At 39.3% G+C, this 288,358-nt stretch overlaps 15 protein-coding genes across 19 annotated transcripts; 6 read left to right on the forward strand and 9 right to left on the reverse strand.

The window, feature by feature from the left end:
• Window positions 1–769: 769 nt before the first annotated feature.
• Window positions 770–9,332, forward strand: LOC114363747 (clavesin-1). Its single transcript, XM_028319564.1, has 4 exons — window positions 770–872; window positions 5,339–5,530; window positions 7,561–7,813; window positions 7,978–9,332. The coding sequence occupies exons 1-4, from the start codon at window positions 781–783 to the stop codon at window positions 8,335–8,337; spliced, it is 897 nt and encodes a 298-aa protein (XP_028175365.1). The 5' UTR covers window positions 770–780; the 3' UTR covers window positions 8,338–9,332.
• A 1,374-nt stretch (window positions 9,333–10,706) lies between these two features.
• On the forward strand, window positions 10,707–48,952 carry Rbp (RIMS binding protein). Its single transcript, XM_028319554.1, has 30 exons — window positions 10,707–11,088; window positions 25,547–25,756; window positions 27,483–27,699; window positions 28,302–28,504; window positions 30,423–30,632; window positions 30,699–30,806; window positions 31,049–31,156; window positions 31,209–31,322; window positions 31,487–31,624; window positions 32,129–32,209; window positions 32,444–32,551; window positions 32,978–33,194; window positions 33,292–34,200; window positions 34,283–34,403; window positions 34,496–34,673; window positions 34,847–34,991; window positions 35,543–35,733; window positions 35,956–36,159; window positions 36,245–36,442; window positions 37,032–37,226; window positions 37,395–37,655; window positions 38,641–38,700; window positions 39,773–39,862; window positions 40,644–40,859; window positions 40,939–41,160; window positions 41,665–41,895; window positions 42,267–42,444; window positions 42,973–43,086; window positions 44,491–44,564; window positions 46,130–48,952. The coding sequence occupies exons 1-30, from the start codon at window positions 11,086–11,088 to the stop codon at window positions 46,484–46,486; spliced, it is 5,661 nt and encodes a 1,886-aa protein (XP_028175355.1). The 5' UTR covers window positions 10,707–11,085; the 3' UTR covers window positions 46,487–48,952.
• A 31-nt stretch (window positions 48,953–48,983) lies between these two features.
• On the reverse strand, window positions 48,984–54,807 carry LOC114363739 (phospholipase A2-like). Its single transcript, XM_028319555.1, has 4 exons — window positions 53,700–54,807; window positions 53,189–53,348; window positions 51,938–52,090; window positions 48,984–49,323 (listed from the first exon to the last, which is right to left on the reverse strand). Exons 1-4 carry the CDS (start codon window positions 53,887–53,889, stop codon window positions 49,239–49,241), a joined length of 588 nt encoding a protein of 195 aa, XP_028175356.1. The 5' UTR covers window positions 53,890–54,807; the 3' UTR covers window positions 48,984–49,238.
• Window positions 54,808–56,821: 2,014 nt separating this feature from the next.
• RhoGAP5A (Rho GTPase activating protein at 5A) lies at window positions 56,822–61,767 on the forward strand. The gene is made up of 8 exons (XM_028319556.1): window positions 56,822–57,097; window positions 57,177–57,378; window positions 58,734–58,970; window positions 59,053–59,288; window positions 59,400–59,651; window positions 59,728–59,859; window positions 59,949–60,054; window positions 60,731–61,767. The coding sequence occupies exons 1-8, from the start codon at window positions 57,064–57,066 to the stop codon at window positions 60,897–60,899; spliced, it is 1,368 nt and encodes a 455-aa protein (XP_028175357.1). The 5' UTR covers window positions 56,822–57,063; the 3' UTR covers window positions 60,900–61,767.
• A 154-nt stretch (window positions 61,768–61,921) lies between these two features.
• Window positions 61,922–63,718, reverse strand: Ogg1 (8-oxoguanine DNA glycosylase). The gene is made up of 6 exons (XM_028319557.1): window positions 63,513–63,718; window positions 63,102–63,422; window positions 62,899–63,010; window positions 62,483–62,653; window positions 62,124–62,318; window positions 61,922–62,043 (listed from the first exon to the last, which is right to left on the reverse strand). The coding sequence occupies exons 1-6, from the start codon at window positions 63,632–63,634 to the stop codon at window positions 61,957–61,959; spliced, it is 1,008 nt and encodes a 335-aa protein (XP_028175358.1). The 5' UTR covers window positions 63,635–63,718; the 3' UTR covers window positions 61,922–61,956.
• Window positions 63,719–66,432: 2,714 nt separating this feature from the next.
• On the reverse strand, window positions 66,433–92,306 carry LOC114363743 (spermosin). Its single transcript, XM_028319559.1, has 9 exons — window positions 91,960–92,306; window positions 82,001–82,163; window positions 80,787–81,098; window positions 80,065–80,425; window positions 78,882–79,069; window positions 75,005–75,166; window positions 74,345–74,460; window positions 68,751–68,895; window positions 66,433–66,771 (listed from the first exon to the last, which is right to left on the reverse strand). Exons 1-9 carry the CDS (start codon window positions 92,149–92,151, stop codon window positions 66,554–66,556), a joined length of 1,857 nt encoding a protein of 618 aa, XP_028175360.1. The 5' UTR covers window positions 92,152–92,306; the 3' UTR covers window positions 66,433–66,553.
• A 6,433-nt stretch (window positions 92,307–98,739) lies between these two features.
• Ptip (PAX transcription activation domain interacting protein) lies at window positions 98,740–121,680 on the forward strand. The gene is made up of 18 exons (XM_028319546.1): window positions 98,740–98,944; window positions 99,031–101,667; window positions 102,250–102,411; window positions 102,948–103,064; window positions 104,868–104,946; window positions 106,792–106,961; window positions 107,900–108,020; window positions 109,376–109,499; window positions 110,755–110,832; window positions 111,514–111,628; window positions 112,348–112,494; window positions 113,117–113,329; window positions 114,985–115,137; window positions 116,151–116,229; window positions 116,563–116,729; window positions 116,902–116,984; window positions 119,923–120,105; window positions 120,721–121,680. Exons 1-18 carry the CDS (start codon window positions 98,849–98,851, stop codon window positions 121,100–121,102), a joined length of 5,106 nt encoding a protein of 1,701 aa, XP_028175347.1. The 5' UTR covers window positions 98,740–98,848; the 3' UTR covers window positions 121,103–121,680.
• Window positions 121,681–121,857: 177 nt separating this feature from the next.
• Window positions 121,858–125,701, reverse strand: LOC114363726 (AP-2 complex subunit beta-like). Its single transcript, XM_028319533.1, has 4 exons — window positions 125,351–125,701; window positions 125,135–125,148; window positions 124,167–124,293; window positions 121,858–123,137 (listed from the first exon to the last, which is right to left on the reverse strand). The coding sequence occupies exons 1-4, from the start codon at window positions 125,699–125,701 to the stop codon at window positions 122,736–122,738; spliced, it is 894 nt and encodes a 297-aa protein (XP_028175334.1). The 3' UTR covers window positions 121,858–122,735.
• Window positions 125,702–127,024: 1,323 nt separating this feature from the next.
• LOC114363748 (regucalcin) lies at window positions 127,025–135,036 on the forward strand. The gene is made up of 7 exons (XM_028319565.1): window positions 127,025–127,167; window positions 127,834–127,990; window positions 129,087–129,293; window positions 130,344–130,556; window positions 131,355–131,476; window positions 132,694–132,818; window positions 134,780–135,036. Exons 2-7 carry the CDS (start codon window positions 127,834–127,836, stop codon window positions 134,865–134,867), a joined length of 912 nt encoding a protein of 303 aa, XP_028175366.1. The 5' UTR covers window positions 127,025–127,167; the 3' UTR covers window positions 134,868–135,036.
• Window positions 135,037–137,636: 2,600 nt separating this feature from the next.
• LOC114363737 (regucalcin) lies at window positions 137,637–145,326 on the reverse strand. 3 transcript variants are annotated; one of them, XM_028319552.1, is made up of 6 exons: window positions 145,225–145,326; window positions 141,570–141,726; window positions 140,836–141,039; window positions 139,977–140,192; window positions 139,370–139,482; window positions 137,637–137,879 (listed from the first exon to the last, which is right to left on the reverse strand). In XM_028319552.1, exons 2-6 carry the CDS (start codon window positions 141,724–141,726, stop codon window positions 137,655–137,657), a joined length of 915 nt encoding a protein of 304 aa, XP_028175353.1. In that variant the 5' UTR covers window positions 145,225–145,326; the 3' UTR covers window positions 137,637–137,654. The 3 variants fall into 3 exon arrangements, with proteins under 3 accessions (XP_028175353.1, XP_028175354.1, XP_028175352.1); XM_028319553.1 differs by having other exon boundaries at window positions 145,126–145,310; XM_028319551.1 differs by lacking the exon at window positions 145,225–145,326 and adding an exon at window positions 143,512–144,029.
• A 55-nt stretch (window positions 145,327–145,381) lies between these two features.
• On the reverse strand, window positions 145,382–151,930 carry LOC114363736 (uncharacterized). Of its 2 annotated transcripts, XR_003656798.1 has the most exons (6): window positions 151,754–151,930; window positions 151,406–151,686; window positions 150,907–151,092; window positions 148,285–150,707; window positions 148,050–148,163; window positions 145,382–145,465 (listed from the first exon to the last, which is right to left on the reverse strand). XR_003656798.1 is itself a non-coding variant. In XM_028319549.1 (4 exons), the coding sequence occupies exons 1-4, from the start codon at window positions 151,815–151,817 to the stop codon at window positions 150,682–150,684; spliced, it is 561 nt and encodes a 186-aa protein (XP_028175350.1). In that variant the 5' UTR covers window positions 151,818–151,930; the 3' UTR covers window positions 150,574–150,681. The 2 variants fall into 2 exon arrangements, 1 of the variants encoding a protein (XP_028175350.1); XM_028319549.1 differs by lacking the exons at window positions 145,382–145,465; window positions 148,050–148,163 and having other exon boundaries at window positions 150,574–150,707; window positions 150,903–151,092.
• A 2,521-nt stretch (window positions 151,931–154,451) lies between these two features.
• On the reverse strand, window positions 154,452–158,624 carry BckdhA (Branched chain keto acid dehydrogenase E1 subunit alpha). The gene is made up of 8 exons (XM_028319562.1): window positions 158,447–158,624; window positions 157,035–157,300; window positions 156,205–156,461; window positions 155,791–155,956; window positions 155,507–155,710; window positions 155,113–155,231; window positions 154,854–155,001; window positions 154,452–154,622 (listed from the first exon to the last, which is right to left on the reverse strand). Exons 1-8 carry the CDS (start codon window positions 158,504–158,506, stop codon window positions 154,544–154,546), a joined length of 1,299 nt encoding a protein of 432 aa, XP_028175363.1. The 5' UTR covers window positions 158,507–158,624; the 3' UTR covers window positions 154,452–154,543.
• Window positions 158,625–159,502: 878 nt separating this feature from the next.
• LOC114363727 (cyclin-K) lies at window positions 159,503–167,414 on the forward strand. Its single transcript, XM_028319534.1, has 5 exons — window positions 159,503–160,950; window positions 162,251–162,437; window positions 163,404–163,580; window positions 164,564–164,660; window positions 167,212–167,414. The coding sequence occupies exons 1-5, from the start codon at window positions 160,436–160,438 to the stop codon at window positions 167,412–167,414; spliced, it is 1,179 nt and encodes a 392-aa protein (XP_028175335.1). The 5' UTR covers window positions 159,503–160,435.
• A 3,218-nt stretch (window positions 167,415–170,632) lies between these two features.
• Pez (protein tyrosine phosphatase non-receptor pez) lies at window positions 170,633–200,431 on the reverse strand. The gene is made up of 16 exons (XM_028319535.1): window positions 199,521–200,431; window positions 196,576–196,742; window positions 195,739–195,943; window positions 190,034–190,191; window positions 188,099–188,334; window positions 185,298–185,520; window positions 182,789–183,560; window positions 180,405–180,626; window positions 178,946–179,149; window positions 176,623–176,692; window positions 175,586–175,620; window positions 175,130–175,189; window positions 174,588–174,741; window positions 173,866–174,044; window positions 172,231–172,393; window positions 170,633–170,930 (listed from the first exon to the last, which is right to left on the reverse strand). The coding sequence occupies exons 1-15, from the start codon at window positions 200,151–200,153 to the stop codon at window positions 172,265–172,267; spliced, it is 3,447 nt and encodes a 1,148-aa protein (XP_028175336.1). The 5' UTR covers window positions 200,154–200,431; the 3' UTR covers window positions 170,633–170,930; window positions 172,231–172,264.
• Window positions 200,432–201,550: 1,119 nt separating this feature from the next.
• Coprox (oxygen-dependent coproporphyrinogen-III oxidase) lies at window positions 201,551–209,063 on the reverse strand. Of its 2 annotated transcripts, XM_028319560.1 has the most exons (9): window positions 208,888–209,063; window positions 208,221–208,449; window positions 207,719–207,784; window positions 205,806–205,963; window positions 204,861–204,991; window positions 203,529–203,655; window positions 203,021–203,184; window positions 202,085–202,254; window positions 201,551–201,820 (listed from the first exon to the last, which is right to left on the reverse strand). In XM_028319560.1, exons 1-9 carry the CDS (start codon window positions 208,968–208,970, stop codon window positions 201,698–201,700), a joined length of 1,251 nt encoding a protein of 416 aa, XP_028175361.1. In that variant the 5' UTR covers window positions 208,971–209,063; the 3' UTR covers window positions 201,551–201,697. The 2 variants fall into 2 exon arrangements, with proteins under 2 accessions (XP_028175361.1, XP_028175362.1); XM_028319561.1 differs by lacking the exon at window positions 207,719–207,784.
• Between the last annotated feature and the right edge of the window lie 79,295 nt (window positions 209,064–288,358).

A 288,358-nucleotide genomic window follows, 5' to 3' on the forward strand; every position in this document is an offset into this window, starting at 1 on the left:
ATCTCGTCTCAAGAAGACACCAAGATTACTATGGTATTAATTTTTCCCGCACAATCGACCGTAACGATGTTCATAATAGATAATATCAATTTCACAAGCTGTAGGCTTCTAGCACGTAAATGATTAGAGATTAGAGATATAATTTACATAATGTATAAGTAAAATGATTATACGACATTATACTTACTGTACATAAGCACTTGTTGGAAGATGTCTTCCGCATGCATTATTATGTAGAGCCAATAAGTGTATGTTTGAAATAGGTAGGTATCTACTTATTACTATATGGTGTAGTCACTTGTATGACTTTTTCACTCATAATTTCACCAAATTATCATAATGTCCCTTCTAGGTTTTCTTCTTAAAAAGCTATGTTACTTCGCGTAAACCAACGTTTGGCCAGTGCTGAGTAGAAGCGACGCAACAAATTTGTCATTATCTGCCAATAGAAGCCTGCAGCGACCTAGACTGCTCGCTTTTTAGGGTGATCTGGGTTGGCTGAAGTAGGAGAACTAACCACAAATTATGCACAAAGTACCGACTAATAAAGGTAGAGGGAAGGCGCTGGATGCAGGCCGCTGGCCGCTGCCAATCGGTCATTGTGGAAGTCATTGGGAGAGGCCTATGTTCAGTAGTAGTGATCGTCCTATGGCTGAAACGATAATAATGATAATGCACAATGTGTCCATCAAGAGGCTCAGTGCAATATAATTGTTTACCAAACATGTATTCAGGTGATAATTCTCTGTTTTCTCCCTTGCAGCTGGCCGGGCGCGGAGGATGTCGGCGACCAAGTACACGCACCCGTTCATGCGCGGGCTCAAGCCGCTGCCCGACGGGCACGAGGATGAGATCCAGCAGATTAGAGAATGGTAATTGTAATTATATTGTAAGATTTAAACTTTCGCGTTCCATTTCAATTAAAATAGTAAGACACGGGTCTTAACGGGTTTATTAATGAGTGGTCACAAGCTGACTCGGCAGTCAGCATCGCAGCCGTAACGTCAAGCCATGAGTACATAATGTGTCTTACTATTTTAATTGTAATTATATTGTTCACTAGCAGCCGTCCGCGACTTCGTACGCGTGGATCCCGTTTTACCCCCTTAGGGGTGGAGTTTCAGTTGGTTTGAGCTGTGCGTTGATAGATCACTATGTCAGATTCAGTAAGGGCTATCGAATTTGCGTTCACCAGTTGGCACCATTGTAGACTAAGGTCCTGTCATTCGCTTGAGACTTCACCTAGTTGTCGCTGAAGTGGTAGGAGGACTATTGCATTTGCACTCACTAATCTAATATTCTAGTCATTCCTGCTGCAGCGGCCTAGGGGCGGCAGATTTCAGAGGGCGTTTACTTGATTTCAAAACATAAAAGTCAAATGAGATCCAATAACAAAGCACACGGGCGGCAAATCTGTAAATCCGCCACTGCTGTTATGTATTAAAACGATAGCCATCATTGTCTGAATATACGATGGGATAAATATTTGGTGAACTTCAGAGAATAGTCATTTTTAGGATTCCGCAGTCCTGACAAGGAACCCCTTTAGTTTATTTTTATTTCAATTTTCCCTACCAGGTGGCTTATTCACTGATTGGTTCCCCATACGCGTATATTTTAGGCCACACCTGCAACTTTGTCCTCGGATCTACATACATAAAGCGTGGTGAGCTTAGCTCTTCTGTTCATTCTGTAGTTCTCTTGAAGCCAATAAATGCATTTTCATCAGTCCATTTAATTCAAACTTTAATTTAGTTATTAACTGTTATCAAAACATAAACATCACAGATAAACAAGTGAAAGTACACAAACACATCGGAGTACCCTTCGACATTGAGTGCATTTACGGCTCTCATACAATGCTATTATGGACCGACGCTTTTCCTAGAAATCACTATGGGACTAGGTAGCCTTCCGCCTCACGGGTTATGTAATTGACTAGAGTGACCCCACGCGCGGGGTGAACATTGTTATCTGTTCCTCATAATCTCTACGTTTGCCCTTTAGCTTTTCTTATGTTTCTATGCCAAATATACCTAATACTTATGCTCAATTTTATGCCTTATGCATAATATGTGGATTAAGTATTTATTACCTTTTTGACATTCACGCAAAAGACGCAAGGGTAATCGTTTATAATAATAATACATAATTGACTTTAACCAAAAGACGCTCACAAAAAATGGACATAAAGTCTGAATGACCAACTTGGAGTAATAAAGGCTCCTTAATCGTAAATACGTAGTTATAAATTCATTCTTCAAGATGTTTAACTTTCAAATTCATTTCAGTATATTATTTAGATGCTAATTGCTGTGACGTAACCTGTGTTTTATTAATAGACAATTTTGTACTTACAAAACAAGCTCTTAAATTATAGTTTTCATTGATATAACCCTATTAGATTTAGCCTGTGCGGTGTTAAACGCTTGGTCACGTCACACAGTGTTCGGTGAAAGTGAACACATAGTTCGGAATTCCATTGACGGACGCTCCCAGGTCAGTGTAGTAAATAAATAAATGATTGTAAGCTAGAATAATGTAATATGTAACGTTATCGTTTGTGCAATGTGCGATTATATTGTGAATTTTTTACATAGGATAATGTACTTAAATCTACATAATTTGTATTTTAGATGACATATACGAGTATACCTTCCCATAAAAGGATTATTAGTAACAGTGAAAGTACAGATTTTATGACGGCGAAGAGTAAAGACGGCGTATGTGACTGCACCAGACAGTCTGCTAACAGAGAAGGATGGCGGGAGATAGTGCGGAGAGTTGTTTCCACCTCTACAACCATGTGAACAACGCCTCAACGTGACCACGACCGCACTGCCAAGAGCGAAACGAATAAGATGAAGAAAGATTTTTTAATTTCACCCGTCAAAAGCAGCCAATGTTTTTATGACGTTCTTTTCTGATCACGTATTTTCAAAACGAAAGATTCCAGCACACTCTACCTCAACGGGGAAGATCTTAACCTACATCTCTTCTGATTGAAGTGATGATCATTAATATGCCAAAGTTGAAAGCGAGCTTCACACAGAATCCTCTACCTTAGATGAATTGGCTACTTTTACCTTCCAACTGCCAAACACTTATGTATTTTAATCAATCTGTTCTTCCCGTACGAAAGACGTGCTTAGGAAAAGGAAAAATCGGTCGCTTGTGCGCTTATTGTGTCTCATATTAAATGTTGTTACTAGAGTTATCAAGTAGGTATTTAGTTGTTCACAATATGACACTTGTTTATTAGCAGAAATGCGGCAATTGCCCAAAGGGCACAATGGCACGCAATATGCACTGCGCTTGCGTTACTCGCATTTCGTACGGGTGCGTCCGCGCGTGAAACGGGTAACTGTGCCGATTCATAATTTCTATCGTGACACCATTTTTTCGTGGTTGCGTTTGCTTTCGTCCTTCTGATGCGAAAAATTTAACGATACTTTCCTTCTGTGCAAACTCTAAAAGTAAATGATAAAATTGTAGCAAATTGTTTCTAAATCACATAAAACTTGAAATTCAAGCATAGGTAACCAATAAAAATTACACAAATGAATTTAATATACTTGAAAAACTGTTTCTCTCTTATCCAATCGAACATTCATGCCTTTATTACGATATTTTAAATATAAAAACGCTCACAAAGGAAAGAGTTCTTTAAGCAAAGTACCCCGACGGTAGATAAAACATGCTGAGCCGAAACTAGGACAATACTCTCATTTAGCTCAGCGGTTCTCATGCCCCGCTAAGTTTGCCAAAAACCATAATAGCGTATTTTCATTAAGGGCTGCTTGAATTCGAGCCAGAAGTTAAAATATAACTGAAACCTGTGTTGGTTGGCAAAAAACAAGTGCCCACCACTTTGTATTAATTAGGCTTGAAACTCGTGTTGTCCTTTTTTAAACTTAAGCAGATTTTCTTATGGATTAGATCGAAATAGGATTGTAGGCATGGTACATTGTTCGTTCGTTTCAGCCAAATGACGTCCAATATTGGATAAAGGCCTCCCCCAAGGTTTATTTATTTATTTATTTATTTTGGCTTTTCAACAATAAGTACACTATTAAAATTTAAAATACATAACCAAAATTACATGTATAAGTGCCCCATCACTTAAAGAAAAGCACTGCATCTGCTAAATAATGTGTAGCTACGCAAAAAATAAAAAATGCAAATGTTACCTACACTACAGTGCAATTTTATATAGGTTTTCCAAATGGGGGAGGCATGGTGCTTATTACCTACAAATAATATTAAGCAATGAAGCGAGTGTGGCTTACTCGTGCGTGGAAGCTCTGTGAGTTACTAATTATGTGTGAAGAGGTAGACAGTTGATTATCAGTAATTAATCTGCCTACTATCGACAGAGATAACGATCATTCCACGTTAAACTTACGAAGTTCATCTTTAATTTTGAGGACTACTTAAGCAAAAAAAGACGAGCAATTACTCGTATTTAGTGAAGATATACCTATGTCATCATTAGATACATTTTGATTTTGATTAGGATGAGCGATTATTTCTGAAGAATGATCGAAATAAAAAGGGCAAATCCGCGAACTGAAGCTAGTGCTAATAACTCGTTCGTCTGGTCAGGCAGGTACTACGCATTCACACCGGATGGTATTCGTAACAATTGACGAACTGAGGCAATAGGCCTTTTGACAATTTCCTACGTTTTATGGACCATAGGTTACGAAAGGGCAATCGCTAAAATCGTGTCGGTGACGAAAGAAAACTAATTGCACCACGCAAACTACGCGGTTTGCTAACGATTTATAACTCGTGGGAATTCGGTTTTAGTATTCACAGACACTTTTCTTAGAAATTACTCACGTTATTCAATAAACATTTTGAATTGGTGACGGTTTAATTAATCCGTTGACGGCTTTTTTGTCTCTATCTAGCAAATGATTTACGAAATCTTATTCCATGAGAGCTCTATTATGTACTTAGATAAATACTTTTCGTATGCACCTACTGAGTTACATGCACTTGGTACATAACTGAAGACAGTTTCAGATGAAATAAAAAATATATGTAGAGTTTAGTACTTATATGGTACTATAATTATATCTAACTCCTGACGTCTTATTTTAAATACGAAGCGATTTTATTATGTTACAAATATTTTAATTAGTTAATGTCGAGGAAATGCAGCCAGCATCCTCGCCTCTTTGGCTCACACACACACCGTTATTTTTGAGTAGTAAATAAGTTTATATTTGTATATTGTTTAGAGTTAAGTTTGTGTTAGTTTTAAAAAAAATCTGTTTATTGTAAATAAAGCTTTGCTAACTAATTAATATCTCGATTCTCTCGATTCCAGGATGAAGAGCCAGGCGCATCTGCCATACATCTCCGACGAGTACGTGATGTTGTTCTTGCACTCCAACTACTACAAAGTGAAAGAGACGAAGGACACGATCGAGTGCTACTTCACACTGCGCGCAAACACCCCAGATCTGTTCAGCAATCGGGATCCACTGTCGCCGAAGAACAAAGCCATACTGGATATCACGTGAGTTTCCATAATTCATCATTCTTCTTCTTTAATCGTGCTTTACTTTTCAAGCAATCACCACCAGGAACGAAGGCAAGGCTCCACGTAGAGCTATGTCCCGGAGCAATGTCGTGATTAAATGTAAAGCATAAAATGCTTTGGTTGACCATATTTAAAGGAAAAAATGCTTATAGGAGACAACTTGAAAAAAATAATAAGCAATCAAGTTATCCGTCTGTGTGCCTTAATTTTTTTTTTTGGAAATAGTTTCAGTACGATATAAATATTATCACAAGGAGATTAACAACTTAGTATGTGTTTCTCAAAATTATTAAATTATGAGGAACACATAATAAAATAAAATCTCTGTTTGTGTTATTGTGTTTAATTATGTAACAATAAGTTATATCCTCCGTTTCTGACATTGAACTTAATTGCATATCTTAGTTAATAACTAATCATTATTATTCACAAAGAGAATTATGGAATTTATGGGTGGAAGCAATTAAATATTAAGCAGTTATTATAAGTAATCAAATAAGGTGTATTAACATAATACAAACTATGTTTAATCTATTGGTAAATAGTTTTATTCAAACAGTTATAATCAAAATTAAATACAGTACTTTTATTAAAAAGACTACAAGCTTACTTACCTTTTAGTAGCATGTTGTTTAAGATTCGTGATTGTTCTACAAAGTTGACGAAAATAACAATGAAATTGTGACCTCCGTTTTCGTGTCATCATGACGCGAATGCTCCTCAAATAATGGACTTGCATTGCTTAATAAAAACATGACGATGCTGCATACATTGACTTTAACCCTAATTGTGCGCAGACAATCATTATTCGTAAAGCAAAGAGGCAAGGGCAAAAAGAATTACTCGTGATATTATGAAGTCTGTAATGAAACCTAAAACTGTTGTAGTCAATACTTGGATTGAATTTAATTTCAATTAAATCATAGGAATGAACGGTAGCAGGAAGGCACTGGATGCAGGCCGCTACCAATTGTGCGATGTGGAAGTCATTGGGGAAGGCCTGTGTTCAGCAGTGGACGCCCTGTGGCTGAAATGATGATGATGATGATGATAATGATGAAATCATAGAACAGATCTTGAGTTTGAATCAAACTTTGACCTTCATTATGTCGGAGTAAAGATTAAAATAACAATAATGACTAAATAACCCTCCTTCTGGCGCAGTCGGGTAATGAAAATGCTGATGAAGAATGAAAACTCTACCTCCAACGTTTAAGATATTTTAGAAATACCTATAAGATTTAATTATAGAATCACTACATAACGTATGAAAAATTTAAACTAAAAAAAGGTTTAAGTTACTACACGTTTTAGAACTAGTGTACTGAAAAATAGGTCGGTGCTTCCATACTGCAACTGAATGCAAATCACAAGGCCGCATTCCGCCGAAGTAGGCGCTAAATGGCTAGGTAGCACTTGTCTATTAATTTGCCTAGGCAGTAATTTTCTTGATGACACTCTATTATGCACTCTATACATTCATTAAGGGGCCTGTTGGTATGAAACTGTAGTATCATGCCAATATTTCATTTAAAGCATAAGATAACGTTTTATTTTCAGCGGTGTATTTATGCGAATGTTTGTCTTTCGATAAAAAGGGTTAAAATAACATTCTTACCTTATATTGCGTAGGGTAAAAAATTATACAACTCTACCTAAATACTATGCTTGTATGCTATGCATATTTACTCTATCAAGAAAGACTTAGGCAGGGTTGCTCCATCTTACTTTCACTTTAACAAACGTAAAAAATCTGTCAACTCCATACAAAAAGCACCAGTTATCGTTAAAGTTAGCGTTAAAGTTAGGTGGTGCAACTCAGCCTTATCTCATAGACACCGTCATCAAGTACATTTCAATCCGAAGGAGTTCTGACTCCTCTGTTCTGACTTATCTCTTTCTCTAATAAAGGAGAAAGATTAGCTACACTTCCCTTGCATTTTAATTAAATAAATACACCTGCGGATTATTACCACACGTCTAAAGACAATTAACTGTATTTCCAGGAACATGATCGCCCTCCCGAACAAAACCACCGAAGGTTACCACGTGCTGCTCTACCGGCTGTCCGAATTCGACTACAGCAAGCTGAACTTCGCGGACGCCGTCCGGGTGTTCTGCATGTTCAACGACGTCAAGCTGTCCGAGGACTGCCTGTCCGACGGGTACATCGTCATCTTCGACATGAAAGGCTGCAGCCTTGGCCATCTGACCAGGGTCACGCTGCCAGCGTTGAGAGCTTTCATGCATTATATTCAGGTTAGCAGAATAAAGGATTTTCTTTTTATCTTTTCATCGTCAAGCGTCTTTTTATGCTGAATGGTCTTACTGATCTTATATTGATTAAATTTTTATCGCAGTTCGTTTTAAACATTGCCTACGTTATACAATTATTGTAACAAGTATCTTATTTCTATTTTCAGAACGCCCATCCTTGCCGTCTTAAGAAAATCCATGTCGTTCACACGGTCTCCTTCATCAACCAAGTAATGTGCCTCGTCAAGCCGCTCATCCACTCAAATCTCCTCAATTTGCTCAACTTTTCTTCCGAAGGCCCGGCTTCTGTCGTGGATAAGGAACTCCTGCCCGAAGACTACGGCGGCCCCCTCCCACCAGTCAAGCAGTTCCACGAGGAGCAGAGAAAGAACATGGAAGAAAACTACAGGGATTGGTTGATAGAGACTGAGATATTCAAAGCAGATGAAAAGAAAAGGATAAAGAAACCAAGCAGAGGAATGTTTGCCAGTTTTACCAGCAGCTTCAAAAGCCTGGACATCGACTGATGCAATCATGTCCAATAATGCACCAGGGACCTGATTACTAGCAACGTTTGTATAAAGAATTTTGTATTTAGTCGTACTTTTAGATGTACTACTTATTTTTATTTGCTTTTTGTTTTTAGAGCAATATCTTTATTATGAAGAACCAAATATCTATGCTATTCTGTTTTCTCTGGGTAAGGTTTCATCGGATAAAACTTAGTAAAAATGCTCATAGAGTTTTGTTATTAAATTAAGCTTAGTCACGTTTTAATGTAAGATTAGTTATTGTAAGATTTGTCTTTGTCAAAGTATCTGTGATGATAAAGAGGTATATTTTCATAAAAAATGTTAAAGCACACCTTTTTCTTGGAAAAATTAGAATTAAAAATCTATTGTTTTAGAATATTACAATCAAAGATATTATTTTCTTCCTTTCTAAAGAATAGTAATAACTTGTTATTTTTTGTTAGTTATGCGAATAGAGGCATGATATTTTAATGTTTTAATGTAATTTTATATTTATCTTGTATATGATAGTTTTAGTTATATATTTCCAGAGTTTAAGCTTATTTCGTACACTATTGTGAGGTCTTCAATCTGGTTATTGAAGGAGTGGTGGTTTTTATACTTATTTAATGCTTTATTTAGTAAATTGTGTATTTCCAGTTAGCAGATACGGTAGTCAGGGTTTTTTCGCTAATGACAGGGATGTATGTAACATATCCATTTATTTGTTAAATTCATTCCTTATTTGTTAAATTCATTCCAAACTCGTTCATCAGGCTTTTCGGTCTTGGCTTGGTTATTATGTAGGTATACTGCCTGTAAAAGGCATGAGTTTAGTAAAGTTTTCACGTTGACATAATGTTTTTAATGTCGAGGGGAAACTTCATTGATTTTCAATTCTCAAGTGGCTGGTATAGCTTTATTTTCACTATTGTAACAAAAATGAGTGTGTTCCAAAATTTTGAAAGTGATTAAACAGTTACCAGATTTTATCGGTAGCCAAAACTGACTGAACTAGTTCTAAACTGTTTGAAACTACGCTTGTAAGATAATCTTTAAAAATCTACTTTTCTATCGCTTTTTGTAAAAACTATCAATAGTTTTTCTAAACACATTGCCTTCCACTTTAAATGAAATTTTAGAAAAATAATATTTACACACCTACATGTTTTTAGTCTAATTATACTTATCGATTGTTAGTAATATAATATTTTTATATGATTTTGTAATATGAACAAACCAAAACTTTATTTTTGTATATAGAATCATGTATTGTAAATAAAGTTCATTAATTATATACCACTAAATTGAGAGTGTTTAATTTAACCACAGGTAGATACTGCCACAATTAATGTTGGTCCCAAAAACAAATAGGTACCTACTCTCACAGAATCAAATAGCCATAAGTTATTTCGTCATAATTATCGCAAAACTTATGAAGTGGCTTATCATTGATTAGAATTAATTAAACCCGTTTATTCACCCGTCATTTGTTTTGACTCCCTCAAAAAGGATGGTCATCTATTCACATCCACAATGACGTTTCAATTGAAACAAAGTGAAATCAAATGTTTGAATGCAATCAGCAGTTCGATATGGAGCATGTTCTGTAAAAGTAAAAGTGACAGTTTATCGGATGCAGAAACAATTCCCAGTAATTGGATCGTTACGGACGGAAATAGTAAAACAGTCAGGAATGTTTATGTGCAGACGGTGGACACACAACCGAGCGATAGACTGAAGGACCGTAACAGCAAGGAAGGTAATGAGGCTTCTGCTGAAAGTGAAGAAGAGATTAAAATAAATGTTTTTATTGAAAATACTGATAGGCAGTTGCATACAGCAAGAGATAATAACGCAGTAGTAGAAGATAAAACAATTGAAAATCAAAAAGAATCAATTAATTATGCTCAAAATAATGTAGAGACAGCTGAAAACGTTCTGCTGCCTGAAACAAAACAAATTGACACGCGTTCCATGAAGGAGGATGAAATTGACGTGAGTAAACGCTTAATATGCATATAAATGTTCGCCTGCAATTAAATCGCAATGATCCGGCCATGGAAAGTGAACATTTAAAATCAGAGCTCTAATTACATTGCTTTCCCAAACCAAATCAGAACATTATCGCTTGCAAAAAGCCTGGGTCCTGGTGTATTGACACTGATTGAGCATGTCGGGGCTAGTAAGTGGGTGTGGGTCGGTCCAGTGAGTGATAGTTAAATAATTAAGGCGTAGACGGGTGTCGGTGGCGACTGTGGCCTCCGGTGGCGGTCCCATTGAGAGCGGCGGAGGCGCGGCGCGGCGGCGCGAGCCGTGACGTCACGGGCCGCCTGGCGCACGCGCCCGACTATCGAGCGGCATGTGCCCATCGCAGCCGGCCACCGCTCCGCCCGACCGATTCACACTTTTTTATTTTCCCTCCGAACGTAGCGACCGCTGTGACATCCCGATTTTCACACAAAAGTCCACTCGGACCGCGGTGCCGTGACGTGAACGCGAGAAAAGGCGGCGGCCGCAACGCCGCCCACCGCCGTGTAGCCCGAAACCAAAATGGCAGGACGAAGGCTCCGCTCCCGTGCGCGAGCCCGCCTGTGACCGAGCGCTTCAGTCCGCGGGCGGTATGTGTCCGTTATATAAATGTTACGCAAGTTGAGGACCGAGTGCCCACGAGAAGGTGCATCAATTGTAACACGAACTAGCGGACAGGCTCGGTGGTGCAGTGTGCTGGAGCCCATGTAACGTGCGCGAGGACCCGGGGCTATGGTGAGTCGCGCTCGATACCTGAATGACCTTACTTCGCGTATCCCGTGCTAGAGAACGTACTATTGTCTCGGAGGGATAAGCGTCGAAGAAAGGTTAAATAAGTTAGAGCTAGTTTCACCTTTATCGATCGGTTCGCTGTACGAGCCTGTGGAAATTGTTTATTCTACCTTTCAAAATAAAGGGAATGGGAGGATTGGGGGTGCAGCCGAGCCTGTGCGGGGTCGGTGTCGGGATTAGGGTCTAGTTTCGCGAGGCAGGCCAGTTGGAACGGGTTCGCGCCTGACAACATTAGCCGACTGCTCCTTGGCATGTGGGAGCAGCTTTATTGATCAATCTTATTGTTTAAGGAGTTCTGTGCCAATATAGTACCTTACATTCTGAATAAGTTTTCTTTAAGATACATTGCAAACTTGATATCATTAAATACTTATTGTACTGTAGATACTTACGCCCATATTCACAAACATTACTATGAGGTCTCACAGTGCGCGTGGACGCACAGGGTGATACACGAATCGATCAAAGAACTCTATCCAACGCTGTGCGTTCGATTTGCTGTTTCACTTAAGCAAGCATCGTTTGCGTTAGAGTACATAAATCCCTTATACCTAATGTATTTTTTTCATAGCAGTCATTTATTATTTCCATTAATATCATCGAATTACAAAGTACGTGTATCGTTAGTCTAGTCGTAGTAATCAACAGCCAGTTTTTAAATATTTGATTGCCCTCACAGGTCACTCGAGCCTTAGTAACTGAACCCATGTATTTGATAGTTCACGAATTCGAGGCCGTGTAACCATTGTACTTGGTGTACCGTGATATTGATTAGCCCTATTCCACCATCGATACGTACAAGCAGTAATTGTGGTGCTTTTAGATTATTTATCAAATCAATACCGTCTACAACGAGCTAAAAATACCTACACATGTTTTGTGATTGGTTGAGCTACACTTTTCTAATTTATGGTGCGGTCCGTTACTTACCGGTCCATTTTTCTACACGCGAGGACAATGTAAAGAAAACTTGTCAAGTATGGGTCGCCTTGCACACTGAGGGTTCCATATCACTCCCTCTCCCTGTATCCGTTCTGTCATTCTCCTTTTAAGTCATCATTCATCACACAAGTCGTAGTTCCACAACCTAAGAGAGATAAGTTATTTGTAACTGTCCACATTGCATGCCGTGGCAGCCTTTAATTAAGACAGCACTTAGTTTTAAGCACTTTTAGTTATAGTAATTTCATGTATGCGTGTTTGTCTTGTTGGTTGTCCTAATAAATAAAATAAAATAAAATAAAATAAATAAGTTCGCCCATCATACATATTCTTAGGTAATTTCGTGTTGGAAAATGACATTTTACTTATTCTTTGTGCCACAAAAACTTTTTGGAGAACCTCAATTTCATAGATTTTGTTTTCGGTACGGCGAATCAAGTCGATTTGATTAACAATATCTTTTAGCTCTGTACAATTACACATTGAATGTTTAGTTTGGCTGTGTCATACCCAAAATACAAATTTTATATTTTCTAAATTAAATCGTCGATCGAATTACGATAAACTTTCGCTAAATCATCCAAATTATTATTCAAATCATTCGGATGATAAATTATAACATAGTTAAGAAGTGAAAGAAGTATAATGTGGCAATAACCAACACTCTTTGTGCCCTCTACAAGCCGTGCTGGCACGCGATAGAGTCGTAAAAATTAATCTGCAGGTAAGTCAACTCTTGCACTAGCATTTTTGTGTTTTGTTTCACACATTACTGCAATATGTAAAAGACTTAAATATTTTCAGCCTTTAGTTTGAGCTATAGCTATAGCTTTGACTCAATTTTATTCAAGTAAATAAAAAGGAAAAAAATTCATACCAAGGTAGGTATTTAAAAATAATAGTATGTGCAGTCGGACTAAACATTTTTGCTTTGATATGTCATCTATTACACAGCTGTATAAGATGCTAAGTGGTCAGGTTGATGTGAAATCGTCTGAAGAATAGCCCATGAAAATAGAATTGACACGAAATTGAAATCTTTGACTAAAACATAGATTGAACTATCTTCACGTATTCTTATAACGATCAAAGGTACGGACTACGGCACGTCAACGTAACCACTGTGGGTTCTTGTGCAGTTGTAATAGGGGCGATTTTGCAACAAAAATGGGTAACCTGATGTGCTGTCGTGTGTACATCGGGTACTAGGATAAGGCTTAAAGTCAATTTTAGTAGCCTTATTGGTTCGCAAGATTGCCAAAGCCCATAGGCACCGACTGTAAAAATTGTTCGAGATTCAATTTCATAATCGCTAGCTATGAACTTAATTTGAGTACAAAACAGTTGAAACACCTCCAACTCGAGTTTGTCTATAGATACAGGTTAAAATTTAATATAGTAGGTAAGTACATCTTATTATGCCCATACATCATGTTTTTCTAAGGACAGAATTTTATTAGAGTTTTGATATCTGCGCCAGCGTACCATATGCCACGAAAAGGCCACTTTCAAAAGTCTCTATGAAACCAATATGAACGAAATACAGAAAAGATTGTAAATAGCCAACAGTAGATATGATTGCTGAAAGTTTTATTGCTATTGGATCTCGTTCTGAACAAATAGGTATATTGAGAGAATAGATAGACAATGTTCACAAACTGTTTTTATTTATGTAGATGTTTTTGTCATAATTTATGGATTTGTGGGGCGGTGGCACTTGACACTAGCAAAAATTACTCAGACAGTGTCCATAGAATCCATACACAAAAATGTCTTTGAAAGGTCCTTTAATTTTTCTACGAGTATCCACAAATAGAATAGACTAGTAAAAATTAATTAATCTTAGATTCTTGCTTTCAAGCATTTGGAAAAAACTACGAAACTGTGATGCCAAAAATTTGGCTTCAATAAGAGAAAAGATTAAAACGGATTGACCAATTTTGCTCAATGTAAAGGATTCTGATTTGTTTTTAAATTATTTAATTCCAAATCTGTAAGTAAGTAGGAAGTATGTAAAAGGAATGAACCAAAAAATATGGGATGTAAATGTACGGAATAAAACACGCGAAAGTTTCTCGGACTTGACCGTTGGAATTCAGAAAACAATAATTCTGAAGTTGCTCGGTTTGTCAAGGGTAGTGAAAAATGATGCATTTCTTAACCCCTAGAGGGTGTGGCGGGCCAGGCTGCCGCTGACGGCTGTCTTGGCCCTTTTTTAGCTGGCCCTTCGTTCTGTAGGCTGGAAAAAACGCTCAACTTTAATGGAACTTTTTGCATATTTAACGTCAGATCAAGAGACGTTTTCCTCATTAGATTCAAAAGTGCTGTATTAAATTTGTTCAATCTTACTTGTTAAGTGGTAAATTCTGTATATCATTATTTAAATCTATCTCAATTCTTCTAGTCGTGTGCGCTGAAATCAGTTATCGACATGATTCCCCTTTAGGTACAACTATTGTACCTTCGAACTAGAAAACACATGGCTGCAAAATGTATTAATACTCATGCTGAGCTATATTTGTTATAAATTGAAAGGATAACATTTTGTTACTAAACTATACGCCTTTTCCTGAAAGCGTTTACAGCAGGTTACACAACTTTCAGATTTGACGTAATTACAAAACATATCTACAAAAACCTTGAAACCGGATTTCCCAGGATGTTTGTTTACATTTGCGTATCAAAACCAATGAAGTATGGTGCGTGTTCGGCGGGACGTGTGAAATCGCGTTATTTACGAGGGAGTGCCCGTCCGCTGCAGGAGATATGCTATCAATACTGATAGATTAGATACCCATTTTGTCTTCCCCGCCCTGCACCCTGGTGGCAAACGTCTATTACTTTACATAATGTCAGCCCTACTCAGCGGAGGACGTTAGTTTTTCCGCATTCTAGAGGCTCTACCGTGCCCAAAAATGCATGTATTTATTTTCCATTGTTCAAATGAATCGACTTTAGCACTTTTCTTTAGCCTATAGAGTTGTCACCCCAGTCATCAGGGATTCGATACTCCTAAATTCAGTTGGAATCCATTTAAAGTGGTAGGTAGTTTGAGTTCAAACACTGCAAACTGGAATTAACTAGATGGTCGGCTTAAATATTATGAGTTCTAGCTTTATGAGTCCGAGCTTTGTAAAGCACGTCAAAATTCATCGACTCTACCAATCGAATATTAGGCAAAGCTTAGCTAGCTAGAGTTTGTTTGTGTACACAACTTCTGACGAAAAAATCTCTAGGCACACAAGTTTATTCCAGCCTGTATTTTCTTTTTCTCTTTTTATTTTCTCCATTTGGAAAAAGAGCGTTGCAACCTGCATACAACCATCGTTTTATACCAGTTAACTCCTTTATCAGAAATTCCGGCCCGTATGTCTACCTCCCAACACATCCACAATTCATTACTGCACAATGGCCTGCTCTGGCCGATATTACGCGAGTACGTCCACTAACTCTTTGTGCTTGTTTTAGTTAAAAAAGGATAGTCTGTTATGCGGGTTTTGGTTAAGCCGTGCTCGGGAAAAGAAATAAGTGCTTACAAGTACCTGATAAAGTTTGGTCTTACTGGAGTTTGCTGCTGTGCTGTGGGTACTAAATAAAATATTTTTGTGTGTGCACTAGGTGTACAATATTTATACTGTACACTGTACAGTACATAAAGTGTGTTTTTATTTTAATGGTTGGTTTATATTGTTTTGGTGTTAGCATTATAGATACTCATCTTCATTATCCAAAGATATTTTGTTCTTCAGATGGTATGTTCACCATCATCACAGTCATAGGACATCCAGTGCTGAACATAGGCCGCCCCCAATTTCCATAATGACCGGTTGGTAACGGCCTGCATCCAGCGCTTTCCTGCATATCATGTTAAGGCCACCTATAAGCTTGTCAGAGTCCTATGAGGACTAGTATGAATAATCTGATAAGAAATCATTATCTTTGTGGAATACGGGAGTAAATTAACAAAACATTCGAAAGAAAAATGTTCAAATAACGAACGCCGGTTACGAAGCAAGTGCAAACAGTCCGCTGACAAAGCCTTTCAGAACCGAGGGGAGCTAAAGACAAAATGAGAATGCGTAATAGGAGCGGTGCTCGAGCCTACCGCGTCGCGCCAAACAAATACAAGTGGCCATTGTGCGAGGGATTCAGCACTTTGCACGGTACGTATAAAGTGCCTTTTTCTACACGGGACGAGTGCTTTGTTGTAAAATTCTACAGGTACTAAAATATTAGCGATCCTAGTGTTCCCTGTGAAGCGAAACCTGTAATGTTTTGTTAGTTTCAGCTGTATACGCTTTTATGCAAAACGTGGCAAAATTTAAGTTGGGTAGACATTGTAAGGAAAGTAAAAATGTGTAAAATAATTTGTCATACAAATAGTCGTGGGTGTTTCATTCAGCCGCATAATGATGACCCTAGTAATGAGGGACTCTACTATCTAAAGGAAGCTGTTATAATACTTGTAGTGATGTTAAAACTGCATGAAAACATGGTCATGCTTAACGTGTTCTTGAACGAAAAGATACTTAGCTATGTAGGCTAGTAGGTTTTCTGACGTGTTACAGGATTTTTCCTACAATCTGGCATTTCAGTGAATTTCACACAAAAATCTTGCGGTGGTTGGTTTCATCCGCTCGGGTTACCAGCTGGAAGTTGGCCGAGTGAGCGACTAATTGGACCTTTCTATTTTATGCTGTTATTCTTATTACTATGCTATGTTGAACTTTCATGAAACAAATAAGGCGAAAAAGTGCACTGTATTATTGCAGTGCTGATTATTCAAAGTTTAAAGGGGCACATTTGGAGTAATTCAATCAACTGAATGGGTGTACCGTGTACCTATGTGTAGACTGAGTACTTATTTTTTCTTGTAGTTATCGTTAGGTTTACACTTTGTTAATTAACATTTTACTTATGTCACGTTAGCTATGTGGAACATGTGCAACCTGCTCAAATAAAACTTCTTTATATTTTAAAACTAGTATTTTCGTATTCGTTGTGCACCAGTCAGCTAATAATAGAGCTACCTACAAACTCTACATAAAAGAGGGCAAACTGGCTATTGTGTACCCGTTAAATACGGGAAGGAAAACGTTAAAGTGCCCTGTTTTACTTTACAACAGGCTTTGCACAAAAATGTTCTAAACTGGCAGCTAAGCCTGGTTGTGGTTTTACTAAGCTTTTTTGTGCAGTTTTATTTTGCTGAAGCTCCCCGTAATGCGGTTTTGGTAACAGTTAGCTACGTTTTGGATTTGTTTTATTGAATGAAGTGCATCGGTTAATGGAAAGGAAAAAAGGTATGTTTAGGTGTGGACGAACCACGGAATAAATTGACGGAAGGGATTAGAAATTGATATTACGATTAGAAATCGATAGTGAGGGGAAAACATAAAAGGTACAGTCAGCGTCAAATAGTTAGTTACACTCAAAGTGGTCATAAAATGATAGCACAACCTTATTCCAATCGTAACAGTGATGTGTTGCGAACTTATTGGTTACTTGTCAGTCTTGTCACGAACTTTTTGGAGAATGTAACAAAAAAGAAAACCACGTTAAAATTAGATATTAGTATATGTTGTAAGTGATGTTTAAGACAACATATAATTAATCGATATACCTACGTCAAATACCCTCAATATACCTGAAATTTTTAGTTTCAGGTAAAATATGTCACAAAAAGTTTATTGTGAGAATCTTAACGTGAGAATATCTGTCTTAAAAATCAAAAAGCAACCAATATAAAACTTAAAGCGCCATCTTGAAAACCACTATAACGAGACTTCCCCAATCAAGGTTGGAAGTTGCCCCAGCTTAGGCCCCATAAATTGGGTATCAACATAAATTCCCGCTGGAAAATTGAAAAGTTTTATCGTCATCGTAATATATCTGTTTAACGACTTGCCACTGCCACTTAACATTTGGGGGATAATATGTTTTCAGGTTGATACTGTGATAACGACGATATATTTTATACAGGGTGTAAGCCTTCTTGGATCGATCGATAATTTGAAAGTTTCGTATTTTGGTTGTACGATAGTAATTATATTTTCAGTGTTTTCTTTCAACTTCGAAGCCACGCAAATATATTTTGAGATTAGTTCATACTTAGGTACTTAATTATTGTATAACCCTTTTCTTCATAAAGCTATCTAGCTTATAAATGTTTAATTTTTAGCTCCTTACCCTATTTTACACGTTATTTTATAGCATTAGAAAGAGAGGTCTCTCCAAAGTCACTTTTTTCCATTTGATACTTTTTGCTCAGCTTTTTATTTTTCCTTCTTAATTTTGCTGAAACAAAAGCAGGCCGATCTTTCATTTCGTCACCGAAATGACGTGTTTCGTAAACAGACACTTTATACTGAGCGAACTTAAACAAACCTTAGTTGATGCAGGGGAAAAATCGCGGCGTAATCACCGCCATTAGCGATATTCGTCACGTATTGATGGATCACCCGCGATCTCACGACTAGCCCGGTATACTATGTCTGGCCAATGGGAACAGGCAGTTTTCATAAAAAAGCCGAGTTACATTGACAGTGTGCTATCTGAGTGTCGAATTATTTGAGTAAAGTTGCTAAGTTTATTGAGAAAGCTATTATCTCTGAATTCTCTGATTGAGCCGATTTTTATCACACTATATGTACAAAAATGATAGATTTTATTGGCTGTGCTGTTAGGCTGCTCAACCACGAAGGTATTTGCAACGATATAAGAGTCTTTATATGGGACTTGAATTACCATGTAGCATGCTCTACCAGTGAAAATAATTGTGTAAAATTATTTTTTGGCATAAGAGTTTTATTAGATATCAATAAAATTCGACTTATTCTTTGTAGGTAATGTAATGTTATTTATATAAGGTAGAGAATATTTAGAGAATAGTTTAGTTTAGAATATTGATGTGTTTTAGAAATAACTGTTTATTCGAAATCGGTTATTCGAAATAGATCAACAATGGGATACGTACGATAAATGTGACCTAGGTACAAAATTTTGTCATGATAGAAGCTCACCTTATTTACGATGTCGTAATTCCGCAACCTGCCTCCAAACCGCAAATCTCGCAGTTTTAGATTTATCTCTTTACATGCGAGCGTCATTATATCCCTTACCTCTGCTATCTGAGGGCCTAGCCTCTTGATACGTATATTTTGCACCCTCGTCATCTCCGATATGATGTCTAGACGCGATTCAGTCGTCATAAATCTAGTAAATGGAATCGGTTTAGTCTGGTAACGATTAATGAACATTGAACAGCTTTGAAGGCTATTCTGCTAAACTGTTTGTATGTATGTTTCGATCTATTCGTCTCTTTTTCACATTGACATGGTATTGAATGAGCGAGATGATTTGTAGTGTAGCGTCATATAGTTATCGAAACTAATAATTTTCAGGTAAATGTTCTACCATCACGACTAACTCATAACAGAGCACCTTATTACTCTCATTGTATAATATTTTTAACTACTTAGGCATGATAGATATACCGTGTCAGAAACAATAAATGAACTAAAATAATTCAACGAGCTCGCTCGCTGGTTATGCGCTAAAAGTAGCCACTCTGAAGAGTAATAAAACTGTGCCGGATTTTCACTACCTCATGCTAAACCATTTTGACTTACGGAGGGTTCACGGAACCTTCGCGATCATTACACAATACGAGCCCCCAAATAAGAGGGCATAAAAAGCGGATGGATGCCGAGCTGTAAGCAATGTAAACTAAGCTCTAGTCTGCTGATGTAACGAATACGAATACGATTATTCGTATTCGGTGAAATAATAATTACGAATATGAATACCTACTTTTTTAAATTTTGTCACACACGTGTGTGCCTCCCTACACTATAGCCACAACGAGACGAGGGGAAAACCCCGGACAGTATGTAACAAAGTAGTAAGTAAGATCTCTTCCGGAATTGGACAGTCAATAGCAGGTTGATTGTAGGTACAAGTATTATTTTGTTTTGTGAACAAAAAATATGCCAGTTGTAAATTTTTATTACTAAAACATTAACCATAATAAAAATAGTTAATTTTATGAGTCTTTATGACTACATAGAGATATTCGTATTCGCCGAATAGTAGATTTAATATTCCTATTCATAAAAGTAGCATTCGTTGCACTACTCTCATTACTCTAACGGAAGAGCTTTTGGCTGCGCGCACACAGCGAAGATAGTCTTACTCTGTACCGATAGCTACCGAAGCAACATGAGCCGTAATTCAATACGACAGGGACGAAATTATAGACCTTGACAGAATAATAACCAGCACTGCATGTTCTCTTGGCACGTAACGTGCTCGTGCTCGTACATTTTTCGTGGAACCGATCCCCTATTAAGAGTTACCGCGATGTCGTGTTGGTTAAAGTTAAGTTAAAGTTTGTCGCATTCGCAAAATGCAGCGGAACTAGTTCATATTTCAGTTCATTAAGAACTCTGACTGCGTTCCAACTGAATTAGATATTGCAGCCATTTAGTTGAAATATTAACACAGCTTTGGCGCCGTGAATAACTTAAGAATATTAAATTATATTAACTGACATAAAGTGCAGTTTGACCTTTTTCCTAAAAACTGAAGAACATTTTCTCTTCGCTGACCGAATCTGCTCTGTTCAGAGAAGAAGTTGTTAATTTGATCTCTTTTGTGCACACTACACGTACCTTTATTAAAGGAGGCGAATTTTCGGAATCCAATTTTCAAAAGATTCAAGACGATCCTAAAATAATATACAATAACTAATAGCATTTGACCAAATAAAAATATTTCTAGCAGCCGAATATTGGCTTTGCCTGTAGAGCCTTCGTAGTTGCTTCAGCCCCATTTCCTTCTAAATATCAAATACATCAGATTTCTCTGTACGTAAAATGTCGCTGGCGTTAGCAGGAACCACGAACACACCTGACACGCGACGGCTTACGGCAGAAATAAATATTATGTTGAACTTTTATTCTCTGAAATACAGGTTAGTTTTAGAATTTAGGTAGCTTTAAAGCAAAAAGGCTTGTTTGATCTTTATATTGCAAAAAGAAGTTAGGTTCAATCTATCGTAATTTCACATATTTTACAATTATTTACTTCTTAACAACAATGCCTGCTTATGTTTTTACACCACGTTGGGCGCCACTTAACTATTACCGTTCCGTCATAAAATTAAAACAATACCACTATATCTATTTTGATTTAGTTAAATGAGTATTTATCAAAGTGTTTCAACTGTATTCTGACTTAAGACTGAAATTAAGTCAGACATAACTTACGTTAAAATTAGGACAAAAATGCATACGATGGCGTACTTCCAAATTTTATATTTTTTATTTAAATAACGCAATATCAGCCAGTATACACAATGTTGCCAGCATAGTTTTAGTGTTGCCAATAACGTCTGCGCAGATGTGCCGGATGTTTAATATTGGTAAACTTTCGATATGAGCAGACAAAAATCTACGATGACACCGGGCTGTTGGAACTTTGCGAGTGCATCCGAGTATGTGCATGTTGTGTTAAGAGTTTGCACGAGATGCACAATGCACATTGCACACGAAGTTTTGTTCTAAAACGATGCAGCAACGACAGTTTCTTGCGTGTTCTTCTTTGCACCGGTCGTATATTGGTTGAGTTTATGATTTTTTTCTTTTTATGATGGTTTGGTTCTTCAAAATACCTACAGCAACGATTTGGAACCTAAAAATTACTAATGATAAAAAACAAACATCTTTTTAGTTAATNAATTAATTTAAAAAAAGTATTTGATGACAAGCCTGCAAGTTATAAAAGTAAGTCTAAGCTGATAATAGACAATTAGTATTAATAAAAAAAGATTTATAGCAGCTAGCAAGACGATTATCGCATTTCTTTTGAGTTTTAAAACTTTCTTAGCAATTTCTTCTTCGAATTAACTTCAGCTCTTGTAATAGCTTTGAAATCCCTCTAATGGTTTTATGTCACTTTACTAAAAATATTTTACACGACGTCGTCTTATCACAAATTGAGCCAGTGAAATAGAGTTTCTTTCCATCAGGCAGCATTAATTTCATAGAGTCTATTACATATTTATATACTTCAAGGACTGGTACACTTTGAAGGAGTTAAGTTAGAGTATAAATTGTTATGGGTGGTTAATAATATTATGAATATGAAAAGAAAATGCATTTTTCTTTTCCAGCCCTAAGCCCAAAGCGTAGCGTCTGGCCTTCAAGCCGCCACGGAGTCTGGCACTGATTAAAGGGTGGGAAAACAGCACAATATTGGTCGAAAATCGTCGGTTTTTTAAATCAATGTAAAAACTAAACAATAAAAAATTTGTTGTAACGTATCATCGTTTTCGTGGATAGAAAATAATAAATACTGGATGATTGACCACATAAATGATAAGACATAGAAAACAAATTGTATACTTAGGGTAACTACCTCCTAATATTACCAACACGCAAGTATTTACACCTTGATCTCTACATGGTAAAACAAAGTCTCTTCGTCTGTCTATACGTTATTTATTCTTTTAAATATGCAACTGATTTTAGTCCCGTTTTCATCAATAGAGTAGTAATAGAGAGAGAGTAGTTGCATCAGTCTATCCGTGCGAAGCCGGGGCGGGTCGCCTAGTATTGTCAATTATCACTTCAATTTTATTTAATAGCCAGTCCAAATGTTATTGATCCGCAGACAAAAGTCGAAGGTTATTTGGGAAGAAGTTGGTAGTTGTACCGTCTGGCATCACTGCCAACTCCCAGTCGTCACGGAGTCTGCCGCTTTTGGCAGGGGCGGGGAAGGTCACGCAGCCGGTCGCCAACCTCTTTCGGAGCCTGATATAAATAGGCTCCATCCAGCAGCACTTAGACAGATTTTTGGGGCAAATAGATCTTTTATATTGCGGGAAACTTGGCAAAAAATATGTACTTTTTTACACCGAAAATTGGAGAGTTATCACATCATGTTTTGGTTCATTTATTTTTTATCTGATCCTATCGCTAGCCTTACAGTCTGCAATTATCAATTAATTAACTTGTAAATGAGACAAAATGTTTGAATACAATGAATTGCCTTGGCTGGCATACAAATTACCTGAAAAGGAAAAAAATATACCTACCCAAATTACTTGTTATTGGGTAGGTACCTACTCTAATTCCATGAAAATTGGCAATAATACAAAGAAATTAATCGAATTATAATAATAAAATTGATATATTTATATTAATTAACCATATTTGATTACAAACTTAAATGCATTATCAGATCAATAATCTCGGTTTCAGTAGATTTTAAACTCAATTTAAAAATTGCTGAGCACTTGCCGATTATAGTACGCAAATGAGATGGTACACGGTTGATTGCAATTAATTATTCACTGAATCTCGCACAGTTGAGTCCGACAATTAAGCAATTATTGCATCAGAACCCGCAATTTAACGGCAATCAAAAAGGGGGATTTCGAGCTAAGTTGCTGAGCCTTCGTCTGGCCGCTGCCGCCCCGGAGTCTCGGAGTCTGGGCCCGGGAGGGGAAGGTCATCGAAATCAGGTCAGCGCTCTTTTTCGGTGCCTTACCCACGAGGTCAAGTGATGCCAGATTCGCGATTTGAATATCTTAAGACAAGACGTTGAAATTACTTTATATGTATAGGATTCTCGACTTTTCTTTGTCTCCTTAGCCTTTTAAATAAGTTGGCATGCTATGTTAGCGTTTTCAAAAGGTTTTTTGATTCAGTTCATTGATTCTGCATTTTTGATGATAATAACTTTGTTCGAATCGCGAGCGAGTAATCTCTACATCCTACAAACAATAAGTCACTTCTTAGGTAGGTATAGACAACGGCAAAATAATCTGAATTCTGGACTGTGGCATTATATGTTGTTTTACGTGCTTTTTTGCGCAAAAATGTATAGTCTACTGTACGCAAGCGACTACCTATAAATAAAGAAAATGTATTTCGTTCATTCAGACTTCAAGTGCCGCCATAAATCAGTGATTATAAACGCCTTTTATTCTTTCCGAGCCATAAATTATTCTAATCCATTGTCAACTTTGCTTCACTAACATTTGCATGGCATTAACGATGTTTTGATCTATTCCGGCTCAAAGCTTCAAATAAAGTATTTTCTTTACAAAGGCTATAATGATACGAACTTCTCCTTATCCCCTCCCTTTGCATTCACCGTAATGGATTCCTACATTTGAAGGGTGGCCTTAATTCTCTGGGAATAATGGAGTATCAAGAATAACCCATATCGGGTCATTGTGGTGGGCGGGAACTGCTGAGATCTTTAGAGATAGAAGAGGTGGGAAAATCTTGGATTAACCTACGATTTCTTAGGGCAAGGCTGCTGAGAAAATTTGTCCATACATTGTTTTAGAATTGTGAACTATCTAATGCGTTTTGGAACTTCGAAAAGGATATCGAGAGTATGAATACAATTTTATCATTGATTTTTATTGTATAGGGCAGTTAGGGCATCATTTTATCTATAATATGCGCCATTAATAGACTCTGCTTTAAAATGTGTTGTCGTTTATGGTTTACAACTTAACTCTGACTACTAAACGACTAAAGAGTCGTGAGTCCATTACGATTTATCATTCATAAAACATACAACAACGTGCCGCGGGTTCATACGTTATGTGGCAGAACATTCTTATAAAACTACGAGAATGATTATTTATTTACGTCAGAAGTTGCAATTTTGGTGCGACTTCCATGACCATCGAAGGGATCAAGTTACTCTCATAACAGTCATAAAAAAATCAGGTTGTCTATTGTAACGGACGGAGGGGCAAATGGGGAATATTATATCAGTTCTTATCGGATGACGGCAATCGATACCCTGAAGCTGAAGGGCAAGCGACGACTCACTCGATTTTAACATAAAATCGATAAAATTCATACACCCATTACAGCGGTGGTTCTCTATTGTATAAAATCTTTTGATGTTAGATTTGATGTGTGAACTTGGGTCTTATGATGATGCAGAAGTACATAAGTATGTATTTGGTAACAAGTTTTACTAGTTTTGGGTTTCTGATATCAATCACCGTGACCAAGCGACTACTTTAATATTTGTTTTGCTTTTGAGTATTCAGGCATACGGCGAAAACTGTAATGTTTTTCAGGACATTGGTTAAATACACATTTATAAAATACACGGAAAATAGTTAAATTGATGAGTGTATATTGGAAGACCCTCAAATAGACCATGGTGTTAATTACAATATTAGTTAAATTATTTTGCCTTGAGTTAAATATAAGAAAGTAATGAAAAAGTGAAATTTGCTTTACGATAAATGCTGAGCTGAGCGGGTGCTTATTGGCACAGTTTTTTTTCACCTTTACCTCTTTGTTTTAATAGCCTGCATATATGTGTTTTTGTTGTTTTTTTTACTGTATTGTGTCTTTTTTTATTGTGTCAATAAACCTATTCTATTCTATTCTTTTACCTTGTATATTGTCATTGTCCTTAGAACATGAGTTACGGCTCGGGCGGCATGTCGGGCGGCGGCGGCGACACGGACACGCTGTCGCGGCGCCTGCGCGACGCCGAGCGCGCGCGAGCCGACGCCGAGCGGGCGCACGCCGACGCGCTCGCGCAGCTCCGCTCGGCGCAGCGCTCGCCGCTCGACGCGCACAACATGGAGCAGCTGCAGTCGCGCGCCAGGGAGCTGGAGAAGAAGGTACGCGCTATTGTAAGGAGCTGGCTTAGTTAGGTATCGCTTAAACTTAGTGGGTAAAGCCTAGCGTTCACACCCCGACTCGCTCGCACAGCTCCGCTCGGCGCAGCGGCTGCAGTCGCGTGCCAGGGAGCTGGAGAAGAAGGTATGTTACTGTTAGGAGTCGATCTGGTTGGGTTTAAGTGGTAGTAATTATCAAACGACACGGTTAGCGTTCGCAAGTCGACGCGCTCGCGCAGCTCCGCTCGGCGCAGCGCTCGCCGCTCGACGCGCACAACGTGGAGCAGCTGCAGTCGCGCGCCAGGGAGCTGGAGAAGAAGGTATGTTGCTGTTAGGAGTCAACGTAGTCTGTTAAGGAGAGGTAACGCCCAGAGTTCACACCCCGATGCGCTCGCGCAGCTCCGCAGAAGGTATGTTGCTGTTAGGAGTCAACGTGGTTTGTAAAGGAGTGGTTACGCCGAGCAGTTCCTACTGTTAGAAGTCTGTTAGAGTCGTAAGTGAAGCCTAGTGACCACACGCCGACGCGCATAATATGAAGCAGCTGCAGTGATGCGCCAGGAAGCTGGAGTAGAAGGTACGCTTCTGCTGGAAAATAGCATAATTTAGTAAAGAGTGGTGACGCCGAGCGAGCACACGCCGACGCGCTCGCGCAGTTCCGCTCGGCGCAGCGCTCGCCGCTCGACGCAGCGCTCGCCGCTCGACGCGCACAACGTGGAGCAGCTGCAGTCGCGCGCCAGGGAGCTGGAGAAGAAGGTACGCGCTATTGTAAGGAGCTGGCTTCGTTAGGTATCGCTTAAACTTAGTGGGTAAAGCCTAGCGTTCACACGCCGACGCGCTCGCGCAGCTCCGCTCGGCGCAGCGGCTGCAGTCGCGTGCCAGGGAGCTGAAGAAGAAGGTACGCTTCTGCTGGAAAATAGCATAATTTAGTAAAGAGTGGTGACGCCGAGCGGGCGCACGCCGACGCGCTCGCGCAGCTCCGCTCGGCGCAGCGCTCGCCGCTCGACGCGCACAACGTGGAGCAGCTGCAGTCGCGCGCCAGGGAGCTGGAGAAGAAGATACGCTTTTGTTCTTGGTTCAATCCTTCCACAAACCTATGGTTCCATCTGCCTCAAGTCAAGGCGTATGAATCGAATCTTGGGAGAGCGCGTAAGTACTGTTCGAAGATCTTCCCTTTGCTTAATATTTGCTGCCTACAAACTTCCTTGGTGGGGTAATTTTGAACGATACAGTGAGTGTTCGCACGCCAATGCGCACAACGTGGAGCAGCTGCAGTCACGCGCCAGGGAGCTGGAGAAGAAGGTATGTCACATACAGCTGGATGCCGAACTGGTTCGTTATGAGCGGGATAGTATAGTAGAGTGACGACGCGACGTCGATTCTTCAGATTTCAGCGGTGCTCTTCCACACCAATGCTTGCTGCTTGATTATTATTCTGTGTCTACGGCACACAATATCGAAAATTCTAATGTATCTAAAGTAGACTGCAGTTTCTATTCGGCACCAAACGTGCGTGAACTCGGACATTGTTCGTTGGTTTCAGCCAAATAAGGTCCACTGCTGGATATAGGCCTCTCCCAAGGATTTCCACGACTTAATATTAATATTATGAGTGCTATTGGAGTTGGACAGTAACAGTACCAAAGGCGTAATTTGACTCTATTTAGCTCTAAACACATTTCATTTCAGAAATAAGGAAGAATCTTCAATAATAATTTTTGTTGATTCCCAGGCTGCTTTGGAAACCGTGCGCTGCGAAGAGCTGCAACTGGAGCTGTCGTCAGCGCTGCGCGCGCGCGGCGGGCACGGCGGGCACGGCGCGCCCGGCGGCGGCGGGTGGGGCGCGCCGCAGTCGCAGCCCGCCTCCGAGATCGAACGCATCATGGCTAAGATTGAGCAGGACAACCGCATCCTGGCGGAATTGGAGCACACTAGGTCTACAACACACGGTAAGATGTTACAGATGCTAATGTTAAAATGATTGATTAGAGATTTTCTCTTCATGAAAACACGAAACACCTCCTTTCTTCTCCAGGCAAAAGGCTGAAATGTATTTCTATTGATTCCTAAATAATAATAATAAAATGTTTATTGCCATTAAATCAATGTAAAGAGTATTCTTAAGACTAGCGGCTTCTGCACTAAGCATAGCTTGTGTCGCAGGAGCCTTTTGGTTTTTACAAGAAGATCTTTACTTTGGGGTCTTAGAACACACAGGCAGGCAATTTATTGCTATAAGAAACTAGCGGCCGCCCGCGACTTCGTACGCGTGGATCCCGTTTTACCCCCTTTTCCCGAATTTTCTTTGCTATAAACCTCACGGAGCCCGAGACCTTTCCAACGAATGCAAAACCGTGGAAATCGGTTCGTGCGTTCTGGAGTTATAGCGTCAGGGAGGAAAACCCGACTTATTTTTATAATAGTAGATTAAGATTAAAACATAATAATAATAGTAACAAAGCTTACATTAATGATAAGTTATAATATAAAATAATTGATACATAGTCCTTTATTATGCTTCGGGGATTTCAAGTGTCCTTTTCTTTAACAGGTATGCAGTCGAGCGGATCGAACCAAGCCCTAGGAGAGTTCCATTCGCCGACGCCATCGCCATTGCCACACTTGTACACGAGCACGTCGGGCCACGCCGCCATCTGCCAGAGCAACACCATGCCCACGCTGTCCACTCTCCACGCNGCGGCCGCCCCGGAGTCTCGGAGTCTGGGCCCGGGAGGGGAAGGTCATCGAAATCAGGTCAGCGCTCTTTTTCGGTGCCTTACCCACGCGGTCAAGTGATGCCAGATTCGCGATTTGAATATCTTAAGACAAGACGTTGAAATTACTTTATATGTATAGGATTCGTCGACTTTTCTTTGTCTCTTAAATAAGTTGGCATGCTATCTTAGCGTTTTCAAAAGGTTTTTTGATTCAGTTCATTGATTCTGCATTTTTGATGATAATAACTTTGTTCGAATCGCGAGCGAGTAATCTCTACATTCTACAAACAATAAGTCACTGCTTAGGTAGGTATAGACAACGGCAAAATAATCTGAATTCTGGACTGTGGCATAATATGTTGTTTTACGTGCTTTTTTGCGCAAAAATTTATAGTCTACTGTACGCAAGCGACTACCTATAAATAAAGAAAATGTATTTCGTTCATTCAAACTTCAAGTGCCGCCATAAATCAGTGATTATAAACGCCTTTTATTCTTTCCGAGCCATAAATTATTCTAATCCATTGTCAACTTTCCTTCACTAACATTTGCATGGCATTAACGATGTTTTGATCTATTCCGGCTCAAAGCTTCAAATAAAGTATTTTCTTTACAAAGGCTATAATGATACGAACTTCTCCTTATCCCCTCCCTTTGCATTCACCGTAATGGATTCCTACATTTGAAGGGTGGCCTTAATTCTCTGGGAATAATGGAGTATCAAGAATAACCCATATCGGATCATTGTGGTGGGCGGGAACTGCTGAGATCTTTAGAGATAGAAGAGGTGGGAAAATCTTGGATTAACCTACGATTTCTTAGGGCAAGGCTGCTGAGAAAATTTGCCTATACATTGTTTTAGAATTGTGAACTATCTAATGCGTTTTGGAACTTCGAAAAGGATATCGAGAGTATGAATACAATTTTATCATTGACTTTTATTGTATAGGGCAGTTAGGGCATCATTTGATCTATAATATGCGCCATTAATAGACTCTGCTTTAAAATGTGTTGTCGTTTATGGTTTACAACTTAACTATTGACTACTAAACGACTAAAGAGTCATGATCGTGAGTCCATTACGATTTATTCATAAAACATACAACAACGTGCCGCGGGTTCATACGTTATGTGGCAGAACATTCTTATAACGACTATAACACTACGAGAATGATTATTTATTTACGTCAGAAGTTGCAATTCTGGTGCGACTTCCATGACCATCGAAGGGATCAAGTTACTCTCATAACAGTCATAAAAAATTCAGGTTGTCTATTGTAACGGACGGAGGGGCAAATGGGGAATATTATATCAGTTCTTATCGTATGACGGAAATCGATACCCTGAAGCTGAAGGGCAAGCGATGACTCACTCGATTTTAACATAAAATCGATAAAATTCATACACCCATTACAGCGGTGGTTCTCTATTGTATAAAATCTTTTGATGTTAGATTTGATGTGTGAACTTGGGTCTTATGATAATACTTTGTTTTATTGGGTTAGGGTTTCTGATATCAATCACCGTGGCCACTTAAGCGACTCTACAATTTAATATTTGTCTTGTTTGAGTATTCAGGCATACAGCGAAAACTGTAATGTTTTTCAGAACATTAGTTAAATACACATTTATAAAATACACGGAAAATTGTTAAATTGATGAGTGTGTGTGCGAAGACCCTAAAATAAACCATGCTGTTCATTAATATTAGTTAAATTATTTTGCCTTGAGTTAAATATAAGAAAGTAATGAAAAAGTGAAATTTGCTTTACGATAAATGCTGAGCTGAGCGGGTGCTTATTGGCACAGTTTTTTCTCACCTTTACCTCTTTGTTTTAATAGCCTGCATATATGTGTTTTTGTTGTTTTTTTTTACTGTATTGTGTCTTTTTTTAATGTGTCAATAAACCTATTCTATTCTATTCTTTTACCTTGTATATTGTCATTGTCCTTAGAACATGAGTTACGGCTCGGGCGGCATGTCGGGCGGCGGCGGCGACACGGACACGCTGTCGCGGCGCCTGCGCGACGCCGAGCGCGCGCGAGCCGACGCCGAGCGCGCGCACGCCGACGCGCTCGCGCAGCTCCGCTCGGCGCAGCGCTCGCCGCTCGACGCGCACAACGTGGAGCAGCTGCAGTCGCGCGCCAGGGAGCTGGAGAAGAAGGTATGCTGCTGTTGGGAATCGATCTGGTTGGGTATAAGTGGTAGTAATATCAAACGACACGGCTAGCGTTCGCACGCCGACGCGCTCGCGCAGCTCCGCTCGGCGCAGCGCTCGCCGCTCGACGCGCACAACGTGGAGCAGCTGCAGTCGCGCGCCAGGGAGCTGGAGAAGAAGGTATGCTACTGTTAAGAGCTGGCTTAGTTATGTATCACTCATCATTATTATTTCAGCCATAGGACGTCCACTGCTAAACATAGGCCTCCCCCAATGACTTCCACATCGCACGGTTGGTAGCGGCCTGCATCCAGAGCCTCCTGCTACCTTTATCAGGTCGTCGGTCCACCTTGTGGGTGGACGTCCACGCTGCGTTTTCCGGTACGGTCCGGTATCACTCATACTTAGTGGGTAAAGCCTAGCGTTCACACGCCGACGCGCTCGCGCAGCTCCGCTCGGCGCAGCGCTCGCCGCTCGACGCGCACAACGTGGAGCAGCTGCAGTCGCGCGCCAGGGAGCTGGAGAAGAAGGTATGTTGATGTTAGGAGTCAACGTAGTTTGTTAAGGAGAGGAGACGCTCAGAGGGGCCAGAGTTACGCCGACGAGCTCGCGCATCCCCGCTCGGCGCAGCGCTCGCCGCTCGAAGCGCACAACGTGGAGCAGCTGCAGTCGCGCGCCAGGGAGCTGGAGAAGAAGGTACGCGCTATTGTAAGGAGCTGGCTTAGTTAGGTATCGCTTAAACTTAGTGGGTAAAGCCTAGCGTTCACACCCCGACTCGCTCGCACAGCTCCGCTCGGCGCAGCGGTTGCAGTCGCGTGCCAGGGAGCTGGAGAAGAAGGTACGCTTCTGCTGGAAAATAGCATAATTTAGTAAAGAGTGGTGACGCCGAGCGGGCGCACGCCGACGCGCTCGCGCAGCTCCGCTCGGCGCAGCGCTCGCTGCTCGACGCGCACAACGTGGAGCAGCTGCAGTCGCGCGCCAGGGAGCTGGAGAAGAAGGTATGCTACTGTTAGGAGTCAACGGGGTTTGTTAAGGAGTGGTAACGACGAGCAGTTCCTATTGTTAGAAGTCTGTTAGGGTCGTGAAGCCTAGTGACCACATGCCGACGCGCATAATATGGAGCAGCTGCAGTGACGCGCCAGGGAGCTGGAGAAGAAGGTACGCTTCTGCTGGAAAATAGCATAATTTAGTAAAGAGTGGTGACGCCGAGCGAGCACACGCCGACGCGCTCGCGCAGCTCCACTCGGCAAAGCGCTCGCCGCTCGTCGCGCACAACGTGGAGCAGCTGAAGTCACGCGCCAGGGAGCTTCTGTTATTGGTTCAATCCCTCCACCAACCTATGGTTCTACCTGCCTCAAGGCGTATGAATTGAATCTTGGGAGAGCGCGTAGGTACTGTTCGAGGATCTTCTGTTTGCGTTATAATTCGCTCCCTACAAATGTCCTTGGTGGAGTAATGTCGAACGATACAGTGAGCGTTCACACCCCAATGCGCTCGCGCAGCTCCGCTCGGCGCAGCGCTCGCCGCTCGACGCGCACAACGTGGAGCAGCTGCAGTCGCGCGCCAGGGAGCTGGAGAAGAAGGTATGCTACTGTTAGGAGCTGGCTTAGTTAGGTATCACTCATCATCATTATTTCAGCCATAGGACGTCCACTGCTAAACATAGGCCTCCCCCAATGACTTCCACATCGCACGGTTGGTAGCGGCCTGCATCCAGCGCCTTCCTGCTACCTTTATCAGGTCGTCGGTCCACCTTGTGGGTGGACGTCCACGCTGCGTTTTCCGGTACGGTCCGGTATTTAGTTGGTAAAGCCTAGCGTTCACACGCCGACGCGCTGGCGCAGCTCCGCTCGGCGCAGCGCTCGCCGCTCGACGCGCACAACGTGGAGCAGCTGCAGTCGCGCGCCAGGGAGCTGGAGAAGAAGGTATGCTGCTATGGAGTCAATATGGTTTGGAAAAGAGTCAGAGAGATATAGCGAAAACACTCTGACGCACTCGCACACCTTCTTTTTGCACAGCGCCCGCCGTGTGGAGCGTGAGGGAGTTGGAAAAGAAGGAATATTGTTGAAAGTCAACCTGATAAGACTTCAGCAACTTCAATCATGTCAGCGGTGTAACTGGTGACTAACGTACTTGCTTAGCTCAATTCTAACGTATCTGAAGAAACGTGCAGGACTACAGAGGCTATTCGGCATCAAGCGTGACGCCAGATGGTCACAGTCACAGGACACGCAGCCATTAGTATTAGACAATAGGTCAAACAGTACTATAAGCGTAATTCTAGTGTACTTATTTGACTCTATTATTTCAGCAGTAACAAAGAATTATACCACATTCTTGTCAATTCCCAGGCTGCTTTAGAAACCGTGCGCTGCGAAGAGCTGCAACTGGAGCTGTCGTCGGCGCTGCGCGCGCGCGGCGGGCACGGCGGCCACGGCGCGCCCGGCGGCGGCGGGTGGGGCGCGCCGCAGTCGCAGCCCGCCTCCGAGATCGAGCGCATCATGGCTAAGATTGAGCAGGACAACCGCATCCTGGCGGAATTGGAGCACACTAGGTCTACAACACACGGTAGGATGTTACAGATGCTATTGTTAAAATGGTTTATAAATATTCATGGTTTTCTTATCCTCCGGGATCATTGTAATAGTATCTTTGTTTCGGACAGGTATGCAGTCAAGCGGATCGAACCAAGCCCTGGGAGAGTTCCATTCGCCGACGCCATCGCCACTGCCACACTTGTACACGAGCACGTCGGGCCACGCCGCCATCTGCCAGAGCAACACTATGCCCACGCTGTCCACGCTCCACGCCACCGGCCAGTTCACGGCGCCCAGCTCCAACTCCGTCGCCTACTCCATGAGCGCGCACAACCCCACCTCATACTCCAACCCTGTCTCAGCCTACTCCACTAACTCCTACCTTCCAAACACCCACCAAGTCACCTTCACCAACCCAGTTACCGCGCCGCTAGTTAATAACATTAGTCAAATATCAAGCACCCTCGCCGGGCTGCAGAGCAATCTTCAGAACATTACAGGGAATGTGTCGGGCATGAATTTGGGAGGTGGTCTCACCGGTTCCGGACTAACTGGAACGCTCCCCGGATCAGGCCTGACCAGTTGCTTGAACAACGTACAAACCAGCTTATCTGGAGGCCTTACGAGTACCCTCAGTGGAATACAGTCAAGCTTAACAGGTGCTCTCAATCCTTTATCTAACATAACCGGTGCTACTCAACTCGGAACTTTGAACACCAGCCTGACGGGCACGAACGCATATGGCACCGGCACTTATACGAACCCCCTACTCTCAAGTGGCTTAGGAACAAATGCAATGAATATAAAACTTAAACCTTTAGACGAAATCGACCTCGGTATAGGTAGATATGGAACTACTACGAGTGGAGTAGGCAGAGTGGCGACTCCCGTGACTCCGCACCAACCCTCATGGAGTTTAGGTTTAGATAGCCAATTTGGACCTGATAGAATGGCTGGCATGGATTCAGGGTTCAGCCACGACCGAAACCAACGAGCTTTGTCTAGAATTATGCCCAATTCTGGATTAGAAATGGATGGTTAGTATTATTTATATTTACATCTATAGTAATATTATTGAAATTGGCTTTATGGATATGTAAATCTGTATTATTTTTTTAGTCCGAAACACACATTTCATGAACGGCGCTGTAACCAATGAGCCTCAAGTGGACATGCTGGATATTCCTGGAAAGGGCCGTTGCTGTGTTTACATTGCCCGATTTTCATACGATCCACCGGAGTAAGTTCTATTACATCATTGTTCCTTTGATTGTGTTACTTATTTTTTCCATTCTATAGATTATGAATCTTTGACAGCAATCGTGTTTCCAGGATCGAAAGTGCAGAAGGTGAACTATCGATATGTGCCGGTGATTATTTGCTAGTCTGGGGTCCACCAGATCCTAATGCATCCATGCTAGATGCGGAATTGTTAGATGGCAGAAGAGGCTTAGTACCAGCTAATTTCGTACAAAGATTAGTCGGAGATGATCTTTTAGAATTTCATCAGGTCTGTATACTTTGTCTTATTATATTCACTAGATGGAAATTTTTATCTTTGTCTTCTGACATTTCATACCATTTTGTAGAAATCTCATTTCTGAGCTGCGCAACTGATGCCAAACTTTTCTAATATCATAAAAACTTTAAGTTATTTCTTTGTTATGTAAATGGTAACGACAGACTTGTTCGCAGGCGGTGGTGACCACTCTGAGGGACGTCGATGAGTCTGCCACGACCGCGGTCAGTGACCTCTCCCTCAGCCGTGACGTGGCACGCCTGAGCGAAGTGGCAGACATCAGCGAAGGGCCCGAAGACGACGACAATGGTAAGTATCCTTTGATCAAATCGTAGGGCTCGAATTATAGTAAAATTTTTACCATTGGATATCATAAAAACTTTTGAAAACTAGACTCAACTTAGTGTTGAACAATTAGCAATTAGTAACGTAAAGTCCTAGACTGTTTTACTAAATTAGCAGCTTACTGATATAATTAAAGATTGATTAGATTTTATACAATTTAATATAGTTTACTTTTTAACAATCACACCACCACAACATTTACTCTTTTGAACTCAAACTTCTGCATGCTTACGCAGGCGCATCAATACACCTCTACATGATGCTTGAGAATCACGATTTTAAAATTTGAAGTAAAACTTGAAAATTTTACACGTCACATTTTGACCATGCATTTATCATATGGAAATGTAGCAATAGTTTTATAGCGGAACCTTTCCTTCCTATGTCCCCGTCCCGTTACCGCTGGACTTCGCTGCACGCTTCTTCGCATATCACTCGCACTTCGCCTGCCTGGCTGCACTCCTATGCGATCTACCCTCGGACCTGAACAGCCGAGCTGTTTTTCTCGTCGCTAGTGCCTGCGCCGCGGCAGCTGACCCTGGAGCGGCAGTTGAACAAGTCCGTGCTCATCGGCTGGACGGCGCCCGAGGGCGTCCAGCAGGCTAACATCGAGAGCTACCACGTCTACGTCGACGGAGTCCTCAAAACGACCGTCAAGGCTACCGAGCGCACCCGCGCTCTGGTCGAAGGAGTCGACTCCAACAGAGTGAGTTCCTTTTAGTGTTATTTTTAATGTTAGTTCCTCATATGTCTGTGTCGCCTTAGTTATCATTTACCTATCATTCTCGAAGAGCACTGATTATTTTAGTTCGATATCACAGTTCGCTTTTAGTTGTATTACTTCTGTACCATTGTATATTGATTGATATACAACATTGTTACGTGAGTGAGAAGCAGTGTTAGCTAACTTTAGATGTTATTTTTGAAGCCACACCGCATCAGCGTGCGCTCAGTGACCGCTTCCCGCCGTACGTCTCGCGACGCCGCTTGCACCATGGTCATTGGCCGAGACACCGCGAACATGGGGCCTACGTGCGTGAGGGCCAGTGGAGTCACTTGTTCTCAAGCTGTCATTTCTTGGTTGCCCGCCAACTCGAACCATCAGCATGTCGTCTGTGTCAACAACGTTGAAGTAAGCAATATTCTATATAGGCATGCAAAGCTACTAGTTACTGATTTGGTGATTCATGATATTTACTTATTATGACACATTTTAGGTTCGTACTGTGAAGCCAGGTGTGTACCGCCATACTATCACGGGGCTGTCACCTAGCACGCAGTACAGAGTAACAGTCCGAGCAAAACATTTGAGAGCCGGCCCGCCTTCTGGAATAACTATAGAAGAAGCTCCAGGCGCTTACACGGACTTTAGAACCCTGCCCAAAGGCCTTCCCGATCCACCGAACGAAATCATGGTACGTCTCACGGGAAGCCGTCTCAAAAATAGCATGATGGAACAACGCATGCTTATCAATCCAAACTTTAACATTACACTTACATTTCCCCGCCCACTGATATCCAATAACTATACTTGACAGTAATCACAATGTAAAACTGGATACCCTTACAAGTTTTAGGAACTGCTTTATCAAGAATTTTATGTGGTGTCAGCATATTAGCACACGCACTTGACGATAGCTTTCTAACGCTTTACCAAGTGTGTGACTATCAACCCGTACATACCTATACTTAATACTCACTACTGATACACCCGTTCCTTTAAATGATATCACAACCTCGACGCACACAGCACCTCCGACAATTTCGAGGAAGTCGCGTCAATCATAACCATAAATCCAGCTCCAGGATAAAAATTCTGTTGACCAATCCCAGCTCTTACCTTGGTTAGTTTAGCGAACCCTGTGTCGTGTGACGTCAGTTCCTCCCTGTGGCTTTTAGTATACTGAAGCTGGTTACGAAATTGAAAATGTTTTCAAATACCCAATTGGCTAGCGTGTTGAACGTTCGGCTGGATTATTGGTGGTGATTGGTGCGGTGTCGCAGGTGGAAGCGGGGCCCCAGGACGGCACTCTGCTCGTCACCTGGCAACCGGTGCTCCGCCCGCCGGCCTCTGGACCCGTCACTGGATACGCAGTGTACGCGGACGGCAAGAAGGTGACCGACGTCGACTCCCCCACCGGGGACCACGCGCTCATCGATATCGGGAAACTGATCGGCCTCAATCCTAAATGTGTCACAGTAAGTATGGCTGTATGGAGCTTCATTTGGCTGTAGAATGCTACGTTTGCGATACACAATCAACTTTTGCCCGACTCTTGTTTACAACATCTTAATTTATTGCCAGTAAAAAGGGGCGAGGACACAAACAGTACTTGTTCTGTTGATGTAACACAAAATTGTTTCCAGGTTCGTACAAAATCCCGGGACAGTCAGTCCAGTGACAGTGCTCCGACGCCTATCCCTCCTGCGGTGCTCCGAGGGGTAGCTTCGAGGATGCCCCGCGGCCCTGGGCCTGGGCCCAATCAAGTTGGACCAGGTGTTTTCCGTGGCCCGCAGCAAAGGCCCCAACCGTACCAACAGCATCAGCAAGTGATAGAACACGATGAAAATTTATCCGATAAGGAGATTTTCCCTACTGCTAATCGTCACGACCAACACGCTGCTCAGGTGACCGCTCTTTCCATTTTATCTTTCATTTTTTATGTTCAATTTGTGTAATTGTGTGATGTTGATTGATATTAATTCTAAATTCATCTTAAGATTTTGCCATGAGAGTTAATATCAATCAAATTAACCAAATAGTTTGATGTCAGTCATCTAATCTCATAATTTTATGAACATGAGTATTATCCATAATTAAATTCCCATTTTAATTATCAACTATTTGCTGACTGAATTGGTTTAATAAATAATTTTAAAATGAAATAATTTTCAATGTTGGTCGGCACAGCACTTTGTCTATACCTACATATATTTGGTTTGCAAATCAATGTTGTATATTTCGTGTGTTACTTCAAATTTCATTTCGCCAGTATATATTTCTTTGAATCGTTGATTAAGTATTTTATTATGAGCTTCATATTTTATTTTTATCTCTGATGATTCTTCGTCTGTGTCTTCTTAGCTACTATCATTAACGTTCAATGTCATAATGCTCTTTTCTAGCGAGACAAACAGTTTGGTATTTCTTAACTCATCTATTTATCTTCATTGTTTTCTTTTACCGTTACTTAGTATTGTTAATAATTAATTTGATTTGAATGTAACCCAGCCCGTTTGTCTCGTGTTATCGGTGTTGCAAACTGCACTCTTTATACTATCTTCTGTGGTTCTGTCGCTGGCATCTTCTAATGTCCAGTAGTTCTCTGCCGAGCGGTTCACGACACGACCACCCGCGCCATCGACTATAGCTATGCACTCGGCTCGATCGTTCAAAATTAAATGCATACTGCTTGCAACTAGATGTAGTCTCTAGTGCTATTGGCCGATACCCAAAACAACGCACGACACCTTACAGATATACTACCTAGAACAAATAAAGAGCTTGTAATTTGTGACACAGACAATACCTTCATGGAGCTCATGAGTTTATCATCCACTTAGTCTAACCTAACCTCGCTCTCTCACATAACTGTTATACACCTTTCCATAGCCCACGAGCGGATTCGGCACAGGCCTCCTAAAGAGTATATTCGACAAAATAACCCCTTCGGTAAGGAATTTTAACACGTCTTATCAAATAATTTTTATTTCTTTCTGGAGTTCTATATACACACCAGTTTTGTTTAGCGTTTCATGTTTTGTTTTATTTTGAGAGTGTATTTTTGTTTGTGTTATTAGTTATATAATGTTTTTTATAATTTTTATTTATTACTTACACAGTGTGCCCGTATTCTATATAAATACTAATGTAGACGTATAATCAGCATATGAAAACAACTTTACTTTGAGTATGCTTTTATACATATAATTATGAAAGTAGACGAGAACAGTTATTGTAGACAAAGTTATATTTTAGCTGACTCATGCATATTTTTATTTCCACTAAAGAATACTTGGAATATCGATGAACACTATGTTTATTGAAAAATGTAAGCCTTGTATCTACTTATAATCAAATAGAGCCGTATAGCGATAGTCGACTAACGATATATTGATGAGTTACAATTAATCAGACTTTAGAATTGTTAGAAGTCTTCTATCACATAGCATCATCTATGAATTAGCATAGGCTATAGTCAAATAACTCGGACTTAAGACAATTTTCTCATTACTCATACTTACATCAAATGATTTGCATCAACTTGCATACCATCAGAATCAGTTTACACGAAAATCATCATGATAATCCCGAGAAGTCGCAATGCAATGGAGTAAAACAATTCACAAAAAGTATAGCCAAATGCTCCCACGGCAGTGAACTTCAATGTTTCCACTTCTGCTTTCATTCAATACGGCTTTACTTGCTCTGCTTGGTAACAGTCTACGAGGCCACTTCTTGAACCTCTAACTTTGATGACTATTGTGTTACTACACTCTCTACAGCTTACTCGTCTGCTTCCTACAACTATATTGATAATACAACGCTTGTACCCTTGCAATAAAGGTATCATTGAAATCAAGAGGCAAGCTGATCACGTCATCAACAAGCGACGAATTTAGTTCGGCACCATTCTTGACATCTGCATCGACCATTCCGTCTGCACGCCCATACTTTCACCTTGTTTTTGTCTTGTTTGAAAACAATTTGTTGTATGCTAAAATATTGAATGACCGTGTGGTAGCAATCGGGAATACCGGCCATCGAAATCACTAAAGAGGGCGCGACGGAGCTGGGTAGCGAGGACGAGGAGGCGACGCGCCGCCGCCCGCAGGTCTGCGATAACTCCTAGCTGTCATCGATGTGCTCTCCATGTGCTAGCACTATTCACTATGCTCTCTTTCTCTCAACTTTGTGCGGACTCTCTCCCAATCACGAGTTTCCACTTCTCGGTGTTCTGTGTTGTCATCTTCACTTATTGTACCTCCTCGATGTTCGATGCCACACACTCGACACAGGTCACGCGCCCCAGACACGTCCAGGTTATGACACGATTAGCACGAGTTCTCACGTAACCCTTCAGAACCAAAGGTTAGGCAACCCAGAACGGTAGGCCCCTACAAAAGCACTCGAAACAAAATCATATCACTCGAGCATGTTCAGCGCGTGTTTGTATTGTTCCTGCATGCTGTCTTGGCTTCGACGCGACACTCAACACCCCTCACACACCTACTGAACTCAGTGTCTCTATGTTAACGTGTAAGCCTGATACTGAACTAAGATTTTATCGATTAACTGGAGAGGTTCCCAAACAGTTTGATCTATTATTTTGTTTCTATGTAATTGACAAGCACTTTTGGAACCGACTGTTCTGATCTCTGCTATGAATGATGTGGTTTCAAGTTTAAGCGCTGCACGCTAGCTTTCGTTGTGCATGGGGGTTGTCTAGAGCTACAACAGAATGTGTTGTTTTATTACATCAGAGGAGAAGGTAATATTTTTATTGCTTGTCGCAACGCCAATGGAGGAATTGATGGCTATGAGCTTAGAGATTGCTGTTGGCTTTGTTATGGAAAATCTAACCTTATTAATGTGTTGGTTCGTACGGACGTCAGCAGCAACCGTCCCAACCAGCGCAAGCGTCGCAGCAGCCATTGGGTCCGCCGTACCCGAGTACACCAGCTTACCATGGCACGCAGCAACCGCCCTATCCACCGGGCGGCCCGTTCCCAAGTAGCCAGCAGCCGCCGTACCCCGGCCAGCCGCAGCAGTTCCAGAACCCGCCACCACGGAACCACCACGAAAGGGGGCGACCTCCTAACCCTCATCAGGTATCTCTTTTTTCATCTTCAGGTATTTTTCATTCCATTCAAAGACGGGCACCTATAAAATAAATGTAATTTATTATAGCAGCAGGCGCAGCAGAGTAACCTCCAATACGGGCCCCGGGGCGGCCCACCCCCAGGGCCCCGGGGCCCGCAGCCGGGTCAGCGCCACCCGCAGCAAGGCCACCCCCAGTCCAAGAGGAGTCGCTACTTCATTGCGCTCTTTGACTACGACCCAGCCACAATGAGTCCCAATCCCGAGAGCTGTGACGAAGAACTGCCGTTTAGTGAAGGAGACACTATCAAGGTGAGTAAAATATACCTCTAACGGGTAATATTGATGGTTTAGCTTTCATTACATGGGATCAAGGATACAAAGGTGAGTTGTTATATTGTCTCATAATGCCAATTAATAAAGATTTTTTTAGATATTTTCTTCCAAAATACTGTAAATATTATTATAAGTCAGTTACATTATATAAAGCGCAGGACCGTTCATTGTGGAAAACCTTGGGGGAGGCCTTTGTCCAGCAGTGGACGTCATTTGGCTGAAACGAACGAACATTATATAAAACACTAGCGGCCGCCCGCGACTTCGTACGCGTGGATCCCGTTTTCCCCCCTTAGGGGTGGAGTTTCGTAAAATCCTTTCTTAGCGGATGCCTACGTCATAACATCTACCTGCATACCAAATTTCAGCCCGATCCGTCCAGTGGTTCGGGCTGTGCGTTGATAGATCACTATGTCAGTCAGTCAGTCACCTTTGAGTTATATTTGTACGTAGGTACTAAAAGTATCTTCATTTATTTAGGTGTGGGGCGACAAAGACGCGGACGGCTTCTACTGGGGCGAATGCCGCGGGCGGCGCGGCTACGTGCCTCACAACATGGTGGTGGAGGTTTCGGAGCAGGAGATGGCGGGCCAGGCCGCGGCCAAGCCCCGCGACCGCTGGACCGACGCCTACCAGAACCAGCCCGTCCGCAGGATGGTGGCGCTCTACGACTACGACCCACAGGAACTGAGCCCCAACGTGGACGCTGATGTAAGTCCAAATCCTCAATCTATCCACAAATTCTCACACTATTCACTTCCTTTATCTTCCCTTACACCTTGGATTTTAACTTCTCACCATCTTATTAGCTTGATACAAAATTTACTCTCCATGTCTCTTCACAACATTCACTTCTTTTTTCTTTTGATATTTTTAAGAGTTACTGTTCTCGCTTTCAATCGATAGGTCCCACTGGTCTACTCGGCGGAATAACTTCGATATCTCTGACCACCTTCAAGAAGTAGAGCGACGTATATCGAAATTGTTCAGCAAAGTAGAGCCTTGGAGTAGGACGGGACTCTTTACAGACTTTGGGGCGTCCTCCAACGACTTGAGCTGACAATTGTTTAACCCTAAAACAGAGACGGCACGTGTTGCAGGCGGAGCTGAGCTTCCAGACGGGGCAGATCATCCACGTGTATGGAGAGATGGACGACGACGGGTTCTTCATGGCGGAGATTGATGGCGTGAGGGGGCTCGTGCCGAGCAACTTTCTCACTGAGGCGAACGACCAGTACGCGCCGGGGCAGGCTGGCCAAGGTATGAACCACTTTAGCTATTAAATATTTGAAGTATAGATTCTATTACAATTTCTTTATTGTAGGTAGAGGGTGCTTGATTCTCAGGCAAGAATGCTGAATAGGAATCTTGCGTTAAAGAACTTTTTTCATTTTTGTCACTTTAGTTTATATTCTATATATATTCTATATATATAAAAGAAAGTCGTGTTAGTTACTTCGCTTATAACTCAAGAACGGCTGAACCGATTTAGCTGAAAATTGTCAGGGAGGTAGTTTAGAGCCAGGAGAAGGACATAGGATACTTTTTATCCCGTTATTTATTGCCATTAAGGCGGAACAAAGTTCGCCGGGTCAGCTAGTTTGATATAAATAATGTGTAAAAACTTTATGAAAATTCAATGAATATACTGCGACAGCACACCGAACTACAGTTTGAGCTTCATTACCATTGTCAATATTATATTCTGTTGGCTGAAAAATGTTTTTACTTACGCAGGCGCAAGCATGGGAGGGCGGGGCGCGGGCGGTGTAGGGCCCGGCAGCGCAGGGCCGGGCGCAGGGCGCGGGCGCGGCGTGGCCCCGGGGCCCGGCGCGCGCGGGCCCCCGCCGCCGCCGCGGGACAACGTCGCCCCCGCGCCCCGTAACCACCACCGCAAAACAGGTGCGTAACCGCCCAACTTAGAGCCGCAGCTGGCTTTTCGATATTCGCTGTCATAGTTACTTTCCCTGTTAGACGTAAAGAAATAATAATAACGAAATAAAGTCTACTCTCGACACATTGAATTTATTTTCGAAATACCAATTTCTATGTGCACCTTCTTGGTTTGGGCTAGTCCCACACTTGTCTTTACATTTTGCAATATCATGTCCACTTTTCCTTAAATATTTGGGTTTTCTATTGTAAAATTACATCAATTCTCTTAATGCTCCTTATTTCGGTCTAAATTTAACTTTCGAGAGTAGACTTGGAATGGGCGGCCGGGCCGTCTTCTCAATCGTATCTAAATTGAAGAACGCCTTAAAACTATGCATTTGAGCAAAACAACTTCGCATTATTCATTACCATCACCACGCTACACCATTCGCGATTGGGACATAAGACTAATACACGCAACATAAACTTTGTACATACATGATTAGACAAAATTCATTAAAGAAACGCCCGGTCGCCCATCGTTAGGTAAGTGCGGTGACTCGTTGTGTTGCGTTCACCGAGAGCTTTGAGTGTTTCATGTTTGCACCTTGGACTTGCTATGTGAGTACTGAGAGACGCTAGCTATTTCGCTCTGGTACCCTCTATCATCTTTCCTGTACACGGTCTTGCGATTGCGATTGGACTCGTTCAGCGAGTTCGACGTTTCACGTTCCGTTTTGCTATAACGTCAGTAACTTCAGTATTTGAGAGACTATCCTCTTTTTCTCCTATAGCGTCATCAATGGCTCTGAATTGACTCAACCTTTTGTTGCTATTCCTTGTTGTGAGGCCAGTTCACAAATTCACCTGGAATAAAAGACAATCACTGTGTATAGATTTATAACTCAAGAGTCAAAGGTGAATTCGTGTAACATAGTTTGGGATAAATCCGTTAGAAACTGAGAAAGTAAAACGGAATTGTAAAATGCGAGTCCGGTTGCAATCTACGGAGCACAAAGACTCTTGGTGTACACTTTGCTAATTAACACTATCTTGGATTACACAGTCACAAACATCGTTAACGTCACGTGGTCGAAAAATAAGCCCAAACCGAATTATGATGTTAAGAACAGTCAATTTACACTCAATAACCCAGCATCTTCGTTAAGCCACTTTCGGGACCTATCCAACGCGTTACTTTAAGTCCTTGTTTTATTTTCACATCTATCCAACTCTCTATCCTATTTTATTTTTGGTTCGTCACGTTCACCCTTCACGGAAGTAGTTCCACGACCCACGTCAGTGGGTAGGCTGTCTAAATACACGCAACATAGACTTGCACAGAGCTCACGGTGCGCGTGAGGTGTGATCCAAGATTCAAGTGGTTGTCTGTGGTCACTATATATGTTGTGTGTATTGTCTGTTTGCTAGATGCCTGCCCTCTTCCCCCTTCTCAGTTAGACCACAACACATGCGCCAGTAATCCAGAACAGGCGAATTCTCAGGTAAAAATACCGTTTTTAATCGACCCACAACAATACAGTTTCAAGTATACTATGCAACAATACTAGTCGTTTATTTTTTGTTTGACTTTCACTTCATAACTCTAGATTTTATTATTTCACTGTTTTCTTTTCTTCATTTATTTTATCTATACTTACCTTGCGTTCCATCGGTTTCATTACGCTCAGTGTACAGACGGGGCGTTTATAGTTTTCGCTCTCTGCGTTCACTTGGTCCATTAGATTGTTCGGTGATAACTCATTGAGATCATGGTTACCCTCGTACACATCATTAGCTGCCATGCCATATACTGGACCTGATCATACAGAGACTAGAACATAACCTACACTGGCGTATACTTCACTCACATCAGATACCATAACCCATTCACCATTAAGGATACATGTCTGAGGCCTGTGAATGTGGTCCGTTACTAGACGATTACTGTATCGAGCTCCGAATCAGTTAAAGTTACAGTTAAAGATATAACTCGTTGAGTAATCGAATAGTATTCTTTGAATGCTTTATGTTGTAGTTAAAGCATGATGAATGTACTGAATACTGAAGATGTACAAATTCCTACAACACGATAAATCCTATGGTTTTCCTCGAGATCTTCGCACTAAGACTCTCGTGAGAAAATCTTGATTTCATTTCAGATGAGTACCGGTTCGTGTTTTAAATTTTGTAAAATATTTTTAATTACCTTTCACCTGCTTTGATGTATGGCAATGCATGATTTTATATTGCACATTTTAAAGTATTTTTATGGATTTATTATAAAGTGTTAGAATGTGTAACCGCATGTAAAGATAATAATTGAGATTCTCTCTTTACGATTGTGTATCTACCAGTTAAATGATTAACCAGTTTCCTTAATGTAAGGCCCCTCGTTTAACTTGAACGTATTTCTCTTCCTACCTGATATAATTTAATACAATTTTCAAAATTTTCCTTGTAAAACCTTCCTGAAAAAAATATCTATATATATAAAAATGAAACCCGTTTCGCGTTGTCACGGCATCACGTGTGAACGGCTGAACCGATTTCGATAATTCTTTTTTTTAAATGTTTGTGGAAGTCCAAGGATGGTTCTTACGGAAAAAAATATTAAGAAAATCTCTACGCTAAGGCGGTACGAAGTTCGCCGGGTCAGCTAGTTTTAAATAAATATCATCATCTGCTATTTTACCTCATTTCATAAATGCTTCTCACAACATAGATCTTATTTCAAGTTTAAAATAACCTATAGAAATGATTGCTCATTTTTATGCATCTATTTATCATTATTATGATTCTTACTGCCCTCATGAAACAATTATTGAAACATGAGACATGATTATGGTTTTACAGACGGCTATAAAAAACAGAAAGAGTGTTAATCGTGTTCAAAAGAACAAACTGCTTATAAGCTCTGTTCAGGTTTCAGAATCTTTCAGGAAGATTAGTTCATATTTGTAACATCTTAGGCAGCTATTTGTATTAATTGCAAGATCATCTCTCGTTTGACGATTGTTTCAAGAGGGCAGTATTAGTGAGGCAGGTGATAAAACGAGTTGATCGACAGGCGAGGGCGAGAGGCGTGGCGAGCGCGCAGCCGGCGAGCACGATCGCGCGCACGAGCGCTGGTAACGCGGGCACGCCCACGGTGCAGTCGCCGGGCACGGCCGCCGGCACGCCGCTGGCCACCACCGGCGTCACCGCCAGCGTGGCCGGCACCGCCGCCGTCACCGTCTCCCCGGCCCGCCGGCCCGGGCCCGCCGTCGTCCCCGCGCCCACTGCGCAGCCCCTCCAGCCCGCGCAGCCCCCCACTTCCCAGCCCAACCTCATGCAGAAGTTCTCCGAGATGACCGCCCCGGGCGGCGACATCCTCAGCAAAGGCAAGGAGCTCATTTTCATGAAGTTCGGCCTCGGCGGCAAATAATGCCGGCGGGGCGGGCTCCGCGCCCCCTCCGCCGTCCCCTCGCGGGGCTGAACCGAGCGCCCCCGCCCAGTAGGGCTCTGCTGCGACTGACCTGCCCTCGGCGTGAAGTCGGTGGCGATGTTCAAACTTTTCTACTTAGGCCGGCTGATCTACCAGTACCGAAGTACTTACTTTAGGAAATGTTGTAAATAATAATTCAATAAACGCACAGTCTAGTGAAATATTCAAGTATTAGTGCTGTCTCGATAGTACCCACGGTTGGAGTATAAACACATGAAATTAGTCGTGTATCTAATGTTTTCTATCTTCGGACTTTTGCCCATCTGTTAGGTTAGAATACGAGTGAATTGTTTAACACATAATTGCATTGGAACTGCATTATTCAGTATGTATAGGTATGAAAATATATAAAGTTATAATCTAGTTACTATTTCACAATCCTTGTGGTATAGAGTTGTTGTGATTTACTACGTTACGTTTTCGATCGCTAGCTGTGAGTTACCTTTAAATATTTAATACAAAACCTTGAAGTATCAAATTTTACTAACCTTGTTTTATGGAATAACTTTTACAATACAAATTTACAGTATAATAATGTTATAAAATTATAATAATATCCTCTTCCAAATATTAATTATCATTTTTTCAGTTCAATTATTGCCGACACTTTGTCCCATTTTAACCGTCCTACTGAGTGACCAAATTTTCAATAATATCGTTTTTCTCAGTGACCATGACGAAGCCCTGTGCAATATAATGACAATGATGTGAATAATGAAACGTAAAATGTACAATAATGTAATCATGCAGTATAAACTTTGGCAATAATAATGTCATCCATATAGCTAAATAAAAACGGGAGTTAATGTTAAAAGTTGATCCTACCTTAATATCTTATATAATCTTCAAAGCCATATAAATCTTATATTTAAGTTGGGTTATATCTTATAATTCACATTTGAATACTGGTAATAAATATCTTGAAATTAATAAAAGTAGGTGCCTATAGTGATTTGGCAGTATCCGGAGACTAAGGCAAACCCAAAAACAAAAATCCGATTCTTCGTTAATAACTTAAGAACATAAAATAAGTGCATTCAATTTATTCGCCTGATCCCTTAATCTCGACATAATAATATTCTGTGATAGTAGACGTGATACCATCTTTATCATTCTAATAATATACATTTCTGCGTCATTTATCACTTAGGAATACATAACATACAATCCCAGATTCAGACATCAACTTAATATAATATCTACCTATTGAAACTTCATCGACGTTCGTTTTGTAATGATTTATATAATTAAAGAGATTTCTTTAAACAAATATTACGGTGTGAAATCTAAATGGATAGGTAGGTACCTTGGACTTCTTACGTAAATTTTTGAATCAATAATTATTGCAGGTGAAGACTTTACCTTCATATGTTTAAACTAATCAAGAATAACAATTATGGTTACGTTGTTTAAAATTAAAAACTATGTTAAGTATATTGAAGTGGTCTCTCATGAAATGTTTTTCATACTTAGAAATGCGTTTCGAGTAATAGCAAATAAATGCATTGTTCGTTGTTTTAAATATTTATGCAGTTAGATACTTATTCATTATGGTATAACGAGTCCATAATATTATAACTATTGTTGACAACCGACAAAAGACTGCTTGCAATCAAGTTTCGTTACATTTAGAAAATATAATCTTAACAAAAATATAAGTATTTATGGAGTGTTAAATTTTTTCATGAGCGCAAACGAAACTTACGTAATGTAGGTACCTACAAGGGAAGTCCTACAAAGCGACGTTGGAATTTAAATAATTTATAAATGTTCTAAAGTTGTTGTTGTACATATTGAACGGTAAGTCGCTTGGATTGTAGGCTATTTCGAGATTGCTCACTTTGTACAAGGGATTCTCTATTAAGTCCTTTATATCGCTTCGTATTTATCCAATACATTCTCGTTCTCGTGTATTTAAACCTTTTCACATATAAAATCCAGATTTAGCTTGCGATTCCTAGATAGCCATCGTGTATAACGTATATAACCCCACTGTTTAGTCCACAATAATGTATAACTATGTATGTATATTTAAATTGGTTGTACATAATCATGCGTGCGCCTGGGGTGAAATATTTTAGCTAAGCACTGTGCTACATATCTACCTATATAACCTGTATTTGAAGTTTTTCTATCATTAATTAATATTCTAGCGTTATTTCTAACACCGTTCGAAGTTGTTCACTTGTTTATACATTGTTATATATCTGTATCCATATCTTTTATCACGACATGTATAACTACGTGTATGGTTATTTATACGAGATAATATAAAATATGTATATTAATCGTGCATTCATGTGTGCATAATTTAATATAAAGAGTTGTATATTACTTATATACTTAATGATGAATTATGGCAACACTATAATGAATAAATCTCTACCAATGTACCAATGAAATATGCTGAGAACAAAATAAATAATACAAATGCCGCTTCTTTATTTATTGTATTTTTATGCACCAATACATTATTTAAGTAAGCCAAACTGTACCCTGAACTTCTGTAAAATATGTGCTTTACAAAGTAATGATCATTTTTGATTACAGAAACTAAATTACATGGTAATTTATTAGAATTCAGCCAGTTCAGTGCTATACCAAAGACCGAACAGAAAAGTTCTTATAAAAATATTCTTATAAAATTTTACTTTGATGTGACTAGGATACCAAATTAATTTAATAAAAAACATTAATAATTAGGGACATCGAACCACTGATATCTCTTTTCGCCTTCAGTGTCATAAGTGTACTGCAAACATTTCTTGTGTAACCATCTGAAAGAAGTAACAATAGCTACGTTATTAAATAACTCTTGCATAATTACAACTATCGCTGCAACCTAAAAGGTATAGCCAGAATCTACACTTTGTCAGGAAGGAAAACCTTGAGAATCTGCGACAAAATTATTCAGGAGGACATACAAAGACTATATCAAAACGAAAAGCAGATGACTTAGCGGTATATTCCACTTTGATCACCTGGATTTGATCACCCAGGTGATCAAAGTGGACTCCAAGCGACACTTTGGTTGGTGTCATTTGATCACCCATGGATAAGAAGTCCACTTTGATGACCTAGGTGATCTTATCCATGGGCAATGAAATCCAGGTGATCAAAATGGAATAGACCGACTTAGCAGGTGTTAAATATTTGTATAAATCATGGGGACCACATGCAAGCTGTAAGGATTAATCACCTGTAGGATTTGTGAATAATCACTGGCACCAGAGAATTAGCAGGTACAGGTAAGTTTATAAGTTTTGACTCTACAGAGGCGTCGACGTGCAAGGAATGCTCTAAAATAAAACGATTATTTCTAAGCATATAAAAAAGGAAACAAGCGAAACTCTACATTTTTGTTTAGGTACTTAGCAGTTTAAGAAATACGCAACGCGTGCTCATGCTCATGCTCTCAAAGTAAACGACTCGATGCCGTCTCGCTGGAAAATAGTCGGAAAAATCGCTATACTGTGAAACGCTACGGCTGAGTCTTTAATCCTCTGGTAAACTGAATTGAAGCAAAAATAAGTGTCGCGTGTATTATGCTTCATTGCATTGCACTATGATTTTATTTTAAGTAGCTCGGTCTGTTTATTGTTACGTCTTCACGCGTAACAATTTATTGATTTGAACGGTTACACTAGTCATTCGGGCATCGCCCGGTGTGAACTTGCGCTCGCGGTCTAAGTATAATACCTACTCGCGTCAGTATGTCAAGTTTCGTACAATGAAATGTAGGATGTGTGTACGGATTCACTGACCTTAAACCGTTAAGGTTAATTTTTGACGAAATTTGTTATTGATTGAACCTGACATCCAGTTCATCAAGCAAGATACGCTGTTTTTTTATAAATAAATCTTGAAGGAGTGGAGGATAAATGTCGGTAATGAAGAAGGAACCCATCATTTCTTATGTAGGCAGTGTCTTCTTAATGAATATAAAAACTCATAATTTAAGTTTACTTTCGCGGGACATCCTATGTCAAGTCAAAATTGACGCGGACGCAGCTACGGGCAGGAGCTAGTAATTAAATATTTACGTATGTAATATTATGATGATAATAAATAATAAGTATCATGATTTTATGGAGTAATTATTCCATTTCAATTGTCACGACTTGATTAACTTACCCTGAATATTATACCAAGTCGTGGCGTGGTAGCTCTTGGTTAATTAGTTATTATTTCACTTACTGAAGTATTTATTTAGAGGTTTAATTAATTATGTATGCACTTAATTCAATTACCGGCGTATTTGTTCTAAAAATACATGGAAAAAGAAGAAAATCAATTGATTTTAGTTTTATCATTGTAGGTCAAAGTCAATTACTTAGGTAATTAGTACCAACAAAGAAAGACATTCAAAAATACATATTAATGACTACGAAATACTAGTAAAGATTACCTACTCGTAGATTAGTTTAACTACCTAGTAGGCACCTATTCGAATCGTTCGTTCATTCGTTTTAGCCGAATACGTCCACTGCTGGACAAAGGCCTCCCCCAAGGGTTTCCACAAAGACCGGTCTTGCGCCACCCGCATCCAGGCACCTCCCGCGACCTTCACCAGATCGTCGGTCCACCTAGTGGGAGGTCTGCCCACATTACTGCCACTTGATTTGATCGATTCTGCGAGCTATGTCAGACACTTTGGTTCTTCTGCGGATCTACTTTTATTAAATCGGATTAATTCCTTTCAGGGCAAATATTGCTTGAGATAAGTTTATTCATTTTATACAAGTTACTTTTTACGGTGCCGTCTTAGTTTTAGTTAGCATTTCATTCCATTGGATTCTGTTCATCCATACTTAACGTCATTCTTGAACTCTCTCATCATTGCATCAGTCAGAAAAAATATGTTTTCAGAACGTCTCGACGACTCCAGCATGGCATCATATCCAAAGAGTCAAATCCATCACACCTAAATTCCGTGGACTCTACATGTTCTCCACACGCTTTACATTTGGTTATTATCTAGGTCTCTACATCTGAGGTAAGGTACTCATCCGCCAGTTTTCTCACAGCCAGTAACAGGTTAGTTTTCCTAGCACTGCGTCCCCAGTAAGTCAATCAACAAGTAAACAACGCCAATCTGTGAGACGACGCAGGCGAAATCGCGGGCATAAGCTATTTGCTATAAAGCCTAACTACTTACCTGCTAGTTTTCTCGCAGCCAGTGATGGGGTAGTCTTCCCGGTAGCACTGCGTCCCCAGTAAGTCAAAGTAAATACCGCCGATCTGTGAGGCCACGCGGGCGAAGCCGCGATGCAGTCGCGCTGCTGTAGCGCGTTAGTAGAGCGTTGGTATCACTTCGTAGTGCGTTGCAAATGCGAGTAACGCACGTTAGAAGCGAAAGTCCTGTTTAAATATCTGTTTACTGTTACTTACATGCTAGTTTTCTCACAGCCAGTGATGGGGTAGTCTTCCCGGTAGCACTGCGTGCCCAGTAAGTCAAAATAAACAATGCCGATCTGTAAGGCCACGCTGCTGTTGGCATTGTGCAGGCACTGGCGGAAGGTCTCGTCGCACCCGCAGTTGAGCCTGCAAATAAATAAAACACACAGTGTTCTTAAATATACAATGTTAGCGGTCAAAAATTGTTGAAACAATGACATCAATTACCTGCGACACAGGAGCTGCGACTAAATAACGGAAAACAGATACCTATGTATGCATCTAAACATCTACCCAATAATCTAACAATCTACACATTTCATATACCCAAGAGTAACTATTAGGTAATCTGTGCCGAACTACTTTGAGTATAAGAAGCTTACACGCATATGACTAAAATTTGCCCCCAGAGCGGGATTCAAACCCGCTACCGCAGCTCTGCTGTATAGTATAATATGAATATGCATGCGCCCAGGTCTATTTTTGTCTAATTAACTGTTCGAAAAACTTAACTGATTTAAAATGCTTTCATTAACAATATCCCCGCGCTATTTATACGCCTAATAGGCATAAAAAATATTTAGATGAAATGAAAAAATATTAATGCATCTCCGCAACCATGACGAATGTTCAATAAATTCCATTAATCAGATTGGTGCCGGTGGTTCTGGTAACCGTAAAGGTACTAAAACGCTATACCTATTTTAGATATGTATGTAATGATCTCTACATAACAATCGCAAGCGTCGTTACTATTTATCAGCTGAAATTACTGAACTGATAACTTAATTAGGCTGAAAATTAGCGCGCAGATAGTTTATGGTTAAGACTACTCGTACTTACTGATCAACTAGGATTTTCCATCCCCTAAGACTGAAACAGGGAAAGATGGCAGGAGGTCGTGCGTGGAACTGTGGATCCGCCTTTACAATTGACTTGGACCTCTTAACGTGACCACGACCGTTCCAAGAACGAAAGGACTAACGCCCGTATTCACAAACGATGCTTGCTTAAGTGAAGCAGCAAATCGAACGCACAGCGTTGAATAGAGCTCTGTAATTGGTTCGTGTGTCACCCTGTGCGTCCACGCGTACTGTGAGACCTCATAGTAATATTTGTGAATACGGGAGTAAGAACACGACGAAAACTGAGTTCCTAAGTTTGTATGAAGAAGTCCTTAGACCTTTTAAATATTAGACCTTTTAGCGCAAGCAAAGTTGCAGGCAAAAGCTAGTGATCACCTACCTAGTGTAGAATGCGTCGTTGGTCAGGTTCATCCTGGTCTCCCCAGCGGCCAGGACGTCTGGGCAGTTGTCGTGCTCCCTGCAGCAGCTGTCGGCCTGCCAAGCCGAGCCGAGGTCGTCGTAATTATCTGCCACGTTGCCTGGTCCGCACCACTTCGTACCTGTGAGAGTGTGACAAACTTAATGACTCATAGAGGACACCGTCAGGTTTTAATGGGTATTGAGTAACCCACTAGCTGTCCCCACGGCTGGTATGTAATGTAATTTCATTCATTTTCAAGACGAGAAAAAAAGAACCTGTATTGAACTTCCCTTAATCAATATTTAACTGAGCACTAACTACACAACACCCAAGTTAAGTAAGTAATTAATTTTCCTGATTAATTTACAAAATAAATCAAAAGTGCGCTTCGGCGAACGTTCCGTGGGACATGCGCCCTCCTGTGGGACGGAGGCACCTCTAGCTGTAGACTGGCAGAGATGATAGTGAATGAAGAGTAATTAAGAAGTACCTGGATATATGAAGTTGAACTTCAGCTGTTTCAAGTCGTCATCAGATAACTCGCTTTTAACATTTTTAATTTCATCGGCTAAGGCTGTCCTTAATTTTGCGTAGTCAATATCTGTGAAGACCCAACTGTGAGAGTAGCCCACAAAACAAATGACTAGTAGAGAAATGGCGGAAAAAATTGTCAGGCTCATTATGACGACCGTCGATTGTTTAAGTTTGTTCTAATTTGTACGTCAGTCTAAGTTTGAGCCAGTAATGAATAAACGTTTTAGTTTCTTACCTTATTTATATCCTTTTAGTTTGTTTATCTTAAGCCGTGGTTGGACTCGTGGCGTTTCGGTTGATAAAGAATTAGCTTATTTTAGATTAAGTACTTATTATTGAAGAGAATTCTGAAGGTAAAGTGCATTCATCAGTACCTTCTTATTTCACGTTATATCAATCCACTACGAAATATCAGGGGTTAAATTAGTAAAATGTTTCCTAATAAGGTTGAAGGACATGAATGCCTGACTGAACGTTAGCAAATTATTTTTCAGCTGTAGTCTGCGACATCGTATTATTTATATGGTAGGCAGGTAGGTAATTAGTGACATAGTTGATAAAAAATTGATATTACATTTTCCAAGTAACTAAGTATGCACATTTTTGCGTCAATCACCTTTCGAACTTTTTTGCTTAACATTTACACAAGTAAATTATAATTGTTATTAAGATGCAATTATTCACTGGGAGTCATTAAGTTCCCAACTTATTTTTGAATATTTTTAGGTTTGTAGTTTTGGGTTTTAGGTTTGGTAGTTAATGTTTATAAAATCAAGTGTTCATTAATTCGTTCATTTCATTTAATTAATTAATTAAAAAGTTGTAATATCTAATAGTTAAAAAGGTTCTCAGTAAAGCCACAGCCGTACCGCAATTGACTGAAGGTCTTTTCAGATGCGAATATGTAACAAAATCGTCGATCGTCTGTACCTTTCCTTAATTTCCTCGATAACGTACTTAATCAAGCAAAAAAGGTTGTTTCTACTATTCAAATGCAACTTTATCAAGAGACCGCAGTTTAAATATAAAAAAAAAACCTTTCCATACAAATTATTATCATCAGTAATCGGTCATCTACTTAAGTATAGGGTTTTAGTTTTTTTTTATTTGGTAAAAGTAGTTTCATTTGAGGGGTAGAGTAGAGTCAACGCTTTTTGTTTGACGACGTATAAAGAACACCCTGTTTAAGGGTAAGTATGTTATGTTATCATACATCTTAGAATGACATCCGCCAACGTACAATTTTCTCCTGATTACCCCATGAAGCGCTCAGCAGGACGGTATCAGTTCAAGTAAGGAGGTCATATCGTTTACTTAAGCAGCTACCTAGGCAAGTAAAGAAAATTTAACTTAACGTGAAATGATTACGAGTATTTAAAGGTGCGCTGACGAGTATTTAAAGGTGCGCTGACAATAGTAAGGAAAAAATTACGATTCAGTAGCTAAAACATTTGAATCCTGAAAATGCCCTAGTTTTAGCATTCATTCAGTCTACAGCAATTGTATACCTACTATACAATTTTACTTTAAAATAGATCTTCCTGCAACTATTAAAATAAATCAGTGTTTCAGTGTGCCGTTATTGCGCCTGACTCGGGAATCGAATCTACGATAACCGAGTTCAACACTATACCACGTGAATAGGCATTTAGTTAATGGTAAGTATTTATAGTTAAAATGTTATCAGTAAAAATGGGGAAGTGTTCAGTTTAAAAATAACTCGTCTGCTCCTCCGATGGCCCGCATGGCGAAAACCAAATTTCAACAACAGATTGGGAGACCTTAATAAATTTCGTTATTAATTGCCTTTGTAACATGGTTTAATCTTCCTTTTTTAATTAAAGACCACTTGGGAGGTCACAACATCGCATCACACAACTTCGTGTAGGTGGTGTACGTAGGTAAGTAGTGTGTACCTACTGTGTGGCGTTAAGCCTTATCAAACGGTCTTAAACCATTTAGACTTAACTGACTGGGAATTCTGCCTTATTCTAAAACTAATAAAGCCACCTGGTACTACTCGTAAGTACCTACGATAACTTTTTGTTCTATTATTTAGGAAATGGTTCGTAGTTTCAGGATGTCATGTCATCGTGTGTGGTGGAAGAAGGAAAAGACAACCAAACTATTCTGGAAGGTTATTGCAAGTTAGTTTCACCTACTGTCGTCGTGTGTTTGTCGGCCGTTTGGTGTACTGGTTCGGAAACGGACTACCTACTATGCCGAGAGGTCCTGGGTTCGATTCCCGGCCGGGCAGAATTGAAATTATGAATTTTAATTTCTGTGACGGGTCTGGGTGTTACTATGTATATTATGTATGTATTTACAAAAAAAAAGTATTTAAGTATGTTTATATCCGTTGTCACTAGACATTGGGTTTGGGTTGAGTACTAACCCATAGTAAGCTTTGCTTAGTTTGGGACTAGAAACATAGTGTAAAATGTCCAAGGATATTTATTTATTTATTTATTTACTGCTGAAATTAAAATAACATGACGAGTTAATAAAATTACAATTTAAAATTGGTAATCTAACGCATTCATTATCGTAATTGTTATTTTAAATGATACAAGTTTTCCTCTTATAGGACGTAGTAACCTACCTACGTATGTACCTACTTAGGTAGTTCTAGAAGCATGTGTATTCTTATCAAGTTGTAAAGTACCTTTTTAACTTTATTATGTCCATGTTAGTTAATTAGTAAGTAGGTAATTATTGTCAAGCGCGGTCTTAGGATTCAAATTGTTTATGTATATTTATAAAATTATCCTGATTTTAGTTTCCGCACCGGTTAAAGAAGAAGTAAGTAGATAACTAAATAGTTAATGTACTTCTATCATTGGTCATGGTCATGGTGTTAGTTTTCAAGGTGGATCAACACAGCGCGGAAGTTGGTTTATTTTTAATCAACTGCAAGTACTGCATGCAACTCACTCGGAAATCTTTAAAGAAGCATTTATTTGTCACGGTCTTTATCAACAAAAATACCTACTTAATTAAGTGTAGTTTAATGGTTGCTATCTCTCTCTACCTTCTTGTACAGAGAGCTGTTAATTTATAGTCACCGGAGTGCCGGAAGCCGCAGGCAACTAACATTAGACAGCTTTTGAAATAAATGTAAAAAAACACATGAATGAGACGCGCGTGAAACGAAACGGATAAAAAAAACAAACGTCAACAAACAATGTCAGTGCGAGTTTGTTTACGTTACGATTTCTTCGATTAATTAATTTCCGTGTTTAATTACATAAAGTACCTCCTTGACACAGAAATAATAAGATAAAAGAAAATCTTAGTTTATTGGATATTAAATATTTACCATGGAAGACCTTAGAAACATATGGAAACCAGAGTGTAGGTGTTTAATGTAATGTATTAGGTTCATTGATCTTCCCCTACGTGTTTCTCTGATGAAATAATATTTATCTTGCAGTGTATCGTATACAAATGGAAGCCCCTTTACCAAAACGCATAAGTTGTGAGAACTGTCCCGACAGACCAGAGTTCTATGGCAAGGAATACCACGGTATAATGGGTCACAAGGAAGCCACTCTGCTGTTAGAAAACGAGCCTAATGGTGCATTTTTAATTAGAAAAGGGAATCAGTATAACGATTTTTACACTCTAACTTGGAGGTAAGTAATAACTGTTCTCATTTTCTGCTATAATAGAAGCTTTANCATCTGTTTTAAAAATTACTTATGACCCTGCCTGCCACGAGTCTTTGCGTCGAGTTTAGCAACTTAATCCTATTGTAAATCCATGATGGGTTCTAGTCCTAGTGCTGGTCTCCCAAAATACCATGCGATAAAATATTATCCTAATTCGCTTGCAGGGTATCGCAACAAGCCGAAGTGAACAAGATGAGCGCTCACAACCTAAGCACGGTATTCGCGCCAACTCTCGTGGCGACTCCGCCGGCCATCACCGATTTGGCCTTTGAGATCCGCGCGTTGCAAGCGCTCATAGAGTACTGTCCACAGATATACTATGGCAACAAGTAGTGTTAACACTAAGTAGGTATAAAGCATNACCTCTGAAGCTTACCTCTTACCACTTGAAGACAGTGGCAGTTGTTACATTTTACTATTACCCTTGAAATACCTACTACAGTGAGAAGAAGAAGGAGGGATATTTGGTTTATGTTCATCAAAACTTACTTAAAATAACAATGTGTTCCGGAATTTGGAGGTAGGAAGCCATAGTTCCTTTGTAGTTGAAGTTCCCTTCCACCTTCAGCATAATCATCAGTTTCCACCAAGTGTGATGAAGGGCAAGAACTTCCTCGTTGAGAATAAACACATGTTCTGTCCAGTTACTGCTCTAAATCTGTTCTACGTAATGTAAACTTAGAGGATTCCCAATATTAATTCACTCTAAGAAAGTCAAAAACATGTAACGGAATCTCCGACTTACCACTTTAGTGGACCGATTACAGGAAATAGTGGCCTATTAAGTACATGTTTTTTTGTATTATTATGAATGTTCAGGAAACGGCGAAGTTTTTAAAATAGTTTTGGACCTATGGAAGTTTTTTTTTACTTAAACTTTTAAGTTGAAAGTTTGATAGTGTTCTGATAAAAGCATAATTTTAATGTTTCTAGCAAAACTTTTGTATCTTGAATCAAAGATAGGAAGGTGATTATTTTTTTCAAACATCTGCAATTCATAACAAATCTGTCGAAAAAAAGAAATCTGAAAAAAGTCAACCCAGAAAAAAGATAAAAATGTTTAAAGCCTACTAGGTCATACAATTTTAAAATATCACAAAATTAACTCTATCTCCTAAACTAAGCACAATCGTATAATATACATGGGGGTGATTTAGGTACACCTTGATGTAAGGAATCTAAATTTTTCTTTTAGACCTCACTGTTTTGGCCACCCTGTATTTTGATTTGACTAAGTCAGACAAGGTCTAATTAGATATTCAAGCAATTTTTGTTTTTGTATTTTCTGAGACTTTTATTTTATTTATATTATTTTTAAGGTTTGATGATAAAATACATCATTACAAGCTCTACTACGATGGAACTCATTACATAAAAGATGAGAGATACGACACAATTTATGACTTGGTGGCCGATGGACTGGTCACATGCCATATGGAGCTCAAGGCTCACCAGATTCTGGAAATGATAAACTCCAAAGCGAACTACAAGTATACAGAAAGTCCTTACGTTACTTTAAATAGGCGAAAACTAGACACGTTGTCTTGGATACAACAGTAAGTAATAATTGTATTCACACTAACACTGCTACTCAGTCTGTAACCGGATTAATCCTCAAGTGCAATGTTTTGTTATCAGGACAGGTCTACAAAAGCCTGAAAATGCTGTCGAAGTAGAGAGTAAGCCAGCTGCAGACAGCAACACCTCTCAAAAAACAATCTTCGACCTGACTCCTTCGTCAGAGGACAACCCTCTGCTCATCAAGTACTCCAAGTCACACAGCTTTAAGACTCACACATTCAAGGGTCTGAACTGGTGTGAGCTGTGTGCTAACTTCCTTTGGGGATTCACAGCCCAAGGGGTGAAATGTGAAGGCAAGTTTTGTATAATAAGATAATGTGACAGCAAGTCAGACTAATAATGATTATCTTTCGAGTTTTCTTAGTTAAATGATTATTGTTTAAAGGAATAACATATTTTTCCAGATTGTGGGTTCATAGCCCATTCAAAGTGCTCAGAGAGAGTTCCAAACCACTGTTTGCCTGATCTAAAGAAACTCCGGGGTGTTTTTGGGATAGACTTAACTACGCTTCTCAACGCCCACTCAAGCACTCTTCCTTTCGTGGTTAGGAAGTGTGTCAATGAAATTGAGGAAAGAGGCATGGATTCCGAAGGGATTTATAGAGTTTCAGGCTTTGCTGACGAAATTGAGGCTTTAAAAATGGCATTTGACAAAGGTAATTCAATTTTCATCATGAGGCACATTAAAAAACCTTGTATCTGTTTTATAAGCATTTGTTTGATTGCTTTTAGATGGTGAAGCTGCAGATCTCAGTGTGTACAGCAACATTAATGTAATAGCAGGAACTCTTAAGCTTTATTTGAGACTATTGCCCGTTCCTCTCATTACATATGAAGTGCACCCAAAACTTGTTCAAGCTATACGTAAGTATTTTTTAAACATGTAGGTTTTGCAGATTTATTTTACAAATAGAAAAATATAACCATGAGTCAATATTTCCATTTTGTTGCAGAAAACAAAACTGTAGCATCTCAAATTACGATGTTACGCGAGTGTCTTGATATGTTGCCACCTGCACATTTCAACTGCTTGCAATATATGGTGCAGCATTTACATAGGTAAGTGTGGCGCCAAAATTTGCTCCTATACTCGGCGCAGACTCGTGGCAGGCGGTGTAATAATAAAATAGTGAATATCACGGTTCCTCTCGCACGTTAACACTGGTTATTTGTGACGTTACACAGAGGCAGGCGGCATAGCGTTGTTTATAAACGTAACTAGCTTTTGCCCGCGGTTTCACCGCGGTGAAATTTAGTATGTAACAGATTGTCATAAACTATAGCCTATATGTTAATCTGGGTTATAAACAGTAATACTGTAAAGTTTCATGAAAATCCGTACAGTAGTTTTTGCGTGAAAGAGTAACAAACATCCAGACATCCAGACATCATGACATCCAAACTTTCGCATTTATAATATTAGTAGGATTTATAATATTAGTAGGATAATTAACAAAATATTGGCGAGTGTGCATCTGTTTTAACCCTTATTCAAATAAAGGTAGATATATTACCACTTTGTTTACTTTTAAAAAAGGATCCTAATTTTCGATATGGTAATACTTAAAGATTTCTTGGTCACTTATTTATATTTTTAAATATATTTTTTTACTTATCTATGCCATTTTACAACTTTTCAACGTCATTTGTCACTGTCAGGTAATGTCAAAGTCAACCAATCGGTTTTGGTGTGAAAAATTTCAAGTTTTTAGCGCGTGTTTTTGGNCCCTTGCAGGGTATCGCAACAAGCCGAAGTGAACAAGATGAGCGCTCACAACCTAAGCACGGTATTTGCGCCAACTCTCGTGGCGACTCCGCCGGCCATCACCGATTTGGCCTTTGAGATCCGCGCGTTGCAAGCGCTCATAGAGTACTGTCCACAGATATACTATGGCAACAAGTAGTGTTAACACTAAGTAGGTATAAAGCATCTGAAAGGCAGTAGGTGAACTATGAAACTAGTAAGTTTTACTAAACGTCGCAGAATCGTCTCGTCAGAGAGAGAACTGAATATCGAAATTGTATGCAGATGTTATGCTATTATTTAACAATCTTTCAGTAGATTGCTCAAATGTATATTTTTCAGAAACAGTGACAATTTATTGTTCAATTTTTCGATTTTGTATTTTTGTTTTATGTGCCATTATTAAGGCCAGAGACTGTAGTATGTGTTAAAGATATTTTGTAGCCAAATGGTATTAACATCATTAATTTAACTTTTCATTAAAAACAAATTAATCAATGCACTAACAGTTGTTAAACTTGCACTAAGCAAATGAGGCGTAGTTCTTTTTTCTTGTGCTTGTACTTAATACCTACATTTATTTTTAATTTAATTTATGAAAAATGAATTATTTCTTTCAAAAATTACTTATTTTATGATCTATATTTTTATTTTACTATACATACTACTGAACTTTTAAATAAGTGACTGAATACATCGCTCAGTGACCACTGCCTAATAATTTTAAGAAGCTGATATTTTTCCTGTGCATTTATTATACTTATTTTACATATTAAAATTATTATCATAAAATAATATCTCATAAATAAGACTAAGTAATTACTATCTATCTATACTAAGGTTACAAAATCTCACAAATTAAGTTAAGTTAGTATTGTGCAATATTCATTAATGTTATTGTTCTTTATTATTATAAAATTGTGATATTGGAAAAATTGGTCTTTTAGAAAGATTTTCTTTGTTAAACCATTCCAGGTTGTGTTATGAAACTACCTACATATTATTATTTTTGCTGTGTGTTTACTAGACTAGAAAATAGTATCCTTTAGATTAATAGAACTCCTCATGCTGAACTGACTCAGTCATGGGGCTTCTTTTATTATTTAAGACTGCACCATTTTGTATTTTTCTATTTAACCACAAAAATATTTTACACCACAATAAATAAATAAAACATACAGCTTGTTTCATTTTAAAATTTATTTTAATAGGGAAATTTATTTCTTTCGTTTCTTTTTCTGTTTTGGCTCCTCACTGTCATTCTCTTTTTGTTGTAATTTTTTCAAATCAGCACAGAAAAGTACCTAAAATTAGACAACATTAGCTATTTTGTATCTTATTAAATGTTCATGCTCTAGTAATTTTGCTTTGTCTAAAAACTTACAGTGTGAGCCCAGCCTGCCCACTCCCCAAACAAATTTCGGAAATGGTCCCCGATTTCCATGTACATTTTTTCTGTAACATTCTTCTTTCCTCTCAGATGAGGCAGGTAGTTCCGTGCAGCTATCTGATACACATGGGTGTCCACGGGAATCGCTTCCAAGTGGTTCAGGGACATCAGACAAATGCAGTCTGCTACCTAAAATTATTGATTACAATTTTCAGTTTAGATGTTGACCACCATTATTGTTTATCTGAACAAACTTGAAATTAGAATAATACAACATCAATTAATTCAATTAAATAAGTTTTAGTTGAGTATTACTGTTGTAATTTTTAGTTAAGTATAACAGTCAAGCTTACCTTTGGCCCAATTCCATACAACTTCATCAGCTCCTGTCTCGCATCTTTGTACGTCATATCCTGTAGACTGTTGAACCATTCAATACCTCCCCACTCTACGATCTGGGCTGCCGACTTCTGAATGAACTTGGCTCTGTATCCAAACCCAAGCTCTCTTAGCTTTGCTTCCACCTGAAGATGATAGAAGTTTCAATTGTTATACTAAATTTTGTATTTCCAAGAAATCACAAAATTCTCAAATTGTCCCATTTACTAAATAAACAGGCAACAATACTTATTAAAGAAATTCTAAAATGAATGCTTAAAGATAAACCGACTTATTACAACTATAATAGGACAATGACTGACTACAACTAAAGCATTACACACCTATGTAATATAATGTGAAATTGATAAAAATTACTTGCGCTTCTAACCTCAGGTTTCGCTAATTTCTCCACCTCAGGAAATGAGTAGTAGGCGACATCATTTACTATACTTATTTCTTCTCCAAAATGTTCACACAGCTTTTCCACCATACTTGATATCCTGAAGATAAATAAATTATTTCTTCAATTTAAATAATGATTTTTAGGAATTACTTATGTATGTATGTATTTATTAAGTATTTTCTTCTTACCTTGATATGTGGTTGTTTTGACTACATATAAACGAGAATAAATTTTCTACTGGTTCTTGATGAAGCATTCGAATACCATGGAATTGTTGGCAGGCAGTTTTGAAGAGCTCATCTTTTTCTGACCATCTCTTGTAAGAATGCTTCAAGGTAACATTTAAACGGAAGTATTTTTTAAGCATTTTAATACAATCAAATTCACCAAGTTCACCTAGTAGTGATCCCTTGACTTGATACAGCAAATGATGACCATCTTGTTTCAGTTTCCAGATTGTTTTAGAGAATACACCCGTCCATTCATCTTTTTCTTTGTCGTGAGTCCATCTAAAATTAATACACATTCATAGCGTAGTGTAAAACCTATACAAGTATTGAGAATGTCATATGTATAATGAAGATCAGAGGATTTCTTACCTAAAACTCTGTCCCCCATTTAGTGTGCCAACTAATTGAATTGGATCATCATGGTAACATAATACTTTATACCACGACATTTTACACATACATTTATTTGTAGTTGAAAGTGATTTTCGCATGGATTTTAGTGATTTAATTAATTGAAAATAAGTTGTAATGTATTTTTAAAAGAGCGCGAACCGAGCGCTATCGCACGTTGTTGGTTGTTGTTTGTTTACGTACGTAGCTGTCAATGTCAACCAACCAACTGTCAAGAAAATCAAACTAGAAAAAAAAAATTGGCAAAGGAATCGGTTAATAAACATACGATATTATTGTTTATTGCCTCTAATCCATATCTGTGTTTATTGCCAAGTTTTCATAAAATGATTTATTTATTTATTTCTCACACAAAAATACAGGATACAATACATTAAAGAAAACTCATTAATGAGTGTGTGAGACCGGAGCCTGAGCTAGGTAAATGAATACCTGTGTTACTACAGGTCACCGGGCCCCCAGCCCCACCACCACGGATTTGAGCAAGTATAGCTAGCAAAGGCGAGAACATTTTAAAATACTAATAGATTAAACAATTTCTACAAGAGAAATGATAATCTAACCAAAATTCTATATTAAAAATTATATTACTTTAAATTGTATTATCAGATATAAATTAAATTGAATTGAAATATTAAATAAAATTGAACTAATATAAATTAAATTGAGTTGATATAAATAAAATTGAATTGATATAAAATTAAATTGAATAAAAAAAATGGCTTTGAATAGTTCAAAAACACCTTGTGCTATTGAACCTTTGTATTCGAACTTTTGTTTGCTTTCAATCTGGGCGCATTGTGACTGGAATCTAGTTAAAGTAGGTATATGTTTAAGACTTGATTATGGGCTAAAATTATACTACTCTACTTATTAATTATTTTGCTTCAAAAATGCGTTAAAAACCATAGGTATTTTAGTTTCATTTACAAAGTACACACTACGAGTATACAACTCGGTTAAAGTGGGTAGATAGATTTTAGAAAGTAAGTAGGCACACACATAAATAACTCAAGGCACATTGTATAGATATTTATTCTTTAAATTAATTATTTAAATGGCAATTGCATTTTACATTATAAATCTTACATACCGCTATCTAATAACTTTAAAATTTACTCAAAACTCGGTCTAACTAGTGAAAATACATAAGTAGGTAAGAGAAGAAGCAATCATAAGTTTAGATCACAGATCATTCAATAAAAATGCTTTTGAGGTTTAACAAATTTCATTAACAGCCTTCTCTGTCGTCTGCACTTACTAACTCTATAAAGTTTTATGTTTTTATTCGACTAAGTAAGTACCTAATACATGCAGGAGGTCTCGTGTAAGACCTACCTCCTACCTGAAGCATAACATCGGATCTACTCTTTATAATATCCTCGTAAGAGAGAAAGTCTTCAATTAGGCTTCAGATGTAAATAGGAAGTAATACTAGAAAAACATCAAGAATTAGATAATAGTATTTAGTAATTACGCACGTAAGAACTAGGGTAAGGTGGTGTAAGAGTGCGCACTTTAATTTTGAGACCCCATAAAAAATAAAATACCACATTTAGAAAAATCATCATTATTTATTAATAAACTCTATTTATCTGGCAACAAATTATAGAAGAACAAATCACGCTTAGGTTATTAGTTAAGGTAGGAACTGAAGAAATATAAAAAATCAAAATTGCGCACTCTTATACACCCAGGTGTATAAGAGTGCGCGTTGAGCCGTATAAGAGTGCGCGGATTAATTCTTACCAACCAGTACAGTTTTCATGCCACCATTGCCGGCACACTGAGCACTCGATCTGTGATAGGTTCTCGACTTGTGCCTGGTTGAATCCCATAGCTCTAGCAACGCTTGTAGCAGTTGGTTGTCTCAATGATATATCAGGATGTCTCTTCAAAAACACCTCAACCATTCTTTTCCAGCTAATTTAGATTCTGCATTAAACCTGTTTGTTATATCATATACTTGAGCATACTCAAAAGCTAGCCCACGCAATGCCTTTGCTGTTAATCCAAAGTACATGTTTTAACTGGTACCTGAAGCTCTTTTTTAACTTCATTCTTCGTATTTTTTTGTCGCGAAGAAGTTCTCTTTCTCCGAGACATGCTGTAAATACACAAAATAAAATATAAGCATATTATATGACAATTTATTTTACCCACAACACTTCGGTAAAAAAACGTCGTATAAGAGTGCGCGCGCAATCTTATACGCACACACCGTGCGCACTCTTATACGTTTGAACCTTTTCAAACAAATCGAACCACTGCCATCATCTATTGAGTTTTCGGGCAAGTTTTTCGAATGAATCGGTTAGCTAAGTAGGTAAGCTATTTGCATAAAAAAATAATAATTTTGTTAAACTGAAAGTCTACGAACAGAAATCTTTGCCAAACGCAATAAAATTAGATCAAAACGAGTAAAAAAGTTTCGACTTACGTAGCATCTCCTTTACCTTTATCACCAACAGATCAAAACACAACTAAAGCTAGCCGCATACCCCTCCCAGGATCGACGTGACGTGCGATGAGCACTCTTATCGCCCGCGCACTCTTACACCACCTTACCCTACATTTCATCATCAGTCGCCACCATATTGTCAGATTGATAATATCAAACTTCTTGACCTTTATCTGCCCCCCTGAACTCGCAAAAACTAAAACACCGGAGTCGAATTCCTTCAGATTTGGAAAATAACTGTTGGTTAAATAACTCGAAAAAAATGAATTGCCCAAAATGGGAATCGAACCTACGATCTTTCGCTTGTCTGGCATCCTTCTCTCACCATCTAAGCACTTTTTACATTATTGAGATGCGACTCTTAACGCTACATTTTTTAAATAATTAAGTACAAACTGTCCTTTGCTATTTTTCAAGGGGGGCTGGTCCTCTTAAGTTTGTGATAGTAATCAGATCCTATACCTAGCAATATTTTAATGACAGCCTGTCCAGTAACAATACTTAAGAAGTCTTTGAGAGACATTGAGAATTGAGAATTTTAGAACAGACTAGACTGCTGTACAATATTTCTAATCCACTTGTCGTATTTGGCTGCATCCGTGAAGACGATGTAGTTGTTCAGGTTACATGTGTCATCTCCATTCTCTTGGCGGAGAGAGAGCGAGACGATTCCCCTGACGCGCCAGCGGCCATCTTCGATGATGTAGAGGCCACCGCCGGAGTCCCCTAGGCAGGGTCCCACCCCGTTACGGTCACCTGAAATGAAGAATAAAGTGTAAATAAATCTTCTTCTTGTGTCGACAAAAAACCTGCACAGTGTCAGCCCAAAACTCTGCCACAAGAGTAACGTTGTCAGTAGCATTCATTAAAATCTTCCTGCGCGCAGTTGTTTGGGCACGCAGGGCACGACATCATGTGCTTCATCGACTGGGGAACACTACCACAGATTGTCCTTAGTTACGGCTGACCTGCGTACGAAGTCTAAAAAAGACTTCCAAGTAAGCCCGGGGAGCTCGCTAATGTCTATGCGGAGGACTCTCAGACTGATAATAATATAGGGACTAAAGGGCAGGGAATATCAGCTCTCTCATGCCATTATCTGCATCTCTCTTTAGACCGATCGTCATCAAAGACTCGGAGGTGAGCTCGTGGAAATGCTGAGTTTGAGAAGATGTCACCTTTGCTTCCAAGTTGCACAGAGGGTGTTCTCTGGTGTTCTGAAAACCCTGAGTAAGTAATCTTCTCCCCATAATGTTCCCTACCTGCACAGAAGGTGTACTTCGAGGTGAGCTTGTGGAAGTGCTGAGTTTTAAAAGATATCCCTGGGCCTTTTCACCTTGAAAAGGGTTTTCTTTAAGAGCAGACGAGGGTCCTCTAGATCGCGGGCGGGTGGAATTGCTGAGTTTGAAAAGATACACCCCTTTGCTTCCAAGTTGCACAGAGGGTGTTCTCTGTGCCATGTTCTATGTAAAACTCCAAAAACCCTGAGTAAGCCATCAATCCTCTTCCCCTTTGTTCCCTACCTGCACAGAAGGTGTACTTACTTGGAAGTGAGCTTGTAGAAGTGCTGAGTTTGAAAAGATATCCCCTATCCCTTGCACAGAAGGTGATCTCTGGTGCTCTCCAAAAACCCTAAGTAAGTAATCTTTTCCATTCCCTACCTGCACAGAAGGTGTGCTCAGAGGTGAGCTTGTGAAAGTGCTGAGTTTGAAACGATATACCCTATCCCTTGCACAAAAGGTGCTCTCTGGTGCTCTCCGAAAACCCTAAGTAAGTAATCCCTTGTCGGAGGTGAGCCTGTGAAAGTGCTGAGTTTGAAACGATAATACCCTATCCCTTGCACAAAAGGTGCTCTCTGGTGCTCTCTGAAAACCCTAAGTAAGTAATCTTATTCCATTCCCTACCTGCACAGAAGGTGTGCTCGGAGGTGAGCTTGTGGAAGTGCTGAGTTTGAAAAGATATCCCCTATCCCTTGCACAGGAGGTGTTCTCTGGTGCTCTCCGATAACCCTACTTCGCCCCGTTCGCGCTAAGTTTGTCGGTCCGTGGAATGCGCGTCCCCTCCCCCAACCGCGATTAAACGCAATTAGTTAGTGATAAACGCAATTAATGTGTCTTATTTTGTGCAAATACACAATTTTTATCAATAATAATAAATAAAAAATATTTTAAACATAGTTTGTTACAGTTATAGACGCTTTCCCTTCGAGTGACGTCATATCGCCAGCGGCAAACTTAAAGCGAACGGATAAAGCCTGAGCCCCGATTACGGTAATTTTTAACGTCTCCAATCCAGACGCGTTTCTGATTCTGCAATACGATTGGTCAAAACAGCTGACGTACGCCAGCGTAAACAGCGTACGTCAGCTGTTTTGACCAATCGTATCGCAGAATCGATGAAGCGTGTCTGGATTGTAGACGTTAAAAGTTACCGTAATCGGGGCTCTGGTCCGTGAGCACGTAGAATCCCGTCCAATGACCCCAAGCTACCCGTCCTTATCGCTCGCTGTCGCGACTGTGCGACGCGCGCCCGCAGTGAGTGTGCGAGCGCGACAGCAACATAATTACGTGCGAGCGACAAGGATGGGCAGCTTGGGGTCATTGGACGGGATTCTACTTTGTTATTTGTAAGAACTATTTATTAGTCTAAACAAATAAAGAAATTTTGACTTTGACTTTGACTTTACGTGCTCACGGACCAGGCTTTAGTAGAAAGTAATCTTCCCCATTCCCTACCTGCACAGAAGGTGTACTCGGAGGTGAGCTTGTGGAAGTCAGCGTTGCTGGCGCGGCACATGGCGGTGCTGACGATGGGCACGCGTGCCATCCTTGGCAGAGCTTCGCCCGCTAGCCCTAACTCGCTGTTGCCCCAGCCTGCAACCTGCAATGCGTTCATTACTTATAGATCGTGATCAGAAGCCCTTAATGTGCGAGGTGATTTGCCGCAAAAGCCAATCCCAAAGCCGTGGTGGCCATACTGGCCGTGGCCGAAATCGGTCGGATGTATTTATCATATCATCATCATCATCATTAGATTAAGGTGACAATAGCCCAAAGGACTGAAGATCCGAGGAACGCTGATTCAAACCCCGTCGCGGCTGGACCAGTGGCGGATTTACCAATAGGCCAAGTAGGCCAGTGCCTAGGGCGGCAGATTTAGAGGGGCGGCAAATTTAGCAAATTTTTTTGATAGGCGCAGCGACGCCGCTACCGCGCCGTCACTGCGCCTTTACACTGTTTAATTTTATACGCGCCGCGTGAACACCGCTGCCGCGCAGCCGCCGCGCCGCCGCGCGCGAAATTATGCTTTGATGCCGCGGTGGTGGCGCGGTGGCAGCGCGGCGGCGGTTTTACTCGGTGCGTATGATAATGAACACTATGAACAGTGTAGCCACAGTAGATAAATCAAACAGTACGGAAGCTTCATACAAACGCTCGAAATCAGACTCACGCACACAGACGCACGCTTTACACGAGCTCTAAGCGAACCTCGCAGTCCATCCGTCGCGAGTGTCGCGCGCGTTGTGTTTTTAATAATAATTTTATTGCATGCACGATCCGCTGTATTTTTAAGAAACATGCCACGTGTGTATTGCGTAGTATACGGCTGCTTGAACTCGGCATCTTCAAAACCAGAACTTTCATTTTTTAAACTTCGTAATAATTCTGAATTGTAAAAATGATTAAATACCTATTACTTTTTAAATAAACTGCTTACATCTGATTTTGTAATAGTTCTTTTTAAATTACGTAATTACGCTTTTTAACAATTTATGTGTTCTATTTGATAAATAACTAATTAACGTTTTATTTTTTTTGCTAACTAAGTACTTAGTCAATTAATTTATTCCATTAGGTATTTGACAATTAAAAAACCTAAATAAACGTTTTAATAAATAAGTAAGTCAGAACCTTATTAATTTTATAAAGATTAAGAGTGCCAACCCTAACACTCAGTTGAAGTGTAGGTATTTAACTCGCCGAAAGGGCTAAGTTTCCGTACTGCTTTAGCTCATAATAATATATCTACTGTGGTGTAGCGGCGCGGCGGCGCGGTGGCGGCGTCGTGTGCAGGAGCCCTTAGAGTTACCTCAAAATGGATTCAGGATGGATGAATACTGCAGAGTTTTTGGATTATTAGAGTATACTCTGCTCATAAGGTAACCCCACAAAAAGAAGTCTGCTGGAATGAGATTAGCGCTTCTTAGAGGCAGTGATATTTCACCACTGCTTAATTGGTTTGTTGCATTGAAAGGATGATTAATTTTTGAGAGCGCTACACTGGTAGGCTGAAAAGCTTTTTGATTTCAAAGCTGCAGATTCGCAAGGTTATGACCGGAGCACTTGGTTTCATCAAGATGGGGCTACGTGTCACACTTCAACTGAGAGCATTTAGATGGTAAGAGACATGTTCCCACAAAAAAAATATTTCAGGCAGGGGTGACATCTCCTGGCCACCAGAAAGCACTGATCTCACTCCAGAAAATTATTTTTTGTGGTGTTACATTAATACAAAATATACTTTATAGAGATAATAGAGAATACTTTTATAATCCAACAACCATGCAGCAACTGAAGCTGAGCATTCGGCAAAAAAAAATTGAAAATAGGTTTCGAGGTAATTATTCTGACGAACGCATTCCAAGATTTTGATGTATGTTGATCGAATGTTGTAAGCGTCAAGGAAATCTCCTGGGCGATGTAATTTAATAAAGGTAAATTTAAAAATAAATTTAAGTTTTATAAAATTAAATTGTATAAAATTTTCTTTAAATTGCTATAGTTAAAGTTCTATAAAAATGTTGGTACAGTTTTAGTTTCCTTGAATTTTCAAAAGTTAATTTTCTTCTGGGCCACGCTGTATTACCAAGCCTTGGACTTTCTGTTTACCTTTAAGTAGTTCTTAGCTAATTATGTACTTATACTGGATTATAGCACTTCGTATGGCTCTGTGCACACAGACAAATTGTTCAGATGAGAAGCTTTTCTTGCTTAAAACGGGTTAAAAACTATCTTCTACGATATACTTTAAGTCAAGAAAAGCTTAATGCTTTATCTCTTTTGTGCATAGAGTCAGAACTTATAAAAAAGATTTCATACGTCGATATAATTAATGATATTGCAAATTTAAAATCTCGCAATTGAAAATTTAAAATCTCATTGTCACCATTAACTGGATTGTTAACATGTTATACACTCGACAGCAAATAAATCGCACCACCCGCGACAAGCACTTTCAAACGTATGCATCCCCACTTCACACCAATATTGGTACCATTCAAAAGCCTAGTTCTAAACTTCATTTCATTATATGAAAGGTTTTTACCCCAAAAATGTTTCTTTAGAAGGATCCAGAGTCACTTCTTCAAAAAATAGATAGTTACGCTTGAGCCAACTTTTATGGCTGTAAAACTTTAATAGAAATTGTTTGTATTGTTTTTAAACTGTTAAGTCCAATAAAAAATATTTACCAAAACCTATGTTTACTGACCACACATTATTTTGTCTGTGTTCATAATTATAGTGTAGGTATTTTTAAGTCATGCCTTTGCCCACCTTAGGATTAGTACATACTGCTGTTTTTAGGTCAACATTAAACTCTTCAGTACATAGCGGGTTGCAATAATAATCTAGTAACTGATAGAAATATCATTAAGTTCACAATCATCAAAATAATGGGATTAAACTAACGTATTGAATTTCAAAAGTCAGTAGGGGCGGCAAAAATTGAATGGCCTACTAGCGGCAAATTTGTAAATCCGCCACTGGGCTGGACTATTGTGTGGTGACCACACTCGTAACACAAGCATTTTTTTTCTAAACTTTAAGGTTGAGGGCTATCGTTTTAGCGCTCACCAGTTAGCGCCACTGTAGAGTAAGGTCCTGTCACTTGCTAGTAGCGAAGACAGTAGCGCCAACTTGTGAGCACTAAAGTGGTAGGAGGACTATCGTATTTGCACTCATCAGATGGCGCCACTGTAGAGTAAGGTCCTGTCAATTGCCAGGAGTGCCAACTGTTAAGTATAAAAACGATAGCCCTCAGGTGTCGGACGTGGCCGACTCGAGATCCGAGGAGCGAATTGGACCAATCGCGCCTAAACGGTTCGAACCAAGTCGCTGCTGGACTTTGTGTGGTGACCCCACTTGTAACGCAAGCATTTATTTGCACTTTGTTTCATAAGACGAACTTAATACCATTGGGCATTCTCTGCCAGTTAACCTTCTAGCAGTTACCATATTTACCTTACCACGAGAAGTTAATTAGAATCTAACCTAACCTAACCTAACCTTACGACACATCTACGGAAAGAGTGGGGGAGTGGTTTTGGCAGAGAACAGGACCAGTTCTTCTTTTCCCGAACGATTAACGAGCAATGAACTGACTTCATCATCATCATCATCATCATTTCAGCCATAGGACGTCCACTGCTGAACATAGGCCTCCCCCAATGCTTTCCATGTTGATCGATTGGCAGCGGTCTGCGTCCAGCGCTTCCCTGCTACCTTTACGAAATATATACCTTTTAATGAACTGACTTAATCCTGTGTAATTTTTTGAACAGTGTATTTAGTTTATTTGAAAAACTTAAACGAAAGATCAGTTTTGGGCTAGAAAAATAAATAGCAACTGCACGTCTAGAGTCTACTATTGGCCGAAACATTTCCAGATATGTTTTTTTATGCGTAACAAAGCAGGGATTTGACCACAATCGCACCTGGCGTTAAGTGATACATATTATCTGCCCTTAACGGTAGTTAAAAGATAACTTACCACTCCCGCTTCGCCGATGATCCTGTTTTGGTCCGTCTTGCCCGTCCACAGGCAGGCGGCGCGGATGTTGGTGTTGAACTCCACGGACCGGTCCAGAGTGAGCATGAGGATGTCATCTGGAAAAACAAGTGTTATGTAATGTTAAGTTGTAAGTAAATGAAGTAAACTTTTGCAATTTTCGTAGCGTCATTCGCGAACTACCTACCTACTTTAATTCATTTCATCCATAAGTTTTGATGAAAATGGCAAGCTTTTACGCGACATAGGACTGATTTTTCAATCGTCTGATATTTTTTAACTGAAAAATAAATTTGGCACAATAACATTATCTTCCATACCTACTGAAACAATGTGCCAAATCAGACAATTGAAAAATAAGGCCCTAAGTCAAGTAAAGCTTGGCAATACTTGGCATTTTCAGTATCATCATCATCATTACAGCCATAGGACGTCCACTACTGAACAAAGGCTTCCTCCAATGTTTTCCAAGTAGCGGCCTGCGTCTAGCGCTTCCCTGTGCTACCTTTATGATGTCGTCGTCGGAAAACGCAGCGTGAGTGTTACGTCCACCCACAAGGTGGACCGACGACATCAGTATTATTGCTTTATCTCAATTAAAACAATGTAAATCCTAAGACTAAAAAAAATTAAGTGTAGATCTTGAAGATGTTCAAAAAGTACAAAACATAGGAGTAGAGTTATGAGGGAAAAAAGATCACGATGCATGTCGAAGCACCTATCAACTCCTTAAAAAGCTTTTCAAAAGTGAATGGATGTTAGGTAAGACCACAAAATAAAATAACAGTTAGGTAAGTTATTTGATAAGGTACCCTAATTGAGCATAATAAAGGTATTATAGTGTGTCTGTGAGTGTGTCTATAAAGACACCTACTTGCAAGTGTGGACGCGTTGTATCTCTCATGTATGACGGCGGAGACGAGGGTGCGCGTCTGCGAGATATCGTCGCCCCAATCCTTCACGTTGTACGCGCCCACCTTCACCACGATGTCTTGGGTGGCTAGCTTGGTGTTCTTCTGCTGCATGCAGTGAGCCGCTGAAAAGGAAAATAAGTAAGGGTCAAAGGTTAAAAGGGTTGTTAAGATAAAGATAATAATCATCATCATTTCAGCCACAAGACGTCCACTGCTAAAAATAGGCCTCCTACAAGAAAGCATGCGTTTTACTTAACTTGTGACCTAATTATGGAAGTTCGTGTACAAAACACTATGGAATGGAAAAGCCTCAGATTTGGAGGAATCCAAATCTGTGGGATAAACTAATGCCAATAGGTATAACACAGTCACAACGGACAGCCGTTGTGGATCAGGCCTTGGCGTTCGTTGCAACTTACCAGTAACCACGTGCTTTGGTGAGAGAAGCGTCCCCGCGCATATGAACGACAGAGTAGTGGCCCGCTGCTTGAAGAGGGCCACGAGCCACGGCCACTGGCCCCGGTCGTAGGCCTGCCCGTTGTAGATCAGGCCTTGATGTTCGTTCCGACTTACCAGTAACCACGTGCTTTGGTGAGATAAGAGTCCCCGCTAGGGATTNAAATTACCACTCCCGCTTCGCCGATGATCCTGTTTTGGTCCGTCTTGCCCGTCCACAGGCAGGCGGCGCGGATGTTGGTGTTGAACTCCACGGACCGGTCCAGCGTGAGCATGAGGATGTCATCTGGAAACACATGAGGTGTTACGTAATGTTAGGTTGTAAGTTAATGAAGTAATCTTTTGCAATTTTTGTGACGTCAACCGAGAACTAAGTACAGACTTTTATTACATCAGGGGATCTAAGCTAGGACTATACTGTTTAGGGGCCACGGCCAGGGGGACAGTGGATGTTATAGTGACCACTTTATTTTTAAAAACTGTTTTAATGGTAAGCTCTCGCTTGCTCTTAACAATACTAAGTGGGACAGAGTCCCCCCGGAGTCTAAAGTTCATTCAAGTATTATCACAGTACTACTGATTGATTCCTCATACGTAGAGTCAAAATGGTTGACAAAAATCTCGAGCTATGAAAAAGCTTATTGAAAGTTTTCACACTGAGAATAAATGAACTTGTAAGATTTTAACTTTATTGTAAGTACCTAAATAAGACGAGTACAAAAAGACGACTTTACTTATCTACTAACTTAACTTAACGTTTTTGCCTAGCTAAAAAGATACATAATAAAATTGAACTTTTAAGGTTCTTCGAAAGTTACAAAGGCACGTACTTGCAAGTGTGGACGCGTTGTATCTCTCATGAATGACGGCGGAGACGAGGGTGCGCGTCTGCGAGATATCGTCGCCCCAATCCTTCACGTTGTACGCGCCCACCTTCACCACGATGTCTTGGGTGGCTAGCTTGGTGTTCTTCTGCTGCATGCAGTGAGCCGCTGAGAAGCAAAATAAGGGTAATGTTTAAAAGGGTTGTGAAGATAAAGATAATAATCGCCGTCATCATTTCAGTCATAAGACGTCCACTGCTGAAAATAGGCCTCCTACAAGATAAGTATGTTTTAACATTACTGAAAATGTGAGCTACATAAACAAGGAAGTTTTGTAAACAAAAAACTACGGAATGGAAATAATGGTACATTTGGTTTAAAAAGTTCAATGAAAGGTTTTTACTAGTAATAGTTTGGTTGTTACTAGTACATTATTATTCTGTGCTAGTACTAACTACATTCTTCGGTCAGATAAGAGTCCCCGCGCATATAAAAGACAGAGTGGTGGCCACGGCCACTGGCCCCGGTCGTAGGCCTGCCCGTTGTAGATCAGGCCTTGGCGTTCGTTGCAACTTACCAGTAACCACATGTTTCGGTGAGATAANAAAAAAAAAAAAAAAACGAAACTTGGGTTCACAAGTTCTTAGTAGCAGATTATTAGTAGAGTCAGGTCATCAGTACCTAAAATAGTGACGTTACGCAAAATGCTACAGATTGTAAAATACAATATCGATTGAGTAGTGACGTCATGTCTATTAAAGATTCCAATTTCCAGTTAATCAATAAAGTCTAGCGGTCATATAACTGCTTCCGTAATGATTTAATTATAAGATCGATCAAATGAAATCTCACAAACCAATAATAATTCCAAACCTGATCTAATATAATTCGGGACTATTCCCACCTTGAACCGTTCCCACCACTGCAACTCCTGTGTAGCCAGGATCTACAGCTTGACCGCCGATAAAAGGTCAAGTTTGTTCCAGAAAAAAGTTAAACTGTCATTGGACCCGCAACGAAATTAATCAAAAGACATAGCAGGATCTAATATAGTTGTGAAGTTTCAATTCATTCCACTCGGGACTAGACTTCCAGAGCATACTCGTATGCACTCCGTTAATATTAAAGTCTTATTTCTCCCACCGCTCCCTTGGGAAATCTACTGCAGTTACCACGAAATTGTTGCCTAACTCGGCTCGCGGGGAAACTACTTCAGATTCCATTCCATTACAGTGTTTATTATACTAAAATATGGGGCGTGAATGTTGAGTGAAATAGGGCTTAAACTGTGTGATTAGTTAATTTAATTAAACATAATTATGTGTATTAATTATAGCGTCGAACGTAATTAGTCTATACCTACTGTAGGTGGGAGTAATACCTACACATTCATTATAAGGTGAAAGTTTGTGACTATGGATGTTTTGTAAGTATTACCACAGAATAATAATAAGTACTACGTACAGAAGTTTTTACTTCACGCTAAAACTACATGACAAATTATAATTTATTTTTGATATCATCCGTAATTATGACACAGCTAAAACTCAATTTTTACAAGAGTAAATGTTTGGGAAAAACCTAAACATATTTAGGTTAGTATAGGTTTTTGTGAAGTTTTTTTCCCAGAGTTAATACAACATTGTAGAGTTAGTTTGACATTTACTCATAATTTAAACAATGATTCATGAAATTTAAATCATAAATTCTGGTTAAGTTTTTCCCAAGTATTTTCCCAGAGTGAGAGTTAGTACTTATTATTATTTTGTGCTAATACCTATGTAGAGTTAATTTCACATTTATAAGGGTATGGTTTAAATGGGTTCAACGTTATTTTCCCGTGGATGTGCTAAGAGGCGACTGAGGTATAAATGCGTGGATAGGGTTGCCAGGTGTCCGGGTTTAGCCGGACATGTTTGGCTTTTTACGGTCTTGTCCGGCCAAATTACGGCTTTTTATGTGACTGCCGCACCACGAAAGTCGAGTTACAAGCGCACGCATCAGGATATTGGGAAACCGATGATGATAGTACTCACTCGTGAGCTATGACAAATTGCACATTGACAATTTAGGGTAAAATGTCCGGCCAAATGAAGCACAGAGTCCGGCTTTTGTGTTTTTGGACCTGGCAAATCTATGCGTGGAGGGTCTAATCCTCCACTTGCCTCTATAAATTAAAAAGAGGTTGTGTTCTTGCAGTGGAGACCAAATGACCTGATGACGTTAACACAACGTTATACGTAAAAATCGAGTGTTAATGATTCTATCCAAACGAAAAAACCCCGGGTTGAGTATTTACATAATTTTCCGGGATCAATGACGTCGACAAACATAGTTACGGGTCCCGGACAGGGCTCTAAGGGCATCGTTAAGGGCCCCGGATTTCTCCGGATTTGCGGCCAGACCCGGATTTTGGGGCGCTGACTTCTTTATAAGGTTTTTATTGCTCTGATGTTGACCGCGGAGAAATTCTTTGAAGGACTAAGAGAGGTTATCAGTAAATAAACACTTTATTTGTAGCAAATAAGATACATTTGTAAGCTTAAGTGTAATAACACCTTATTTAATCAGTTTTTATTTCACTTTGTTGGCATGATAATATAGTAAAAAGAAAAGTTACTAGGTATACAGGGTGTTTGGCGCATCGTGTGCCAAATTGATTTGGCGGATAGAATGGGTCATTTCCTATATTTTCAGCCCCCATAACACGTTCCATGTCAGGCGGCTACTTTTATATCAAGTTTTTGAGTAATTTCACCAAAATACCCAAAACGCATCATTTAATTTCGATTTAAAAAAAAACTACTAAGCGTAGCCTCAAAGTAAATATTTTGTTTTGACGTGCATTGATATAGGGTTGCATCAAATCTAAATTTACTGGCAAATATCATCTAGTTTTCTTTTAATTCAGCTTTGAACTTTTCCGAAAAGTTAAAAATGGACTGAACATTTAAGTTTACATGGCTATAAAATTTTTTTTAAAAGAGATAGCGATCTTCGGATTTTATCAAAACTTTTCTAGTCTATCCCCATTCAAACGGTATACTAATCTTGTTTAAATAATAACAACAACTTCACAAATTCCCTAAATTAGTGCATTGACTCTATTCGGACTGATTTGCGAAATTTGTGTTTATAGCCCNTCCCTGCGCATATGAACGACAGAGTGGTGGCCCGCTGCTTGAAGAGGGCCACGAGCCACGGCCACTGGCCCCGGTCGTAGACCTGTCCGTTGTAGATCAGGCCTTGGTGCTCGTTCCAACTTACCAGTAACCACGTGCTTCGGTGAGATAAGAGTCCCTGCGCATATGAACGACAGAGTGGTGGCCCGCTGCTTGAAGAGGGCCATGAGCCACGGCCACTGGCCCCGGTCGTAGGCCTGCCCGTTGTAGAACAGGCCTTGGTGCTGGTTCTAACTTACCAGTAACCACGTGCTTCGGTGAGATAAGAGTCCCCGCGCATATGAACGACAGAGTAGTGGCCCGCTGCTTGAAGAGGGCCACGAGCCACGGCCACTGGCCCCGGTCGTAGGCCTGTCCGTTGTAGATCAGGCCTTGATATTCGTTCCAACTTACCAGTAACCACGTGCTTTGGTGAGATAAGAGTCCCTGCGCATATGAACGACAGAGTGGTGGCCCGCTGCTTGAAGAGGGCCACGAGCCACGGCCACTGGCCCCGGTCGTAGGCCTGTCCGTTGTGGATCAGGCCTTGGTCTTAATTCCAACTTACCAGTAACCACGTGTTTCGGTGAGATAAGAGTCCCCGCGCATATGAACGACAGAGTGGTGGCTCTCTGCTAGAAGAGAGCCACGAGCCATGGCCACTGGCCTCGGTCGTAGGCCTGCCCGTTGTAGATCAGGCCTTGATATTCGTTCCAACTTACCAGTAACCACGTGTTTCGGTGAGATAAGAGTCCCCGCGCATATGAACGACAGAGTAGTGGCCCGCTGCTTGAAGAGGGCCACGAGCCACGGCCACTGGCCCCGGTCGTAGGCCTGTCCGTTGTAGATCAGGCCTTGGTGCTCGTTCCCGCCGGCGATCACGCCACACTCGTTGTTGCTATCTGGGATGCTGAAATACAAAATTGTACCTGATCAAATACTATAATAGGAACATTGAAGCATATCTGGTCGGAATATTAATTGATATTTATTGTCCGTGGTGCATAATCTTTTCTTATAGGTTTTAAACCTTTGTTTGTCACCTGTCATCCGCTTTGCAATGGAGGGAAGTCGAACCTTAATTTCGAACTCCTCCTATGTTCTTCTGATTAATTTCGTTGCGGGTGCAATGTTAGGTCCAATGACAGTTTAACTTTCCCCCGAGACAAACTTGACCTTCATTGGTTGGGTTTTTGTGGCGGTCAAGCTGTAGATCCTGGCTACACAAGAGTTGCAGTGGTGGGAACGAGAGGTGGGAATAGTCCCTGGTTGGAATATTGGCTATTTTGTAACAAGAATGGCATAATAATAGAAGCTGAATTTTAAATGTATAATCAAACACTATTAAATTATGCGCTCACGAGAACTCAAAACAATTTGTGTAGTCTGATAAAATCAAATGTGATCGGAATGCAAACATTTATTAGTCTACATTTACAGGAAATTGGTAGACAACAAAACACGTCACACAACTAAGTAGTTTGGCATCATCATTCATCATCAACCTAATTTTTATTCATGTTAGATTGTTGAATTACGAGGTTATTTTGCTCGCAACTGTCATATTTTTGTTTTTAAATTATTTAAAACTGGCTTTTGCCCGCGGTTTCACCCGCGTGAAATTTAGTTTGTCACAGATCATCATGAATTATAGCCTATATGTTTATCTGGGTTTTAAACAATAATACTGTAAAGTTTCATCAAAATCCGTTCAGTAGTTTTTGCGTGAAAGAGTAACAAACATCCAGACATCCAAACTTTCACATTTATAATATTAGTAGGAAGTAGGATAAGATAGTAGGATAGGATATTAGTAGGATAAACCCACTCTCTATAGTTAAAAAAAAAGTAAGCGAATATTTAAACAAATGGCACAAGAAGTAAAAAAATCGGCTTTCAACTTACAGTGAAGGCTTTGCATTTTGCCCGTCGAGCTGGTCAGGTTTAGAAGGGCGGTAGACAGGCCTTTTGGTTGTTTCGTAGGGGTTGTAGTCAGGAGGAGGAGTTAGCGGCGTTTCCTGTTTTGGTGGTGGTGGTGGTGTCGTTTTGATCGGGCGAACTGGTGGTCTTTCAGTCTCGTAAGGGTTAAAGTCTGGAGGTGGTTGGTCGAAGCGAGTTGGATTCTCGGGGAACCCTGGATAGAACTGAGCTGGTGGCGTCTGGGGGTATCTAGACGTTGTAGTAGTTTCCAAAAACACTTGGAAGTTCTGGCCACCACCCGGCTGAGACGAGCCTTGAGTTTTGTTCACGACGAGAGTGTAGTAAGCTGTAATGAATTACATTTTATAACTGCATAGCTACAGTAAGTGACAGAATTTCAATTAGGTATGAGCGTCCTAATGGGGTAGGAATGACATAAGAATTTAAATGGTAAACAGGTCTAATATTGTTACCTTTTGAGTAAATAAGAGAATGACACCTAGGGTGAGTTGCACCATCTTACTTTAACAAACGTCAAAAATTTGTCAAACTGCATACTAAAAGCACCGGTTATCGTTATTGTAACGGTTAAAGTTAGGTGCAGGTACAACTCAGCTCTAGTCTTTGTTCCGAGCTTAGATATTTGGACCACTATCTAGAATCAACATTACAAAGATATTTAAAGTACTAAATATTTAAGATTTTACCTCCATTAGATCCCTGTAACGTAAACTTCTGCGTCGGGGCTCCAGCCGTGTTAGTAGGGACCCCAGTGATGGTGATTGGTCCATTGAAGATGCCAGTTACATCCGGCCTGCCGAATGAAGGCTGTTTGTTAACCGGTTGGTTATAAACCGGTTGTTCGTAAACCGGTTTGCTGTAAACCGGTTGGTTGTATATTGGCTTCTCAGGGATTGTGGGCTCGTAGGGGTACAATACGCTGTTAGGAGACCCTTCGCGGAGGTACAGCATATGTTGGAGACTGATGGTGCTGATGTATTGGCCTGGCTGTGAAAAATCTGAAATTAAAACGAATTTTATGTCTACGGATTTGATGAAGGAAGGTCACTCGTCATGTCCTTTATAAATCACATGGTGAGCTGTCATTCTTGTGAATCATATTATTATCAAGGAAAAGGCCATTTTTTGAGTCATAGTTGTTGCATACCTATAGGTTTGAGAAGAATATTGTTGCATGGGACTCTATTGCGAGTTTTAGACACTTGTTGATATCAAATACTGTTCTTAATATTAAGATTTTTGCATTTACAAATTTAAAAAACTTGAAAATAAATACCAACGAGCGAAAGATTGGGTCTTGGGTTCAATTCGTTGCCTACGCCGCAAAGGGGCGAACATCATACAATAAATGGTCAAAAAGCTCCATTCTTCAGGCACTATGTCGTTTTTTGCTCTCCTGTATAATTTTATGCGATCCACACTGATTATGACCGCAGTCTGTGGAGGAACACTACGAGCCTTGTCACACTGGCGGATCGCAAGCGTTTTCAAAGCGGAGTGGTGACGCAGCGAACGCTTGCAATCCGCCAGTGTGACAAAGGCTCTGTCGTGAGCCTCATGAGGAGGCACCGAGGAAGAAGAAGAAGTAGTATAATTTGTTCGTTTGTTCGTTCGTTTCAGCCGAAAGACGTCCACTGCTGGACAAAGGCCTCCCCCACACTTCCTGGGCGGGGCACATAGCTCGAAGAGCTGATGGCCGCTGGGGCAGGAAAGTTCTTGAGTGGCGACCACGAGCCGAAAGACGTAGCGTGGGCAGGCCTCCCACTAGGTGGACCGACGATCTGGTGAAGGTCGCGGGAGGTGCCTGGATGCGAGCGGTGCAGGACCGGTCTTTGTGGAAGTATGATTATTTTATAAAAAAAAGTTAAAATTTTGGCGCAAAATCAAACAAATTGGTTACCTGGCGGTCCAGAGCACAGCTCCTGGTTGTTGACCACGAGCGACGTGAGCTTGGGCAGCGGGGAGGTGACGGGGAAGTGCACGCGGTACGTCAGCGGCGCCCCCTGGTTGAAGCGCTGGAGCGAGTGCTCTTCGTCCACCGGCTTTATTTGGCCTACGTAGTTCTGAAATATAAGAAAATTCAGTGGAACATAGAACCTCCTCCTTTAAAATGGCTTATTCCACTTATCCCCGTTGACAATCCCCGTTAACGCCAATTGGAGCTTATAATGGGGAATAATGAACTAAAAAGTTCATTAATCCCCGTCATATTAGTATTTTATTTTTAACGTAATGGGGATTAGTGACCTTTTTAGTTCATTATTCCCTATTTTAAGCTCCAATTGGCGTTAACGGGGAATAGTGGAATAAGTCTTTAAAATGTCCATACTTTGATAAAGGGCCATATCTAGTAATACCTAACTGTACCTAACACCCGTATACACAATACGATGCTTGCTTATGAAGCAGCAAATCGAACGCACATCGTTGAATAGAGCTCTGTGATTGGTTCGTGTGTCGCCCTTTGCGTCCACGCGCACTGTAAGACCTCATAGTAATGTTTGTGAATACGGGTATAAGTCTATGAAAATAGGTGTACATTTTTTTTAGCTTTTAAGTGCACATTTCAAGGAATGAAACAATTTTACATTAACTATGTTCTAAGAATATAGACACATCGGCGTCTTATCTCGTTGCAATACAGGCTGTTAGGCAGTATAAATGTGTAGTCTCATGTGCTGTTGACTGTACTAGATTAAAAAGATACTATTTATTACGAATAAACTTATGAATAAAGGACAAAACCTCGCCTGGCGACAATGTCTGGTGGAAATACCATGCCATTTAGGTACCAATTAGGTGGTCAATTTTAAACGAAAAAGGCAATTCATTAAGACCGTCCATGCTTTATTTTGTTTACAGCGTCAAATATATACAGCAATTTTAAAATCTGCGTAACTTTTGAGTTTTTCATACTAAAGACATCAACGCAGTAGCGGAAGCTGAAAGAAAATAAAAATAATGATGAATTTTAAATTTATTTTTGAGACATATATTTTGTTACTCGATAAATACAATAAAGATTGCTGATTGTTTTGTTGTAAGTTGGCGGAACGATATTATCCATTTGATAAAAAGAAGCGATATAGTGCTACATTAACCATACTACGAACAGGTACATTATTTTTTGCAGTGTGGTAAATCCAAGATACCTATTTTTTAAGATATTTATTAATTGCTCAGTATAATTGTAACAATTTGCTAAGATATCAGCTGTTATAATAATTACGTAATCGTAAACAACTTGATTATCTTATGTAATAGGACGTATTATCCATATGAATGTTATTAGTGACTTCAAGACTAAATTAAATTCATCAACAAAAGTGATTATTAAATACCGGACTGTAGTTAATTGCTACATATTTAAACATATGTTAAAGGCTAGGAGAAAATGGGAATCCCAGCGATTAGCAAGATTGACTGTAACCAGTTTTGAGTAGGGTCATTCAACTCGTATACTACGATACATATTTTCCAAAAGATCTAGGTCAGATTTTAGATTAAATACTTTTTTTTTTTTTTTTTTTATCCACAACGAGGAAGCTCTTGGCCTGTATCTCACCTGATGGTAAGTGACGATCAGGCCGAAGGTGGAAGCGAGCTTCACCCGGAATCCTCAACCACGGAGGAACTGGCTTACCTCTAACTGTCGAAACACAATAATGCTGTTAACATTGTTGTTATGGCGACAGACTTAGGTAAGATGGTGGTAGCTAGCCAGGCGGACTTAGAACAAGCCCTACCACCAACCAAACCGAACAGAAAAATCTGTCCCCACTGGGAATCGAACCCGGGACCTCTGCGTCTGAAGCAGGTGGTCTTACCACAAGACCACAGAGGCGGTTAAACGGTTAAACTTATAAGTTATAATACAACAGTTGATTTATATTTTATAGTTGGACGCGTACTTACCATTTTCCACCATTCTCGTATTCATTTTTCCTTGCTAAAAGATATCGCATGAACCAACTTATATTATTGGACATTAGATCACACTCTCGCTTTCGTAGTAGGAAATCCCTCTTCGGCTTTGACAGACTTTTTAACTACACACGATATATTTTATAAATATACTAACTATAGCCTAAAAGAAAGGTGGTGATATTTGCAATTGAATTTCAATTTAAAGATTTTTATTTAAAAACTTCTAAAGTGTAGAAGAAATTAAAACTACATATTAACAGTATTTGAAGGCCAATATTAGGTACTGAGTAAAAACTTAAAAAACTTAACATAATTTTGTAATGCCATCCTTAGTAATAGTCGTCTTAAATGTTATTCGAAGGTACCTACTAACTAAATATAACTTTCTATAATAAGTAGTTACCTGGTCCAATAAAGATCATGGTAAGTCGTATTATTTGATAACTATTAAATCTACATAAAAGTTATTTATTTATCCAGTGTGGTATCTTTATAGTGCTCTACTCTGAGTCCAGTTTCAATAGTAATAGGGTCGAAAATACCTTGTAAACATAACAGGACACGTAATTAACGTTTCACGGATACTATTACGAAAGTATTTTTCCCCATACAAAGTGGTAAATCTGGTTTCTGATGGCATCTGTCATTCGACAGCTGACTATTGATCCTTAGTGGTATAATCTTAAGAATCATTTTACATAATATTTTTGCGTGACTGTATCCGTGAAGAACCTGACTTAACAGTGCTATTATATCCTTTTAAATGTCAGACTATTTACATTTACTACAATTTCTCTTATAATCATTTACTTACTCTCCTCAATATTTTTTAATTTGATCAAACTGACTGAATAGGTATCCTAACTACATAAACACCTTCAAACATTCATATTACACCAGTCTCGGAGCATGCCTATGGAACTTTTTAGTTTTCCCTAAGCTCTACATTGTCTGTATTAGTGACTGTCATTGACCACCTCTTGTGGATTACAGTGACCACTAATTTAGTTGGTTGCCCGTGGCACTTTATTGATCTTAATCATCGTTAATACCTAAACTATAACTGGTTTCTGAATGCGTTAGTTCGTCCTCTCAAAATAATAAAAGTAACAAGCTCAAGAATTTTTCAGATTATCCAGATATGTAAGTAGTAGGACCCAGTAGGACTCAGGTAATAAGTTGAAATTCAACACTGGTGAATATTTAATTGGTTTTACGTGATTCATTGATTATTTTTCATTGATTTAGTTTTTGGTTAGTTTGTATTATAGTACTTGTTTCCTGCTATAAAGTCACATCTACCTAACAACTATGTATAGCAAGTAGCGGTTATTGATTGAATAAGTATTTTATATGCTGGTTATTACGTTCAATTAAATTATACGTTTTACTGCGCAGATGATTTATCGAAGAATAAATTAACACACTATCCTGAACTCTATAAATACTGTTAATTAAGACATAATATCAGTTTCATGCTTTTATGACACCTTTAAGATAATTTCGATGGTTTGAATGAATATAATAAGTATTGGGTACTAAAAATTTATTGATGATTATTATTAAGCATCACATCAAACAAAATCCAGTTCCACTGACCTCTAATGTCATGGCAACACCCAAAATAAAAAATAAAAAACCCATTCATTTGAAAAGGAGGTCGTACGGGATTCCGTCGCGGATTTTTGTATAAACAAAACAATGAACAGTTTCATTCTGTGCTTTAAGGAAAACTTGCACTTCGCGGTCACTTGAAGAGATGAAAGTGCAAAGCCCTTACCTTATGTGGGCAAGAGAACCGTAAAGAGGCTATTTATCATTCTTGGGGGCAAAAACCTGTCGTTAACAACTGTAGACTCTAGACAAATAAGTATACTCGTAGCTGCCGGTAGGCAGGACAATGATTCCATACTATAGCTTCATAAATGAAAATGAAATGGTTTCAAGTCAGACACGAACACAATAAAAAATTAACAAAACCACCGAATGTTTTGTTGATTCAAATTATCATTGAATAATTTAAATATGTCAATCTCTGGAATCTCTTGTATGGAACAAAAGGCAAACATAAATCCACAAAACTATTTGTCAATCGCATAACTACACTGGTCATCACAAAAATCGACCCTCCCGCGACAAGGACTTTCAAACGTATGCATCCCCACTTCCCACCAATATTGGCACCATTTAAAAGCCTAGTTCTAAACTTCATTTCATTAAAGGAAAGGTTTTTACCCCAAAAATGTGTCTGTAGAAGAATCCAGAGTCACTTCTTAAAAAAATAGGTAGTTACGCTTGAGCCAACTTTTATGGCTATAAAACTGTTAAGTTGGGATTAATCGCTATCCATCTGTTAAGGAGGACACGTGTGATCATTACTTGGTTTTATAACCATAAAAATTGGTCTAATTGATCCCAGAGGTGAGCCCAAAGTGAGGTCTTTTTTCAAGTCACATTTATTGTATATCGCGTTTATGTTAATCGTTTATTAAGAAATTAAATGTGTTTTTCTTTAAGGATATTTATTAGGCTTTCAAATAACACCAATATTGTTGGGGCACCATGATTGTGTCAGTAGAAACGAGTTTTCCTGTAAAACGTAGGTGGGCCGATTTTTGTGATGACCAATGACTATAGTAGCCTACCTACTAGATCATTATCCACTGAAAATAGTCAATAATGAATTGAATTCACAGATTTAGTTTTCGTAGTACTTAGTTCTCTGAAGTGTAAACGCGGGGGCAGCGTTTACATTTCACACTTATATCACAAGAACTAATAATCCGAAATAAACTTGTTGTGTACCAAACACAAAGAACTTCGGCATACTCTACATTTGAAATTGGCATGTCATTGCCAGTAGATAATACATATTTAACAAGAAGAACATGTTATGTGTTGTAGTCAGAAGTTACACAATCATAAGTAGGGAATACCTACTTATGATTGTGTAACTTCTGACAAACATTGTTCGTGATGTACTCCATCCGACTAACTACTACAAGATTAAATAACTGTTACGATTTTTCGACATACCTACTTTTCATGTAGAAACTTTCGCACTACTAACTACAAGAAAATGGTCTAAACAAACACGCGTCCACCAATCATATTATCACCAATTTCATTATTTTACTTACTGAGTGCATATAATAGAGGGATGTCATCGACCATTTTTTCCTGGCCTGGTGTATGTGTATAAATTAAGAGCTAAATAAAACAGTAGCTATATGTATTACGCCTCACTTACATGATTACTAGCATTTATGATATAATAGTCACATTAGTAATAATTGAGACTGATCAATGTATATTTATTAAGGACTAGCTTTCCGCACGCGGCTTTTCCCGGGGGTTTCCCGGAAATTATTCGAATTTTAATGTAAAAACCATCCTTGGACTTCAAGGAGCATTAAAAAAAGAATTGGTAAAGTTTTATACAGGGTGTTGATTTCAATCCTCGCCATATTTAGGGAGTTGATTAAGTAGCTTATTGATCACGAATCAGTAAAAATTTGACTTAGCTAAAAAATTAAATAAAAAAAATCTTTCGTTTGTATTTTTTTTGGTGGATAATGCGTTTATATAATCATAATAGCCTAACCTTTTTTTTTTTTATTTCGGGGAAAAATGCATTGAATTGCATACCTATCCTGCGGGGACAGGGTAGGTTATGTGGGGCTCACCAAGTCAGAAGGACAAAGGCATACCCACTAAAAAGACCCCGGTGCTCCGTCATTCGCCTTAAGTGGGATTCCGGACAAAGCCTTCACTACCACAGTCCCTCCCGGCGATTGCCCGCCTACACGGCGGGCCCTACAGGCCCACCAGGACGGGGGGCGACGGGAGCAGCTAGGATCACACAGCTGTTCCCGTCCGACGGTGGTGGTGGCCTCTGCAATGCAGGCGAGGGCGCCCCCACGCCCCCGGCCCGCTGGCCATCACCGAGGAGAGGAAACTGGAGGCGATCATACTGTCGCCTCCTCTGACCCCTCCGCCGTCGCCGGAGTGAGGGCGCGTTTGGATCATCTTCGCGCTCTCGCTCCGCAGCCTCCTTCTGTGATATTACATCTTCGCAAAAGGAGGCCAATAATAGCCTAACCTAACCTAACCTAAACAAATATGGCGAGGATTGAAATCAACACCATGTATAATAGAAGATTATTTACATAACATCTTTAAAAACGTATCAAATACAAATTATTATTAAAAAATATTTAAAAACGTATCAAATACAAATTTAAATTAAAGAATCTTTAAAAATATCAAATACAAATTATAATTTTATCAATCCTCGAATGTGCCTCTTGTACAAGTATAACGAACTTTTTGAATTTGTTGTTTAGTGGGGGGAGGTATAAATTCAAAAAGGTCCGTTGAGTTCATTAATTGCATTTTTAAATTAGTATCCACCATGTACCTACTATACTTAAAATATTAAAATTTTTGGCATGCCTTATTTATCTAAGTAGTAAGTGCTTAAGGTGTTGTTTTCTGGTGATAGTTTATGATGAATATTCATAAGTTTGATATTTGTAAGAAAGAGATTTATACCTGTGTTTTACATATAAACGGGACTTGACTACCATTCGTCATGATATTTTATGGAAGCGGTTGTATTTTGCGAGTTGGCGTATGTTATAAGCGTGAAGATAATGTTTAAGAAAGTAAATTACGTCAAAATATGCATAAAAAGTTTTAATTAAGAAATTCTCCATTCATATAATTAGTTATTTATTTTCTTCTCTTCAATATCCGTATTTCCAGTACACAACTAAAGTTAGGGTTTTTGTGGTTTTAAAATTTAATGAATTTAGTTGAGTATGCTCGTGTCAAACAGGATTTTCGAAATAATTCATCAAAGTCACGCAATAGTTTCGTTTTTCGCAACAAAAACAATTTAATTACAAGGTTAACTCGTAAGGTTATTGGTCCTTTTTGCCTACTCGGAAATAGACGTTTGGTACCTATGTTACACGTGTTTAAAAAAAAGGAAAATTTTATAACGCCCTGGTACAATATTTTCATCAATTTACCCATAAACAGAAAGTTTCCTAAGCTTTTTTGCTCTACTTACTGTGAATCTTGCCCGTTACTAAAACTGCAGTATTTGTGTCATCAAAAAAAGAATTAAATAAACCAATTTATACGAGTAAATTCGTAAATAGAATTAATTAATTCTCGTCATGTTAACATCCTTCTGACATTCCAATAATGCTTTCATAGAACTAGTTTGACGACAAAGGACCTGATCATAAAAATATTAAATTTCGATATTTTTCGTCTACGTTCTTAATTGCTATTTCTTAATTATTCTGATTATGTAAATCCGATGTCGCAGCTTGGTTAGGTAAGTAACCTCAAATTGGATATTATATTCCGGGTCACAGCACAGGTGAAAAACCTGGTCTATTTCTATTCCACTTTGATCACCTGGGTGAACAAATACAGGTGATCAAAGTGGAATAGAAATAGACCAGGTTTTTAAAGTGGACTCCATGCTACACTTTGGTATCCTTTGGCACAGAATAAGTAATAGTACAGGTACAGAAGGATTACTCCGCAAGACGATTTAAATAAATGCGAGTCTTGCTGCGACGCGATACAGTGGAATTCAGCTCGCACAGCACTACGTACTTACAATTTTATTCACCTACAAGTTTTGTCTCTTTCTATCGCGTGCCTCTGAACTCTTCTTACGCTGTTAGGGTTGCTGTCTAGTGGAAAAAAATTATAAATCTACTTATATGTCATGAGGTACGTACCTCATGACAAGTATGTATGTAAGTACGCATTCACTATGGAAANTAGATCAAAAACCTAACCGTATGCTTTGAACTTTTCAATTCTTCACGTATAAAGTATTAAAATGTTGAGACGAAAGCAAGTAAGTAGTTACTTTCTTTTAACAACATATTGTATGTTGTACACGAACCTAACTCTTGATAAATAAAACATTTGTTTGTGAGAGTCAGATACCTACGTTGACGTCAACAACAGCTACAAGTTTTCGAAAATTTATTTTGTTGACAAATAACATCATCACTTGGCCTTCTTTGGTTGGGTTTTTATTGGCGGTCAAACTGTAAATTCTGGCTTTCCAGGAGTTGCAGCGGTGAGAACCAGAGAAAGGAAAAACCTTTGTCTGAGTCGTTATGGTAGAGCTACGAGTATTGAATTGTATAACTTGTGTCTTGTTTACTCTTTTTAAGCATTTGAGTTTTACTAGGTCCAACACATCGAATCACATGTTGGAAGGNTTTGGAAAGTTTGGCTATTTCTTAATGATGCCTTAGTTGTGTATAATTATTAGTTGTGAGTCACCTATCTATCTATTCAAAAACTATCAAAACCACTCACCACAGAACATACCTACCTAAAGTTTTGGTTGAATAATATTATTCTTGGAAATAGGATTAAGTTACACATTAGAGCTTTGTGATCTTTTGCAAATTCAAATTTCATAATTAACGAGAACGCAGTAAGTAGGAATTCCAACTTTATTCAACTTTATTATGATATATTTAGGATCATATTTTGAAGGTCAAGGTTAAATAATCATATTTTGAAGTCACCTTTGAAAAGCTATTAAGATTTGACTCGTTTAAAATAAGACACAATGGCAATGGCTATGAGTTGAAATCCCAAAATTATTCGTCGTTTTTCCTGTAGTAACCATGCAATTTGCATTTTTGAAAAAAAAAACATTTAAAAGTAGAGAGTTTGTTAAGGACTGGTCTTATATTTTTAAGAACGTACTAACTAGGTACCCACCAACATTTAAACTTTTCTGGAAATTCAAACACCAATTTCGTTCTTATGAATTTTGCATTTCGTGCACTGATTATTGGTGCAACGCGATAATGCTATAACCTACATGGGCTTAAGTAACAAAGTAACTAACATTCAACATAGATTCAATTCCCTCAATTCCGTGAACACTTCTTATTCTTCTTCGAGCTTTGAACGAATGTCAAGAAATAGCAAAGACTACGGCACAGTAGAGCCCATGCTCTAGGTACCAGTTTCACAGCGATATTATGAATTGGAAATGAAAACAACACTTCAATAATTAAAAGTATATAGTAGACTGCCGCGTTATCTGTCCAAACACACTTTTTCGCCCAAACTTTTTCGTGGTTTTGAACCTAAATAAAACTTTTTATTTTTCACGTTTATTAAGGCGAAATTGGCTAATTCATTTTCTTAAACAATTTAATCCAACTGGTTTCGCAGTAGGGGTGTGTGTGTCAAGACTGTGCTACCTAACTTGTTTCGTGAAGCTTTGTGTGAAATCATCTTCGCGTGCTAAGCTGCTCTCGTTGCTACGAATTTTTTGCCGCGCTCGTAGTCGTTTGCTGTAGTAATTTAACCTCTAAATAACTCTTAATTTACTACGAACTGGATTTCGTGGTAATTTATGTTTAGGTAGACGTTGATTTATTAAGTTAATAGTTTGTAGGTACTTGAATGTAAAGTTGTTATCATTTGATGCAAAATTCGAGATGAGACTATTTTAAAATAAAGTGGATAAAATCGGATTACTTAACAGTCATCTTATGTTATTATTCAGCCTTAGCTATGTGCTAATGTATAATGCAAAATGTAAATACCTAAAACACACATTACACAGGTGCATTTTGCATAGTGTTTCCTTATTTTATGCCCCTTATGATACTAAAAACTTAGGTGCATGGGTCCATAGATTACATACGAGTATACGACTTATTTATACTAGATTTAATAATAATTTAATGTTAATTTATGAAAAACTTGCTGTTAAGTAAGTTTTGCTTTTGAAGCAACGCCTTTTAAATAATTGGCAACCATTTTGAAAATTCATAATATCTCGATGAGGAAAAAAAGCACGACAAAAGGTAAAAACTTTCTAAAGCGTCTGAAAGTTAATTTACCTATTTAACTATTACTTACAGAAGGCAGTCTTGCAGCAATGGTGAAGTTCACCCTAGTGGTGATGGCCGACACTGGTCCATTGGGCTGTATCTGGATCAGCCCGTGTATCCCCAATTCATCGTTTATGTATTCAAAAGTCCCTGGGCACGGCGACTGGCCGTCTCCGCTCGAGATGAGTCCAACAACAATAACACTCACTAGAAGATACATTTCGAACTCCTGAATTGTTATTCCCGGTACATTATTTCACGGATCACGTCCGACCGCGGTCACGGCCGGGGAAGAACTCACAGGTGACGACGTATTCGTAATGTATGGTCCACCGGTCATACGTCTCCAAAGCTGGCTGAGAAATGTTGCGCACTGTCCTTGCGGATTGGTAAAACCGCTTTGAGACGCGGCGCGCGCGTTTGTGCTTTGTATGGCGGACGGCGGTTCTACGAATCTAAAAATACTTACTCGTAGGCTTATGAACAATATATTCTAAATAGTTTATTGGTAATCATAACTAAAAATAAACATATTACGCGAATATAAAATTATATATTAGGTATGTAAGCATCATCCAATGACGTACAAGAATGTGTTTCGAGCGAATAGCTAGCTTACGTTAACCCTTATTCAAATGCGAGCTGGTATGCATTTTTTTTACAAAGTTGAAGTGGATTTTGGGTAATTGTGGGTCACATATTTCATATTTTTGATCAAAATTTATGAAAAAATAGGGGAAGGGGTAGTTTTTTAGGTGGTAAATAATTTACCATTATCCATTCATGACTACAAATTATTCAATGTTGGTGGTAAAATAGTTACCATTGTCCGTTTTGGTTTATTTTTGGTTCTTGACTAGTGACTTCCTCTAGGTTCTACCTATATTTTATTAAATATTTTGGGAATGAAATAAATTTATTATTTTTATAAAACAATATATTTATTAATATTAGTTATCATGCTTACAATTATTATGCTTACCTTGAGTCTGACACTAACAATTCACTAATTACGTAAAGTCAAAACGTTACGTAAACATTTATCAAAATAACTTAAAATTTCTCCAAATATTTATTTAGTTTTATTTGTTCATATACAAAAAACAACAGTTTTTTTATATATCAACAAACTTTTGTCAAGACGGGATCGGACAATGGTAAACTATTTACCACTTCTTTAAAATGTCTAAATTATATGAATAAATCAATTGCAGACACTGCCTATAAGTGAGATTATACAATAAATCATATAGTTTAGGAATTTGAATCGAAAAAACACTTATCAGAATTTTCTTTGAACAAAGTTTCAAAAATACCAAAAATGCGCGCTAAAAACATGAAATTTTTCACACCAAAACCGTTTGGTTGACTTTGACATTACCTGACAGTGACAAATGACGTTGAAAAGTAGTAATATGGCATAGATAAGTTAAAAAATATATTCAAAAATATAAATAGGTGACCACGATATCTTTAAGTATTACCATATCGAAAATTAGGATCCTTTTTTAAAAGTAAACAAAGTGGTAATATATCTACCTTTATTTGAATAAGGGTTAAACGAGTGTTGAAGCTTTCCTTTATGACACTCTTCACTATACATGTGTATTAACATTTAAATTACCTGAAACACACAGTTTATTTTGTTTTATTAATATTAATTATTTTTAATAAATCCTTACTTTACCTGCGTATTAAACTAAGTACCTAACATAGGTACCTTCTCTACATTAATAGAAGAACTTAGATTTAAAACCACTTTATGTAGGTATACTTTTAAAGTACTAAAATAGTTATCATATTTGAATGCTGACATGTTTCGAAATAATATCGTATAGCGTTAAACATCAATTTGGTATCGCATGATGGCACAGCGCTTCCCTTTGGAAATACCGGTTTCATAGTTACTTATGTTACTCTATTAAGATATAGTCATATGACGTACTATGTGGAGACGACACAGTTAGTAGGTAGGTTAGGACTGGGAGGTAAGGCTACAGCTACACAACTAATAAAATAAGTATCGAGGCGCTACGAGAGTCGTAGCTCGAAGTGCACAATTTGCCATTTGTATGAGTTTGCAAGCTTTTACATGCGAGATTTTAATTAGCATTTTAGAAAATACCGGGTGTTAGGAGGGGTTAGGGGTAATGAGCCGACACTAGCCCATGTTAACATGGGCATATAAATGGTAATGTGAAGTCAGAAAATTAATATCTTAATTTTAATTATTTTAATTTTCATACAAATCGTATTTTATAAAAAATATTTTGTATAAAAATTTAAAAAATTAAAGTGATGATATCAAATTTCTGACTTTACCATACCATTTATATGCCCATGTTAACATGGGTTAATGTCGGCTCATATACCCGTTTATCTAGCACCCTGTATATTACTAGTATTTTGAGTTTGATTTTATTCGACAGAACGTGTCACGACTTATCACTATTGTGGACTGAGCCTTAGAATATTTAACAATGAATGTGTTAATTTAAAAATAAGATAGGAAAAACATAACCTTTAATGAAATAAATTGCAATTAAATGGAACAGAACTAGTTTTATTCAAAGTTTTGCGGTTTGATGTTTTTTGTAGATTTCGTAGGTGGATCGGTGTAGGTACTGTACCTATCTTGCTAGCAGCTTAAAACCCAGCAGGAAAATCCCAAATGGTAGAATTTAATAAATATTTATAGGACCCTATCCTTTGAAAATTAATGTTCAGATGGTCATAAATTCACGGCTGGTTTGTTAAATGTGACCGAATGTGTGTTTAACCCATCAATTGCTTAATTTTTATAGGACTTTCGACACATCAATGGGTTTTACGCATGAAATATGGGTAAAACACGTAAAACATCGGAACAACTTACTTGTTTATCTATCTATAATATAATACCGCGTATATGGTGTAGTGCTTAGACCACCTGCTAGATCCAGAGGTCCCGGGTTCGACTCCCAGATTTTTCTATTCGGTTTGATTGGTAGTAGAGCTTGTTCCAAGTCCGCCTGGCTAGTTACCACCATATTACCTAAATCTGTCGCCATAATAATTAAGTCCGCCACTGTACCTACAGTTTTATGTGCAAAAGTATAAATAAATAAATAAAAATGTTAACAGCATGTTGTATTCCGGCCAGTTGAAGGTAAGATAACCTGGTCCTCTGTGGTTGAGGATTCCAGGTGAAACTCATTTTCACCTTCGGCCTGATCAAAAAGTATGTTATTGTTATGGGGTCCTGTTACATAGAAAGCAAGCCACTATAAGTAGTTAAGTTACTTGGCCTTGAGATTTATATGGCCGACGACTGAGTTTATCAATTGCCTCAAGAATAACCTTGAGAACAGAAAACAATAATTTTGGAATAGTAACTACCAAAAATAAACATGTTTGATGATGTTTGTCTGGTCCCTCCCTAGATACCATCACAATCGTTCGTCTTGTGATGTCATCCTAGGATTTGCATAATAATAAAGGTTACAATACCATACAAGAGACCATCATCTACAAAAACATGTTTTAAAAAACGTTATTGGTGTGAACGTATGTTATTGTTTTGAAGTTTTGATAAAAAAGAAAATTAATAGAGTTCCCAGCAATGTAGCAAAGTGATAATAACCAATCAATGGTACAAAATCAATTAATTTTAAATGTACAATCACTGTTAGGAGTAGGAACATCATACAACCTTTGTATTATTATCGTTACCACTCTACGAGAACGATTTTCGATTACTTCTAAACTTTTTTATTAAATAATAAACACTTAAAATTAACTCGTAAATTGCATTCTTATTTAAATTTATTCGTGACAAACATTGGTTTTAGGCTTTACTTGCTATAATATTAACAAGACATGGGTGCCATGACTATGGCTGTACTAAATGTAATGGAAGCTGGAAACATTTAATTTTCGAATGGATCCAGTTTATTTTCTAACCTATTATTGGTACCGTTGGATAGTGTTCGTAGAGCACTTTCAGAACAGTAAGCAGTTTTTTAATATTTTGTATAGTTTTTAATATTATGGTGGTTTTACTAAATGTATGGAAGCTGGAAACATTGAATTTTCGGATAGATCCAGTTTATTCTGTCTCTTATTATTGGTACTGTTTGAAAGAGCTTATGAAGCACTTTTAGAATCAGCAAATCACTTTTTCGATATCTAGTATAGTTTAGAAATAATCGAGTGAGATCACTTAACGTTTCCACCCTGTAGAGCAAAAACTTATAGGAAAAATATCGTATAGCCGTAAGTTGGCCTTTTCACCTATACTTAATTTTTATGTAAGTAAAACAAAATTATAAATAGTTTACTACGAAAAGAAATTTTTGAAACCCAAAAAAAGAATAAATAGTTTACATAACAATGATGCAAGAATTATGATAGTCATAATAATTGCATCATCACTAAAATATTTTTTGAATAACTTACTTTGGGACTCGTAAAACGAATTATGTGCTGTGTGGGAAATCTATAGTTAGGGGATTGCGCATTTTGCTTACTCAATAAAGTGCGGAATCAGAACAAATCAGCAGAATCTTTATTTTACCAGTGCTTATTATTATTCTGTGATTTTACTTACAGTTATGTAGTTTGTTCGCGGTAGACAGACGGAAAACTTTTTTTGTAGTTCCCGCCGATTTTATACAGTATCTGACACTGTTTCGCGCGGTTGCGTTTTATTTTTTCTACTTTTGGTAACTTTTATGAGGTCCACCAAATAATTTATTCAAAATATCAAATTATTTAATTTATTGCTATATTGAATAATGTAAGTAATAGAAAGTAGGTGCATTGGTTCTATATTGGCTCACATAAAATTCTAAATCCTATTCTTTGTCTTACTACCGATTTGTGTTCATAATAACCTCGTAAGACCGAAGAGCAAATTTTGTCGACTTCTAAGTATCGCCGAATGTGCTTTCAGAAGAACGAACAATTTGAAGTCGTAAACGCCGAGCACTTCGAGTAAAAAATTTTCTATGTTAGAGATTTTCTTTTGCACCCATATTTTCAGGGACCCTATATAATAGTGCATAGAGCTTATTCTAGGTAAAAAATAATAAAAAAATGATTTCTCTTAAAAGAACATTCGGTATTACAGACTTTAAAAAGAAAATCTAAATAAATTTTATTTTATACTATAAACTAAAACATAAATGTTACCTCCTTAATAAATTAATACTACATAAAGATACAATAATGATATAAATAAATGTAACTGAAAAGGCACAAGTATTTTAATTTTATTTAATGTTTCATTATTAGTACTTTTAAAAGTACTATCGGTTTTATAACATACAATAATGATAGGTTAGAATGTATAAGAAGTAAAGTGAATATTCATGTTAATTATAATATTTATTAAACTAAAAATCAGAACGTTCTCATGGTAAATTTTCTCAATCATATCATAATTTTAAAAGTCTAATATTCAATCCATCTCAATAGAAAAAATATACAAAAATAAAACTTTCACCATCAAGACCGAATGTTCCTTGCAAAGAACTATTATTTTCAAACGAAAAAAAATCTTACAATACTTCTTCAAATTTGTAAAAATTTTTTTTTGCTTGTTTAGCAGTATTTTAACTTAAATTATACTGGTTAGTTTTTCAATTAAACTACATTTACGTGAAGAAAAAAAATTAATTGTACATCACGTCCTCTCGGAAGAACCACCTTGTCAAAGAAAAATGATAATTTGACAGTGACATTTTGTTTTTTTTACATTAATAAGTTCGGATACCTGATTTTGAATACTTTAAGCCATAGACTATCACTCTTTCTATTCAATAGGCGCGAATTTTTGAACTTAAAATTATCGCTAAAGTTTTAGTTCCTCTGAGGGCACATCCGGCGATACTTAGAATTCACCTCCGAAAATGTCTCGGCGTTACTGACTACAAAGTTTCAGTTCCTTCTGAGGCACATTCGGGCTTACGAGGCCGTTCATTGTGGAAAACCTTGGGGGAGGCCTTTGTCCAGCCGTGGACGTCATTTGGCTGAAACGAACGAACGAACGAACGAATTATTATCGTTACCACTCTATGGGAATAGTTGTTATGATGATTATAAAGCAAAAACTTATAGGAAAAAATATCTTAGCCGTAAGTTGGCCTTTTCACCTATACTTAATTTTATGTAAGTAAAACAAAATTATAATTACATAAACAAATAGTTTACTACGAAAAGAAATTTTTGAAACCCAAAAAAAGAATAAATAGATTACATTACAATGATGCAAGAATTATGATCAAAGATTATGATACTCATAATAATTGCATCATCACCTATCATCCATCACTAAAATATTTTTGAATAAGTTACCTACTTTGGGACCTCGTAAAACGGATTATTTAGTGTAAGACAACACACAAGTGTGGGAAAACTATAATTAGGGGATTGCGCATTTTGCTTACTCAATAAAGTGCGAAATCAGAACAAATCAGCAGAATCTTTAATTAGTTTGGACGGAAAACTTTTTTTGAAGTTCCCGCCGAAACTGTACAAATTCTCACACTGCTTCGCGCGGTTGCGTTTTATTTTTTCTTGTTTTGGTAACTTTTATGAGGTCCACCAAAGAATTTAGTCAAAATATCAAATTATTTAATTTATTGCTATTATGTAAGTGAGAGAAAGTGGGTGCATTTTATAAATAGAAGTCTATAAAGAAGTAAAAACAATAGCTTGACACTTCATTACCTGTCACTTGGATTAGGTATTTGGCGTACAAAGCTTTTGGTGGACCGTAGTCAATATATTTTCTGTTGATTTTTATTTTTCAAAAATAAATGGCAACACCAATCATGGACGTCTTCGCTTGAGATTTTGGCGTTTACATGAATAAATAAAAATGAGTTTTTAAATTAATTTAACCAATTTCTTTTAACATTTTGGTATATTAGAAAATGGTAACGATTGTTGACGACTTAGATTCTTTGACTTTGCAAGAGCCGATTTTCAAGGATGTCAAGTATTACCTGTCTGGCGATGTCTCGGAAAGGGTTTGTTTTTGTGTGATTTTTATTATTTTGTATTTGTTTACGTGCGTTTTTTGAAGTAACTTGTATCATACTGGTGTCTATTTCAGGTTTTACTACTTCTGCAGTCGGGCGGCGCCGAGAGCACAAAGTATTTCTCAGACTATGTCACTCATTTAATTTGTGGTCAAAATGCCGCGGATACAGACCTCGACGATGCTCAAGACATCTACCAGATACCAGCAGTGACTGAGAACTGGGTGTTTGCTTGTGCTAGGTTAAAGAAATTGGCGTGTGCTAAGCCGTACGCTCCTATCAAGAACAAGATTTTCACGAATGTTGTTGCTTGCGTATCTCGAGTGAGCGTGGCCGACGCTAAAACCTTGTTCGCTCTCATCACGTTCAACGGTGGCAAGGTGTGCTTGAATCTGGACACTCAGTGCACTCATCTAATTTGTGGTTCTGCATCAGGCAAGAAATACAGTGCTGCTCTCACTCTGCCTGCAAACAGAATTAAAATTGTGACCCCAGATTGGGTGCTAGAGAGCATAAGAGCCAGAATACAGGCAGTGGCTGAAGTATTCCACCCTAAATTACTGATAGTTCCTCAGCCACAAAAACCAATGGATCGTATCAGTGCAATCACTGGTTTTGACTTTGAGGAAAGTATAGCAAAGAATGAGGTTCCTACTCAAAATATTGCTGAAAGCAAAGATGACAGCACACAAGCATTATTAGATAAATTGAAACAGAGGATGCCTTGGAATCATCCTCCGTCCACTGCAAATTCGTCAGGTATTGCCACATCGACCGTAAGCTCTATTGGATATACAACGACTTCTCTGCCCACATCAAGTATCATGAGTAAGACCTTGCCACAGGGTATTATATCTCAAAATTTACAAATTCAAAGTACTCAAGCTCAATTGATGCAGAAGTTTGGACAGACTATAGTGTCTCAACCAGGACTTAATATACAAGCACAACAAATTAGTATGCAGCAACAGCAGCAGCAACAACAGCAGCAGCAGCAACAGCAACAGCAGCAACATCAGCAGCAACAACAACAACAGCAGCAGCAACAACATCAACAACAGCAGCAGCAACAACAATACAATCAACAGCAGCAACAACAGCCACATGGCCTCACAGCTATATCAATACAGCAACAAAAACTATTGCAACAACATCAACTCAAAATGCAAATGCTGCAGCAGCAACAACAAAACAAAATGAACAACCAGCAAAATCAACAGTTTCAACCGAATGTTTCTGTATCACAAATTAATCAGGGTCTAAATAATCAGATGCAGCAACATATTCAATCTAATCAGCATCATAATATACAGCAGAATATACAAACATCCAACACGTCTATGACATCGGCGCAGCAACAGATTGAAAACATAAGTCAAATGCTCAGTCAGAGTGCTAATAACCTTCAACAAGCACAATTGAATCAGCAAAATATCTCAATGAAACAGAGTCTAAGTTTGAGTCAGCAAAGTGCATCTCAAGCTGTTCAAAATATAGCCCAACAGTTGGCCCAATCCACACAGAATTTGCAACAAAGTCTTCAAAATGCTAAACTGAATCAGAGCCTGGGACAAGGACAAGTGATTAACCAACAGCTAATAAACTCAGGACAACAGATGACTAATCAAAATCAGAACTTAATTCAACAGCAGACAGTTCAGTCACTGACAAATCAACAGCAGAATATAAATATGGGTGTTGTGAATCAGCAAGGATTAGTATCATCATCACAAGCTCAATCAGGGCAAGGAGTCCAACTCAACCAGTTGGTTGGTAATTCTGGCCAATCAGTGATCAGTCAACAAATTCAGTCCGTACAACAGACAATACAAAGTCAGCAAACTTCTAATGTCCCTGTGCAAGGTGCTTGGAGACAACAAAACATACAGATGGTCCAGAATGTCCAGGGACAACACCAAATCATAAGGAGTCCTTTAGTCCAGACTCGTAACCCTCAAAACCAAGTTATATTGCAACAGCAAATAATGCAGACACAACAACAGCAGTTGATCAACAATCAGCAACCGCAGCTGAGTCCCCAGCACACTATACAGCAGACTTCGCAGCAGATACTTCAGCAGACTATAGGCAGCCAAGCCCAGAGTATTAGTCAGACTCATCACCAAATATTAGTCCAGAAGCAACAGCTTTTGAACAGTTCTGGGCAGCAACAAATTGTTCAGGCACCTCAGCAGGTGTTGATAAATCAGCACACAGGGCAACAACAGATATTGGTGCATGGGAACCAGCAGGTTACTTTACAAGGTGGACAGCAAATTGTGTCTCAGAATCAGATTGTGCATCAGGGAGGACAAATAGTCAACCAGGGTGGGCAGCAGATAATAACGCAAGGGACTCAGCAGGTGTTGTCTCAAGGGGGCCAACATGTGATCACCCAGCAGGGACAACAGCAAGTGGTTATTGCTCAGTCGTCTCAACAGATTGTGACACAGTCTGGTCAGCAAATAATAGGACAAACTGTTGGGCAGACTCAGCAGGTTTTGTCTCAGCTGCCGCAGTCACCTCAAGCTGGCACTCAGCTGTCTTCAGGGGGCAGTATTCAGCAGATCATCACCCATGGGGGTGGTCAGCAGATAGTGTCGCCTGGCGGGCAGCAAATCGTGCAAGGGGGCCAGAATGTCTCCTGGCAGCAGCAGCAGTACTTGCAGCAACGCCAACAGATAGCTCAGCCGGGAGCAGTTGGCCCGCGGGTAAGAGCCTTAGAGTAAAGCTTGGTGTGCTGCTACCCTTCATGCTTTTCATTATCCTTCATCATGTTTACTTTTTTGTTTTGTTTAGCAAGATCAAGAGTTTATTTTTGTTTTCATAGATTAAGCGAAATATAGATGTTTGATTATCCATTGGTGTTTTGCTTCTTCTTTCACTATTTCTTTAATATGTACTGCTTCTCTTTCTAACATACACAGCACTCTCACATACATTTCTATAAAACAAACAATGCTTACTCACTATCCCCATGTTTTGCACTGTTCTTCTCATTAACATTATACCAGCAGTTGACTACAAAAATACCATTAACATTATTCCCATTTATTATGGGACTTGCCTATTGAGCCTCTTAACTGCAAAGTTATTTTCGGCACTTACTGAAATTATAATTTTGTACCTACATTTCACAACACACATGGTCATGTTCTTAGTATCTTCTAATAGGATTTGTACCCAAGTTAAGAGTTGCAAGGTAACAGAATAATACTGACACGTCCTAATGTACAAGTAGGTACATAAATTAGTTACCAGATAACACTCCTAAATCCAATCTCATTGATCAGGTCTCATGGTCCGGCGGAGGCCGTCAGCTGATCCACCTAGATGCGCAAACCCATGCGCAACTGCAGCAAATGGATCCGCAGCAACGCGCCATGTTCGTGGCGCAGCTGCAGAAGCGTCGCCAGCTGTCCATGCAGCGCGCCGCAGCCCTGGCCCAGCAACAGGTGACTATCTGAGTGCCCACACCTGGTATAACTAGCAATGGATCCGCAGCACCGCACTATATTCGTAGCGTCAGCTGTACATGCAGCACGCGGCAGCATTGGCGCAGCAACAGGTGACTATATGAATGCCCACACCTGGTACAAATAAGTGACAGTATTTGTAGGGCAGCTACAGAAACTTGGCTGTCTGCCTAGGCAGCGCGGCAGCACTGGTGCAGTAACAGGGGACTAAGCTGGCAGCCAATTATTGGAATACCAAAACTTGGAACAAATTAAGAAGATAGACCCACAGTACACATGGTGCAGCTACAGATCCTTCACTATCTATGTAGTGTACATCACAGGCGCAACAAACGAGTGTCTATCAATACTTCCAGACGGTTAAACGATAACTTAGTGCCTTATCAGAAGCGTCGCCAGCTGTCTATAAAAGCAGTGGTACAGTTAAACTAGTGCTGTGACTGCTAGAAGAAACTACTCCATTCCTACACGCTTATTGCTTCTTCAAATGATTTTTTTTTCGTTTCTTCCCACAGCAACCAGGAGTTGTGACCGGCTCGCCGGGCGCGCCGTCGCCGGCGGGGGCTCCGCAGAGCGTCACGTTCATCCGCAGCCAGCTGCCGCCCGGCCTCACGCAGCAACAACAGGTAAAGGTGTACCAGAATCTCATGGCAAATAAAAATATTGGAAAAGTGTGTTTTTCATATGGCAATTGTCTATGGCTTTATTGTCACCTGTCAAAGTAAATCAAGAGATCTGTCAGCCGCTGCAGAAATGTTGTAATCTCTTCATGCCTATTTGTTATTTTTGTGAAAAAGTCGAAAAACCTCAAGCAAATCATCTTGTTTTCAAAGTGTATTGTAAAATAAAGCATAATTCAAAGTCAATCTTTGATTTTAAAGCGCGTCGTTGAGTTGACAGNCCGCAGCAACGCGCCATGTTCGTGGCGCAGCAACAGGTGACTATCTGAGTGCCCACACCTGGTACAACTAGCAATGGAACCGCAGCAACGCGCCATGTTCGTGGCGCAGCAACAGGTGACTATCTGAGTGCCCACACCTGGTACAACTGCAGCAATGGATCAGCAACGCGCCATGTTCGTGGCGCAGCAACAGGTGACTATCTGAGTGCCCACACCTGGTATAACTGCAGCAATGGATCCACAGCAACACACTATATTCGTAGCGTCAGCTGTCCATGCAGCACGCGGCAGCATTGGCGCAGCAACAGGTGACTATATGAATGCCCACACCTAGTACAACTAAGTGACAGTATTTGTAGGGCAGCTACAGAAACTTGGCTGTCTGCCTAGGTAGCGCGGCAGCACTGGTGCAGTAACAGGGGACTAAGCTGGCAGCCAATTATTGGAATACCAAAACTTGGAACAAATTAAGAAGATAGACCCACAGTACACATGGTGCAGCTACAGAACCTTCACTATCTGTATAGTGTACATCACAGGCGCAACAAACGAGTGTCTATCAATACTTCCAGACGGTTAAACGATAACTTAGTGCCTTATCAGAAGCGTCGCCAGCTGTCTATAAAAGCAGTGGTACAGTTAAACTAGTGCTGTGACTGCTAGAAGAAACTACTCCAATCCTACACCCTTATTTCTTCTTAAAATCATTTTTTTTTTCGTTTCTTCCCACAGCAACCAGGAGTTGTGACCGGTTCGCCGGGCGCACCGTCGCCGGCGGGGGCTCCGCAGAGCGTCACGTTCATCCGCAGCCAGCTGCCGCCCGGCCTCACGCAACAACAACAGGTAACATCACCGAGCTATTTATCAATCCTGTAGGCTTTTGGTTTTCTGGTCGTAACCTGACTAAAGAATATACTAATCACATCACTAATCTTTAGATATTTACTGTTAATTCAAGGTATCTGTAAATCATTTAAATCCAAAATAATCCTTATGTCATGCAGCAAAAGGCTTCCATGAAACCTCAGATCGGTGCATCAAGTAGTCTTCAGTTAACACCACAGTGCTACTTTAGATTTGGAACCTTGTTGGTTAATCTTCAAATCACTTGACTTTGATCCCATGTAGAATAATATCAAGCGTAAAGGCCTATTCAAATCTGAGCGATATTCGCTGCCGCTGTGGGTAGAGGTACATACCACGCGGGTTTCGCTCAGGTATTTAGTATCAAGTGCCTGGATGCAAGCGGCGCAGGACCGGTCTTTGTGGAAATCCTTGGGGGAGGCCTTTGTCCAGCAGTGGACATCTTTTGGCTGAAACGAACGAACGAACGAACCGCGGCTAGAGCGTTTTCTCTGCCGCAGACGGTAGCGAATACCGCTTAGGTCTGAACAGTATTATTACCGCATACCCACTGGGTTTTCTTTGCCGCAGACGGTAGTGAATACCGCTTAGGTCTGAATAGGCCTTTATGTGAGCTTCAAACACGATACAACTTTTAATGAGATTTCATAATAACAACTGTGTTTGACAGGTCCAATGGCTACAGCAACAAGGCGCCCGCGCGGCGACCATTCCAGCGGCGTCGCCGGCGCAGCCCCCGCAGTCGCCTGGTAAGTGTTCAATCAATATTCATCGTTATTTCTTATAGAATAGGGTTTAATATACACTAAGTAAAACAAAGAGTTATGCCCGGTCCCAGAGCCGAGAAGTATTTTGTATAACCAATTAGATTTCATTATTTCCACGCATTATTTCCGCACTGCAGCCGCTGTCAAAATCTATAGAAAAAGTTCACTACTCGATACTTCTCAGCTCTGCTCCGCCTTTTTGGAAACCTGTAAGCCTAGGATGCGCGCCGCGATAAGCGGTTATCACGCCATTTTATTGATTTCGCCCATACATTTTGACGTCGATAAAGTATATCACGGCGCTCCTAGTCCGGCTGGCCTAAATGGAAAAGTATGCGGTGGAATAGTAAGTTATGTGCAGATGACATCACTACAAGCTAAACACTGAGGGATATTACGTAGTTATCATAGGAGCTATTTTACAACAAAAATCAATGATAAATGCTGTAGTTTGTACAATATCCCAAGAACGTATAATGTAAAATATTACCTCTAAACGTATCATTTATCAGTGACAATCCGAAGGTTAATTCAAACAATTTTCAGAATGAAACCTTGGTCGCCGACCGCAGAAACAGAATTTGAAATATCGCCCGCACCTTACATAAGCGTAGGCTAGTACGATTTACTATTTAAATGATACGTTCATCCATAGTAATGCCCGGTGAGACGGTTTTTATCACAAATTATAATTTCAATGCGTTATCTAGCTTTTGTTCTAAGCGTTTTCAATAATTCAGTTATCCATCCACACACATGGGAGCTGGCGCGTTTTGAATTTTTCTATAGATTTTTCAAGAATTTGCGTCGCACTGTACTAGTCTATATGGATATTACAGAAGCAGAAAGTAAGACGTTCAATTTTCTTTTTTTATGTTTAAATTAAATTAGATTTAAGTACCGTTATCTGAAAAAATAACGATAAAATAAAATAACGAAAATATTTTTCGGATTTATTTATTTATTTATTTAGCTATTTGAGTTTTGAAATGATAGTGCTACAAATATTACGCTATGCAAGTTACGTATGTGTGTTATCTACCTGTGAATTTTAATGAAAATATAGTTATCAGCTTTGGACTCTGTAACAACCATACAATCATTATTCAGACAAGTTGTCGAGTGCATTCATTTTCACATTAACTAAAAAACGTAATTGTTTAAATAATATATTGGGACCTAAAAATCGCTCTGTAAAATCAAAAGCTTATCTTCTGAATATCTTCGGAATAAGGCCCGGTATCCACCAAGGCGAAGCGAAGGAGCGAAGCGGAGAAGTGTCGTTCGGACGAATTTTTCAATATAATTTTACAGATAAACTGAGAAATCAACCAAAGAAGTGGCTTATTGTTGGAAAACAGATTGCCTCATGGCGAACATAAAAGAAAAGCAGAAACATTAAAAAAAAGAATTTGACAGCTTCTGCGGCACGGCGAAGACATGTAGAAATAATGAAATCTGACTGGGCTTTTTTATTCATACATAACACTTCTCTGCTCCGCTCCGCATTGGTGGAAACCGGGCCTAAATGTACCTAATTACAAATATTGTTCTATTAATGTGAATACCAGTGTAAGGGTCGTTTTCCACCAATGCGGAGAAGAGGCGAGATGTGCCTCTACGCGAGCCATAGCAGGCAGGTTATTTAAAAGGAAATAATTAACCTTGATTCTACAGCTCAACCGGTCCAGTGGTTCATATGAGTATGACCATTATTCCACAGTAGGGTTGGGCCCACTGCTCTTTTTACTGGCCATTAAACGACAGCGGCTACGGGACCATTTTCCAGGTTCCTATGTGCTCCTCTCATTGACCATTATTCCACAGTAGGAGCGGGCCCAGTGGCTAGCCCAGTAGGCGCGGGTGGTGCAGCAGGCGGGCCGGTTGACGCTCAGCTGCAACAGTTGCAAATACAGCGCCAGCAGCAGTACCAGCGGCTGCAGCAGCTGCAGGCGCAGCGGGACCACGTGGCGCACCACCACGCCGCCGTCAAGCAGGTACCACACTACACAGCAGGAGCGGGCCCAGTGGTCAGCCTAGTTGCAGCAGTTACAAATACAGCGCCAGCAGCAGTACCAGCGGCTGCAGCAGCTGCAGGCGCAGCGGGACCACGTGGCGCACCACCACGCCGCCGTCAAGCAGGTACCACACTACACAGCAGGGCCGGTTGACGCTTAGTTACAGCAGTTACAAATACAGCGACAGCAGCAGTACCAGCTGTTGCAGCAGCTGCAGGCGCAGCGGGACCACGTGGCGCACCATCACGCGGATTGACGGCGGTCAAGCAGGTACCATAAATATTAACCTATCTGAAAGTAGAACTGCCCCGATTGCGCTAAAAATTTTCAACTGCAATGCGACTGGACGACGGACGTACTTCAGCTGTTTTGACCAATCCGTGTCGCGGTGTCGTTTTGACAGCTAGTTGAAACGAAGATGTAACGTGAACGGAGCGCAACTGCGCCTTTAAGTAAAAGCTGACAGAAGGCTACTTTTTCAGAAACGCAATTCAAACGCATCACGAACATTAATTGCTGTTTTAGTAATCGTAGTTTAAAAAATAAGGTGTTCGGACTTTTAAAGTGCATAAATCCGTTGTTTCGTCTTTGTTTGTGCATGAACTTTACCGCGATACCAAATTGCACGCCTGCTGAATGGACATTACAAATTAGCGCAATCGGGGCCCTGGACTATTCCCACCTCTCGTTCCCACCGGGAAAACGCTGAGCGAAGCCGCGGACTGGAAGCTAGTTTAAAATAAAAAATAACTGTCTCCAAAGTTACCTACCTACAGTTACAAGTTCAATGACTTAACTTGCCCCTGAGGCTTGGCCCCCATTGGGTTTTTCGCAGCGGTAAAACAAGTGAGGAGAGAACGGTATTTACTATTATGCTCCAACTTGAATTGTTTTTCATTAAGTTATCATTTCTACAGGTGGCCCCAGGCGTGGGAGTGGGTGTGGGCGTGGGCGTGACGCAACACGTCGTGGGCACGGCCATAGCCGAACCCCAGGTTGACGCGTTATTAGCGCCGGCCTCGCAGGATCAGCAGCAAGGTACACTGAGCTCTGTTGTTGGAGACGTAAAGTTGAGATTGGGAATTTGATAATGCTGGGAACATAGATACACGAGTGTATAGAGTAGAAAAGTAAATTAGGTCAACAATTTTATCGCGATGGTGCAGCAAGCCCTTTTTTTTCTTAGTTCCTTAATTCTTCTTATTTAGTAATTCTCAAGCTACTCTTTTCTACTAACTCGAGCATAGATTAAAGACATGAATTGATTCTGGAGCGTTAGGTCCTTTTCATCACACGTCCCGGTTGCCGGCTANGTCAACTGTGTGAAGTTTGCACTCGAAGTGGTGTATCAGGGTGTGAATGTGTGCGTGCCGGCCTGTACGTACAGGCAAGCTGGTGTATCCTAATGTCACAGTATTTTGTTGATGAGAATCCGTCCGACTTTTTTTATAGGTCCATGACCGCGATACCAAATTGCACGCCTGCTGAATGGACATTACAAATTAGCGCAATCGGGGCCCTGGACTATTCCCACCTCTCGTTCCCACCGGGAAAACGCTGAGCGAAGCCGCGGACTGGAAGCTAGTTTAAAAAAAAAAATAACTGTCTCCAAAGTTACCTACCTACAGTTACAAGTTCAATGACTTAACTTGCCCCTGAGGCTTGGCTCCCATTGGGTTTTTCGCAGCGGTAAAACCCAACCAGTGAAGACGGACGGGAATTATGTTCGAAGTTGAATTGTTTTTCATTAAGTTATCATTTCTACAGGTGGCCCCAGGCGTGGGAGTGGGTGTGGGCGTGGGCGTGACGCAACACGTCGTGGGCACGGCCATCGCCGAACCGCAGGTTGACGCGCTGCTAGCGCCAGCCTCGCAGGATCAGCAACAAGGTGAATTGAACTTTCTAATTAGAGACATGAAGTTGAGATTAGGAATTTAATTGTGCTAGGAAAATAGTGATCAGGTATACAGCGAAAAATTAAGTTAGGTCCGATGTCTGTTGAAATAAGTCAATTTTATCGCGATAGTGCAGCAAGTTCGTTTTTTTTTTCTTACTTCCTTTATCGTTCTTATTTAGTTATTCTCAAGCTAGTCTTTTCTACTAACTCAAGCATAGATTAAACTACTGATTTATTCTGGAGCGTTACACTTATAGTGGTTTCACACTACGTCCGCACCGAATCCGTAAAAATACTGTTCGGAGTAGTTGTAGAACTATTTTAATCCTAGTTTACACACTTGATTCGATTTCTGTACTTCTAGATTCGTTTCCGATTGGGCGTATTGTGAAACCGTTTCTAGATGTGTTACCAAATACGGATCTTAATCCCGTAGGGCTAGTATCAGCTTCATTTCTTCCTTTATGTTAATGTGTAATTAAAATTATTGTTCTAGGTGCAGGCGGCGCGCTTCTCGTGAATCACAAGACGAAGACGGCTCTGGCAAATATGCTCAGCATCCGGCTTCAGGGCGCCGCCCCACCCGCCGATCATGAGCCGTCCGCCGCGGGGACCCTCAGGTATTATACCTCGCTTTACATTTCATCAGTTTTTCTAACCCTTTGTTTGTCCTAGGTGAACAACAAATGCGGCAACTTGACGTGGAAATATCAAATAGTAGTTGGTATAATAGTAGCCTTCGTGGAAAAATCGTGTGTGAAGTATTGGTCGCGTCCCGTCGCTCACCTAGGACAACGGATTTTCCCGAAACAGGGGACCAGGGCTAGGTGTTCACATTAAACTTGATCCTACAAGGAAACCGGAGACCCAAGCCCTCACCTCGAGTCGAATTGAGACGTGCGTGTTGCATCTTCCAGAAATAATTGCATTAAAAATATCACTTGTAGTAAGTCACAAGTGATATTTTTAATGCAATTATTTGCGGATTCCGCAAGAAAACCGGAGACCCAAGCCCTCACCTCGAGTCGAATTGAGACGTGCGTGTTGCATCTTCCAGAAATAATTGCATTAAAAATATCACTTGTGACTTACTATCAGCCCCCAAACTAGGTAGTTCTGTCTTTTGGAGACAAGTTTTAGTTAGAAGTGCCTAAAGTGTAGCGTTGTTTATACAGGGTGGAAACGATAAGTGATCTCACGCGATTATTTCTAAACTATACAAGATATCGAAAAACTGGTTACTGATCCTGAAAGTGCTTTACAAGCTCTTTCCAACGGTATAAGTAATAGGTTACAGAATTAACTGGATCTATCCGAAAATTCAAAGTTTTCAGCCTCCATACTAAATGTATGCCAGCCACACAATATTAGAAGTGTTATTTTTTTTATTAAATAATAAATACTTAAATTGAACTTGTAAATTGCATTCTCATTTAAAATTATTCATGGAAAACATTGGTTTTAGGCTTTATTTGCTATAATATTATCAAGACATGAGTGCCATGACTGTGGCAGTACTAAATGTATGGAAGCTGGAAACATTGAATTTTCGGATAGATCCTGTTTATTTTGTAACTTATTATTGGTACCGTTGGATAGAGCTCGTGAAGCACTTTCAGGATCAGTAACCAGTTTTTTGATATCTTGTATAGTTTTTAATATTATGTGGTTTTACTAAATGTATGGAAGCTGGAAACATTGAATTTTCGGATAGATCCAGATTATTTTGTAACCTATTATTGATACCGTTGGATAGAGCTCGTGAAGCACTTTCAGGATCAGTAACTAATTTTTGGATATCTTGTATAGTTTAGAAATAATGGAGTGAGATCACTTAACGTTTCCACCCTGTATAATAGATTAAATTGTTTGCAGGTTGATGACAGCGGCGCATGCGGCGGGTGGCGCCGTGAGAGCACCTGCGCGGCTGCTCCTCAATCATCACCCGCATCAGGTCAGTAGTAAAAAACCTAATAGTAAAAAATTTACATAATGTTATTTGTGGCACGCTTATGCTTGTGTGAATAAACATTAAATGGCCGAAAATATTATTAATGAATTAAATAATGACTTCACTTGCAATTTATTATCAACCATTGACTATCACACAAGATTAATGTTTGTCTATGAGACCACATCCAATTTTAAACAAACGCTAATTAATAAGCAATGGAAACTCTTTTTGCTGTTTGTTGCAATTTAATTAAATTGCAATTAATTAAAAATTGTTTGTTAGGAGCGTCCGTAATAACCAATTTCAACTCATAGCTTTCTTTGATAGACAAATTAGGCAAATTTCTTCGCTTATTGAAGTCAAGTAATTAATGGTGTCATCTAAAGCCCGGTCTCCGAGCACGTAGAATTTCGTCCAATGACCCCAAGCTACCCATCCTTATCGCTCGCGCCTAATTATGTTACTGTCGCGCTCACACACTCGCTGCGGCCGCCCGTTGCACAGTCACGACAGCAATATAATTACACGCGAGCGATAAGGATGGGTAGCTTGGGGTAATTGGACGAAATTCTACGTGCTTGGTGACCAGACTATACTCTATTGCGATTTATCCCTTAGGCGGGCGCGGTGGGCGTGGGCGTGGGCGTGGGCGGCGTGGTGGGCGGGGTCGCGGGCGGCGGCAAGGTGTACGCGGGCGCGGTGCGGGCGCCGCCGCCGCGCGCGCAGTTCTACGGACACAACCCCAACCTCAAGCTACCGCCCGACCTGTTCCTGCTGGGCTGCGTGTTTCACATTGTAAGTGATAACAAAAATTGGGCTTAAAATTAAAATAATTTCTATTGTATTTTCTAGTTTAAAATAGGAGATTTACAAATATACGTAAAAAAATTACGCGCAGTTGTTATGTCTTTGGGTCCGCGCTCGGTCACATTATTTTTATCAATCTTACGAATAGCATACTTCTTAGAGTAGGCACACACCGTTGATTTTTTCTTCATACAATTGATTTTTAGTTGGCATCTGCCAACTAAAAAACGGTGTGCGCCTACTCTTAGAAGTGTGACTTTCAAAAGATTAAAGTTGGCGGTACACGTTGCGAAGCAGCTATCTAGCTCGCTATCGCTGTCTCCCGTCTCATTCTCGTTTGCGACGCGAACCGCCACTTTAGGCCAGAGCCCCGATTACGGTAATTTTTAACGTCTACAATCCAGACGAGTTTCATCGATTCTGCGATACGATTGGTCAAAACAGCTGACGTACGCTGTTTTTTTTTGTGTTTTGACCAATCGCAAAATCGATCAAGCGCGTCTGGATTGGAGACGTTAAAAATTACTGTAATCGGGGCTCTGGTGCAAACACTGCGATAGTCGCGTGGTTGCTGGGCAGTTCTTGTACGTTTGCATCAAACTGCAACCGCACGGCTATCGCCTTAGTGCCTCTCCAATGAGAACCATCCAGAAACCACACTGTATCGCTCTCTGAAAGAACTTAACCTGTAACACTTATTGCTGCAGGTGGAATACCAGCAGTCTTGGGGGACGGAGCGCGTGGCTCGCTGGGCAGAAGCAATAGTGCGGCGCGGCGGAGAGGTGGAAGCGGGATACTGTGCGCGCGTCACGCACGTGCTGTGCGAGACTCAGAAACACGGCGTGGTCATGCAGGTAACACACACATTGTAAAGGTATTCATTCAGATTCTAGGGGCAGAAAAGTTCTCGAGTGGGGACCACAGGCCAGAAGACGTAGTGTGGGTGGACCGACGATCTAGTGAAGATCGCGCGAAGAACCTGGAAGCGGGCAGCACAGGACTGGTCGTTATAGAAATCCTTGGGAGTGTGAGTGAATGGAACGTGCGTTATTTTATACAAGTGTAGTAAAATGTACGCCTTATGCCACTTAGAATAGGGACCCGTTTTTGAGTGTCGTCGTTTTGCCAGCGCCCGCGTAACGTCGATACGCGACGCCAACGCGAGTGGTTTTTTTTTCGGACAAGTAACGTAACTCCCTCACCCCACTGTGGTCAGCATTGAAACTTTTGGTATTTTTATTTTACAATAAATTAAATTGCAACAGCTCTCATCATACCTCATTCTAGGTCTGGTCAGAAAGAAAGAGAGAGTTTGATTGCCTTAGTTTAAAGAACTACTCACGCCTATAAAATGACGTGATGTGAAAAGATTTTTTTAAGTAACTAACTACAAACCATCTGCTTTTAGGTTTTGTGTATAAAATTTGTATTGTATTGCAAATACTGCATTGCATTTTACCCCTTCTACTTGTCCAGGCACTGCGAGACGCGAAACGCTGCGTGACTGCATACTGGCTATCTGACGCTATGCTGCGCCGAGGCGTAGCGCCGCCCTGGCAGGCGTTACACTTGCCTAGTATGTATGCTGCACGCGACCGCCCTGCGAGGCACCATCGCTGCGCCATATCAGGCTGGAGGGACGAAGAGAGGGATAGAATCACCTTCTGCGTGGAGCATATAGGAGCTAAGGTATGATATAGCGACAGAGACAGACAATTATTATCTTGTGCTTATTTAGGTTAGCGCAATAAGGAGCACGTCTTTTTCTGCGTGGAGCACGTTAGATCTACATAAGGTGAGATATGACGATAGTGTCTCACTTGTCAAGAGATATGACGTCATATTTATGTGTGTTGCGAAACGTTGGGTCACCGCATACTGGCTCTCAGACGCTATGCTTCGCCGGGGTGTAGCGCCGCCCTGGCAGGCGTTACATCTACCGAGCATGTATGCTGCACGCGACCGCCCTGCGAGGCACCATCGTTGTGCCATATCGGGCTGGAGGGACGAAGAGAGAGACAGGATTACCTTCTGCGTGGAGCATATTGGGGCTAAGGTATGATATAGCGACAGAGACAGACAATTATTATCTTGTGCTTATTTAGGTTAGCGCAATAAGGAGCACGACTTCTTTTGCGTGGAGCACGTTAGATCTACATAAGGTGAGATATGACGATAGTGTCTCACTTGTCAAGAAATATGACGTCATATTTATGTGTGTTGCGAAACGCTGCGTAACTGCATACTGGCTCTCAGACGCTATGCTTCGCCGGGGTGTAGCGCCGCCCTGGCAGGCGTTACATCTACCGAGCATGTATGCTGCACGCGACCGCCCTGCGAGACACCATCGTTGTGCTATATCGGGCTGGAGGGACGAAGAGAGGGATAGAATTACCTTCTGTGTGGAGCATATAGGAGCTAAGGTATGAAATAGCGACAGAGACAGACAATTATTATCTTGTGCTTATTTAGGTTAGCGCGATAAGGAGCACGACTTCTTCTGCGTAGAGCACGTTAGATCTAAGGTGAGATATGATGATAGTGTCTCACTTGTCAAGCGTTCGAACATGTATGCTGCACGCGACCGCCCTGCGAGGCACCATCGCTGCGCCATATCGGGCTGGAGGGACGAAGAGAGGGACAGGATTACCTTCTGTGTGGAGCATATTGGAGCTAAGGTGAGATATGACGTCATAGCAATGTGTGTTGCAAAACGCTGCGTCACCGCATACTGGCTCTCAGACTCTATGCTGCGCCGAGGCGTAGCGCCGCCCTGGCAGGCGTTACATCTACCGAGCATGTATGCTGCACGCGACCGCCCTGCGAGGCACCATCGTTGCGCCATATCAGGCTGGAGGGACGAAGAGAGGGACAGAATTACCTTCTGCGTGGAGCATATTGGAGCTAAGGTGAGATATGGTTACACCTCAATGGCTACGATTGTGTTACACTAGTCTATGCTTTATCGAGTTGACGAGATGAGTGTAAAAGACAAGTGAAGAGTGTATTCTGCTGATGATATGTTATCGCAATAAGGCGCAAATCGCAATCAATAGCGTTTTTCAAGCTGAAGTAAAATAATAGTATGCCACTTGAATGAGGATTATGGTTTTTGTGTTCACTAGCTGCTGGCTGAGTAATAGGACCCCACTTTACAGTGGCGCCATCCTAGTGCGAGAAAATACGATAGTCTTCCTACCGCTTCAGTGCTCACCAGGTGTCGCCACTATCATTAGAAATTGACAGGACCTTACTCTATAGTGGCGCTAGCTGGTGACCGCAAAAAAGTAGCCCTCATTAACGTAATAAGGGACCTGTTTTTTATACAAACTTTCTTGTTGCAGCTAACGCCATACATGACGCGCGACAACACGGTACTAATCTGCAAGCGAGCTGAAGGCAACAAGTACAGACGCGCGCGCGAGTGGGGTATCCCAGTGGTAACTGCGGCTTGGCTCACGGACTTACTGCTGGGCAACATGAGCGCTCTCGCGCAGGTGAGCACACAGTGACGTCACCCGTGACGACACACGCGAGGCGACAGTAATGACGCGCGAGTGGGGCATCCCAGTGGTCACTGCGGCTTGGCTCACGGACTTACTGCTGGGCAACATGAGTGCTCTCGCGCAGGTGAGCACACAGTGACGTCTGCTGGGCAACATGAGCACACAGTGACGTCACCCGTGACGACACACGCGAGGCGACAGTAATGACGCGCGTGGGGCATCCCAGTGGTCACTGCGGCTTGGCTCACGGTCCTACTGCTGGGCAACATGAGTGCCCTCGCGCAGGTGAGAACACAGTGACGTCTGCTGGGCAACATGAGCACACAGTGACGTCACCCGTGACGACACACGCGAGGCGACAGTAATGACGCGCGAGTGGGGCATCCCAGTGGTCACTGCGGCTTGGCTCACGGACTTACTGCTGGGCAACATGAGCACACAGTGACGTCACCCGTGACGACACACGCGAGGCGACAGTAATGACGCGAGTGGGGCATCCCAGTGGTCACTGCGGCTTGGCTCACGGACTTACTACTGGGCAACATGAGCGCACTCGCGCAGGTGAGCACACAGTGACGTCACCCGTGACGACACACGCGAGGCGACAGTAATGACGCGAGTGGGGCATCCCAGTGGTAACTGCGGCTTGGCTCACGGACTTACTGCTGGGCAACATGAGTGCACTCGCGCAGGTGAGCACACAGTGACGTCTGCTGGGCAACATGAGCACACAGTGACGTCACCCGTGACGACAACGTGAGCGCGGAGATAAGTACCATTTAAGACCCGGTTTCTATCAAGGCGAAGTGGAGCGGAGAAGTGTTTTGAATAAGCAAATCTCATTTCATAACAGTTCTTCGCTCTGCCTTGGTGTAAACCGGGCATAAGGTGGTCCGCCTTTAGTACAACTAGAGTATAGTAGAAGTAGGTACACTAGGGGACAAGGTTCGGAAGTCGTTAAGTTTTAGAATCCTTTTTACACATACATGTTTTTTCTCTTTCAGATCGAGAATGCCAAATATCAGCAATTCAACCTAGCCAGTCCGTTTAGGATGGATTACAGTTTGGTGTCTCATCTGATGAGTAAGTTTTTTTGCTATATTTTGGTCTGCGAGCACCTAGAATTTTGTCCAATGACCCCGAGCTACCCATCCTTATCGCTCGCGCGTAATTATATTGCTGTCGCGCTCGCACACTCACTGCGGGCGCCCGTCGCACAGTCGCGACAGCAATATAATTACGCATGAGGGATAAGGATAGGTAGCTTGAGGTCATTTAACGAATTTCTATCTGCTCGGCGACCGGACTTTAGAGAGATTTTTATTAATCAAATCAAATCAGTCTTTATTTGCACAATATGGGTTATACAGTTGTTTGAAGATTTTTCATTTATTTATATTTAATTTCTACCCCCAGACGCGTGGAAAATGCCCATAAACATAACGCAAGAGTCCAACGAGCGCGCCAAACGCAGCGCCGCCGCCGCGCTCACGCAGCGCCGCGCCAAGCGCCCGCGTCTGTCCCCGCCGCGACCGCCCGCGCCCGCCGCCTTACAACAACCGCCGCTGCATTTAGCGCCAAGGGTTCTGTTCTCGGCGGTGCCACATCATGACCAGAACCGACTCGCGGCTATTGTCAGGTAAGTCATCGATATTAGACAGGTTGTTGCAATATAGCCCCTATTACAACTAGACAAAGCTCACGCAGCGCCCGCGCCTGTCGCCGCCGCGACCGCCCGCGCCCGCGGCCTTACAGCAGCCGCCGCTGCATTTAGCGCCAAGGGTTCTGTTCTCAGCGGTGCCACACCATGACCAGAACAGACTAGCTGCTATTGTCAGGTAAGGTAACCTTTCCCAAGTAACATAAAATTCTTGCAAAATAGCACCTGTTGCAACTACATAGAGCTCGCGTATCTCACCACTGCGCTCGCGCCGATACAGCAGCCCCTGCTGCATCTAGCTCCAAGGGTCCTGTTCTCGGCGGTGCCCAGAACAGACTCGCGGCTATTGTCAGGTAAGTCATCGACTAGTAGACTGTTCGTTGCAATATAGCCCCTATTACAACTAGACAAAGCTCACGCAGCGCCGCGCCAAGCGCCCGCGCCTGTCGCCGCCGCGACCGCCCGCGCCCGCCGCCTTACAACAACCGCCGCTGCATTTAGCGCCAAGGGTCCTGTTCTCGGCGGTGCCACACCATGACCAGAACCGACTAGCTGCTATTGTCAGGTAAGGCAACCTTTCCCAGGTCACATAAAATTGTTGCAAAATAGCATCTGTTGCAACTACATAGCGCCCGCGCATCTCACCACTGCGCTCGCGCCGATATAGCAACCTCCGCTGTTTCTCAGTTCAGGTTCGGTTCTCAGCGATGCCACATCATAATCAGAACAGACTAGCTGCTATTGTCAGGTAAGTCATCGACTAGTAGACTATTCGTTGCAATATAGCCCCTATTACAACTAGACAGAGCTCACGCAGCGCCGCGCCAAGCGCCCGCGCCCGCGGCCTTACAGCAACCGCCGCTGCATTTAGCGCCAAGGGTCCTGTTCTCGGCGGTGCCACACCATGACCAGAATAGATTAGCTGCTATTGTCAGGTAAGGCAACTTTCCCAGGTCACGCAAAGTCGCATAGATTCGTTGCAAAATAGCACCTATTGTAACTAAATAGGGCCCGCGCCATTCGCCACTGCGCTCGCGCCGTAATAGCAGCCGCCGCTGCATTTAGCGCCAAGGGTTCTGTTCTCGGCGGTGCCACATCACGACCAGAACAGACTAGCTGCTATTGTCAGGTAAGTCATCGATATTAGACAGGTTGTTGCAATATAGCCCCTATTACAACTAGACAAAGCTCACGCAGCGCCGCGTTAAGCGCCCGCGCCTGTCCCCGTCTCGCCCGCGCCGCTGCATCTAGCGCCAAGGGTCCTGTTCTCGGCGGTGCCACACCATATCCAGAACAGACTCACTGCTATTGTCAGGTAAACCATCGACTAGTAGACTGTTCGTTGCAATATAGCCCCTATTACAACTAGACAGAGCTCACGCAGCGCCGCGCCAAGCGCCCGCGCCCGCGGCCTTACAACAACCGCCGCTGCATTTAGCGCCAAGGGTCCTGTTCTCGGCGGTGCCACACCACGACCAGAACAGACTAGCTGCTATTGTCAGGTAACACTCTAGTACAAGTTGCTTTATTGGAAAATAGCACTTATTATAAACTACATAGCGCCGCGCCAAGCGCCCGCGCCTGTCCCGCCGCGACCGCCCGCGCCCGCGGCCTTACAACAACCGCCGCTGCATTTAGCGCCAAGGGTCCTGTTCTCGGCCGTGCCACACCATGACCAGAATAGATTAGCTGCGATTGTTAGGTGGGTTGTACAGGCTTTATTGGAAAATAGCGTCTATTACAACTACATAGAGCCTTCGCCTCTCGCCACTGCGCCCGTCTGTCCCCACCTCGCCCGCGCCGCTGCATCTAGCGCCAAGGGTTCTGTTCTCGGCGGTGCCACACCATGATCAGAATAGATTAGCTGCTATTGTCAGGTAAGTCATCGATATTAGACAGGTTGTTGCAAAATAGCATCTATTACAACTAGATAGAGCTCACGCAGCGCCGCGACCGCCCGCACCCGCGGCGTTACAACAGCCGCCGCTGCACCTGGCGCCGAGGGTTCTGTTCTCGGCGGTGCCACACCATGACCAGAATAGATTAGCTGCTATTGTCAGGTAAGTCATCGATATTAGACAGGTTGTTGCAATATAGCCCCTATTACAACTAGACAAAGCTCACGCAGTGCCGCGCCAAGCGCCCGCGTCTGTCGCCGTCGCGACCGCCCGCGCCCGTGGCCCTTCAACAGCCGCCGCTGCATTTAGCGCCAAGGGTCCTGTTCTCGGCGGTGCCACACCATGACCAGAATAGATTAGCTGCTATTGTCAGGTGAGTCATCGATATTAGACAGGTTGTTGCAAAATAGCCCCTATTACAACTAAACAGAGCTCACGCAGCGCCGCGACAAGCGCCCGCGGCGATAGTCAGATGAGGCACCCACAAAAAGCACGTCCAACTGTTCACGTTTGTTGCAAAATGGCACACATAACTCATAATTAAATCACACCAGCGCCTGCGCCGCTAGAAGAGCCCGAGGGTTCTGTTCTCAACGGTGCCACATCATGACCAGAACAGACTCGCGGCTATCGTCAGATAAAGCATCGATATTAGACAGGTTGTTGCAAAATAGCACCTATTAAAACTACCTAAGAGCCCACGCCATACATGGCCAAATTACTAAATTCAATATTCATAATAATAAATATACTTTGTTTTTTAAATTTTCAGCGATAATTCTGATGAAAATGTCATTGAAAACGAAGCGAAAATGAAAGGAATTTATTAAATAATATGGATGTACCTACTTATCGTTAGTTTATCGAATTAATTTCATCATACAATCTAAGAGTAAACCTGATCGTTATGTATTTCGGTATTATTTTAGTTTGAAATTAATTAATTAATTTACTATTCATATTATTTTCACTAGGAGCATAGCTGTGTATTAGTTCAATAGTTTCGTTTTAGTTTGATCGCATAGCAGAACATTTCAGGCACTCTTCCTTCATCCTATTATTTCAACTTCTTATTAACTCATAGTGGATCTTAGACATTTATTCAAATATAATATTTTTTTATGTAGTCATAAAGTTGAAATGCCTCATTGGATCAAATAGTAACTTTATAAATATTACTTAGAAGTGTTTATTATGAATTTCTCCTAAACTCCACAGGCAACTGGGCGGGCTGGTAGTGACGTCAGCAGCCGAGGCTACACATCTAGTTATGGAGCGTCTAGTTCGGACCAGCAAGCTGGTGGCGTGCCTCGTCAGCGTCAAGCACCTGCTGAGCTGCGAGTGGGTGCGCGACAGCCAGAGACAGGGCAAGTTCGCTGACGAGGCGGCGCACGAGCTCAGGTATGTATCGTCGGGTCATGTGACGTCAGCAACCAAAGCCACGCACCTCGTTTGAAAAGAACGCAAGGTACCTACTTTGAGTTGAATAAAAACCAAACAAATAAAGATTACAATTTGATAGGTGCCATAAAACACGAACGAATATTTGCTAAAAATGAAATGGTCACTTCATTCATAGTCCCGTGAAAGCACGTGTGTGTTTGAAAAAATCCATCCGTCCACTTAACCTTCATTATCACAAGTAGGTATCTACTCAATCTAGAAGTCATAACAGTAAATCACTAAAATATTCACTTATTTTAGCAACACGGACACACGATTTAATGCCTCGACGGAATAACCATCAATGATTGAATCACGCGTTAATAACCTCAAATTGAGGGGTAATTTAAATTTCGAACTACCCACCTATTATAAAAGTTGTTGTTATAAAAGTAACATATTATAAAAGTTGTTTCAACATTTCGGCCTTTCCGTTATTTTGGAATATTCTTATCAATGTTTTAGATAGAACGCTAGAATGTACAATTTTTCACAATATAACCCCGAATGTCATGGTCACAGTACCCGCAATACCCTTATTGAATATTGACGTAAATTTTCAAATCTTTACAGGGATGAAGCATTCAACAGCATGTTCAAATGCGACATCGGCGAAGTACTATTATCAGGCGAGCAAAGGAGGAAGCTCTTCGAAGGAATCACCTTCTTCCTCACCCCTTGTGTGAAGCCCTCAAGATCCGCGCTCACTGAAATGATCGAACTCTGCGGCGGAAAAGTCGAGAAGAACCGACGCTCCTACGTCTCTATCCAGGAAATGCACACGCAAAAACCCTTCAGCTATCTAGTGCTGACTGTGCCCAACGATTTACACCTAGTTTATTACCTACAGCAGTCTGAAAAAACCCTAAACGTGGTCTGCAGTACCGAGGTGGTGCTATCCGCGATAATGCGGCAAAAGTTAGAAGTAGAGGAATTCCTCGTGAAAATAGATTAAACGTGATCTTGTTATGTATTTCCATGAATTTTATCAATTCCAAAATATGTTTTGTTCCGACATTTTAAAGTATTTTATGTATTAATAAATTTATCATCTAATGTATTGTACATACGTTTGAAAATTAATTTTGTAACGTCTCGACTTTAGGATGATTGTCTATATGATATGTGTGTATTGCTTGTAACTTTATACAGCAATTTATTTCTCTGGCTACGGGAATTCAATACACTAAGGATCTCACATATCTTCGGCTATGTCCATATTAAATGAATTAAATTAATTTTATTATTGATAGAAGTATGCCATATATTTTTTCATTTTATTATTATTACAGATTTTAATGAATTAATTCTTTTTGTAGTCGTTGTCTTGACATTTGAATTTTAATTTTGCGGTTATTAATGAAGTTGTAATTTTTTTATTTTGGAATCTCTCCGTTTTACTTGTGTTTTTGTAGAACTGTTTATGAAATGTAAATTAATTTGAATGAAATGCATATATTTATGTTGTGAAGTTATAAAATGAATTCAATATTATTGCTAAATATAAGAAGTAACATTTGGTATGAATTTTTAGTTTTGTACATAAAACTAGCAGGTAAGACGGTCTGGACCACGGAAAAAATACGAAATATAAATATATGACATGTTTCTTAATACTTTTGTTGTTTCATTTTTATAATAAATACCCTAGAAGACCCAGAATGATTATGTATAAGGGAAAGGGATATAAAATACAATGATAAATATAAATATGTTATAACATCATTTATTTAAACGCCATAATATAGCATGATATACTTCATAGTCTCAATCACTCGGCGCGACGCTATGAGCTGCTAAATAATTTCATAACTTACATTATACTCATAATAATTATCATTCATACATCTCTACAATGGAATTTACAGTCGTAAAGTCTATCTTCATCATTTACAGCAAGAGCGGTCATACAAAGATTCAATTCCTACTAAATTATAAAGGAAAGTAACTGTCTATTTGTCATGCTTTCACCCCTAAACCTTTGAACCGTTTTTGATATAATTTGGTATAGTTCCGGAAAAAGTTTTTATCCAGTTTTTGAAACAGTGACGCGCGTTTTCTGTGACAAATAAATTTTCACGCGGGCAAAGCCGTAGGCAAAAGCTAGTAGGTATCCTATTGAAACAGTGACGCGCGTTTTCTGTGACAAATAAATTTTCACGCGGGCAAAGCCGTAGGCAAAAGCTAGTAGGTATCCTATAATCGAATTACTAAAGCTGATATTATATTGTATTAAAGCCTAGTTTACAGCCCTTACGAAATCTCGGGCAAATGTTTGGAGAACTTAAATTGTCATAATATTAGTCACCATATTAGGACGCTTAGCCAAACTTTACTTCGATTGTAGAAGCTACTTCACACATTCTACTGAATAAGCGATTCCTATATGACCGCTCTTACTTCAATATATTCAATAGAAATTATAATAAATGTAAATCAAACTAATATTTTATCAAATCACACCTATCTGGACCTATGATATTGTAAAAAGACAAAACGTTCGTTTACATTACCAAATTTCTATCAACGTAGTATACATAATACTTTAACAATAGATCAACATATACATATAAATAGCATCTGAGAGATTAAGACTTGATGATCGCTTCGTACGCTTGGAATATGCAGGTGGCGACTTCTACGGTCCGAGATTTCAAGCTGAGGGTAGCTTCGGGGTTGCCAGGTTGTAGTTTGAGTTCTAGAAGGACCCAGATATTGTTGGTAAGTTTGAGTGATTGGTAGAGCATGTCTTGTCCTTCGACGTTGCGTTTTGCGATGGTGAAGATGTTGTTTAGGGTCATTTTCTGGGCGATGGAGTCGGCGTTTCCTATGACGTTTGAGAGCGTGTGTTGGACCTCGTTAGCGGCGGGTATTTCTTTCCAGGTGGTGAGGAACACCCGCTTGTCTAGTTGCCCGTCTTCAGTGAAAAGGATGTGCGCGGGGATGAGACACGCGAAGTAGAATACGTCCACGTTGTTCTTTATCGCGACCTGGAGAGAAAACAATGTATAGTGACTTGATAGATGATATAAATTAATCGATTGCAAGAATCGCTAAATATTTAATTTTCTTGGGAGGGATATTTCATCTGTGTTCGTAATTTGGTATTTGAAATATTATCAGATTCCTACTGAAAAGAAAAATACTGCGAAATTAATAATATTTCATTTTAAAATCGATTACTATATTTTTAACTCTCATTAAAATCGATAATTTCACTAATTATGTCGGTTACAGACGAATGTCCACACAAGTACACAGTAAGTTTACAAAGTTTGACACTTTGAAAATGACTTCCCACACATAGTTTTCGAGCATCTTTACAAATAGCTTGACACGCGTTTACCATTCTTATGGATTTCTAGGTTTAAAATCTATAAAAAAATATACAGAATCCATCACTTAAGGCTGATTTACACGTGTTAAGTAAGTAACTAAAGAAGAACGGTCACGCCCCATATAAAAAAAACCCAGACCCGACAGAAACGAGACATACCTCAGTTTTTTTGTCATGTCTTAATTAGTTAAATTATATATTTTTTATATTCGAAATCTATGTATAACACCAAAATATTACCCTTTATTTTTGTTCAGGCGTTATACAAAAACTAATACAAAATGCCTACTTATCACCAAAATTGGTAAATGTATAAGGGTCACAGATGACCGTTCTTCTTTAAACTTAATTTTTCGGGTAAGTTGGTGTTGGCCGGGCTTGTCACTTGACACGTTTTGACAAAAAGTTTCATAGTCAACAAGAGCTTAGACTTAAAATTAAGTTAAAATTTAGTTACGATGCAATTTGATCACTTAAAATTAAGTTAAAATTTAGTTATCCAGTAAAAAAAATTTATAAATTTTTATTTTTCTCTCACACACATAACATCAATTACATTAATATTTACATTTAAGGTGTTACACAATATTGATTTTTAAGTACTTAATACGTGTAAATCAGCCTTTATTTATCATGATATGACGTCACAAACTAAAGGGACTAGCGGTTAACTTGAACTTACCTGCAGGTTGTTGAGCGGCTCCATCCGCTGCACGGGCCCGGTGGTGGCGAGCGGCAGCGCGGCCTCGGCGCTCGCGCCCGCCGCCAGCGCGCCCACTGCTAATCCGCCTACCGGGTACACGCCGAAGCTGCGCAAACGCATCAATAAATTATTACGTGATTATGTGCTCAGGTGAAGTGATATACGGGACTATTCCCACCTCTCGTTCCCACCACTGCAACTCCTGTGTAGCCAGGATCTACACCTTGAACGCCACAAAAACCCAACCAATGAAGGTCAAGTTTGTCCCGGGGGAAAGTTAAACTGTCATTGGACCCGCAACGAAATTAATCAGAAGACCATAGGAGGAGTTCGAAATTAAGGTTCGACTTCCCTCCATTGCTGTGGAGGAGAAGTGATATAACGTAAAGTCCGGTCGCCAATCAGATTTCGTCCAATGACCCCAGGGTACCCATCCTTATCGCTCGCGCGTAATTATATTGCTGTCGCGAATGTGCGACGGGCGGCCACAGTGAGTGTGCGAGCGCGACAGCAATATAATTACGCGCGGGCGATAAGGATAGCTTGGGGTCATTGGACGAAATTCTACCTGCTCGGCTGTACTTTAGTTACACTATGTGCGAAATTGAAGAACACAATTAACGGAAGTATGGGCGATGCACGGCGAAACGAACTGAATTGTATTTTGCAATCAACTCCACGCGTAGTCTAATTGCGCCGATGGCATAGATTGCGTCACGAAAAAAGCACTCTAAATTACAATAGAGGAGATGTGGTTACAGTCGAACGCGCATGTACCGTGAGAGAAGTACATCTAAAGAATGCTAAATGAAATACTGGAGATTGAGATAGTTAAGAGTTTATTGCTATATGTCGTAAATTACAATGTTATGCTAATGCTAAGAATGACGTGTGATTGCTATGAATGCGATGAAAGCACTGATTTATTGAACGGAATTAGAACGTACAAACGGCGGAATTGCTGACGGAATGATTTGAGTGTAATACAATATGTACACCGTACATGCTCCCGAGGGAGAAAGATGTAAAAGAGATTAAAATGATGATGATATTAATGAAATGGAAAGTGAATTAAATCTAGTTACAAGATGATTGGACATTTTGTTATGTTTTATAATTAATAATAGCTTAATCTATGTACTATCATCGGAGATAGTGAGTACCGAGCGGAGCACCGGCGACGTGCCGTGGTCCTTTTTCGATTTGTGCGAATGAATAGGTTTGTCTTTCACTTCACTACACTTTGCTTTATCACTAGATTGCCCATTTTTGCTATAAGAAACACTTTCACTAACACAACACTGCTGCTGCTGCGGTGGGGGCGCGCGCGCGCGTCGGCGCCAGCGCCGCCAGGCCAGCGCTGCTCCTCCGGCTGCCAGCACGGTGAAGACGACGTAGATGGCCGCAAAATGATGAATGTCATGATTAGATATCTCGTCACTCAAAGGTTCTGTTTGCTTCATAGTCTCGAGTTGTTTACGAATTTCCTCCGACTCGCAAGATGTTATTTTCATCCAGGTAAGGTTTTAGTTTTGATATTTTGCTTTTTAGTGAAACATTTGTATTTGCTTCTAAGTTGCTTATTTCTTCTTTAAATGCTTCGCTTTGTATGTGTTTGATAATTAATAACTGTGCTTGTTTTAATTCATTTAGTGTTAAGTAGGTCTGCTTTTGTTTTTCTTTGCTAATAATTCTCATTATCCATGCTACAATTCTAATGATGCGTGGTAATGAGCTGTGCTTTGCTAATAATTGCTTCATAATTGATTCATCTGTTTCAGGTTGTGTTACGACGTTGCTTTGCTGTGCTTTCTTCTCCTCTTCGTGTGTAATAAATATCTCTTGGTTGCTAACTTCCTCGCTTTGATACGTAGGTAGCCAATTCGGGCCATTAATCCATAAAGTGTTTTCTTTCAGTTGTGAAGGAAATTGACCTCTGCTTGCTGAGTCAGCGGGGTTCTCAGCTGACTTTACGTAACGCCAACAATTGGTAGGTATAACTTTGGAGACATTTTTCACTCTATTCATCACAAACTGTTTCCATTTGTTGCTTGGATTCTGTAGCCATGCTAATACGACTTTAGAGTCGCTCCAACCAAAAATTTCAATTTTATGTTGATCTAAACTCTCCAAAACTTTTGTCATTAATTTTGCTAGTAGGTCTGCTGCACAGAGCTCCAATTGTGGTATAGTCAGTTGTTTTGAGGTAGGTATAAGTTTCGATTTTGCTGCGATAATGATAGCCTTTTGTTGATTTTTTAGTTTGGCGTAAATTACGCAGGCGTAAGCTTGCGACGATGCGTCACAGAAGCCGTGTAATTGAATGACGTCATGCTCGTTGCACCCGATCTTTTTGATAGAAATAAATGATTGTTGCTGAATATTTGGCATACCAAGAAGTATATTTATGTATGATGTGAACAACAGTTTTTTGTTATTATATCGGTGATTTAATATATCCCAACATATAGTGTAGTTTTCTGAACTAATTTGCAAATGCTGTATTAATCTCTCGGCTTCACCTTTTACTTTGCTTTTAAGGAACTGCATTTTCTGTGCNGCGTTTTGTTTTATTATCGAAAAACATTCGCTAAAACTAATTTTTCTTAACAAATAATAAATAAAATTCAAGTTTAAATGCACTTTATGACATAATTTTTAAATTGTCACTATTAATATTTTTTACTGAATAACCTGCAAAGTTAATTCTACAATTTCTGAAAAATCACCTAAAAGTAACCTTTTCATTAGTGTAACCTAAAAGTAACCACAGCAGTTCAAAAGTAACCAAAAAGGTTACAAAAGTAACCTTCTGGCAACACTGGTTTGTGTGGCGATAAGTACCGATACTTAAGTGATCGGTCAGTGGCATCAGAGATCAGTGAGGATTGATGTTCAGTGCGATACTGAGTTGTAAAACTAAATCGCGATTGCAGCTTTTGTGGTAGTGCATAATAAGTTAAATTCAGTAAGTCACAAGGTGAGTGATGTAAGTTAATCAACTCTTTTATAAAATAGTAAGATTTTAAGTGGAACTAGATTACCCTTGCAAACAACTCAATCATCGAATTAACGCGTATGAATGTATGATAGTGGTTGGCTAATGGCTATGTCTAACTAATGTAGCAACATTTTTTAACGTCAGGATGACTATTTACTTGGTAAATATTAGGACTGAAACTGCATAATTATCTTGAATGTTTATCAAGTAGATACGAAATTTTAATTGTAGATAAGGAAAAATACAAACCATTAATTTTGTTAAATTTTCGCATTCAATTTTCCACTCGATTGCCCGAATTAATTATTCTAAAATGGCTGTGAACGTAACCGAAACTAAGTTCTCGTACTTACTTACGGCTATTTATTCTAGGTACTAATCATTTTTTCAAGTTTTAAATTAGAAGTAAGATTTGAATTTAAACGTATTTTTTATATAGATTTTTTAATTCTCGACAAATTTTTAATGACGGTAGCTGAAAAAAATATAGCCTCTAGTGCCAACAGTCTCCAAGTAAAACCGCGGACGGACAGACCAACGGACGGACGGACATGACGAAACTATAAGGGTTCCTTGTCAGGACTACGGAACCCTAAAAATGTGTTCACCCCACACTTTACGACATAATGCGGTGTGGTTTCCCAGATGTCGGTAAAAGTGCAGAAGATCACGGAGCCCCTGGCCTTGGGCGAGGGTCCGCACTGGGACGAGCGCCAGCAGGCGCTCTACTTCGTCAGCATCAAAGAGTGCACCATACACAAGTACGTGCCGTCCACTGGGGAGCACACCAAGACCAAGCTTGGTAAGGACTTCTCTGCAATTTTTTACCGTACCCACACTCTATGACTATGACACTTATTATGCCCTATCCTAACTACAAAACACATTTGTTTATATTTCTTGATATTTTGTTTGAATACTTATCCGACAATAAATGCCTTTAGGAATATCAAATATTTTTTGATTTGTTTATTTTTGAATCATCAATTTAACATTTAGGTGATTTTTAACATTTCTACTTTGGCAACACACAAACCGTGCAAAGCCAATAACCGGAAAAAAATAAAAAAATATTTTTATGAGCATAAAAAGTTCCTAACTTTCTACAGACTTGGCTGTATATTGAGCATGATCTTTGCCTATCTCTTGATTAATTTAAAAAGTTATGATTTCTACCCTACCCGCGCTTTATCGTAAAAAAAGCAAGTTTCGTTGTTCTACGCGCCATTTTAGGTCTACGCGGAAAACTAAAAGCAAAGTGAGAAGAAAATTTTTCTAGTTATTTTTGCATCAAATACTTCAATAATTTATTTTATAGTCTCACTTCGATTTCGTAAAAGTCTTATTGCTTGCATGGACCTATAAAAAAAGGCGGACGGAACTCGCGCTACAACAAAACTGTGACGCAAAATTTTGGCGTTTGTCTATTGTGTGAGTGAATTTAGGGATGCCATGTTAGCCAAAACATTTTACCCAATTTTCCCACGTAAATAACTGAGAACACTGGTCTTTGACGTATTATTTTTTCGAGTGAATGACGTTTGATTTCAATTAATTTCAATATTTTAATGTCGGGAAATAAGTGATTGGATTATTATTTTGCCTGTGAAATGTGATTCCTTAATTTTTGTTTGTTCGAACAGAACGGTTTTTACACAATTTCATCACACAAGACATGTCGTATTCGTGTTGTTTTTTCGCTGCTTAAATGTGTCAACTGTGTGAAGTTTGCACTCGAAGTGGTGTAACAGGGTGTGAATGTGTGCGTGCCGGCCTGTACATACTGGCAAGCTGGTGTATCCTAATGTCACAGTATTTTGTTGATGAGAATCCGTCCGACTTTTTTTATAGGTCCATGATTGCTTGAATATTAAAAGATTTTTTCGTCCCCTTCCAAGATGGCCGCGTAGGCTTCATAGTGCCCGTGGAGGGAGCTACCGACCAGTTCGTGGTGGGCGTGGAGCGCAAGTTTCTGGTGCTGCAGTGGGATGGCCGCGACGGGAGCCCTGCGAAAGTGATCAAGGAGTTGGGAGAAGTAGACCAGGACGTGCCTACGACGCGCATCAACGATGGCAAGGCAGACCCTAGAGGGCGGCTCTATGCTGGTGAGTCTTGCGTGTTTCTTGGATAAAAAGTTATTGAGATTTTGGGCAACAAGCAGAGGATTTACGTGCAGTAGGGACTACGGATCAAGCGATATTTTCCAGTGAAGGTACCTGCATAAAATAACTTATACTTACCTACAGTTTTTTTTACGGTAGTTGCGAACGGTTATTATAATGTAATGAAACACTTGTACAATTGTTTAATCAGCAATAAATAAGTAAGCAATCAAGGCAGTTTACGCATGTTTTACTATTATGGTGTGTGCACAGTGCGCAGTGACGCGTGTTTTGTAAATCGGGCACAATTTCGATTTCGGATACAGAATTTGTTGATTCTTTTGTACAAACAACAAATTGATTAGGTAAAATTTTGAAATCGCTCGACTTTTCATACATCACCTGCCTGAACTGCGCCAGGCGACGACCGATCACCTAGTGACTGATGCCCGTTTTCAAAAATACAAAATTCCTGTTAAGTGTTACCATAGGGGCACTAAGGGTCACTTAAAAATTAGGGATTAATGGTGAAAAGGGGTATGGTTTCTTGCGCTGCTTCTTCACAGCACTGGGCCCTTATTTTCCGCCCGAAACAGTGGTAGTGTTGGGACGTGTAAAAGTGCTCTTTTGGAGCCTCATCATTTCAGCCACAGGACGTCCACTGCTGAAAATAGGCCTCCCCCAACAATGATTTCCATATTGACCGCTGCTGGCTTGAATCCAGCGAGCCTACTTGAAAAAAAAAACGATTTAGATTTTTTATGTTATTATTTTTTTATGCTGAAGTGGAAATGGGCAGGGCACATAGTACGCAGAACTGACGGCCGATGGGGCAGTAAGGTTCTAGAATGGAGGACGCGTACCGGAAAACGCAGCGTGAGACGTCCACCTACAAGGTGGACCGACGACATCGTAAAGGTAGCAGGGAAGCGCTGGACGCAGGCCGCTACCAATCGATCAACGTGGAAAGCATTAGGGGAGGCCTATGTTCAGCAGTGGACGTCCTATGGCTGAAATTATGATGATGAGATTTTTTTATTATTCTTTCCCCAGGCACAATGGGCCACGAGAACGCTCAAGGCGAGTTCGACCCAAAAGCCGGGTCTCTCTTCCGCGTAGACGGCGGCGGCATCAAGAAGCTGGTGCAAGGAGTCACCGTCTCCAACGGGCTGTCCTGGGACCTGAAGGAGAAGGCCTTCTACTACACAGACTCCATGGACAGCAACATCAGGAGATACGACTACGATGTCGAGACTGGCGAGATTTGTAAGTTATTACATTCACTTTTATTTTATAAATGTTGGAACGATTCTACGACAACCGTCAATGACTCCGTCAATTCAACCCCTTCGAGAACTCAACCCTTGCGACCACTCAACTTCTGCGATAACTCAACCCCTATGACACCAAAGCCTAGGCGCAGACCGCCGACTTTTAGTTGGCCGATAGTTGGGTCGGGCTTTTAATCAGTATGGAGATGTATGAAAGTGCGCACACTACACCGATTTGTTATCGTACAAATTGGAATCGGGCCCAACTATCGGCTAACTAAAAGTCGGTGGTCTGCGCCTAGTCTAAGACAAATTCAACTCAATTTTCTTCACCGAAGTCGCGTCGTCCCAGGGTCGAGTTGTCGTGATACCGTTGAAACATTGTAACTAATTTCATTTGTCTATTATCTACTTTATTCAAATACTCTGGTGTCATGCTGATAATACATATTTTGTGATGTCTTGGATGCTATGATTTCATGAATTTTATTTTATTTTATTTTTCTTTATTCAGAAAACCACAGCTCTTTATAATAATAATACAAACAGGTATTTTTGTTCTTACAGCCAATAATATTATTACAATCTCGTAAAAAAACAGTCAAAGGGGCAAAAAAGAAACAAGGCTTGCATGCAGGTTGTGTGTGTGTGTGTGTGTGTGTGTGTGTGTGTGTGTGTGTGTGTGTGTGTGTGTGTGTGTGTGTGTGTGTGTGTGTGCGTGTTCCATGTTTTTTTCTTGCACCATCATGGGTCTCTAAGATAAATAATGAACAATATTGTGTATTATTTCCAGCGAACCTGCGCTACATCTTCGACTTCAAGAAGAACGGCATCGAGGGAGTGCCCGACGGACACACCATCGATACCGACGGCAACCTCTGGGTCGCCGTGTTCAACGGCTCCTGCATCCTGCATGTAAGCTAAACGTTTCTTAGTCAATTTAGACAGAATATTTCAGCTAAAGCCTGGTCTCGGGACTATTCCCACCTCTCGTTCCCACCACTGCAACTCCTGTGTAGCCAGGATCTACAGCTTGACCGCCACAAAAACCCAACCAATGAAGGTCAAGTTTGTCCCGGGGGAAAGTTAAACTGTCATTGGACCCGCAACGAAATTAATCAGAAGAAAATAGGAGGAGTTCGAAATTAAGGTTCGACTTCCCTCCATTGCAAAGCGGATGACAGGTGACAAACAAAGGTTTTTGGTGGTTGTAAAGCCTGGTCTGTGAGCACGTAGAATTTTGTCCAATGACCCCAAGCTACCCATCCTTATCGCTCGCGCGTAATTATATTGCTGTCGCAACTGATTGTGCGACAGGATTGGGGTCATTGGACAAAATTCTACGTGCTCACGGTCCAGGCTTTAGTTGAAGTAGTCGTGTTTCTTAAAACTTATTCATACGAGTAGTTAAAGTAATTCTTAATGTATCTTAACGCATGTCATATGGACGAAGAGACAATTTCACGATCTCTTTCTTGCAATCGTGGTTAAAATATTAATTAGGTAGGTGAACGCCTTACTCCAGCTTCTTAAATTACCCTTTAATTTAATAATAATTAGTACCTTTAATACCTACATCATTAGAAAGTTGGGAAAGTATTTAAAAAAAAAACAACAAAAATAATAAGTTGCATATGTTTTACATTTGGCACTCAAAGTGCTATCAAAAATGTAAATAATTTTCAAATTAGGTAATTCGGTAATTTTCAAGTCAGAATACTGAATAAGTCAACTCGTTCTACGAGCATTAACTTATCACGAGGGGTCTGAATTATAAAGCTTATATTCTTTAAAAACAATTTTCGTTCCATTTTGGTTTTAAAATGAACACCTTGGAGATTTTTGTAGCCTTAACCTACAGACTGTCTTATCTAGTTCTTGAACAACATCCATATATCTTCCAGATCAGAGGTTCTTAACCGGTGGTCCGCGGACCACTGGTGGTCCCTGGAGGCATTCCAAGTGGTCCACGAAGTGCACTTGCACACCTTGGGCAAAACCACTATTAACTGATTTTTGCAGTCAACTGGTTTACTTTTGACCGATTATGATTATGAGGTGGTCCCTGACTGACGAGACAAATTTGGTAAAATGGTCCCTCATGATTTAAAGGTTAAGAACCACTGTTCCAGATCAACCCCAAGACTGGACAACTACTGCGCAAGGTGTCGATCCCGGCGCTGCAGGTCACGTCCGTCACCTTCGGCGGCCCGCAGTTCGATGTCCTGTTCGTGACCACTGCCAGCTTGAACATCACGTGAGCACTTTGTTTTATTTTGATTGCTATTATGTCGTCGTCTCAGCCAAATGACGTCCACTGCTGGACAAAGGCCTCCCCCAAGGTTTTCCACAATGCACGGTCCTGCGCTGCCCGCATCCAGGCTCTTTCCGCGACCTTTACCAGATCGTCGGTCCACCTAGTAGGAGGCCTGCCCACGCTACGTCTTCCAGCCCGTGGTCGCCACTCGAGAACTTTCCTGCCCCAACGGCCATCGCAGTGGCGGCGTAGCATGGGTTGAGCACCCGGGGCGATCACCCCCCCATCCCCCCGTCATAAGTCCTAAGGCACCCCCTGGTACCCCCCGGGATTTTGGGGTTATCTACAGATTCGAAGATTGAAAGACAATCGCACGCACCCCCTAACCCCCCCCCCCCCATTTCATGACATAGACCGCAGACTTGCCATGCAGATGCGCCAGTGAGTACTAATCTGCGTGACTTGTGTCACCCCCTGATGCTTGGCACCCGGGGCGGACCGCCCCCACCGCCTCCCCCTTACGCCGCTACTGGGCCATCGTCTCTACGAGCTATGTGCCCCGCCCACTGCCACTTGATTTTAGCAATTCTGCGAGCTATGTCGGTTACTTTGGTTCTCCTGCGGATCTCCTCATTTCTGATTCGATCACGCAGGGAAACTCCGAGCATAGCCCGCTCCATCGCCCTTTGGGTGACCTTGAGCCGTCTTATGAGGCCCATAGTAAACGACTACGTCTCAGATCCGTATACCATCACTGGCAACACACATTGGTCGAATACTTTCGACTTGAGACACTGCGGTATTTCGGACGTGAGTATATGGCGAAGCTTCCCGAACGCTGCCCATCCGAATTGGATTCGACGATTGACCTCTTTCTCGGAGTTGCTATTATGTACTTACATTATAAAGGTTCAATTCGTAGCTGACTCCACACAGCAGCAACAACCGACGACGTGTCGCTAGCATCATTATCAGCATCATTTCAGCCACAGGATGTCCACTGCTAAACATAGACCCTCCCCAATGACTTCCACATCGCACGGTTGGTAGCTGCCTGCATCCAGCTAACGGGACTATTCCCACCTCTCGTTCCCACCACTGCAACTCCTGTGTAGCCAGGATCTACAGCTTGACTGCCAATAAAAACCCAACCAGTGAAGGTCAAGTTTGTCCCGGAAAGTTAAACTGTCATTGGACTGGAACTAATCAGAAGAACATAGGAGTTCGAAGTTAAAGTTCGACTTCCCTCCGTTGCAAAGCGGATGACAGGTGACAAACAAAGGTTTAGTAACCTTTATGAAAAAGATTATGCACCACGGACAATAAACATTAATTAAGGGGGCCTATCACGTGAGTACCTACTCTCTTCATCATCATCATTTCAGCCATAGGACGTCCACTGCTGAACATAGGCCTCCCCCAATGATTTCCACAATGGCCGGTTGGTGGCAGCCTGCATCCAGCGCCTTCCTGCTACCTTTATGAGGTTGTTGGTCCTCCTTGTAGACTCTTTTTGTCATAATCGTCGTAATTAAGTGAATTTTTTGTGTGACAAGAATGCTCTTGACCTCTATTGATCAGACGAAGGTGGAAGTGAGCCTCGCTAATATGGTATTGACTACTGAATTGTAGCGATGGAAGTAATCAATTGAAACACATCGACGCAATCTTTTGGATTATTCCACTTTGTTCACCTTGATGAAAAAAGTGGCATATTTAGTATCCTATTTCACCTCGGAACTATTTCATCCAAGTGATATCCTGAAATGGAAAATTATGCAGGGTGAAATGGTTCTGAGGTGAAATGACACAAAAATTCCACTTTTTTACAAAGTAGAATAATCCATTTTTTTGTATTGTCTGAAAGACGTTAGTTTTTTGAACCGTTAGTTAGAGATGTCTGTCTGTCCTGGGCGAAAACAATGCAAACGTTTCTAATATGCATTTTTAATTTGTTTCAGTGCTGAACAGAAGCCTCCGTGTGGCTGTACCTTTATGGTGACCGGTTTGGGCGCTAAGGGACACCCCAACGTTAATGTTAAACTTTAAGATAAGTGTAATTAGATACAATAATAACCCTTCCTATTAGAAATATTATATTGTTGTTAATCCAGCATGTTATGAATGAAATATTTAAGTATATTACCGTTATTAAGTATTATCCACATTGGTGTAGTCTTATTATTATTAAAAGACAATATTATGCAATAAACGTTAATTTTGTATTATTTTAGTTTAAGTATCGTAGTATTTTTTTGAAGAGCGGTTTGGTTGCGGGTTGGATTTGGTGTTTACTAAAATATATTATTGAAAAGACAATATGCTATAGTATGACCGGTTAAATGAGACCTCGCCTGCGGAACGCGGGGGCACAGGGGCGGGACGAGAACGGGGACCGTGCGGGGTGCGGGCGGGGATGATATAAAAAAGATTAAATTTCACTAGATAGTTCTCAAGATATGTGACGTCACAGTGAAGTGGTTAACGGTAAACAGGTGGTGATAAATTTTGTAAAATAAATTATTTTATCTAATAAAGAAAATAAATTATTTTCTAATAAAGAAAATAAATTATTTTCTAATAAAGAAAATAAATTATTTTCTAATAAAGAAAATAAATTATTTTCTAATAAAGAAAATAATTTATTTCATAAAATTTTAATGAAACAATTCATGTACGACATGAATTGTTTCATTAAAATTTCATGTAAAATTTATTGTGTGCAAGATGTACCTATCCAAATTATAATCAATCACTTATGTCCATATCAATATCAGTAGAACTTGATTCTTCACTTTCAAAGCAGCCATCATCCGAATTATCTGAATCATCGTGCACATTAATAATAAAATCAACAACGTCATCTAGAACTCCGTCATGTTCGCAGTATTCATCCTCGACTTTAATTACATGGTTAATACAATGCTCCCACTTTTCTGCGGAATATTCAGCAAATAAATTTTCCAACATATTTTTTTTCTGGTCCAAATTGGAGTCGATACTTTTTTCTGCTAGCTGTCTTTTAATATCACCCCAGACCAACTCAATTGGGTTCAGGTCTGGGTGGTAAGGAGGCAAACGCAACACTTCATGGCCGTTTGCTTTCAATAACTCATCAATTTTATATATGTCCTCTGTGTAATGGCTTTTAATTAATTTGGATAAATCATCCTTTTTTAATTTATCATCAAAAGGCACCTCATGTCGTCGTAGCCAATCTTGCATTTCTGGCTTGGTAGAGGCCATAGTCGGCTTTTTTTCTACTCTAACCGAATGATAAGCTGCATTATCCATTACTATTACTGAATTTGGTGGAATATTAGGCATCAGCTTTTCATTTAGCCATTTACTAAAATTCACGAAATTCATTGTATCGTGATAATCACCTGTTTTACATTTGGATTTAAATATCACAAGTGCTCCATCGACAAATCCAGTGTAGCCACCACAATGTATGATGATCAAACGCTCTCCTTTACCAATATGAGACAATACTCCGTGTTCATCCTTTGATTGCCAACATTTTGAAACGTTATGAGACGCATTGACATAAGTTTCATCAAGATATAAAATATGTCTTCCTTCTCTACGATACTTTTTAATAGTATTTAGATATTTCCACCTCCACGATGTTATATTTGGCTGTTCAATAAGGAGTTTCCTTTTAGATCCGCATTTTTTAAATTTAAAACCTAGGTCATGTAATAATAATCTTAAATATTCTCTGCCGCAGTATAATACATTATCTTCTCTAAGGGTAGCGTTCAAGGATTTCAGAGTTGGTATTTTTTTTAAAATTGTGTAATACTGAGTAACTTTTCTTCTTACCACGCCTTTTTTGAAATCATCTACTTCCACCCTTTTCCTGCGGCTTTGTTTCAATTTCTTCGGTGATTTAAATTTTTCATTGTTTTTTAATAATTTTCCTTGTTGTACAATTCTAGATACAGTCTTTTCCGATAGTCCAGTAACGTTTGCTACGGTTTTGTTTAACGGTATATCTTGTTGATATTCATCAGAATTTGGATCCAGTTTTTTTTTTCTAAAATATTCATAAACGTTAAAAGCTATTTGCTTGCACTGACTATTAATTTTATGTCCGAAAATCTTTCGACTCATCTTAAAAATTTAATCTCATTTATAGCCCTCAAAAAGCGTCCGTAACAAATAACACAAGCGTTCGCTAGCCGCATCGCCAGCGAAATGAATTTTGACAAGAATGCGCCTGCCGCCCGCACCCCGTACGATCTCCGTTTTCGTCACGCCCCTGTGACCCCGCGTTCCGCAGGCGAGGACTCATTTAACCGGCCTACCTATAGAAGTAGACATTAAACTAGCATTTTGAATTTTTGATTATTCGTTTTAATATGTATTTCCTTGCCTCATAATATCTTAGTGAAAGAACACTGCCTACGCATGGACATTTAACTACGGGATAGGTAAGTAGTTGATACACTTATTAATTTCATTGTGTTCTTATAAAGTTGTGCCTTGCAATTTAATTACAACCTGTATAAAACAGGTTGTAATTGAAAACAGTTGCCAAAATTATTTCGCGCATCGTATAGAAATAATTAAATATGATAATAAGATAAAAAAAATTGCCCGTTTTCACCATCAATCCTTAATTTTTAAGTGACCCCTATGGAAACAAAATGCCTATTATGTGTTACCATAGGGGTCACCTAAAGATTAGAGATTGATGGTGAAAACGGGCATAAGGTACTGATTCTGAGTCGCTCCTAAAAATTCTGCAACTGTTTGCAAAGTCACTGTACGTTCAACCACTCAATTCTCATAACCAAATAAGACTCAATATTAACACTAAGCATTTATTCAATGCAGCTTAACACTAACATTGGGGTGCCCCCTGGCCCCCAGGCCGCCGAGCCGGAACGTGGCCCCCGCGGGAGGGGCCTGGGGGGCGCCGCGGTCCATGGCGGCGCTGGTCACGTAGAGGTCGTCGAGCTCGCGGCCCCCCCAGGTTGCTGACGTCACTTGGAGGGGGGGCAGCCTGACGGTTTGGAGGAGCTTGCTGGTGCGAGGATCGATTTTGATCACCTGGTAAGAGAATTTTTGTTTTATGATGTGTAAATGATAGTTCTACCACAGAATAATAATAAGTACTACGTACAGAAGTTTTAGTTCGCGAAGGTATTTAAAAAAATGTATGCTCAATGTGATTAACAATATGGTGTAATTTAGCCTGTCTCAAAGAGTCAAGCACCATTTTGTTGACAAACGTCAGTGATCGGCACTGCGCCGAAGCTATAGGGCTGACTTCGGTAAAATGATGTGACGTGAGGTGCCAAACTGCGGAAAATGGCGGAGGAAATACATGATTTAGCATGAATTATCATGAATAATATTAACTACTATTTTTACCTCTCAGTGTCTTGAGGCAACTTAAAAAAGTATATTCTGTGTGTTTATTATTATTTAGGCAGTTAAATACTGCACAGTATTTAGTACACCATTTTCTTTATTTTCTTCCATCATACACAAGAATACGCGTGCGTGAGTCAATGTTCGCTCGTATGTGAGGCCTTGTCGAATAGTATCCTGTAGGTGGGCCATCGTGCGTGTTTTGTTTTCGATGTAAACTCGCGGAGATGAACAGGCCTGGTTCTACGTACGTGATCGTTGTTTATTATGACGTAAACCTATTAAGGTGTTGCTATTTTCTTTTTAGGGCTGATTTTCAATCGCCAGATATCTTTTATCTGAAGAATAAACTTGTCATTTTGACATATTTCCCATACGAAACTGTCAATCTGCCAAACTTATTCTTCAGTTAAAGTTATCCGACGATTGAAAAATCAGCCCTTAATCATTTTTTATCAAAAAACAGCTGTAGTTAGGTAGGAATAGAAACAGAAACTTATCTCTGATTTCGTGTGCGTTATTATAATTAAAGTTAATGACACTGGTGACTGACTTTTACACCTCAATATGCGCTTTTAAAGCATATAATCATATTTTAATTTAACCAATTTTTTTAAAGAGCTCCGAATGGAGAGAATGCTTTAACTCTTAAGGTTCGACTTCGGTCAAACCAACGCTGCAATCAATCAGGCTGCACGCGATGGTTTGGCCGAACGTCTAACTAGTGACTTTGTATACAGGGTGTTTGGTTAATGGGTATATGAGCCGAAACTAGCCCATGTTAACATGGGCATATAAATGGTATGGTGAAGTCAGAAAATTGATATCTTCATTTTAATTATTTTAATTTTCATACAAATCGGATTTTTTAAAATTTAGTTTGTATGAAAATTTAAAAAATAAAATGATGATATCAAACTAACTTCACCATANGTGAAGTCAGAAAATTGATATCTTCATTTTAATTATTTTAATTTTCATACAAATCGGATTTTTTAAAATTTAGTTTGTATGAAAATTTAAAAAATAAAATGATGATATCAAACTAACTTCACCATACCATTTATATGCCCATGTTAACATGGGCTAGTGTCGGCTCATATACCCATTTACCAAACACCCTGTATTCAAATTTCGTTTCTTTATTTGTTTTTTTGTAAGCGTACCTGGTGGTTGTCAAAGTTGGCGACCCAGAGGTTGCCGTCGGTGTCGATGGTCATTCCGTCCACGATGCCCGCTAGCCCGTGGTCCGCGTACTTAAATACCGTCGTTGGGTTTGCTGGAACCACGAAAAATTTATATAAAGAGAGCAACAATCGAAGTAAGCCTAAAAATCAACATTCATAGAGGGTAGATAGATTAAACATCTAATTGCTGTAGAAGTGGGCGTCGCTATAAAAATGGGCGTGGTTCGAAACGTTTATCTAAGTTTGAATTATTTTTGTATAATCTCGGATGTACGAAGGTACAAAATATGCAACATCTAAATGACATAAGAAGCATAGTTTCCACAACAAGCACACGTGAGACATTGTTTCTGAAGAACATATTCCATAATGTCATTTGTCTATTAATAGACCAAGGGTTAAAAGTTTCAGACATTTTGTCGCTTAACCATTCTCGAACACACGGGTGTATTCAGAAAAAGTTATCTGGCAATAAAAAAATAATCTGATCAACCTCTTTAGGGATCACTGCATCATTGCCAGGCGAACAGCGCGGACAAAATTCTTGTGGACTAGGATTATTCGTAAACTTTTAGTAAGTACTCACAAATGTTGCCAGTCTCAATATCATAATCGTATCTTCTAATAGTGTATTCGAAGGAGTCTGCGAAGTAGAAGGCCTTCTCCTTAACGTCCCAGCACAGTCCGTTGGAGATGTCAATGTTATCGGCCAGCTTGTGCACGCTCGCGTCCGGATCAATCCGGTAGAGGGCGCCCTTCTTCAGGTCGAACTTGCCCGGCTCGTACTCGTGACCCATCGTGCCTGGAAATAACGTTTATATTTCAGTAATCGCGTAAATAGAATAAGAAAAGCAATTTCAGGTCTTAGGTAAAGATTTACGTAAGTAAATCCTTAGGGTATGTTACCAGAACGGATTAGTCAAGTGATGATCGATCCGACCGAACCCCAAAAGAAATAACACAATGATATACCTACCCCCTTACTAATAAAAAATAATTAAGTTGCACAGTTGTTGAACACTGTTTTAAAATGACATTTCAACAAGCGTGTAAGTTTTATTAGTATGGGGGTTAGGATTTAGCATAATGATTTTTCATACGACATTCCTTGCTACATAAAAAATATTAACATTTTAAAGTGAATTAATATGAAATATATCTTTAAAGTTTTATTTTATCTGTAAGTAGTCCTTTTACTATAGGTATCGGGCTCTAGGGATTCGTGTCTTTAAGAGAAGGGACTCTATGCTCACTAAGGAGTAAGTTTCCTTAGCTTATATCCTGGGCATGGGAACGGTGCCTTACAACCAGTGCTTCCCGTCCGTATATAGTATTTCTTTATCGAAATGGTTCAGTAACTTCTGCGTAAAACGCTAACAGAGTTGCTTTTGCATTTATTGATTTAAATAGTTTATAAGTATTAAGGAAGCACGGATTCCACTTACCAGCGAACAGCCTGCCCCTAGGATCGGCTTTAGCATCATTAAACCTATTGTTAGGGTTCTCATGGTCAACCTCAGCGACGGTCCGTAGCACCCTCGCGGCGTTCTCGTCGCCATTCCACTGGATCTCCACCACCTTGCGGTTCAGGCCTACTACGAAGTGGTGCGGCCTGCCTTCCACTGGGATTATGAAGGTTGGCATGCCATCTGGAAGGGGTTTAGGTTGTAGTTAAGGTTTTTTGGAAAATTAATTCGGCGTTTTACGATTTAGGTATACCAGCCGGGCTGGGATTCGCGCCGTGATATGATATACTCTTAACGATGATTTTAGACGTCAAAATGTAAGGAAAAAATCGATAAAATCGCAGCGCGCATCCTAGGCCTTCAGAAAATTACTGAGTGGTGATAGTCTCAGTATTATTCTTTTCTAATTCGGATTCGATGCAGTTCGTATTCGCAATAGCGAATAATAAGTATGTTGTAGTTTTCCCGTTTAGGAAAGACCTTTGCACCATAAGTCTAATAAGCAATTTCTGAGAATAAGGCCAGCGTTTCATTTAAGCAGGTACTTTAATTCAATAATAAAACATCGCAGTATACACAACAAGTTCAAAGTAATAATAAATAACCTACTTAGCTCGGGACAAAATGTAATGCACGTCTACAAAAAGTGGACGTTGAGTTAGGTGCGTGACTAATTGTTTGTTCAAAAGCAGTAAGTAATATTTCCCACTCACCCAACTTCGCCCTGGTGTGCACCCCAGTATCGGGCTCGTACTTGTGGACAGTCTTGTCGAAGATGCTGACGAAGTACAGCGCCTGCTCCGCGGAGTCCCAGTGCGGGCCCTCGCCCAGCCACACCGGCGCCGTCACCGTCTGGATCGTAGGGCCCATCTGGACAAGCGTGGGGGTTAGCTTGGGCACCAAGGGCTATATTTCACCGGGACACCATGGCGGCGCAACCAGTCGCCGCTACCAACAAAATGTATACAGCTCTATAGAGAGTTACTCACCTGGTGTCCGTTTGGTTGCGCAAAGCTGTATACTTTTCGTTGGTAGCGTCGACTGGTTGCGCCGCCATGGTGTCCCGGTGAAATATAGCCCCAAAGGTTCGGCCAAAAAACCAATAACGCGTGCAGTCTGCGTGATGGCGATCATTGGAAATCAGTACGATCACCATCGCAATTGCGCACGTAGGCGGCACGCGTTGGTTTGGCCGAACCTTTAAGCCTTGTTCGCACTTCGCAATTTAGTAGCTAAAGGTGTCCTAACACCAAAAATTTTATCGAGTAAGGTAACTAAAATCGTTTAGTCGAGTCAATCCATTTTGTTCTATGTTGATAGGCGAGTAGCACCCCCCAAGACTGTAGTGCACCGGCTAAACGACTCTGAACCAGGCGGTTTAGTATAGCCGCTCGTTACTCTACCAAATTACTTGACAAGTTCAAACAAGGCTTTAGGGTACGTAATACGTATAGGACGATAGAGGGCGGGTTTATCGCCTAAAATCGATAAGTTAGATTAGATCGTGACGCGTATCCTAGGCTAGCAGACCTCGCCTTGCCACATACAAATAACAAGTGAGCGACATAGGTATTACGTATACTTACCTGTCTCTACGCTGCAAATAACGGGTGATCCTCATGGAGTGTTATAGGTTGGATTATTATAACCACCTGTTATTATTTTTTAAGTTACCTAGTTTAAACAAGTAGCAAATATGGGATAAACAGCGATATAGCATTACGATCGGCATCACGCACGTTTCTCCGTAGGCCTAGTTTTCCTTTTACATAATTGAATTAGGGAAAACCCGATCGAAGCCGTTACGTTACGGAAAATAGAAATTAATTACATTACTACGTATTATTAAGTTGTTAATAGCTATATTTTTTTTGGCAAATTGCAGCATTTTACTGCAGGTACATCAGTAGTCGAAACTCATTCTAAAGAAAAAACTCATTGAAGGTTATTCAAATGCTATTTTAGTTCGTTCAATCAATTACATGTAGTATTAAACGTAAATTGATAAATATAAAGTTATTAAGATTCGCTACGATGACATTACATTGATTGCCAATTGATATTTCTTTTATTGCCAATATCAAGAACAATCAGCATTTTATCACATTTTATTTGAATGCCTATAAAACAAATAATACATAATTATTAAGTACCACAAACCAAAACAGTTTTAGGTAATCTTGAAACACTATAAAACACTCGAATTTAACAATTTTAAAACAGTAAAGACGAGTTAATGAACGACATTGAGTTTTATTTCGGTAATATTTTTGGCAAGCGTAGACAGTCATATTCTGGACGCCCACGTAACTCTGAAGAAGGCTTTTACTAAAAGAATATTACGCGAGGAATAAAACAACACGCAGTTTTTCGACTGAATTTGTTTTACGGGTTTTATTTTTTAAACTAATTATTAAAACACTTTTTTATTACGCCTAATTGACTCCTATAACATCAGATATCTGCTAGTAAATGTCGTGACAAATGTTTTATAAGAATTTATAAAAAAAAAGCGTGTTATTTGGACACTATAATTTATCGCATTATAATAAAGTAACTTTCAGACTTGTTAATAAAGCCCATACCGCTAACTTTTTCTATCTACTAATTAAATACAGTGATAATTTTATTGCTTTGAGCAGATTAAATATTTACCACAAAGAAGCCCGTCTCCGCCAGTAACGGCATACGCGATGCACTGTACTTATAAATATTCAAACACGAGGAAATGTTCTTCATATATCAATGTAATTCAAGGAAAATACAGTAGGATTATATACATAGACACCCATGTTTCTTAGAACTATCACATTGCCTTAATTAAATAGAGCTATGACGATTATTGATAAGGTAAAAAAATAACAAATCATTTCAAATCAATAAACAAATAACACGATAGCAAAAGGTTCTCAACCTGCTAAAATTATTCAAAACTCATCAGGAATAGAACCCAAATCAAATTATTTATTTTGCTTGAAAGTGGTACATGTGAGTAAGTAGACAACCGCAAACCGCATTGTAGTTCGCATAAAGAAGTAAAGAATTTACTCGACCGAGCAAAACCAACCAATTTTGGTAATAGCTACGCTCTCCTAATTAGTAACAGAAAATGAATTAGGTGAGTACTTATAAGTACTACTTGATTAAATACAATGAATTTCTACAAAATTATAATACACTTTCTAAGCGTATTAATCTATATATATAAAAATGAAACCCGTTTTCCGTTGTCACGACATAACATGAAAACGGCTTGACCGATTTGGCTGATTTTTTTTGTAGTTTTCTAATACTCTGTACAAGGTTTTTACGGAAAAAAATATAAAGAAAATCTCTACGCTAAGGCGGTATGAAGTTCGCGGGGTCAGCTAGTACGTAAATATAAAATAAGGTCAGACCAGTCAATATAGACGTAAGAGCAGTGAACGCCAGACCTACGTCATTTTATAAAAGCTGAAAGTTTGTCAGCGTATGCTCCCAATATAGGATATAATGTTGGTGAATCATGAAGTTTGGGTCTGTGGGTTTCTGAATAAAGAAAGCCCTTTAAAGATTTTGTTAAAGAATGGGCCTGCTGAATTCAACTGTGTTTTGGGTACGTCTGGCAAAAACTCTAATTGCCTAGAGATTCCGGTGAATCACGACGTCTCAGCAGGCCATTATTTATGATTGTTTACTGCTAACGATTACTGTAAATTTGGATTTTTTCCTCCGTAATTACTATGACTTATCACAACGTTTATATCAATATTTTATGTACACTAGCTTGAGCTAATATATTTATTAGTTGCACTAATTAGTACCGTTTCAGGTCATAATTTTTATTTATTTTATTTTTATTTATAACTAGCGGCCGCCCGCGAGATCGTACGCGTGGATCCTGTTTTACCCCCTTTTCCCGAATTTTCTTTGCTATAAACCTCACTGCAATGCAAAACCGTGGAAATCGGTTCGTGCGTTCTGGAGTTATAGCGTCAGGGAGGAAAACCCGACTTATTTTTATATAGTAGAATATATCTGATATGCTCACACGCCTTAACTACTAAACCAATTTTGATGAAGATGGTTTGTTACATAGACCCGTAATAATTATCCCTGTAAGGGCAATGCAACAAAAGCCTTTAAACTTATTTGTAGTTTATTTACATAATTACAAATTAATGATGAGATCGACTTACTGACTAAACAGAACTCGAGTGGTATAGAAATACCCTATTTATTAGGAAATAGGAATGCTCCATGAATTTATATGAGTTTGTAAAATTTTACCTTAGTTATAAAACACTACAAGTAGGTAGAATAGTTCCCGTAATACACAAATTGACACTATTTTGTTAACTAACTAAAATTGTATATTGTTATACTTACTTTAACGACTGTGCCAAACGTAACAGTGAGAGCACTGAGCGTAATCTAATCGCGCATTATTTTATAGCAGATATACATTATATCTTATATCTAATCAGATGTAATAACACCGACTTCTCGACAGGGAATGCTGTCATTGACGACTTTTCTCGATTTTACATCAGTAAACTCTTCATAATCATTATTTTCGTCGTCTTCTGGTAGTGGGTACTTAATACGTATACACTCGGGCTCGTTGAAGCTACAATGAAAAAAATAAAAACAAATTAGCACTTCGTTTAAAAATAATGTGTTTATCAAATAACAATATAAGGCTAAAAGTAGCTCCTTGTTGGACTCCCATAAACATGTCAGCCAGTTAAAGATTTTTGTGTTTTGTAATTTAATTGAGCATACGTATGTTCATACAAATCAATCGAAACAATGAAATAAACGTATAACATTCTATATGTCTGTTTTTGAAAAGAAATATGTAATAGTTTGACATTATCAAAGGCTTAGGCAAAACCTCAGTCCATAAAGTTTCTCAAATACAATCGTTTAGTTATCAAAAGTACCTTTCTCGTTATCAGTACTCAATAGTAATGCATTATAGTGCGTAATATCTGCATTCACTTGATACCATATCCTGCCTCCCGAGATAGCATATGATGCAATAATATGCTGATTGTTGCTAGTGCGCAGATCTAATCCAAAAAGGAATTTTGATGTCAACTACACTCAACATCAAATAAACCGCACCTTCCGCTAGGCGAACTTTAAAGATTTTCTTCTGACACAATCATGGTACCCCAACAATATTGGTGTTATTTGAAAGCCCAATAAATATCCTTAAAGAAAAATATTTAAATTATTAACATATACCATAAATGTGACTTGAAAATAGACCTCACTTTGGGCTTACCTCTGGGATCAATTAGACCAATTTTTATGGTTATAAAACCAAATAAAGATCTCACGTGTCCTCTTTAACAGATGGATAGCGATTAATCCCAACTTAACAGTTTTATAGTCATAAAAAATGGCTATAGCGTAACTACCTATTTTTTAAAGAAGTGACTCTGGATCCTTGTAAAGACACATTTTTGGGGTAAAAACCTTTCCTTTAATGAAATGAAGTTTAGAACTAGGCTTTCAAATGGTACCAATGTTGGTGGGAAGTGGGGATGCATACGTTTGATAAGTGCTTGTCGCGGGAGGTGCGATTTATTTGATGCCGAGTGTATATCCTCCTCACTCACTCTACTTTTAGGATGTGAGATAGTAGACATTACGAATATTATCGAAAGTTTTGCAGAGAAGGTACTTTATTGTGTTATCAATCTAAATCTACGTTAAACATACCACAATCTGATAGCCCCTGACTGTGACAAAAGATAAAGATCATCAAATCATTAAGGCAGAATATGATTAACAAAGTTGATTAGTTGATTACACAGGCTACTGTGCTACCGCCGCACAGTGTTTTAAAATCACTTGGAAGCGGACATTTTTTGGTGAATAGATGACATGATTTAACAAGTAAATCTAAGTAAATTCCTAAAAGAAACCCGTGGTCTATCTTCAACAGCTTTCGAGAAAAAAATTTTTTAATTTGGCTTATTTTGTGTGTTTTAAAATACGTTTTTTTGTTTATCTGTTCTTTATTTGAAGTTGTAACACAATTGATTTAAATGAGTAATAAAGCACACAATTTCCCTTTTTTTGAGCTATACATCATATTCTAAAGCTTTGTAGATCCGGAGAAATTATAAAAAAACTGATTTTTGGTTTTTAATTTTTTAAATTTAAGTTGTACGTTTTGAGCAATAACGAATTATTGCATGTTATAAAAGACCTTTTATTTTACTCACGAAAAAAAAATCACCGAATTTTGAGAACATACTTTTGAGAAATTTGCATTTGAAATTTCGTGTTAAGCAACGCCTTCCGAAAAACTCTTGGCAAAAACAAACTTTTGTCATTGCTAATACGCAATCTCATTTGTAGTGGAGAATCACAACTTTGATCTCCATTTGTCCATCCAGTGCGGACTGAAGTACGTAATAGAACAAATTAGTAACCCTAAACACTGCCTGCCTTGCACTAAATTGACCAGTACAATATCGCCAGACAATATTTTAATAGCAATGACGAAAGTTTGTGTTTGCCAAGAGCTTTTCAGAAGGCGTTGCATAACACGAAATTTCAAATGCAAATTTCTCAAAAGTATGTTCTCAAAATTCGGTGATTTTTTTTTCGTGAGTAAAATAAAAGGTCTTTTATAACATGCAATAATTCGTTATTGCTCAAAATGTACAACTTAAATTTAAAAAATTAAAAACCAAAAATCAGTTTTTTTATAATTTCTCCAGATCTACAAAGCTTTAGAATGTGATGTATAGCTCAAAAAAAGGGAAATTGTGTGCTTTATTACTCACATATGTCAATTGTGTTACAACTTCAACAAAAGAACAGATAAACCAAAAATCGTATTTTAACTCACACAAAATAAGCCAAATTAAAAAAATTTTTTCTCGAAAGCTGTTGAAGATAGACCACGGGTTTCTTTTAAGAATTTACTTAGATTTACTCGTTAAATCATGTCATCTATTCACCAAAAAATGTCCGCTTCCAAGTGATTTTAAAAGACTGTGCGGAACCTACAAATGCTTATGCTTATAATATAGCAACTTCTTCATGATAGGCTTTTATTTCTACTGTATACTTAACCAACTAACATGAAAAAAAATGTAAAAGTTTCTCAGACAGTCTTCTTTAATCTCAGCAAATTCAATTTTATAAGTTACTTATATTTAGCAGAGATTAGATTTGCCGGTACTTACATAACGGCTGTTGATAGCTTATCGGTTGTTGCGGAGGCGATGCTTATTGCTTACGGCTTCGGTAATTCCAACATCTCGAAGCCCTTGCCGAAAACGCAAACCTTGATGACATTGCTGAAAATAAATAGGAAGTTCACGAAAATGTATCTCAAGTAATAGTATTTTTTTATCACAGTTTCAAGTCAAATCATATTTTATGTGATAATGAGATGAATTTTATTCTTGACTAACTTACCCGGTGTCTGAAAGAACTTCTAGTCCTTGAATGTCGGCAATATCGCTGAAGATTTGAGACAGAAATTCGCACACTATCGCCTGCTTTTCCACGCGCCACCGCGCCAACGTTATTCTCTGGTCTATAGAAGTCGACAACAGCAGATCACCCACGAATCGCACTCCAGTGACTTGGGAGCAATGGAACTGGTCTGTGGACCATGTACGCTTCACACAAGCAGCGTAAACATTTTTGTTCGGGAATTCTAGTAAGGTTAAATGTATAGCATTATCATCTCCCCCTGTCGCAAAAAGCAACTTTTCATAATATACGCGTGTGTCAATGCTGTTTATTCCACATTTATTAGTCGTCGTCGTGAAAAACGGACTAAGGCCATCCCATGATTCAATATTGCTGACATCCCACAGGGAAACTTCCCCTCTCGTGGTGCACGTTATTAAAATATTTTTATTTAAAATCTTTATACAAGTCGTCTTCAAAATGCACGTTTGGTGATGCTTCAATTCAGCGACAGGCTCGAAAGTTGCATTATCACATTTGTTAACAAATACAAATACTCTGAGATAAGCGTCAGAGCAGCCTGCAAATACGAGAAAGTTGTCATCCTCTTGTTTCAGTAGGTCAACATCCATGATTCTTGTTTCTGGATCGAAATCTATTGTGTTGTTTTTCCAAGACTGATTACACTTCCTGTCTTTATCTGTACCCTTGATTAGGTAGTTAGTTAGCTCTTGCGCCGCTACTTTAAGTCGTTTATGGCCTCTTGAGACGTATATTGCTTGGATACGCATCTGCGCTCTTCCACCGCCAGACACGACAAGTATGCTACCCTCCAAATCAAGTATCTTTAAAGCCCTTATGTTTGATAGATGCTTAAAAACAACCTCGTCACAGATTTCCATATCTGAATTAATAGAAGACACCCTTAACGTAGTATCTTCCCCGCCAGTAACGTAATAAGCAATAGTTGTGTCCAATTCATTTTTAAAACTCTTTAGGCAATTGATTTCCTTCGAATGTGAGCTGTTTATGACGTGTTTAGACACTACCTTGCTCAGTTGGAAGGTATGGCTGCAAATTGCGTTATTTTTAGCATATACCAACTTGATGAAATCATCAGTTTTCTTGCCAGATAAGATGACGTTTCGGACGACGTCCCAAGTCCTGTGCCCACCACCGCAAGGTATCGCTATCAGTTTTAGATTGCTTTGAACATTATAAACGACAAATTCTCTTTCTTTAAATCCACAAATTATATTTTCATCTTTATCAATAAATCTTTCAACCCATTGAAATGCCACATCTTTACTACTCTTAAACTTTGCAACAGAATCGTCGTCTTTACTTAATGAGAAATCTATTGCGAAATATCGAATGGTTCCATCTCTGCCAGTGGTAATAAATTCATTTGGTTTGACTGTTATTGAAGTAGGCCCATATATACCATGGACTTTTTTGAATGTTTGAACCGGAATTTTTCGTTCGTCAATGTAAACATGTACATTGCCACATCTATCACCAACTACCATGATTTTGTTTTGACTATTCAAAGCAGCTGCTGTGACCCTTCTGTCTTTAGAATTAGGCAAAAAGGCAAGCTTGTGGATCTTTAGTGCAGGTTCTACTGTCTGTGTCTGTGTCAAGACTGTCATAAGACCTTCTTCGCCACACAAAATTATATGCCTGTTCCCTGCCCAATGCATAGTAAGAGTAGGACCTACTTTTATATTGCATTGAATTATTTTTTTTAAACAATCATGTTTACAATCTTCTGCAAAAATGTCTATTTTGCCTGACATGTCTCCTACTGCAAAAAGTTGCTTGCAGCTCGATGCACTGAGAAATCTGAGAGTAGAATAAATGTTTACTATATGTGTTTCAGTAGTCATAGCCTTTGTTTTGTAATAGTATATTACCCCATCAGAGTCATCTAAAATTACAAGATTATTTCTGGCTGTTATAGCAATTTTTTTTGGTACAATTTCTTTTTGAGTGTTTAAATGTATTGTTGTTTGCTGACCTTCCTCTAAAGCCATAGTCAAAGGATGCATAATGACTGCCCCATCACCACCACCAGTAAATAAATGACTGGAATCACCATCTACAGACCAAATGGGGCAGTTTTTGTGTGATTCGTTTTTCTTGAGCAAGTTTCCTTTGTGGTTCCAAAAACATATAGTTGAGTCCTCCCCAACAGATACAATCAGATCTTCCGTGATGTAACTTCTCATTACTCGAGCTGTGTGGCCATACACTTCGTGGCTACACACAATGTTTACATTCGTCCAGTATTCGGTTGTGTTCCATGGCAATAGTAATGTGTAATCGGTTCGTATTAATTGCCAAATTCTAACTGATCTGTCATCTGAAGTTGTAACCATCACAGAATTTTCTGGATCACATGATATTGAGAATATTACTCCCTGAAAAAGAAATTAATAGAGCAATGTAAAAAAAATATATTACTACCTTAATACAACTTTGTATAAGGGCAAATATAATGCAATTTTTTCATATTTAAACATTTGTTAATACATTCAATGCAAAAATTCACATTGCATAAAATATGCTACAAATCATGAACATAATTATCGAGTTTATTTATATGAGAACAATACATACCCTATGTCCCTTCAAAATGTGTAAAGGCTTTTCATTTTGAGGGGTATGAATGATAACCTCCGAATATACGGTTCCAGCGAACACCACCAAGCCATCTTGTAAAGGCAGCAACAGGCCACTGTACAGAATCGAGTTGTCTGTGCTCAAGTGCTGGCTCAACATGCTTTCGGTGGTTACATTCCATATCTGAAAATATAATAAAATAAACTCATTTGCAAATATAGCAATTAGAGAAAGTGAAAAACTTTTCTCAACAAAATCACTTACAGTCACCAACAGGCAGGGTTTGTCTCTTGAACAGTAGCATGAAATGTTCAAATTTAAAAAGAATATAATACTATGTCTATCAGACAAAAATTTTAATATTTCGTTTTATTTATATCAGATGGCAACTTAATTAGCTTTAAACAGTTCCTGTGCTCCCAGTTCTTGGGGCTCAACTGGGAGCATTGGGACTGATGTTTAAGAACAAAAATTTTCTAAAACAGAAACTACATACCTGAATTGTGTTGTGAGCAGTCAATAATGCTACTGAATCAGCATCCACCCATACAGCTGAATGCAACCAGTCGTCACAAGTAGGTGGCATAAACAAACGTTCAACATTTGTACAGTCTTCGTTAAATTTGATAACTGTATACTGTTTCCCACCAAAAACAAGAACTTTACTGCTGTTTTCCAAAGGCACTAATCCATAAATTTTTTGTCCCTCAAGGCATTTAATTCGTGTCAATAATTTAAAGGATTCCTTTTCGAACACGCTGATTGAACTACCGATACCTGAAACGAATTCTTTTTAGAGATATTCCTTCAATCATGGATGAGAGAAGTAAGAAATTTATGGTACCTGATAATATGAGGTTTCGGTACGATTTCACTGCTGTGACATCGGTATGGATAAATTGCGACATTTCGTACAATCGTGTGTAATTTTTTTTGATTAATTTCTCTCGGTTTTTATTTTAAAAAATTAAACAAAACTCAATATTTTGCACACATGTTCGGCAAAAATACATACATGTCATTGTCATGATGAACTGTCATGTCTGTCAACTACTGTCAAGACGACACTACCATTTTTAATAGAGCGAATACATAGACACATATGCAGCTTTTACTTTTAGTTAGTTATACTAGCTTTGGTCGCCCGCTACGCGGGCTACAAAAGCTAGATCTGCGATGCTGGCCGCTCCGGGCTTCGCCCTACGCGGCGCTCGGCCTGCGGCCTCGCATTCGGAGCTCGGCCTTCGGCCTCGCAAAAATTACAGGGGGTGTTTATTGTCTGTCGCGGTGCTCTTGTGCTTTTTTGACGCAACACAAGTTTAACTGTGGCAACTCTCGGGATTTGAACCATCGCTCGGCCTTCGGCCTCGCCTTTCTGTCTGTCACTGGGCTCTAGTCCTTTTTTGACGCATTAAAAATAAATCTATGGCGACTCACAGGCTTCAAACTATCGCTCGGCCTTCGGCCTCGCCTTTTTCTACGTTAGCTAAGCACCCCTGCATACAATTTGTATGGAGAATTTAGTCCCTTTAGGAAAACGGGTGAAAGCTTGGCGGCCATCTTGGATTTCCAAAATTTTGCATTTTTCCCTTAATCTGGACCATTTTCCGCGCCGAACCCCATTTTTACTTTTTTTCTAACTTCACCCAATCCCGTAAAACAATTCCTTAAAACCACCCATGTCCCAAAATTTTGAGTTTCCGTAACTCCCAGTGTTGCCAGGTCATCGAGCTAAAAATGGTCAAATGTCATTATTTTGACCTATTTGCAGGAAGCGTCATCCAAATTTCTGACCGAAAGTCGTTATTTCCATTTTTTACATTTTTGGACCAAAACTCTCAAAGTATGGCAACACTGGAAATTTTTGTTTTCCCAAACGATACTCCTTGACAAACTACGAAATCGCCCCATACAACTCGACTTTCCCAAATGTTGCCAACTGCCCGAAAAATGCATTTGAAAAATCAGAAATCTGAAACTTTTTACAAAATGGCCGCTCACTCGGTCGCCATCTTGATTTTCTGACATTTCGGATTTTTCCCATAGTCTGGGTCGTATAACCGACCAAACCCCATTTTTAGATTTTTTCTGCCATATCTCCTTCTGTCCGTCCTTAACTTTAAAGACACCCATGTCGAAAAAAATACTTTTCCCCGTAGCTCCCAGTGTTGCCAGGTGATCGAGACGAAAATGGTCAAATGTCATTTGCACGACTCCTTTGCAGGAGGCGTCATCCAAATTTTTGACCGGAAGTCGTTATTTCTACTTTCGACATTTTTGGACCAAATCTCCCAAAGTGTGGCAACACTGGAGAAATTTCTTAACCCAAGCGAAACCTCTCGATAAGACACACAACCGCCTCATACAAGTCGACTTTCCAAAATGTTGCCATGCACTCGAAAAATGAATTCCAAAATTTCGAAATTTTCAACTTTTCACAAAATGGCCGCCCATGCCGCCGCCATCTTGATTTTCTGACATTTCGGATTTTTCCCATAATCTGGGTCGTATATGCGACCAAACGTCATTTTTATTTTTTTTCTGCCATAATTCTTTCTGTCTGTCACTAACTTTAAAGACACCCATGTCGCAAAAAAAACTTTTCCCCATAACTTTCAGTGTTGCCAGACTTTTTTCATAAAAATGGTGAAATGTCATTCGGGTTCCCAAATGTCACCAGACTGCATTCCAAGTTTATGGAATTTTTGGAAATTTCCATTTTCTACTATCCGGGGCCGTGGTGGAAAATTTTCTTCCAAAATGGTAGATTTTTCCGATTCATGGCAACACTCGAATAACAGACCAACAATCGCCCGGAACATTGTACCCCACTCCGGTGTCGCCATCTGCCGGAAAATAGCTACCAAAGTTTGGGAATTTTTTGATCGCAACAAAATGGCCGACGGCTCAGCCGCCATCTTGTTTTTTGATAATCTGTGAATAAGACTCTAAAGAAGACTATACATGTCACAAATACCCAAAAGAAATTTTCAAAAACAATTGCGCATTTCGGAATGACACCTCTCCAAACACACCCCTGAAATCGCATTTTCAATCCAAGATGGCGGCGCGGCCATTTTGTTTTTCCGTTTTTTTCTCACATTTTTGAACACACTCTGGCAACCCTAATAAACTCCCAAAAAGGAAAAAATTCAGGATGAAAAACAAAAAAGTTGGAGTTTCAAAAAAAGCCGCCATTTTGTTTTTTGGTTCAAAAAATGTAGTAAAGCTGTCAGTCAAAAAATCTAGTTAAAAACAAACACTAACAATTTTACCCCTCTCCCCTCTAAATACCCCAAAAATACCCCTGATCAGTCAGTGAGTGAGTCAGTGGTAATCGAGCTTTATATAATATAGATAGATAACATACACATACATATTAATAATTATTATATAAATTCAAAAATGAATGAAAAATGAAATAATGTATTGGTACATATGCACGAAGTAATAATTTAATAAGTAACGAAGGCTGGCAAATCTCAAGTTCTCGACTTATAGTATTAGTGCGGTGACATCATCTGATTTATCGATGATTACAATCAGAAAATAAACAATGTATTTTAAGAGAAAAATAATATTTATTTAATTAAATAACAAATCGTATTTATATTTTCAAAAAATACAATTAAAATTAATCACTTTGGTGCTGGTTTAATGGGTAATGTTCACCGTATTTTTTCAGATGATCTTCCATTTGCTTCATTTGTTTCCTGTAACAAGATCATTATTAAGCAAAATAGTAAAAATAATATTAATGATCTATTAGATGATAATAAATAATTGACATGAAATAGGGTCATATAAAGAAGACTATACTTTTGGAGACTTAAATAAAATAAAGTGAATTCCAACTAATCAAAAGATTACACCTATTTAAAAAAATCTTTTATTCTTTATACCAACGAATAACGATAGTTAGAGATTAATGAGGTAATACTGACTGTATCCTTGGCGGCATCTCGCAGTAGACGTCCTCCAGCATCTCCCGCCAGTGCGGCAGCTTCTTTTTCTCTGCTTCTTGCATCGTCTTCACTACCACGTTCCTGGCCTCCTTCTGTTGCGCGTTGTCAGACTCCACATCCCAAAGTCCTGAGGAGAATAATAAGTTACAATATACAAGACGCACAACCTGGTCGTTTTGGTGATATAAATAACCTCGTTGTTGATTAACGCTTGCAGGTGATGTATTATGCAGTTTACCTTTTCTTTCTAAGTACAATTTGAACTTTTGTATAGGATTTTGATCTTTATTCCAGTTTTCTATTTCTTCAACAGATCTGTAAGCTGTGCTGTCGTCTGATGTAGAATGATGCCCAACTCTGAAAGAAGAATACAATTTATTTAATTCATTTGCTATTAAAACCACCTAATCGATCATTCAAAGTATGTTTTAAGTACGTTTTTTTCTGTTTTGTATGTTTTTTTAACTATAATTATAGTAATCGCAAGACAAATTTAAGTTAGCGTAGAGTTCAGAATCGTTTGGCTGGCTGCAATGGAAGCAGAACTATCCCTCAATTTCTGAGCTTGATGCAGTGTAAAATTTTGAGTTTAGAAATCAGTTAAGAATTTGAAAGTTATTAAAAACAGTAACCTGTATGACATAGCTTCGATAAGTACGGGCTTATTTTCCTTGAGGGCTAGCTCCCTTGCTTTAGCAACAGCGTTGTAGACAGCCAATGTGTCAGTTCCATCCACTCGCAGCGTGTTTATGCCCAGCGCTGGGCCTCGCGCCGCGATACCATCCCCACGGTACTGCTCGCGGGATGGCGTCGATATTGCATAACCGTTGTTTCTGCTGAAATTTGAAAAAGAAGAAAATCATTTCATAACGTAATAATATTATTAAGAATCATTATAATTCAGGTAGGTATTTACCACAAGAGAATTACAGGGCAGTCCAAGGTCGCAGCGAAGTTGAACGCTGCGTGTGCATCGCCCTCGGATGCGGCGCCCTCGCCGAAGTAGCAGATGACGCAGCGGTCGTTGTTGGGCATGCGCTTGAAGGCGTACGCAGCGCCCACCGCTTGCGGCATTTGAGTGGCTGGAAACGATCAGGACTACAATTAACTTGTATCAATATTAATAAAGTTTAATTGGCTTGACTAGACTTAGAGAATCAAATAAAGATCACAAGAGTTGCATTATTGCCCTTTCATCTGAGGTAAGTTCTTATGCATACGATATTTGTTTTTTGTTTAGGAACTTAAACTCTTCTTGATAGATCAAGAACTTCGCGCTCTATTAAAAAATAGAGAAAGATTTGGAGGAACTATCAGCAAAAAATCTTACCTAAAGGACTGGATATGGTGACAATGTTATGAGGCTTGCTCATGTAATGCACCGGCATCTGTCTCCCCAAGCCGGCGTCTTCGCAGTTCCCGAAGCACTGGTTGACGAGGTCAGTGACAGTAAGGCCTCGGTACAACAACACTCCCAACTCGCGGTATTGTGCGAAGATCAGGTCCTGTGGGGCAAGCGCCGCAGCACTGCCCAAGTGAATACTTTCTTCGCCGTAGTTGGTCATGTAGAAGGAAATGCGGCCTTGCCTGGAACATTATTGGGATACAGTTTTAGAAAATTCCTGACAGCAAAATTTCATTTAGCAAACTCCAAAAAAAAAATAGAGTTTATTAATCATTATTGTGTTTAACCAGCGGAAAACGAGCAAGTGTTAATATCTTTTACGTTTAATCTTATTGCAATATGTTTGAGAATCTCCTCTTTTTTTGAAGACGGTTAAAAGTGAATTAAATAACTTTTTAAGTAAGAACGTCGATTGAGTTCCGGTGAGTATCTAAGTATGGCCATAGCCATATTGTAGGAGCTAAAACGGAAGGTGGTTATAATAACTAAGTAAATCCACGTGAGTCCTTTTCATCCTATCCTACTTCCTACTAATCCTACTAATATTATAAATGCGAAAGTTTGTATGTCTGGATGTTTGTTACTCTTTCACGCAAAAAGTACTGAACGGATTTTGTTGAAACTTTACAGTATTATTGTTTGAAACCCAGATTAACATATAGGCTATAATTTATGCCGATCTGTGACACTAAATTTAACGTGGGTGAAGCCGCGGGCAAAAGTTAATTGTTTATAAAGTTATTACTACTACATACCTTTGAGACTCGTACAATATTTTGTCCATTTGATTCATCTGTACCATAGTTTTATACATTTTGACGAGGGTCTCATTATCGATATTCGGCTCTTCTCTACTATCGACAACCTCGCCATTGTTATCAAGCACTCGATAAATGGGGATGGGATCATAGCTGTTCTCGTTCAAGAATTTTATTTCATTTACGAAGGGGGCCTTTGCTCCGGGAAAATCTCCGGTTTTTCCATTCTGAACAACTTCAGGCCTTGTGTGCGTTGATAAAAGCTGAAATTAATAGCAAGCTCATTGAAAAAAAAACCCGTGTTCATTCATTTGTGCCTCCTTTACATTGAATATCGATAAGTATACAGGGTGGAAATGTTAAGTGATCTCACTCGATTATTTCTAAACTATACAAGATATCGAAAAACTGATTACTGATTCTGAAAGTGCTTCACAAGCTCTTTCAAACGGTACCAATAATTGGTTACATAATAAACTGTATCTATCCGAAAATTAAATGTTTTCAGCCTCCATACTAAATGTATGCCAGTCAAACAAAATTAGAAGTATTTTTTTTTTATTAAACAATAAACACTTAAAATGAACTCGTAAATTGCATTCTTATTTACAATTATTCATGGAAAACATTGGTTTTAGGCTTTACTTGCTATAATATTATCAAGACATGAATGACTGTGGCTGTACTAAATGTATGGAAGCTGGAAATATTGAATTTTAGGATGGAGCCAGTTAATTTTGTAACCTATTATTGGTATCGTTGGATAGAGCTCGTGAAGCACTTTCAGGATCAATAACCAGTTTTCGAATATCTTGTATAGTTTTTAATATTATGTGGTTTTACTAAATGTATGGAAGCTGAAAACAATTAATTTTCGGATAGATCCAGTTAATTCTGTAACCTATTATTGGTACCGTTGGATAGAGCTCGTGAAGCACTTTCAGGATCAGTAACCAGTTTTTCGATATCTTGTACAGTTTAGAAATAATCGAATGAGATCACTTATCGTTTCCACCCTGTATGCTCATGACTTGATCACATCACTCATGGGCAAGGTAAACCTGTTTCGAAAGAAAGAAAGAAAAAACATTTATTTGGTTTCAGTTGTTTTAGCTTTCTTTCTTTGAACGTAGCTTAGGTAAGTATTCAGGTAATTAAGTAGTTGTTATTCATTAAGAATGACGGAGTTATCGTACGAGACTCGTCGTCATGTCCTCATGACGTAGTTAAATAATAGATAATGATAACACTGATTTCAGTAAAATTTAAATTAGTGTTTTTTGCCAAATAAGTAGGAACGCTAACTAAATCATCTTTATTAACATTAAAGAATACAAAAATATAAAATAATTATTAATTAAGTAAGTTAGCTACGTAAGTGATTAATTAATTATGTAAACAATACATACCCTAACAGCTTGTCGCAGGCTATTTAACCGAAACACACACGCACTGCTCTTGAGCGCCATTTTAACACTGACGTAAAGAAGTAATCTTGGATATCACTGGGGTTTTGTATGTTGTTACTATTCACATTAGCAAGTATGATAAGGCGCGGTGAACGCAGGTCACACTATCAACCCGGCCTTCGTTTCGTCAGTTTGAAGAATTTTAAGTTTGGATCATTTCTATTCTAGTGAGAACCGTTAACTTTTGTCGCTATTTCTAAATAAATACTATGTCCCCAGAAAGTAATGTGTTTACCATCATAATTTAAGTTGGGTAAGCAAAATAGGTAAATAAAATACGAAAATTTTTGGTATCTGCTGTTTTTATTAACTTTATAATCATAAGTGTTAGAATTCTTATGTTTCTTCTCTACATTAAGTGTCTCTTTAAATAAGTAGGTATTAATTAACGATGCTCAAGAACACGAAAGATAAGACCCCACCGCCAAAACTTGGGATTGTGTTTGCGATAATATTATGATAACAATATTGAATCACAGCTTACATTTACAAAACAATTTGTGATAAGATAACGGTTGTAAGGATTGGAAACCCTGGAAACAAAACGCAAGATTTAATACGTTACCAATTCGGAACGGCACAATTTAGGCGGTCTTATTGCTAGAAAGCGATCTCTTGCAGACGAGCCGGGGTTTTTAGTTCAAATTTATAATTTATATCATTACTTAAAATATTACTGATATTTCTATTTGTTGTTATTGTTATACTATTAGTTTTATTAACTGTTTTTGGTTTTTGGATCTACTTATTCATTACAATAAAAATGCCCGCAAAAGTAACGGTTTATTACGGTAAGTAATTTTAAAGTGGTGGTAAAACGGGGTGAGTCTCAACTTTATTTACAATAAACAGAATTTTTTTTTAAAACTAAGGCAAATTTAACTCCAAACAAAATAAAAATATAAACTTATTTTACTCAAAAATAAAAGTGTGTCCGTGAGGCAAAGAGGCGAGAATGCTGGCTGCATTTCCTCGCTGAATGGCAATAAGTACTAAGCCTTTGTGCAAGGAAAGAGCCAGCATTTAGATTTTCCGAAATTTTAATTAATTTAGGGGAAATGGTCCGAAACAGTAATTTAGCATTCGGTCCCCAAGGTCCGAAGGTCTCGACACCAAAAGGCGCAAATATGTAGTCATTAGAAAGTGACTCATATTTGCGCCGTTTGGCTAACTCAGCCGACTCTGCTGCAGCCCCAGCTTTAGCAACTGATTCCCTGAGGTGGGAAGGGGCTAAAGTATCGACACATGTAGCGTCCCAAACTAAAGCCCGTCCCCGTTCCCAGGGAACCAGAGTGAGACCATCAGGTCTCTTGCCATCATCACGGACCAATCCACGTGGTTCTAACGTGGAAGGAACGTTGATGCTGGCAAGGGCTCTCCTGATGGCGTCGTTGAGAGCAGCGTGTCGGGCGAGACGACCAGCACTTTGCTGGCAACATAGACCGTGGTGACCGAATTGGTCCACCTCTTTGCCACAGGGACACGTGTGGGGTTTTGAACAACACAGATTGGTGCTCCGAGGCGTAAGCCCACACACACCCGGAAAGAAAGAAACGGGGTTGTATATTTATTTTTTAAAATACCACTGAATCACAAAAATAGGGTCGTGGTATTTTTCGAGTAAAATTTTTAGCTCGTTCGATTGTTTTTTGTTCAGAGTATGACAACATTATATATTTTTTAGATTGGCAACATCGTATTCTGATTTGACATTTAGTAATGTTGTGAAAGAAAATGGTGTTTTTCACTTTCACCTTTGTTGCATAGTGCAATAAGGCTCAAACTACTGTGATAGTAGTTTGAACACAGTATATAATTAAGTTGTCAATTTGGCGTTTTTGGCATTTGTGTTGTGTTCAGTGATTATTTTGTGGTGGCACAGGTTAATGTGACGAATTATTGATAATTTTATTTTAATTTAGCTTCAAAATGCCTTATTGGTATTATGATAAAAAAGATTTGCAAAATACGCCGTCTTTTCGCGATGGGATCAGTAACGAAACGGAAAATAGGTATCGGAAAGAAGGTGCGCGGTTTATCATCGACACTGGCTCGAAAATGGACTTAGGTTATAATACAGTGGCGACTGGTGTTGTTTATTTTCATCGTTTTTACATGTTCCACTCGTTCAGAACTTTTCCGAGGTACATAACCGCGTGTTGTTGTTTATTCCTGGCGGGTAAAGTGGAAGAGACGCCGAAGAAGTGTAAAGATATAATAAAAGTGGCCAAATCTTTGCTCACGGAAGAGAAGTTCGGGTCTTTCGGCGAGGACCCGAAGGAGGAGGTGATGACGCTGGAGCGCATCCTGCTGCAGACGATCAAGTTCGACCTGCAGGTGGAGCACCCGTACGGCTACCTTCTGAAGTACGCCAAGTGCCTGAAGGGCGACAAGGCCAAGCTACAGAAGATGGTGCAGATGGCCTGGACCTTTGTCAATGACAGGTAAGTTTATTATTTGAGTATTTCTCAAAAAAAATGTACATTTTGAAAAAAAAAAGTGTGCTTTGAAACAGTTCAAAAGTTCTATATTTATAAATCATCACACAAAAAAAACACACACAATTTTGAAGGATGAATATTAATCTTTAAGATAACGAAGAATTATAGCTATAATCCTACTTATTACCAAATATTTAGATATTTTAAAAATAGTCCTTTTTTACCTTTCATACAATAACCTGTTTGCCACCCTATCTCATTTTGTCTAATATTTCGTTACGTTTTTTACGAATTTCGTTACGTTACGAAAAAGTACAACATAATGCTGAGTGTATACTGTTATTACCTGACTAAGCATAGTAATATTCACTACTTAATTTATTTAAAAAAATATAGAGCGTTAATAACAAAAGGATTGGATACTATCTGCTTTACAGAAGTGCTACCAGCAAAAAATTATCAAATCATTTAGATTACGTTTTTATGTGATTACTTCTTTTGTTTTTTTAGGAATGCCGCCAAAAACCAATGCCGAAAGGCAAAAAGCTTACAGAGAACGACTCAAAATGGATAAACATGATGGAACAAAAATAATTTTATTAAAATAGTATGAATGATTACTCCCTTATTTTATTTCTAACCCCTTAATATTACCCCGTATTTGGGTGCATACTTACAAATATTTCGAATTGAATAAATGAAGAGCATTCACAATATTTCGCCAATGTATAACAAGCCTTATGGCCTTACTATTTCGTTACTACCGTTTCGTTACATACATTTTTTTTTAGAAATACTCATTTAACTCCATGCTCAAACTGTAAACTAATGCCTGTATTCACAAACGATGCTTGCAAATCAATTGCACAACGTTGAATAGAGCTCTGATTGGTTCGTGTATTAACCTGTGCGTTCACGCGCACTGTGAGACCTCATAGTAATGTTTGTGAATATGGACTTTAATATTGGGAGCTACTAATAGTAGTTTTTTAGGTAATAAAGTTAAATTTGCATGCTCCTTGTTTAGTTATCTACATTATCATTCTGTACATTGTTATAGTTCCTTTTCACAAAATGCTCAATTTCATTTGTAGATTTTGCATACTTTTTTTGGAAAATCTTTAAAACAGCAGCAGATACCTATCTTCTATCATTAGGTACATAAATGATTTGTTTATGTCTGTTGCTTAGTTTGAGAATGATTTCCAACGTGGGTACACCCATGGCTGTAGAATAATTTATTTTCTCACAGTTGTGTTAATGTCATTTGTGTGTTTACCCACTCTAAATTGTATATTTTCAGTTTATGTACCACATTATGCCTGCAATGGGAACCAGAAGTCATTGCTGTGGCGCTTATGTTCCTCGCAGGAAAGCTCAGCAAGTTTGAAGTGGTGGACTGGAATGGACGGACACCCAAGCATAACGCGTGGTGGGACATGTTCGTTGAAGATATTACTATGGAACTTTTAGAAGATATTTGCCACCAGGTTAGTATTGTTGATAATTTTACTGTACTACAATACTTTACATTTTTTAACTATGGAGAAACTTGTATAGTTTCTAAAAATTTCAATTCTTCAATGAGACGATCCTGTTGAGTTCAGGTATAACGCTTAACTTAATCGGTGCGTTAGGGATGGGATCGGCACAGATGGGTGTTTTTGGGACGTCGTCAACGAGACTTCAAATATGCTCCAGATCTGTCACATCACAATAATTATGTCAATGTCACACCTCTTGTAGGAGCGGCACAAGAGGTGTGACATTGACATAATTATTGTGATACCTCAGAGCAGACACTGAGTTAAGTGTTATTAAAACTTTATGTGGTATAATTTGAGATGGAGTAATAGGTGCCAGTTGGATTTATCTATAACTATCGGCCGCCCGCGACTTCGTACGCGTGGATCCCATATTACCCCCTTAGGAGTTGAATTTTGCAAAATCCCATCTTAGTGAGCACCTAAGTATGTTCTAAAAGGAACCCCCATGCAAAATTTGAGACTCCTAGCACTTGTAATTTCTGAGATTTGATGAGTGAGTGAGTCAGTCACTCAATAGGCTAGATGACAAAATTTCAATTATTTGTCCGTCAGACAGATAATTCGAAAATATTAGACTCATATTTTTTATTTTCTTTCATAATTAAATAATAACAGTGCTACATCGAGTTGAAATATCGCGATACGTCACGCTTGAGTAGAATTTTTACTCAAAAGTGACGTCACGCGATATTTAAACTCAATATAATACTGTAATTATTGGATTATGGAAAAAATTAAAAAATATGAGTCTAATATTTTCTAATTATCTGTCTGACGGTTCGATTTAATACCCAGTCATCATCCCTATTAGTGACCTTTCGCTTTCATAGATATAAGATAGATTTGGGTACTTATTTATTATTGAGCTACCTTATACCTTCTATATTTTATGTTTTTAATGAATTGCAGGTGCTAGACTTGTACTCCCTGCAAGCGCATCCCGCGGGCGCGGAGTCCCCGCCGGCGCCGGCGCCGCAGGCGCCAAAAAACGACAAGAAACCGCCCTGCGGTACTCCGCCAGCTTCCGCATCTCCTGTCGCCGTTGCTAAGCCGCCGGTCACGCCCATCAAGAATGGGGAACCCAAGGTTGGTCACTTTATTTTAATTTATTTTCATTTGAATATATACATTCACTAAAGTCCGGTCGCCGAGCACGTAGAATTTCGTCCAATGGCCCTAAGCTACCCATCCTTATCGCTCGCGCGTAATTATATTGCTGTCGAGCTCGTACACTCATTGCGGCCGCCCGTCGCACAGTCGCGACAGAAATACAGGGTGGAATTTTGTAATGCCACCTGGAGGGAAAGTACTCTAAATACTGTAGATAGAAAATTTTATTCAAAGAAAACATTCCTTTATTTTTTTAAAGAATTGGAACTGCATTCAAAGATGTAGAAACTTGGGTTCATGGGACGAAATTCTACGTGCTCGGCGACCGGATTTTACTGAATATGTGGCCTGCATCTATTGTAGTTTTAAAAGGCTCTTTGGAGACTGTTATTGGCATTATACGAAATAGCATTTATTTGTCTGTGACTAGATTTGCTTTTAAAAACTAACCAAGCTATGGCTCCACTCAAATGGGTTATCAAACAGCTACCGGTGGTGCGGGCGATTTGATTAGAAGAGGCAACATGTTACCGCTAGCGGACTGGCGGCCATTCGATACGAATTTATTCATTGACCCTCTTCGTTTGCAAGCGAAGGATTTCTCTCGTCAGCCACCGGTGGCTGTGGATGTTCGCCCCTTTACGTGGAGGCTATGCCTATTTACTAACATTTTGTTTTAAATAAGGCCTCTTTCACATTAGGGCGCGAGAAGCGCGACAGCAGCGCAGCAGCGGCGTTTTTATAATGTGAAAGCAGGCATCCACTGTCACGTAGTATGAAATTATCGGCAGTGCGTCTGTCGCGCGTTTGTCGCGCAGCTAAAGTCGCTAAAATGTGAAAGCGTTCTAATTATGCTCTTAGGACAGGCCATTTTTAATAGGATAATATATTGTTTTTATTTTATTTTTATTAATTTATACCCAATGGTTTTGTGCCAGGTCTCACAAATCTATTTGCAGCCGGAGCCGAAGCCGGAGCCGCGCTACGCGTTCCCGGCGTTCCCCGCGCCGCCGCCGCCGCCCGCCGCCTTCGCCGGGCCGCCGCCGGGTGAGCCATGTACCTATCGTTCTGTTTTCTTTTTATTTTACCAGAGTAAATACAAATGAGTAGGTGATCTTCATAGAAACGCACCGAACGCGGTTTGTATGTGAGCGCGCCAATACGTATGCGGCGCGCACGCACACACTGACATAATTTAGCGTGGATTAGCGGGGTGCAGGTGTTGCGCCGAATTTTGTCAGCGCTCGGTGCGTTTCTATGAAGATGACCTACTCATTTGTATTTACTCTGATTTTACTTTTCTCCATCCAGTTGGATGACCATCAATTTTTATGATTGATGCCCGTTTTCACCATCAATCCCTAATTATAAGTGACCCCTAATGTTGTTTAGGTCGCTTAAAAATTAGGGATTGATGGTAAAAACGAGCATTTGTTTTTGATTATTTATTTTTGTTTTTAATATTTTATTTTGTTACCCAGTGTTGGATATGAAATCTAATTTTAATATTTTGAGTAATTTGCTTTTATTTTGAATTATTTTGCTTAATAGTCGATTGGTGAGCAGTATGTTTGTAATCGCAGGGCAATAGTTTCTGAGTTAAGGACCGTATGTCCTGGCTCGAGCTAGCTCTCATCTATTCCCGTTTTTCACTAGAAGGGGCCAACGGGAAGGATTTTAGTAGCGTTGTCCCCCACTGGCGGATATCATAACTTTCTCGATATCTGCCAGTGACAATGGGCATAGATGAGACACTGGGAAGACGAATAGTGGGGGAAAATGGAACCATTGAAGGGCACACAGATAAAGGGAGTGAGCTGCCACACTGGCGGTTTGCAAGCTTTCAAAGCGGAGCGGCGACGCAGCGAACACGTCGCGGATGCGCAACGTTGCCGCCTCATATTCGCCTTTCGCCAGTGTGGCAAGGCCCTTATTGGTGGATATCAACACCAAAACAGTTCCGGTGTCCCCCATTATTCGTTTTCCCAGTGTCCGCCAGTAGGGCCTAATTAGATACAGTTAGATAGCGCTGTCCCCCACTGGCGGATATCAGTTTTTTTCCCGATATTCGCCGGTGGTGGACAAATTAATGGTGGGGGACACAAGGAGGATAAAGCCCCTCGCCGACGACGACTTTTGTAGCGATTCTGGCGCGCTTTAGGCCTGGTTTCGTTTATTTTTCAAACAGATTGTACAGCGCCCGCCCAGCAGCGGATAGTTCAAGAACTATTTTTAAAAATATATGAAGATTGTAGTTCTTAAAAGTTTCCACTTGGGGCGCTGTACAATCCGTTCATATAATTTTTAAACGGATTGTACAGCGCCCCTAGCGGAAACTTAAAGAACTAAAATCTTTAAAAAAATATGATGATTTTAGTTCTTAAGTTTCCGCTAGGGGCGCTGTACAATCCGTTCATATAATTTTTAAACGGATTGTACAGCGCCCCTAGCGGAAACTTCAAGAACTAAAATCTTTAAAAAAATATGATGGTTTTAGTTCAATCCGTCATACATTTAATTACTGGACAGGCTCTAATCCGACACGGTCGCGCGTTTGTATCGTTACAGTTGCGATGCTGTAGAGCGTTGCAAATGCGACTAACGCGCGTTAGTAGCGATGCGGTCGCTCTTTTATGAAACGCGCGACAGCATCACTATAAAAAGTCGCCGTGTGCGAGGAGGGGCCTAAATGTTACGAGTAAGGTTCTATACAAAGACCTTCCTTCCTAGAGTTGCCGCACACGAGCTTCACGCCACAGCCTCAAAACATTTTCGCGTGGCGCGCCACCGACGTCAACGTGGCTGTGGCGTGAAGCCTGTATGTAGCGACCTTAAGGACTTTGCCACACTTGGCGCCAGCGTGGCAGCTCACTAAGGCTTCTTATACACGGCCATAGGCTCATAGCCAACGTCAGTGTTTACGGCAGTTGTCGCCGCCGACAGGTGGAGTTAGCTGCAGTTGTAGCTTGTCGCATCTTGTACAAAGAGACAGCTACAACTGCAGCTCGGCCCCCTGTCGACGGCAGTCGTCGATGAGTCCACAGCTGCCGCCAAAAGGTGGCGACAGCTGCCGTTGCCACTGCCGTCGGCTAAGAGCCGCTCGTGTATAAGGGACGGAAGGTCTTAGTATAGGGGGATAATGGGAATACACAAGATACCGGAATAGGGACAAGGATAGGTCCGAAATAAGCATACGATAAGAAGCGATCTATATTTAGAGCGCTTTCACATTTTGGCGTTAGAAGCGCGACAGCGACGTTTTTATAATGTGAAGGCATGTATCCGCTGTCACATAGTATTAAATTTTCGGCAGCTAAAGCCTGGTCCGTGAGCACAGAATTTTGTCCAATGACCCCAAGCTACCCATCCTTATCGCTCGCGCGTAATTATGTTGCTGTCGCGCTCGCACACTCACTGCGGGCGCGCGTCGCACAGTCGCGACGGCAATATAATTACGCGCAAGCGATAAGGATGGGTAGCTTGGGGTCATTGGACAAAATTCTACGTGCTCACGGACCAGGCTTTAGTCGCGCTGCTAAATCGCCTAAATGTGAAAGCGCTCTTAGAGAGTAGCCTAACTGAGCCAGCGATTGTCTTGGTTGCGCAGGGCACGTGCCACCGCCCCGGCTGCCGCCGCCGCCGCGCCTGCCGCCGCTGGTGTACGGCGAGCCGGCGGGCGCGCGCTTCGGGCCTCGCGCGGTGCCGCCGCCGCCGGNCGTGCCGCCGCCCGGCTACTTCCCGGCGCGCGGGCCCCCGCCCCCCGGCCCGCCGCCCGGGCCCCCGCTGCGCCCCTACTACCCGCCGCCGTGAGGGCGGTTTCTTAATTAGGCTATTGTAATTGTAATTTTTTACAGAAATATATTGGTTAGACTACGGTATTTGATTGTATTATTTCCTATTTCCACCTTATCTACGTGATAAAAATACATCGATACGTTGGAACGTGAGACTGGCACCGAAACTATACAACTTCTAATCAAAACGAAACAGGAAATTGATATTAACATTTTTATTTTCAATACAAACATCACAAAGTTTGAGAAAATTATTGCTTTCATGAAATACATCTCTCTCTGTTATTATACTCGCATAATAAATGAGAACAAACATCTTCACAACAGAATAAATACATTTCAATACTGAATTTGATACATTAATGAATTCGAATATAATAAAAATCGTTCAGTAAATACCGTATAAATAAAATTATCATACAAAACAATATACAAAATTATAAAACCAGAGACAAAACGTAGTGCTTATAAAACTTTTGTGCTTAAAACGATTATAAAACGGAACAAATTACAAAACACACCCTAACAGTAATATAGTTGCCACGGGACTAGAAAATACGAACATTGACACATATGAACACATCCGAACGCACCCGAACAGAACTGTAAATCACACAATATACAAGACAACGTAAAAATTATCAAAAACTTGAGTTTTGTATAAGACACTTTATGAGGTTTTAATCTCTTTTCTCCAAAAAGCTTACGTTACATTCTTATTTTTATCTATTTGAAATGTGTGAGCAAATTCATTAGTTATTAGGCTTACCAGCACAAAACATCTACGAATACAATGAAATCCGCCTAATGATGGTTTAACTCCGACTTAAACTTTTATGGTGACATTTTGTTTAATTTAGTAGGTCTATACTTAATACTGTCGGGAGTGGACAGTGCATTATGGCTTGCCAATTGGCGTTAATGTAACGTAAGATTTTTGTGTTAATTTATTTAGGCACGATGACACCAGTGACAATATTCTCGTGGTAAGTCTCTACTAGAAAGAGAATGTTTGAAATAAAACGACATTGATTCGTCAACTTCAAAAAGAGTCTTTACATTGCTGAATTTAAATAATAATGCATTGACTGGTGTCATAATACCTATTAGAATATTTTAATAAATTACTAATGAGCTTTAAGACACCCGCATCGTAGCGGTCCTTGTCCACGCAAAAACTGGTCCACGGGCCTCAACTTAATGTAGATTCGTTAGGTTACAATACAAATAAATTATACAACATGTTTTATTATACAAATGTAGGTAGGTAGCCAGATAAGACCCACTTGTGCTTCACTTAGTTTTGAACATTAGTCAATTTAAAAACTATGGTCTATATTTACAATGGATTTGGGAACGGAAAACCTGAAGCTGGGAATTCAGACTCTGCTACTGTTCCGCAGAACTTCGACTTGGAAGTCGGCCCCGTAGAGGAACTAAGCACATTCAGTCGGCACCTCGAACTCGGAACTCGGCCTTCGGAACTCAGGCTCTAGAATACGGAACCTGAAACTCAGTTCTGGAACTCGGAACATTGGCCAGGAACCTTGGGTCACGGAACTCGGCCTCGGAGCTCGCACTGTGTTACTTCAGATCCGTCTGTTTAGTGCCGAGGAACCAGTCTCTGAACCTTGGAAGCTGAACAGATGTCTTGAATTCTTACAGCTCAGGAAGGCGGGATAGGTGGGTAAAGAAAATACATTTTCGATTTTTTTTCTTACCCTTTTCTATGAAGCTCTCTATTTAAAGGACGCTTGATACTTGATTCTGTTACTCAAATTATAACATCCTACATTTATATCATACATCATGCAGGTATAATGTTACATAACGAATCTCAGCTTTATAATTTTAGCATATTGATTCTTCTAAACTGGTCCAGAAAAATATATTCTTGAACGTTTCAAAAAGTTGCCGTTTGACCTAAAAACAGTTTTTGCGTGGACGAGATGTACAGATGGCATCACATTTTTGTTGCAAAATGGCTCCTAATACAACTAAAGCCACGGTGTTTCCCTTGACGTGCTGTCATCTGTACCTTCACTTCACCATAGAGCGAGAAATCTCTATGCACTCGCGTACCGTTTAGCGTAGACACGAGTAAAATTAGTAATACTTAATCTACGAAGGCACGTATAAAATGATATCAGATCGCGAATAATCTCCGATTTGTAAGGCACATGATTGAACTTATCAACTACATATAAGATTAAGAATATTATACCATTTATACAAATACACATTTTAGTTTAACACAGTAAAGGCACAAGTAAATTCATTTTATCTAATTAGTAATAATACTTTTAAAGTTCATTTATTGTAGTTGGTTTTCTTTTTTCATTTAATTACAAAGACATATTATACAAAACAACTAGACGAAAAGATGGAAGATTGGTCGTCAGTCAATAGGTGAAATCTCGATATTCTGAAACTTATAACGGTGGTAAAGTAAGTAATTATTGACGAATAAACTTATTTTATTACTTCATTTAGTAAGTTATTATAATTTATTTATTTCCGATCTTATTTGAGTACTCATAAATGATGAATATCACAATGTAAATAAATTCATCATCATGGTAATCTGAACAATATTTCACAGGGGTACAATTAATAAAGTATAATTATAAATATGTAATCAAGTATCTACAAAAACTCGTATCAAATTATAATAATCCTAGTGACTGATAAGAAAATGAGCATTTGTTTTATTTTACGTAAAAAGTGTTAAAATAAAACAGGATCATTATTCTAAAAACAGTTGAAAAATTTCTTATTTAACAATGCAATATTTTTATTCCTCGAATACAGTTTTAAAATTCGTTATTTTACCAAAGAGTCCACTTCTTAAAAACCTTTTATTTCTTTACTTCTTTACTCGTCTTGGGTTGCTGGCGTGAGCGAGCAAGACGAATATGTTATGTGAAGTGACTCGGGCTCGTTTCATTTTTCGTTTATTACTTGACAACTCTGAAGTTGTCAAAGTAACCTCGTATACATTATTTTATTTGGCTAGCGTGAGCGTGCACAACTAAATGCACCTTACCTACAAGGACGTAGGGTAATAGCTATATTACAGAATTTACGATTATAGCGACGTTTTTTCAATTCGAATATAGAGCCTTGAATACATGAGGGGATTAAATAAGAGTGGAAATTACCGTGGGATGTCCAAACCGAAAGATTTACTGAAAACTACGCGATGTCCCGCACAAGTGGGACTCTATTGTGAATCAAAAAGCGATCAAATCGCTTGCATGTCATTGAAGTTTTGTTACGTGAATTAGGTTACAGGACACTGTGCCCTATATCCAAGGCTATAAAGTTGGTATCAGCTCACCGCTCAGATGAGGCGGGACTGGTTAGAGTTGAATGGCGTTATAGACTGGTAGCTCAGGACACTTTATGCCATATATCCAAGGCTTTAAGGTTGACTATCCTAGAACAGTTTAGAGTTGAATGGCGTTACAGTCTGGTAGCTCAGGACATTGTGCCCTATATCCAAGGCTTAAGGTTGGTATCAGCTCACCGGTCAAATGAGCCGGGATTGGGTAGAGTTGAATGGCATTACAGACTGGTAGCTCAAGACACTTTATGCCATATATCCAAGGCTTTGACTACCCTAGAACAGTTTAGGATTTTGGCGATACAGACAGGTAAAGCCCGGTCCGTGAGCACGTCGAATTTTGCCCAATGACCCCAAGCTACCCTTATCGCTCGCACGTAATTATATTGCTGTCGCGACTGTGCGACGGGCGCCCGCAGTGAGTGTGCGAGCGCGACACCAACATAATTACGCGCGAGCGATAAGGATTCCAGCTTGGGGTCATCGGCCAAAATTCTACGTGTTCGGCGACCGGACTATAGCTAGGCACATTTTGTACCCTATATCCAAGACTTAAGGTTGGTATCAGCTTACCGCTCCGACGAGGCGGGTCAGATGAGGCGCGACTGGTTAGAATTGAATGGCGTTACAGACAGGTAGCTCAGGACATTGTGCCCTATATCCAAGGCTTAAGGTTGGTATCAGCTCACCACTAGAATGAGGTGGGTCAGCTGAGGCGCGACTGGTTAGAGTTGTATGGCGTTACAGACAGGTGACAGGCACATTTTGTGCCTTATATCCAAGGCTATAGAGTTGACTTCAGCTCACCGGTCAGATGAGGCGGGATTGGTTAAAGTTGAATGGCGTTACAGACTGGCAGCAGAGTAAATACAAATGAGTAGGTCATCTTCATAGAAACGCCCGAGCGTGGTCACACACTGACAAAATTTAGCGTTGATTAGCGGAAAGTTGCCCCAAATTTCGTCAGTGTGTCCGTGCGCGCCGCATACGTATTGGCGCGCTCACATACAAACCGCGTTCGGTGCGTTTCTATGAAGATGATCTACTCATTTGTATTTACTCTGCTGGTAGCTTAAGACATTGTGCCCTATATCCAAGACTTAAGGTTGGTATCAGCTCACCGCTCCGACGAGGCGGGTCAGATGAGGCGCGACTGGTTAGGAATGAATGGCGTTACAGACAGGTAGCTCAGGCTATTTTGTGCCCTATATCCAAGGCATAAGGTTGGTATCAGCTCACGGGTCAGATGAGGCGCGACTGGTTAGGATTGAATGGCGTTACAGACAGGTAGCTCAGGCTATTTTCTGCCCTATATCCAAGGCATAAGGTTGGTATCAGCTTACCGCTCCGACGAGGCGGGTCAGATGAGGCGGGTCAGACGAGGTGGGTCAGCTGAGGCGCGACTGGTTAGAGTTGTATGGCGTTACAGACAGGTGACAGGCACATTTTGTGCCTTATATCCAAGGCTATAGAGTTGACTTCAGCTCACCGCTCCGACGAGGCGGGTCAGACGAGCCGGGTCAGATGAGGCGCGACTGGCGCAGGTAGTGCAGCAGCAGACGCAGCAGCAGCTGGTACTGCGGCGCGCTGTCCACGAGGTTGGCGCGCTGCTGGTGAAGCATGCTGATGGTGCGCGGGATGTCCAACTCCTGGACAAAGATTTGTAGATTAATAGAGGAAAGAAGAGGGGAGGATTTAGTGTACACAGGCCTCCTACGCAGTGGACCGATGACCAGAGGTGAAATTGTGTAAAGCGATCGTATTCATTTGATAGTTCATAACGTACGCTATATTCTGTTAAACGCTTTGTTATACAGATTTTATTATACGTTATGAACTGTCAAATGAATACGATTGCTTTACACAATTGCACCTCTGGTGAAAGTTGTGTGATACGACAGCACTAGGACTGGTTGTTGTTCCGACATCTTAGCATTAAATTAAAAGGTCAACTCTTTTAAAAGAACAAATAAGAAAAATAAATTATTGAAAAAGTCATACTTGTATCAATAGATGTGAACTGAGTTTTGACAGCTTATTAAGTTAAAGAGTAGACATTTGACTGGTGCACTACGCCACGCAGCTCAGCACACCACCAGCGTGTTATTGTCTACAATGTGCAGCTATGCGACACACCACCAGCAGTTACCATCCCTCTCGCACAAAGTGAGATGCCAGCATCAGTGATGTTGACAGATAGTCCCGAAACTACGTAAACAGCGTTTCGGAGTAGCCCCCCGGACCTGACAGTTGATGTCTCACCTGGTTAATGTCTACAATGTGTAGCAGCGTACCAGCCGCGATCGTCGTACCGCTGTAGTCACGCTCTACCACCCCTGCCGTTTTTGCCGCCGCCCCTACAGAGCAAGCAAGTCGAAGACCGTTAATTTCTAACTTAGTGTCTAACTGATCTGGTTGTTGTCCACGACGTGTAGCAGCGCGTCGGCCTCGACGCCGTCCCGCTGCGGTCACGATCCACGGCGGAGACGTTTCATTTCTAAGGGTTTACTCTGAAAAACGTATGTTGCCATCCCTCTCGCACAAAACGAGATGCCAGCCATCAAGTGACGACAAAGAGACCCAAAACTACGTAAACAGAACAGCGTTTCGGAGTAGCCTCCTGACCCAGTTGATGTCTCATCAGCCGCGAGCGCTGTCCCGCTGCGGTCACGTTCTACCGCTCCTACCACCTGCTGTGTACTGCTGCCCTAGTGCCCCAGCTGACCTGGTTGTTGTCCACTATAATGCAGCCGTGTCCTGCTGCCCTAGTGCCCCAGCTGACCTGGTTGTTGTCCACTATAATGCAGCCGTGTCCTGCTGCCCTAGTGCCCCAGCTGACCTGGTTGTTGTCCACTATAATGCAGCCGTGTCCTGCTGCCCTAGTGCCCCAGCTGAGCTGGTTGTTGTCCACTATGTGCAGCCGTGTGCTGCTGCCCTAGTGCCCCAGCTGACCTGGTTGTTGTCCACTACATGCAGCCGTGTCCTGCTGCCCTAGTGCCCCAGCTGACCTGGTTGTTGTCCACTATAATGCAGCCGTGTGCTGCTGCCCCAGTGCCCCAGCTGACCTGGTTGTTGTCCACTATATGCAGCCGTGTCCTGCTGCCCCAGTGCCCCAGCTGACCTGGTTGTTGTCCACTATGTGCAGCAGCGCGTCGGCGGCGAGCGCGGTCCCGCTGCGGCCGCGCCCGCGGGAGCAGCACACCACCAGCGGCCAGGCCCCGGCGCCGCCCCGCGAGTCGCCCTCCGCCGCCGCCTCTGCCGAACACGCCAGCCGGAGACCGTTCACTTCGAGGAGGAAACCTGGGAAGCGACATAATGATCGGTTAAGTCCGTGTTAGGATGGGTACTTTTTGTACGCAAAACGAACACGTAAATTTATAAGTAAGGCGGTTATCACACTGCGCCGCGCTCCGCCGCGGAGCGCGGGGCGACAGATTTAATCATTGTATGCAAGTACCTCAGTTTGTATAGAAAACACGCGCGGCACTTCACACTGACAACGCGTCTGCCGCGCGGGATTTTTTATATGAAATCACGCGCTCATATGAAATCGAGCGCGGCGCAGTGTGATAACCGCCTAAAACATTTATTTGCTGCACACAGTTACGTACGTTTTTTACGAAATTACATTATTTAATATTCAGCACGCATATTCAATATAACAATAATAAATAGAAACAGAAATAATGAGTGAGATACTTTCAAGAACCAAAACCTTCATAAATTTTTTGACGTACTCGCTAGCGACGACTTTCAATGCAAGCTCGCACTACGATCAATTTCGATGATAAAATTAAGATATCAAGCGCATACGCATAGCTAAGTTAAGAATATGCTACTTACTGAGAAAGTCAGCAGCGTCGGGCACGGCCTGCCCGTCCGGCCAGTTGGTGTAGTGCACGTGCCACAGCAGTCGCGCGCGGCCCCCTCGGGACACCCGCACCCGGGTCGAGGCCCCCCAGCGGGCCCGTGAGACTGACACGCAGGACACCACGCACTGTAAGGGATAGTTAGTTAGTTAGTTAGTTTTGCAGGGCAATCGAATACCGCACTTGGCCTCATGATAGGGCCTTTGTGCGCGATTTGTGGTTTATCTTCCTACTCCCCACCCCAGATCCCCCCAGAAGGCGAGCGCGTGCCACAGCAGCCGCGTGTGGCACATATACGCGAGTCGAGGCCCCCCAGTAGGCCCGGGACACTGACACGCAGGACACCACGCATTGCAAGCGATATACACACTTATGACAATGAGCATAAGGGCTACATTAGTGCGCGCACCCGGCCCGAGACACGGATACGTAGGATACCATACATTGGAAGCGATATACAAATTTATTGTAGAGGGTATAAGGACTAAATTAGAGCGCGCGCCCGCCCCGTCATACCCGAACGCGCGTCGAGGCGCCCCAGCGGGCCCGGGACACTGACACGCAGGACACCACGCACTGCAAGGGATATAAACGCTTATAACAATGAGCATAAGGGCTACATTAGTGCACGCGCCTGGCTCGCGACATGGACACGTAGGACACCAAGCACTGCAAGAGATATACACGCTTATTGTAGAGGGAATAAGGGCTATATTAGGGCGCGAGCCACAACAGTCGCGCGCGGCCCCCTCGGGACACCCGCACGCGCGTCTAGGCACCCCAGTGGGCCCGGGAGACTGAGACGCAGGATACCACGCACTGCAAGGGATATAAACGCTTATTATAGTGATCATAAGAGCTACATTAGTGTGCGCGCCCAGCCCGCGACACGGATACGTAGGATACCACGCACTGCAAGGGATATATACACACTTATTGTAGAGGGTATAAGAGCTATATTAATGCGCGCGCCTGGCCCGCGACGCGGACACGCAAGACACCACGCACTGCAAGGGATATACACACTTATTATAGAGGATATAAGGGCTACATTAGTGCGCATGCCCGCCTCTGCGTTGACGCGCCTACGCTTATTGTAGTGTGGATAAGGGCTATATTAGTGCGCACGCAAGCCTCGCGACACTCGCACGCGAGTCGAGGCACCCCAGCGGGCCCGGGACACTGACACGCAGGATACCACGCACTGCAAGGTGAAGTATGTAAATTGCTTACTTTACAAATAGCATCCAATTCCCGTAAACCGGTCACGCGCACGTATCGTTCTGCTGACTTAGGGTTTTAGCAAACTACGAACATTGTAATCATGTGAATTTTAAAACATTCAATATAGAGACACCGTACATCAAACATGTGTTTCACTTAATTTCTACTGCCGTCTTCAACACCCTAAACCTAACACTACAAAGGGATAGTTAGTTAGTTAGTTCGTTTTGCAGGGCAATCGAATACCGCACTTAGCCTCATGATAGGGCCATTGTGCGCGATTTGTGGTTTATCTTCCTACTCCAACCACCCCAGAAGGCGAGCAGCCCGTCTAGGCTGCTGCACGCCTCCTGTAGCGACGATGGTCATCGAAGAAATTGAGCCCGTTGTTCTTCCACGCTACTGCACTCCATGAGCACATGCTGCGGTGTTTCCTCTGCCTCCATGCACCCCCTGCACAGTGGGCTGTCTGTGACACCTGTTGTATAGGTGCTTGTTTAGCATACAGTGTCCGGTTATGACACTTAAGACAGCACTGCAAGGGATATACACTCTTATAACAATGAGCATAAGGGCTACATTAGTGCGCGCGCCCGGCCCGCGACACAGACACGCAGGATAACCATGCATTGGAAGCGATATACACGCTTATTGTAGAGGGTATAAGAGCTACATTAGTGCGCGCACCCGGCCCGCTACACGGATACGTAGGATAACCATGCATTGGAAGCAGTATACACGCTTATTGTAGAGGGTATAAGAGCTATATTAATGCGCGCGCAAGCCTCGCGACACCCGCACGCGAGTCGAGGCGCCCCAGCGGGCCCGTGAGACTGACACGCAGGACACCACGCACTGCAAGGGATATAGATGTTTATTGTAGAGGATATAAGAGCTAAATTAGTGTGCATGCCCGTCCCTGCGTTGACGCGCCTCACCGAGCGCGGGACACTGACACGCAGGACACCACGCACTGCAAGGGATATAGATGTTTATTGTAGAGGGTATAAGAGCTACATTAGTACGCGTGCCACAGCGGCCTCTCCGTGACACTCGCACGCGAGTCGTGGCGAGTAGTGGGCAAAAGGATTACATCTAGGATGCTCGCGGTGCCTTGAAGAATTACCGCGGTTTTTTACACGCTCTATGATTGCTTGGCGGGCGGTCGCGGTTCTTCTATGACCAAAAACTCGTCTTGCGTTAACCGCGGCAGTTGCGTGACCACCCCCCCACTAGGGAATGCAAATCTCGCGAGATTGGGGCTCAAACGAGATCCCGCGAGACTATAAATTACAATACTTTTTTATGTGACAGGAGGCAAACGAGCAGGCGGATCACCTGATGGTAAGTGATTATTACCGTCGCCCATAGACAACCGCAGACCCAGGGGCGTTACAGGCGTTACAATACTGCGAGATCTCGCCAATGAGGGCTATCGTTTTTATACTTAACAGTTGGCACCCCTGGCGATTGACAGGACCTTACTCTACAGTGGCGCCATCTTGATGAGTGCAAATGCGATAGTCCTTCTACCACCTTCGCGCTCACCAGTTGGTGCCACCACAGAATAATAATAAGTACTACGTACAGAAGTTTTACTTCGCGAAGGTATTTAAAAAAATGTATGCTCAATGTCATTAACAATATGGTGTAATTTAGCTTGTCTCAAGAGTCAAGCAAGTTTGTCAGAAGTTTTGTTGACAAACGTCAGTGATCGGTACTGCGCCGAAGCTATAGGGCTGACTTCGGTAAAATGATGTGACGTGAGGTGCCAATCTGCAGAAAATGGCGGAGGAAATACATGATTTAGCATGAATTATCATGAATAATATTAACTACTTATTTACCTCTCAGTGTCTTGAGGCAACTTAAAAAAGTACTTTCTGTGTTTTTATTATTATTTAGGCAGTTAAATACTGCACAGTATTTAGTACACCATTTTCTTTATTTTTTTCCATCACACACAAGAATACGCGTGCGTGAGTCAATGTTCGCTCGTATGTGAGGCCTTGTCGAATAGTACCTACTCTTGTAGGGGGCAATCGTGCGTGTTTTGTTTTCGATGTAAACTCGCGGAGATGAACAGGCCTGGTGCCACTGTCTTCGCTACTAGCAAGTGACAGGACCTTACTCTACAGTGGCGCTAACTGGTGAGCGCTAAAACGATAGCCCTCATTTCGAGATCTCGCGAGATCGAGATTCAAAAATCAAAATCAAAATTTTCTTTATTTGTTTAGACTAATTAAATTAGTACTTGCAAATCGTCAAATGATTTTAAGGAGCCTATACATGTCTCATTCTTTTTTTGCCCTATCAGCGCTTCGAGACAAACATTTGGCAAGTGCTGAGAAGAAGCGCCGCAACAAACTCAGTCACCACTGTCTGCCGGTTTAAAAATATAAAAAAGTAGGAAGTTACAATACATTCAGAAGCAAGTTACTTACCACCCGCTCCCGTTGATAGAAGGTGGCCTTTAAGACGCCCATCTAGCACGAGACCGCGTGGCAGTTTTGAATATACATATTTCTTTAGTGCCGTGCTAATTTCTAGGTTAATTGTTGCATTCCTTTATTGGTTGTAGTAAGTAAGTAGGTACCTACTTATAAGATAAGTCATGTTTAAATCAAAATTCTACTATTATTGATATGATTAACACATTGAACGCCGAGATGCTAGACACAATGGAAATTGTATTGTTCGCGGCTCACCGGTGAGCCGCGTGGCGTCCAACGTGTTAAATGTTTTTTTGTGTGCATGTAACGGTTCGGAACAAACTGCGTTGAATCTATATTGCATGTTGTGTCAGCCTATAATTGTTGTTGCATTGTAACTTTGTTCATAATTGTTATTTTTAAGTGTACATGTTGTAATGTAACAATGTTGGTAGACCTAATCTACTATATAAAAATAAGTCGGGTTTTCCTCCCTGACGCTATAACTCCAGAACGCACGAACCGATTTCCACGGTTTTGCATTCGTTGGAAAGGTCTCGGGCTCCGTGAGGTTTATAGCAAAGACAATTCGGGAAAAGGGGGTAAAACGGGATCCACGCGTACGAAGTCGCGGGCGGCCGCTAGTAAATAAATAAATAAATAAATTCCCACTCACCCCGCCCAGCTCGAGCGCGGCGCGGCCGGCGGGCAGGTAGTGCGGGCAGGCGGCGCCGCCCACCAGCGCCAGCAGCCGCGCGCCCACGGTCCAGGCGCAGTCCCACACGCCGGCGCAGCCGCAGCCGCAGCCGCCGGGCCCCGCCGGCGCGCCCACGCCCACCTTGATCACCACGTAGAAGCGCTGCGTGCTGCCCACCGTCATCTGGAAGTGGGTTTTTACACTGGTTTTTTTTTGTTTTTTGATACAAACACACGTCATATTTTTGTGGCTAAGGACACCGGTCATATTCTTAGGCCGCATAGCAACTAAAGCTCGGTTCGTGAGCACGTAGAATTTTGTCCAATGACCCCTAGCTACCCATCCTTATCGCTCGCGCGTAATAGACATGTTGACACCACCACTCAATTGACGTACTTTTTAAAACTGTCAAAACGAAACTCTCCCATAGATTTTGTATGGCATTACAAGCAAGTGACGTCACTATTTTGTCAACTCAATCAAACTACTTTTTTCAATTACAATGCGAACAAAAATCGTAATTTACAGGTAATTTAAAATGAATTAAGTTTTTAAGACCAGAATAAAGGGTCTTTTTAAAACAGTTGTGGTTTCGAATTATTGGGGTATGGTGTCAAACTGTCTATTGTATTGCTGTCGCGACTGTGCGACTGGCACCCGCAGTGAGTGTGCGAGCGCGATAGCAACATAATTACGCGCGAGCGATAAGGATGGGTAGCTTGGGGTCATTGGACAGACTATAAAAACAGTCTCGGGACGAGTGGCTGCCTCTACCCGAGCAAGTGGGGACGCTGCCTTCATTCGCCGTCGCGAGCCGAACCATATTGAGTAGTTTAGAAACAGGCAATCTCTTGAATACACGGCCATACAATAAAAAATAAGAGTAGAAGTGGATTAGCAAAAATACCCTAATTTCCTCGCAAATAGTAATAAAGGCGATCGTCTTTTTGAGATAGCGTTTACGAAATCACAAATACATAATGGTGTCAAACCAGTGCAGCAAGCAACTAGTCAGACATCAGTGGGATTTGACATCTTATAAACTGTGACTAAGGCGGTTATCACACTGCGCCGCGCTCCGCCGCGGAGCGCGGGGCGACAGATTTAATAATTGTATGCAAGTACCTCAGTTTGTATAGAAAACACGCGCGGCACTTCACACTGACAACGCGTCCGCGCGCGTGATTTTTTATATGAAAATCGCTACCGCTTAATCCCACATGTCTGCCGGAGCCGCCGCCACCTAGTACAGCTGTCAACGTGTACCTCTTGTTAAGTTATGTGGGTATGTAAGTACTCATCCATCATTTATTGTCCAAAGATTTATTATTATTATTATTTATTTGAGATGTTTAATTGTAAATTACACTTTACTTATAAGAGGAATTCTTGTACTTACTTGAAAGTTCAATAAAATATATTATTATATTATACCTACCGTGACGTGCGAGGCGTTGATGTAGCCGTGCGGGTTGGCGGGCGTGGGGCGCAGGCGCACGCGGTTGTCGTCGTAGGGCAGGCTGTCGGCGCCGCCGTTGAGCGCCGCGTGCTCCGCCAGCAGCGCCGTCTGCACGGAGCCGCCGCGCTCGCGACCTTTCGGCAGCCGCTCGAACGCGAATGCCACTTGTTCATCTGACATCTTCCGCTCGAGGAGTTGGCACTAAAATATTTGGAGCGTAGTTTAATTCGATTTATGTGGCGATATCTACCAACTCGCCACTACACCACTACAAACTTAACCAACAGATAGCGCTGACGTCGCGGTATCGGAGTTTTCTAACCTGCTAAGAATAAACCCCAACCGATATTATATTTTAACAACCACAACATTCAACGGATGCATTAAACTTCATTCATTCATCATTTTAACTTTTTGATAAAATCATTCCAAAATCTATCTTATCTCATCTTATTTAGAGCCAGGAAAAGGACATAGGATACTTTTTATCCCGTTCGAAATAAAAAAAAGTCTGCTTATTTATTGCCATTAAGGCGGAACAAAGTTCGCCGGGTCAGCTAGTATAATCTATATATATAAAAGAAAGTCGTGTTAGTTACTCCACTTATAACTCAAGAACGGCTGAACCGATTTAGCTGAAAATTGTCAGGGAGGTAGTTTAGAGCCAGGAGAAGGACATAGGATACTTTTTATCCCGTTAGAAATAAAAAAAAATCTGCTTATTTATTGCCATTAAGGCGGAACAAAGTTCGCCGGGACAGCTAGTTTGATATACAATACATGGATGATAGTGTCATTAATTTAAAATGAGGAGAGTTATAAATGGCATAGGGCTAAGGCAAAGAAGAAGATAGTGTCATTCATTTACTCAATCCCAAACTGAACTCAATATCGTCCATTTGCCTCTGATAAATTAGAGAGGATCAAGCTCTTTCAGTGGAGACTAAAAAATCTGATAAACTGAAACAAGTGTGTATTATGATGACTAGATAAGCATTTAAATAGCAACATATGCTTTTCATTTAACTACCCTCCACAAAACCTCATCCCAAAGATATTATTTTAACAACCACAATATTTAATAAGTGCATAAACATTCATTCATCATTTTAAATCAATTCATACCAAAATTTCAATAAAAAACTTGGCAAATGAGCTGTTGCCTAAATATTGTTTGTTTTCGCATTTCCTGCATGTTACGAATAGCTATTTATCAACACAACTTGCAATCGGCATGAGTGACACACCACTTTGCTCATCATTTACCAGATGAAATCACCTTATCACTGCAGTGTATGCCATCTGTTCGAAATTAATACGTGTCGCCAACATAAAATTATAACGAACGATTGTCTAATCTCTGCAACTATTGTGACTGTTTGTTTACAAAGTCACATTGCATTTACGTAACAAGTGTAACAACTTTAAATACACTCGACATCAAATAAATCGCAACTCCCGCGACAAGCATTTTCAAACTTATGCATCCCCACTTTCCACCAATATTGGCACCATTTAAAAGCCTAGTTCTAACCTTCATTTCATTAAAGGAAAGGTTTTTACCCCAAAAATATGTCTTTAGAAGGATCCAGAGTCACTTTTCTCAAAAAATAGGTAGTTACGCTAGAGCCAACTTTTATGGCTATAAAACTGTTAAGTTGGGATCAATCGCTATCCATCTGTTAAAGAGGAAATTAAATGTGTTTTTTTTAAGGACATTTATTGGGCTTTCAAATAACACCAATATTGTTGGTGCACCATGATTGTGTCAGAAGAAAAACGTTAAAGTTCGCGTCGCGGAAGGTGCGGTTTATTTGATGTTGAGTGTATTTACCAATTTTAAAGTGAAAAAGTTTTACAGTGGTGTTTTATGGAAAAGGAAAACACATTTTGTAAGAAAACAACTGATAAAGTTTGTAAAATAACAACGCTCAAAACTGGGTTCAATTTTAGCGACGGGTTCTGTCCTGTGATCGGTTTAAATATTGAATTCGATAAAAGATTGAAGTCGATAGAGTTTCGTTTTGTAATATACTCAGGTGAAGGTTGTAGGAAATTACACATGCATGCAAAATTTCAGCTCAATGGAAAACCGGGAAGTGGGTCAATTTTAAGTTGCAAGATTTGATGCCAGACACCAGACAGGTAAAATAAAGAGTAGGCGCACACCGTTGATTTTTAGTTGGCCGATAGTTGTGCCCGATTTCAAATTGTATGAAGAATCGGCCAAATCGAATCGGCGTAGTGTGCGCACTCCCATACATGCCCATACTGATCAACTGCCCGATTAAACTATCGGCCGACGAAAAATCAACGGTGTGCGCCTACTCTAAAAGCTCGTAAAATGCAAACAAAGCACTCACCAAAGTTTCTTTGGTAATGCTCGGAGGTAGCGGCTGGAACTTGGGCAGGCCGGTGGACCAGCGGTGCTTGTTGGGCGGCTGCGGCGCGGGCTTGGCGCGGTCGCGGCCCAGCGTGGCGCTCCGCAGCTCGGGCTTCGCCCCGCGGCCCATGAACACGCCCCAGCGCCGCCGTTTCTTCTCCTTGCTGCTAACGCTCGTCTTCGTCTCGTTGGCCTCCGTGTTCGTCGAGCTCGATAATTCGGGCGCCATGTCCCCGCCGCGGTCGCACGCCGACTGATCGCTGATCTTTATCGACGTCACGTTGTCCGACTTGTTTATCGTGTTGTTGTTCGACACGCGGTGCGTCGACAGGCTTTGATACGGCGTCTCGTCGCACTCCTTTTCGTCCTGCCTCAACGATATTCGGTCGACCGCCAGCGTCACGTTTTCGAACTCCCTGTTTATCGATCGGTTCGAGGCTTCTTTCGGCACGCTCGACTCGCGGACACCCTTTATTATTTGAGCGTTCACGTAGTGGCTGTCGGGCGTTTCGATCTTCATCGGCACGTGATAGCTCGGCACGTTCAGCGTGGTGTTCAGGTTTCCGTAGTTATTTATGGCGGGGTGGCTGCCGTTCCGTTCGTTCAACCGCGCGATTTCATCCGTCGTCGTTAAACTCTGGGCTCGGTCTCGCATGGCGATATTGCGCTCGCTCTGCCAGGGCAGCGGCACATTCTCGTAGATGGGTTCGTGGTCGCTCGGCGGCGCCGGGCGGCGGTAGGGCGCGCGGTACCTAATAAATAAATAAATAAATAAATATCCTTGGACATTTTACACTGCGCCTCTAGTCCCAAACTAAGCAAAGCTTGTACTATGGGTACTAGACGACGGATATAAACATACTTAAATACTTTTTTTTTTTGTAAATACATACATAGGGGAGAGTTCGGTATATTGTACCGCCGGGCAAATTGTACCACCCTCATATTTCGTAAAGTATTTATTGAATGTCTGTAACTGCAACACTCAGCGATACACAACTAAAATCAATTAATATCGGCCATGTGGTTTTTGCCGTGACAACAAACACGTGTGTTTTATTTTGAAAAGTATTTTTTCATTGTTTTCAAGTAACTTTTGACAATACATGTTTAGTTTGCAATTTTGTTAAATTTAATTACAGGGTGTTTCTAATATATTATTTAGAAGCGTACATTAGTGTGGATTACAATTATTTGAAACATTTTTCGGTATTTATAAGCTATATTTTTTACCAATTTTTTAAAAGCACTATCACCTAGTCGGCTAAATTGTACCACATCAAGTTGTATGGAACTTTACCAAAGGATTTTGAAATTTTTTTTAGTAAATCATATTTTGAAGTTATAATAGCTTAGTTATGTTTGACTAACAATAAATGAAAGCAAAAGACTGGCAAAGTAGATTAGGTACAAGTGTGCGTTACGATAATTGGAATTACAAAACTTGTACTCAAAATCGTGATAACGTGTAAAACAATATCGATTGTCTATGTTATTAACTACTGTTCCTTTTCGTTTCCTAATTTGTTAAGAATGTATCGTATAATATTTTGCCATAGTTTTTTTATAGGCTTGAAATTTATTGAAATCCAATTTAGTAACCCTGTGGTACAAATTATCGAACCGGTTGGCTAAATTGGACCGAAGCTCTGAACTCGTACTTTGTTGATTTGTGCTAAATATACAACAATCATGTTAATTAATACTTATGAAATAGTAAGTTGAATAATGTATCTTTTATTATATACCATGGACATTAGCAAAAACAAAATTAAACTATGTGTAAAATGGGATTGAAAAAAACTGGTCCAAATAAGCGGACTCTCCCTTATTATACATAGAAAACACCCGGTCCAATACAAACAAATATGTTCATGCACACAAATGTTTGTACTGTGCGGGAATCGAACCCGCAACCTCCGGAATAGTAGTCCGTTTCGAACCACTACCACAGAATAATAATAAGTACTACGTACAGAAGTTTTACTTCGCGAAGGTATTTAAAAAAATGTATGCTCAATGTCATTAACAATATGGTGTAATTTAGCCTGTCTCAAGAGTCAAACACCATTTTGTTGACAAACGTCAGTGATCGGCACTGCGCCGAAGCTATAGGGCTGACTTCGGTAAAATGATGTGACGTGAGGTGTTAAACTGCGGAAAATGGCGGAGAAAATACATGATTTAGCATGAATTATCATGAATAATATTAACTACTTATTTACCTCTCAGTGTCTTGAGGCAACGTAAAAAATACATTTTGTGTTTTTATTATTATTTAGACAGTTAAATACTGCACAGTATTTAGTACACCATTTCCTTTATTTTATTCCATCATACACAAGAATACGCGTGCGTGAGTCAATGTTCGCTCGGATGTGAGGCCTTGTCGAATAGTATCCTGTAGGTGGGCCATCGTGCGTGTTTTGTTTTCGATGTAAACTCGCGGAGATGAACAGGCGTGACAGTACACCGTACGGCCGACAAACCTGTCGTCGTAGGCGCGCGGGCCCACCAGCACGGACGCCAGGTCGCCGTAGGTGCCGTGCGAGGGCGGCGCGCGGAGCCCGAGCACGCCGTAGTAGCCGAGGTAGCGCGCGGAGACCAGGTCGGGGCTGGAGCCGGTGACGGCCAGCAGCGGCCGCGGCGGCGCCAGGCTGGCCAGGTCGGGCGTGGAGCTGGACGCGGGATACGGCGGCGGCGGCTTGTACACTGGTAAAAAAGACAATGCCGGAAATTGGCGTCTTTTTTTTTCGCGCGGCCATCGACCAAACTTTGTTTTTTGATTACAAAATCTATTATATAAAAGAAAGTCGTGTTAGTTACTCCACTTATAACTCAAGAACGGCTGAACCGATTTAGCTGAAAATTGTCAGAGAGGTAGTTTAGAGCCAGGAGAAGGACATAGGATACTTTTTATCCCGTTATTTATTGCCATTAAGGCGGAAAAAAGTTCGCCGGGTCAGCTAGTAGTGTAATAAACCAAACTTACTATGACATGTATACCTCTAAACTCAGTCTGAACTGAGTTACGATCATTAGAAGTTTGATGATTTTCATACTAGATTTGCTTTTTGCGCGCAAAGTTTTGTAAGAAATTGCAACAAAATAGTGAGGTTGTATGTGTAAATGTTACGGCTAAAGATAGGTGTGAACATAAACTTAAGATTAGCCGGCTAAACTTAAGTGTAACCGCAGGCCCTTGGCTAAAAATGTAGAAGGAAATGGAAAAGGATACAACGTAATAATGTTTACTATTTTGACACGAAAACTTTATTAAAAAATAATCACTTTCATTACACATACATTTCAACCGACTTCAAAAAAGGAGGAGGTTCTCAATTCGACCCGTATGTTTTTTTTTCTATGTTTGTTACGCGATAACTCCGCCAATTATGAACCGATTTGAACAAATCTTTTTTCGGCGTATAGGTAATACCTCAAGGGTGGTCCCATTTAAATTTAATAATAGAAAAAATAACCCCCAAGGGTGGAAAATTGGGGATGAACTTTTTTATACGCAATATCTCCGCCGATTATAAATCAATTTGACTGATTATTTTTTTGTTGAATAGGTATTATCAAAAGGGTGGTTTCATGCGAATTTGAAGAAAATATTTCACCCCCAAGGGTGGAAAATTGGGGATGAACTTTTTTATACGCAATATTTTTAATTTTTAGTTTTTTTTGTGTTCACGCATTTGAAGTCGGTTTTATTTTTTTAAAAAGTTAATTATATGCACCTATGTAGGTATTCAAAATTACAATTATTACAATAACAAAATATTAATTACTTAAAATAAAATCTACCTAATCATTAAAATAAAATAATAAGGAACCATTTGGTCATTAAAGGATCTTCTGTAGGTATTTAAAATCACAAAATGCGCGTTGTCTCCCCACCGCCCCCTCAAGCCCTCCGCCGGCCTGGCGCGCCCATAGAATACATTTTTAGCCGTTTCGTTTTGGCTAATGTGCACATTAGCCGGCTAAAGATTGAATATCACGACGCAAACTAACATGTTATCGAACTTTAGCTGCTTCTCGAAGATAAACTTAAGTTTAGCCGGCTAATCTTAAGTTTATGTTCACACCTATCTTTAACCGTAACATAAACAAACAATACCATCCATTAAAGGCTCCAGACATCAGTATGGAGCAGAATCAGCGGAATAAAAAATAGCGCAATATTTTGTTGCAATTTCTTACAAAACTTGCGCACATAAAACAAATCTAGTATGAAAATCATCAAACTTCTAATGCTCGTAACTCAGTTCAGACTGAGTTTAGAGGTATACATGCCATAGTAAGTTTGGTTTATTACACTATTTTGTAATCAAAAAACAAAGTTTGGTCGATGGCCGCGCGAAAAAAAAAAGACGCCACTTTCCATACAAAATCTGGCATTGCCATTTAATAACGTTATCTGGCAACCCAGAAGCGTTGTATGCTCTATGGCCCCTCTCTATGGTCTCTTTTTCCTACCATTCAAGTGTGTGCACATGGTTGTAAATTATCTTCTCAATAAATAGAATATCACTGAAGTTAAGTGTCTTTTGTACCTGCCGCATCACGTTCATGGTCCTTCGAGCCGGATATCGTTATTACATTTTTACCATACACCCGCCCCATTGAAATTACATTTCAATCTTCAAACAAAGAAGTTAAAGCTATTAACATTACAACTTACATTTTGCAATATAATAATGTTAATAACTTTAACTTCTTTGTTTGAAGATTGAAATGTAATTTCAATGGGGCGGGTGTATGGTAAAAATTTAATAACGTTATCTGGCAACCCAGAAGCGTTGTATGCTCTATGGCCCCTCTCTATGGTCTCTTTTTCCTACCATTCAAGTGTGTGCACATGGTTGTAAATTATCTTCTCAATAAATAGAATATCACTGAAGTTAAGTGTCTTTTGTACCTGCCGCATCACTCTGTTCATGGTCCTTCGAGCCGGATATCGTTATTACATTTTTACCATACACCCGCCCCATTGAAATTACATTTCAATCTTCAAACAAAGAAGTTAAAGCTATTAACATTTCAACTTACATTTTGCAATATAATAATGTTAATAACTTTAACTTCTTTGTTTGAAGATTGAAATGTAATTTCAATGGGGCGGGTGTATGGTAAAAATTTAATAACGTTATCTGGCAACCCAGAAGCGTTGTATGCTCTATGGCCCCTCTCTATGGTCTCTTTTTCCTACCATTCAAGTGTGTGCACATGGTTGTAAATTATCTTCTCAATAAATAGAATATCACTGAAGTGTCTTTTGTACCTGCCGCATCACTCTGTTCATACACGTTGACGTAGGGCACGAGCGGGTAGGGCGCGCGGTAGTCGAGCGCATAGTAGTCGTCAGGCCGCGCGCGCCGCTCGTAGGGCAGCCGCTGCATGTCTGGGTGCGAGCCGAAGCCGCGCGGCGGGCCCGGCGCGGCCAGGCGCTGCTGCTGGTGCTTCTGTTGCACGGCCGTCTCGTAGTCCGGCGCCGGCCGGTACGACGGCAGCAGCGCTCTGGAAGCGACGTTGTTGTCGGGTCAAAAACTGTAAATGCTTGGGCGGACCAAACGCGGGGCAATGCAGCGCAGTTTGAATGCGGGCCCGCGCAAGTTGTAATACAAGAAACACTTGGAAGTGCGTCACACCAAATGGCAATGCCAGATTTTGTATGGAAGGTGGCGTCTTTTTTTTTCGCGCGGCCATCGACCAAACATTGTTTTTGATTACAAAATAGTGTAATAAACCAAACTTACTATGGCATGTATACCTCTAAACTCAGTCTGAACTGAGTTACGAACATTAGAAGTTTGATGATTTTCATACTAGATTTGCTTTTTGCGCGCAAGTTTTGTAAGAAATTGCTACAAAATATTGCGCTATTTTTTTATTGCGCTTATTCTGCTACATACTGATGTCTGGAGCCTTTCAATGGATGGTATTGTTTGTTTACACATACAATGTCACTATTTTGTTGCAATTTCTTACAAAACTTGCACGCAAAAAGCAATTCTAGTATGTAAAATCATCAAACTTCTAATGCTCGTAACTCAGTTCAGACTTAGTTTAGAGGTATACATGTCATAGTAAGTTTGGTTTATTACTATTTTGTAATAAAAAAACAAGGTTTGGTCGATGGCCGCGCGAAAAAAAAAAGACGCCAATTTCCGGCATTGTCTTTTGAACGCGGGCCCGCGCTCCAACCGCGCCGCACTGCAACTGCCGAACGACAAACGAGGCGGCGCGGGAGTGGGACAGAAGCGGCGCGAACGCGGGCCCGCGCCGTTGTATTACTATGGCGGCCATATTAGCCTGACACACCGGACGCAAGGCGGTAGCAGCGCGTTGAAAGCGGTTTTCGAATATTTAAATTTTTGACAACCGCCCGCGTTGCAACTGCTTTGAAACTGCGCTGCATTCAGTGTGCCTCAGCCGCGCTGCAACTGACCCGCACTGCTTCTGACCCGCGTTTGGTCTGTGGAAGCCTTAAGATAAAGGGCACAGCTGCAAACTGCTGGAGCTGGTGAACTAATGGAAAGGTATGGAGAAACTCGATGCCTTTCTGCCACATTCAGTATCACCCGAGTAAATACAAATGAGTAGGTCATCTTCATAGAAACGCACCGAGCGCGATTTGTATGTGAGCGCGCCAACACGTATGCGGCGCGCACGCACACACTGACAAAAATTAGCGGGGAGCCAGTAGTGGTTGCGCCGAATTTTGTCAGTGTGTGCGTGCGCGCCGCATANAAATGAGTAGGTCATCTTCATAGAAACGCACCGAGCGCGATTTGTATGTGAGCGCGCCAACACGTATGCGGCGCGCACGCACACACTGACAAAAATTAGCGGGGAGCCAGTAGTGGTTGCGCCGAATTTTGTCAGTGTGTGCGTGCGCGCCGCATACGTGTTGGCGCGCTCACATACAAACCGCGCCCGTGCGTTTCTATGAAGATGACCTACTCATACAAACACGGTAACAGTGATGCATTGTTTTTATGTCAGCTAGCCATTTCGAATTGCTCCAACTGTCACCTTCAGAGAGCTGGGCAAGGTTGAAAAACAGCGCAGCCCGGGACTTGCTCTTGAGGCAGCTTGAGCTGAACCTCATGGTCTTTTGTTTCCTGTATTTAATTTACTCTAGTTTTAATTTTAATTGTAACTTTTAAATTTTGGTTGTGGGGAAACAATAAGTGATTTTTATTTATTTATTTACCTGTTTCTGTGCGCGAGCGGCGGGTGCGGCTCGGCCAGCTCGAGGCAGGATGTGGAGTGCGCACGGTGCGCGGCGGTCAGCGGCTGCAGACGCGCGCTGCCCAGCTCCGGCGGTGAGCGCACTTCCAGCTCCTCGCGGCTCTCCGAGAGACCATGTTCCTGGCATCAGACAGAGATATTCAAGGGCTGGGCAAATATAGACATTGTTCCGGAGGCTCTCGCACCTCCAGCTCCTCGCGGCTCTCGGAGAGACCGTGTTCCTGGCATCAGACAGAGATATTCAAAGGCTGGGCAAATATAGACATTGTTCCGGAGGCTCCCGCACCTCCAGCTCCTCGCGGCTCTCCGACAGACCATGTTCCTGGACACAGACGAATGTATTCAAGGACTGGGCAAATATAGACATTGTTCCGGAGGCTCTCGCACCTCCAGCTCCTCGCGGCTCTCCGACAGACCATGTTCCTGAACACAGACGAGATATTCAAGGGCTGGGCAAATATAGACATTGTTCCGGGGGCTCCCGCACCTCCAGCTCCTCGCGGCTCTCCGAGAGACCATGTTCCTGGACAAAGACAGAGATATTCAAAGGCTGGGCAAATATAGACATTGTTCCGGAGGCTCCCGCACCTCCAGCTCCTCGCGGCTCTCCGAGCGACCATGTTCTTGGACACAGACGAAGGTATTAAGCACTGTCTTACGTCACTATCTGCGTCTTCTAAAAGAAAACTGTAAGAACATCGCAGCAGTCACCGCCTGCAAGATAGAAGGGGCTGCGTGAATGTAGACATTTTGTTATAAAATACACACGCACAAGATACGGAGACTGTTCACTCTGTATGGTGTCAAGTGGAAACAACTGGACACCAAAAAGTGTCTACGTCTGCACAAGGAGAGGCTGATTTCCTGTTGATTATATTTATTTGAAAAAGAAAGAAAGATACATTTATTACAATGGACATCACACAATACAAACAATTACATAGACATGACAGTGGCACATAATAATGGAAGAAGAAAAAACATAAAAACAAGAGTAAACTGAGCAGTGCCATCCATTCACCAACAAGATGCCCACTGCAAACGGGACCCCACTCAGCATATGCCGTGGCCCACGGTGACGAAGGCCACGGCGTTGGTTTTCAGGGTGCCCCATGCCGAGAGTGAGGGTTACGGACCATGCATTGATTTAATGTTTAGTGCGAAAGTGTTGTTTTTTATGTGTGTGCGATCGATGCAGTCATTTGATCCGATGTCTCAGACTAAAGGCGCTATACCTGAATAATGATCCTGAACTTGGGTGATAACAAAAGGTACGTCTTGTGGTTCGTAAATGAAAAAAATGATGGGGAAAATTATAAAATGTAGAACACATTCTGAAGTAATAACTGCAACTCTTTCACACATTCTCTAGGACGCTTCACTTTTTCCTCTCCATTGAAATGAAACAACAAACAATTAACGTCAAATTTCAAATTATTGCAATTAATAAAGAAAGCATGTAGTGATTGTGACAAATAAGTTTTAGGTCACCTAGTTAGAATCAACATTCTCGACTCGAAAGGCAATAAAATTTAAATAATGATACAGTTTACAATCAAACATAACCGCCAATTAATAATTCATTATTAGTTTTACAAAGCAAATCACAATCCGTTGTTCAGATTAGGTTTTGCTCCATTTAAAACGAAGCCACTAACGGAAAATGGTTTAAAAATGGTTGGTGTAATTAGAGGAGTAGTTTTTTGCGATAGGAATGAAACATACGCTTTCGTATTTCAGGAAGCAACAACACACGACGACACGCATGGTGAGCGCTCCCTTCCCCGCCACTGATAAACACCATGTGCCTGACACTATCACACCGATTGCCGGTATTTTTTTCAATTGATTTAGAACCAAAACACATTTGGAGTGACCAATGAATAGTAAGTTAACTGCAGTTGCAAGACTTTCTTTGACAGTGTAGCAGAATGGTGATGGGGCTACAAACAATCGACAGAAGTTATGAATAAGTTTGTTTTTTATTTAATTTTGTTAATTTATTGTAATAAATAATACTGAGAATTCAGGTAAGTAGTATTTTTTTGTTTTATTTATTTATTTATTAGGTACACCAACAAAGTCACATACATAATACAGTTCATACATTTTAACATGGTTTAACACATGATACGTATATGACCTCAATTACAGGTATACACAGCATTTCTTTTTGCAATGTTTTAATTTTATTTATTTTAAATGTGCTTTGTAACTTTGACTCGTTGTTCATAAAGCTTGTGGGTGCTACAGGGTGTCCAAAAAACAATGGATAACCCTGCAACCATCGATAGGGTCAAAATTTGATGTTAGGGAAACCATGGCAAGGCCAATCGATGGTTACAGGGTTATCTATTGTTTTTGGGACATCCTGTATAAACCTATTTAAGGCAAGTAAATTATATTTTATTTTATTTGTCGTCATTTTATTTTACTGATCGTCACTTACCATCAGGTGAGATACAGGCCAAGAGCTTCCTCATTGTAGATATAAAAAGGTAGCGAAAAGGTACTAAATTATATTTCGGGCCAATAATATACTTTATTTTTTTATGCAAGACTAGGCAGGTATTTGACCGCAATCGCACCTGGTGTTAAGTAAGATGCAGTCTAGGATTATGATGATACTGATGGCTTAAGTTACCCAGGCTGACTAGTTTTTAAATTGAGAATCAAATAGTTTTAGAACGATGTCGATGGCGCGACTATCGACAGTTAGCCGCACTATCTGCGCGCGCCGGCCGCCTAGCGCGGAATCCGCGGTGCGATGTTGTTTTTCAGTTTCCGCTTTTTAATTAGTTCTGCTTCATTGAGGCATCGCGATCGCCCGCCGAGCGAGAGCAACGCTGGGTCAGTGCTGTTAACTTGTTGTGTTGCTAAGATTTTTTTAATTTAATTGGTACTTATTTACTATTTCTCAACAAATCAGGTTGGCTGAGTATTTTAGTGGCTTACTCTTGAGGCGCGTTCACGCTACAGATTCAAGACGTAAAAGGGACATTATAAATATAAATTATGGGGAATCATTTTTCTACTTTACTGAGTGTGCTACAAGAATAGTAATGCTCGTGTCAAAAACGTGATGAAAGCATTCTGAAAAGTTGTTATGGGAGATATATCACCTTTGTGAATATTACTTATAGAAAAATGTAGATATACACCGGTTCTAAATGTTCGGTAACTACAAAACCCCTGTAAGTTACATTACATGTCGAAGAGTGACGGCTAGCTGATAGTAGTGGTAGTCGCAAACCAGGTGTCTAGACCAGAGGTTTTGATAAGCCGCAAATCAAGTAACTATCCATTAATTAAAAATCTTCATACCACAAATTGTTTACCACTTAATTATTGATTTAAAATTCTAACAAGAGAATTCGCGCGGAATGTTTTCAGCGGGCTATATCATTACGTTATTACATTGCCTGCGAGCGTCTTGCGCACTTTCGTTGGGGCATAGCTGACTAATTATGTGCTAAAGATAAATTATCGCCACGCCAGTGTTTATCCGATATCATGGTGATACGTGACCGATGCAGCGGCAGAACCATTATTTACAATAGTGAACACGATAAAAACACGACAAAACAAAATTAAAAATGCTACATTCAAAATTTTTTACAGGTGTTGGAATGAAATGGTCTTTCAGAAGTGTTCCCAGTGAGTGTGCATTTTTAAATTAACTAATATCACAGAACAAATCTGCTCATAGTCTTCTGGCTGATCGCATGATATAATTAATTTAAAAAAAACTAATAACTAAAACTTTCACCTATGACACAAGTTGATCGATCAATCACATCAATAGATGTAGTAAATGGAACCAAGCGTGGTGCTAAAAAATAAGATTCTTTAATCCTACTAATATTATAAATGCGAAAGTTTGGATGTCTGGATGATTGTTACTCTTTCACGCAAAACTATTGAACGGATTTTGATGAAACTATTATTGTTTATAACCCAGAATAACATATAGGCTATAATTTATGACGATCTGTAACAAACGAAATTTCACGCGGGTGAAGCCGCGGGCAAAAGCTAGTACCAAAATAAATGAAAATGTATTACATTTTATTTCAATTGATATTAAATTTATAACTTAGCAAATTGACACAGTACTAAACTCTAACTCGGTTGCTTACATAGGTAGAAGTCAGAGCCACATACACATGGTGCTTCCATCTTTTTCTATTTGAATAGGTATGTGCATTGTGCATTTAATTCACGTATTAGTGCAAACTTATGCTGCATCACGTAAGATCTACGTTACAAGATTCTAAATTTCATATTAATTAACGACCTTCTCTCATTACTAAGACCAATCCAAGATGTAATTACTGAACTATGCAATCTTGGCAGGAGTGACTGTCACAACGTAACTGTCTGGGCCCGTTGCGCGGCCCGCGACGCATAGCAATGAGCCGGGAGCGCACGTGACCTGACCATATGCATACGGTCACCTCAGGCTTATATGGTGGCTGATTATTTTTTGAGTGACAAAGCTGTACTGGCTATTATGAGTCTGTAAAAATAAATATTATAGACTACTGTAGATCAAGTGGTAATAATTCGCTCATTCAATTAATTAGTTCGTTCAATAAACAATAATATGATTGCGGGCTTAGATTGAGATGCTGCAACAAAGGGCACTTTAAGTCTGCGCGTAGAAATTGAATTTTAATTCATGAGTAAACAGCGCTTGTATAAAGTAATTTAACTCAGAAGAAGTATTCATCATAAATGGGAGTGGCTGGGGCCTGATGACCTGTACAACAAGTATGCAAATATCTATCATGGATTCCAGTCTCACGCAAATTACAATTGTCACTTAATGTTATGTTACTGAACTAGAAATGTATTTATTTCTTAAACTATCAAATGATAAGTCGACAAATTGACACCTTCATTAAAAAATGAACTCTTACAAAGTGAATATTTTGAGTCGGACGATTGTCGTCCATTTGCAACCCTTATGGAAAATTTTATGACAACTGCATTGGAACAAGGCTTGGTTCAGACACGCGGGTTAACCGCGCGGTTTCAGAGTGATTCTCATTGGCAATGCATTGAGGCGGTAGCCGTGCAGATATGGTTTAATGTAAAATCTCGGTTAATGAGCGTCTCTGAACCAGGGCTGCCTGTGGGTCTGTGCGGTCTTTTCAAAGTACACGCTAGTGACGTCCGGCTCAAACCGTGTAATTTGAAAGAGCTGGCGCCGGCAGGGCTCGCGCCGCCGCCTGCGTCTGCTGAAGGAGCCTGACGTCACTGACCTGGAAGTTGCGCCTGCTGAAGGAGCCTGAAGTCACTGACCTGGAAGTTGCGCCTGCTGAAGGAGCCTGACGTCACTGACCTGGAAGTTGCGCCTGCTGAAGGAGCCTGACGTCACTGACCTGGAAGTTGCGCCTGCTGAAGGAGCCTGACGTCACTGACCTGGAAGTTGCGCCTGCTGAAGGAGCCTGACGTCACTGACCTGGAAGTTGCGCCTGCTGAAGGAGCCTGACGTCACTGACCTGGAAGTTGCGCCTGCTGAAGGAGCCTGACGTCACTGACCTGGAAGTTGCGCCTGCTGAAGGAGCCTGACGTCACTGACCTGGAAGTTGCGCCTGCTGAAGGAGCCTGACGTCACTGACCTGGAAGTTGCGCCTGCTGAAGGAGCCTGACGTCACTGACCTGGAAGTTGGGCCGGGGCTCGTCGTAGGGCTGCTCGCTGAGCGCGCGCTGGTGACGCATGTAGAAGGTGTGCTGGCGGATGCAGGCGCGCCACACGTACTTGCCGTCCTCGGGCGACGGCAACGCGAACGATGCCGACTCCGCCTTACAGCACTCGATGCTGAACGTGCGTTTGTGGTTGATCACGTTCGTTATGTCCATCCATCTGGAAGGAGGGTAAAGTTAATCTATCTGTTATGTTAGGGAGAAGCCACACGGTGCGCGTGCGGTGTGGTCACGGCGTGGCGCCGGAGCGATGTCGCTGCGGCGTATAAAAAACTTGCATATAAAAAACAATGATATGCCAGACAGTGCGTTCCGGCACCGCACCGCAGGCACACCGCACTTCGATTGAGCGAGACGGTGCCGTTGCGGCGCCGCATACCACCATGTGTACTACAGTGATGCGGCAAAATGGCGCCGCACCGCACCGTGTGGCATATTCTCTCTAGGAGACAACGAAATGTTTTTTGCCGAAGTAACCAGAAGAAGTATTAGGACTCCACAAACAAGACATCCGAGATAGAAAAGATGGCATGGTCTCTTAAAGTACCGTAAGACCGACGTTCGTGATCGGGCCGTATTGAGCGCATAAGGCGCCCAATCAGTGGCGAACACAACTAGAGGGTTTCCCACCGCCGCACCGACCAAAGTCCAGCCTACGGCGGGCTCACTCTAGTGGGCCCGATCGAGGGGAATACGGACGCGGCCTGAGGGCGCCACGGTAGGCTCGGCCCTCGGCTCAAGCCGTGTCCGGGGGACGGGTTTGGGGTTACATAACCCATGAAACACACTCACCTATAGAAGGTGGGCGCGTCGCTGGCCTCGGTGAGCACCCGAATGCCGGTGAGCGAGATGGCGATGGTGGCATCGGTCTGGTCGCGCTGGTTGCGCGCCGCGAACATCTCCTGCCCGTATCCGCGCAGCTGCTGGCATGCTGTGATGAAGCCTTCTTCGGCTTGAGCCTACGACGGAAAAGTATAAAATAAATTGGTGAAGTGGTTGGTCATTGTAGAAATCCGTGGGAGAGACCTTTGTCCAGCAATGGACGGAAAGAACAAGCTAATATTAATATGCTTGTGTCAGGAGGAGTGAGTACACCACTATAGTTCAGCGACGTCAGAACTACGACCCTCCAATCGGCTATCACACACTAACACCGTTGGGCTATTGTCGCTTTAAATTACAAAGGCGGGTGTCGTCGACATTGCGAGGCGTAGTGTGTCTCGAGGTGCTCAAATGAGAAAATTCGCAAGCAGCCTCGCAATATCGATACACGCCTCAACATTGTCACACACAATCACATAACACACGTCACAAGAAAAAATCACGTTATGAGGAGAAATAGTAAATTGAGCAGTGCTAACCTGTCGCAATTGCAATGTCCATTGCAATGGGAGCCCTCATTATACACATTTCGTGACGCGCGGTGACGAAGACCGCGATGCTAGTTTTAGTTTTGACGTATGATTCCAGGTTTTCTTCTTTTTCGATAAAATGCAGCACATTACATGCACCATGATCACTGAATAACTAAATGCGGGTGAGTGAATATCACCAGACAAATCTGTCTACCCTCTTTCGAAACCTTCTATACTTTCCACATTTATGCACTGTTCACTAACTCACTTTCCACTCGCAAGTTGAATTTGAGAAAAAGGAACAGTCGACGGTACACCAAACTATGCATATTTATTGAAATATAGCACCTATAAGTATTAGAAGTATGTAAGATACTACCAATTTTCTGCTTGATCTTCCGTCACTTATTTGAAGGTAAAATTGTTAATAATAATAATAACAGACTTCCCTTTGCTGGATGAAACTCCGATATTTCGGCGCAGTTGCGTGCGCCATGATGATCACGGACGAAATGAACGAAATGCGGGTGGGCGTTTATTGCTAAGAAAAAATTTCTACCCACTTTTTTTCGATATTGGTAGCACTTATGACTAACTCACTTCTAACTCGAACTAGGAATCGAAAACTGCTTGGATAGAATTTTTGACCTAAATATTTATTGTTATGTGAAGTAATTTATCTATAGATGACGAGATGTATGATAAATAGGTGATTTTTTTTGTGTGACGGCCGAAATGATGGCGTATTGACGTTTATAGAGCATTTTCACATCAGCATCAGTAGAGAATAGATTCGATTCTTGGCCTTTACAAAAATAATTTGTCCTAGCTTCTAAATGCTTTGCGAGATAATCCCGTCAAAAACTTAATAATATAGCAAAAACGTATCTTTTTTACTTTATAGTCATCAAAATTGGAGTATTGTCTGATGCATAAGATTTTCCTGCGCAAAAGAGTGGCGGCAACATTTGCTTCGTTAGGTTTTACAACAATGCTCTTGCCGCGATATTATTCCTACAACAGTCGGACATAAACCTCCGTCATGACGCGGAAATCATAATTTAAAGGTCACACTTTTTTTTGTTATTAAAACTAGTTATTAATCGTAAACAATCTATGATGGCGGACTCGCCGACCGCCAAAGGCTTAAAAAAGTATTTTGCAAAGACTACTAAAAAGTAACTTAGTCTGCATTATCAGTCTATATTAGTAGTACGTATAATCATTAACAAGCAGTCTGGGCAATAATCATATCTTTATCAACGCCATCTCATTATAAGGTGGTTTCACATTCTCCAACAGTATTGCAGCTGAACGTTATCTGTGTGAAACTAGCGTAATGATTACTTAGCAGATAAAGCGGACTTCTAATGATAATACAGAACGATTCATTGTTCCCACGGCTGTCTACTTTTGTTAAGAAACAGATTATTATCATGTTTAATATAATATTGTCAAGGGAAAGTAAATGACATAAAGTTTAGATGAGAAGTACTATGTAATAGAATGAGAAATTCCCAAGGTTTATTTTAGTATTATCTTATTATTAAAGTATTACATACTATATTCTCAGGTTGTAAATTTAGTTTATGATGAAAATCTTTTGAGGTAAGTAGGTAATACAATTTTATTATGAAAGTTTCTTTGAAGGACTCAATATTTCCATATTTTAAATTATTTATTTATTATTTAACACTTAGCTGTAAGTTTTCCAAAAAATTGTAAAATAAATATATAAATTAGTACATAATATTGCCAATAATATTTAGTTGTAGCACATAAGCACATTATTTTTTTATAACTAATTCCAATTCCAATAAATTAATTTTAATCACTGTTGTTCATAATGTTTATAATTTTTTCATGTAAAAAATAATTAAAGTTCTAATTGACCGAACAAAAGTCATAATAATTAAGCTTTCTATTCATAATTACTAATTGCATATAATTATTTAAACACAACCCAAACAAATGAACTGTGTTTGCATTATTTCTACATCAAACTATTAGAAATTTATTACCAGTTTGGAACCGGGGTAATGCAAATATTATAAAAGAAAAAAATAATAAGAGAAAAGATTGAAACATTGGGTTGATGGAAAGCACATCTACTGTGCTTTGAAATTTATGTTAACAAATTACAAAATAACTATTATTATCCCTACATACATAATCATTATTATTTCATTGACCTTTTTAAGGGTCATACCCTTGTAATGCAATCTATTTTCTTATGTTGACACTAACTATTCCAGAAGCAAGTAAGGGTAATTTGCTACACTGCCTTTAGGACTTGCCAATGCCAAGATATTTAAATTAGCTTTATTTAATTGCGATTGCCCCTTCAACCCAATGTTTCAATCTTGATATTTGTACAGTTACCTGAGACATGTTGTGGAGTGCCATATGGTGCTGTATCACGGCTGCGGTGAGGTACTCCAGCTTTCCTGTCTCTGCCAGGGTGCTGCTGTCAATGATCTGCCCGCCATCTAGTATCTGCTTAGGAAATGTCAGCAAATTCTTCAAGTACTCCACTGTGTGCCTCTCTCGGTCGTGATTCCCATACTCAGCCTGCCTGCTGTACGAGGCTAGCACCACAGCTTGCTGGCAATCACAGATTATACGACCTTCCACTAAATCGTTCTTCAACTGCAAGAAGTAGTGGTATCTGGTCACCTCATCTGTGATCAGGCTCGTGCCGGATATGACGTAGTACATCACACGCAGATACAGTTGGTGGGAAGACGCATATTTGTCCAATTGGCGCTTGAGAGGTCTCTCCAGCTGCACCCATCGCGGCTGCTGGCTGCGGTCGATGTAGCGCAGCCCGAAGAACTCCGGCTGGTTTATGGCCTGCCTCTGGCACACATTGTCGAGACACTCCTGCCCTGAACTGTCCACGGACAGCGTACAATCCGCGACACCTCCATCCAGCAGCTCCACACTTATCACGAACAAACTCTTCGAAGCCACATTGTATTGCCGCGTTTTCTTCAGCTTCAACTTGAAAGGCATCTTCCTGGGTTACCCGGCGCCGATTTGCAATAACATCACACAGGAAACAAACGTTACGTTACATTTATGGTGTAAGAATGTAGGAAACGATGCCTCCGTTACGCGCGTCACATAACTTGTCACATTTCTAATAAGAAATTGTGTTTATGATTTTTTCGCTATCTCGTTTATGTCTGGCGAGGACAATGACGTATAAAGAAAGGCGAAAAGCAATAAAAAAATGCCAAGTAAACAATAAAATACAAAAACCACACATTCACAACACGGCCATCGCAATGACAAATGATTGACAGTGCGGTAAAGTGTTGCTATCACAGAAAAATAAAATGGGTACAAGTTTTTTTAATATTGTGTTTCACTCACGGCTTTGGGTGCAAGCCCTTTTCAGCCAGTTGTTCGTTGAGTATGAACTTTTGAATTTGATTTTTTGTAACAAAAACTTCTCATGGTGAGGTTTTTTATTTTACTGGATAACTTAAAAATGAACTAAATTAATTTGTGCGAATCATAAATATTGGAGTAATCGATTGAACATAGCTAGTAAATATTCTAAATAATAAATTGTATATCATTTTGTTCGAATCGGGTAACAACAATTATAGCCTGACCAGGAACATAAAAACCCTCGCCATGTTGCGGAAAACTAATGGTACTAATTTCTTTTAATGGCAACAGTAACTGAAAACTTCATTGACATGTCACCTTGCATGTCAGTCTATTGCTGTCAAAGTGTAAACAAACTTTATTTTAAATGTGCGCAATTGGTTTTATGAATTAAATTGCTAAAATATTTTTATAGTCGTGAAAGAAAAGTGGTTCACAATGTGTTAAAGTATTTGTCGAAGAGAAATACTAAGGGTTCGGACAATATTTTCATTGAATAATGTTTCCGACAAAGGTTGTCAAATTGACTGACATGTTTATCGTATAGTACAGTCCACTATGAAAATTAGCTGTGGTTTGTTTCAACTACCTATTTGAAAAATTTTGTCACTTTCTAAGTGTTGAATTTTATGGGATTGGGAAAGAAGTACCGAGTTTGAAGCGTTCATGAGCAGACATTGCAGTTGAATATTCAAGTTCTGAATTTGATTATTGATGAATAATAAAATAAATCCTACTAGCTCGATTGATGGTTTCATTTAATTTATTTAAACCAGGTTACCTATAATAATATTTTTTCGTTAATTTATGAAAATATCAAATTAGCCCGTAATCCTGAATCCTGATACATAAAGTTAGCCTATTAATTTAACACAGGTACGACTGTACTCAGTGTTGCACTATCAAATGCAATTGACGCGCCTCTATGCCAGGGTTTTTATGTTCCTGGTCAGGCTATAGCATTATTTTATTTTTAAATAATAAAGAAAGTTTTTAGAATAAAACAAGATTGATTTATGTATTCTCAACTTTATAAAAATATAATTTACAATAAACTACGATTTCAGTATAAATACAATTCGATTTTATAAAAAGTCTCTTCACAATACTTCATAATTATTTGTGACCATCCCCAAATAAGTACCTACATATTTTTAATTTCAGGCAGCAGACTTCCGTGACGTTTCATTTTCCAGTTTAATCCAATCTCGGGGCTCCTTTAAAACTTTCATTAGTTTTTCTTCAGGAGAATTTGCTTTTGGTTCGTGCATGTATTCCCATTTCTGCAAAAAAAAAAAAACAAATGTTGCCATTTAAATAAATAACTACTAACACAGTAATTAAAAAAAAATGTTTAATAATGGTACCACGATTTTGAAACATCAAGTGGCAAAAACTAAACCCAGTAATGTCTTATTATGTGGTTGTTGTCCAATAGCGATCCGGTGGGACAGTTCAGTGTAGGACATCTTTAAAAGCTCCACAAACTACTGAAGCGCGTTCCAAAAACAAATAAAAAACGGTCACACACAGTTGACAGTACTTACAGCATTAAGCGGCAGCGACATGAGTATCGACTCGTATCGCGCCTGCGGCGTGTGCAGCCCGAACTTGGTGCCGCGGTCGTAGATCAGGTTGAACTCCACGTAGCGCCCGCGCCGCAACAGCTGCCACTGCCGCTCGTGGTAGCCGTACGCGTCGTCTTTGCGCTTCTGGACTGTTGACACGAATAAAAACTATCATAGCTGTTAACTAAAGCTGGGTTTTCGGCGCGTGTTTTGCCTTACACAATCAACAAAAACATGTCAACATTCAACATTTTTTGTTGATTGTGTAGGGCAAAACGCGCTGAAAACCGGCTTAACACAAACAAATAACATTATTGTATTCGGCCAGTTGCATTGGGTGTTATTTGTTTTGATCTTGAAGTTTTAGTAGTCCGTTTGCAGGAACCGCTCACCGAAAAAATAATGACAACTGCGTCGAAATTAAAATGACAATAATCCACAACGGTGTGGTCTTGCAAACGCACGATTGTGACATCTTGTTCAACACGTGTAATTTGAAAGAGTCATATATTGCTATTAGTATTGCTATGGTATGTTGTCTATTAGTATGGCTCACTGATGGGCAGGTAGCTTGGGATGACGGCCTCGGCGCAGCTGGTGACGAAGTTGAAGGCGGCATACTTATACGGACCTCATAAGATACCACTCTGTTAAGCTCGATCTACCGTTGTTATGATAGGTAAAGCCCGGTCCGTAAGCACGTAGAATTTTTTCCAATGACCCCTAGCTACCCATCCTTATCGCTCGCGTGTAATTATATTGCTGTCGCGACTGTGCGACTGGCACCCGCAGTGAGTGTGCGAGCGCGATAGCAACATAATTTAGCGCGAGCGATAAGGATGGGTAGCTAGGGGTCATTGGACAAAATTCTACGTGCTCACGGACCAGACTATATCTGTAATCTGTATGGCTCACCGATGGGCAGGTAGCTCGGGATGACGGCTTCGGCGCAGCTGGTGACGAAGTTGAAGGCGGCGTACTGGCTGGGCGTGTCCAGGTCGTCAAAGAAGATGCCGCCGACGCCGCGCCGTTCGCCGCGGTGCGGGATATGGAAATAGTCGTCGCACCATTTCTTGAATCTAAAGTCAATGTTCTAAAATAAACTTTATGGCCAAAGGTTTTAAAGTAGAGAGCTGACTGACATTAATTTAAATTCACTTTTTTTCTATTACTTAAGTATCGAAAACCCAGATTCGTTTTCCACTAAGCTACAGCGCACACTGGCACGCGACACTGACAGCTCGGTGACTTGACGCCTCTTCTTGTCAATTTCATCATCATCTTCTTCTGTCGCTGTCGCGTGTCGCCCAGTGTGCGCTGTCGCTAAATCAAATTATTTTATTCCGTTCAAGTTACAGAAGAGAAGCATATGATACACATCCAAATTATACTCTAGTCTTTTCAGTGATTTAAATGTACTCACTTGGCATAATAGGTCTCGTCATGTGCGTCACACGCATGTTTTAGCGTGAGGTGAAAGTGTGCTGCATCCTCCTCATTCAAGTAGTATGGCGTTAGATCTGTGCCTCCGCCAAACCACCAATGGACACCTATGAATAATAATGAATAGTATAGCCTGACCAGGAACATAAAAACCCTCGCCATGTTGCGGAAAACTAATGGTACTAATTTCTTTTAATGGCAACAGTAACTGAAAACTTCATTGTCATGTCACCTTGCATGTCAGTCTATTGCTGTCAAAGTGTAAACAAACTTTATTTTAAATGTACGCAACTGATTTTGTGAATTAAATTGCTAAAATCTTTTTATAGTCGTGAAAGAAAAGTGGTTCACAATGTGTTAAAGTATTTGACGAAGAGAAATACTAAGGGTTTGGACAATATTTTCATTGAATAATGTTTCCGACAAAGGTTGTCAAATTGACTGACATGTGTATCGTATAGTACAGTCCACTATGAAAATTAGCTGTGGTTTGTTTCAACTACCTATTTTAAAATTTTTTGTCACTTTCTAAGTGTTGAATTTTATGGAATTGGGAAAGAAGTACCGAGTTTGAAGCGTTCATGAGCAGACATTGCAGTTGAATATTCAAGTTCTGAATTTGATTATTGATGAATAATAAAATAAATCCTACTAGCTCGATTGATGGTTTCTTATAATATTTTTATACCAGGTTACCTATAATAATATGTTTTCGTTAATTCATTAAAACCCGTAATTCTGAATCCTGATACATAGTTAGCCTATTAATTTAACACAGGTACGACTGTACTCAGTGTTGCACTATCAAATGCAATTGACGCGCCACTATGCCAGGGTTTTTATGTTCCTGGTCAGGCTATATAAAATATTCAAATAAATATTGCTCGAAGAAAATGTAAAAAAAAAAACATCTATTAATACATTCAAACCAATAATGCCAAAAAAACTAAAAGCACACATTTCATGGCCCCACCGGAGTTTGACACTAAACTGTTGGTGTTGCCAGTAATAAGTTTTTCTTATTCTTTTTTGTTGTTGGCAATACTCATAAAGGCCGACTAAAGCCTGGTCTGTGACTTCTGTGAGCACATAGAATTTTGTCCAATGACCCCAAGCTACCCATCCTTATCGCTCGCGCGTAATTATGTTGCTATCTCGCTCGCACACTCACTGCGGGCGCTTGTCGCACAGGCGATAAGGATGGGTAGCTTGGGGTCATTAGACAAAATTCTACGTGCTCACAGACCAGGCTTTAGACAGTAATAATAGGTTATTGCACACTACAAAATTTTAAGGTCGTTGTACACCTTACCGTCTTTGTCTTGAACTTCGAAGTAGCGATAGTTGAAGTGTATCGTCGGCACCATGGGGTTCCGAGGGTGGATGACTGCGCTGACTCCCGCCGCGAAGAACGGCAGGTCGGTGTTCTGAAGGTTTTTACCCCTGAACAGATTTAAAGAAGTTAGGTTTAATGCTCTAGTTCTAGTATAGCAAGACGAATGTTCAAACTTCAAATCACATTATTATGATATTTGTTAAATCTGATTAGACAAAATTATCTTAAGATAGGATTAAAATTATCTTAAGCCCCCCTAGTACTAAGTCTCCTCGCCTTTTTCTCAGTCATTACGTTCTTGACAGAGTGGTCATGGTCGCCATGAGTGTGATTTGTTATGGGCGGATGTTGCTTGTCTCGTCATCTTTCCCTTGATACGGGACTATTCCCACCTCTCGTTCCCACCACTGCAACTCCTGTGTAGCCAGGATCTACAGCTTGACCGCCACAAAAACCGGGGGAAAGTTAAACTGTCATTGGACCCGCAAGGAAATTAATCAGAAGAACATAGGAGTTCGAAATTAAGGTTCGACTTCCCTCCATTGCAAAGCGGATGACAGGTGACAAACAAAGGTTTAAAACCTTTAAGAAAAGATTATTATGCACCACGGACATTAAATTAAATTAAGGGGCCTATCTTATGAGCAATTAGCAACTACCTGCCAATAATATTTTTCACAAAATCGCTTAAAAGCACGGAAATTTTTCCTTGTCGCAACAAGATCGGTGTAATAAATCTTTCCCTTGATTGATAGTGGTCAATTCGGTGCACTCGTGCTGGGTACCACCCACAGGAGTTTTGATTAGGTCAGGGTCTATCCATCGCGTTGACGATCGTCCCCGTGACCTGGTGGTGCCCTTCACTTTGTGTTGCATCACAAGGCGTACTATTGAGTTGGTGTTACGTCTCCCCCCAGTTACCTGCTCCTCATCTGCTGGACAGCGGCTGGGGGCAGGGTGCCAGACACCACGGAAATGTTGACGCCGGCCTTTTCGAAGACTCGGCCATCTTGCAGCACGCACGTGATGCCGCCGCCACCCTCGCTGCGAAGCCAGCGGTCCACTTTGAACTTTGCGTCCTGGAAATAAGGACTGCTAAGTGTACTGGACAAGTTCTTTGGCTGTTCTGAATAAAAATCTACCCGGTTCCCTAGATCTATTTCAAATCACGTAAATGAATGCGCATGTTTCAATTTATAAGATCTAGGTATTATTTATGGTGACTGCACCATCAGCTAATTATAAATGGGAAAGCTTATGAGGATGGAGGATGGATATTTGCTAAATATTCTTACGTTGAATAGATTAAGGTGAATATTAAGAACAAGAGAAAAAGATGGGACATTTTTTATTAGTATACCGATTTTTGGAAGGGGGACACGCACTCCTTTATTAATGACTTTCTGTAAAAGACCAGTCTACTTTCGTTTTATTTGATCATCAACAAGGTTACATTGAGGTTTGAAATTGTTTATTGAAATCACATCCTTTGGTGAGCAGTATTTTTCAGGACATAAATAAAAGTCTTTGCCTGGAAATAGTTGAACCAGTTGGCGCATTCCAAAAATAGGGCAAGGTCATGTTAAATGCACGCATTAAACTTGGCAAGGAGCTCAGTGTATGGCGTTAGGCTGGGCTCAGAGCGTCATGTTCGTCATAAAGGAAAGTCTACGATAATAGGTCAACTTCTTCCCTCATTTTCAGGGTCACGAGACTCACAACCATTGATTTATTTATTTATTTAATGTTTATTACACGTAAAAATACAAACGCAAGACTGAACTGTCAAATGATGATAAAGCCTAGTATTATATTATCTGTGATAAAGCTATTTCTATTACGACGATTGGTTTTTTCCAGTTATGTTATGAGTATGACGTGTTTATTATTTTAGTTTCTTTCCTTTGAAATCAAATGAATTATTTTAAGTTGATAACATTTGTTATGGAATACTAGACTCATTAAATATTAATATTGAACACAAATGTTCTCTCCTGCATGTCTGGAAGAGATTACATTCTAGGGATAAGACTCTTTGTAGTTCCTGGAATTGAAATTTTTTTCTGTGCCCTATCTTATTTTTGAAAAATATAATTAATACTTTTGATATGGCCCATAAGTCAGTGGTACTAGTAAAAAGTATTATATTGCCTTTATTAAACAACGTACAAATACTACACAGTAATGAACTATTAATCATGACTGGTGAAAACAATTATTCAATTAGTATTTATTAGATGAACCAAGCAGTTATTAATACAAAACGATTTATTACTGTTACTGTAAATGTACAAACTATCATGCAGGTTAAATATTCCCTATTTATTCATACATAGGGTAAACTGCCAGTCATTGGACACTTAAGAAAGTTATTGGACAGTTATTTAATGAATTAAAAATAGCATTTCTATTTCAACAACTGAGAGATTCCGACTGATGGAGATAAAAGGGCGTTTTTTTGAAGGAATATTCATTTTAAGAAAATTCAAGGGTTGTTTTGTCCAATGACTGGCAGCGTCCAATGACTGTCGGTTTACCCTACCTACTTTCAACAGTGAGCTAGGGAATGAAATAGGGATTAAGATCTTGATAATATCAGTTGTTTTTTATAAATATGCATACTTTAATGACATTTTGATTATAATATTAATTCTAATGACATTTATTAGTTGTATTTGTATCATCAAGATCTTACAAGATCTTATTGCGTCATAAGTTATGAAGAAATGAATATAAATGACGTACTTAATAAAATATTGAAACTAATATTTTAAACTCGCTAGTGCATTAAAAATAAAAGAAAGTTAAAAAATAAATAAAGTAATGAATCATACCGGATATGTAACATAAAGGTCCTCATCAAAATCATAATCATCAATCGTTTTCTCATCTTCCCATGCCTACAAGAAAATGACAAAAGATAACATTTTACCATGGGACAGGTGACACAACTTGCATAAAAAATGTTTTATTTAGCCCTGGAAACCCATATAATATAAAATGAATCATACATTTTAATTTTAAGTCTGATCATCTAAGATCTGAAACATCTAGTTTTTCAGAGATATCAATCTTTTGAACCTCCGTCTGCTAATCATCAACAGCAGTAAATTAGTGACAACAGTCTGTACTTCTAGGAATCTTCTAATCATTGAAATGTAGAATTGTTTAATAAAATAGATTCCGCGGAGTGGGCCTGGTGACCTGTAATACAGATTTTCTTAAAATCTACAATAGGCACCAGCTCTCACAATGCTAATCTATAGTTTAACAGATATTATACGAAATGTTTTTCCTAATATATTGTGAGAGAAATAAATAAATTATTAATATTACCTGGTCCTCCTCTTTCTCCAATGCCCGACAGAACTCTGCTTGTATCCTCATGATGAGCAGTTCCATTTGTGTCTTCATGTCATTCTGTGTTTTCTCCAGTTTGTCTATGGGCGTGATGGGTTCTGCCATGTAGTTCTGAAGCTGCATGATTTCCTTCATGTCCGCTTTGTTGTTTTTGTGTTGACTGTACGCTATGTAGCCAGCGCCTAGTAGTGCTGCACAGTACAGACTGGAAAAAATATAATCATAAACAATGTAGACAGGAATGGAAAACATAACATTGTTTTATAGAATCAGATACACAGCTACAAGTTTGCTGACTTAAAAATTACTTAAGAAATAGTAATAAAGAGCTATGTAGTTTGTACACACATGTTGTAGCGCATAAGTAGACGATTTCTAGGAAACAAATGCTTAAACAAATCATTTAGGTCATAATCAGGAAGTTAAGTGCTAATAATGATCAAAGTACATGCTAAGTAACATAACCTGCCTACCTACTTCCTCACTTAAGTTAATTGGGTCAAACAAACTGGGAACTAGTCAATAAGAATACTATTACTATTCATATCTTATATGAATGTATTGCACTGATAAGAATCTAATGGGAACATTTCTAACTCTAACTTGGTAGATATCCATTGAAACACTTGAATCATTGACTTACTTGATAGGTCGATCCTTGAACTTTTTATAGCTTCCCACATAACTGAGTGTACGGAAACTCCGAACAACTATTTTATACGACATTTTTGGATTAATTTGTACAAAAATACGTGTTTTTGGATGTTTATTTTGACAGGCCAAGTACCCGGTTGAAAAGTTGATCGACGTTTGACAGTTCACGTCACATGTGTGTGATGTTTACGTACGGGGCGCCGCTAGGCGGGAATTTCGCGAACCAGCTATCAGCTGTAATTTTTCCTCCGCAACGCAAGACGCGCCTACATGCGCAATATGTGTTCATCTCTTTTCCGTGCATGGGGATAGCATCGATCGGCCGCGGCGCGCTCTTTCCGGCCAGTCCGCGGCGACCTCGCCGACAACGTGGTGGACAGGTTCGCAGTGCGCGTGTGTAGCGCGGTCTCTGCTATCCCGGCTATCGATCGGGCTCGGAGCCGCATTGCCGTACATTCCGGAGGCGGTGCCTCGCCTAGTTTTCGTCGATCGTCGGCGTGGCGGGCGCGTGGCGGCGTCGGCGGCGGCTAGGGGCGGCCCTGCGCAGTAGAGTAGCGGCGAGAGAGCGCGGGAGCGACCGATCTTCCTTCCGCCAAAACCGGCTCGCTGTCCGCCGCGGACGGCTGTGATGTAGCCGCCGGCGCGAGCGGCCTCGGACAAAGGACCCGCGTCGACTCGGTGATCGCGATGAAGAAGTTCACGTTCAAGGGGGTGCTGGACGGCTTCCGCAGCTCCGTGCAGGCGGCGCCGCGCGGGGTGGAGCAGGAGATCCAGGAGACGCTGCGGCCGGACCACTTCCAGATTAAAAAGGTGAGTTTTGACGTTGGATATCGCGCGCCGCGGTCCAAGGTTTCGTAGATAATGGCGATGAGGAGGCACGGCCGGCCTCGCGGGGCGCGGGGCAGCAGCCACGGTCGAGCGGCTGGCGACTGGCGTATCGCCCCACCTGCGGCGAGCGAGAGCGCAGCGTTGTGTACACCCGCAGCGGAATCAAAACAATCACCGCACGGTGGGTGCCGTCGCTGCCAAAAAATACTTGGCTGCTTTTATGTGCGTGCGGAGGCTCCGCTGGCTCGGCAGGCGCTGGCGACTGCGTCAGCGCCTAACCTTGACCATGTAATCTGGCGTAATAGAATATGCACAACAGACGAGCGTAATCCGTTTACGCGCGCCTCGGCACTTTCGCATTAAGTCTCCGACTGTGTACCTACTTGGCGTAATATCGTGCAACCGTGTAGGCGGCAGTATGGCGATCATATTGGACTGATAGCAGATAAGATAAACGCTGCACTTAATAATGCCTAGACCTTTTGTCGAGTAATTTTTGATAGAGACGAACAACGTTAAAATGTTTGGAAAGTTAGGAGGACGACCTTAATCATACTATTTTATTATTATGACGCAGTATTTCTATGCAGATGTTTGCAAGCGGATGTGTTGCAATTTTACTTGACCAATATTAGCGTAGATTTTATTACTATTTGCCTGCCAGGCACAACACCATGAATTTATACCTATGAAAGCCAGCAGGCCGGCCGGTCAAATTAAAATTTTCAAAGCTTACTTCAAATCCTCAGTAAAAATCGGTTTGAGATATGAACTGTATGTTAAAATATCTCCGTTTTAAGTATAACCACAGAATAATATTAAGTAACAAGAATAATTTATTAGGTACCTAGGTTGAGTTCTTAGCTGGTTAATATCGATTTTAATATCCAGACTGTTTATGACAACGATACACATTAATTATGACTCTTACTATCGATTACACGTTACCTTTTATTGCCCATAATAACGTCATTCAATTATTCTTCTTCGATTACCGTTCTGGAATACCGTACAAAGTTTTAACAACATAGCCGTCGTAACAAATGTACGAAAAAGATACCAATTTCGCCTATCACTGTTTGTTACTCACACAACCGAAACTTTGTTGCTTTGCCTAACATTTTATCGAATATTCTACAATATACAGGCAATATTGAACCAATCTCCGAAGATCATCATGAACTGTTGCTTACCAAACAGCCTGCCAAACAAATAACTTAATTGGAGAACTATGCTCCTTTTGTTAAATGTACGAGTAGGTACAACATACCTACCTAGGTACATTTCATTTGTTAGGTAGGTACCTAATCAAACTCTAAACTCAAATTATAACACACTGAAACTGGTGTGTGAAATTCACGTAAGCACGGCACGGTCCCGTTTTCGTCATTTATTTTGATTACACACCAGTTATATTGATTTTAAGTGATGCCGTAGGTAGGTACGCCGATCAAGAATTGTTTCCTAAAAGACAATCGAAACCTTTTTGCTCCACACTCCCCATTTCACAACATTATGAATAAGCACAATAGCAGGTGCACCATGAAAAGCAGCGACTTCATAATTTTACTCGCTATAGTCCAAGTTCCTTTGTCACCTCAAACTCCCATTTGTCTCCAGCCTCATTCATCAGGCAAACACGCCCTACATTACCTGCCGGAAAATCGCATTGAAATGTGCGGACAACGTAAACCACTCAGAACTTTCTTACTTCAATCTTCATTCTGGAAATTGGGTGGCCAAACTAATTTGCGGCTAAATTCTAAAAGATGACATCGGCTAAATTGTTCGGACTTCTAATACTTTCCACTGTATTGAATTAGTTTGTTACGTGAGACGTTTCATTAAGGCTCGCTTTAAAAATCTAAATAGGTAATTCCTCGGGGATCTAATATCAGGGAAGAAGCTAAATTAGTTTCGGTGGAAGATATTTTCTCGGAATTTGGAATCGCTTCATTACTCGGAAAGTTTCAGAGATACTTAGCTGAAGTAATTTGTAAAATTCTTTGGGTAACGTTTAATATTTCCGAATCAACATTCTTGTGCCGTGCGTAGATGGTTAGCGCGTTGATTAAAGGGAAAACATTGTGCTATACTATATTTAACATTGCGTCGAGTAATGGACGATAACTATGCGATTGCTACAAATAGCCGTTTGAAAATATCACAACATCATTGTTCAATTAATCCGTTGAGTGTACCTAAAGTTTTGAGATCATTGGCCCGTACTTAATTTTAGTTAATGTAATTCTTATCAATGTTACAAGTCTACAACACTACTCATGCGTAGATAATGTGTGTAGCGTCTCGAACCAAAATATTTACATTGATATTGAGTTTATATGTTGGCACCGTAGTATAAGTGTCCCATTCACTGGCTGTGACGTGTAAATGATTCACGTCGGACCTAATGCGGTGAATTGGATTCGTACCAACCTTTTAGTACAGCTGTCTGTGAAATTAGAAGACAATCACAATTGTCTTCTAATTTCTAATGTAATAATGGGATCACAATCCCTATCTTCAAAGGCATTAGGAGGTACAGCCACTTCTGCTGTTATAGGTGTAGAATGATAATATCATTCTGTCTTATGATGGAACTGTGATTCAGTTAATTAAGTGGCCAGACGGGCTGTGTCGGGTTACTTATCATCTGGACTACATTCGCATTATTAGATCAGTCTGGGCTTTGATATTAGCACTAGCCACTAACCTTACTGATTTAAACTATAACTATTTATAGATCATTGGTTGGGTTTCTCTAGCAGCCAAGCTTTTGTTCTTGGCTATGTAGCAGTTAAAATTGTAAGTCCTTACTGGTCTAGTGCTTTATTATCAAATATAGTGTGAAAGTTTTCTTGGAAATATCTGGGGGCACGGTAGTGCCCCCGCCAAGTCGAGCGCGAAGCAAACACTGCCGTACCATCCTTTACTGGAACCATTTCGCCGCATTTTCAGGCCTCTATTTGAGAACCTCTGGATAAGACCAGAACGCTGAAATTTTCGTTATCTAGTAAGCTATAATCACATACTTAAAATCCAAAATTTCAAGTCTGTAGGTCATTTAGTTTCAAAGTTAAGCGAAAGCAAAGTTTCGCATTTATGACACTCACTCACTCACTGATGATCATCAAAATAGAATTAGTACTTCCCATAAACTCAGAGAGCTGAAATTTGGTACAAAGTTAGGGTTTAATGACTACATAAAGGGAAAACTATAAAAACTGGGAAAATCGAAGATCTGGAGTAACACCACATTCATAATCNATCCCACCAAAAACATTCTGTAAAAAATTAGCCAAGTCTCGATGGAGCTGCTTGTTTATCTCTAAAAAGTAATGAAATCTAGACAAAGTCGTGCCAAGTCTGTGGTTCCTTACTGCAATTTTTTTATTATTATAGTTAATGTTTTGTGACTTGGCCGTTGAACAATCTTTATAAGATAATCATACATATTAAAGTATTATTGAAATACGCAGCTTTATCAAGCCTACTTGACTGGTTATTGAATCAACGTTTTCAAAGTGGAAATTTTCCATCGTCAATGGGTAGCGGTTCTGGCGACAGATTGGTGCAATGGTGTCATGGAGCACCTGGTTTTGTACCCTTCAACGGCCAAGTCACACAACGTTAACTATAATAATAAAAAAATTGCAGTAAGGAACCACAGACTTGGCACGACTTTGTCTAGATTTCATTACTTTTTAGAGATAAACAAGCAGCTCCATCGAGACTTGGCTAATTTTTTACAGAATGTTTTTGGTGGGATAGCAATTTACTTCTTAAAACACCAATTAAAATAATTTTAAAACCAAAGTATGATAATCTAGTGAATTCTGGTGTCATAATATTATATCCGTGCTATATCCGTTCTCATTCCGAGTTAGAAAATTGCAGGCGGCATTCTTTGTCAAGTTTTTGTCGTCGGAATTTTCACAGTGTTATTTTACGTTAACATTTTTCTCCAGAGTAAGTGGTTGTTACACTTCCGAGCAATGTGTCATCAAAATAATCCACTGCATTAAAAACGTTTCTAATGGGAGCAGCGTTTACGGCGTCCCTTCAGTCACGAGGAGTAATATAATCTACACCATAATGCTTTCATGGTAAAGCGAAATTTAATAATCTCGACATGGGGTTGACCTACATTCGGTTATTAAATCATAGCAATCTGCGGTTTATTAATATTTGCAAATCGTGGCGCGATGACGCCATGCGAGCGATATTTTGCTCGTCATCCATGTTACTAGTGAAGGGAAGGCTATAGTTACCGGGTCATTTGTGACTGACATTAATCATGGATTGTTTAATTTACGATGGACATGTGGACGGATCTTTGAATAAAAACAAATAACATTCATATTAACTGTAACAAGTTTTGTTACGTAAAGATCATAGGTATAAAAATTTAAGTTTGGTATTTGTTGAGCGATATTATCTTTTATCCACGTCTTATTGCTTTATCCCTTAGTCTTTTGAGGACTCAATCCCAGTGCGAATTCTGGCCGCTCACTCCAATCTATCCATTACACGTGAATCTTTATTAAAAGCAAATATAAATGTAGAAAGAATTCCGAACAAAAACTACTTGTCATGAATTTAATTATATGACAGGGCGTTATATGTATATTATATTCTTGGAATAGTGTCCGAGCTACCTTACCTAACACTTAAACCTCGGATTAGACAGGATTATGGTCAGCCATGAATTACAATCGAGCTGTCACCCGTGACGTTGGTAAATTGCCGGCGGCAGATGGTCTGCACTTACACCGTTAATTGTTTAATTAATTGCTTTACAACCCTTCAAGGTGGGCTTAAACATTTAAACGCTTTGCAATATTCTGCGGGCCCTTCGTTTTGGGAACGGGTTTGCAAAATTTTAACATGGGCGCGGCGGTTTTTAATTGCCTGGATTTTATCTGTAATTTATTTATAAGCTTTACATTTTACAAGTCAGAAATTCAAACAGAATACTCATCTTTTATTTTCTTATCACTTCATTTTTGATGCGTTATTTGAGACTTATCAAAACGTTACACATGCATAAAATGTGCTGATAACTCATTGCAATGAACAACTTCTGATAGCTTGTTTATTCTCTCATCTTCAACACTAATCACACTAAAAAGTAATGCTCTTACTGATGAGCCATTTCCTCCTCTCATCTCAGGCCCATGCATATTAACATGCGAATTTGCATGCATTTCATAGTTATTCCACTGTGCAGCGCTCGCTAAACAATGCGGACTTATAACATGGCCCTACGTGACCGCCATTCCTAAACGATTTCTTCTGTGATGTCACAGTGTCATTAAAAGAATTAAATAGTGTCGTAACTTTTGATATTGCACTTTATAGCTCCTTTGACTTCGTTTATTACATTGAAAGTGTGTTAATGTGATGTGTATTTTCTTAATGCTCTTAAAGATTAATACATTAAGTAAGTATACACTCGTAGTTGTGTAGGAGGAGTTGAATTGATTTTGAAAATGATTTTTCTGTGAAAATGATTTTTCTGTAATCAGTCTAGTGCTTAGGTCCTTAATTTTACAAATGTTATAGTTGAAGCCCACCTTTTGTCAATAAATTAACGCTTTGGGCATATACAGAATTTGTAGACTTTATCAAAGAAACTCTAATAGATATGCAAATCATAGACTAAAAATTGGCATTCCACTTGCCAGCGGTTCACGTCTTGGTATTATGCCTACCCGATACCGCTTTGTGAACATTAAGCTGATAAATGTTTCCTATTATCATAAGTGATAATAACGCATTTGGCAAGCACACAGCAAGACTGAAAACTGTTTCACTGCGGCTCATAATAAGATAGTCGGTGAAACTACAAACTGCAATACACTTCAGGATAGACTTCAGTGTAAGGAATCCAAATACATTTTCAAGTCTTTATTTTGGACTTTCTTGCTGTTTTTTAATCAGTATAGGACGTGGTCTGCTGTCAGGTCAAAGTGTATGCAGCCCGCATAATGTATGATGACCTCAGACCGCATCCAGTGCAGTGTGGCAAATCCTTACATTACAAGAACCATGGCTGTTATTTTTTTACTTCAGTTGAATTGAACGTATAAATAAATATTTTAAATGTTTGTTATGAAATAGTGTTGGGTAGCAACACAGTCGGTTATCAGAGCCGGCGCAGCATCCGCGGCAGATACCAGATACATTGCTGAAGGTCGTTTCAGAAGTTGTTAGAATCTGCCTTATTTGGGAACATTTGTCAAGCTTTTTATACCACGTAACTTAATTAACTTCTCGGCCTTTTGGCTAAGATCAAAGTGTAGGTAGTATCAATCGAACTAATTTACCCGCGCATTTCGCAATGTAGTATACAAAGAATGTTTTGATAAATGGTGGCGAAAAATTAAATATTAGAAATGCCACTGGAACAAGTGAAGTAAGAAGCAAGGCTGATGGTGGAATGTCAAGTTGTCAATGAACAGAAAATAGGGGGAAAGTCAGTGAAAAGCGGTTAAAAGATTAAATGAAAAGGCTTTTATATTTTTGGCTTCTAGGGGGTTTTTTCAATTCCACGGACCCGCCGCCGGCAGCAATGTAGGTTGATCGCTCACGGCTCGCCACAGCTCAATCCAGATTTTATCGTCGCCTCAGGAACTACAGATAACGAATTGCAAACGGAAAATTGTTCATCACTATTCAGGCTAAGGCTTCTAGAAACTGTTTAGTCATGTTTTATCAAGATTATGCGGGCAAAAATGCAGCAATTATGTTCTATTCGCCCGAAAAAACTAACAACCCCGGTGTTAGACTTTGAGGAGTCTACTCGTATATGTCTGACAGGCCTCGATCGTGCCGATGGTTTAAAAGCACGCGAAGTTCAGTTTCAGTTCATTGTGATTAAACGTCTTGATAAAACAGATGACAAACATATTCGTTGCTTTCCAATAATTCTCATGGTGATTCTTACATTCTGAGAGATCTTTTGGTACCAAGTAAATACTTTTTCTTTCTTTCAATATATTCAGACTGTAGATAATTTGACAAGGTACATACAAAGGTTCTTAGTAAATTCTTGTTCTTAAAAGGTCACATTGTTACCAAGCACGAACAAACCTCGAATATTGCTGTCTCAAAGTAAGCACTCGTAGGTGTAACGAAATTCCAATAAGTAAACTTATACGAAAGTTACACGATCGGGCTTTCGCCCACGCCGCCAAATCGAATCTCATTTCCATCGGTGACGAGGCTGGCGTGGCGTGGCGTGGCATGAGATTATCCGGGAGATCTAGACGTCCCAAATTGTGATACACGACAATCCCCAAATCCGGTTTTGGCATTGTTACACGATGTATTTTGTTACACCTTCCAAGATCTTATTTGGTGTTACATGCTTATGATCGTTTTAAGCGGTTGTGTAAAATTTTAGCCCTATTGAGCATTCTTATTAGCATCGTACCTATATCATTACAGAGGAGGCAGAAACTAATAAATAATTATCCACATTGAGGCAAAGTTACAGTATATCGGATGCCAAATTCTAAGTAATAAGTTACGCCTTTTTAGTTTCTTTCTATTTATCATTTGTCCAGATTTGTAACTTGTTACTGGTTCAGTGACATGGTGTCACATACTTCGGATTCTGTTAGCAATTGCCTTGTGTATTCCACGCGTGGCATTGCATAATGAAGTTATTGTTGACGGATGCGCCCGTGCATACGCGCCATTGTTTCCGTAACTCCGATTGCGTTATGGGTTTTTTGCATTAATACCATTGTATTGACATAAGTATCAAAGTGTTTCATTGAGTACCTACTGATATTGTCACTTTTTCATGTTGTTAATGATAAATCATTTAAGTTTGAAAATGAAAATTTTTAATAGGTTGACAAGAAAGCGCTTTCAGTGCATACTCGTACCTTCATATTCAGAAATTTGGAGAGTTAGCTGGTTACTATTTTCATTCAAATTAACATGTATTTTGGAAACTCCTAGATACGTTATTCCTTGTTTCATGGTTTGATAAACAAGAATCATAAGTTCACGCGCTGAAAAATGACTCACAGGCGCATACCTCTGCGTTGTAGTATAGCAAATTAATCTCCATTAATTGCGGCGCCTTCCGCCCGTTCGTTAGGGCGTAATTAGCACAAAGCGCGATACTTGGGGCCTCCTCTTTGTCAGGGAAGGAGGCTATGGCCTTTTGGGTTTCTGGGACAATTCTTAGTAGCGTTGTTTTTTGCAATATTTGCAAAATTATAACCCTCAATAAAGTGAAAATATTAAAAATACTTGCCTTCTTCGTATTTCTATAGTTAGAAATCCTTCTGCAATTAGGGAAGGAATGTCAAGCCTCTTCACATCATCACACGCCCACTTTGTAAAGCATTATTTTAACATTTTCATGGCAACACTAAACGAGGCTCAATTTGTTTTCCAAATCATGGCAACCCTAGAGTTGCAGCAAAATGGCGGAGTGGGTCTTTAATACCGCGAACGTTGGGGTTGAATCGGCTCTTTGGCAAAAAGCGTCCATTACGCCTACAGCCTGCGAAGGCTCATTATTATTATTTTTTTTCTCTTTATTTGGGACAACAAACAGTTACATTGAGGGCTTATGTACTAAATCTTAATAATTTGAAAATTTTGTAACAATGCAACCAGCACCATTGTCCACAGATAGGATCTAAAGTAGTAAATTGCAGAGCTTCGACAAAATTAAACTATTACTTAATGTGTAAAATGATGTTAGGGTTGCGGCAAAGTTTTACAGTATTCGGCAAGCTACAAAATGCAAAAGAAAAAACGATTATTGCAACCAATGAAAAACTAAGTACATAGCTTATACATAATATTTACACCCCGGACAACACATAGGCTACGCATTACCGTGGGTAACACCGCGGTGCACAGCTAGTTATATGTAGATAACATAAAGTAAACCGGTTCATACGCCCTTCGCATTACTAATGATCTCGTAGATATTTTTCCTAAAAGAAGTAATCGTGCATGAAAATAATTCAACATCACTGAAGTACTTATTATATGAGTCCATTAGTCTACGCAAGGGCGCACGCTCACCCGCGTTTGTTTTACAAGTTTTAGGAACAAATACTATTCGTTTGCGAGTTTGACGAACGGCGTAGGAACGAAGTGGTACATGAAAGAATATTTTATTGGTGAGTTGATTACAGTCGAATTTACCATGTAAAATGTTATATAATAACATGGCATCAAGGAGTGTTCTTCTCATTTCAAGCCTTGGCAGAGAGTATTTATGTAAAAGAGATTCATATGAAAGTTTGGAGCGAAAGCAACGGAAGTACATAGATCGCAAAAATTTACGTTGAACTTTGTCTATTTGGTCTTTGTATTTGATATACAAAGGGTTCCAGGTTGACGTAGCATATTCTAGTTGCGATCTTATTAGAGATTTATATAATAAGAGATACGAGGACGGACGCTTAAACGGTTTGGCCGATCGCATGACAAAACCGTACAACTGGAAAGCTTTATTAGTAACTAGCTTTCCGCCCGCGTGGAATTTTGTCTGTCACAGAAAAACTTTATCGCGCGCGTCCCTGTTTCAAAAACCGGGATAAAAACTATCCTATGTTCTTTCCCGGGACTCAAACTATCTCTATGCCAAATTTCATCAAAATCGGTTGCGAGGTTTAAGCGGGAAAGCGTAACAGACAGACAGACAGACAGACAGAGTTACTTTCGCATTATGTGATTGACATGAACGTCAAAGTGGAGCTTAGTATCCATAAATACACCGAGGTCTCTTAGCAGTGTTACCTTTTCCAAGGGTTTGTCATCAAGTGAGTACTGGAAATTGATTTTATTAGTTTTTTTGGTGAAGGTTTTTGATTTACACTTTGGCAGGCTGAGGTGAAGTTTTTCATCAGACAACATTTGTGTTTTGAGTTTTATTGCGGAGCCTGCTGCCGTACCAGAACATTAGCCATTTTTAATTCTAATTCAAGACAAACATTAAAATATAAATGAATAAGCCTTGGTTTTTAGACTATAATCATCATCATCAACAGCCCTTTACAGTCCACTGCTGAACTATGAGCCTCCTCTAGTTTTAGTGGAGGGTTTTGCCATAATCCATAAATTAAAACTATAATGCTTCTAAAAACTACTATAAATAAATGCCAGGCTAAGTCAATAGGCGCGATTTGTTCTATGCAGGGTCTTACGATGCGATGCGCATTGACAATAAGGCAGGCATAAGCAGTGTTTATTTGATAAGAATCAGTGATTTAAAAAGTGTATGTACCTGCTGCCTACCTTGAAATAAACCTAATGCACGCCACTGATGCAGCCCGTGCTTAATATTTGCCTCGGAACGTTTCGTTATAAGCTTAGATTCGTTGATAAAAACAAAGCCAAGGGTAAATAAATAAATAGTAAGTTTCCTTCTGTTTTGTGAAAGTAATAGGTAAAATATTATTTGTTAGCAAATTTAACTTGTATTTAAGTTTGCTGATCAAGGAAAATGTGTCCAATTTTGTTTTAGTTTTGGATATGTACCTACTATTATGTCCAAATTAATTTCGGAGATAAGTAAGTATTAGTAAAATAACAAATTGCTGGTTGTCCTATAAAATAAATATAATCCTCATATTTATTATCTGGGTCATTCCAAAATAATATAATATTAGTTTAATAATTATTCTCATGAAAAGAAATTCCAGAAAAATTTCTGAGGTCTCGTAAAAATTAAGGTCATAAAATACGTAATAAAGTAGGAAGAACATATTACGAGGATTATGTTCGCGTTGGTATGAGTTTATGACCCGGCACATCTCAGCGAAATGAATAATTTCATAAATAAATATAACTTAGAGCAATAAAAACATACACTTACGTTTTTCACGCCTGCTGTTTGAATGTGTCACGTCTCATGTTCTTCAGGAAAAGTCTTAAGTTTGCTAAAGGATTATTCGACTCGTGAAGTATTAGATACTTAAAAAGTAGTTCCTTGACAAAGGCACAATAGGTATAGATAAACACTGGGGTCTGTGGTATACCTTACGTAGTTTCATCATCATTTTCACAATGGCCTGCATCCAGCGCCTTCTTCTTACCTTTATTAGGTCATTGGTCCACCTTGTGGTTGGTACGTGGCCTCTACTCCAGAACCTTGCTGTCTCATCGGCCGTCAGTTCTATGTACGTAATGTGCCCTGCACATTCCACTTCAGCTTGCTAATCCGTCGGGCTAAGTCGGCATCTTTAGTTCGTTTACGGATCTCCTCATTTCTGATCGATCTCGTAAAGAAACACCGAGCATAGCTCTCTCCATAGCACGATGTGCAACGTATTACGTAGTTTATTTTCTACAAAAAATGTGTAGTCTGATGTTCTGACTGTATTTTTGTTGTGACCGAATATAATTTCGATTCTCCACGCTTAGGTACTGTTCAGGCGCGACCTTAAAATGTACGGCGCCTTAGAATGAAATTGTGAATTATACACTCAGAATATTTTTATTACCTTGGCCAGCTCAAGAGCACCAGCCATAAGTCTCGCTTCCACCTCGCTCGGAAGCGGCTAAGGCATAACTTAAGATATTAACATAAGCAGTAACACGCGCAGGAGCTGAGCTAATGACCGATGTAGGTCAACGTGGGCCTGAAGTAGATCACAGCTTTATTTAAATAAGTGTTTTGTTACCGCAATGTACTCGTAAGGCCACTTAAAGGTTCAGGAGTGTATGCCATTTTAGTAAAATAATCTGGAAGATAATCTACCTGACTTGAATATCTGCGAGAGACACAATAGGTGTTTAATAAAAAAAACATAACCCTCCTTGTGGCACAGTCGGGTAAAAAATGTTTAGTCCAGTAGGCCTAAGATAAGCGGTTATCACGCCATTTTATCGATTTTGCCCATACATTTTGACGTCGATAAAAGTTATCACGGCGCGCATCTTAGGCCTACAGAAGAATTAATAATTCTTAAATGTATGTAACTTGAATCAACACGCCATGAAGAACATGAGACTCACGTGGACTACTTTGCCGATAGGGTTAATAGTGGTAAAATCATTGTCAACATTTTTCCAGGAACAGCAATGTAAATGGCTGGGTACATACAAGTAAACGCGTGAATTCCAAAGCCTTGGTTTTCCAAGCCGCGCAAGCTAAGACGGTATTAACATAAGTAAACTTAAGTAAAGTAAGTAACGCAGATGCAATGGAAGCTATCTGCTGGAAGTAGGCCAATGTGTTCGGGCACGCGAGCCTTTGTTGCCACTGCGACTTTATGTGAGCCTGGTAGGTCTATGACTGGGCCGGGGCTTTGTAAGCTTGCCTTGATTAGTGCCCAGTGGATAGATACTTACATAGGTATTAATTATCTTGGCTCTGCTTGCTGCTCAATTAAAAAAAAGTGGTTGATGTCAAATATCGCGATAAAAATTAGATTTTACATTAAGTATCTGTGTTACTTTTATCTAAGTTACAGCTAGAAACAAAAGAATGTGAAAGACTTCGGGTAATTACAAATTAGTCATTAATAAGCACTGGGAATGTCAGTGGAACAGTGACAAAAATAACAAATAAACGTGGCATTAGAAGCTTCTGAAACTTTCCTAATTATTCAAGCTTCAGAATAATCCTTTGCCATTTAATTAAAGAAAAAAGACGAAACAAATTAATAACCCTAATAAATTCCTAAAGAAAAACCATAATCAGTCCGTCTGGAATTACAGTAGGTAATTCTTATTAGAGTTTAAAAATGGTCGAGCTTGAAAGCCTCCCTTAATGGCAAGGCAAGAAGGGCGCGGTATTAATAAACTGCAGAAGGGTGGAAGCGTCCCAGCGTCTCAAGGAGCCAATATTTCTGGTTTACTGCAGACCAGACAAAGTTTAGTTTAAAGAAGAACATTTTAAGAGGCTTTGATATGATGTTTAAAAAGCTTAGAGTTTTATTTATTTGGTTACTTTCTTGTCACTGGGTGGTTCACGGTATCTTAATAAAGATAAAAATCCATGTTAATCTCTTAATCATAACAAAGGTGTACTCGTAGGTATCTTTATCGCCAGGCGTGGGTTGCGGGTTCGGATTTCGTTAGACTGAAATGGTAGGGCTAGGATATAATTAAAGCTTCGACAATATAGGTACTACATTGTACACTAATCGGGACGATGCACCTAAACCTTACCGAAATCATGCTCAAGGGACTGTGAAATAATTGCTATACCTACATATACGGTATTTCATTTACGTGCGATTTAAACGCCTTTTAAAAGTACATAGCATAAAAATACGCGTCATTTAACACTAATTCGGCCGCAAGGGCTGAACATTACACACAACTGCGCGCTGTAACGAGCGCCAAAAACTTGGCGCAAGCAAACACACAAACACGCGCCTAAACACACAGCAATTAGAACCGCATAATTAAGGCTCTTTAGGAGGTTCGTGGCTAGGGTTGCCAGGTCCAAAAACAAAATCCGGACTGTGCTTAATTTGTTCAGAAATTTTACCGTAAAAGCTGGACATACTTTTAAAATCATAGCTTTTTAAAAGCCCCAATATTTTTATTTATTGGGAAACATGCGTAAAACCCAAAAGTATTTCTTAATAAAAAATCGCATCATGGCTTTACTTGTGCACTCGACTTTTAGACTGACACGGCTACATAAAAAGCCTAACAGAAGACGGACAGGCCGGACGAGAATATTTGGCTAGACACGTTCGAAAAAAGCCAAACATGTCCGGCTAAAGCCGGACACCTGGCAACCCTATTCGTGGCTGTAGGGCAGGGAGGACGGACAGCTCGTTTCGCTCAAAAAGTTTCGCCATACTTATGTAAATGCAAAAACTTTGTAGTTAATTATTGTCTGGCTAGCCAAAAACTTTTACAAAGCTCAGCATTCTGTTAGTAGTTTTAAACACTTCCAATTATTTTTATCGGCGCATGTTGATTAATTATGTTATCTGCAACATTTATACAACAAACAACGAATGTTTTAATACTTATTATTTTTAACAATTTGAGTTGGTTTTTATATTTGAGATGGTGTTGGTATGGGCTGTAATTTCCCAAAGCACTAATGTGTATTTCCAAACAGGCTAATTCCATTCTTTACGTGGAAAGTTGAAATAATTATTATAATTTTATGTTCCTTTGTCTATGACATTCGACGTTGTAATTACAGGGAAGTGGCGTACAAGATAACTGTTTATTATTGTTTTTAAGTTATAAATAATTAATTATCAACACATGCCATTTTTCCCTAGCCCTGTTGGTTGAATGATGTAGATAGTAAATAATAAGTACTAATAACACTATACAAAATTAGTTATTACAATTACCCACATGAAATAAAAGTTGGAACAGCATATTTAATAGTTTTATATTTAGAAAGCGGTTTTATTTCATATCTTTAATTTAAAACTTTGGATTCCTTCCTATTAAATGTTTTTCATGAATGTTTTTAATGTAATTCAAAATATTTAAATTATTTTATTTCCAATGTATTCCAGAACATTTTCAAATTCTACATTCAAAGTGTTTTAGCGTCCAATTGTACCCAGCAGTATGATTTCACTTTACTAAATACTAAATGTAGATAATTGTTATCGGGAGCTCTCCAAGCGACTCTACTGCGTAGTTCTAAATCTGAGGCCTACTTCATAAATTTATTCATGTCTACGTATCTCGCTCTATTTGTTTTATTTACTTTAGGATGATGGCCTATGTAATAAGACTATGGTATTTGCCGTCGACTTTTATTAAATCTCTTATGAACATAATAACGATAAGTGATCTCACTTGATTATTTCTAAACTATACACGATATCGAAATCCTGAAAGTGCTCCACGAGCTCTATCAAACAGTATCAATAATAGGAAACATTAAATTTTTGGATAGATCTAGTTTATTTTGTAACCTACTCGTATTTCTGTTCGTGATCGTGAAGCACTTTCAGGATCTATAACCAGTTTTTCGATATCTTGTATTAGTTTAGAATTAATCGGGTGAGATCACTTATCGTTTCCAACCTGTACCTATATTTTAGTCATGAAATTCTAGGAAGAGTAATCATCAGTACGAGCCATGTTATTAGTTGTAAATAAGTGCTACAGCAGACATTTGTAGATTTTTTAAACACTTTTAAATTACAAGATATGTGACGCTCATAAAAGATTAACCTGTGTAACGAGAGTCAGGCTCCTCCTCAAAACAGACTAATACTTAAACATAGACGTTAGATGTTGCTGTTGTACTACCTAAAATCAAACAAGGCGACTCCCAAACCTCGGTTTCGCCATGCCAGAGCTCGGCCCATGGCCTGGCGCCAACTCCCACCGCGGCTGACCCGACCTTCACCCGGTCATCTGCAGGTCGTAGTCTTACAGCAATCATTACCGCGGATTCTGCACCTGTGCGGTGCCAATTGACACTACTGACCAATCGGTGGAACATACTTATGCGTAGATGAATTGGTATATCTTTCATGTACCTACATATTGCTTTGCCAAAATATTTTGAAATAATTCAAAATATTTTGGTTACAATCTAAATATGTAGATATAATAGTTAGAAGTAGGTACTGTTGCTCTCATACTCTTAAAGAAGTTCTACTATGTCTTAAACATTTTCCGTGATTGACAGTTCTTTCGGAAGATAGCCTTTATATCTGACTGAATCAATAAATCATTGATTAAGTATTTATAAATATGGGTATCATTTTTTTCTCAGAAATAAAACGAACTCATCGGTTCTATTCAAAAGTTATATTGCTTTTGAATCAGACGGATTTTAGAAGGACCGATAATTGAGTCATTGACCCTTATTTCAATGCCTTACTACTACTGGCCTCCTATCTCAAAAGACTACCATCGCCTAACTGGACTAAACCAGATTTCCCCATCAAGAGCCATGGACTCGCGCCAACTGGTCCAAGACCACGGAGCTGACCTCGCCTTCACCCGAGCCTGGCCTGGTCAGCGCATCTGGCACTAATGTGTTAATTAATTTATAGATAACGATAAATCCGTTCCGTTTAATCCAGAGCCGTTAAAATTTGGCACGCTAATGGAAGATTCACCATGTTATAAATACTTTTAAGTCCTTAATTTTTGTTTCGATTTCCTTGCGTGCATCAGAGCTACTAGATCCCATGGAATTTTCCGTGCTCTTAAGTCACGCTATTCCGAGCACTTCTTCTATCATCAATAAAAAAGAAGACATTATGCATGCAAAATGAACGTGCTTATTACTTTATCTTGTCGCTTCTACCTCACATATTAGTCCGCCCAATGGTTCATTTTAATAATCTCTAGCTAGACACAGTAATAATTAGTTTCGTCGAATTAATTAGTTTTGAAAATATTCACAATCAACAAAAGAAATGTTTTGGTCTGAACTTCTCGTTACTTACTCCTACAATTACGTGGTCAATAGCCTTGAAGTACAATTAAATCTTGACGCAAGACAATGGCGCGTGTGAAATGAATCTGCTTTTTGTAGCGCTGAGCGGCCGATGAACTTGCCGCTTCAATTATGGCGTTAGTCTAGAGTAGGTATTGTTCGTTAACTGTTTAGTCCTAAGTAGTCTTAATGGATACTAATTAACAAATTGTATGACTATCAGACCATTCGGTTTCATAATTTGCTACTGGTAACGGTAAGCTTGCGTCTTTCGAGATGTTTCTAACCAAAAAAAGTTAAGTTACAACTGAGAGCTTAAAAGATGGTGTTGTCGTGTCCGATCGGTAATAGGGTAATATGAAACAGTAACTCTGCGCTGGGACTGGCATTCCATCACGATATGTGGACAGTTACGATGCTTCTAATACTGTTGTTCCGACTGCAGTTGTCCGCAAAATGTGCATCAAATGATAAAACCAATTTACCAAGTAAATATTATGAATTAAATATTAGCTTGTCTTATCGCATGTATCTTCCGTTAATTTCTCTGTTCGCTGATAAGAATCCACCTCAGCTCTTTTATTTTGAGGCAAATCTGTAAATATCGGGCCTAATAACACTGCACGAGGGTTCAATGACACTCGAGCCTTCCTCAAGGATGCTCACAAGAGGCAAGAAGTATTTCCTCTTGTTCTGAGCCTCTGTGTACAATATTCAATAGGATGGGTTTGTGGAATGGGATGTAAAAGTGAGAGTTAACTGTATTCTCAGGACTGCCTTACTATTTTACAGTTATTGACTAGAGTTAGACGGAACTTGAATTAGTTTAGAAAAATGTAGTAAAAAATAAATCAATATGGCCGATCGTGAAATGCCGCCAAAACAGCTGTCATCTGTCGCCGCCATATTGCTTCCCGCGCGTTCGCTTTCGATGGAGGTTGACGGTCGCTCCAAATTCCGAATCCTTCGCAAGGAGGTTGCAAGTCACTTGCAGGTTCCGAACGGGCCGATGTAGCAGGTTGCATTGCGGGTATCGATCGCAGCGATGCGCCAGGCGCGGTCCTCGCGGCAACAACGCGGGGTCGCTGCGACAGCGGTGCGTGGGACAACCGCCGAGGTTGACAGTAAAGATGCCATATAATAATATTAATTTTCATAATTATCTTCACGTTTTCTAGCAAAAAGGTTCTGAGTTAGGCATGATCCCGTGTCTTGATATTTTATAAGAAATTTACCAAGTAGAATATACACTGCATCCATTACATTATAAATTTATCCTATTACATCCTTTTTAGATAGCAATAAAACTATGTGAAAATAGCTGCTATATGCGCAAGTAACATTTACGTATATTTTCCACCTCCTGTAAAACAAAAAGATAACTGCAGTTAAGAGGTATTGTTGTCACTTCAACGACGCTATTCTTTTTATTATGTGTTTGTTTGTGTTCTAGGATGTATTGAATGTACGGACATTGAAACAAAGTAGGCACATAATGTCAGTGACTCAGTGACACACAGACACAGCTGGCAAATTACGTTGCACTGATAAGATATCGAGCTGAACGAGTCAGACTCAGCCTAACAATAACAATCACACAAAGCAAAAATATCTACTAAAGTATTTTTACAAATTGTTCTATTTATTTTAATTCAACTAGGCTCACTTATCTCTACAATTTATCATAGCCAAAAATATCACGCCTAAAATTGTAGCCGAAGTAGGCTACCTAGTTTTGGGCATTATTCGAGGTTATTTTGAGGATTTGTTAGGCTAATGAAATCACTGAATTTTGTTAATGACTCATCGTTCCTTTGTTTTTGGCAACGATACCATTTGGCCTTTACAGAGATGCCAAAATTTTCGATGTGGACTAAACATTCTCTTTAGTGAAATAATTTGTGTAAAAACGAACCAAAATTGTAGAACACCATTGCGAAATAAGTATCAGTTATTTGAAGGCAGGAAATAACAACATACCTAGTATGCACTGCAGGCACGCTTTGATAACCTTTTATCGTTACGATATTAAAAAACTCCGTAATCGGGTCAGTGATTAAAAATAACGAGTAATTAGCCGGCGGCTCTCTAACGATTTGTTCATTAAAAGTTATCACTAGTTTGGAGAAATTTTAATTAATTTCCACGCAGATAACGGGCTCAAAACAAAATCATCATTAATCTCGAGTTTTACGACTATGCTCATATTCAATTATATTCTATTTCATTCGTATATATGTTACGGTCAAAGTGATAAATGTGAAAATTATGAATAATCGCCGGTTATTATGAATAGTTACCGAAATGATTTGGTAAATGTGATTAATATGAGGTCATTTATGTGTGTATAAAACTAAATAGGCGGCTTAGGGGTGGCCCAAGGGCCACCCCCGCCGCACCTTAACCTATTTTTCACTTAAAATCAAAACATTATGTTATAGGCATCATGGAAAAGTAATATTATGCAAGAAACACTCCAAACTCATTATGCCAAATTATATTAATATATGATATCAAAACGTTCATATTTAATACTGACCCAGTTTCTATTTTTGCGTACATATCTACTTAGGTAGTTTTCGAGCGCTAAATTATTTGAGTATTTTTTTCTATATGAATGAGAAAGTAACTGAGTTTTCGTAATTCTGTTTGTTATTTTCACACAAACTCTATTTTTTGAGATAGACAAATCCCCAGGCTTGCTGCAGTTTAATCAACAGAATAAACACACGTTTAAACGATTGCATAAATTGTAAATCTGAATTGGTAAACCAGTATTTACTTTGAAACATTGTATTAGCCGTGTATACGTTCGGGCATGGCAAAAACTCGCGTTGTAAACATCGCTCCGGTTTGAATTATCTGCAATGCAACTTTGTTTGCATTTGGTTTCGATTTGCTTACAATTTGTTTCAATTATTCATGCAATTCTGAGCCGTCTGATTACGTGATGATAAGTTACCATATCAAATATGAACTAAGAATACGCCGTGTAGAGTCTACTACACTATTTATTTATTACGACTGCCTGACATAATCGTAACGTAAAAAGTTGAAATCTAGAATATGATTTGGTTAATGTTTAGGTTTGTTTTAATAGGATCATTGTGAACTGAAACGTATTTTAAAAATTATTTTGAACACTGATGACTATGTTATAAAATAAAAGTAACGATGGATGATATCACGAGATCGCGAAGATGATGTCATTATAGTACAGAATTTACTCTAAGGTCATTGCAGAAGTCAGAAATCAGAATGCACGTATTAGGAGACCGGCGAGGCCAACTGGTTGTTCATTTTATCAATACCTCTAAAACATAGACTGACTGGTGCCCGCGACTTGGTCTTCTTAATAACTTCGAGTTAACTGTTTTGGTTCTCTCCTTTTAAACTTTATTCTGGCTGAGGCAGAACCTATTAAAGTTTCTAATCCCTTATCATTGGCTTCTTCCAACTTCAAGCTTCAACACGTGGCCGCGTGGAGTCGTTATGTCATCGTCAGATTATCCTTTCGCGTCATGATGTCATTGTTGGATCTAAATTATTTATATCTGTGCATTGTATTCGAACTCCTTGTTTTATTACTAGTATCGGTGGAAATATGACAATATTTCGCAATAAACGCAACGCGAACAGGGGTAAGGTTAACAAATAACAAGATTCGTTCTATATTTCTTTACCCTTGGCATAATCCTCCATGACGAGGAGAAAGTCTTGGCATCGCACGCAACGTCTGCTGGGAACGTTCCAGACTTCCAGGGGTCAGGGTCATGGCTTCTTCTCCATCGGTTGTGGTTATTTGTTATTTGCATTTCAATATGTACGCTTTCGATGCGGATTGCTGTTTGTCATGGCATGGTTGAGTTCGGAGATTCGGTACATTGATTTAAAAAGCAATTGGTTTTGCAAAAGTTGTTTTAAGTAAACATAGCAGTCAAAGCAAAGTCTGGTTTATTGGTTTACGGGGTAAATGATACATGCTGGAAATCAATGTTTACTTTTCTAAACTCGTGTACTAATTAATCACAAGACACATTTGTCAGACGAGTGAAAGTTACAAATCTATCCAGTTTATATTATAGGGGTACTCCGTACTCTCATTACAAAGATAGCCTACGAAATTATACGGGCGGTAAAGTGATATAGTAATAACAGTTTTTGAATTTTTGAAACTATGTATTATAATTTCTAAAATCTTTCTAGTTTCAGTAACTAACTAACGTGTACTAATAAACTACATTTTAAAATCTTTTTACGGCTACGAGTAATAGTCTAGGAAATAATTAACTAGTTATAACTTTGACTTAAAAACTCCTTCAAGATAATTTTTTGATTCCAAGTAAGTAATTTGACTTCATAAATCCCACCACAGTCTTGATGAAACTTGATACGATGTCTGTACCTAGAATTATGGAAAAAATCCACAATAATTCACAGAAATTTGTTTGTTGAAGTCGTAAAGTTAACCCTGTAGCGGGGTCCGCGGAAAATGAAATTCGTCGCGTGGATAGGGTTGTCGACCTGGAGTTGTATCGTAAGTGGAAATTGGCGAAACTCATTTTATTAAAGAAGTTTATGGAGGTGTAGGAGCTGTAGTGGCGCATCTTCTTAGTGATATAGTCTGCCGCGATGGTAAAGCAAGCATAAATTTTGGGATGTGTATTTTTGATTAATTAAAAATATTAAGAAAAAATCTTACTCAGATGCAAAAACTTACTACAGTCATATTTTATTATTTAAAAAACATTATAAAACATTGGCTAGTAGGTATAAAGCTTGTATCTTGCATTTTGTTTCCTAAATGCGCCTGCTACTGTGTCACACCAAGAAACTGCTCAGCTGATACATATTGGGTCGAAGTGCTGTTTGTAGGCAGCCCTAGCGGCACTTCAGTCGTTATTAAAGTTTGTACGCGAGGAGCCATTATTTACATGTTAATAAGGAACTTTCGGCCGAACAACAATTTGGGTATAATTATACGCTAGCTATTTTATCGCGCAACTTGTATATTTGATAAGATGACTTACAACGGGCTCGGTGCAGTATCCTTTTGTACTGAAACGAGTTTGCTAATACATCATACAAAATGAATGATGTTCATTTGTAATGTTGCTACAAAGCAATATTGATATCTTTAGTGGTCAACAAATAGTTTTGATAATGTGTTTTTTACCTTGACAACTCATGCGCAGCTTCTGCACGCAGAAAACTTAGCACAAAACTCTATTCAACCTTAACCCACATAAGAGTACATTTTGATAGTCGAAGTTACACACAGTGCCCTAAACACGTAGTGCAGGAACTAATGACTTGTAAAGGCCAGTTTTTTATCCGTTGTATGATGTTTACTAAAGTCATTATGATACGAATGTTAGTACTTAATGCTTGATATTAAGTACCTACCTATCTCTGTTGGGTACAGCTTGCCTAGAATTACAAGTCTTTGGTCAGCACTGTCTAGACTAAAATGAATTAATTAGACACTTTGGCCTCTATAAAGGCCGTCAGCCATAAATCTAACTTGCTTAATAGTGAAATTAGCCGCCGACGAAGTTATTAATAGGGGATTAACCGTGGCGTTCTGTTTCAGGTACGATGCGGGTAGCTGTCACTCCGCAGGGTGAGCGAGGGTAAACGGTAAATCTTATTTTAGACATCAATACCTTCAGCGCCAAGAGACTTCGGTAATTTCGTGAATAAAGTTTGAAAATCTACTCCAAATAGATTGCTCAAGAACTGGCTCAATATTCCACACAATAAGAGATAACCTTACTCAAATCACTAGATAAACAGACAGTTAGGTTTTAATTTGTGACAGGTATTTAGGTAAATAATACCTGTTTGAGCACTACTCGCCCACCATATTAACCCGAAGCAGTAGTAGAGCTATGAAACATGCCTATGTTAAAAAATAATTTGGCACACGGCGTAAAATTGCATTTCGTCCACTATATCTTATCCAAATTCCAAAACTAGGAATTTATTTATTTATTTATTTATTTAATTAACATGCAAGTGAGCTTACAGATTTATATCTAAAGCGCTCACATTGCCAATTTGAAATTACATTGAATGAAAGCAGGAAATGCCATTTAGGTATGTTATTATGTTACTGTTTAAAAGGTTTTTCCTATATAAAACTTGCGCTTTCCAGAAACTCAAAATTACAGTTCTGGCTGACACCCAAGAAAATTAATTCTTGGTGCCTAGCAGTCTGAAACTTTTAAATATGGAATTGGCCGACAAGAAATTTTCCAACAGAAGGCTACTATTTGAGTTAATCGAGTTTTAGTTACGTGGTACGGTTTGCTATTTATTATTGCAAAGAAGTCACGAGGCTTTGACTTACTTTTACAATCTATACTATAAAAGCGAAAGGTCACTGACTGACTGACTCACTCACTCATCACGAAATTACAGAAACTAAGTACAAGGGCTAGGAGTCAAATTTTGCATGGGGGTTCCTTTTAAAACGTAGGTGCTCACTAAGATGGGATTTTGCAAAATTCAACCCCTAAAACGGGATACACGAGTCGCGGGCAGCCGGGCTGGCTAGTCACCAATAAAAAGTAATATAATCTTCTGAAAGATAGATTGAATTGTTCTTTAAGAAGTTGTTAAAAGGAATATTAATGTAAAATACTATTGCAATGATTGACTGAAAAGCTCTAGTATTTTAAAAAGCGATGTCTTCCAGCCCGAAGCTAATTAAAAAGCGCTTACGGTCACTTGTCACGTTTCATTATTTCCTTTTAATTAACGCTCTCTGTAGTTTGAAGACCGTCAAACAGCGGTACTTAAATAAGTACACTTTGTGCCCTGTGAATTATTCTAACTAGAGGGTAAAAATACAGGGCTACTTTAAAAATATAATTAAGGTTGTAGTGCGCTACTAAAGAGCTAGAGAGACTCATTATTAAAAAATATTGAAAGCTATTATTACTCCGGAATATATCGACTGTAATTAATTTAAAAGTTATAATAAATATTTTTCAATGTAATTAATGCTGATAAAGTTTAATGGGGAAACGGTGCGATAACACTTACATCGCTAATCATTGCATTAATGATGTATTGTTACAACAGCGCTAATTATTTTTAATAAAACATATTTTAGTTTTTACCGTAGCTTATGGGGCTAGTTATTGTGTGTTGAGTTCCCGGGTGCGGCGGTTGTCTTAAAATGTGCTGTCTCAACGACCATAGTTTATTTGATTCCAATTGGTTATTATGGCACGTCCAGAATCGGTTAACAAGGCAACATTATGTAAGTGAATTAAAATTATTATGATACTTATTTTAACTTTTTACCTTGTATTACTAACTTTGATAAAGTTATTTGTGGACTGTGTCAAAGTCAACTCCTAACAGGAAAATGCCTCATCATACTGAACCAATTTCTATTTTGGTATAGACATTTTCGAACAATTCGAAGGGATAGGGAAACTTTGATAACATAGAAATACACGGTTTAAAAACATTTCGGACACAAATTGGATGTCGGTGGCGCTCGCGTGTCGCGCGGTGAATTCTGAACACCTGGTATATCTGGAATTGGGGAAACAAAAAGTTTACTGAATACGGGCGCGGACTTCGGCCGTACGTTTTGGTAGAAAATGTCACCGGTTGCATTTTTGGGACTTTGTTACGTTAGCTTTACTTTTTATGAAACGTAAGCACAAAGTAATATATCAAAAATTCAACTTCTACTTTACTGATTTTATTATTAAAAAGTTAATCATCATTATAAAAAATAAAAAAATAAATAAAATAAATAATCCCTGGACATTTTACACTGCGCCTCTAGTCCCAAACTAAGCAAAGCTTGTACTATGGGTACTAGACGACGGGATAAACATACTTAGATACTTTTTTTTTGTAAATACATACATATTATACATAGAAAACACCCAGACCCGTCACAGAAATTAAAATTCATCATTTCAATTTCTGCCCGGCCGGGAATCGAACCCGGGACCTCTCGGTATAGTAGTCCGTTCTGAACCACTACACCAAACGGCCGACATTAATCTTTTATTCTTTCACCGATTGTCCGTCATTTTCCAAGTTATTTTGATCTTTTCCCTCATTCCAACGAGGTAATTCTGCTCTCAACTCGTCAATTTCCCAACGGGTTTGAGCAAAAACTCGGCCATAAGTATCAATCAAGGCGCCACTAGCGCCTCAAATTGATAAACTCCTATTAGTATTCATCGACCACCGCGGGAGATTTATTCGGGGGAGGCCACTGCCGGTAACGGTAACGGTATTCTTGGCGACGGTAACGTTATTGAGGTATTGCCAAGATTTGGGAATAGGACTGCATTGGAATATATTAATTTTAAGCTATCCGGTTTTAGTTGCACTTGTATTTGGTTTTTAGTAAGCAATAAAAGAAGTTTCAGGAACATTTATCTGTTGTTCATTTAGTACGTGTGCAGTCGGTATAGGTATAGGTTTATCATAGTAAATACAGATTGAGGAGAGATGGAATAATTAAACTCATAATGTGTATTTACGCGCAATTCATTATTTGAACAAAATATTACACCAAGTAACTCTACTTTTTATAATAATTCTTGATCTCGCTTACATATTACATTTTGCAATCTGTTGAGGCATTATTAAATTTTGTGGTAGATTGATGTGCCGTCGACTTTATAACATGAGCTCTTTCTTCTTAATCTACATTTTATTCTAGTATATTGTGTAACATAATTATACATTTTCGTGTTTAAGATAACTGGCATTGTCAAAAGTGTTGGAATATAAATACCACCTAAAACTCTCATTTTTTTTTAATTTTGAACATCACCAATGAACAAGACACAAATTCTTATGCCAGTTGGGAGGACCTAATCTTCGATATACACCTGAGGGACTTGGGAATGACAGCTTAACGAGCGCTTCGAAGCCCTTGACTGTCTCGTGGTGAACCGCCGATTTGGCCGCGGCTTTGGAAGTCGCAAAGTTCGAGACAAATAAGCCTTTTCCAGCCGATCGGCCACGAACAAAGTCCTTTCTCTGAAATGTTCTGATTACACAATTTATCTCCGCAACTTTTCTTCAAAGTCATCCATTTGGAGTGGACTTGACCAATTTGCCGCAGTTTTTCCATAAATCAGGTTGGGTGACTATTTCATTTCATTTATCGGCTACACCTACCACTGTCTACTCCGCAGAATACTTTTTTGATATGAATGATAAATGAACAATGAATTTGATTGATATTGCTTTGTGTTTTCTTTATTAAAACATTGCATCGTAAACCACCGGACCTAATACATAGTAAAATATGTCATTCTGAGTCAGCGTAATAAAGCAACTAAGACCTTAAATCTTTTATTTGGGAAACAATAAAACACGAAAGTAACCATTTGCGTACAACTCCATTCACTAAAGTCGGAAACCGTAAACTTTATCTGTACCAGTATAAAAATTTCTTGTTGCGATGCTCTGGGTGTCATCGATCGACCTCGCGTATCGCGTGACCTCGTTCAGGGTGCGTTTACACTCGACGATAATCGTTAAGGCCTGTCGTCGCCAAAAGACGCCGTAAAATCCGGCTCGAAGGACCATAATCCGGCTCGAAGAACCATGATACGTTTATTGGCTCGCTGCAATTAAGTCACGACGGCAAGAATGCATGGATTTAAGCTTGCTGTCGTGGAAAAATCAGGTCAGGGAAGTGGGTAGATTTACGTTTAGTGTTTATTACTGTAATTAAGTTTGGTAATAGTTTGGGTGGTGCTTGCGTTTTACAATGATTGGGATCTGAGGTCTTGAACACTGATAGATTGTTTGCTTTAGTTAAATGACACTCATTACTCCAGCTGGCATTAACAGAATAGATATCAAGTGTACGGGACAGCACTACCAGTTTAAATAAATATACTTACTTTACATTAAGCTAGTTGGATAATTCACCTTGATTATCCATCTTTGTTTGTGGTTTCATTTTAGACGCCTATGCCTCATTTTGTTTCCACCCCTATCTTTGGTCTATCTATCGATTTAGATGATATTCTCTCAATTTACGAGCGTAAATGAGTAACGCTTATCTCGCAAAGTATGTCTACATCTGCGGTGTTAGGTCACCGCGTGTGCGTACGGCTGGGACTGTCGCGTGCCGAGCGGACTGACGTCACTTTGTGGTTTGGTCTGAGCTGCAGTCTGTGGCGATACCAGGATTGATACAATTTTACTAAACGTCACTTTAAACAAGTGTTCAACGTGCTTGCGTATTAGTATAGTAAGGCGGTGAGTCTAATACTCTAATAGCATGCGAAATATTTCACAGACTATTAATTTTCAACTGAGACTTCAAGATCTTATCCGGGCTTCTAGTTTTGGTTAAGATTACTGCAGATTCCTATTGTTGACATATGAGCACAAACGGTTTCATACAATCATCATCATCAACAGCCCTTTACAGCCCACTGCTGGACTATGAGTCTCCTCCACTTTAGTGTAGGGTTTTGCCATAATCTCCACGCTTGATTGGAGACGCATTGGAGACGGATCGCAGACGGATTAGAGATCGCAGTTTAAAAGATTAATGTTTATCAGAGATCGCTGCTGCCCATTCTCTGTTTATTACGTAGTCCCTAAGTCGCCTCTTATGACACCCTCTGACGATACAAAAGTATGTCAAAAAGATTTGGTTTCGATCATATTAGTAGGGTTTCTGATTTCTCGACTTATTTTTTTTCTCGAGTTTCGAGAATTCTCGAGGCCAAAGTCTCGAGTTTTCTCGGGTCTCGAGTCTTTTAATGAAAACTGCTGAAATCGGTTGAAATTTATTAAAAACACAGGTTTTTTTTATCTAATATACTTACTTTTATGCACAACAATCAATATTAGAATTTAGTACCACTTATTTTGGTAAAGAAAGAAACAAAAAATTAAATCTTCTTTCATAATTAATATTTACTAATAATCATAACAAAAGTCATAAAGTCGCGTGTACTTTAAGGATAAATAACAATAAAAATCTGGGGCTACAATTGAATCACTTGTTTTCTAAAGAACACAAGTCCAAATAGCAAAATTACGATAAATACACTGGTCATCACAAAAATCGACCCTCCCGCGACAAGCACTTTCAAACGTATGCATCCCCACTTCCCACTAATATTGGCACCATTTAAAAGCCTAGTTCTAAACTTCATTTCATTAAAGAAAAGGTTTTTACCCCAAAAATGTGTCTGTAGAAGAATCCAGAGTCAATCTGTTAAAGAGGACACGTGAGATTATTATTTGGTTTTATAACCATAAAAATTGGTCTAATTGATCCCAGAGGTGAGCCCAAAGTGAGGTCTTTTTTCAAGTCACATTTATTGTATATGTTAATCGTTTAAATCGTTTATTAAGAAATTAAATGTGTTTTTCTTTATGGATATTTATTGGGCTTTCAAATAACACCAATATTTTTGGGGCACCATGATTGTGTCAGTAGAAACGAGTTTTCCTGTAAAACGTAGGTGGGCCGATTTTTGTGATGACCAGTATAGTTTTTTTAAGAAACAAAGAAAAACTTTTTAATAAATTTTTAAATTTCTCACAGATAACGACTTGAATAAACTTTACGAGGAGGCACGAGTTTAACAAATTTTTCAGTCTTTATATCAATCAGCAGAGTTAAACATACATAATACGTAATATATCATATTCGTTGTTGAATATTATTACTTAGTTTCGATTGAGATCATTACTTGCAAATCAAATCAGTTAAAAAAGGAAAGACTAGGCCAGTCTAAAAGCAACGTTGACCTATTAAATAATTAATAACTTTCTTTTGTCTAAGAAAATAGGCTTTCAAGAATATTAAAGCTTCAAAATCGAAACTCGAGAATTCTCGAGCTCCGGTAATTTTTTTCTCGTCTCGAATGAAGCCAAATTTCTCGAGTTTTCTCGAGTTCGAGAAAGCTCGAGCAGAAACCCTANGGTTTTTTTTATCTAATATACTTACTTTTATGCACAACAATCAATATTAGAATTTAGTACCACTTATTTTGGTAAAGAAAGAAACAAAAAATTAAATCTTCTTTCATAATTAATATTTACTAATAATCATAACAAAAGTCATAAAGTCGCGTGTACTTTAAGGATAAATAACAATAAAAATCTGGGGCTACAATTGAATCACTTGTTTTCTAAAGAACACAAGTCCAAATAGCAAAATTACGATAAATACACTGGTCATCACAAAAATCGACCCTCCCGCGACAAGCACTTTCAAACGTATGCATCCCCACTTCCCACTAATATTGGCACCATTTAAAAGCCTAGTTCTAAACTTCATTTCATTAAAGAAAAGGTTTTTACCCCAAAAATGTGTCTGTAGAAGAATCCAGAGTCAATCTGTTAAAGAGGACACGTGAGATTATTATTTGGTTATATAACCATAAAAATTGGTCTAATTGATCCCAGAGGTGAGCCCAAAGTGAGGTCTTTTTTCAAGTCACATTTATTGTATATGTTAATCGTTTAAATCGTTTATTAAGAAATTAAATGTGTTTTTCTTTATGGATATTTATTGGGCTTTCAAATAACACCAATATTTTTGGGGCACCATGATTGTGTCAGTAGAAACGAGTTTTCCTGTAAAACGTAGGTGGGCCGATTTTTGTGATGACCAGTATAGTTTTTTTAAGAAACAAAGAAAAACTTTTTAATAAATTTTTAAATTTCTCACAGATAACGACTTGAATAAACTTTACGAGGAGGCACGAGTTTAACAAATTTTTCAGTCTTTATATCAATCAGCAGAGTTAAACATACATAATACGTAATATATCATATTCGTTGTTGAATATTATTACTTAGTTTCGATTGAGATCATTACTTGCAAATCAAATCAGTTAAAAAAGGAAAGACTAGGCCAGTCTAAAAGCAACGTTGACCTATTAAATAATTAATAACTTTCTTTTGTCTAAGAAAATAGGCTTTCAAGAATATTAAAGCTTCAAAATCGAAACTCGAGAATTCTCGAGCTCCGGTAATTTTTTTCTCGTCTCGAATGAAGCCAAATTTCTCGAGTTTTCTCGAGTTCGAGAAAGCTCGAGCAGAAACCCTACATATTAGTGACCTTTTGACCCTTTTATATGATATTAATTAGGAGAATAGAGTCATTTTTTCATGTTCTATTCCCAAATCCATTAATGCGTGCGCTAAGCTCTCAGGTTACTGTTTAATAAGTAAAGACGTATCTACATCTAATTGTTTTCCAACGAGCTCTATTGTTCAGGCCAGTTGCGCTCGGCGTAGCACTTAGCGCCATATTGGATTTCTCCGTAAATCTAGCACTTATGACGTCACAGTTTGCCTGAAATCACGGCTAACTCTCTCAGTCTGAGATAATGTTTATTGGAGCAGATAATTCTATAGATCTACAGCTTTATAGCTTGTTTACCATTCATATTAACGGTTTTCTTTTCTTTTGCAATTCAAGTTGTTTTTAGAAGCTGACCAAACATTTTTATATTATTTCAACACAATTTCTATCCGTCCATTTCCATCTGGCTCCAGAAAATAGTTTCACCTACTGTATCTAATTTTAAGGTTTTACTGATTTTGTGTTTTTATGACTAGTAAATATTATGTATTTACAAACTTTTGTTAGTTTGGTAGATTTGATTTTCGGATAAATTAATTGTAACTTTTCTAATTCGGTATACGGACACCTAAAACTATGAGATCTTTACACTTGGTTTTTTATCGAATCTGGTGTAAAAATCACTTTAGTGTAGGTAAATGGCTACATTGTTTTATAATAATAATAATAAATCATTTATTTGCCAGAATACGGTTACAAATGGTTATAAAAGAGAGAAGTTTCCAACATATTCTATCGTACATACGATGTGCAAATATTACAAAAAAAAAATGCTTTTGTTAAAAAGGCAACAACAAGTAACTTCCAAATCAAATGAAATAAATAATGAAGCAGCTCTTTCTCTTGCCTTGCGCCGGGGCAAGGCCAAGCGAGGCATAAAATTAAGTGTGCCCGTGATTGGCGCCCACACGTGACCCACATCGCCATTGTGCACGCGAATTTGGACACTAGTGTCACCGGCAATCGATGTAATGGGAGTGAGATCGCTATGATCTTATTATGACTCTATTTTTTTACTTGGAGCGTCTGTATTGATTATACGCAATAAGTAGGAGAGCTGGAGGAACAATGCTGTTGTTTTTATCAAAGGCAGATGATGACAAAGGAAGTTCCGAGGAAGTAGGTACATCTGCATTCTCGTCTATTCTATTCAAGGAAATAAGGACCCATTTTCAGAAACTACTTTAGTTTATTGTTCATGAATTAAGCTCCTTACACTACAAATTCCTTTAGTTTCAGAGCGCAAAATGCGCTGGTCTGAAGAATCCAGTGACATACGATAAGATTTCATGATGAATGGAAATATAGTCAGTGTAGGTAGAGCCTACACTGACTATTATAATATATAGCCGTGATTGACTCTCACGCGTAGCCGTGCCGCATAAGCTAGTACTTGATTAAAAAACTGTTTTTGTACTCGTAAAATGTTGTAATATTTTAACACCGTATCGGAGTTAGCCTTCGATCTTACAAAACGTTGCTGACAGGCAGTGAGCGATTGCGAAAGTAGCATTGGAACATCCTTTTTTGTCTTTCGCACGGTTGCTGATCGATTCCCAATGATCCAAAAAGCTTGATGTTTATTTATGAACAACGTTATTTCCATTCTTCACATTTTTTCCACAGTTAATGTTACTAGCAACAATAAATTTCCTCTTGTCCGAACATTCGTATTTTGGGAGAGGTAGATAAACGTTTCTCGTGAACGCATGAAACGGAACATTGCGTGTGACGTCATTATGTAAATACTGCAAATGGCGGGAAGCGGGACGCAAAAAGTATTGGCGCGAACGTTGCCATGCCATATTGGCGGATTGATTGATTCCCTTTTATGATGTTTTTATGCATGCAAAAGAGTCTGCCGTCAGAACAGACGTCAAGATGCGCGACATTTTACGATATTGCTTGGTAAACAAACCCGAGTAAGATATACATCCATGTGTGACAAAGAATTTTCTCTCCAATAAACAAGGACGTATAAGAATAAAACGCTTCATTAACTCGAAATTCAAATTCCTGATTCTGATGTCTGGGAGCAAGCAAACGGTCTTGGGCAATAAATGTCGTATGCTTAGCATTACACGTTTTCTTGATGAATTTCGTTTGAATTATGGAGTATTTTTCCACGTTTTTTACTTCATTACGTTTTATGTAATGATTCTGGTAAATGTCTGCGTTATTTCGTATCATTTTGCAGAATGAGTATTAGCTTAGATACTAATATAATAAACTACACTTACCTACATGAAAAAGATTGCAACAAGTATTGCAGACCACAATTTTACCACATGTGACCTTTTCCACGATGTGACAGAAAAAGTCTTGAAAATTCTCGAAAACCTTACTCAAAATTGGCTTCCTCCTGCCTCGCCTGAACCGTGTTTGATGTGCTCGTCTCAGACTCCATGTTTGCCGACTGTCGCCTTCATTGAGTGTCTGTTTGTTCGTCACGTTCGTGGTGACGAGTTTTGTGTTTCATACGCTTTTCTTTGATATCATATTTTATTGCGAGCTATTTATCTTACCTACTCATATTTAGGAAATGCGAACGAACTGTGCCTCTCATTTCTTTGAAACATTAACGACATTAGTTTATTTTTTGTTTTGCCCAGTTATCAAGAAACAACTGATGCGGTGAAGCCGTTCAATCTTTTATTATTAGCAATTTTATCACAGACGTACGAAAAGCAATTTTCAAAACTAGTAGTAGGTAACTGGCTATGTCTCAAGTTGAATGAATGCTTCATTAACTGCAATTAATAGTGACTGGCCGGCAACAAACTTACGCCTGAGGTAATTGAAAAAGTTTGGCGTGATTAACGGACTCCTTGGCGGTAATTATTGGCGACCCTCACCGTCGCGTCTCCTCCGCTTTGACGCAAACAACGCACAGGCGTTGTAATTTTAGAGCCTTGAAACATCCCTTTTCTGGGAGGTACTAAATTTAAAATTATGTTACAGACGTTATTGGATAGTTTTATATTTGTCTAAAATTATTAAAAAGTTAATAGTCAATGTTTTTTTAACTATTATCTAACTTCGGCAAAACTATATTTACAGTCATTTCATTATTTTTTGTATACTTTTTACGATACCAATATCTAAATAGGTACTTAATCTGTTTCTGTTATAAAATCATTATATTATGTAGAGCCAGGTACATCAATGTTATTTAAATGAATAAAAATTCTTATTCCACTCTGATATTTCAAAGTTCTCGGCAAGGTTCTACAGAGTTTTTATTCAGCAGCAGTTCTTATTTTTACAGCTGGAGTCGTCTTCGTTTCTACGATTGTATGAGTACAAAGTTTCACAGAGTACGGCCGCAAAATACACCTTTCAGAGACACAGGTAGAAGAGTTTTCAACTCAATTACATTTCCCTCTGTATTACTTGAACGCGTTCAGAACTATATTTAATTTTAATGAAGAATTTAATTAAAGGAGATTGAGAGATAGTGTCTTTTGGTTCAGTCGATTGACTTTTTCAACTATGAGCCGCCGGCGTTTCAGTCAGACAGTCAAGTATGTAAACTAGTTGTATTGTAATATGTTTCCGTTTACAATAACGGCTTTAAAAGCAGTTTCATTAAATTGTTTCATTTTTCTTTTTCATAACTTCGCGAAGTTTCCCCTCGACGCGGCAGTTCTTGCCAGTCTTCTGACTTTTAACTTTTTGTCCCGATGTGCGAGGAATCATAAATATTGCCAAAGCCTTTGAGATTTTTAAAAGCCTTTTTGTTATTTCAAGACGTCTGATGGCTTTGAAACTTAATTAAACAAGTATAATTCTTCAAACAGATACTTAGTTCGCTATTTTTTTTTGTGTAAATACGTGGTACATGCTCTGCTAATTTATTTGGCACGTCCAAAAAACTAGCAAATGCTGTTTTATTGACTGATCATGGTTTTGTTGTAAGTGCCTACTGCCTTCAAATACCTAATGACTTCGCCCACCAATCTGCAGGAATCGTCGTCTTAGCCACCCTGACAAAGTGCCTACAAGAAATAATTTCTAAATAAACGATTCCCAGAATCATGAAAAATATGTAGCGGAAAATATCAGCGTGATCTCGTTTTTGCCAACCTCAGCACAATTTACTGCCGCCGTAATATGCCCTGAGCTTTATAAAGCACAAACTCTGCGGAGGAACTCGCGAAGCGCCACAATTTCGGATTTAGTTTGTTTATTGCTAAAAGTAGAGTTTGAGGACAGACGACAAAGATGAGCAACATACTACCATATGTGTATGTAACATTAGAATATTTTTTTTGAGTCCATATACAGGGTGTTAGGTAAATGGGTATATGAGCCGACACTGGCCCATGTTAACATGGTCATATAAATGGTATGGTGAAGTCAGAAAATCGATATCTTCATTTTAATTTTCATACAAATCGGATTTTATTAAATTTATTTTGTATCACAATTAAAAAAAATAAAATGATGATATCAAATTTCTGACTTCACCATACCATTTATATGACCATGTTAACATGGGCTAGTGTCGGCTCATATACCCATTTACCTAACACCCTGTATATGCCCAAAAATGTTTTTTTCTAATCCTATATCGATTATTCAGCAAAAAACTTCCAAGAAACTTATGCCGTATAATATATTGTATGTTATTTTGTAATATCGCCGCAGAAAGTACCTTCCATGATCTTAACATTCACAACAAATACAAATTGTGAGATATCCGTGGGAGTACCTATAACGTGAGAACCTTCTACAAACATTGGTGTTTCCTTATTACGTTTAAGATACGGAGTGAGATTGGTGAGAACCCTCCCCACTGACAATTCCACACTCGTAAACTGTGGAAGGGTTCCGCACAAATTACCAGGTTCGATTCCTACAGGTTATTGCCAACCCTTTATGCGGAGAATGGTACAATGTTTACGGTGTTTTCCTGTATTTATTTGAGGTTTTACTTTCAAAAGACGGGCTACGTTTCCCGATGCTGAAAAGCTGATGATAGAAATACCATTTATTTTTTATTTGAGTTTTTTGGATCTTTGTAAATGTTAGGTATGTTATAAATAACATTTATACACGTTATATGAATCAAAGACGAATTTCAAAGAAATGGTAAATGGATGGAAATGTTTTTCATTTCCCGCGAAACTGACATGGTTTATAAATAATCCTATAATAAGCAAATGCATAAAAAATAGTATGGAATTCCAAAATGAATATAGTACACTACGAACTTGCAAATTATCACTTTAGCTGCTTTAGCTAGCAATTTTACAAACCGGCTACAAAAGAATAAAGCAAAAAAACAAAACGAAAAATGAAACATTTGAATTTAGCATTGAACAATACTGGCCGTCGATGTCATTCACTGGCGCATCCTTCCGAAAATTTGTTTTTCATAATGGCCGCCGCTTGACGTCCCAACATTTTTGGCGGGAATAAAGCCCGGTTCTCACGCACCGCCTGAAGTATGCCCTCATATCGCCAAAGATTTATGTGCTCGTCAGGAATGCTCATTAATGATAAAGACTTGAGCCGACGAAATTGAAAGTCCGTATGGACGTGACTCAAGTCTCGTTTGCGAGGGAATTAATGATAAGGAAGAGTGTTATGAATGGAAACGATGTTTTCACGGCTAAGTAGACGCGCAATGTGGTGTGATGGTGTAATAAACGTTATGAGAGATTGCGTTATTTTTAAATTAAGCACTCCGTTGTTTTTATAGATAAATATAAAAAAGTTAAATGCTAATCGTGTATTTTTATTCGTTTTAATTTCAAAGCTTATATTGTGTTACTTACTATTACTAACCTATTTTCGAGTATTTCGTAAAGTCCTACATAAAATGGCAATAAAAAACAAAATTAATAATTTAAATAGATTACATTGTTTTGCATAATATTTTTATAACGTTCACTTGATTTATGTATTGTGATTGTGTATACAAAAAACGTTTTATCTCCAGCGCTGTTTCCTCCATTTACCGAGGATCCAAATTTCCATAGCCCCAAGCGCAAGATACGTATCTCCAGTTTCAAATCGCTCTCATACTTTCACTGAGGTAGCAAACAACGGCTGCCTACAATTTTTCAGACGTCCGCATTTATCATAATAATGCGTCTCTTTCTCCAACATACAGAGGAAAAAGGACAGTGGATTTGAAGATCCATAGTCTGTACAATCTTGTGAGGTACAATTTTGTGCTTGCGATTACAATCTCCGCAGGGATGGCTCGCATCTGTAAAGGTAAAAACATTTTTTCAACTTACGTGCGAGGAGTGATGAAAAACAAGCTATAAAAAGTAAGGACATAAAACCCAATTTGTTGGTGTTCGTCTGCAAAAGTTTATCAATGATAAAAACTAATGTACTCGTATGTGGTGGAACTTGATCTATAAAAATATCGTAAAAAAGACCTACTAAAGAACAACAACATCTAACTGACATAACAAAACATGCATTTGTGTGTACAACATCCATACAACTTCGATACTTATTTGGTTTTTTATGTTTGTAAAATTCTATTTTACGCTTATTAGGTTACAAGTATAACTTTGGTTTCTGTTAGGGTTTCATTGCGGTTTTGCAAATTGGAACTAAAATGTCTAGTTCCATGTTTTGACACAAATGTTCGTTTATGCAGACAATAGTTACAAGGGCCTTTAAATATCGTTATTTTGTACTAACAAAGTGGCATCCTTAACTTAAAACAATTCATATTTGCCGGCCGCAGCCACCGGCCCCGAGGGCGGGACCTTGGCCTTATCATTCGTCCTATCGTCCCATCGGCCGGGTCGTCTCCGCGTGCCTTTATATCCTAAACTCGCTCCTGTTGAGGAATTTGAAGAAAATATTATTCATGACTTTGGTTTGCTATTCAAAGTTTTGGAATTAGTGTCAGGCTTAATAAGATTCAACTAACTGTAACATATCATATTCATCATCATCATCATCATCATTATTTCAGCCATAGGACGTCCACTGCTGAACATAGGCCTCCCCCAATGCTTTCCATGTTGATCGATTGGTAGCGGCCTGCGTCCAGCGCTTCCCTGCTACCTTTACGATGTCGTCGGTCCACCTTGTAGGTGGACGTCCCACGCTGCGTTTTCCGGTACGCGGCCTCCATTCCAGAACCTTTCTGCCCCATCGGCCGTCAATTCTGCGTACTATGTGCCCTGCCCATTGCCACTTCAGCTTGCTAATCCGTCGGGCTATGTCAGCGACTTTGGTACATATCATATTACTTGTTACACATTTTTACCTAGATTATAGTTTTTTATTGAACCCATTTTTAAATTTGAATTATCTTTTAAATTTCAGTCAATGAAAATCTGTTCCTATTCTCGTATCTTCAATCTGTAATGTTTAAATTGACGTTCTTCCTAGCAACTGTATAATTGCTTCAATGAATCGAATCACCGCGATCTCTCGATAAGATTGCCGATGACTGCGGCCTTGCTCTGCTCCATTAGGCTAATTTCAATTTGTTCGAACTCCCTCCGTGACACACCACGGTAAATTTATCTTCGTATGCATACAGGGTGTCGACACGTAATATTTCATAATCATTATGAAAAATTACCTAGATAAATACTCGTAGCAGTGATATAGGTATACTGAATGCAAGAAAGGTCTATCCAATAACAATTAAGTACTAAAAATGACTGTGCCAGAAGGAGGGTTATGTTTCACCATTTTTTTTTCAAAATCATTGTTAAATGTTCAAGGTGGCAATCTGGTCATAATGTTAGTGACCATGAAAGTTTAAACCAATACAAAATCATAGTTTGAAGATTTCTACTTACGTCCGCTTTATTTTTGAAATTTTACTACGAGATTTCAGATACACGCTGACATACAATTTGCTCAATTACTAAGCTTTATTTCTAGTTCCGATTTGCGTATAAAATAACTGATTACAATTTGCAAAAAAAAAACTACATAAATATTATTTTGTTTTACCAAAAACTGTGATAAACGACCGCCCTGTATGTCTGCGTACATGACATAATCTCCATTATTCTAATGGCGTATCGTTTGCGCGTCAGGGCGGGCAGCGCCGCGAAAATTTGAATTTAAGAGCTTGTACGAGGCGTGATCTATGGCGCCGCGCCGCGATGAAAAATGCGATATACTTTCAAATTAGAGAACGGTTAAACATACTGGTATAAATCATGCCTGTGTTTAAACTTAATCTCTTATTTTTGCTTGTGCATTTAACAAAATTTATGCTGGCGCCAGGTTATTGTACCTTTGTTGATGATGTGTGGCCACTTACGGGTAATAAATTACAAGTAGGTACCTACATCTAAAGGTGAATACACTTTTGTTAAAGTTTTGAATCATTGATATTAAAATAAACCAATCACATTACTGTTTTAGGCATGCTTTAATTTGACAATCAAACATAACGAAATGTTTTGTTGTGATAAATCACGTGTTCCTTCGCTAAAAGAGATTAAGTCCTTGCGTTCACTAGGAAGTGTTGAAGGCCGGCAATTTTTGTGAGCAGTACTTATTCAGTATCTCAAGAACGATTTAGGAGCCGCCCTCCATCCCATTAGGGCGGTGACGCACGCGAGCCGAGTATTACGATACATCAACATAATGCGCTACACTTATTAGAATATTCACGTGACGACATGACACGGGAACGTGACACTCGATGTTAAGCGTAAAATTGTCGCGTTAAAGATGAATATGACAATTTGGGAAACACGCATTTGAACTTTTCAAGCGTTTATAAATCGAAAGAAGGGAAAATAACACGTCTTCTGTGATTTCCCTTTTTTGTCCCTTCATTCTTATTGCACAGATTTAGGGAAAACTGAAGTTAAAGAAAATGCACTGTTTTGTCCACTATAACGACTTCTTTCTTTCACTGAGTATAGAATTAGACCGACCTGTTTTCTAGCAAATTGCCAGTTACTTTATAAAATTATTTTGCAGTGTGCTTTCGAATGTAAGCGTAATTGAAGCCTGATTCGCAGGTAGTGTCAGTAATAACCCTTAGGTACTCGTGTTGGGAAATAGAACATTCCGTGTAAACGTTTTTGCAATAAAGCTCCATCAAGCAAGCTTTATTCGGAAAAAGTCCTGAAACAACCAACCTAATTGCTTGGATCAATTTCTAACTGGATCTTTAATTGTAGAACCAACGAAAAGAGGAATAAATGATGATTATTTATCACTTTTTCACTGTCCACCTGGCTGTTTATAGAACTAGATTCCGTTATTTTAACAATTAGAAATAAATATCCTTGGTCATTTTTTTAAACTGCGCCTCTAGTCCCAAACAGGGTTCGAAATTATCAAGATAATTACGCTTCATGATAATTATCACATAATTATCGGATAATTATCAACAGTCTAAGATATTTTGACATAATAAAACAACGACACTACCAAAGAAAAACAAAGCGAATGACCTTACTAGGTAATATGAATTTTTAATAGTTCTAGCTATAGTGACAGAGGTAATTAAGTAACAGGTAACAAAGCCTTTACGTTGGTGTTGTCTTAGCTGCAAAGCTCTTAACCCCTGAGCACCTACGTGTCGCTGAACTATAATAATGGCCGCTTACGAAGCGATCGGACCACCCGAATTAGGACACTCGCCTGTTAAATTGGACAGTTAGTCCGTAATTACTGGTGCAGTGCTGCACTACTAATTATTTGCAGCGTACAAACAATTAACTTGAAAGCAATTCCACTTGAGATTATCTTTGAAGTTTGCAATAGGTTTACTGCATTTAACGTACTAACAGCAACAGTGTTGGTGGTAGGGCTTGTTCTAAGTCCGCTTGGCTAGCTACCACCATCTTACCTAAGTCTGTTGCCATAACAATAATGTTAACAGCAGTGTCTATCTAAATGTCGCATATTTAGTCTCGGCCATAAATAAATGGCAAAATGGGAAGTTCCGCTGACCTATATCCATGAAATTTGCATTTGTAGTAAAGCAATTTTAATGTCATATCAGAACATTAAATAAAGCGATCATCATCATCATCTCAGCCATAGGACGTCCACTGCTGAACATAGGCCTCCCCCAATGCTTACCATGTAGCCCGGTTGGTAGCGGCCTGCGTCCAGCGCTCCCCTGCTACCTTTATGATGTCGTCGGTCCACCTTGTGGGTGGACGTCCCACGCCGCGTTTTCCGGTACGCGGCCTCCAATCCAGAACCTTGCTGCCCCATCGGCCGTCGGTTCTGCGTACTATGTGCCCTGCCCATTGCCACTTCAGCTTGGTAATCCGTCGGGCTATGTCAGCGACTTAAGTTCGTTTACGGATATTATTTGTAGAAGATTGGTAGGAAAACTGATTTTAAAACTCTGTGAAAAGTCCGACTCGCGCTTGACTCGTCGCTTCAAAAGATGATAAACGTTCCCCCAATCAAACACGCTGCAAATTGCTTAGGTAATTCCCATTGCAGTAGAATATGGTACTGGTTTATGACTGGTCATTAGCCACTTGCCGGCGCCGTAACGACTGGCGTTAACTTCCCGAATTACCCGTTTTATTTCAGATAGTAACAATGGTTTTATTTATTAGATACTTCGAGTACTTACTTTAATGCTTTATTATATCTCTCTTAAATTAAGAAAACACAAAAAAAAAATACCATTTTATTTTACCTTCATCGTCTCGACGTCCTAAATCAAGAATTCCTTTAATCTCGTAGTCATCTACGAGCTATGTCGTAGGCGTCCGTAGCCGCCCAAAACTACGGATCATCGTAGCGCTCGTAACGCATTAACGAGTTGGGCAATGCTAAACCGAATGTAATTTGGGCGGCCAGTCAATCAAGAATCTGAGAGCCTGCGCAGATTTTAGGCTTTATTGTGCTATATTTACTGATAGCGGCTGCCCGCGACTTCGTACGCGTGGATGCCGTTTTACCCCCTTAGGGGCGGAGTTTCGTAAAATACTTTTTTAGCGGATGTCATAACATCTACCTGCATGCCAAATTTCAGTCCGTCCAGTGGTTTTGGCTGTGAGTTGATAGATCACTACGTCAGGAAATCAGTCAGTCACCTTTGAGTTATGTATATTTAGATTAACGAATATTTTCTACCGTACATATTAATCTGCGTCAGCCTGTCAATAAGTCACCGAGTCCAATTTTCGGGTATTTTTTTCCAAAGGCGTTTCCACACGCATACGTTACACGACCTTCCAATAGTCCCTTCAATTAATGTTATGGATTATTCATTTAATTACTGTTGCTTTTAAAAATGACTGTAGTTTCCCCAAATAAGGTTTTCGTTCAGCAATCATCCCCGACGTATTAGAAAATGCTTGTAGTTTATGGTTAGTCATTAACTACGTAACGACCCCGCCGCTGACTACTCGACAAGTGTATAATTGGTTAAGTACCATGTTATTTCCCATAACGATGGTTTTATTTAAAAGTTTAAATTTATTCGTTTAAAAGTTATTCGAATCTTTGGATTCAATTTTCAAGAAAGCTTTTCTAACTATAACCGTTTAACTGCCTTTTTAAGACCACAGTTTAGTACGGAATACGTACGTTTTTTGATTGCGAACACTTTGAGTAAGTATATGAAGTCGATTCTTAAGTGAATATAAATATTAATTCGATTTTGAAACGGAAGCAGCTTGTGCAATGCATTGAGGTTAATTATTTTGTGTTTATCGGAAGTTTATATTCGAGTACGAAGAAACAAACGCTCTGATACGATCCGAAAACCGAAATGCCGCTAGGTAAAACCGAACTGGGGAACCGCGGCTAAAAGTAATATTGAGCCTTTGCAGATAGAATAGTATAGAATAGAATAATTGTTTATTTGATAGCGCAAAATAAACTAGTGAAAGCTTTGTTCCATTACGATTTTTTCTAAAATGCTCAAATACGGTTCAGTGCCAATACAAAGATAAAGATAAAGATATTTTTATTTATCAGACCATGTGTGAGACAATACAGAATACAAATGGCATGCTACTTGTAGTTATTAGCAGACCATTTCATTTTAATCATTACTATTTGTACTGTTTAATAGCGACAGAGTGGATGGTAAATATTCACAATTTGCAGCGGAAGTCAATCGTGATAAAGCTGGCCTTTGACAAAGACCTGTGGAGGAACAGCAGGCATCCGAAAAGGAACAATGAAACAGATGACAGGGTGCGGTGCCTCTAAGAGCGTATTTAAATAATTGTTATTCTATAACATACCTAGATACTTACTGTAGTCTTTAATCTTCTTTCAGGGATATTAGGGTGTTGATATACTCATTTTATTAATTAAATTGCGTCATAATCATAATCTTCTTCGTCGCTATACTCTTGCCAGAGTGGTCGTGGTCGTCACACCCGGTCCGGTGGCAAGCCTCACAATCAGCCGCGTCGCCATTCCTCCCGCACTGAAAGAAATAAAGAAAGAAAGATACATTTATTACAACGGACATCACACAAATACAGGCAATTACATAGACATGACAGTGGCACATAATAATAAAAGAAGAAAAAATAAAAACAAGAGCAAACTGAGCAGTGCCACCCATCCACCAACAAGATGCCCACTGCAACGGGACCCCACTCAGCATATGCCGTGGCCCACGGTGACGAAGGCCACGGCGCTGGTTTTCAGTGTGCCCCATGCCGAGCCGAGCACTGCAGCCTTTCTTGTGCACTCGTGCGCCATGATAAATAAGTAAAAAAAGTGATACGACTTTTCTAATTAAATAAATGTAAATTACACACGTAGGTTCTTCGCGACTGTTTTAGAAAAGGCTCGTACAGAAATTACGACAAGGTTTAAAAGAGCAAAGTCAACGAAAAACGCAAAATAATCTTTTCACGCCTCTACAGTACAAATGTTTACTAAATACTCCATCTTCAACGTGTTTCTTCCCGCTGCAAATGGTCTGCTAAAAGTCGTATTTTCAATGTGCTTCTTCTTTTTTTTTTCCTGTCAAGGAGGCAAACGAGCAGACGGATCACCTGATGGTAAGTGATTACCGTCGCCCATAGACACCCGCAGACCCAGGGGCGTTACAGGTGCGTTGCCGGCCTTTAAGGTAAAGATATGCTCTCCTCTTGAAAGCTTGCAGTCTTCCCGCTTCTGTCACCGCCACGCCCGCTGCATCCGTCCAATTAGATTTCCTCCGAGCGGAAGTAGTGAGCGCAATTATCTCCTGCTCCTCTATCGCTCGCTGTTACTTTTGGGACATATTTTTTGGCCGTTCTTTTCGAGAACACGATATTTTATCAGCCCGTTTTGCTCCTTGTTTCGTGTTGGCTACTACTTTTGTTTACTTTCTCTCTGTTCTCGTGTACGAGACTACAAGTACGGTGTTTCGCTTCTAGTCATCTTTTATTTGCCATATTTGGTTTTCGGTTCATTTTTCTGTATGTTCTGACTTTGTGAATGTTATAGGAGTGCATGTTTTGTTTTAATGATCTTTGAACGCATACAGCATGGTATTAAGCCTTAAGTTAGGTAGGTAATGTAATCCTCAATTATTGTCTTTAAAAATAAGATGTTCAGCTTCTCTTCGCTTTATTTTTCTGAAAGGCGTCTTGCAAAACGCCTGCTTTTAAGCACTTAAACTAGGTCTTTTCCTGCTTCATATGTTTGAAATATTGTTACTGGTTTAGAAAGTTAAAGATCTTCCAAAGACCGCACTTTGCAATGTCGCCCACTTACACCATAAACCGATGAGGTGACAATGACAGTGAATATCTTTATCGGCCGCAATCGGCTTAGTGCTAACAGCGCCAGTGAAGCTAGCAATAAGCCAGCTCAAGTGATGCTGACTCGGCGCCGTCACGCAAGCTGAGCGGGCTTCGCTGCCAAGGCCGCGCAAAGGTCAGTGTGGCGATGCATGACTTTGGAAATTATATTGAAGTACTTTCTTACGCCTCCCGCGACCTTCACCAGATCGTCAGTCCACCTAGTGGGAGGCCTGCCCATGCTACGTCTTCCGGCTCGTGGTCGCCATTCAAGAACTTTCCTGGATGCGAGCGGCGCAGGACCGGTCTTTGTGGAAATCCTTGGGGGAGGCCTTTGTACAGCAGTGGACGTCTTTCGGCTGAAACGAACGAACGAATGAACTTCCTTACAATTGTTTCAGTCAAATCACTGCTGGACAAAGGCCTCCCGCGAGGACTTCCACAATCACTGATGGCCCTGCGCTGCTTACTTAGGCTGAGCTGCACTATCTTACTTTAACTTTGACAAACGTCAAAAATCTGTCAAAACTCCTTACAAAAAGCACTGGTTTGTTATTGTTACGGTTAACATAAGGTGGTACAATTCAGCAACGAAATGACGTTCACTGCTGGATAAAGACCTTCGCCAAGGATACGACTACGACTGGTCCCGTGCTGCCAGGGTCGTGCTTCCCCGTGACCTTCACTAGGACGTCGGTCCACTGAGTGAGAGGCCTGCCTACACTGCGTTTTCCGACCCGTTCCATAACTTCTTTTCCTTAAGCTTTTAATCTTCTTGTATTTGTTATTTAGAGACTTCAAACACAAGTCAAACGCGTGACTGAAAATGTGCCTTCGATTGTAGACAGGAAATGTATAGGAATCATAAGCACTCTAAGGTTAATCCATCAAGCCTACACGATGAAACCTTATTCGATAGGCATTCCGTGCCTCAGGCCGTCTAAAGCGGTCTGTCGATACTAAATGCGGATAATCGAACGAGTCTAGGTTTAGGTCGTGCCTTTTTTAGAAAGTTTGCTCGTGTTATGATTTTGGCTTTGGCATCTGAATAAGGTGAAGTATTATGAAGCTCAAAATTCAAGTACCTAATAGTAGATTCAATCATGAACCGCCATCATAAAAACTGCTTATACAGGGTGATTTTGAAATCATTGGCATCCTTTTAAAATAAGGCTCTGCTTATGATACATTACATTCCCCAAATATGACAGGGTTTCATATTTGGGGAATGTAATGTATAAGCTCCAACCTTTGTTTTGAGTTAACCCCAATAAATACTTTTTTTACATGGTAGGTACTACTATTGGTATGGTATGGTGTACCTTTTTTTACGTGTAAAAAAATGGGGTGTACCTACCTAAATCAAGTTTCAAATATAAGCTAGAGGCAACAAATCCCGGCTGTAGAAGCCTTTCGTTCAGCGATTATTTAAGGGCCAATAAATGAGGGTCGCGTACAAAGGTACAATGGGTAAGGCGTGGGATGGTTAACAGCGAGGAAATTCCGCTGTAGTGATATTGAAAGCTTTTCCATTGTGTGCAAATATAAACACTAATTAGAGAGAATTATTAACCTTCCGAAATCTATACTAATATTATAAATGCGAAAGTAACTCTGTCTGTCTGTCTCTCTTTCACGCCTAAACCACTAAACCGATTTTGATGAAATTTGGCATAGAGATAGTTTGAGTCCCGGGAAAGGACATACGATAGTTTTTATCCCGGTTTTTGAAACAGGTACGCGCACGATACAGTTTTTCAGTGACACACAAAATTCCACGCGGTTGAAGCCGCGGGCGGAAAGCTAGTTTTCCATAATGTTTAAAATTATGTTTAGTAGGGCATCGTTCGATCGTCTTGAATTCTATGAATAGAGAAAAACTCAATAAAATTGTGTTACCATTTATTCACTGGTAAACTGAGGTTGTTTTCTAATCGACGTTAGGAATATCCCATTTCCAATACCTACCCGCTATTAGTCAAGCCACAGCCCCAGGTGTGTAACGACGGGACGAAGGTTCCCACTCGCGCGGTCCCGCGGGTGACGTTCCGGGATATATTATACACAAGCTTATGTTTAAATATACCTCGGGCCATCTACACATATTTATAGGGTTTTGTTTATAGATTTATTTGTTTGACCAAATGGGCAGGGAGGGATGTGGAGAGAGTGGACTGAAATATGGAGGAATCAATCGCGATTATGGTGTGGAAGAGAAATGGCCAATGGCATTATAATATGTAGCTATGAGGAGTGCAGGAGGCAAAACCAGTTTTATTATTACATTTTTGTCTCCAGCTAGTTGTTTCATACATTCAATCTAGGACGCAATTTGGAATACACGTGGACATAAAATATTTACCTAGGTAAATACATTCCAAAGTGAGTTCGTAAAGCATTCTATCTTGGCCCCGTCTTTGTGCATAATAGCTCCCCAGCTTACCTGGGAACCAATATTGCCCACTAGCCCACAGTGTAGATAAATCAGGTAGACCTAAACAATATAAACACGCTGCGATGCATATTTAAAGCGGTCGTTTGGTTTGCTGCCAAGTATAAACTGCAATCGGAAAATGGCACTAGGTATTCATAATTACAACTTTCCTGACATTTAACGAGAAATTCCTAAAGTTTACTGATTTCTTATCATAATTTTATCCTGCTCATCATGACAGTTTTTAACCATTTTCCAACTGAAAAATTGCTCCGTGGGACGATTTGAATCTTGTGAAAAATGTTTAAACATGTACATGTAGCAATCATTAACGCCTGAAAATCACTCCTGTTGCAAAGGAATTGCAGTCACTTGGTTTTCTGTCTTCATTTATGCTGTGGCTAGATTAAACCTACTCCTAGTTGCTAAATAATCTACTGCCTTTGAAGTTATTGTGGGGGAGAATTGCTTTGAACATAAAGTACTTAGGTGTATGATTAATTAGGTGTATGGTTCTTAACTGTCTTGCTCTAAAATCGTTTTAGTGTAGAATGAAATAGTCATGAATTAAATACTTACGGTCTTATTAATAATCATTTTTCNAATGTGAATAGCCCAGAAAAGAAATTAGTTTTTTGAAAGGCCTTAATATGGCTTTTTTGTAACTTTTTGGACTTTCGATAAAAACCGTCATTATTATAAGCCATTTTATTGATATTAACTCAAAGATTAATGTGTTTCATTTTATTATAGGAAATTTTCGTAGTTTTTTAATATCCGGTATCCGGCCGGATAGTGAGCTACTATCCGGTATCCGGCCGGATAGTAAATTAAGGCCGGATATCCGGCCTACCGGATAGTTGCCGGATATCCGTTTCATCTCTAGTAATAATCCATTACTCTCTCTTGTGTTGAGTTTTTTAGCGGTCACGCTTTAGATCCTGGATACACAGGAGTTGCAAAGGTGGGGACGAGAGACGGGAATAGTTCCCTACAAATTCTTCATCCGCTCCGTTCTTCAACGTAAACGCTTCCAAGAGCGTAAATTATTGTAAGCACCCGTTAACGCTCGTCATATCTACTTCAGGATTATTATGTTTGCGCGTCGGACCTGCTTTATATCGCGGGCAACTTGGCTTTCAAAACTCAACCTTACACAAAGATTTACTCAGAAGTAGGAAAATAAGTTTTTGTGATTTTGTAGCGAGATGGAAAACCGGAGTCGGATTTGATAACCCGAAATGTAAAAACAAATGTATTTCTGACAAAATACTAGAACTAACTTTAGGAAAGTGAGCAGGACGTGTACAATGGGATGGGAAAAAGTGATACGCAAAAACAATATTATTGATATTTAATGTAATTTAGTTGTTAGGTATCGTTGAGTGCCGCTATTGGAACAATAAAGAATATTCAACGAAATAATGAAAGTCCATTAAAACAGACTTTCTCGTACTCTTTGAAATATTAAACATGTTCATTAAATTTAAAAATCAATAATAAAAATTTATTATGTGAAATTCAATCCTACGAATTTTCATTTTGTAGAGTGACTTTTCTAACAACTATAAATGTACGTTGCTTTAGTAAACTGTGAATATTTTCAAGTAATTACGTGAGTCGGCGGTTTTTCATTAATGCTCGATTCAATTTCAATTAACTAGGTTCAATTCAAATAACCAATAATTGTAGGTATAAATGTCACGAAACTACTACGAATGTTTGATTAATTGAAGGAAAACCGACAGTTTTCATTTTAATAAAAAATCGTTACACTTTAATATTGAATAACAAAGGCAAAAATAGGTCAAACAACGAGTGTCAAAGAATTTTATTTCGCAGGAAATTAACTTTGAACAAAACGAAGTGGGGCTAACAAAATACGAGTATACTCTGGGTACACCCCGACCTTTCCTATCGGAATGTACAGTCAGCCATAAATTACGAATTTATGGCTGAAGTATTGGTCACTTCACACGTATCAAAGCTATGAAAAAATATGATTGATTTCTTTGTATCAACTGTGTTCTATGTTAAAAATGATTGATGATACAAGCGGTTTTTACAAAAGTTCTCACAGTATTCCACTCTGGCGATTTAGATAAAATGGATGATTTAAGATATTTAAATGAGACTTATTTAGGCAAGATCGTATAATACCAATTTCATTTTGCATGTTCTACCTGGACAATGAACTCAAAATCTCGTAATCAATAAAGTTCTACTTTTCAATCATTAAACAGTCCACCAAGATAACATTATACACCAAAGTCATACCCAGCTAAATCATTTACCTACTAAAATTGGTTTGAATGAAAGAAAAAATAAGAAAACATATTTTTTCTTATTTTTTCTTTCATTCAAACCAATTTTTTCCTGTTGCAACCTTGCCTCATTCAAATCGTATGCCAAGTTTTTTTCAGTCTTTTTGAAACTGCTAGCACGCACATATTTTTGCATGCGACTGTACCTGGCCCTTCCAATCGTGTTTGTTTTGGCCCCATTTGAATTAACTCGGTGACGGGTTCAATGAGATCAGCAAACACAGAACCCACATTTTAGCACCTATGTAAAGAGGCATTTCAGATAATAAGCTGAATGTATTCATACATTGTTTTTATAGCAACAGACCTAGGTGGTATTTAGGCAAGACTTATCAATAAATCCTCTGACCAATCAAATTTAGACGAAAATTTTGTCCCAACTGAGAACCTCTGTGTCTGAGAAAGGTTATCTTACTGTAAGACCATAGGGTGGTTTTTATTATTAACAAAGTTGACAAGTAAAAATACTTTCCTAGAGAGTTTTAGATGAAAGTTAAAAAAGCCTTAAAGTTTTATTAATATTTTATGCACTTAACTATTTGCGAAGTCGTAAATTTCTCTGCGAAAGTAAAAAAGATATTCGTAGAAACTCACAGCTTATTAAATAAACATTTCCACAAAAACTTTCGCAGTTTTAGTTTTGACGTATCGAAAAAAGGTGCCTTCACTGAAATGTTATTTCTATGTCAATAAAAACAAGACTAAACGCGACTTTGATATGGACAAATTGCCCTCGGGCTTGACGGTGACCCGAAACGATTTGGCTGGGTATGACTTTTATTTCAGAAGGGTACACATCGGTTGATTTTCAGTTGAAAAATGAATATTTTCGACAGTCAAATCAACACCAGTGTGCTTACCATGAGTTTACACTAGGTGTGCTCGTTAGCGACTGCGTAAAAAAATGACATTAAATGTATGACATATTTTGCAAAGCCCCTAGCGGCTACTTTCAAGAAATAAAATCTTCATAGATTTTTTTGACGTACTCGCTAGCGAGCACACATAACGTAAACTCATGGTAAGCACACTGAGTAACGTCGTGTCCTAACTAACAAAAAACACTGTACATAAAAATGTAATCTGGATGCGACACGGGAAGGTGATTTTGTGACGATCAAACGTCAGCGAGACTTCAGATGTGTATGCCCTGTCACGTCATAAGATGTCAATGTCACCCAGTGTAAATACTGACATAAACATATTTTACGGTAACCTAATGCCCGTTTTCACCATCAATCCCTAATTTTTAAGTGACGCCTATGGTATCACATAACAGGAATTTTGTATTCATATGGGTCACTTAAAAATTAGGGATTGATGGTGAAAACGGGCCTAAGTTCAACTGATAAGAATGTAAAAAGTCCCATCTTTCAAAAGTCAGTAATTAAAAATTCCCGTAAACTTTGCGTAGAGCATCCGCAAAATTTTAAATGCTTATTTTAGCTTAACACAAGCTTATTTAGCATCACACAAGGGGCTAATGGGACTATTAGTACTTAATTTATGCATTACAAATTGCTAATAATCTTTTAAAAAAATCACTTACTCATACGCTACTTTTTAAAGATGGCTGATAAACTAGAGTCCTTGTCCAGAACCGATTCTTAATAGGTGATGATTTTAATATCTACTTGAATCTTAATACTGCGTAAAATTCAAATTTCGTTTTAAATAATAGATTTTTGGGGTTACCATATTACTTTACTAACATTTTTTTTTAAGATTAGCAATTTGTATTACGCGGGTAATATACTTTACTAACATTTTTTTTTAAATTATTAGCAATTTGTTATTACACAAATTATTATTTAGTCCCGTTAGCCCCTCGTGTCAAGCTAAATAAGCTTGTGTTACAAGTGGGCTCACCACAATGGTCGAGCGGCGGTGGGATTCGAACCCGCGTTCCTCGGATCTCGAGTCGGACCGTTCGGCTATCGTGGCTATAAACTGTCATAACGCATTGGATGCTCATGTACGACCACGACCAGAGCCATAACCTCAGAAGCACCGAACCATCTTTCACAATAGACAAGCCAGAAATGTCCTCACCAAACTGTAATAAAAATAAATTTATAGAACAGCTTGGTTTAATCCTTCAATTCATATCTGAATTAAACCCTTCGTAGAAATTCGCATAGGTTTCAAAAAATCGTAAAGCCACAGTTACAGTTTAGCGGATTTAAATAAAAAATCCATGAAACGAACGAGTTTTAACTGAAAAATATGTTTTTTTGTATGAGAAAATCCTATGTGATTCATAAGCTGCATGTATATTTTATTCGAGCTTCAGTTATTTTTTTATCGGTTTCATATTATTTACTGCTTTTGGTGAATGACGGTTAATAAAAAAGCTCTTAAAAACTATATCCATTCCAAATAAATCTGCAATTTTTATTATTATTATTATTTTAAAAGATTATTAGTAATTTGTTATTACTCAAATTACTAATAGTCCCGTTAGCCCCTCGTACTAAGCTAAATATGCTTGTATCACAAGTGAGCTCACCGAGTGAGGGACCGAACTCGCGTTCCGGATTACGAGCCGGCCAGTCCGACCCCTTCACCGTTCGTCTATCGTGGCTATCTAAGTTGAATGCTTCCAATGTTACATGATATTGGTACAGATCCAATCAAATCTAACAGAGACGATGCATATCCCCGTATCAAATAAGAGGATACGAGAAAAGTTGTAAATAAAACGAAATAAACAAATAGTTTTCATTTCCTGCTGTTATTTACTGTTGAAATTGAATAAAGTGACAGCTAAGGACTAAGTGAAGAGAAAAAGCGGGGCTCATCTTCTGAGATTGATCTAAGGAAGTGGGACGTGCGTAATGCAGGGTAAGTAAGATTTTTTGCACTAGATATGTATTTTTAGACAGGCACATAATAGGTACTACAAGCTATTGCGCTTTATCTACTTGCGATATGAGTTAGTTGGGTTTAGCATCAGCTTACTAGCTGTGACTGTAACAAATCCGATTTTCTAAGAAGTAAACACAAAAATAAAAGCATGACAATATAGGCCTTAGAAAAATATCTACATATTCTACAGTGCTAAATCGTAGAACCTAACACGCTTGTACCACAGAAATGTCTGAAAACAAAATCAAGATAGACCTGAGGCTGTTTAACAAAGCTACATTACTCTTCAACGTACCTAAACTTTGCATGCTTTCCACAGATTTACGCAGAACTGGCATTTAATGAGAATTGACAAGATAACTCAATCAAACCTGAACCCACATCGATGGCTCCTACGTATAAGGGCGAAACTGCCGCTTACGCCTTTTTCCAATTATTTAAGCAATGATTTCACTTTGCTCTAATCTATAACATCAGTAAGAAAAAAAATTTTTTTTTCCATTACATACAAAATAAAATTTTAGGCAAATAGGCGTACGTACAAAACTACGCCACGTATAAAGCCCTATCATACGATTCGTCAATCTATACGAGTAGTTGCTTACATAAACATATATTTTTTATAATCCAAATCTTAAATAAAGCCATGAAAATATTTAGAAAATTGTTTTATTTATAAATTATGACACATTATATAGTTATTTAATTTTTAGCGTTAAGAGTCGCATCTCAAACTAATTTGAAAATTATAAATAACTTGAAAAAATCGAACTGCCTAAGGCATCGTGGGTTCAATTCCCGCCTTAGGCAATTCGATTTTTTCAAGTTATTTATATTTTTTAAAAATATGACACATTATGTTAAAAGACCTAACTAAATCTCGAGCACAGTATATGGGCGTATTTGCGTTAAAACGTTAAACGGTACATTAAACGACTTTTTCTAACTGATTTATTATTGATATAGCACATGAAAACAATTAAAATAATTACATGCATAAATAAAGAGAGTAATCGCTTAAAATATTATATTTACGTTGTCATTTAAGTCTCTTTACGTTGAACAATATACATGAAATTATAGAAATATGCCGACGTAAAAGGGCAATGCGTAAAATCTCAAAATATATAAGAAAAATATAAAAATTTATAACAGCAGTAGCAAAAGCATTACATGTTAAGGCTAAATGTGAAATTTCATTAAATTCGTTTTAGTAGGTCAGAAGATATGACCCAAAAATATGGTTCTGGCCACTAAAATGGCTCTCCTGTAAAATTTACTTTTTTCACTTACGCCAGTATACGTAGGAGCCATCGACATTATTATAACTTTTTCGAATTGGTCTGAAAATGAAACTACAGCGTGCGTTTCTCCTCAATGTATCAGGTTGTCACTCAGGTCACTGAGTCACAGGAGAGGCGCTCGTAGCTTGTACTACAGCGAATCCGGCTGGAAACAAAACCACTACAACAGAGGCAGCTTGACAATAGCTGCGTACTTCCGTACCCGTTTAATGCTGTTTTCGCATCGCAGTCCTGAGAATTGACGAGCAAACTGAACTGAATCCAAGTAGAACCTCACCCGCTTAACTTCTTCGAATGCCTTTAAAACAAAACCACAGGAACAGAAGCTGTACTTAGACAATAACGTGGTGCCGTATTCTTCAATACTTTGCTTCATACAAAACAATGCTACTCCAACGTTTTCTTATTACTTAAATCGGCTCTACTTATCTTTATCGCTCTTGCCGATATTTTAATAATAGTTAAAAGGATGGTTAGATTCGAAATACAAATGGTATGACAGAGTGCACGAACAGAGAGCAAACTTACATGGCAGATAATATGTACCATCCTATCTGCATCCCACTTAACATCAGGTGCGATTGTGGTCAAAAACCTGCCTTTTTATGCATAAAAAAAAACTTTGTGCGACGAAATTACTGGTACTTTGAAGGTGAGAAATGAAAATGACTAAATTGCGATTTGTTTACTGATTTTGTGGTCTTTTACACATATTGTGTATTCTTTTATTGTTTAAATATATAAAGGAATAATAAGTTTTAATTCATCAGTGTTAAGGGCAAAATGTTATAAATGAATAATTGAAATTATACAAATCAAAGATGTTTTTTTACTGCTCTACGAAAAGTTGTTCTTATGCCTACTTACTACATAAAGTGAGCATGATGAATGAGTATTTTCAAGAACCATTTAGTACATAGGTACTCAAGTAGGTACTAAACTAAACCGAAGTAGTACCTACTAGTAAATCAGTTAATCTGATTCGAACAAGTTTAGTATCATAATTATTCGATTAATATGCCATATATCATTTCTTGCTATTACCACAGATAATATAATACTAGTAATTACACTCAACTTAGGATAACTATTTACCTCTCTAAGTCTTATGATTCCAAGAAAGGAGAATTGCTAGATAATGACCTTATGTAATCGTTAAATGGACCAGAATCGTACCTTAATGATGATAACGTCATAAAAGGTATGGGTGGTTGGTTCTGACCCTGATAAGTCAAAGCAAAAGAAATATAACTTTTTGAAATCGTTTAGAGTTTTTAATTACTTTCGTATTTACTTTTTGATATTGTAATTAAACCTTTTCAAAAGCTTAGAGGCTTTTAGTGTAGTTTGATGCATTAAAAATATTAAAATATCCACTTAAAATGTAGACACTTCATATTTTGAGAGTACTAAATTGCCCTGTATCTAGTTTCTTTATTTAAATGTTCACGGCTTTATCTTTAACTCATTCATATTACACTTTTAGTATAGTAAATTAAAAAGAAGCAACAGAGAAATGTTAAAATATTATTTTAAAGTTGAAAAATCGAGATAAGATTAAAATTAAATATTGTTCACGTCCATTCGTTACTACAGCTCCATTCAATTCGATCTCCATTCTTCTTCATTGTCACAGGTCAGATATTTCATTCACTCAAAAAACTGGTCAAGCAAGAATCGTAGAAATCTAAATGGATCCACTTGGTACTATTTAATGCGCGTGTTTTTTTTTTGCAACTAAACGAGCTAGGGAGATAATTTTGAATCCCGCAACATCAATGTAAGAATTTAAATAATAAATTTTACGCGTAATAAAGTGCTCATCATATTGGGAATGATTTCAACTGAAACATTTTAGACACTTATTTAGTTTCAATTTACAGAAAGAGAAGATAATGATGACCATTTTTATGGTTCACTGTGTCGCAAAATACGTGTTATGAAAAAAATTGTACATCTTGCATTATTATAATTATTTTCTTCATCTTTTTCGGTCCCTCACTAATGAGGATTGTAACCACATAATATTATGTGTTCCTCCACAGGCTGCGGTCATAAGCAGTATGGACCGCACGATGCATACTTCCGCCCACCGTCTTCGTCACCGCTTCAGTCTGATCAGCTCGTCGGTGCCCTACCTAATAGGTACCTATTATAAATTATACCTACCTATCCCTTATTTTTAAAAGTAAACACCTCTTACCAAATCTGATTAAAAATAGATAAAACAATAATCATATTGTGGTTCACGAAAAACTCATACCTATAATAAGCAAACCGATTTCAGCACGCCACTGCGGAACCTTAAACGCGCTGAAGTCGAATTTAAAGCACTTTTAATACAGCAACAAGTAACAATGTAATCAGTATTTTCGTTAAGTGCTGCATTATCTCCAGTTCACACTTGGCTGCTTATGCTGCGAATTGGTTAAACTTCGCAGTTCCACGAACTTTGTTGGTATATTGCGATAACTTTGTTTCTTGTTGCGTATGTTTGTCACTTTGCTGATTGTCTTTTTTTAGTTCAGAAACAATTGAATAACAAATTGTTTTCTATTTCAGGAAAAGGTTATTATTGTTTTGTTGGTTACGACATGTTTTGCTATTTTGGGATTTTGTTTGTTTTGCGAATCCCCGAAATGTAAAATTCTATATGAGGAAAAATTACGTTTTGGACGAATGACTGAACACAACAATATTTGCTTATAAGAGTTTCTAAGAACTTCCGAGAAGTTATACAATAAAAATAAATGAATAAAATCAATTAGAATGTAAGTGCGTATACGTATTTTGAAGCAATTTTACATACTTGTTGCTTTTATTTTACTTGTGATTCTACAGACATAAAACAAACGCAGATCATAGACATTATGTATAGTTCGCGCCAATGTAAACTAGGATTATTCTGTAAATATGACAACGGAAAGAATACAAACAATGGATTATCTAAATATTCTCCAAATAATAAACTTCCATCAAAATCAGGTTTAAATAAATTACTAACGCCACTGACAGTAAAATAAAACCCGTGTTTATTAACGCGGACTATTTAATACAGCCAGAGGCGGCGTAAGGCGTAGGCGACGTGGGCCACCGCCTACGGCCTCGCGGAACAAGGGGCCTCGCGCATCAAAAATTTTGAAAAAATGTATACAAGGTGGAGATGACAATATCACAATACGACAATAAATGCAAACATTGACTATTAAATATAAATTCTTGATAGCTAGTTAAAAAAATATATTTTTTTCCAAACAAATTCAGCCATAATCAGACACAAAATTAAGCAACAACACGGTTTTAAGTGACGAACATTATTCTTTGGCGCAATATTCCTTTAAAAATAATCACTGAATCAAGAAATCAGAAACTGTCAATGAATAGACCCGTTTTTTTTTTTTTTATAAAATCCGTCTTCAGGTCGCCACAGAACAAGGCCTCGCGAAATCTGTCTTGCCCACATCAAATTTAGGTCTTGCCCCGCCACTGAATACAGCACTAAAATTCATAAAAAGCTTAACCCGTCAACCGCTCAGTGAATTCCCGCTCTTCGTTTTGCAGTCAACAATCTAACTACAATAAACGCCCCAGTTTCGCGCTCGCTCGCAGGAAAGTGTTGACGGCGCAGAAACAAAAGCAGGACTCGTCACGTCTCTTGCGCACAATACATCGCGGGCTATTCAAGTTTGAAGCTAAAGAGGACGGCGCGCGCGCGACAATGGACGCCGCACAACGCGATCGAATCGTGGAGAATCGAGTTGTGTTTAATTCAATAGTGTTAGAATGACAAGCGATAAGCGAAGTTATGGTTTTCAGTGTATTGCCATTGCAATTACTGTTTGTTTTCATGAAAAGCAAGCAAAGCTGAATAGTAAATACTGGTGACTTTTTTAGAAGCTATTTAATAAATAAACCAGTTTGTTTTTAGGACATAATAATTATTTTGACTTACCACTTTATTTCATTTAGGCTATGGAATAAGAGAAAATCGTATTTAGGCAGGCAGTGGAGGCCGCGTACTGGAAAACGCAGCGTGGAACGTCCACCCACAAGGTGGACCGACGACATCATAAAGGTAGCAGGAAAGCGCTGGACGCAGGCCGCTACCAACCGGGCAGCATGGAAAGCATTGGGGGAGGCCTATGTTCAGCAGTGGACGTCCTATGGCTGAGATGATGATAATGTATTTAGACAAGTATTTTTGCTCATCTACATTTCCCTTGCTTACGAATTATATTTCAATCACACCTCACCCAATCCTCTCTACCTCCAACCCACTAAAGTGCACATAAACAATCCAATTGAAAAGGTCACGCCTGAACGCACAGCTTCATCGGTATTCGATATAAAATGAATCGATATCAATTCGGCGCGAAATGGATGTCACATACAGCTCGCAGCAGAGATTGCATCTGCGCTTCCATAACGGCAAATAATGATAAGTGTTAACGTCCTGTGACAGTTCGAAAATCACTCTTACGTCTGTGAAAATAAGCACTAACTTAATTCAGAAGATAGGATGGTCAAATGAATTGTGGCATGGTGTTTTAGAAGAATAAAAATAATGTGCCGGTAACCGGTGTATAAAAATTTTGGAAAAAAGGCTGACAATAATGACGGAGTTTCAGGAGGAGCCTGTTCTGAAGCAGTGGTAGGGCTACTGCAAAAAATATACATACTTAGTTACTTAGACTACCTATTTTTTGTTTTAAATTAATACAGGGTGAAGTGAAGAAGATAAAATAGGGGATGATAGTTTACATCGGAAAATTCACCATTAAAGCGCGTCTGATAAAAACTTTTAATGACAGATCAAATCCAAGCTGTTAATACTACAAGTAAAAAGTTAGAAAACTGTAACTTTCCTTATGACTTCACTTGTCACTAGCAGCAGTAACAACCACGATTTAATTTACAGTCATACTTTCAGAACAACTGTCCGATCGTACTGCAACATTATCTCTACCAGCCTTTCCGGCCCGCGTGAATGGCCAGCGGTGTATTGTCTCAACCCGAGTTCTGCCTTTATTCCTGCCGCGTCAACACCTTTCTCCTGCAAGTGAATGTAAAACTGTTTTATTGTAGTCAAGTTACTATAGTAAACGAAGTTTGTAAATAGAATAGGCAGTTTTTTTTAACTATAAATAAAGTTTATGATGATGATTTAATGACTTGACTAGCTTTTGCCCGCGGCTTCACCCGCGTGAAATTTAATTTGTCACATATCGTCATAAATTATAGACTATATGTTATTCTGGGTTATAAACAATAATACTGTAAAGTTTCAACAAAATCCGTTCAGTAGTTTTTGCGTGAAAGAGTAACAAACATCCAGACAACCAAACTTTCGCATTTAGTGGGTTTAGGCTGGAAATAAATACAAAAATACTCTTGGAAACTTCTGGTAGCAGATAGTAGGTATATTCGGTACCAATGTGGCAGTATCAACAAAACTTTGGGCTAACATAAAAGTCAAAATACACATTCCATTTTGTAACCCGCATCTATTGTAGTTTATTTTAATTGGTGTATCTAGCTTTTTCATTATTTTTTATGGATGTCTATCTACATTTTGTTTAAATTCAGAACTTGATTTCAATAAAATTAAATTCAAAAAGTCTTAAGGCGCCTACAAATTAGACACTTGAAGAAGCGTTGAAATAGCAGCACTTTTTTTAGAAGCTTCAGGGATCACATAAAACGTTTAATTTGACATGAAAATAGAACTAACTACGTAGGTAATTACTAAGTAGGCAACAAATCATTCCAAGCACGTTATTGTCTTTCAATATGGTTTTATCTTTAGGTTATCTCAACAGCTACTTCCACGAAGTCTGAGCGAGCACTCTTTACGATTGAAAAGACTCTAATAAATTCCTATTCAGAACATTTTGCTATTACAAATTTCGCCGCGAAATCAATTCTAGAGCTAACAATAAGAGCTTCAGGATATTATCAGCAAAATCGCTCCAACAAACTGTAATGTTTTTATTACATTTCGATATCTTTCGTCTGTTACTAAATCTTGTTGAGCTTGCTATTGTTATGCTACATTTATCATATACTTCAATTTATCACGAAAATTAAAAAGAGAGAATTAAAAAATTCGCCAGAACTCTCATACCTACTACGAATTAGTTATGCTACACAAGAAACGCAACAAAAACATTCAAATTCATCTCAATTACAATTTCTGTCAATTAAAACATGCTAACGCCTAAAAAATGTCCCAAAGCGGCCATCAAACGAAATGGTGCAATTTCGGACAAAAAACTTGAAACTATATAAAGAAAATTTCCTCAGGACAATAGCTATTGAGGAGAACGAACCTCTTTTCATCCATGACTTGTCGACGAATTTAACACAAAGCTACCAAATGGGCCGTGAAGGGAGAAAAAATAAAATTCGTGTTCTTATCGGAGCTCCCACTTCACGTCTCGGATTTGAAATTCAATGGAGGAAATGCATAACAAATCCGATCCGAGCGGAGCACAATAAGAAATGACGCGTTGGTTTTGAAGAGCTTGCAATTGTGCTGCGATTTTGTGATTGAAGATATTATATTGATGAGAAAAATGTTGAGTATTAGGTATACGGTAATTAAGTAACAGCAAAAGGAAGACGACAGGTGTGCTTCCGATTTGTATGATATGTCTTATGTAACCCTTCCCGTGCCGCTTCCATACCTATCAGGCACTGAATCAGTTACGGGCTAGACATAATGGTAAACTTTTTGCTGTTACTTAATTACCATCTTTTTGGCACTTTAGTAAAACTGTCAGACTCACTCGTGCAATTTTGTCAAATTCATAGATACCTAAACGTACCTTCTCAAAACATATATTTTTCATTTTAAGACACACCTGCTACAGGCAGAGTGCAAAGTAAGTAAGTGAAAGATGATGTTTTCGAAATTTTGAGTGCAATAATCCTATAACAAGTACTCGTAGCTATTGACACAATTCTGAAATGCTTGCCTCGCCTTAACCCATTACGTGAGATTGGCTATCCCATTTAATTCTCTCATGAATGTGTTGTTCGTCTTGAACGCTGCTTGAAAAGTTCAAGGAACATAATTTAACTTACAATTTCACAATAATTATTAGGCTGAATTGCACCACCCAACTTTGACCGTAACTTTCACGATAAGCGGTGTTTTTGTACGGAGTTTGACAGATTTTTGACGTTTGTCAAAGTAAAAGTAAGATGGTGCAACCCAGCGCAGACTCCAGTTTCTCTACCACAAAATTAACAAATGAAAAGCGATCCCACAAACAAAAGCGAGTGAATCAAACAAGTTTAGTTACAGGTGCATTCATCATGCTCGCGCTATTCAAACAGACTAGCAAACTCTCTCGTCTTCAATACAATTATTAGTTGTAAACTCGGTTCGTATTCAGTTACAGTGTGGCACACTACCCTCATGACGTAGTTTGCAGCAGATAACTTAGTTCAGGTGGTTTTATGTTACTCCGCAGAATTGTAAGCGTTCGGTGCGAAAACGAGGAAGATCGCTATGATGCGTTTCATATTTCTATTATGAAATATTTCACGGTTGTATTTCGGTCGCAGTAGCATATATTAAGCCATTATAAACATGAATATTACTTTTTGTCAAAGCTGTGAGCAAGTGCATTTTTTGTAATCAGGCATTTTTTTCGTAAAATTGGAGTAAAGGTTTGCTCATTATAAGGCAATTCCTATAAAGTCAGTCAGTCAGTCATTCAGTTTTCATATCAATTCATTTCATGATAATTTAACTAAAATAATACTTGACATTTTGTTAGACTAATTAAAACCAAATTCAATCCAGAAAGTTAGGCAGATAGCCAACCGAAGTCAGTCAACTGCGGCGGTGTTAGCTGCTAACTGAATCTCAACAGTTAATGTAGTTCAGAACTAATAAATAATTGTACTAAAGTGGAGATACTGGGCTCAAGTAGCTATGGCAGCATTGGATGTTTTAAATAAATGGTAGAAATATAACTAACATATTTTAGTAGCCCTTCAAGTACCCGTGAATCGAGACACAATAGAAATTAAATGTTGCCGTGGTTTCATGCGACCGCTTAGGGTTTGATTGGTCTTACTCGTATTGCTTTGTCATAAGATAGAAATAGATAGACGATGAGTCCCAAGGACTCAAATGTTTGGATAGCACGATGATCCGTGCGTCAAACTCCATCGATGGATTTTTAAGTGTGTCGGCACCGTATTACAATAGAAGAAAAAGCCTGTAAGTAGTCCTGAAAGTTATTTCTGTACTTGGACATGATAGTCCATGGTTATAAAAATAGTGTATAAAATTATAAAATGAAAAGAAAATATTCCTTCTACTCGTACTTTATTTAAATCTCGTTTATTCCACGTGACTAATGTCTCCAACTCAATTATTTTTATTTCCAACTAACATTGTAATATGCACCTCGACATTTCTAAATGGGCGCTGTGGTTGCCCATAACTCCACAAAATATACTGCCTGGTACTTTATAAGGGGTTATTATGTAAATTTCACTTGCCTTCGATTAAGGCATTTGCAGGAATTAAGTTCTTAAGCTATAATTACTGTAATTCACTCCTTTATGAATGGGGCTTTGTTGCGATACCTTGTTATTTGCGCTAAACCGTTGACATGGCTGGAAATATGAGCTGCCATCATAAAATACTATGGCTTCAAACGTTTTGCATTTTTACGCTAGTTTCACATTATACGTAATTTTTCTGACATTTGAAGAATTTTTCCTGAAGAAGATGTACCTTTGTCATTCAATGTCAAATTCAATCGACTCGTAGAGAAAGAAGAATAAGAAAATTTTAACTTTAAGTATAGTAAGTAGGTATAACAAAACAAAAGTTACTTAAGTACATATAATATTCCTTAAAAATTAATGAAGCTATGCTGAAGAGGCGCTCGATCATCCAAAATCGCGATAAGAAGAAAAGTAATTAATGTTTTACTATCTTAAATATTTATATCTGAACTCTCAACTGATATTTAAGTTAAAAACATAACCATCGTTCTGGCGCAGTCGAGTAAAAAGCTTATCAAAATGCAAAATCAAAACCAAATTGTGTTTTAACACGTTCGCTGCTTTGTCCTAATTTGCTTCCACACCTAACTTACGCACTTACGAAGCGAGTCCTGAAAAATATCATTAATTTACCAAGAGAAGGGACCGGAAAGGGAAGATATTCTTGCAAAGGTTTAATTAACCTAGCCAACCTTATTTTATTAAAGCACAAACCGCAGACAACTTTGAGGTGGTAGAGGCCACGTTTGACAAAAATTAACATGCTTATTTGAGTGATATAGGGAAGTAATTATAAATGTAGGTATGTAACTGACCTGAAACATTAAGAAACGCCTTTGATATTAAATGCCAAGATGACTGTTGTAGATTTAAAAGGTGCCTTTTCTCTATCAAGTGTAGGGTTCACATACCACATTTTTTACTAAAGAAAATATTTAGGTATGATACACATTATTACAAATGCCTAATTAATAATCGATTACGTGCATGTATTCCAAAAGAAAGAAATATTCACTAAAATCCAAAATTCCCAGCACTTAAATTCAATACCTACATTTTAATAGACAACATCTTCAAGAAATTAGTGTCAAACACAGATTTTTCTTAAAACCTCACCAGACTCCAAATCTCAAGCCTGTTTTTATCTGAAATGCATAGCAGTAAGGTGTATTTTTTTTGTCGCAGAGGAAATGCTTTACGCACCGTCACCACTTCCGGATGACAGGGTGGTGTATGGGATTCCCGGCGCCCTGAAAAGGGCGCTGCTCCGTCCTAAAAAGGACGGGGTATACTCAATAAAACCTCAGCAGCGTGCGAGTGGGTTTCAATAAGGTGTAATTGACTCAACTCAACCGTACACAGCAGCGTGGCTATTCGATACAACTTTTTCCTGAACCCTGAAGGAATGTAAAGCGGCGTCTACAACAGCCAGCTAGTCTGTGACAAGCCAATTAATTATTTTCGGCCTTAACCGGACTTGAGGCTTAAATGTTTTGACTCATCGCGTTAATAGCAAAACGCCATGTCCTTTACGGATAAGGCAATTTCGTTGCTTGCGATTTTGATAATAATTAAGATTTTAAAGTGATAAATCTGTTTTATGATGATGAGAATTCTTTGCAATTAATTTTTGTAATTAGTCATTTGGTTGCCTTTAAATGTATACTGGGAATAAACTTAGTCACAGTCAATAATGATGATCGTATTCTACTTCGTGACTGTTTTTAAAAACTCAGTAGTCTTCTATCTCATATTAGATAAAAAGTTTTCCTTTACCTTATAAATTAATTACCAAAAATTCCATAATACAGTTACTTTACTTGTTGTCTATATTTTAATAAAAATATATTTATGACACAAAGTCATAGGATCGTTAAAATAATTCAAATTGTCATTAGAGGGTGCTTGTTCATGAATTTCATTCTGTAGGCGAGTCAATTAGTTGCATTTTTTGTTCGGGCGCCTTAATAGCATTCCGGAGGAAAATATTCAGAAACTTCTGCAGGCGTCCCGCTTATTGAAATGTTTACGATGATAATATTAAATACATTATTAAAACGTTTCGGATGATTAAATTTTAGGTGCACATTAAATACCTTATCCCATTAAGTTTATAGGAAAACATTTACCTACTGTAATTTTTGCTGTGAAAATTAGATTTTATTTTGGAGCTTATTTACTTCCATGACAAAAGTTGTTGTTTTACTAAAAATATTATGAAGAAGAATTCAAACTACTTGGAGTACTCGTAGCAGTACATAACGCCGTAGCACGAGCACAAAATCAACTCTATTAGCAAGTACTATAAAATAATATAATGTAATAGTTTAGTAGCTACGAGTATTAACAAGTACAAGGAACATTAAACCACCTGTAGCAGTAGTAGTAGCCGTAGCCATTTCGTAGACGAAATTATTCTAGTTCTACGACGGACTAAAATTATCTCGGTTATTCATAACCTGACAGTTTTATAATTAGACAATTCTAGAGAGTTCGAAAATTTTGGGCAAAGTTTGCTGTCTATTTTAATTCACTTGTGATTAAATTGTAATATTCATATTTTACAATATATAAGTGCCTACTTAGGCAAAATCCAAACCGCCAGCTCTATCCTCAGAAATTCTTAATTTAATTTGGACAATTAAAATAATTTATTTTAGCGTATGATATTAAATTAAAATCATAAATTCAGCTAAATCCACTTAGAAATGATCTTGTTGACCTTCTAAAAGTGACACGCCAAAGGATCTTGATTAGATTTAGCGCTCCTGCACACGACGCCGCCACCGCACCGCGGCCGCGCCGTCGCTGCGCCACTACACTGTTTATACGCGCCGCGTGAATACCGCTACGGCGCCGCCGCCGCCGCGCCGCTGGCGAAATTATGCTTTGACGGCGCGATGGAGGCGCGGCGGCGGCGCGGCGACGGTTTTACTCGGTGCGTATGAACAGTGTAGAGGCGCGGAGGCGGCGCGGCGGCGGCGCGGCGGCGGCGCGGCGGCGGCGTCGTGTGCAGGAGCCCTTAGAGCTACAATAACACTAATCTAGAAAAGGTAATTTAAGATCAAAATAACTATTTAAAATATCTCTGGCACGAAGCATTTCAAAACTGACTTTATAAGCAGCGGAAGAATCCTAGACGAAAACAGCGCTAACATTATATTGTAACTGTTAATCAAAGCGGATTTCAATCCCCACAACAAAATACTCAAAGTGTTACATTACAACAACACAGCTAATTAAATTTTGTCCGACGACCTCAGAATAAGTTTCGTCTAACTAACAAATGCCGGGGGCGAGGCCAAAGAAAAAGCCTGCATATTGATAAGGCCTTCGTTAAAGACAAGCGTCAATTAGATAAACGTAACAGTATACAGGGTGTCCCAAAACAGTGTCAAGCCGAAGCCCAAAGGTAGAGCACCACTAGCGCTACCCCAATCACCGTAACTTTTGATAGTTTTCGAGTTATGTTTTTTTTTTACAAAATAGAGGATTTTTTAACGTTCTTAGTTTACATTCGTGTTATGGATGTAACTACTTCTAAATCGGCTAGGCCTAGTATTCACCTAATAATAATAAAAATTCAGGCATGTACCTTTATATTTGCGCTACAATAACCAAAAAAGTATTTAAGCATAGACATTTAAAACAATCGTAACTCGAAAACTATAAAAAATCACGGAACATACATGGGGTTATTCGGGTAGCCCTAGTGATGCTCTACCTCTGGGCTTCAGCTTGACACTACTTTTTGGGACATCCTGTATACAGGGTGGGTCGAATAGCCCTTAGAGGGTAAAAGGGTGTTAATAATTCATGAATCACGCTACATTAGAAGTTTGTTTTAAACGGATACATTAAGATTTTATTTTGAATACGAAATGAGTTGATAATAGGCACATTGTTTCCTTTAAGTATGTTTAAGTAAGCAAGAAATCGAACCCAGAAACTCTCAGGAAAATCACGGTAAGAAGAGTTACGACTTGGTAATTTAACTTGAAGTTAATAACAGTGCAATATTAGGAGTATGAGTAACAAATTATAAGTCTTCACATTAATCTAAAGAAATTACCAAATAGTATAATATTTCTTGCAAAAGTCAAGATAATTATAAAGTTCCATTTCACTTGTTGTTATCACAAAATCTTTGGATAGAAAATGTTAAGTTATTCAAACTTCAAATAATTTAAGGCAATAAACAGAATTAGGAATACAAAATTAGACACCTACACCAAACAAACTTTATTATAACTTTGTAAAGTCCTATTATAAGTTATTACTTTAATAAATGTTTACTTTCAGGGCAACTTAAGTCTTAGTATTAAATATAGCATTTAAATTTTGATACCACGGCCGTAATTACATCATAATTTTCTCATTACAAAATTGAGTGCACTGATGAATATTTAATAAAATAGTATTTTATAGTATGGAGATGCAGCAGCGCAACTTACGTGCGACATGGACGCGACACTGGCGTGACGAATTTTTGCAATATAATCGTCACACTGCACTTAAAGTTTCTCGCCAGGCACTTTTAATCAAAGCACCCAAACATGACTTGTATTCCATCCATTAACAGATTACATAAGGAAAATATTTTAATTACAACCATCAGTCTGAGCCTTCGGAAAACTCGATAATGCATACTAGACTCGAAAAGATGGTGGGTCATTATTCAAACATGCTACGATGGAGCTATCTCAATAATTAAATCAGAGATTCATAGCTCCGGATACTGTTCTCATGAAAAATGCATCGGCAATTTGTGAATGGTCCCGCATTGGATAATTCGTGTTTTTTACGAACCGAACTGGAGGGTATTCGGAACTGCAGATATCTACTCTTGTTTTCTAATAATGTAGGTAAGTAATTGAGGTGAGAGGCGTAGTATATTCTGTAATTATTTACGTAGATACCTAAGTACTGCTAAGAGTATTTCGATGTCCATTTTCTAAATTTTCGGTTCCTGATGAAAAATGTGATTTGGGTTCAGAAATAAGATTCTTGTTCAGTATCATTGTAAATAAGTTCATTGAGGTGAATGAAAATGTCAAATAATTTGTGTTTACTTACTGGTAAAAATATTTTTGAGTCTTTATATTCTTCAGTAAATATTTACTTGCAAAGATTTACTTAACAAGTGTTGAGCTTTGGTATAACAAATGGGTTTTATATTTTATACCAATTTTGTTTCCAATAGCCGAAGTTGAGTTACCGGTATTTAAGAAATAAAATATTACAGCTAAAAATAGTAGTTTATGCTTCTGAACAAAAAAGAGGCAAAACGATTATGAAGACTTAGTAATATTTCTCCAACATGCTAGCTCAATAAATTCTTATTTATAGGTATCCTGTTGGAATAACATGTTTATTAATGGTCTCATTACTTTTAAAAGCCAAAGCTCAAAGCTTTCTACTCTGTAATCGAGAACATCATCAAATGAAAAATAAAACATCTTGTATTTTCACCTGCTTATTATTTTGATTAATTTCCTTTTTATTTAAGTAAATACGAAGAGAGTCTTAAAATAGCCGTGGTTTAATGAGTTCTACTTATCAATGTCTTCAAAATATTTAGATAAAATGTATGATTTCGAGTATACCTACCTAGGTATTTTTTGTTTTCAAGCCATTTATGATGGAAAAACTTATACGTAGGTAATTTCAGAACTGACAGATTTCTTTGGGAGTAATTTTCTTCTCTTACATAAGTACCTACTCGTATTCAAATGTAGTTTAACATGCAAAGTAAATCGTATTAAATATATATATTTATAAAGGTCGCGATGTCAGAAGTTTTGTTAGAACTTTACAATTTGAATGATAAGGTCAAACTACTTTTGGCATTAGATGCATATTTCAGGATCTTTCATAATTTGAATTGGCCTTATCATATTAGATGCATTTTTCACGATCCCAGAAATATAAACTTAATGACAAAGTATTCTGTCGTTATTTCCTTTCTGTCTTTAATGCGTGCACTGCTGTATTTATTCTCACCCAAATTAAATAAACCTACGATGGATCAAGATTTCCCAAAAGACTGGACCTATTGTATCATTTTATACTGTGGCATAAGCAAGGACCGTTTAATAATGCATGCGAGCTACCCACATCGCACAAAGCTAGTCATTAATAAAAACACGCAAATCCCAATTCCCTGAAGGAATTCCCCTGGATGGAATTAAAATGTTAGACTGACTCTACCAGAGCTCCGTATGAGTAAAAATGTGGAAATACAGGTTTCTGGCCATAACTGCAAGCCAAATTGTATTGGTTGTTAATATGAATCTATAAAGAAATGTAATTTTTTGAAAAAAATGGAGGAAAAGAAAAGAAGAAAAGAATCGGATCTGCAAAGATGCAAAAATACTGATTCTATAATTTCTTCTGTTTCTATAATTTTTTTTACTACGGAAAAAGTACTGTAAGATTTAATGAACTAGGGATGTGAATATTTTATAACTTTTATTACGGTACGAACCAAAATATCTTTTTTAATTGTTTAAACTATGATCGTGGCTTTTCCCTAGAAATGTTTCCCTTCAAAACCGTAACAATACCTCTCATAGCCGTTTTGGCTGTTAAAATGTAGGAACAAGCCCACTCTCTAAAATGACTTCCCAAAATTCATCCGCAACACATTTTTCTGAGCGAAAGGGGTGTGAAGACAAACAGAAAAAGGTCGGTAATCCTTGCTCCCTTCGTTTTTACGGTTTAGACGGTACACTAAAAACGAAATTTTACTGAAACAATTTTTTTATGAACGAGAAACACTTTCATCAGCGTTTTGCTTGAATGTCATACCTATATTCTTTCATTTCAGAGTTTGTACAACATTAATTTAATTAAAGTAGAGTTATAGATACGTATTTACAAATGGTGCAATTTCATATTTTAGCCAGAAAGCTTTCTGCCCGTCTTTATATTTACAATTTGTATAGAAAATTGAGAAGCACTTTTAATATAAAAAACGCTCAAATTACGTTTCGTATTAGCCAACTTACATTCAACACGTGGAGTGTGTCGTTGTGGAACGAAATACAATGCCTCTTGCATATTAAACAGCGTTTTAGGGATACTTGTAAGGATTTTCACGATTTTTTTCTCCTTTGGTTACAGACTCTATGAGACGTCACAGATGTTTGACGTGTCTGGACTGGATTGTCAGACAAAAGAACAGCATACAATTTATGCATAAGCATGCTCATGCAACTTAGATTTGAGAACTTCTTACTGACTTTCTTTTTCTTTTTTCAGCCAAATGACGTCCACTGCTGGACAAAGGCCTCCCCCAAGGTTTTCCACAATGAATGGTCCTGCGCTGCCCGCATCCAGGCTCTTCCCGCGACCTTTACCAGATCGTCGGTCCACCTAGTAGGAGGCCTGCCCACGCTACGTCTTCCAGCCCGTGGTCGCCACTAATTATCTTACTGACTACAAGCAGGTAAAGCAACAGTGTGCTTACCATGAGTTCACGTTAGGTGTGAACGCTAGCGAGTACGTCAAAAAAATCTATAAAGATTTTATTTCTTGAAAGTAGCCACTAGGGGCGCTGCACAATATGTCATAGGTTTAATGACATTTTTTCACGCAGTCGCTAGCGAGCATACGTAACGTAAACTCATCGTAAGCACTCAGGTAAACAGCAGTAGGGTTTCAGTTTCTATGCAGTTATGGCAACTGCATAAAGGTTATTGAAACTGCATTTGTGAGTTGACTTGTAGTCCAAATGCACCCGTCTGTAAGAAGCTTTAGACAAGCCCTCTGTTGCATGATAGTACAAATACTTCAATGCGCTTTAGAAACGTTGTCTTTGCGTCTAAAGGACCTGGATTTGATTCCATTTCAGGTCAATCTCCTTTTTCTTGTCGTGTCTACAACAAACCTATAAAATGTCAGCCCAAAACTCCGCTACAAGAGTGGCGTTGTCAGTAGCATTTATTAAATCTTCCTACTGTTAAAAAATGATCCTTTTCAGTTGGGTGACCTCCACCTATTAAAAGGTAGAAGGTACTTTATGAATAGATTTACGAGTACCTATTTGCCTTTTCGAGGTCCCATAAAGCAGTTCAAATAAATGTATTTTTTACTAACTCAATTGTTTTTAACGAACTAATATTTCAACCGTTCACAAAATATTTAGGTAGCCGAAATAACTCTATAGGCATTATAAGTATTGCGTGTATGTAACAAAGGCAAAAATATAACATGGAATACCCTTGCTTATTTGCAAAATCCCGTCCCTTATGGATTCAATCCATTTGCGTACTGTAAGTGAAATTCATTAAAACGCTGAAGAAACAACGAACCATCCTAACAACGCGCTCCTTTTTATGTTAGACCAAAATAAACACCGCGAGAAATAATAAAAAGGTGTTATAAAACGTTTTACGGTGAACAAATACCAATGTTTACAAGTAAACATAAAATAGACGTAGGCACATCAAACTCAACGCTGTAGCACCATACAATAGTATTATTTTGCAACAACAATTTTTAGTTATTTATCATTTAATTATCCTAAGCGACTCATATCTGACATATCCACCCATCGGGCATCCTTAATCTTCAAGCTGCGATCTGCATTCAACGGATAGTTACAAGTATAATATTTGGGACACATAAACGAGGCACATAGCTCGTAGAGACGATGGCTGTTGGGGCAGAAAAGTTCTCGAGTGGCAGCCACGGGCCGGAAGACGTAACGTGGGCAGACCTCCTACTAGGTGGACCGACGATCTGATGAAGGTCGCGGGAAGAACCTGGATGCGGCCAGCGCAGGACCGGTCGTTATGAAAAGCCTTTGTCCAGCAGTAGACGTCATTTAGCTGAAACGAAAGTGTTCAGAAACAATATTCGAATTACTACTACCTACCTACTTATGTCTTCAAGGAAAACACAGCGTAAAGCTGCTATTTGTTACTGCTACGATATTTATATTGCGACGTTTATTTTCGGTGGGGATATTTTTGGTAGTAGTGCTACGGAAGAGCTACGAATATTTGTAGCTCACCGGGGCCGCTTGGGCCCGTCGGTCGTCGCTCACACCATTATTCAAACTCAAAATTTATTTGCATTAAGAGTTCTTTACTTGTACTTTAAAAAGAGAAAGGGATCCTTGTATTTTGTTAAGCCGTGTATTTTCTCTTAAATCTATGTAAGGATCTTTTCCCTAAATTCTTTCTTACTTTGTGCATTATGCTTACTATCTAAAATCCCAAAACCCTTTAATATGTGGCGCCTTTACGAAATATAACATTATTCTTTATCAAAAAACAAAATTGAATTAGTTGTTGAAATACAACGTAGTAAATCTTTATTCAGCTTCATTCTGGTCTAGAATATAAAAGTAGATTTAGTTTTTCTTGTCTTTATCCTAGCTGGTGGATAAAGACTCTGACATTTGAAACTGTGCGCAGAAGCTAGCCTAATTTTCCAAATAATACAGGGTCTAATTAAAATGCTAATCGTACTTAAAGTAAATAGAAGTAAGAATCGGAAGTGAAGCGCTCGTTGACGGAGTGCGTCCGATTGGTTTTACTCATAGAGATAATAATAATATAGATAGATAAATTCCAACTAATGCGCTAAGTACGAAACTCCGTGTCGTATTAGAAATTCACACACACAAAGTAATCAAAATATGTGCTCATTATCCACTGCGGTATCAGTACTCAACCTTCGAATAATTTTTAGTACTACACAAGAAATGTGAACTGTTTACATTATGACGTCGCTGCTATCATCATTGCTGTCACGAGCAATGTGTTCTGTTTTTGGGCATATTGCTGCGAATCCGGCCCCGCCCCCTTGTCACTCATCTCCCTTTAGTTTCTGTGTTCTGTGGTTTCACTCTACCCCGAATGCCTCAAAAAAGCCCAGTTTCCACCAAGAAGAGAGGAGAGGAGAACACCAAGAAGAGAGGAGATGTATTTTGATTAAACAATAAGATTTCCAAACCAAAGCTGAGCGAGAGAGGTGATATGGCGATAACGAAATCTGATTGGTTATTCAAAACACATCTCTCGTCTCTTTTCCTTTCCGATTTGGTGAAACTGGTTAGCTTTCTTTAAAGTCGTGAGCAGAGGCTACTACTATTAAAGAAGCAAAGAGTATACTATTCAATACTTATCGTAACAGGTTAAAAAGGACGTAATGGAAATGCTAACACGTACTTAAGTAAATAGGAATAAGAATCGGCAGCGAAGCGCTCGTTGATGTGCGTCCGATTGGATTCAATTTATCCCGAGTACCTCAAGTGTTGGACTCACACTTTTCTAATCTTATGCTAAGGGTGAATGCTTCCTGGGATAATAGTTTGCTTACTGGAGTGTCGTTACGGCTATGTTACTTTGTCGTAACTGTAAATGTTAGGTCAATTATCTTATCGACAAGTAAGTACATTTTGAAGTAAATTTCCAAGGAAAAAACGTTTGTTTAAGATCTTGATTTAAGTAAGACTGAGGAGAGTGAGTAAATTCAGTAAAAAATTGCATTACATTGAGCTTCAGGCTTTGATTGTATAGTGAATACTACATTAAAATAGTAAACTTTTTCATGCAGAATAGCTCTTATTAAAATTAATAAGCTGCTACAATATTTAGCAAAACTTTCTCCTGTACAATGACAATTACGATTCTGTACTTTAAACAGCATGTTGAGCAATCTGAATTGATCAACGTTTTGACCAACATTCCAATGCCCTGCTTTACTTCTAGAATGACAAAGAAAGTTCCCAACTGTTGGACATTAAAGCTGTCTGTAAATAAAAAGTGCCGACATCAAAATACCTCTTTTACAAACTGCGCTCTATTGGACTCAATCTTTTTAAGTGCTACAAGTGTTTGCTCGTACTCAGAACGGATTTACTTTACCTTTCTAATCGACTCTTTCAGATATTGACGTTTATTGAGATACATTTAACATTTTAATGGTAAAGTAATAAAACTAATAGAAACCCAGTGTACCTACGAAGGAGTACGACGATGATTGCAATACATTTGATGTGTGTTAACTAAATTCACAGAGCTGGAAATAAGTTATTTCTACTAGTATTATATAAATTCACAGAGCTAGAAATAAGTTATTTCTACTAGTATTATATGAACGCATCTTTCACAACACAGGCTTGTAAATAATAACAATAGCATTTTATTAGTTCACTAGCGGCCGCCCGCGACTTCGTACGCGTGAATCCCGTTTTTCCCGCTAATTCCCGTTCCCGTGGGAATTTCGGGAATTCCTTTCTTAGTGCACCTCTACGGTACCTAAGCTACGTCCCTTCCAAATTTCAAGTGCCTACGATTAGCCGTTTAGGCTGTGCGTTGATCTGTCAGTCAGTCAGTCAGTTTCTCCTTTTATATATGTATTTAGATTCATTGCTGTCTTGTGTCCAATGTAGTAATATTGTCACTTAACATTCGTAGCACAGAATAGCGTCGTAGTCGTAGCATAAACACGTCGTAGCAAAATGAGAAGTTGTAGCACGTAGCTGATAAACTGCAATACGTTAGACGTGTCGCCTCAAAATATCGTTGCACTTAGTGTACGGTAGTGGAAACGCGCAGCAGATCATATCCAGTCTCAAATAGCTACTTGAAGATATTTATTTACCTATTTATACCATTAGGTACCATACTTACATAACATATTTTTAAGGGTTGATTTCATTGTTAGTTACGGAGTTTAGTAATAAAAACTATTTTGTACGTGACTAAGCTTACCAATTAACCAACCACATGAAGGATGATACCTGAAACAAAAAGTCCACATGTAAATACTTACAAGTGTGTTGAAGTGTGTAATACCAGTAATACAGTACTTATTATTATTCTGTGGTAATACTACTGGTATTACACACTTCAAAAGAAATATACACAATATAAGATAAGTATTTTCATTTTATTGTATACCTTATATGGAGTGAAAATAGCTTAAATAATTTTCCTTTCAAAACTTTTATTAAACGATAAACACTAGACTCTCGTGACCACCCATTATAAACCACGTCATTTTTGCCTATGGACTTTCCAGTTTAAAAATACGAGTATTATTTCTGCGGCGGACATTTTTATTTGTATCTAGAATTATCTCGCGTGCTGAGAAACTTGGAATATACTCGGTTTTGTATTTCAGACGGTAAGTCACTTGCATCAGGAAACAATATTTAAAGCATTGGACACTGACAGTATAATGGTAAAGCCAAGTTTTGAAAGAAATGTCTTGAATATTTTGAAGTTTAAAGTAGTAAAGTACGTCAAATTGAGAATATTTTGAAGATTTCAAGTAGTAAAGTACGACAAATTGACCAAACTCTTAAGGAATGTAAATATACTAAAAATACGCAGTTAAAAGGGTTCAAGATTAACTCTTCTATAATAATAACTTTCTAGAGATCAACAAATAATGGAAAGAATTCCATTAAAGTTAAAATTGTCTTAAAACCTATTGTTTGCTAGCAATCGGGAGACCATTACCCTTCCAAAATCATCATTACTAGTTTATATCAATCCACTGACGCATATCTTATCAAAGCACAATCTCCCGCTTTTTCGTCCACCCTCTACCAGACTAAATGTCATCGGTTCATCAAGCATCAGAGCGATAACGCTGGTCTCCATTCCCTTCTTCACAAAACGCGAGACGCCAATATTTTCCAAAGTGTGTTACTATAATATTCATAAAGAAATATGTCTATATCTTTTCTTGAAGGATGGGCTATCCTTGAAAGAAGGAAATGGATTGGGTGATAATATAAAAGTTTACGAGGTTTTAACCAGGATAACCGGCTGTAAGGAAGACGAAAATGTTTCTGATAAGAATTCCCTTTTATACCAATTTATGGAGAGGGTGTTATCTATATGTATATAGGGTGTTGATATAATAACCATGATAAAAATACATAACTATTGTAACATAGAACCAGTCTTTGTCACAACGCATAATGTAGTCATTTGAGTTATGTACTTATGTGTTTAATGCCTCATATAAATAATGATTAGCTTCAAAAAATTACAGTTTTGATAAATTAGTTTGTGAAATTGTTTTCAAATCGATCGAGGTAAGTGCCTCATGGGGTGATTCTCTTATTTTGTCGGATATCTTGTAACTGAAGAATAAATTTTTTACTTATTTCCCCATACTGAAACTGTCAAAACTGCACTGAAAAAAATAGTTTGGCTACTGCTTACACAAATGAGTAACTTGCGAATTGAAGGTTACTACTAATTAGGTACTATGGTTAAAAAGAACAAAATTGTGTGTCAATTAAACAAACTATTTTGTAATGAGCTAAACCTTGTTTTGGTTATAGGTTATTACTCAATTCGCATTTGTGTAATCAGTACGAAACATTTTTTTCAGGGTGTCAAAGTGCCAAACTTATCTACTCATAAAAAGTTATCCGATTATTGAAAAAATCAGCCCTAAGTCGATATAACCATGACAATAAGTATTTCATTCGCATAGTTAAAATTCAAGTTTTCAAAAATATAATTTTCCTGTCAGGAGAAAAATCTCCTTCACACTTCACAATCCCTCTATCCAACTTTTGACATTGCCAACGTGTAACAATGATCCTATAAACTCCATAAAAGAACTTTGACGTCTATTGTTTTCGTTACTTATATTGTTTGTGAAATAAGTTACTTTGGGTTGAAGTTATAAGGTGGCAAATAATTAATCGGCTAATCCACAAACTTACTGTTAATCTCAGTTTTGCGGAGTCCATTGAAAGGAAATATAAGAAAATATCGCACTTTTCCTGAGAGGCCCAGTTTTCCTGTTTCCTTTAAGACATTTTCTTAGGCGGTAATACAGGGTGTCGTTTGGGAGAACTTTTAACAGGAAGTTCAGACTGCTACTGAGTTAACAGTGTCAGTCCGCATTTTGTAAAAAAATAACATTTAATTATGTAACAGTGTCCTTTTAATTAATTTAAGTACCTATTTATTAATTACCCGTGGGAAGTCGGGCCATTATTTAGTAACTAGCTTTCCGCCCGCGGCTTCGCCCGCGTGGAATTTTGTCTGTCACAGAAAAACTTTATCGCGCGCGTCCCTGTTTCAAAAACCGGGATAAAAACTATCCTATGTTCTATCCCGGGACTCAAACTATCTCTATGCCAAATTTCATCAAAATCGGTTGCGAGGTTTAAGCGGGAAGGCGTAACAGACAGACAGACAGAGTTACTTTCGCATTTATAATATTAGTTGGGATTGGGATAAACTGAGCATTGTAAATAACATCACAAATATGAATAATTTAGACTCTGTAAGCCTAACTAAATACTCTTTTTTATTGTAAAATTGCTCTTATTATATGACACAAACTGGTCCTGTTCACTGATTGATTGGAATCGGTTATGAAATGAAAATATGTTTCGGAATAAATAGGACTAAAGTAATTAGTAAGTAATCAGTTTCTTTGGCCACACTCAAACACCCTGTATATTCGATTTTCATTAGGAAAATCTATGTAGTGAATACCATTGACGCTATTTACTGAAACCAAAACACAAGATTGATTAATTTTCCCATTGAATGACATTAATTAGTCGCACTTTGATGTATCGCATCACAAGGTGGATTGTTTCTATTAATGCGTTCATATCAAGGTAAACACTGTGGTATTTATGTCGATGGAATAAGAGTTATTTTGCAATGAAATGTAATTAAGTAGGAACTTGGAGCTTAAAACAGATTTATGATGATTTGTGGCAATATATTGAGTTGTAATAATGATTTGAGCAGTCTGCATGCAAAACGCCTTCCTGCTATCTTTTAAGTCTGTCCACTTTGTGGGGGACTCCAGAACCTTGCTGCCCCATCGGCCGTCAGTTCTGCGTTATTATGTGTCCTGCCCATTGGCACTTCAAAAATCAAAATCAAAATTATCTTTATTTGTATAGACTAATTAAATTAGTACTTATTATTATTTATTAGTAATCGTCAAATGCTCGTAAGGAGCCTATATAGGACATGTATATGTATCATTCTTTTTTTGCCCTACCAGCGCTTCGAGACAAAGTTTTGGCAAGTGCTGAGAAGAAGTGCCTGTGTTGCTGTGAAGAAAAGAAACTTAGTCACTACTGTCCGTCTTCAGCTTGCGTATCCATCGAGAAATGTGAGCGGCTTTAGTTTGTTTACGGATCTCCTGATTTCTGGTTCTATCTCGTAAAGAACGCTGCATTTAGCGTACGAGAATCAAAACAGTCGCAAAAATGTTTCACACAAAAATTTAAAAAAAAGCTTCATATACGAGTTTCAGAATAAAATTGCCAGCAATATCTGCCCACCAAACCAGCAAAACTAAGCAAATCAAGATAAAGCACTTTTTCGGGGTAAACAGAGTTTTTAACACAGATCGCCAGCCCGCGCCGTTTGGGATTTTTGGGCGATGACAACCACCCGCGAATTAAAACGCCTACCGCCAACCGCGGTTATGTAACCGCTAGCGCAGATCTAGAGCGGCTGGAAGTGTCTTCTTTGTTAACCTTTAAACATGATTTTTTTATCCACAACGTGGAAGCACTTGGCCTGTATCTCACCTGATGGTAAGTAATGATCAGGCCGAGCTTCACCCGGAATTCTCAACCACAGAGGAACTGGCTATCTTACCTCTAACTGCCAGAACACAACAACATTGTAGCTAATATTAATCACTTCGCTGAAAGATATTTAAAAAAAATGCTAAGCTTAAAATTTCCGCTTAGTGACGCCGGCACAAGTACCCAACCACACTACCCGCGCCCACCGACTATGTTGTAATAGTACAAGCAAATGCAAGAAGCACCGCCCGCCGATAGGTTCTGTTTATTATTTTTGCGTATAAAACACATTTGTTTTTCTTTATAATACATATTTGGATCAGATCTCTGATCTGATCTGATCCAAGGTTAATAAAAAATATAATTTAATTATACTTCGTCGCTGCATCCTCGAGATTTTCATATTTACCAGGTAGTCCACTTCTCATTGTACTAGGCATAGTCCACTTCTCATTGTACTAGGCATCGAACATTTTAGAGCATACAATACAAAAAAGTACTTGTTGTGACTCGATATCCGGCGGTAGTGGGGCACGCTTACGTCACACTCCTCCAACCGTCGAGTCGTCATTCGCTTCGATAGTGCGGGCATCGTAACATCGAAATTTCTCGTTCGTGCCGCAAAAATTAAATTAAATTAAATTGGAATAAGTGTGTGCTTCGTGTGTGTTTAAATGTGAAAAGACCATAAAAGTAAACATTTCGATAAAATACACAGTTATTACGTCGTCTAGAGCGACGCGACATTTGGAGGATAATAATGGCTACCTGTTGGGGAATCAGGAGACCGGATCAAGGCCGCAAGTAAGTGCTCCGCCAACGAAAGTGCCTGCCAAGCTGCAGTCTGCGAGGAATCGCGCCGTATTGCAAAAAACATCACTCATCGTGAATCACAATGATGACTACGACCACTCTGGCAAGAGTGTACCGACCGAGAGGCAGATGAGTTTGGGGAATATTTAAAACAATTATTTTGTTTTTACCCAACTGTAAAAGGAATGGCAAAATGTTTTCGACTATGTTCAATCTGTGCTCGTACATAGGTACGTAATATATTGGATCCTAATTTAACACTGAGTTGTGCTGTGATGTGAGTTGTGCTGTGATGAAGTTCATACCGTGTTCATGGAATCTTACCTTAATGCTATTAAGGTAATCTATGTATTTCCTAAGAGTAGTGATGCGATTACTACCGAAATACCAAAATCGTAATAAAGAACCTCGATGCGATTGAGGTCAAATACGAATCTCTTAGAGTAGTGATGCGATTACTACCGAAATACCAAAATCTTAATAAAGAACCTCGATGCGATTGAGGTCAAATACGACAGAAACTTGAATTTTGGGCACATTAGAATAATAATTTTTAATCAAGGTAGATTAAGTTAAAAACGGGACTATTTCCAAAAAACCAAAAATTGTCGACAATTACAGCAAAAATTTACCAAGTGTTATACCATTTTGGAATCCTTACTAAATGCGCCAAATTATGACGTCACTTGCCACACTCGCGTAGTACAATTTTTTTTCAGTACAGTCAGTTTAAACTAGGCAAAATTTTTACTTTGAATTTTTTTTTTGGGAATAATGTATTTTTTTCATCCAAGTTGGAGCAGCTGGTTTTGTAATTTTGATAACAATTTAGAGAAGCATTATTCAGGGTTACATAACAAAAAAAAAATTGGAAAAAGTGAAAAATTGTGGCAACACGAGCAAAAGGACCGTCACCTGGAGTAGAATTTTTTGATTTTTTTTAAATGCCTATTATTTTTAAAATATGCCATATAGATTTTTTTTTTATATTTTTCTGATAACCAGCACAACTTGCCTCAACACCCAGTTCCGGCTTGACGTTACATTACGGGACACCCTGTATGTTTGGGGTCCTCCTGCAAAATACAGCGCACTAGAGAATGCTTAGAACGAATAATTTTCAGAGTCATTTTGGATTACAACACTTTTTTTTGTTTTTCAATACCTATTACCCATATTTATTTTTTCAAGAAATCCAAACAATTAGGCGTTTGTATTAAATGAAATGTAATATTTGGATTGCACTAGAATTTAATTTCCGAATGCTAAAAAATGAAACCTTTTCTAAAAGTTAGTACGTTACATCCATGTCCACAATATAAAAGTTTAAACCGTAAAATCCTTCCAGCACGTATTACATCTGAAGCACAGACATACCCGTAACCCTCGGGAAGGGCGATATACGAGTACGTGTATACGCGATCCCTTCGTGATTTTAAAAATAAAGCAGAGTTTTTTAATTGTACCTAAATGTTGATTAAATTGTACAGGTAAAGCGTGTATATTTTTGGCAAGCAAGGGAAAATATTGGAATAGGTGTTTGAAATTAAGAAATACTCAGATCACCTCATGTTTCGACCATTGTGGGTTTTCGACCATTTGGATGTTAGAAAGAAAGAAA

The sequence above is a fragment of the Ostrinia furnacalis genome, unplaced genomic scaffold, assembly GCF_004193835.3.
Source record: "Ostrinia furnacalis isolate ACB-3 unplaced genomic scaffold, ASM419383v2 OfSCF7245, whole genome shotgun sequence".
NCBI classification, from domain to species: Eukaryota; Metazoa; Arthropoda; class Insecta; order Lepidoptera; family Crambidae; genus Ostrinia; species Ostrinia furnacalis.

Bases quoted from the DNA above. Each gene is read 5' to 3' on its own strand.
- LOC114363747 (XM_028319564.1), top strand. From the start codon at position 781: ATGTCGGCGACCAAGTACACGCACCCGTTCATGCGCGGGCTCAAGCCG. The intron at 5,531-7,560 runs GTGAGTTTCCAT...CTGTATTTCCAG, and splicing joins AAAGCCATACTGGATATCAC to GAACATGATCGCCCTCCCGA. The intron at 7,814-7,977 runs GTTAGCAGAATA...TTCTATTTTCAG, and splicing joins CTTTCATGCATTATATTCAG to AACGCCCATCCTTGCCGTCT.
- LOC114363739 (XM_028319555.1), bottom strand. From the start codon at position 53,889: ATGAGCCTGACAATTTTTTCCGCCATTTCTCTACTAGTCATTTGTTTT. The intron at 53,349-53,699 runs GTACTTCTTAAT...ACACTCTCACAG, and splicing joins GTTCAACTTCATATATCCAG to GTACGAAGTGGTGCGGACCA. The intron at 52,091-53,188 runs GTAGGTGATCAC...ATTTATTTGCAG, and splicing joins AACGACGCATTCTACACTAG to GCTCAACTGCGGGTGCGACG.
- RhoGAP5A (XM_028319556.1), top strand. From the start codon at position 57,064: ATGGAAGACCTTAGAAACATATGGAAACCAGAGT. The intron at 57,098-57,176 runs GTAGGTGTTTAA...TTTATCTTGCAG, and splicing joins AAACATATGGAAACCAGAGT to TGTATCGTATACAAATGGAA. The intron at 57,379-58,733 runs GTAAGTAATAAC...ATTATTTTTAAG, and splicing joins TTTTACACTCTAACTTGGAG to GTTTGATGATAAAATACATC.
- Ogg1 (XM_028319557.1), bottom strand. From the start codon at position 63,634: ATGCGAAAATCACTTTCAACTACAAATAAATGTATGTGTAAAATGTCG. The intron at 62,654-62,898 runs GTTAGAAGCGCA...TATCATCTTCAG, and splicing joins AGAAATTAGCGAAACCTGAG to GTGGAAGCAAAGCTAAGAGA. The intron at 62,319-62,482 runs GTAAGCTTGACT...CAATAATTTTAG, and splicing joins TGTATGGAATTGGGCCAAAG to GTAGCAGACTGCATTTGTCT.
- LOC114363743 (XM_028319559.1), bottom strand. From the start codon at position 92,151: ATGTATCTTCTAGTGAGTGTTATTGTTGTTGGACTCATCTCGAGCGGA. The intron at 81,099-82,000 runs GTAACCAATTTG...TTTTAATTTCAG, and splicing joins GCTGTGCTCTGGACCGCCAG to ATTTTTCACAGCCAGGCCAA. The intron at 74,461-75,004 runs GTACGTGCCTTT...ATGTGTTTCCAG, and splicing joins CAACGCGTCCACACTTGCAA to ATGACATCCTCATGCTCACG.
- Ptip (XM_028319546.1), top strand. From the start codon at position 98,849: ATGGTAACGATTGTTGACGACTTAGATTCTTTGACTTTGCAAGAGCCG. The intron at 110,833-111,513 runs GGTCAGTAGTAA...CGCGGGCGGCGG, and splicing joins CTCAATCATCACCCGCATCA to CAAGGTGTACGCGGGCGCGG. The intron at 120,106-120,720 runs GTATGTATCGTC...AAATCTTTACAG, and splicing joins GAGGCGGCGCACGAGCTCAG to GGATGAAGCATTCAACAGCA.
- LOC114363726 (XM_028319533.1), bottom strand. From the start codon at position 125,701: ATGAAAATAACATCTTGCGAGTCGGAGGAAATTCGTAAACAACTCGAG. The intron at 123,138-124,166 runs GTAAGTTCAAGT...TTTTCTCTCCAG, and splicing joins AGCCGCTCAACAACCTGCAG to GTCGCGATAAAGAACAACGT.
- LOC114363748 (XM_028319565.1), top strand. From the start codon at position 127,834: ATGTCGGTAAAAGTGCAGAAGATCACGGAGCCCCTGGCCTTGGGCGAG. The intron at 127,991-129,086 runs GTAAGGACTTCT...TCCCCTTCCAAG, and splicing joins GCACACCAAGACCAAGCTTG to ATGGCCGCGTAGGCTTCATA. The intron at 132,819-134,779 runs GTGAGCACTTTG...AATTTGTTTCAG, and splicing joins ACTGCCAGCTTGAACATCAC to TGCTGAACAGAAGCCTCCGT.
- LOC114363737 (XM_028319551.1), bottom strand. From the start codon at position 143,595: ATGAAGAACATTTCCTCGTGTTTGAATATTTATAAGTACAGTGCATCG. The intron at 141,727-143,511 runs GTAAATATTTAA...ACGCTTGTCCAG, and splicing joins CGGAGACGGGCTTCTTTGTG to ATGGGCCCTACGATCCAGAC. The intron at 137,880-139,369 runs GTACGCTTACAA...TTCTCTTACCAG, and splicing joins CCAACTTTGACAACCACCAG to GTGATCAAAATCGATCCTCG.
- LOC114363736 (XM_028319549.1), bottom strand. From the start codon at position 151,817: ATGTCGCAATTTATCCATACCGATGTCACAGCAGTGAAATCGTACCGA. The intron at 151,093-151,405 runs GTATGTAGTTTC...TTATATTTTCAG, and splicing joins CTGCTCACAACACAATTCAG to ATATGGAATGTAACCACCGA. The intron at 150,708-150,902 runs GTATTGTTCTCA...TTTCTTTTTCAG, and splicing joins TTTGAAGGGACATAGGGTAT to GGAGTAATATTCTCAATATC.
- BckdhA (XM_028319562.1), bottom strand. From the start codon at position 158,506: ATGGCGCTCAAGAGCAGTGCGTGTGTGTTTCGGTTAAATAGCCTGCGA. The intron at 156,462-157,034 runs GTATGTAGTAGT...ATAATGTTCCAG, and splicing joins ATATTGTACGAGTCTCAAAG to GCAAGGCCGCATTTCCTTCT. The intron at 155,232-155,506 runs GTTACTGTTTTT...TTCTTCTTTCAG, and splicing joins ATCGAAGCTATGTCATACAG to AGTTGGGCATCATTCTACAT.
- Pez (XM_028319535.1), bottom strand. From the start codon at position 200,153: ATGCCTTTCAAGTTGAAGCTGAAGAAAACGCGGCAATACAATGTGGCT. The intron at 175,621-176,622 runs GCTTGCGCGCGC...TATCCCTTGCAG, and splicing joins TCGCGTGCGGGTGTCGCGAG to TGCGTGGTGTCTTGCGTGTC. The intron at 174,045-174,587 runs GTAAGTAGCATA...GTCGCTTCCCAG, and splicing joins CGACGCTGCTGACTTTCTCA to GTTTCCTCCTCGAAGTGAAC.
- Coprox (XM_028319560.1), bottom strand. From the start codon at position 208,970: ATGTCGTATAAAATAGTTGTTCGGAGTTTCCGTACACTCAGTTATGTG. The intron at 204,992-205,805 runs GTAACTGGGGGG...AAATCTGTTCAG, and splicing joins GTCCAGCAGATGAGGAGCAG to GGGTAAAAACCTTCAGAACA. The intron at 203,656-204,860 runs GTAAGGTGTACA...TATTATTCATAG, and splicing joins CGAAGTTCAAGACAAAGACG to GTGTCCATTGGTGGTTTGGC.